Source organism: Ornithorhynchus anatinus, chromosome 6 (genome assembly GCF_004115215.2).
Source record: "Ornithorhynchus anatinus isolate Pmale09 chromosome 6, mOrnAna1.pri.v4, whole genome shotgun sequence".
Classification (NCBI taxonomy): Eukaryota; Metazoa; Chordata; class Mammalia; order Monotremata; family Ornithorhynchidae; genus Ornithorhynchus; species Ornithorhynchus anatinus.
In genome coordinates, this window is record NC_041733.1 from 48,214,559 (window position 1) to 48,457,533 (window position 242,975).

General features: G+C 57.7%; 6 protein-coding genes and 3 long non-coding RNA genes across 14 annotated transcripts; 6 read left to right on the top strand and 3 right to left on the bottom strand.

Annotated features, from left to right (window-relative positions):
- Positions 1 to 14,647: 14,647 nt before the first annotated feature.
- Positions 14,648 to 26,024, bottom strand: FAM13A (family with sequence similarity 13 member A). Its single transcript, XM_039912324.1, has 11 exons — positions 25,991 to 26,024; positions 25,580 to 25,787; positions 24,936 to 25,074; positions 24,303 to 24,384; positions 23,820 to 24,067; positions 21,742 to 21,825; positions 18,263 to 18,358; positions 17,028 to 17,111; positions 15,699 to 15,946; positions 15,228 to 15,329; positions 14,648 to 14,816 (listed from the first exon to the last, which is right to left on the bottom strand). Exons 1-11 carry the CDS (start codon positions 26,022 to 26,024, stop codon positions 14,690 to 14,692), a joined length of 1,452 nt encoding a protein of 483 aa, XP_039768258.1. The 3' UTR covers positions 14,648 to 14,689.
- Positions 26,025 to 44,189: 18,165 nt separating this feature from the next.
- On the top strand, positions 44,190 to 46,669 carry LOC120638449. Its single transcript, XR_005660120.1, has 2 exons — positions 44,190 to 44,234; positions 46,191 to 46,669. It is a non-coding gene; the product is annotated as an uncharacterized LOC120638449 (long non-coding RNA).
- An 11,726-nt stretch (positions 46,670 to 58,395) lies between these two features.
- LOC114812918 lies at positions 58,396 to 65,148 on the top strand. The gene is made up of 4 exons (XR_003760535.1): positions 58,396 to 58,586; positions 64,265 to 64,308; positions 64,436 to 64,520; positions 65,119 to 65,148. It is a non-coding gene; the product is annotated as an uncharacterized LOC114812918 (long non-coding RNA).
- LOC103169423 lies at positions 59,457 to 75,410 on the bottom strand. 5 transcript variants are annotated; one of them, XR_485716.3, is made up of 4 exons: positions 70,718 to 71,086; positions 60,266 to 60,347; positions 60,050 to 60,154; positions 59,457 to 59,583 (listed from the first exon to the last, which is right to left on the bottom strand). It is a non-coding gene; the product is annotated as an uncharacterized LOC103169423 (long non-coding RNA). The 5 variants fall into 5 exon arrangements; XR_003760531.2 differs by lacking the exon at positions 70,718 to 71,086 and adding an exon at positions 75,301 to 75,410 and having other exon boundaries at positions 60,050 to 60,347; XR_001604287.3 differs by having other exon boundaries at positions 60,050 to 60,347.
- A 13,153-nt stretch (positions 75,411 to 88,563) lies between these two features.
- HSPA4L (heat shock protein family A (Hsp70) member 4 like) lies at positions 88,564 to 128,506 on the top strand. Its single transcript, XM_029067636.2, has 19 exons — positions 88,564 to 88,837; positions 93,111 to 93,168; positions 95,533 to 95,673; positions 100,173 to 100,295; positions 103,159 to 103,258; positions 104,374 to 104,507; positions 106,786 to 107,030; positions 108,130 to 108,206; positions 110,446 to 110,597; positions 112,485 to 112,591; positions 114,741 to 114,874; positions 117,218 to 117,417; positions 118,741 to 118,839; positions 119,753 to 119,887; positions 120,899 to 121,024; positions 122,828 to 122,935; positions 125,718 to 125,837; positions 127,077 to 127,238; positions 127,750 to 128,506. Exons 1-19 carry the CDS (start codon positions 88,731 to 88,733, stop codon positions 127,939 to 127,941), a joined length of 2,520 nt encoding a protein of 839 aa, XP_028923469.1. The 5' UTR covers positions 88,564 to 88,730; the 3' UTR covers positions 127,942 to 128,506.
- Positions 128,507 to 130,472: 1,966 nt separating this feature from the next.
- Positions 130,473 to 152,377, top strand: PLK4 (polo like kinase 4). Its single transcript, XM_029067240.2, has 16 exons — positions 130,473 to 130,620; positions 133,250 to 133,345; positions 138,949 to 139,044; positions 139,187 to 139,301; positions 140,199 to 141,165; positions 141,964 to 142,064; positions 144,177 to 144,406; positions 146,503 to 146,607; positions 148,635 to 148,743; positions 149,260 to 149,409; positions 150,130 to 150,263; positions 150,356 to 150,450; positions 150,737 to 150,875; positions 151,139 to 151,276; positions 151,598 to 151,704; positions 151,827 to 152,377. Exons 1-16 carry the CDS (start codon positions 130,591 to 130,593, stop codon positions 151,924 to 151,926), a joined length of 2,712 nt encoding a protein of 903 aa, XP_028923073.1. The 5' UTR covers positions 130,473 to 130,590; the 3' UTR covers positions 151,927 to 152,377.
- Positions 152,378 to 153,333: 956 nt separating this feature from the next.
- MFSD8 (major facilitator superfamily domain containing 8) lies at positions 153,334 to 169,775 on the bottom strand. 2 transcript variants are annotated; one of them, XM_029067307.2, is made up of 12 exons: positions 169,681 to 169,775; positions 163,999 to 164,090; positions 161,428 to 161,471; positions 158,303 to 158,543; positions 157,682 to 157,795; positions 157,185 to 157,329; positions 156,841 to 156,896; positions 155,913 to 156,030; positions 155,031 to 155,165; positions 154,740 to 154,843; positions 154,187 to 154,422; positions 153,334 to 153,946 (listed from the first exon to the last, which is right to left on the bottom strand). In XM_029067307.2, exons 1-12 carry the CDS (start codon positions 169,743 to 169,745, stop codon positions 153,746 to 153,748), a joined length of 1,551 nt encoding a protein of 516 aa, XP_028923140.1. In that variant the 5' UTR covers positions 169,746 to 169,775; the 3' UTR covers positions 153,334 to 153,745. The 2 variants fall into 2 exon arrangements, with proteins under 2 accessions (XP_028923140.1, XP_028923141.1); XM_029067308.2 differs by lacking the exons at positions 161,428 to 161,471; positions 163,999 to 164,090; positions 169,681 to 169,775 and adding an exon at positions 158,746 to 159,226.
- A 203-nt stretch (positions 169,776 to 169,978) lies between these two features.
- ABHD18 (abhydrolase domain containing 18) lies at positions 169,979 to 195,355 on the top strand. The gene is made up of 14 exons (XM_029067241.2): positions 169,979 to 170,066; positions 176,225 to 176,334; positions 177,099 to 177,183; positions 178,201 to 178,301; positions 179,719 to 179,797; positions 180,401 to 180,485; positions 181,993 to 182,020; positions 183,479 to 183,617; positions 186,305 to 186,394; positions 186,598 to 186,699; positions 188,399 to 188,523; positions 188,586 to 188,680; positions 189,474 to 189,636; positions 192,962 to 195,355. Exons 2-14 carry the CDS (start codon positions 176,243 to 176,245, stop codon positions 193,011 to 193,013), a joined length of 1,236 nt encoding a protein of 411 aa, XP_028923074.1. The 5' UTR covers positions 169,979 to 170,066; positions 176,225 to 176,242; the 3' UTR covers positions 193,014 to 195,355.
- Positions 195,356 to 201,304: 5,949 nt separating this feature from the next.
- PGRMC2 (progesterone receptor membrane component 2) lies at positions 201,305 to 212,319 on the top strand. The gene is made up of 4 exons (XM_029067242.1): positions 201,305 to 201,359; positions 201,519 to 201,683; positions 209,688 to 209,843; positions 211,399 to 212,319. The coding sequence occupies exons 1-4, from the start codon at positions 201,305 to 201,307 to the stop codon at positions 211,494 to 211,496; spliced, it is 474 nt and encodes a 157-aa protein (XP_028923075.1). The 3' UTR covers positions 211,497 to 212,319.
- The last annotated feature ends 30,656 nt before the right edge of the window (positions 212,320 to 242,975 follow it).

Genomic DNA, 242,975 nt, shown 5'->3' on the forward strand with positions numbered 1-242,975 from the left:
GAAGCTCAGCGTGGGCAGGGAACGTGTGCGTTTTTACGAGATGTTCTTCCCCTCGACGCTGTTTAGTGCCATCGTTCTCGTCTGTCCGTCTCCCCCGATCAGACCGTAAGCCCGTCAAACGGCAGGGACCGTCTCTATCTGTTGCCGACTTGTTCATCCCGAGCGCTTAGTACAGTGCTCTGCACATAGTAAGCGCTCAATAAATACTATTGAATGAATTATCGTACCGTCCTCTCTCTAGCGTTTCGGACGGTGCCCCGCGCGGGGTAAGCGCTCGGTAAATACCACCGAACGACTGAATTCCTCGGCTACAGTCACAGACCTGGAACTTGATTCCCCGGGGAGACCCTGATGGGGAAGAAGACTCTGACCTCACCCCGGAGAAATACAGTGGATCGGGCCCGGGCCTGGGAGTCAGAGGGTCACGGGTTCTGATCCCGGCTCCGCCGCCTGCCTGCCGCGGCACCTCGGGCAAGCCGCCCGACTCCTCCGGGTCTCGGTCACCTCGTCCGTAAAATGGGGATCGAGACCGTGAGCCCCTCGGTAATAACGATAGTGTTGGTACTCGTTAAGCGCTTACTAGGTGCAGAGCGCCGTCCTAAGCGCTGGGGGAGATACGGGGTCATCGGGTCGTCCCACGTGGGGTTCGCAGTCTTCGTCCCCGTTTTACAGACGAGGTAACTGAGGCACAGAGAAGTGAAGCGACTCGCCCACGGTCCCCCAGCCGACAAGTGGAGGAGCCGGGATTCGAACCCGTGACCTCCGACTCCCTAGCCCGGGCTCTTTCCACCGAGCCACGCCGCAGGGACCGTGTCCGACGCTGTTTGCTTTCGTCTCCCTTAGCGCCTTGCGCGTAGCGAGCGCTTCACGGATACCGTGATTGTCGCCGTTATCCCGGGCCCGATGGGTTTTGCCGACGCAGCGGCGGATGACGTCTCTCGCGTCGCCCTCCCGGTTGGCTTGGAGATACGCCGGGATGCTGGATTTCTCCTTCGGACGCAGCTTCCCGGCGTCCCCCGGCTCCGGCCTCCCGCCGCCCCGAGAACGGAGGAAAGTACGCGCCCGCCCGGAGAGGGCCGGCCTCGCTCTCCCGGGGGTCCGGCCCCTCTCCTCCCGGAGACTGGGGAGCGGCCTCGGGCCGGCGGCTGTTTTCCGGGATGCGACGAGCTTCCGACGACGACGGTAGACGCGCCCCTTCGTCCCCCCGGCGCCACCCGTTCGGGTCGGAGGTCCCCGTCCGCTGGGGCCTCGGCGGCCCGCCCGGCGCCCTCGGCGTGGCTGACGTCCGCGCGGTTGGTCCGGTCCCTCGAGTCTTGAGAAGCAGCGGGGCTCAGTGGAAAGAGCCCGGGCTTGGGAGTCAGAGGTGGCGGGCTCTAATCCCGACTCCGCCGCTTGCCGGCTGGGTGACTTTGACGAGTCGCTTCACTTCTCCGTGCCCCGGTTACCTCGTCTGTAAAACGAGGCTCGAATCCAAGCTCACCCAGTCCTCCCGATTGGACTGTCTAGGCTGGAAACCCGTCGAGGACAGGGGACGTATTTACCGACTCTGTTGCGTCGTACTCCGGCTCAGTGGAAAGCGCACGGGCTTAGGAGTCAGAGGTTACGGGCTCTGACCCCGGCTCGGCCACCTGTCAGCCGTGTGCCTTTGGGCGAGTCGCTTCACTTCTCTGGGCCTCGGTTCCCTCATCTGGAAAATGGGGATGAAGACTGTGAGCCCCACGTGGGACAACCTGATTACCCTGTATCCACCCCAGTGCTTTAGAACAGTGCTTGGCACATAGCAAGCGCCTAACAGATGTCATCATCATCATCATTATCAACAACAAGGTCCTCCGGCCTCTTCCGGATCTCGGCCGCACGCCTCGCCCGGCTCACGGTCTTCGCCCGGGAGACGTGGAAGATTCCAACGTTCCCTCTGGGCTCGCCGAGACCAGCAGGTGAGATAAAACGGTCATAATAATATTAAGAATAACGATCTTAGTGGTACTCGGTAAGCACGTGTCGTGTGCCAAGCCCGGCTCCGAGCGCCAGGGCAGCTACGAGTCCATCGGGTCGGACGCGGCCCCCGTCCCACAAGGGGCTCGCACTCCGATCCCCGTTCTGCAGAGGAGGGAACCGAGGCGCGGAGAAGCGAAGCGACTCGTCCGAGGCCGCCCAGCAGACGAGTGACCTTCTGCCTCCCCCTTGCGCCCCGTCCCCCGAGCCGTGCCGCTTCTCGGGGGGGGGGGGCGAACTCCCCCGGTTTTCTGGAAAATCTTCCTCCGGCGGCGACCGCGGACGGCTCCGATTCCACGGAGGTCAGAGCGGGAGGAGTCTCTGGACTCGTCCTCCCCGACTCCGCACGGGAAGTGACTCTTGGGCGCGCGCCAACGAAGCTCCGGGTGAGACGGGAATCCGGACCCAGGGTCTGTCCCACGTGGAGCTCCCGGCCTTCCTCCCCGTTTTACGGATGAGGTAACCGAGGCACAGAGAAGCGAAGCGGCCCGCCCGGGGTCACAGAGCAGACCCGCGGCGTCTCGGTCCATCCCCCGCGCCCTAAAGCCGGAAGGCTGTCCGACGGTGAGACCCGAGGCGGGTCCCGACCCCAGGGCGTCCTGGGAGGGGAGACCGAAGACCCCCGCGACGGACCCGCCGGGCGGCCTCGGGAGAGTCACGGGCCCCGCGGCCCGGGTGGCCGGGAGACGGGCCATCCGGCCGAACCGACCCCTGACCTAATCCGCTTCTCGGCCGACGCGGCCGCCGCGGCGCCGCTCAGTCCCGAACGCCTTCCCGTCCGCCGTTTCTATTTTCCGCGTCCGCCCCTCTACTCCGACCGCCGAGTTCCGGGGCCCGGACGGGGGAAACGCGCCCGGAGAAACGGCCCCGGAGCGAGGCGGGCTTCCGAGGAGCGGCGTGGCCTTGGGAAGGAGCCCGGGCCTGGCCGTCAGAGGCCCCGGGTTCCGATCCCGGCTCCGCCGGACGCCCGCCGTGGGACGTTGGGCGCGTCCTTCCCCTTCTCTGGGCCTGGCCTCTCCCTCCTGCTTAGACCGTGAGCCCGATACGGGACGGGACTCTGTCCAACCTGATCCACTTGTCTCTACCCCGGCTCTCAGAAGGGTGTCGAGCACGTAATAAGCGTTTGACGGGTAGCATAAAAAAAGTGTTCCGTGAGACGGGTGACACCCCGGCATCAGCGCTTACTACGGCGCTCGGAAGCATCAGCGCTTACTACGGCGCTCGGAACCCAGCAAGCGCAAAACGGATCACGTCGTCACTGTCCGTCGGCCCAAGATCTGCAAGGGCCATCGGCGGTCGCCCTCCGGCCAGCCTTAAAGCTGACCCGCCCTTCCCGTCTTTCCCCCCTTCCCCGCCTTTTCCCTGCCCTCCCCCCAGGTTCCTGCTTTTAGAGCCCCCCCCCCAGATCGGCCTCCTCTACCCATGTCTTACGCTAACAGCCCTTCCCTGGAATAGCGACAGTAACAACTGCGGCGTTTGTAAGTGCCTACCACATGCCAGACGCCGCACTGAGCGCCGGGGTGGGTAGGACCAAAATGGGTCGGACCCAGTCCCGGCCCACGTGGGGCTCACGGTCTTCACCCCCGTTTCACAGATGAGGTAACTGAGGCACAGAGAAGTCAAGTGCCTTGCCCAGAGCCACGCAGCAGACCAGTAGCAGAGCTGGGATTAGAACTCATGACCTTCCGACTCCGTGGCCCGGGCTCTAACCGCCCCCCCCCCCCCCCCCCCGTGGCCGCTAAACGGTCCTTTAGACTGTGAGCCCCTCGTCGGGCAGGGATCGTCTCTATCTGTTGCCGAATTGCCCGTTCCAAGCGCTCGGTACAGGGCCGCCCACACGGTAAGCGCTCAATAGATACGACCGAATGAGTGCCGAACGGGACAGGAGCAGGGAGGAAAGAAGCAGCGCGGCCTAAGGGAAAGGGTCCCGGGCCTGGAAGGTCAGAGGACCCGGGTCCCAACCCGGCCCCGCCACCCGTCCGCTGTGTGACCCCGGTGGGGTCGCCTCGCTTCTCCGGGCCTCCGTCGCCTCATCTGCGAGATGGGGGACGAAGAATGTGAGCGGACGGGGGGACGGGGACCGTGTCCGACCCACCCATCCCGGATCCGCCCCGGTGACCAAGCACAGCGTCTGGCGCGTGGAAAGCGCCGGACGAATGCCGTTTAAAAGGAAACAGACAAAAAGGGGAGACAGAGCGGGGAGGCCTCGCTAAGAACCTTGAGTTCATTCTCTCATCCGTTATTATTTATTGAATATCCTCGGTGTACTGAGCACGGGGAATCCTTAGGGGGTGGGCCAATGGGTGGCAGGTGTCTCTCGTTAAGGCTTTTTTTTTTTCCAGATCCTTTTAACCGTGGGCAACTGCAAATCCTCTTCTCCTTAATTGCCTTCTGCCTCTTCCTTCCTCGGTCCTGCAGGCCCACCCGCAGAAATGCTACCTGCTTTTAGGGGGGAAAAGGGCACTGCCCCCTTTAAAGCTCCAGAACCTTCTGCCCCTTTTTCTACCCCAGTTTGGGGCTGCGGAGGACAGTTGGAAGATGCCCCTCGGGGGGCTTCGGCGAGTAGAGCTTATGGGGTCTTTCGGGTTATTTTCCGTTCCGCCGTCAGATCGCTCTCGGGGTCCCGACGGTACCTCGGTTTGGACGGCTCGGGAGGGATCTGACGTGTTGCTTCTGCGGGGTAATTCAAGAGAGGGCTGACTGACGGGGAGGTGGCGGGCGGGGGGGCCGGTTTCATTCCGGATGATTCAGAAATGACTTTGGGGCTTGAGGGTGGCACAGAGTAGTTTCATTCGATCGTACGATGTGTCGAGCCTTTACGCTACGCAGAGTAGTGTCGGAAACCCTACGGTGGTGATGATCATTGTATTTAAGTGCTCGTCGTGTGCCAGGCGCCGTTTTAAGTGCTGGGATAATGATCGTATGTAAGTGCTTATTACATGCCAAGCACCGTTCCAAGTACCCCCCTAATAAAAATAAGGGTGGTATCTGTTAAGCGCTTATTTGGTGCTAAGCACTGTTACAAGTGCCGGGGGTAACGGCAATAATGACGATGGTATTCGTTAAGCGCTTACTAGGTGCTGTTGCGTGTAAAATGTCGCCGGTTGGCCCGCTCGGCGCGGTCAGTGAGAGGCGTGCGTGATTCGGAGGGTCTCCGGATGTTATTCTGCAGAACGGTCCCACACCGCGGCCCGGGAGGTGATGAGTGGAAGGCCCCGAGCCACTTCTCAGGTTACATTTATATCCCAGCAGTAGTCCCCCATTCTCACCCCTCTTCCACGGGCACATTTCCGTCCCCGACACCGAAGTCTTGATTCTCAGATAGAGTCACCTTAGGCCCCGGGACTCGTCGACACGGTCTCGTGGGTCAGCGGGAAAATTCAGCCGTTACGAAGGCTTCTCTAACCCAGAGGGACAACTTGAAAGTTAACTTTTCCCATTGACGCTGTAAGAGTCCTCTTCCCCGTTCTTCCAAATGGTGTTACCTCGCCCAAGGCCTGCACCTTTACTCTGGACGGTGCCAAGCACTAAGGGCTGAGGTAGTAACGATAGTAATGATGGTATCTGTTAGGCGCTCGGTACCCGCGGGGCACCGTGCTAAGTGGTGGGGTGATGGGAAGGTTTTTAAGCGCTTACTATGTGCCAAGCACTGTTCTAAAGTGCCGGGGTAATATAATGATGATGGTGTTCATGAAGCATTTAGGTGCCAGGCACAGTTCTAGTACCGGGGTGGATGAAAGGTAATGAGGTTGTCTCACGGTCTCACGGTTGAAGCAGCGTGGCGCAGTGGAAAGAGCACGGGCTTTGGAGTCAGGGCTCATGAGTTCGAATCCCAGCTCTGCCACTTGTCAGCTGTGTGACTGTGGGCGAGTCACTTAACTTCTCTGTGCCTCAGTTCCCTCATCTGTAAAATGGGGATTAAGACTGTGAGCCCCACGTGGGACTACCTGATTCCCCTGTGTTTACCCCAGCGCTTAGAACAGTGCTCTGCACGTAGTAAGCGCTTAACAAATACCAACATTTATTTTTTTTTTTTTTAAATCCCCATTTTACGGATGAGGGGACTGAGGCTGTAGTAATGATAACATCGTAATACTTGCTAAGTAATAAGAACATGATATCCGCTAAGCGCTCACTCCGTGCCAAAGCAGTTTCCTAAGCCCCGGGGTAGATGAAGGGACTGAGGCACAGAGAAGTGAAGTGGCTCGCCCCCCAGATCCCGCAGCAGACGAGGGGCCGAGCTGGGTTTAGAACCCAGGTCCTCTGACTCCCTTCCTCTCGGTGCCGAGCCACGCTGCTTGTCACTATCACAACGAACCGACGGGTTCCCTGCTCCCGACGGACCCGACGTGTTTTTACTGAGCGTGGTGATCGAGGGCCTCTCGGAATGGGCCGCTCTTGAGGGTTTCGCATTATTAACGATGGTGTTCCTTAAGCGCTTCCCGGGTGCCCGGCACCGTTCTAAGCGCTGCGGGGTTTGGGAGGGGAGACGCGATTCTGGGGTAAAGGTGGGGGGTGGGGGCTGTAATTGGGAGTTAGATTGGGGTCCCCCCAAATGCTTAGTGCGGTCATCTACCCGCAATAAACACTCCAGAAGTATGATTGAGATCGGGGGTGTATTGCTAGGCAGTGATTTTGGTCGATGTAGGGTGGGGGTAACGGAGAGCTCCTGTACCAACTTATCCAGGGAGGGCTGGAGAAAGCCAGAGGTCGGGGGGGGGGGGGGAGAGACCAGGGCTGGGTGGTCGCTGTCATTCATTCCCTCGTCTCTGTTGGGTGCTTACCGCGCGCGAAGCACCGTACTAAGCGCTTGGGTGAGTCGACTGCATTAATGACAGATGGGCGGGGGGGGGGGGGCCGAGGGACGGGTATGGGGAATGGGTGGGATTGGCTTGATGGGTCCGTACCGCCGCTGCGACGGTGACGTTGGTTAAACGCTTACTGCGTACCGAGCTCTCTCGAAAATGCGGGGTAGGGAGAAGATGATTGTAGACTGGACACGGATGCGTGTGGTTACCATCGTCCGTGGCCCGAAGTCGGATTCGGCTATGATCCTCATGCCCCGGAGGGGCAGGGCGGGCCCCAGGTGCCACAGGGTTTGGTTTCTGCCCAGTCTAGGATCCGGGACCCGAAGCGTCCCGTAGTTCTGTCGCCTCGACCCATCTCCGGAGCGGAGGTTCTCGAGGGGGTTCTGTCGGTGCGAAGCCCGTCTGGAGGGGGGACGACGGGTGCTCCGGCTCTAGAGATGAGGGCCTTGGGGGCGGGAGAGAGGGATGGGGTGCATGCTCCCTGTCTCCGCGTGTCTCTGCGATCTCCCCCCGGTGCTCTTATCGGCTCCCGGTCGGCTCGTATTTCCTACTCCGAGTCCCCAAGGCCACCGACCTACCTCAACCTCCAGGACCCCGTGCCTGGAATGTGCTAGGAGGAGGTGAGGAGCCGCTTCCGGAAGGCTCCTGCCGCCCCTTCCCGCCCGCATCGTCCACGCGGGGGACACCCACCCAGCCCCTCCCACACAACCGGAAACCTCCACCGCCCCTCCTCCGTCGTCGCTGCATCCAGAGCCGTCGGTCGATCCCGGAAACGTCGGAATCAGAGGGTCAGACTGTGAGCCGCCCCCGGGGCAGGACCCGAGACCCGCCGGGACAGGGGTCGGGGGGGGGGGGGGCAGTACCGTCGTGCGCCCCTCCGGGGCTCTTAAATTGGAAGCCACCCGAGGGCAGGGCGCGCCCACCTCGACCGACCGGGACCTCTCTCGTCGGGCTTCCCGGTTCCCCTGCCCCGAGATACGTCACCCGTCCGCCCCCGTGGGACTCCAGCACGGTCCCCCAGAAGCCCCAGAGATGAGTCGGGGCTCAGTAGCCGCACGCCCGTGGGGTAAACTGTAAGCTCGTTGTGGGCGGGGAACGTGAGGGTTGCACTAAGCACTTAGTACAGTGCTCCGCGCTCCGTAAAGGTGACTGATTGAGCGCCCCAACCCTGGCGGCGGCGGCGGCGGAAACTGAGTCCCCAGCAGTATCCACGTAGTACTTGGGCGCGGAGCACTGTGTCGATGGCCCGGGAGACCTGGGATGCCAAGCGCAAATCCTCCCTGAGCCGGAAACCTGCCTGCGGGATACCGGCTCGTCCCGGCTCCTACTCAAATGGGTGTAACTGATGTCCATTCAATGGAAATGGAACGCAAGGTCGGAGCGAGCGGCGAATCTGGCGATTCGTTGAATCGCGCTCTGTACACGCCAAGCGTTGAGTAAATGCAACCGACGGGCCGAAACGGGCGTCTCTCGCAACTGGGGCCCCTCACCCCCGTCCGGCTCTCCCTACGGCGCTCGGTCGGATCGCCTCCCTAACCGCTCTCGCTGTCTTCACGCGACATCGCCCCCCTTCGCTTTACGTCCCGATTCACTCTGGTTTTCCTCTTCCGCCCGTACTGCCGATTCAAGCTTACCTTGGGTTCAGCGTGCACCGTTTCTGGAATTCGCCATTCCCCCCGTGTGCGACTCCACCGTGACGTCTGTCACCTAGGCTGGCGGCTTGTTGAGGGCGGGGGCCGGGGATGAGACGTAGGGTCGAAGTCTCTGAAACGTTCATACGGTGGTGTTCTGGAGGGGGACGCTCCCCTCTCTAGTCTGTGAGCTGGTGGCGGGCGGGCGAGGCGGGTGTCTGTTTACGGTGCTCTGTCGTCCTCTCCCAGGGGCTCGGGCGCTCCGAACGCCGTAAGAGTCCAGATGCCATCGACTGACCGACCGCCTCGGGTGGTAATAATAACGACGACGCTGGTATCCGCTAAGGGCCTACTCTGTGCCGAGCGCCGTTCTAAGCGCGGGGGGAGATCCGGGGTCATCGGGTCGTCCCGCGTGAGGCTCACGGTGAATCCCCGGTTTCCAGATGAGGGAACCGAGGCCCAGAGAAGGGAAGCGACTCGCCCACGGCCACCCGGCTGACGAGCGGCGGAGCCGGAATTCGAACCCGTGACCCCCGACTCCCAAACCCGGGCTCTTGCCACTGAGCCCCGCTGCTTCCCAAGATAAAAGGTAGATAAAAGGTAATAAAAGGTTCCAGGAGCTAAGGTGAATAATAATAATAATAATAAAGGTCGGTATCCGTTAAGCGCTTATGTGCGGAGCACCGTTCTAAGCGCCGGAGGAGATCCGGGGTCATGGGGTCGTCCCACGTGAGGCTCACGGCGAACCCCCAGGTTCCAGGTGAGGGAACCGAGGCCCGGAGAAGTGAAGCGACTCGCCCAAGGTCACCCGGCCGCCGAGCGGCCGAGCCGGGTTTCGACCCCATGACCTCCGACTCCGAGGCCTGTGCCCTTCCCGCCGGATCCTCGTCCCCCCGGCGTACGTGCCTACGGTCCGCCGCATCCTCCCGGTCCCCGGATCGGATCGGAGCGGGGACGGAGTCGGTCGCGACGGGGCGGCACCGTCCCCGGCCGCCCCGGGAGGGGATCCGAGCGCACGCGCGTGCGTCCGCGCGTGTCCCGTGGGTGAGAGCGAGGGCCGCGACGGAGGGGCCGCCCCTCCGACGGGGAGACGGGCGCCGGAAAAGGGGGGTCCGGAGCTCGGGGCGGGTGCTCAGTACGCGCGCCTCGGCGGGGGCCGCGGGTGCACGCACGTGTGCCTGCCACATAGCCTCCGGCCCTCCCGGAGGAGCCGAACGAGGGGTGGGGAGGGCTAGCAGCACATCCTAGAGGGGCAAGATGCCAAGTCGGTCCTCGCGCTCCCGCAGGCCCCCGCGATGGGCCCGGTCCGGCCCCCTCTCCTCCTCCTCCTCCTCCTCCTCCTCCTCCTCCTCCTCTCTGCCCCCTTCCCCGGGCCCTGCGAGGCCAAATGTATCCGGATGGAAGAAAATGTGCCCGTTCTCCACGACTCCCGAATCTCCTCGAGCCACCGGCCCCGCCCCTCGGAAGGCTTGGGATCCGGGGCTACCCCGAGCAGCGGCGCGGCCCGGCGGAAGGAGCCCGGCCTTGGGAGCCGGAGATCGGAGGTTCGAATCCCAGCTCCGCCGCCGCTCGGCTGGGTGACTCGGGGCGGGTCGCTTCACTTCTCCGGGCCTCAGTTCCCTCCTCTGTCAAATGGGGACGAAGACCGAGGAGCAGCGTGGCTCAGGGGGAAGAGCACGGGCTTTGGAGTCAGAGGTCACGGGTTCGAATGCCAGCTCCGCCACCCGTCGGCCGTGTGACCGGGGGCGGGTCGCTTCGCTTCTCCGGTCCTCAGTTCCCTCCTCTGTCAAATGGGGACGAAGACCGTGAGCCCCACGTGGGACCGCCCGATTCCCCCGTGTCTCCCCCAGCGCTTAGAACGGTGCTCGGCGCAGGGTAAGCGCTTCACAGATACCAACGTTATTATCATTATTATTATTAAGACTGGGAGCCTCACGCGGGACCGCCTGCGGGGATTGTCTCCGTTAGCGATTTGTCCATTCCAAGCGCTTAGTCCCGTGCTCTGCACATAGTAAGCGCTCAATAGATACTACGGAAGGAAGGAAGGAAGGAAGGAATGACCCTGAATCTCCCCCATTGCTTAGTCCAGTGCTCTGCACACAGTAAGGGCTTCACAGATAGCAACGTGAGAGAAGCAGAGTAGCTCGGTGAAAAGAGCCCGGGCTGGGGAGTCACAGGTCGCGGGTTCGAATCCCGCCTCCGCCCCCCTTGTCAGCTGTGGGACTGTGGGCGGGTCACGTCCCTTCCCTGGGCCTCAGTTGCCTCGTCTGCAAAATGGGGGTGAAGACCGTGAGCCGACCCGACGACCCCGTCTCTCCCCCCCGCGCCTAGAACAGCGCTCGGCACATCGTAAGCGCTTAACAGATACCAACGTTATTAAGACGAAGGAGAGAAAGCACCGAAATCGATTCCGCAGTCCCGCCCCCCCGGGGGGCCCGTCCCATGGGCCAGAGGAGCTGTCACTCAACGAGCCGGGATCTCGGAGAGCGGCGATCGGGGGGGGGGCGGGGCCGTAAGGGGGCGGGGCCTCGGGGATCGACGCCCGATTGGGCGTTGGCTTCTGGGGGCGGGGCCTCGGGGGCGGGGGCGGAGCCTAAGTGGGCGAGGCCCCGGGGATCGACGCCCGATTGGCGGGGCCCTGGGGGGGAGGGGCGGAGCCTCTGGGATCGGAGCGCGATTGGGCGTTGCCTTCGGTGGGCGGGGCCCAGTGGGCGGAGCCCCTGAGTGGGCGGGGCCTCGGGGATCGACGCCCGATTGGGCGTTGGCTTCTGGGGGCGGGGCCTCGGGGGCGGGGCCTCGGGGGCGGAGCCTAAGTGGGCGGGGCCCCGGGGATCGACGCCCGATTGGCGGGGCCCGGGGGGGGAGGGGCGGAGCCTCTGGGATCGGAGCGCGATTGGGCGTTGCCTTCGGTGGGCGGGGCCCAGTGGGCGGAGCTCCTAAGTGGGCGGGGCCTCGGGGATCGACGCCCGATTGGGCGTTGGCTTCGGGGGCGGGGCCTCGGGGGCGGGGGCGGAGCCTAAGTGGGCGAGGCCCCGGAGATCGACGCCCGATTGGCGGGGCCCGGGGGGGGAGGGGCGGAGCCTCTGGGATCGGAGCGCGATTGGGCGTTGCCTTCGGTGGGCGGGGCCCAGTGGGCGGAGCCCCTGTGTGGGCGGGGCCTCGGGGATCGACGCCCGATTGGGCGTTGGCTTCTGGGGGCGGGGCCTCGGGGGCGGGGCCTCGGGGGCGGAGCCTAAGTGGGCGGGGCCCCGGGGATCGACGCCCGATTGGCGGGGCCCGGGGGGGGAGGGGCGGAGCCTCTGGGATCGGAGCGCGATTGGGCGTTGCCTTCGGGGGGCGGGGCCCGGGGTGGGCGGAGCCTGGGTGGGCGCGGGTGTCCGGGCGGCGGGAGGGCGGGTCCCCTGCCCCTGCTCCTGCTCCCCCTCCCCTTTCCTCCCCCACGCCCGCGGCCTGCAGCCCAGCGTCCCCCCGACCCCCCGACCCCCCGACCCCCCGACCCCCGGCCAGGTAAGAGCCCCGGCCCCGGCCCGCCCCCAGACATGGGTTTAGAGGAGCAGCTCGGCTCAGTGGAAAGAGCCCGCGCTTGGCAGGCAGAGGTCCTGGGTTCGAATCCCGCCTCCGCCGCTCGTCAGCTGGGGGACTTCCCTTCTCTAGGCCTCAGTTCTCCTCATCTGGAAAACGGGGAGGAAGGCCGGGAGCCCCACGGGGGGGCCCACCCGATGACTCCGCATCCTCCCCGACGCCGAGAACGGCGCTCGGCGCACAGTGAGCGCTTACCAGATGCCGTCAGTATCGTACGTAATTCTACGAAGAAGCAGACGACGCGCGAGCTCCCTTGACCCGCCTGCGCCCGAGGAGGCGACCGAGGGTGACCCCGGTGACCGAGGGGTGGGAGGGGTCGGGGGTGCGGGGCGGGGCGGGCAGAGGGCGGCGCGGAGCGTGGCGCCCGGGCCTCGTCGCCGGGGCGGCCCTCGTGCCCGCTGCCCCCCGTGAGGGGTGACCGTCGTGCCGGGTGACCCTCGCGAGGGGCGACCTCGTGCCCGGCGATCCGAACGAGGGGCGGCCCTGGGGCCCGGCGACCCTCGGGCCCGGCGACCCGGGCGGGCGGCGACCCTCCGATACGGTGACCCGCGCGAGGGGTGAGCGTCGTGAGCGAGGACTCTCGTACGTGGCGACCCACCTGAGGGATGACGTCTTCCTCACCCTATTTATTTCATTTTGTTTAACGAGGTGTACGTCACCCCGACTCCATTTATCTGCCACTGTTTTTACGAGAGGTTCTTCCCCCCCGACCCCATCCGTCGCCCTCGTGCCCGTCTGCCCGTCTGCCCCGATCAGACCGTGAGCCCGTCACGGGGCGGGGACGGCGGCCGTCCGTTGCCGACTCGTACGTTCCGGGCGCCTAGTCCGGCGCTCTGCACACAGTGAGCGCTCGATAAACACCGTCGAACGGATGACCGCCGTGCACGGCCTGAGGGTCACGCGGGCAGCCCCGGCAGCTGGCGGGGCGGACGCAGGGGTGCTCGGATGGCACGGGCCTCCCCACGGCTCCGCCGCCGGGGCCGGCCCGCTCCACGGGCCGGGGTCACCCCCGTCGGGCGTTTTTTTTATCATTACGTGCAAGGCGCCGTACTAGACGCTTGACTAGACGGTCCCTTGTCCCGAATGGGGCTCACGGTGCTCCTCCCCACCGTGCGGGAGCCTGGGCTGGTGGCCAGAGCCCGGGCGGGCCCGGGGGGGGCGGGAGGACCTGGGTTCCCGCCCCGGCCCTGCCGGGTGACCGTGGCCGACCCGCCTCGCATCTCCGGGCCTCGGTTCCCTCCTCTGTAAAATGGGGACCGAGGGCCTCACGTGGGACCGGGGCCGTGGCCGACCCGACGACCTCGAATCCGACCCGGCGCTTGAAACGGCGCCCGGCCCGTAGCGAGCGCTTGACAGCGGGGTGACCGAGGCCCAGCGGGGCGACTCGTCCGGGGTCCCGCGGCCCCTCGTCCGCGGGAAACGTCGTCTGGTCTTCCGTCGTCGTCCTCTCCCGGGTCTCGGTCCGGCGCTCTGCGTACGGCGAGCGCTCGGCAAACGCGACCGAGAGCGGACGAGGAGCCGGCAGGATCCGAACTCGGGTCCTTCTGACTTGCAGGCCCGGGCCGCGCCGCCCACTCTGACGTCCTCTCCCTTCTTGAAGGAAAGGAAACGCCCGGAAGAAAATAGCGCCGTTTTTCTTTCCCCCCGCCAGTGTTGGCGTGCAGTTGATTTGGCCCGGAGCGGGAATCGGACAGGGCCGCGGACACGGATGGCATCGTCTCGTTCCTGTGATGCCCCGGGTGGGCTGCCGGGGTTTTATTTCTCCTTCCAGAGGGGCGAGGGGCGAGGGGCGAGGGTCTCGCGGGCGGGCGGCGGCTCGCCCGGAAGACGGCCGCTCTTTACGGAGGGAGCGTGGGCGAGGCGCGCCGGAAAGACACCCGCTTCGGGTCGGGCGGATTTCCGTGGTCCGCGTGGAGATTTAAAAAATACAAAACGCGCTAAAGTGCACCGGTGCCCGTCCTGCCGCAGTGCGGGGGCCGGGGGAGACCGGGAGGGCCCCGGCTCTGGAATGGGAGGGGTCGCGCCCCGGGATGCGCCCTCCCCTCTCCGAGGGGGGGGGGAGGACCTAGAACGAGGACGAGGCCCCCCCCCCCGCCCCCCTCCCCGCCCTCCAAAATCCCCCCGGGGGGTCTGAGGGGAGAAAGCCCCGGGCAGAGGAGTGGGAGGGTTCGCTCCCCTGGATGTCCCTGCCCCCCGGTCGACCCCGGGGGGCGGGAGCCGAGAACGAGGGCCCCCTGCCCCCCTAGCAGTCTGAGGGGAACAACCCCAGCCCTGGAGTGGGAGAGGTCCCTCCCCCGCTCGGATACCCCCCGCAACGAGGGGGCGGGAGCTGAGAAGGAGGTCCTCCCGCCCCCGGTGCCAGAGGTCCGACGGGAAAACCCCCCGGCGGCACCACCGACCCGGCCCGGCGGACCCCGACCCTCTGGCCCACGGACCCCTCCGCCCGGGGCCGGCCGCCGGTCCTTAGGCGGCTCCGGCCTCTTCCCCTTGGCCTCGTTCACCCCCGCGCCGCCCCCCCCCCCCCCGGCGGCCCCCCGGGCCGAGAGCCCCCCCCGGGCCGGTCCCGGGCTCCCGGGGCCCGCCGCCCCGCACCCGCCCGGGGGAGGCCCGGGGGTCGGGTGGACGGCGGCGGGTCCCCCCGGGTCGCGTCCGCGCGCGTCGGCGGGTCCGCGGTCACGGGCCCTGGGCTCCCAGGCCTCTCTTGGTGACGAGGGCCTCCAGCAGCTTGAGCTCGGCCTTGAGGTGCTTGTAGCGGTCATAGTCCCGGCCCGCGGGGCCGCGGTCCTCCCTCTGGACCGTCCTGGCCCGAAACGGGGGGCTCCGTCAGGGCCCGTCCGCCCGGGCCCCGGACCCCCTCTCCGCACGCCTCCCCGCGACGGGCCGAGGGTCCGAGGCGCGAACGGCGGGGCCGGGGCCGGGAGGGGAGGACGCCGGCGGCGCCCCTAGTCGGACCCCTCCCTCGGGGGGCTCCGGGCTCGGAGGGGCGGGGAGGGCGGCGGGCCGACCCCGACCCCTCCTCGCCCGCGGGTCCCCGGCCTCGCTTTGCCCTGGGGAGCGCCGTCGTCTCCCCGCCGCCGTGGCCGTGGCCGCCGCCGGCCTCCCCGTCTCCCGGGCCCGTCTCCCCGGCCCGATCCCCGGTCCTCCTGGCTCTTCCCGGGGGGGCGGGTTCGACGGGGCGAGGGGAGCCCGGGGGAGGAGGGGGGCGTCCTACCTTCCGTTCCGTCTGAAGAAGAGATCCTCGAAGTCTCGCAGTTTCTTCCGGACCCTCCTCTTCTCTTCTCGCGCTTCCTGCAGCTGTTCCAGGAGCTCGGGCCTGGGGACCCCCGAGGAGGAGACCCGGGGAGGGGCCGTCATCACCCGAGAGACCGGCCGCGACCCGGCCGTCTCACACGCCGACCCCCCCGCCCCCTCCCTCGGACGACACCGTCCCGCCCGGCCGCCGACCTCCCACGGTCGCCGGTCACGCGCGGGCCTGCCGTCAGGCGGCCGCGGGCGGAGGGCTCGGGGCGGCGGAGAAACCGACTCGGGGTGACCTCTGGACCCCCCTCTCCGTCGCCCCGTCGCCCCCTCGGCCCAGGGGCCCGGCCTCGGTTGCCCCGGTGACCCTCCGGGCCCAGCCCTCGCCCCCTCGGGGGTCCCGCCCCACCCCGGCAGTAGCGGCGCGCCGTCTCCGCCTCCTAACCCGGCACCGTGCGGGGGGGCCCCGTCGGTGGCGTACACGGGGGCCGCGTGCAGGTTGGACAGGCGCCGGTCCCGGCCGCCGCCTCTCGGGGACGCCCTCTCGTCCGCAGCGGGGACCCCGTCGTCCACCCGGCCCTCCGGCCGGTCCGGGGTCGCGGGGACGGTGACCTCCGGGGTCTCCTTGCTCTCCTCTTCCTCCTCCTCCTCCTCCTCCTCCTCCTCGCCCTCCTCCTCCTCCGCTTCCTCCTCCTGAGGAGAGGCCAGTCATCCCCGGGGTCGGTGTCGTCGTCACCGAGCCCGGGCCCCGGGCCCCCCAGCACCCGTGAGGTCGACGAGGGGTCGGTCAGTCGGTGGTATTTACTGAGCGCCCACTGCGTGCGGAGCGCTGGACTAAGCATCTGGGAGAGGACGGGGGTCCGGCACGCCCCCCCGTGCCGGGGAAGCAGGTGGCGTCCGTGCTGACGGTTCGGATGGCTGCCTGCCCTCTTGATTCTGTTTCTCTCGATTCTGTCTATCGCTGTCCTTCTCGTCTGTCCGTCTCCCCCGGTTAATAACGTCGGGGTTTCTTAAGCGCTCACTGTGTGCCGAGCACCGTCCTGAGCGCTGGGGTAGACACGGGGGAATCGGGTCGTCCCACGTGGGGCTCGCGGTCTCCGTCCCCATTTTACAGATGAGGGAACTGAGGCCCAGAGACGTGAAGTGACTCGCCCGCAGTCACGCAGCCGACGGGTGGCGGAGCTGGGATTCGAACTCATGACCTCTGACCCCAAAGCCCGTGCTCTTTCCACCGAGCCACGCCGCCTCTGAGCCGTGAGCCCCTCGCAGGGCAGGGACCGTCTCTTTCTGTTACCCGTTTGTACCTTCCAAGCGCTCAGTACAGTGCTCCGCACCTAGTGAGCGCTCATGAATGCTGTTGAATGAACGAATGCCCGGCGGGTGACACCCCCCCCCCCCCCCGGACCGCCACAGCCCGACCCCTGACCTTCCACGGGGGAGAAAGGGGAGAACCGGCCCCCAAAACCCGCTTTTTTGGGTCCTCTCGGGGAAGCGGCGTGGCCTGCCGCAAAGAGCCCGGACCCGGGAGGCGGAGGACCGGGCTTCTGGTCCCAGCTGTGGCACGGCAGACGTGTCTGCTTCACTTCTCTGTGCCTCGGGTCCCTGATCTGTCAAATGGGGATGGAGACCGCGAGCCCCACGTGGGACGGGAAGCGCGTCCAGTGCGAGGGGCGGAGGTCGCGGTCCGTCTCTCTGGGAGGCGTCCATCGCCGAGGGGCCGGAGGGGGCGGGAAGGGCAAGGCCCGGGGGGGGGGGCGGGGGGGGGGCGGTTCACCTCCGTCTCCTTGAAGAAGAAAGCCGTTTCCCCTTCGATGATGGGCTGCAGCAGGGGGCTTCTGGGCTTGCCGGCGGGAGACCCCTGGGAGACGGGCGCCGACGAGCATCTTGCGCCGACCGCGATCCCCGGCCCGCCCCGGCCGCGCCGGACCCCGGGCCCGCCCGAGCGGGCGGACGCCGGACGCCCGGCCCGGGGAGGCCGCCCCTCGGCCCCCGCGGCCCACCCCTCACCCCCACCCCGCGCACGCCGCGCCCCGCCCCTCGTCCCCTTCCCCCGGGTCATTTTTCTGCAATAACGTTCGGTCCAGGTCGCCCACCCACCGCCGTACCCAACGGAGACTCGTCACCGCCGGCTTTCAAAGCCCTCCTGACTCGCTGCCTTTATTCGTTCCCCCCCCACCCGGCCCCACGCCGCTTATCCACAGTTTATTTATCTTTATTTTCCCCTTCCCCTCTAGACTGTAAGCTTGTTGTGGGCAGGGAACGCGTCTGTCCTGTCAGCCTGCCCTCTCCAGAGTACCCGTACGGTGCTCCGCGTACAGTGAGCGCCTCAGTAAATACGACGGAGAAGCGCTCAACGGAAACTCTAAAAGAGGGCCGCTTTTTTATTCCGTGTTTCCCCGGCACTTCGCCCCCAGAGGGTGCCCGGTAGACACCTCTGCCACTTGCTACTCGCGACAGACGAGGGGGCGGCCGGGGAACGGGAGAAAGTCAGAAGGGTGCAGTCGATCCAACGGTTACGTTTACTGAGCGTCTACTGCGTGCGGGGCGCCGTGCCAAGCACTTAGGAGAGCACAGTGCGACAGAATTGGCGGAAACGGTTCCCAGCCGCAGCCGGTCGGTCAGCGGTACTTATCGAGCGCTTACTGTTTGCCGAGCACCCGCACTGAATGCGTGAGAGAGCGCGCGGTACAACAGAATCGGCAGGCCCGTTCCCCGCCCCCGATATCAGTCGTCGGTATCTGAGCCCTTACTGCATGTAGAGCACTGTCCTAAGAGCGTGGGAGAGGACAATACGACAGATTTATCGGGCACGTCCCCTGCCCACGTTCAAGCAGTCGGTCAGTGGTGTTTACCGAGTGCTTACTGTGTGCGGGGCACCGTCCCGAGCGCTTGGGAGAGGGCAACACAACAGGAGTAGCCAAAACATCCCAGGGTCAGAGCCGGGGGAGAGAAGGCCCCCGGCAGACCCCGGAGGAGCCCGTGGGGTGGGGGTGGGCCACCGTCACTCACCAGGACCGGGACGGGGTCGGGCCGGGGCGAGATGCGCTTGACTCCGCGGTAACGGTCGCTCGGCGGCCTCGGGGGCGGACGCTCCGTCTCCGTCCCCTGGGGACGACGTCGGCCGTCAGAGGGGTCCCCGTCCTCCGGCCCGCGGGAGCGGGGGCCCCGGGGCGGCGTCCCCCGCCGCCCCCGTCCCCGCCACGGGCGGCCCGGGGCCCCCCAGGACCGGGCCGCCGATCGATCCGGGGCACGCGCCGGACGCTTACCGGGTGCCCGGCAGTCAGCCGGTCAACGGTATTTCCCGAGCGCTCGCTGGGTGCGGAGCACCGGATTAAGCGCTTGGGAGAGGACGAGAGAACAGTTAACAGACACGTTCCCTGGCCGCAGCGAGCTGCCAGACCAGAGGCCGGGCCCGCGGCCTGAAGGCACCGTACCGAGTGTCCGGGAGAGAACGCGAGAAGCGGCACGGCCTGGCGGCTAGAGCCGGGGCCTGGGGGTCGGAGGGCCCTCGTCCCGGCTCTGCTGCCCGTCTGCCGTGGAACCTGGGCCGAGTCGCCGGCGCCTCCGTGGGCCGCGTCTCCTCCGAGAGGCCTTCCCCGACTAAGCCCTCCTCTCCTCTTCTCCGACCCGCTTCCGCGTCGCCCGGCTCGCTCCCTTTCTTGACTTCCCCCGCCGGCCCCACGCCACTTAGGTCCGTATCCGTCCCTCACTTCTATTGATGTCTGTCTCTCCCTCTAATGATGATAACGTCGGTATTTGTTAAGCGCTCACTGTGTGCCGAGCACCGTCCTAAGCGCTGGGGTAGACGCAGGGGGAAACGGTCTTCATCCCCATTTTACACATGAGGGAACTGAGGCGCCGAGAAGTGAAGCGACTCGCCCGCGGTCACACAGCCGACGAGTGGCGGAGCTGGCATTCGAACTCACGAGCCCTGACTCCAAAGCCCGTGCTCTTTCCGCCGAGCCGCGCTGCTTCCCCTAATAACGACGTTGGTATTGGTTAAGCGCTTACTACGTGCCGAGCACCGTTCTAAGCGCCGGGGTAGATACGGGGTCGTCGGGTCGTCCCACGTGAGGCTCACGGTTAATCCCCATCTTACGGATGAGGTTACCGAGGCACAGAGAAGTGAAGCGACCCGCCCGCGGTCACGCAGCCGACGAGCGGCAGAGCCGGGATTCGAACTAGACCGGAAGCTCGCTGAGGGCAGGGAACGCGTCGGTTTGTCGTTCTGTCGGATTCTCCCAGGCGCTTAGTACGGCGCGCTGCGCACAGTAAGCGCTTTAATAGATAGGACTGCCTCGGTTCCCTCATCTGGAAAACGGGGGTTAAGACTGCGAGCCCCGCCTGGGCCAGGGACTGTGTCCAACCTGATTAGCTCGTATCCGCCCCGGGGCTCAGTCCAGTGCCTGGCACATAGCGGGCGCCTGACGAATACCGTAGACGAAGAGGAGAGGCCGGGGGCTGGGTCCCTGCCCTCCCGGAGCCGACGGCGCGGTGGGAGCCAGCGGCGTCGCGGGGGGAGCCGGAGCCGGTGCCAGCCTCCCCCGCCGCGACGGGGCAGCCGGGTGGGACGGCCGGGCCGGCACAGCCGGGACCGGGGGGATCCGTCCCGCGGGCCCGGAGGAGACGAAGCCCGCCGTTTTGGGTCATTTTCGTGCCGATGGGAAAAACCCACGTCTTTGTGAACCGGAAGCTCTCTGAGGGCAGAGAGCACGCCTACTGACTCTGTTGGACTCTCCCGAGTGCTCGGGACAGCGCTCCGCACTCCGCGGACCGGAGTCTCTTTGAGGGCGGGGATCCCGCCTTCTAAGGAAGCGATCACGGAGGCGTTCGCTTCCCCGTACCTACTGGACTCTCCCAGCGTCTACTGACTCCTTCGATCCCGCCCCGTCGGTTAGAGAAGCGGCGTGGCTTTGTGGAAGGAGCACGGGCTTGGGAGTCGGAGGTCGGATCCCGACTCCGCCACGTGTCCGCTGTGTGACCTTGGGCATGTCACTTAACTCTCTGTGCCTCAGTCACCTCATCCGTAAGAATGGGGATTCAAACACGTGAGCCCCTCAGGGGACAATCCGATTAACCCCGTATCCACCCCAGCGCTCAGAACGGTGCCCTGCACGTAGGAAGCGCTTAACGAATACCAACGTTATTACGAGTAGTAGTACGGCGCTCTGCGCCCGCCAGACTGGAAGCTCTCCGAGGGCACAGGTCACGTCTACCGACGGTCACCCTCCCCCCCCCCCCCCCCCAGTGCTCTGTACGGGCCGGACCCTAAGTCTCTGTGAGGGCCCCTATCCTGCGCGTTAACTGTTCCGTCCGCTCCCCAGTGCTTAGTTCAGTGCCGGGCACGTAGTAAACCGGAAGTCTCCCGGAGGGCAGCGATCTCCGTTGTATTCTCCCGGGTGCTTCGTACGGTGATCTGCGCAGAGGAGACTGGAAGCTCCCCGAAGGCAGGGACCGTTATCTACGGGCTCCGTCGTCCCCTTTCCTGCGCCGAGTTCAACGGTCCGCGCACGGACCGTCCGTAGGTCTCTTGTCTTCTAACTTCTACCGTCCTCTTCCAAGGGCTCAGTGCGGTGCTCTCCCCGGAGCGGACTGGAAACTCCTTGAGATCAGGCATCTCGTATGCCGACTGTACCGTATTCTCCCAAGTGCTCAGGACAGTGCCCTGCACAGAGCAAACAGTCGTCACGATGGCATTCGTTAGGCGCTCGCTATGTGCCGGGCGCCGTTCTCACGGCTGGGGTGGATAGAAGGTCCTCAGGTTGTCCCACGTGGGGCCCCCAGTCTTCATCCCCATTTTACAGATGAGGGAACTGAGGCCCAGACAAGTGAAGCGACTTGCCCAAAAGTCACCCAGCTGACGAGCGACGGGTCTGGGATTGGAACCCATGACCGCCGACCCCCGAGCCCGGGCCCTTTCCGTTAAGCCACGCTGCTTCTCAAGGGCAGGGATCGTATCTAACAACTGCAGTGTCCTCTCCCAGGCGCTCGGTACAGAGCTCCGCGCGTAGCAGACTGGAAGCCCCTTGAGGGCAGAGACCGCGTCTACTAAATCTGTCGTCCTCTCCCGAGCGTGGGATACAGTGTTGTGCACACAGTAGCCCGGAAGCTCCTTGAGAGCGGGGATTGTGTCCGTTAACTCTTCTTCTGTCCTCTCCCGGGTGTTCAGTACAGCGCCGTGCAAACCGTAGACTGGAAGCTCCTTGAGGGCGGGGAGAGTGCCTACTAACTGTACTGGTCTTTCCCAAGAATCCAGTGCAGTGCTCCGTACAGAGCGAGGGCTCCGTACCCACTAAGCGACTGCCCGCTGGGAGGCCCAGCGGGAGCGAGGCCGGGGGTTGAGGTCAGACGTGAGTGGAGCGGTCACCCCCGAGGAGGCGCGCGCGGGGTCGGCGGGGACAGCGGGCCCGGGAGCGGGGTTCGTCCGGCGGCCGGCCGCCCCCTTCCCGCCCCCGCCCCCCCGCCCCCCGCCCGCCCCCGGCACGCACCGGCCGGCCCAGGACGCCCTCGGAGCACAGCGGGCCTCTCCGGAGAGTCGCCTTCTCTGCCGCCGTCTGCTTCCGGCTCACGTCCTGCCGGGGGAGAGCACGGAAAGATTTCACCCGGGGGTTCGCCCGCCGGCCGGGCGTGCCCCCGGCCGCTCTCGCCACCCGCCGCCCTCGCCAAAGCTCGCCCGCTCCATGCCGCCGCCCTGGCACGCCGGCCTCTCAGAGCTCGGTCTAAGGGGACGGACCCGGGGGGCCGTGGGCCAGGAGAGACGGGGCTGGGCCGGGGGGAGGGTCTCTGAACCCTACAAGGTGGTCCCGGGGGGTCTGGGGGCCGCAGGAGACGGGCCCGCGGGAGTCGCGGGCCGGGAGAGGTGGCCCCCGAGGGTCCCCGAGCCAGAGGCGGTCATCCTGGGGATGCCGTGGGCCGAAAGGTACGGTCCGGGGGTCTTCGGATCGGAAGAGATGGTACCGAGGGTCTCTGGGCCGGAAGAGGTGGGCCGGGGGCGCCGGGGGCCGGAAGAGACGGCCTCGGGGCTCTCTGGGCCGGAAGGGATCCATTCAGTTCGATAGTATTTATCGAGCGCTTACTGTGTGCAGGGCACCCGACTAAGCACTTGGAAGGGACGATTCGGCAACAGAGAGAGACGGTCCCCGCCCAGCGACGGGCTCACGTTCTGAACGGAGACGGCCTCGGGAGTGTCTGGGCCAGAAGAGACGGTCCCAGTAGGATCGGTGGGCAGGAGGAGATGGTCGCAAGGGTCTGGGGGTCGGACGTAGCGAGGCTGGGGGTGCCGCGGGCCGGAAGAGACGGTCCCGGGGGGGGTCGGTGGGCCGGAAGAGATGGGCTTAGGGGACCGTGGGCCGGAAGCGGTCATCCCAGGGGGACTCTGGGCCGAGAGAGACGGTCCCGGGGGTTTCTGGGCCGGAGGAGGGGGTCCCGGAGGGTCGCTCGGCAGGAAGAGATGGTCCTGGAGTTCTCTGAGCCGGAAAAGAGGGTCCCCGGGGGGTCTCTGGGCCGGAAGAGATGGTCCCGGGGGGTCTTTCGGCCGGAAGATATGGTCCCGGGAGGGTCAGCGTGGGCCGTGAGAGGATGGTCCTGGGGGCGGCCAGTGGGCCGAAAGAGATAGTTCTCAGGGTCCGGTGGGCCAGGAGAGATGGGCCCGAGCGTCTTCGGGCCGCAGACGGTGATCCTAAAGGGTGCTACTGGCTGGAAGAGACGGTCTGGGTGGGTGGGTGGGGTCTCTGGGCCGGAAGAGACAGCCCCGGCAGTCTCCGGTCTGGAAGAGAGGGGGCCAGGGAGACTCTGGGCCGGGAGAGAGGGTCCTGGGGGCGGCCTCTGGGCGGAGAGATACGGTCCCGGGGGGTCATTTTTGAGGGGCGGCGCCCGCAACCTGGAACAACGACCCCCCCGCCCCCGCGTTCCCACGCTTCGCCCCCGTGGAATGAAACGTCCGGAGCTCCCAGCTCTGGAGGCGACCCGGGGACCCGGCGGGCATTCCGCCCCCCGGCCCCGCGCGGAGCCCGGGACCCAGTCGGCGGTCCATCTACAGCGTGGACCCGACGACCCTCGGGTCAAACTGAGCGCTGGGTGTATGGCGCTTATGCAGTCCCAGCCCTCGAGGAGCTGACGGCCTCACGTGTGCCCGGCCCCGTACGGAGCGCTCAGGAGACGACACGGGAGTGAGCAGACCCGATCCCCGCCCTCGAGGAGCCGAGAGCCTCGGGCGTGCAGAGCGCCGGACCGAGCGGTCGGGAGAGCGCGACAGAGTCGCGAGGCCTGATCCCCGCCCTCGGCGGGCCTGACCGTCCGTGGTACGGACGGAGCGCCGGCTCGGGGCGGAGCGGCAGACTGAGCGCTCGGGAGAGGAGGGCGGAGTCGGGCGGCGCGAGAGGAAGCGAGTCGCCCGAGGTCACGCATCGGACCCCGGGCGCGAACCCGGGTCTCCTGACCGGCCGACCCGGGTCCGGCCGCCGGGCCGCGCCGCCTCGCCGGCGGCGGGAGCGGACGCGCGTCGCCCCGACGGGAGGCGGCCGTCGTTTCCGGTCCGCGACCCGACCCCCGGCCCCACGCCCCTCACCTGGGCATCCCGGGAACGGCCGGTCGCGTCCCGCGGCGGCGTCCGGAGCGGGGAGAGGGCGGGCCCCGGAGCCGGCCGGCCGGGCCCGTCCGCCGCCTCGGGCCCCCGGGCCGTGCCCTCCCCCGCCGTCCCGGCCGTCCCGGCCGCCGTCCGCTCCAGCTGCGACCCGAAGCTCCGGGGGAGCGTGTGGCTGCGCCGACGCATCGGGGCCGGGGCCCAGTCCTCCTCCGACAGCCGCAGCCTGGAGTCTGGGCGGGGTCGGGGCCGAGGGGGCACGGTCAGGGCCGGAGGGACGGGCCCGGGCCCGGGCCCGGTCCTCCTTCGACGGCTGTATCCCCGGCGGAGCCGGGGGCGGGGGCGGAGCCCGGAGGGACGGGGCCGGGGGCCGGAGCCGGAGCCGGGGGGTGGGGGGGGGTCGGGGTCACGGTCGGGGGCGGGGCCGGGGGGGGGAGGGCGGCCGGAATCGGGGTCGGGGCTTCCGACCTTTCAGCTGCTTCCGGCACTTGGCGAGCTCGTGGGTCCAGCGGAGGACGTCGGGGTGGGCCGCCTTGTCGCTGTGGGCCGGCTGCGGAGGAGGGCGCGGAGTGAGACCCCGGCGGGCGGGCGGGGGTCAGCCGGGAGGGGTGAGGGGCTCCCATCCCATCTCCGGCCTCGACGGCGCCTCGCCCTCCCGTCCCTCCGGGGTTGGGGGCGCCGCCTGCCGGGGCCCCGCCCGCGGCACCGATGCCCGCGTCGGTTTCCCCTCCCCGGAATTGATCTTCCCGTCGGTCTCCCCCGACGGTAAGACGCTCGACAAGAGGGATTGCGTCTGACTCTCCTGTCCTCTCCCAAGCGCTCGGTCCAGTGGTCCGCAGGGCGGACGGGAAGCTCCTTGAGGTCAGAGGCCGTGTCCCACTGACCCCCCCGTCCTGTCCCAAGGGCTCCGTCCGGTGCTCCGAACCCAGCGGCCTCCACGTTCCCGGAGGGCAGGGGTCGCGCGGACTGACTGTCCCGGGTCCTCCCGCACGCGGGGTCCAGCGCTCCGCACGGGGGAGGCGCTCGCTCCGTCCTACCGAGGGCTCCTCCGGTCGGCCCTCCCGTCCCTCGGCCCCCGGGGAGGGGACGGCGGTCCCTCACCCTGTATTTCCGCTCTTCCTCGAACTGGTCCTCGAACCGTCTGATCTTCTCCTTGAGGCCCTGGATCCTGCGGGTCAGCTGGGCGGGCGACGGGTCCTCCCGCAGGTCTTCGCACGAGCCCACCGACCAACTCCGCCGCCTGCCCAGAGACCCCGGAGGGCTTCACGGGGGGGCGGCGGGCCGACGGTCGGGCCCCCCTCCCCCCCCCCCCCCCCGGGCCTGGGGGTAGGGACCGCCTCTCCCCCCCGCTACCGTCCTCCCTCGGGCGCTCGGCACAGCGCTCTGCACGCGGGAGACCGGCGGCTCCCGGAGGGCCCACCGTCGGACCGTGAGCCCGTGGTAGGGTCGGGTGGGGCACGGTTCCGTTGCCGAACTGTACTTTCCGAGCGCCCGGGACAGTGCTCCGCACGCGGCAGGCGCTCGCTAGATCCGCCTGAAGGGACGGATGAACCAGTGAGGACGGGGATCCCGTCTGCCGTCTCTGTCGGGCTCTCCCAGGTGTCCGGTCCAGTGCTCCGCACGCAGGAGAGCGGCGGCTCCTGGAGGGCGGGGACGGTGCGGGTCGAGGAACGACCCGGGGGTTGCCCTCCCTCCCTCCCTCCCGCCCGCCCTCCGCCGCCCGGCCCCTCCCCGCCGCCGCTCACCTCACGAAGGAGTGCGAGCTGGGGGGCGAGGGAGGGGCGTCGGGGTCGTCGAGGAAGCGCCGGCCGTGCCCGCAGGCCAGGGAGCGGGGGGACGGCAGGGGGTCGCCGTGGTCGTCCCGCAGCTGGCCCAGCAGACCCCCGGCCCGGGGGGGGGACCGAGCCTCGTCCGCCGCCTCCCCCTGCCACGGCGGCGACGCCCGGGCGGCCTCTGCGGACGCAAAGGGGGAGCTGGGGACGGGGGGGGGGGGCCGCCCGCTCCCCGGGGGGAGCCGGAAGCGGGGTCCTCCCGCCTCTGGGAGGGAGCTGGGAACGGGGGGCCGCCCGCCTGCCGTCGGGGAGGGAAGGGGGCGAGCGGCAGGCCCGGGAGAGGGAGCCGGTCCTCTCTTTTACACCCCGAGCCCTCTCCGATACCGACGGGGGTGGTTATTTCTCGAGCACGGCCCATATTCCGAGCGTCGCGCTAAGCCCGGGGGCGGCCGCGGTCGGACGGGTCTCCCCCTCGAGACCGTGAGCTCGCGCTGCGGGGGGGAACGTGCCTGTCTGTCGTCATGCCGGACTCCCCCAGGTCGGTCGGACCGAGAGCCGACCTGTCTGTCCCGAGCGCCCGGGACGGTGCTCTGCGCACGGTAAGCGCCCAGTAAGCGCTGTCGAATGAACGAATGAATGGCCTGGACACAGTGAGCGCTCAGTAAACATGGCCGAATGAATGAATCGGACCCCGTCCCTGTCCCACCTAGGGCTCACGGTCCAAGTAAGAGGTGGCCGCGGTGTTTCGTCCCTATTTCGCCGATGGGGGAACGGCGGCACAGAGAGGTCAAGTGACCGTCCCGAGGTCGCGCGGCAGACCGGAGCGGACGGGAGGCGGAGTGGGGATGAGGACCCAGGTCCTCTGACTCCCGGGCCCCGGGCTCTCTCCACGCGGCCGCCCCGCTCCTCGTTAATAAGAATAATAATAATAATCACCATGCTGGTATTTGTTAAGCGCGCGCTGTGTGCGGAGCGCCGTTCTGAGCGCCGGGGTAGATACGGGGTCGTCGGGTCGTCCCACGGGAGGCTCCCGGTTAATCCCCATTTTACAGTTGAGGTGACTGAGGCACAGAGAAGTGAAGTGACTCGCCCGCGGTCACACAGCTGACAAGTTCACTCATTCATTCAACGGTATTTATTGAGAGCTCACTACGTGCGGAGCACCGTACTGAGCGCTCGGAATGAACAAGTCGGCCCCAGACAGGTGGCAGAGCCGGGAGTCGAACCCATGACCTCCGACTCCGAAGGCCGGGCTCTTTCCGCCGAGCCGCGCCGCTTCGTTAAATGAAGCGACTCGCCCCAGGTCACCCAGCAGACGAGCGGCGGAGCCGGGATGAGGACCCTGGACTCCCGGCACCGGGCTCTAGCCAGTAGGCCCCGCTGCTCCTCGGTAATAATAACGTCGGTATTTAGTGAGGTCCCACAGAAGGCAAGCGGCGGAGCCGGGCTTAGAACCCGGGACCTCCGACTCCCAGGCCCGGGCCCTAGCCACTAGGCCGCTCGGCCCCTCCCTCTCCGAGAAGCCGGCCCGGCTGGGCGGCAGGGACGGTGGCCCTCGATCCCTGGCCTCGGCAGGTCGGAGCGGGGAGCGGGAATCGGAAGTCATCTGTCGGAGGAGGAGGAGGAGGGACTGTTGACGGTCAGGATCAAGGCTTCCGAGGCCTGGGAAAACCAGAGACAAAACACCAGGCCGGAGGCGAGGCCGCGGGGAAGGACGCCGATTCCGGTCCGGGGCGTTATCTGGGCGGAGGGAGGACCGTCTCGCCCCTGCCTCGTTCCTTCACCCTCGGAGGGTTTTTCCTCCTCAAAAAAATGACGACGGCGGAAAAAAACCCCCAAACGAAATGAGTTTTCAGGAGCCGTAGAGGGGTTTCCGACATCCCACCTCCTCTGGGAAGCTTTCCCCGACTGACCGGCACGGCTTAGTAGAGAAGCAGCACGGCTCAGTGGAAAGAGCCCAGGCTTGGGAGTCAGAGGTCATGGATTCGAATCCCGGCTCTGCCGCTCGTCAGCTGTGGGACCGTGGGCGAGTCACTTCACTTCTCTGGGCCCCAGCTGCCTCATCTGTAAAATGGGGATTAAGACTGCGAGCCCCAAGCGGGACAACCTGATTACCCTGTATCTACCCCAGCGCTTAGAACAGTGCCCTGCACACAGTAAGCGCTTAATAAATAGCAACGTTAACGTTAAGAGCCCGGGCTCGGAAGGGAGAGGACCCGGGTTCTAATTCCGGCTCTGCCCCGTGCCCGCTGCGTGACCTGGGGCAGGTCGCTCGACCTCTCCGGGCCCCGGGGACCTCATCTGTGAAACGGGCACGGAGACCGCGAGCCCCACGGGGGACGGGGGCCGCGTCCGACTCGCCCTGCTCGGATCCACCCCGGCGCTCGGTACGGCGCCCGGCACGGAGTAAGCGCTCGACGGATACCGTCCGCACTGGTGTCGTCGTCGTTCCGGCGCCCGGCCCTCGGTAAGGGCTCGGCGGATACGGTAAAAATAAGGACGGCGCAACCGGCCGACACGTTCCCTGCCCGTAACGAGCCCACGGTCCGGAGGGGGAGGCGGACGTTGATGTGAATGGATAAAGTCATTTATCGCGTATAAAGTATGATTCTAAATCTTCAGATGTAATGCCAGGTTGGGGACCGTGCCGGCTCCTCCGCAGCGGCGGAGCACCCGTCCGCCGACTCCGTCGCGCCGGACTCTCCCGAGCGCTCACTACAGTGCCCCGCACGCGGGAGGCGCTGGGTGAATACCGCCGAGTGACCCCAGGCCGAACCCGGAGACGCCACCCTTCCCCGTTCCGAGGTCCTGAGTGAATTATCCGGCCGGAGCCGAGGGCCCTGGGAACAGTAGGGAAGAGAGGCAGCGTGGCTCGGTGGAAAGAGCACGGGCTTTGGAGTCGGGGCTCATGAGTTCGAATCCCAGCTCTGCCACTTGTCGGCCGTGTGACCGTGGGCGAGTCACTTAACTTCTCCGCGCCTCAGTTCCCTCATCTGTAAAATGGGGATTAAGACCGTGAGCCCCACCTGGGACAACCTGATTGCCCTCTGTCTACCCCGGCGCTTAGAACGGTGCTCGGCACATAGTAAGCGCTTAACGAATACCAACATTATTATTATCATTATTATTATTAACAGTAGTGACGGGGTGTCCGGCGAGAACCTCTCCTCGTCGCCAGGCGCCGACATCCACGCCGATAACCGTGCTGTCTGGTAGGTGCTGAGAATGAGACTTAAACGCTGGTGTAGACGTTGATGACCGTCACGGTGATCGTGGTATTTAAGGGCTCGCTGTGCGGCGAATGCTGTACTGAGTCCGGGTGTCGTGATTGTTTTAAGTACGATAATAACAGTGATAATTGGGATGTTGGTTCACTGTCGATTCCGGACCAGACCGGATGTTAAGCGCCGGTGTAGATATTAATACCGATAATGACCGTGGCATCAAGGGCCCACCGAGCACCAGGCGCCGTACTGAGCGTCGGTATGTGCACCGGTAATAGCTGTGGGACCCTTGAGGCATCTACTGTGCGCCCAGCACCGGGCAAAGCGCTGGTGCGGCGTTCAGCGGGAAGAGCCCGGGCTGGGGAGTCGGAGGTCGCGGGTTCTAATCCCGGCTCCGCCGCTTATCGGCTGCGTGATCGGGGCGAGTCCCTTCGCCTCTCCGGGCCTCGGTTCCCTCCTGAGTAAAATGGGAGCCGGTCCCCGTCCCGCTAACATGGGACGGAGAAGGGCTACCGGAGCCCCATTTTCACAGGTCAGGTGACCTGGCCAGGGTCGCCCGGCGGGCCGCTGGCCGTGCTGGGATTATTAATGACAATAATAATGACGGTAACGGTGTCTGTTGGGCGCTTTACTGCGTGCTGTCGGACCACCCGCAGTCCCCGTCCCCCCCGTCCCCGCCCCCCGGGGATCCCCACGCCGAGCCCGGCGAGGGCAGCGCGGCGGGTGCGGGTACCTGGGCGGGGGGGCCGCTCCTCGGCCGGCCGGGGGGCCTCGGGCTCGCCGTGCCGTCCTCGCGGGGGTCGGTGGTCGCTCCGGGGGCGGTCCCCGGGGCGGGATCCGGGCGGGCCGGGGTCGGGCGGGCCGGGGGGCTCCGGGATCCTCGTGGCCGGAGGCTGCAACCGACGAGGGGTCAGAGGCCGGACCCGCCGGGTGGGGGCGGGAGGGGAGGCCTACCGGGGAGGGGGGCTTGGGAGAGGGTCCGGGTGGGATGAGGGCAAGGGGACGGGGAGGAGGGAAGGGGGAGGGTCGCTCGCCCGCCCGCCGCGGCCGCGGGCCCTCTCTGTGCCCCCTCCCCGCCCGGTGCCCCCTGCACAGCCGCGGCCTGGAGGGTCTGGGCCCGGTCTGCCCGCCGGGCACCGGGAGCGAAGAGACGGGAGGACGGGGAAGGGGCGAAGGGAGAGAAGGGAGCAGGAGGGGGTGCCCATATCTCTAATTCTACTTATTTACATCGATGCCACTGATGCCTGCCTACTTGTTTCGTTGTCTGTCTCCCCCCCCCGCGGACTCGGCCCGTTGTCGGGTAGGGAGCGTCTCCGTTAGTCGCCGAACCGTACTTTCCAAGCGCACGGGACGGTGCTCTGCACACGGTAAGCGCTCAGTAAATGTGACTGAATGAAGGGAAGGAAGGAAGGAAGAGGAGGGAAGGGGGGGGGGGAAAGAGAAGGGGAAAGGGAGAAGGAGGAGGGGAAAGAGAGGGAGAGGAGGTGCGGGGAGTAAGGGTAGAGGGGAAGGGGGAGGAAGGGGTGGAGGAAGAGGAGGAGACGGAGCACGAGGCTGTCTGCAAGGGATAATAATAATGATACTGATAATAACGTTGATATCTGTTAAGCGCTTACTATGTGCAGAGCACTGTTCTGAGCCCTGGGGGAGATCCAGGGTCATCGGGTCGTCCCACGTGAGGCTCACGGTCTTCGTCCCCATTTGACAGGTGAGGTCACTGAGGCAGAGAGAGGTTAAGTGACTTGCCCACAGTCACCCGGCTGACAAGGGATCTGTCCGGATGGGGACGGACCCGGCCGGTGGAGGTAGAAGCGGCGGGAGGCTGGCTCGGCGAGCCCCAGGGGACCCCCCCCCCCCCGGCCCCCCGGCTCCGGGGTGAGGGTCCCGGCTCGCTCATCTGTTATCTGTTACCGATTTGCACATACCAAGCGCATAGCACAGTGCTCTGCACGTAGCAAGCGCTCGATAAATACTACTGAATGAACTTGGGCCGTCAGCCCCACGTGGGACCCGAGGGTCTTGTCCCTACCCCGGGGCCGCTTTGCCCGGAGCGGGCGCTTAATAGATACCATCGGTAGGAGTAGCATTCGACAGGAGATTGGGCATCCGATCCCCATTTTGCGGATGAGGACGCTGAAGCCCAGGGAGGCCAAGTGACTTGCCCAGGGGCACGCCGCCGGCAAGCGGCCGAACCTAAATTAGAACCCGGGTCCTCTGACTCCCAAGGCCGGGCTCTTCTCGCTAGGTCACGGTGCTTCTGTCCCACCGCTCCGTGCCAAGCGCCGGGGAGATGACAGTAATAGGGGTATTGGACTTTACGGATCAAGCACCGTGCCGAGCACCGGGATAGACTGTCCGCCCGTCTCCCCCGAGTAGACCGTAAGCCCGTCAGAGGGCAGGACTGTCTCTATCTGTCACCCGTCTGTACATTCCAAGCGCTTAGTACAGTGCTCCGCACATAGTAAACGCTCGGTGAATACTACCGAATGAATGAATGAATGAATGACGGAAGCCAATCAAGTTGGACACAGTCCCTTATCCTTCGTGGGGCTCACAGTCCATTTTACAGATAAGGGAACTGAAAACAAAGCACTGAATGATAATAGTAATAATTCTGGTATTCGTTAAGCGCTTACTACGTGCCCAGCGCTGTTCCGAGCGCCGGGTAGATAGAAGGTGACCAGGTTGTCCTCCCACGTGGGGCTCCCAGTCTTCATCCCCCTTTTCCAGATGAGGTCACTGAGGCCCAGAGAAGTGAAGTCACAGTGACTCGCCCACAGTCACACAGCTGGTAAGCGGCAGAGCGGGGATTAGAACCCACGACCTCTGACTCCCAAGCCCGGACTCTTTCCGCTGAGTCACGCTGAAGTGACTTGTCCGGGGTGACACAGTCCAGGCTCCGCCCGAGGCTCAGGGGAAGTTTTACGGGGGGGGGTGGGGGGGGGGGGGCGCGGGGCGGACGGTGTGAAGATACCCAATGGTGACGTATTCGCGGGGGAAGGGCACGGCCTGGGTTCTAATCCCCCCTCCGCCACTCGCCTGCTGTGCGACCCCGGGCGAGTCCCTTCACTTCTCCGGGCCTCAGTCGCCTCCTCTGCAAAATGGGGATTAAGACCGTGAGTCCCATGTGGGACGGGGACTGTGTCCAACCTAGTGAGCTTGGATCGACCCCCTGCGCTCAGTACAGTGCCTGGCAGATGGGGATGGCCTAAACAAATACCATTTTAAAGAAAACAACACATATTCCCCCCTCTCTGCTTTTCAAATTGGAATCAGCCAAGATGAGACCAGGGGTCAGATCGTCTCCCCGTCCAGACAGCAGAGAATGTGGACTGGCTGGTTGTGAGCAGGGAACGTGGCTACCAACTCGGTCCTACCGTCCTCTCCCAAGCGCCCAGTACACGCGAGGAAGCGCTCAGTAGATACCGCTGATTGACTGATAGACCGTCAGCTCGTGGTGGGCAGGGAACGTGTCTCTCAACTCCTTTTCACCGTCCTTCTCCGAGCGCTGGGCCCGGGGCCGAGCACCGAGGAAGCGCTCGATAGCACTGATGATGCTAGTTTTTTTTTTTAAATTATTGGTCTTTTTGAGGAAAATGAGCGGCGTTACAGAAAGGACAACAAACTCCCGGCAAGGGAACCCAAAGGAAGTTGTGAAATAGGAAGAAGTTAGGCCGGATTACAAAGGCCAACACCAACAACTCCCAGGAAGTCTCTCGTTTTCCGGTTAATAACCGACCGAGGAACGATCGAAGGGAGGCAGGGTGGCCGGGCGGAAGGAACCCGCGTCTCAGCCTCGGCTCGTCCCCCCGGCCCGCCGCGGGACCCCGGGCGAGTCGCTTCACCTCTCCGGACCTCGTTTTCCACATCCGTCGGATGAGGATTGGGTCCGTTTTCTGCCTCCGCGTTAGACCGTCGGCCCCACGTGGGACGGGGACCGCTCGGTCCGACGATCGCGTACGTACCCCAGCGTTCAGTACGGTGCTCGGCGCGTAGAAACGAGAATAGTAATAATAACGGCACTTGTTAAGCGCTCTCACTAGGTGCAGAGCAGCGTTCCGAGCGCTGGGGGGCGGGGGGGGGGTACAGGGCGATCAGGCGGTCCCACCTGGGGCTCACGGTCTTGATCCCCATTTTACAGATGAGGCAACTGAGGCTCGGAGAAGCTGAGTGACTCGCCCAGAGTCACACGGCTGACGAGCGGCGGAGCCGGGATTAGAACCCGTGACCTCCGACTCCCAAGGCTGTGCTCTTTCCGCCGAGCCACGCTGCTTAACAGATGCTCCGACGGTGTGTAGGGAAGCAGGGTGGTCTGTCCTGGGAGTCGGAGGACCCGGGTTCCAATCCCGGCTCCGCCGCCCGTCTCCCGTGTGACTCGGGGCAAGTCGCTTCACTTCTCTGGGCTTGTGACCTCGTCCGTAAGATGGGAATTGGGTACCCGTTCCCCCTCCTACGGAGACCGCGAGCCCCGTGTGGGACCCGATTATACCGTACCTTCCGTAGCGCCTACAGCAGTGCGCGACACAGAGTAAAAGTGCTCGAAAGATGCCGTTTTTATCATTAAAACGTTCGGGAAACGATGAACCCCGAAGGATAACCCTCAGCTTAGGGACCCCACAGATCCCCAGCTCCAGACCAAGCGGGCCACGCCTCCAGACCCCAGATGATAAGAATGATCATCGTGGTACCTAAATGCTTCCTATGTGCCGGGCACCGTACTGAGCGCTGGGGCGGATAAAAGCGAGTCAGGTTAGACGCGGTCCCCGCCCGACGTGGGGCTCCCGATCTTGGTTCCCATCTGACAGATGAGGTCCCCGAGGCCCGGGAAGTGAAGTGACTCGCCCCCGGTCACACGGCGGGACCCGCGGCGGAGCCGGGCCGAGGAGGAGGAGGAGGAGGAGGAGGACAATGATCGCGGTATCGGTGCGGCGCTTCCTAGAGAGGCTGCGTGGCCCAGTGGAAAGAGCGCGGGCTTGGGAGTCGGAGGTCATGGGTTCGGATCCCGGCTCCGCCGCCGTCTGCCGCGTGACCTCGGGTGAGTCGCTTCGCCTCTCTGTGCCTCGGCGACCTCCTCGGTAAAAATGGGGATTAAAAGACGTGAGCCCCACGGGGGACAGCCCGACGACCCCGTGTCTACCCCAGCGCTTAGAACGGTGCCCGGCACGGAGGGAGCGCCTGACCGATACCCTGATTATCATTATACGGGAAGCACCGCCCCAAGCGCTCGGGTGGCCACGGGCGAATCCGGTCGGGCGCGGTCCGCGTCCCACGCGGGGCTCGCCGTTTCCATCCCCCCGTTTCGCGGAGGAGGTCACCGAGGTCCGGAGGAAGGAAGTGACCCGTCCGAGGTCACGCCGCCGAGCGGGCGGAGGAGGCAGGTCCCCGAGACTCCCCTCGGCCGCGCCGCCCCCCAGCCGGACGCGTCCGGGCCCAGCGCTCCCGGGTAGCGTCGGTTCCCTTACCGCGGGGCTGTCCTGGCGGTCGGTGGGCCCGCCTGGTCTGGCCCCGGGTCTGGCGCGTTCGGGATGCCGCTCGTCGGAGGGGCCCGTCCGGGGTTTTTCCGCTCCGGGGCCGGCCGCCACCGGCCCGTCCAGGTTCCCGGCCCCGCGGGGGACGTCCTCCTTGGCGACGAACCCCCTAGACGGACACGCGCTCTTCAGAAAGGGGTGGGGCGAAGGGCCAGGCCGGACCCCCGGGCTTCGGGGTCGGGATCTGTCGGCGGGAGGGTCGATCCCCGGGGGCCGGCGGCCGGCGCGCCCGTCAAGCGCCCGTCTCCTCCGAGAGGCCTTCCCCGACTAACCCCCCCCTTTCCTCTCCTCCCGCTCCCTTCCGCGTCGCCCTGCCCGGCCCCCTCGATCCCTTCCCCGGCCCCGCTCGGGTCCTCGTCTCTCGTCCATTTACTTCCGTCGCCACCCGTCTCCCCCCCCGGATGCCGACGATATCGGTATCCGTTAAGCGCTTACTCCGTGCCAAGCGCCGTTCTAAGCGCCGCGGTGGGGACGGGGTCACCGGGGTGGGGCTCCCGGTCTTCGTCCCCATTTTCCGGGCGAGGTCACCGGGGCCCGGAGAAGCCAGGTCACCCGGCTGACAGGCGGCGGAGGGGGGATCGGAACCCACGACCTCCGACTCCCGGGGCCGGGCCCCTCCCACCGAGCCGCGCCGCCTCCGTGGACGGGGGGCTCCCGGCGGACGGGGAACGCGTCCGCCGACCCCGCCGTACTGGACTCCCCCGGGCGCCCGATCGATATCGTTAAACGAACGCACGGGGTAAACAGGCCAAGACTCAGACCGGCGGCTCTGGGAGGGGAGGGGGTCCGCCCCGCCGACTCCATCGTCTCCTCCCAGGCGCTCGGCACGGGGCTCCGCGCCCGGCGGCTCCCCGAGGGCGGGGATTAAGGCTACCGACCCCGCCGCCTTCTCCCCGGGGGCCCGGCCCGGCGCTTCGCGCCCGGCGGACTCCGGGATCCCCGAAGGCAGCGACGGTCCCGTTCCTTCGTTGGGTGGTGTTTCCCGCGCGCCTGCCGGGGGCAGAGCACCGTCCCGAGCGCTCGGCACTGCCGTCCTCTCCCGGGCGAAGTCCGGCGCTCTGCGCGCAGTAAACCGGACGCCCCCGGAGAGCGAGGGATCGCGTCCTGCCCGTTCCGTCGTCCTCTCCCCGGCGCTCGGCCCGGCGGCCCCCGTCCCCGTCGTCTCCTCCCGCGCGTCGGGCACGGTGCCGCGCGCCCGAAAGACGGTCGGCCCTCGAGGGCGGGGACGGCGACTCCCGACCCCGTCGTCTCCTCCGGAGCGTGCGGCACGGCGCCGCGCGCCCGACCGTCGGAGGGCGGGGACGGCGACCGCCGACCCTACCGTCTCCTCCCGAGCGTGCGGCACGGCGCCGCGCGCCCGACCGACGGCTCCTCGAGGGCGGGGACGGCGACCGGTGACCCTACCGTCTCCTCCCGAGCGTGCGGCGCGGTGCCCTGCACCCGACGGACCGTCGGCTCCTCGAGGGCGGGGACGGCGACCGCCGTCCCTACCGTCTCCTCCCGAGCGTGTGGCGCGGTGCTCTGCACCCGACGGACCGTCGGCTCCTCGAGGGCGGGGACGGCGACCGCCGTCCCTACCGTCTCCTCCCGAGCGTGTGGCGCGGTGCTCTGCACCCGACGGACCGTCGGCTCCTCGAGGGCGGGGACGGCGACCGCCGACCCTACCGTCTGCTCCCCAGCGCCGAGCGCAGTGCTGCGCGCCCCGAAGGGCGGGGATGCGGGGGCCGTGGGCGGGAGCGGCGGGCGGGCGCCGCGACCGGCCCATCGACCGAGCCGATCGATCGATGGAAGGATCGATCGATCGATCGATCGATGGAGGGATCGATCGATGGAGGGATCGATCGATCGATCGATGGAGGGATCGATCGATCGATCGATGGAGGGATCGATCGATGGAGGGATCGATCGATCGATCGATGGAGGGATGATGGACGGGGGGAGGGAACGGGGGTCGGGGCCGGGTACCTGTGCGGCGGGGCGGCGTCCCGGGCCATGGCGGGGTCCGACCGACCGACCGTCCGTCCGTCCGTCCGCCCGTCCGCCTGCGGAGGCTGCGGCGGGGCCGCCGGGGCTCCCCATTGGCCGAGACGGACAGGGGGCGGGGCCGGGAGGGGGCGGGGCTCCGGCCGCGGGGCTCCCCATTGGCCGAGACGGACAGGGGGCGGGGCCGGGAGGGGGACGGGGCTGGCGCCAAGGAGGGCGGTGATTGGTTCCTGGAGGGGCGGGGGCCGCGCGATGGGCGGGGCCGGCGCTGCAGAGGGCGGTGATTGGTTCCTGGAGGGGGCGGGGGGGGTCTGGGCCGGGGGCGGGTCCCGGAGGGGGCGGGGCTTGCGCTGCAGGCTGGCGGTGGTCGGTTCCTGGAGGGGGCGGAGCCTAGGCGATGGGCGTGGCCTGGAGGTGGGCGTGGCGGACGCTGCAGACAGGAGGTGATTGGTTCCTGGAGGGGCGGGGCCTGCGGGAGGGGGCGGGGTCTAAGGGGGGCTGCAGGGGCGGGGCTTGCGATGCCGGCCAGCGGTGATCGGTTAAGAGGTGGGCGCCGTCTGGGGGCGGGGCTTACGCCGCAGGCGGGCGGTGATTGGTTCCCGGAGGGGCGGTGTCTATTTGATGGGCGGGGCCTGGGGGGCGGGGCTTGCGAGGCAGACGAGCGGTGATTGGTTCCCGGAGGGGCGGGGTCCGCACGGGGGGGCGGGGCCTGGAGGGGCGCGGTCTGGGATGTGGGAACAGAGCGGGTGGCCACGTTCCCTGCCCGCGAGCTGACAGTCTAACAATAATAATAATAATAATAATAATAAATAATGTTGGTATCCGTTAAGCGCTTACTACGGGCGGAGCACTGTTCTAAGCGCTGGGGGAGACACGGGGTCATCAGGTCGTCCCACGTGAGGCTCCCGGTCTTCATCCCCATTTGGCAGATGAGGGAACTGAGGCCCAGAGAAGGGAAGTGACTCGCCCAAGGTCACACAGCTGACGAGTGGCAGGGCCGGGATCCGAACCCACGACCTCTGACTCCCAAGCCCGGGCTGTTTCCAAATGGATGAATGCCCTTCACGAGTCTACAGTCTAGAGACGGGCTCGACGGGGACAGGTCAGAGCGAGAGGGTGAAGAGGAGAGAAGGGATGAGTCGGGGAAGGCCTCTTGGAGGAGAGGGACTCTCGATAAGACTTGGAAGGCGGAGACGGATCTTCCCAAGGATAGGTAAGGGATCCCCCTTTGGGGGAGGAGGGAACTGAGGCACGGAGACGCCGGGTGATTTATATTTTCATCACCCTGTTCACTCTGTCAACGAAACGTACGTCGCCTCGATTCTGTTTAGTCGCCGTCGTTCTGACGGGACGTTCTTCGCCTCGACTCTATCGCCGTCGTTCTCGTCCGTCCGCCTCCCCCGATCGGACCGCGGGCCCGTCGGACGGCGGGGACCGTCTCCGTCCGTTGCCGACTTGTCCGTCCCGAGCGCTTGGTACGGTGCTCTGCACGTGGTGAGCGCTCGATAGATACGACCGAATGAAGGCATTTACCCAAGGTCACGCAGCAGACGAGTGGCGGAGCTGGGATTAGAACCCAGGTCCTTACCTCCCGGGCCTAGGCTCTTTCCACTGAGCCGCCGTGACTCAGTGGGAAGAGCACGCACTTGGGAGTCAGAGGTGACGGGTTCGAATCCCCGCCCTGCCCCTTGTCAGCTGTGGGACTGCGGGCGAGTCACTTCCCTTCTCTGGGCCTCAGTGACCTCATCTGGAAAATGGGGATGAAGACTGTGAGCCCCACGTGGGACGACCCGATTACCTTGTGTCCCCCCCCCCCCCGCCCCAGCGCTTAGAACAGTGCCGCGCGCGTAGGAAGCGCTTAACAGATACCAACCTTATTATTAGGCCGCTCTGCTCTGTTCTCTAGAAAGCCCCCAGGGCTGTTGGCCGTAGTGATTTCTTCATAAATAATAAAAACCGGGGGATTTGTTGGGCCCCGATTCCGCGCCGGGCCCCGGGGTGGGGATGAGCCGTTAGGATCTGATCGGACACGCGCCCAGACCCCCGGAGGAACTCACGGTCCCGGGGCGGGGGCGGAGATGATTTCCCCGGGCTTTCCTCTGAATGGAACGTTGTCGGAAAGCGCCGAGAAGCGGCACGGCCTGGTGGAAAGAGCGAGGTCGTGGGTTCTAATTCCGGCCCCGCCGCTCAACCGCCTCGAGTCCTTAGACGAACCGCTTCAGTTCTCCGGGCCTCGGTTCCCTCATCTGCAAAATTAGGTGAGGGAACTCGATTAGACCGTGAGCCCGTCAGAGGGCAGGGACCGTCTCTATCCGCTTTGTACGTTCCAAGCGCTTACTTAGGACAGCGCTCTGCACAGAGTGAGCGCTCAATTAATACCACTGAATGAAAATGGGGGTTCAATCCCTGTGCATCCTCCTACTTGTAGTAGGAGCCCTGTGCGGGACATGCTGATCCGGTATCGATCCTAGGCGCTGGCGCTCAGTACGGCGCTTGACCCCTTGTATGTGCCGAACACGTACCACGATTATTAGTACTATTATTTTTGGAGGGTATACTGTGCGCCAGGCGCTCCGCCAAGCGCCGAGGTAGATTCAGGCTAATCGGGTTGGACAAGGTCTGTGTCCTACCCGGGACTCAGTCTTCACCCCCACGAAGTGACCGAGGCCCAGAGCAGCGCTTATTCCACCGCTCTGCCCACGGTAAACGCTCGGTAAATACAGTTGACTGAAGTCAAGTGACTTGCCCAAGTTCACCCGGCCGTCGAGTGGCAGAGCCGGGATTAATAATGATAATGACGGTATTCGTTAAGCACTTACTATATTCCAAGCGCTGGGGTAGATGGAGGGTGATGAGGTTGTCCCACGTGGCGCCCACAGTCTTGATCCCCATTTTACGGAAGAGGGAACTGAGGCGCAGAGAAGTGAAGTGACTTGCCCAAGGTCACACAGCTGGCGAGGGGCAGAGCGGGGATTAGAACCCACGACCTCTGACTCCCCAACCCGGGCTCTTTCCGCTGAGCCCCGCCGCTTTCTACTAAGCCGTGCTAGTGTCCTCTCTTGTACTGTATTGTGCTCTCCCGGTCACTTAGTACAGTGCTCTGCACACAGTAAGTGCTCGGTAAATACGATCGAATGAATGAATGATTGACTGAGCGCTTGGGAGAGCTCAATAGAGTCGGTCGACACGATCCCCGCCCGCAAGAATTCAGTGGGGACGACTGACATTGAAATAGATTCTGGGTGGGGGGGGAAATGAAGTCTGAGAATTCATTCGGTAGTATCTATCGAGCGCTTACTGTGTGCAGAGCACTGAGAATATTTCTAAGCCCCCCTTTCCTCTTCTCCCACTCCCTTCTGCGTCACCCTGACTTGCTCTCTTTATTCATCCCATCCTCCCAGTCCCACACCACTTAGGTCCAGATTTGTCATTTATTTATTTCTATCGATGTCTGTCTCCCCTCTAGCCTCTAAGCTCCTTGTGGGCGGGGAATGGGTTTGTTGTTATGTCGTCCCCCCCCCCAGACGCTTAGTACGGTGCTCTGCCCTCCGTAAGCGCTCGATAAAGACCACGGATTGACGAACTAGCCGCGGCTCCGGCACCTCGCGCTCTCGTCGGGCACGCAGCTGCTTCCTGGATCACCGGGAGGTCGGAGGGCTGGGTGAAAAGGCATACCGTGAACTCCGGCCCTCCTCCGGACCGAGTAACCGGTCGCACGGGTTAGAGCTACGGAGACCAAGTCAAGCGGAGAGTGATTGAATGAGTTCGATCGGGTACAGGGAACAGGCAGGGGAAATGAAAAGTAGTAATAAAGATTGCTTTTAGGGCCCTCGTTAAGCACTCGCTACGTGCCAGTTTCCATACTTAAGCGCTGGGGTAGATACAAGTCAGTCGGGTTGGACAGTCTATTAACCGACGGTATCCAGCGCTTGTTCGTTCATTCGTTCGTTCGTTCAACAGCATTTACTGAGCGCTTACTATGTGCAGAGCACTGTGCTAAGCGCTTGGGATGAACAGGTCGGCAACAGACAGAGACGGTCCCCGCCGTCCGACGGGCTCACGGTCCGATCGGGGGAGACGGACGGACGAGAACGACGGCGATAGATAGAGTCGAGGGGAAGAACGTCTCGTAAAAACGATGGCGACTAAATAGGATCGAGGCGATGTACAATTGTTACGTGCGGAGCACCGTACTGAGCACTTGGGAGAATACAAGAGAATTAGCGGACGAGTCTCCGGCCCATAGGGAACTTACAGTCTAGAGGGTGAGACAGACATTAATATCAATAAATAACGTATAAAAAATAAAGATGTGCGTTGGGCTGGGGTGAATATCAAACGTCCGAAGGGACGCAGCCCGTGTCGCACCGGGGACTCACGGTCTTGGCCCACGTCCTCCTTCTGGGCCTGGAATTCCCTTCCCCTTCGTATCCGGCGGTCCCCGTCTCTCCCCCCCCCTCCAAACCCTCTGAAAATCTCACCTCCTCCAAGAGGCCTTCCCTGACCGAGCCCTCATCTCCCCTAGTTGGCCTGCGCGTTTGGCTCTGGCCTCCTAGATGACTCGGTAGTCACCCCGGCCTCGCGCCACTTGTGTACTTATCCATTTGCCCCATCTGTAATTCATCCGAATGTCCGTGTCCCCCTCCGGACCAGAAGCTCCTTGTGGGCAGGGAGCGTGTCTCTTGGAGTCCACCGCTCCGTGCTCTACGCACAGCCGGGACTCAATAGGTACCGTCGACGGGGGAGGCGGGAGGCGGAGAGGGGCATAGAGCCCGGGTCTCCTGACTCGCAGGTCTGGGCTCTACCCACCGGGCCACACTCCATCTCAAGAGGAGGAGGGAACCGAGGAAGAACGATCTCCCCGGCTGACTGGCTTTGGGCACCGGAGGGACAGATAGCATAAGAACGGTCGATCCGTCGTATTTATTGAGCACTCGCTCTCCGCGGGGCACCGTAGTAAGCGCTCGGGAGAGTCCGGCACGGCAGAGCCGCTACGCGTTTTCTGCCGACAAGGAGCTTTCACTCGTGAGGGGTAAACGGTCAAGTGAAGAAATGGATAAAGGACCGTGGGGCCGAGGGATGAGTGACTAAAGGGGGCAAATCCAAATGCGAGGGAATGCAGAAGGGAGAGGGAGAAGAGGAAATGAGGGCTTAGTCGGGGAAGGCCTCCTGGAGGAGGTGGGATTTTAATAAGGCTTAGAAGGAGGGGAGAGTTGTGACCTTTGGGATGTCCAGAGGGAGGGTGCTAATTAATAATAATGTTAATAATAATGTTGGAATTTGTTAAGCGCTTACTACGTGCAGAGCACTGTTCTAAGCGCTGGGGGAGACACAGGGGAATCAGGTCGTCCCACGGGAGGCTCACGGTCTTCATCCCCATTTTACAGATGAGAGAACTGAGGCCCGGAGAAGTGAAGCGACTCGGCCACGGTCACACAGCTGACAAGGGGCGGGGGCGGGATCCGAACCCGTGACCTCTGATTCCCAAGCCCGGACTCTTTCGGTAAATACCCTCCCTCCGTGGGGGGATTGCGGGACGCGGGCGAGAGGTCGACGGCGAGATAGAGGAGATGGAGGTACGGTGAGTAGGTTGGGTTTAGAGGAGCGGAGTGCGCGGGCCGGGTTGGAGTAGCAGGGGCGTGAGGTGAGATGGGAGGGGACGAGGCGACCGAGGGCTTCGGAACCGGTGGCGGCGAGTTTGCGTTTGCCGCCGCAGGGGACGGGGAGTGGGGAAACGCGGACCCAACGTTTCCGGAGAACAAGGATCCGGGCAGCGGAGGGAAGCGCGGACCCGAGTGGGGAGCGAAAGGAAGGCCGGAGATCAGCGAGGAGGCCGATGCGGTTATCAAGGCGGGATGAGATAAGTGCTCGGGAGACCCGAAGATGGCTCGGCCAAGGTCACACGGACTGACAACCCCGGTCTGGTGACTCTCAGCTCCCCGGGCTCTTCCCGCTAGCTGCGCTGCCTCTCGGAGCCACCGACTCCCATATCCCACACGCCAGAGGGATTTATTGAGTGATAGTCGTTTCCTGGAAGGGAACGTTCAGCTCTTCCTTTCGGTGAAGCATCCACCCGTGACGAGGAGAAACGGGGGTCACGTGGAAGTCTCTGGAAGTCAGTTATCTGGGGGTTTTTTTAATGGTATCTGTCATCCATCGGCGGTATTTATTGACCCCCTTACTATGTGCAGAGCACTGGACTGAGCACCTGAGAGAGGACCGTTCCTCAGAATTGGCGGAAATGCTCTCTGCGCACCATCAATCAATCGGTGGTATTTATTGAGCGCTTACTGTGTGCGGAGCACTGGACTGAGCGCTCGGGAGAGGACAGTGCAGTAGAGTCGGCGGGTATGTTCCTTGCCTGCTACGAGCTCGCACTCGAGGTGGGGGAGCTCATGGTACGCCCTTACTATGCGCCAGACACTGTTTTAAGCGCGGGGGTTGGATACGGGATCATCAAGTTGGATGCAGTCCCTGTCCTACGTGGGGCTCCCGGTCTTAATGCCCATTTTACAGGTGAGGGAACTGACGCCCAGAGACGTGAAGTGATTTGCCCGAGGTCACCCAGCAGGCGAGTGGCAGGCAGGATTAGAATCCAGGTCCTCTGACTCCCGGCCCCCACCTCTGTGCACGTTGCTTCCCCGCTCCTCTCTCTCGGTACCAAGCGCTGGAGAAAGTTGGATAGAATTAATTGACATCATCACCGCTTGCCCTCAGGGAACCTAAAAACTATGGTGCGCCGAGCACTGTACTGAGCGCTTGGGAGTGGACAGTGGGGTGAGTAGATGTGATCCCTGCCCCCAGGGAGCTTCCGGTCTACTGTGTGCAGAGCACTGGGCCGAGCACTTGGAAGAATGCAGCTAGTGTCTACTAACGCTGACCTCAAGGAGTAAGCACTTCACCACCACAGATGTTAATTGATATTATTATTATTACAGCACCCAATGGGTGTTAGTCGGATTTATTTAGCCCTTACTGTACTCTCCCTAGTGCTTAGTACAGTGCTCTCCACACAGTGAGCACCCAATAAAGACCCTTGAACGAATGAGGGAATGAGAGGACAATATCATAATAACGATCTTGATCTCGCAGTGACCTCGCAGTCTAGAGAGGGTGACAAACATCAATCTAAGTAAATAAATGACAGAGATGGACGTACGTCATGTGGGGTTGGGTGGGGGGATGAATAAAGGGAGCAAGTCGGGGCGACGCAGAAGGCAGAAAGGGAAAGGAGGGCTTAGTCAGGGAAGGCCTCTCGGAGGAGACGGGCCTCGGGTAAGGCTTTGAAGCGGGGGAGAGTTATCGTCTGTCGGATATGAGGAGGGAGGCCGTTCCGGGCCGGAGGCGGGACGTGGGCGAGGGCTGAGTGGCGAGATAAATGAGATCGAGAGACAGTGAGAAGGTTGGTATTAGAGGAGCAGAGTGTGCCGGCTGGAATGTCTACAGTAGGAGAGCAGCGAGGTGAGGAAGGAGCCGGAGAGGGGATTGAGGGCTTTAAAGCCCACGGTGACGAGTGTCTGTTGGATGCGGAGGTGGAGGGGCAACCACTGGAGGGTCTTGAAGAATGGAGAATCGAGGCCTGAACGTTTTTCAACGATCCGGGCAGCAGAGTGAAGTGCCGGAGTGGAGAGACTGGAGTGGGGAGAGAGAGGAAGCTGGGAGGTCGGGAAGGAGGCTGATGAAGGCGGGAAACAGCGTGGCTCAGCGGAAAGAGCCCGGGCTTCGGAGTCAGAGGTCATGGGTTCGACTCCCGGCTCTGCCGCTCGTCAGCCCTGTGACCGTGGGCGAGTCACATAAACTTCTCTGTGCCTCAGTGACCTCATCTGGAAAATGGGGATTGACCGTGAGCCTCGCGTGGGACGACCTGATGACCAGAACAGTGCTCGGCACATAGTAAGCGCTTAAATACCAACATTATCAAACCGTGCGGGCGGAGTAGGATGAGTGACTGGATTTCGCGTGGTGGCCCTCTGGATGGAAAGGAAAGGTGTTGATCGATTAACTCCTTCTAGGGGGGCAGGGAGGGGTCCAGACGGTGAACCTGGGGGCCCTGGGGGCGGGTCTTTTCGGAATGCAATTCAAACACAAGGACAGAGCCCTGCTCAACTCTCTTCCGCCCCTGCAGAAAAACAAGGGAGGAGATCATTCTGCTCTCTGAACCTCCAGGAGCTTCCAGGCTAAGAAGCGAAATAGACCCAAGCTAATAATAGGAAGCAGCGTGGCCCAGTGGATAGAGCCTGGGCCTGGGAGTCAGAAGGAGCTGGGCTCTAATCCCGGCTCCCTCACTTGCCTTAGGCAGGTCACTTTGCTTCTCTGAGCCTCAGTTTCCTCAGCTGTCGAATGAGGTTTAAGACTGTGAGGCCCATGTGGAACAGGGACTCTGGCCAACCTATTTACCTTGTATCTACCGCAGCGCTCAGTACAGGGTCTGGCACATAGTAAGCACTTAACAGATACCACAGTTACTCTTAATAGGCTGTATTGAGTGCCTACTGCTAGCAGAATTCTTTTGGTTTTGTTAAGCACTTGCTTTGTGTCAAGCACTGTTTCTAAGCGCTGGGGTAGATACTGGAGTGTCAACTCACTGTGGGCAGGGAACGCGTCTGCCAACTCTGTTTTATTGTCCTCTCCCAAGTTCTTAGACCGGTGTCCTTCACACGGCAAGCGCTCGGTAAATACCACCGATAGGCAAGTTTATCAGATTGGGTGCAGTCCCTGTCCCACACAGGACTCCCACTCGAAATTGGAGGGAGGAGGATTTAATCGTCATTTTCCCGACGAGGGAACGGAGGCTCAGCGGAGCGAAGCGACCGGTCACCCGGCAGGCAAGAGGCGGAGCCGGGATTCGAATCCGGGTCCTCCGACTCCCGGGCCCGAGCTCCTTCAACTGGGCCTCGTTCCCATTCACCCCCGGTCCCATTCACCTCTGGACCCAGGAATTCTGGCCGAGGTGCGGAACAAACATGGAACAAGGGAATTTATCTGCAGCGGGGCCACTCCACAGGGGATTGCCCTTATGACCGCCAACTCCAGAAAGCGCCGGTTTGTAGATTAGGCGGCTCGTCGCAAGGGATAAAGGTTAAAGTTCCGCACCGCGGTGGAAACGGGTCAGGCTGGTCTGTCGTTCGATCGGTAGCATTTATAGAGCGCTTACTGTGTGCAGGGCAGTGTACTGAGCCCTTGGGGCGAGGACAACATGGCAATAAACAGACACCTTCCCTGCCCACGACGAGATTAGAGTCGGGAGGAGACAGACCCGAATGGAAATAAAAGACAGAGATGGACATAAGTGGTGTGGGGCCGGGAGGGGGGATGAATAAAGGGAACGAGTCAGGGTGCCGCAGAAGGGAGTGGAAGAAAAGGAAAAGAGGGCTTAGTCGGGGAAGACCTCTTGGAGGAAACGGGCCTTCAATAAAGCCGGAAAGGGAGAGAGCCATCGTCCGTCGGCTATGAGGAGGGAGGGCGTTCCAGGCCAGAGGCGGGACGTGGCGAGGGGTCGGCGAGATAGAGGAGATGGAGGGACAGGGAGAAGGTCGGCGTTAGAGGAGCCAAGCGTGCGTCTGAGTCGCAGGAGAGCTAGCGAGGCGAGGTAGGAGGGGATAAGGTGATCGAGTGCTTTAAAGCCGACGGCGAGGAGTTTCCGTTTGATGGGCAACTCCTGGAGGGTCTTAAGGAGTCGGGGGGGCGGATCATGGCCCGAAGGTTTGCGTAGAAAATCCGGGCAGCCGCGTGAAGTATGGACTGGAGTGGGGAGCGACAAGAGTCGGGGAGGTCAGCAAGGAGGCTGGTACGGTGATCACGTAATCGGTACAATAACAAATTTTAAAAAAGGAATTATCTTGTTTCCAGGACATAGTGAACGTGGATTGGACATCTTCAAGCGTCTGAGCGGTGTCTCTGACACAGCCAATCTCAACCCACTCCCCTGCTTTTACCCACAAACGAGAAGACTTGGAGTCAAAAACCAGGGTTGATTTTTATTGCAAACCAGAGATGTAAAATACCCTCATAAGTCGAATCCGAACATCGACTAGAGAATCCGCGCTGCCGGCTGGGAAGAGCGCGGGACCGCAGCGCTCAGATACCCAGATCCTCTTCGGCCTCCGCCATTGCCGGTAGCGAGACCCTGGGCATGTCATCGCGCTTCTCGGTGCCTCAGTTTCCCCATCTGTACGGTGAAGATCATATCCCCGTGCTCCCTCCCGTTCAGACTGTGGGCCCCGTGTGGGACGGGGTGGGTCTGACCTGATTGTCTCGCGCGTACATCAGCGCTCAGCACGGTGCTGGGCAAATAGCCGGGACTTAAGAAATACGGTGGTTACCATTAATGTGATCGACCATTATTAGCTGGGCCCGGGAGTCAGAAGGACCTAGATTCCAATCCCGGCTCTGCCACTTGTCCGCTGGATGACCTCGGGTGAGTCGCTTAACTTCTCTGTGCCTCGGCTCCCTCGTCTGTAAAATGGGGAAGAAGAGTGTGAGTCCCACGTGGGACGGGTCCTGGATCCACCCAGATGAGTGCGGAACTACCCCAGCTCTTAGAACGGTGCCCGGCGTAGAGTCAGAAATTTGAAAAGTTCTCTTGTCTCCAGGGATATAGGGAACATATACTGGACATCTTCACGTGGCTGAGTGGCGTCCGTGGCATAGCCAGTCCAAGTCCACTCCCCAGCTTTTACCCACAGATGAGGAGACTTGGATTCAAAAATCAGTTCCCTCATCTGTCAAATGGGGCTGAAGACTGGGAGCCCCATGTGGGACAGGGACTGCGTCCAAACTGACAAGCTTGTACCTACCCCAGCGCTTAGTTCAGTGCCTGGCGCGTAGTAAGCGCTTAAAAAAATACCTCCCCCCCAAATAACCAAAAAAACCCAAACCCCATTATCATTATTATGCTTCCTCCTACTTAGGTTGTGAGCCCCATGTGGGACGGGGACCGGGTCCATCCTGATGGTCTTGTATCTACCCCACTGCTTAGTACAGTGCCCGGCACAAAGTAAGCGCTTAACCATTACCGCAGTTGTTATTCTTCTCTCTCCTACTTAGGCTATGATCCCCATGTGGGAGAGAGACTGTGTCCAACCTGATGAGCTTATATCTCTCCCAGCGCTTAGTACAGCGCCTGGCACATGGTAAATGCCCAACAAATACCATGTTGAAAAAAGAACACCACGCATCCCATGTTCATAGCGGGCCTGCGGCTGTGACTCCACACCACCCCGTACTGTTGCAGGATGGATTTGCGATGCGCTTTTCACGGTCTCGGGCGGCTCCTCATCCGTTTCCACGTTTCTTTTGAATACGGGACGGCCCGATCTCCCGCTGCAAAGGAGAGCGATACCCCGGGGACACCATCACGACCTAGCAGAAGGGCGGCCTAGCGGAAGGAAGCCCTGGGTTCAATTCCCTGCTCTGACCCCGGCCTGCTGTGCGCCCTAATGTAAGTCCCTGTACGTCTCTGGACCACAGTTTCGTCCGTTCAGTTGATTTATTGAGCGCAGACGTGTGCAAAGCACTGAATTAAGCTGCCTCAGCCGTGAAATGGTATTAAGCACGATTTCACCCTCCCGTCTCGACCGTGAGCCCCATATGGGATGGGGGCTGTGTCCAACCGGACGAGCTGGTATCAGTCCATCAATCAGTGGTGTTGATTAAGCGCTTAGGAAGTGCAGAGCACCGCACTAAGCACTTGGGAGTGTGCAGCACGACGGAATTAGCAGACGTGTTCCCTGCCCAAAGGAAGCGTACGGTCTACGGGGACTCTGCGTACCCCAGTGTTTTACCGATGCCGTTACAGTCCATCGATCGACGGTATCGATTGACCGCTGTAGTGAGCGCTTGGGAGAGGTCGATACAACAGAGTTGGGTGATGCATTCCCTGCCCACAGGGAGCTGCCGGTCACGAGGGGGAATCAGGGGAAGCAGCGTGGCTCAGTGGAAAGAGCCCGGGCTTCGGAGTCAGAGGTCATGGGTTCGACTCCCGGCTCTGCCGCTCGTCAGCCGTGTGACCGTGGGCGAGTCACTTCACTTCTCTGGGCCTCAGTTCCCTCATCTGTAAAATGGGGATTAACCGTGAGCCTCACGTGGGACGACCTGATGGCCCTGTACCTCCCCCAGCGCTTAGAACGGTGCTCTGCGCATAGTAAGCGCTTAACAAATACCAACACTATTATTATTATTATTATTATCGACTCCCTTAGGTTTCCAGGCTTGGGGATGGAATTCTAGAAATATCCCAGTTGATCATCCCTGCATCTGCAGGATTTTGTGGAACCAACATTAGTACAGTAGAGGCAGCGCGGCCTAGAGGGAAGAGCCGGGGCCTGGGAGTCAGAGGACCTGGGTGTCCGTCCCGGTGCCAGGTGGGTGACCTTGGGCAAGTCACTTCACTTCTCTGGGCCTCAGTTTCCTCATCTGGAAAATGGGGATTCCACATCTGGTCACTCACCTGCTCAGACTGAGCCGACATGGGGACAGGCCCACTTGAGTTTGACCTGATTAAGTTTTATCTTCCCCAGCACTTAGAAGAGTACTTGACGTGGTCGGGTCGTCCTCTCCCAAACGCTTGGTACAGTGCTCTGCACATAGTAAGCGCTCAATAAATGCCACGGCTTGATCGAGCGGCACGCAGTACACCGTAACAGATATAATAGTAATGATCGTAATAATGAACGTCTTTCACGGTGGCTCTTTGAGTCGCCGTGGTGTGTGATAAGAGAGAAGCAGCGTGGCTCAGTGGAAAGGGCCCGGGCTTTGGAGTCAGAGGTCATGAGTTCAAATCCCGGCTCTGCCACTTGCCAGCTGTGTGACTGTGGGCAAGTCGCTTCACTTCTCTGTGCCTCGGTTATCTCATCCGTAAAATGGGGATGAAGTCTGTGAGCCCCACGTGGGACGACCTGATTCCCCTGTGTCTACCCCAGCGCTTAGAACAGTGCTCTGCACATAGTAAGCGCTTAACAAATGCCATCATTATTTATAAGATTTGAAGGGAGTGAGGAGCAGCGTGACCTAATGGATAGAGCACAGGTCTGGGAGAGAGGAGGTCCTGGATTCTAATCCCGGCTCTGACAGTTGCCTGCTGTGTGACCTCGGGTAAGTCATTTCACTTCTCTGGGCCTCAGTTCCCCATCTGTTAAATAAAGACTGTAAGCCCCGCATGGGACACGGACTATATTTAACCCGATTACCTAGTATCTACTAGACTGTAAACTCATGATGCGCAGGGCACGTGTCTGCTAATTCCGTTCTGTTCTCCCAAGCGCTTAGTACGATGCTCTGCACAGAGTAAGCGCTAAATAAATACAGTTGCTCGATTGATCTACCCAGTGCTTACCACTGTACCTGGAACATAGTAAGTGCTTAACAAATAACCAAAAAAACAAAAAAGGATTCCAATCCCGGCTCCACCGCTTGCCTTCTGTGTGACCTCGGGCAGGTCTCTTCACTTCTCTGGGTCTCAGTTATCTCATCTGTAGAATGGGGATTAAGACCGTGGAAGGGGCAGATATTTAGACTGTGAGCCCCATGTGGAACGGGGCCTGGGTCCGACCGGATTAACTTGCATCTACTCCAGGGCCTAGAACGGCGCTTGACACGTAGCGAGTGCCTGACGGATATCATCTCTATCCCGAAAAGGTCAGCACTACCCCCGTTCACGAGCACGTCCCCTCTGGGGATGCCCAGGCCTGGGGGCGGGTTATTGTTCTCTTGGACTCTATTGGACTCTCCAAAGCGCTTAGTACAGTGTTTTGCACACGGTGCTCGATAAATACGATCGAATGAATGAACGGATGCAGGTCCGACGCCCATAGAGTGGAAAGGAGGCGGCGGAAGAGAGGCTGGACAGGCTGGGGGAGTGGCTCAGTCAGTCGGTGGTATTTATTAAGTGCTTACCGTGTACACAGCGCTGTACTAAGCGCTTGGGAGAGGACAGTAGGAGACCTCCCGGCCTCCCCAGGCGGGGACCCGGCGTCCCACCCTGTCCCAGACCCGAACCCCCCGGGACCCGATGGGAGACTGCAGTGGCCGCGGTCCTTTCCCCGGAGGGGCGGAGGCCGTCTGGATCTTGCCCAGAGAGACCTTTTCGGGAGCGGGATGCAGGAGAACCGTGGAATCTGGACCTCACTGGCTTTTCCAGTTCTCCAACCCGGAGCCGACGTGGGATAATCCACACTGGGGAGTGGCAGATCATCATCGCCGCCCTCTCCGCTGAATCTGGCCCCCGCCGGGTCCCTTCTCCAATCTCGAACCTTTAACCCGCCACCCTGGAAATGTTCCACAGTCCACTTCCTCCGCGCCGGTGCTCAGCTGCACGGTGCTGTTGGCAGAATTCCAGAAACCTGCCCGTTAGGTTAAACTCATTCTCACCTGCTTCGGTCCCTCCCGCTTCTCTGCCCCGTAATATTTCTCCTTCCTAATTCACTCCCATTCCCATTCCCCCGGCAGCTGTTCCAGATATTTAACTCTCTCCTCACACTTTCCGTCACCCCCCCCCCCCGCCCCCACCTTCTGTTTCCCCTAATGAGCTGGACACAGATGTTATTCACGAAATGGAAACCATCAAGCACTATCCGCTCTTGGTTCTCCTCCTGTCTCTCTGGCGTCTCGGTCTCTGTGGTGAGCTCCTCCTCTGCCTCCCACCTTCGAAATGTGGGAGTCCCTCTGAAGAGCCTTTTTTTTTTTAATGGTATTTCTTAAGCTCTCACTATGTGCCAGGCACTGTCCTGAGCGCTGGGGTAGACCCAAGCTAATCAGATTGGACACAGTCCATAATAATAATGTTGGTATTCGTTAAGCGCTTACTCTGTGCCGAGCACTGTTCTAAGCGCTGGGGGAGATACCGGGTCATCGGGTTGTCCCACGTGAGGCTCCCGGTCTTAATCCCTCTTTTACAGATGAGGTCACGCTGAGCCACCGAGAAGTCAGGTGACTTGCCCAAAGTCACACGGCTGACAGGCGGCAGAGCCGGGATTAGAACCCACGACCTCGGACTCCTAAGCCCTGGCTCTTCCCACTGAGCCACGCTGCTTCTCCATGTCCCCCATGGGGCTCGCGGTCTCAATCCCCGTTTTCCAGACGAGGTAACTGAAGCCTAGAGAAGCGACGTGACTTGCCCAAGGTCACACAAGCGACAAGTGGCGGAGGCGGGACGAGAAACCAGATCCTCCCGACTCCTGGGCTCTAACCACTGGGACACACGCCTTCTGCTCTCCCTCGGAGAGCTCATTCAGTCCCCCGACTTCAACTGCCATGTCCGTGCGGAGGATACCCGGGGAAGCGGCGTGGCCTAAGTGGGTAGAGCCCGGGCCTGGGTGTCAGAAGGACCTGGGTTCTCATCCCGTCTCTGTCACATGCCTGCTTTGTGCCGTTGGGCAAGTCACTTGACTTCTCTGGCTCTCAGTTACCCTTCTCTGTAAAATGGGGGTGAAGACTGTCACCCCCATTTGGCACAGGGACTCTGACTAACTTGGATCTACATCAGCGCTTAGAACACTGCCTGGCACTTAGTGAGTCCTCTGTGGGACAGGGACTGTGTCCAACCTGATTAGCTTGTAACGGCCCTAGCGCTTAGAACGGCGGCTGGCGCACAGTGAGCACTTCACAGATATCATAAAAAATCATTATTTTCCCAGTAAAAACGTCCAACTGAACCAAGGGCCGGAAAGACTTCCAGACCAGCTCTCGCCTCAGTCGGCAGCACAGAATCCTCACCGCTAAAAAACACCGTCACCGCGGCGGCCTTTTTTCTTCTTAAAAGGTAGTTCGATCAGCGCTTGCTTACAATTTGCCCAACACTGTTCTAAGCGATGGGGTAGGTACAAGTCAGTCAGGTTCGTTACGGTCCACGTCCCACCAAGGGGTCAGAGTTTAATGTGTTCCCATTTTACAGTTGAGGAAACAGAGGCCCAGAGGGGTAGACTGTAAGCCCGTCAAACGGCAGGGACCGTCTCTATCTGTTGCCGACTTGTTCGTCCCAAGCGCTTAGTATAGTGCTCTGCACATAGTAAGCGCTCAATAAATACTACTGAATGAATGAAGTGAATTACCCAAGGTCACACAGCAGATTAGAAGCTAGGTCCTTCTGACTTGCAGCTCCATGTTCTATTCACTAGACCACGCTGTTTTTCAGCGAGGCATCGGATCCTTAGGAAATCATGCCGGACGTCACCCAAACCGGGTCGCGGGGGGGGGGGGGGGGCGGCGGGGGCGGACACTTCAGGGAGTGACCGCTTGCGATGGTCGTTTTGGTGCCGGCGACTGAATTTTGGAAAGAGTTGTCGCAAAGACCGCAGCGACCTCGCGGCAGGATGGTCCTCTTAACTTTTATCGGTTCCAGGGGTTGAGCGTTCTGATTTTTGAATCCGAGATTCTGTGATCTGCAGGAGGTTGACATCGCGGAAGGTCACTTTAAAAGGGAGCCTTCCCTGAGGTGACCTTCGATACATAGTTTCCAAAGGCGGTTTGGGCTTCAAGCGCTTAGTACGGTGCTCTGCACATAGTAAGCGCTCAATAATACTATTGAATAAGGGTGGCAATGACAGCATGGCTCAGCGGAAAGAGCACTGGCTTTGGAGTCACGGGTCATGGGTTCAAATCCCGGCTCGGCCATTTGTCAGCTGTGTGACTCTGGGCGAGTCACTTAACTTCTCGGTGCCTCAGTTACCTCATCTGTCAAATGGGGATTTAAGCCTGTGAGCCCCACGTGGGACGACCTGATTCCCTTGTGTCTACCCCAGCGCTTAGAACAGTGCTCGGCACACAGTAAGCGCTTAACGGATACCAACATGATTAGCGTCATATCATTATCGTCAACATCGTCCTCTTCGTCTTCATCATCGTGAACAGCATCTAAATAACCCATCGGCGTCATCATTATTTGCCTCATCGGTGACGTCATCAGTTTCCTCGTTATTTACATCATCAATAACATCATCAATATAGTCATTATTTCCATCATCAATAACATCATCAATATCATCATTATTTACACCATCCCCGTCACCATTTACCTCGGCACCGTCATTAACGTCACGATCACAAACGTGCTCTTCGATCTTTGACATTTTCGATAGCTTCTTTAATATCATTATGCGTATCATCTTCCTTATCATTAACATCTTCAATATCATTATCGTCGACCTCATCGATTCCTGGTCGTCAAGCAGTAATATTGTCATCGATATCATTATCGTTCTTTTTTGTTTTATCTGTCGAGCGCTTACTCTGGGCCGGGCACTGTACCGATCAGATACAAGCTAATGAGGTGGGACACAATCCAGTCCAACCCCCACAGTCACAATCCCCATTTCACAAACTGAGGCCCCGTGAAATGAATTGACTCGCCCAAAGTCAACCAGCAAACCAGTGGCGGAACGGGGATTAGAACCCAGGTCCTCCTGACTCCCGGGCCCGGGCTCAATCCACCAGGCGATCCTGCGTCTCTTGCCACCGACATCGTCAGTAGCATCCATCGATATCGTCGTCATCGGCGAATCTCCGTCGTTATTAAGCCCGTCGACGGCGTCGACGAGACCGTCGTCATCCAAGAGCTTAGTCCAGCGTTCCGCACGCAGTGAGTGCTCAGTAAATGCGACTGACCGATGGACTGGTAATTGAATTAACGTGGAATAGTGCCCGAGGGTTGGGTCTGGTAGAACTCTATCACGGGCTGTGGCCGTGACCTCTGACCGACAAATTTTGATCTCCCCCTTGGGGTGACCAGCGTTTTATTTTATCATTTTATTATTTTTTAAGCTATTTGTAAAGTGCTTACTGTGTGCCAGGCCACGGTCAAGCGCTGGGGTCGAGTCAGGCTACTGCCATCTCCCTCTGGCGGGCAGCGGAACAAAACGTACCTTGCCCCAAAGACCTTATCCCGCCTCCAGGTGGAATGATCGTTTTCCTCTGTCGGGATGGATTTAATCATTTGGTGTAAACGTGGTTCGCTTAGAAGCTAACTGGAGCAAACCCAAGCCACGAGCCCAGATCTGTCTAGCCGCCCATCTGCCCTTCCCAGTCCCTCACCTCTAGGCTGTAAGTTTATTTAGGGCAGGGAACGTATCTGCTATTTCTGTCGTATCGTACTCCCCCAAGTGCTCAGTACAGTGCTCTGCCTATAGTAACTGCTCAGTAAATACAATTGATTGACTGATGGATTCCTAGGAAGCTCTAGACCATAACCTCATTGCGGGCAGGGAACGGGTCTACCCGCTCTGTCGTTTTGAACTCTCCCAAGCGCCTAGGGCAGGGCTGCGCGCACAGTAGACGCTCCCTAGTACGACTGACTGATGGAGTGATAATAATAATAAATAATAATGTCGGTATTCGTTAAGCGCTTACTATGTGCCGAGCACCGTTCTAAGCGCTGGGGTAGACACAGGGGAATCAGGTCGTCCCACGTGGGGCTCACGGTCTTAATCCCCATTTTACGGATGAGGGAACTGAGGCCCAGAGAAGTGAAGCGACTCGCCCACAGTCACACAGCCGACAAGTGGCAGAGCTGGGATTCGAACTCATGAGCCCTGACTCCAAAGCCCGTGCTCTTTCCACCGAGCCACGGTGCTCCTCATGAGTGATACATTCATAGGGTTCTAGGTTCTGAAAGCCTAGAACTCTGATTGAAATTCTTCTTATCAACACCGGCCGTCAGAGAACCGGCTACACTCTAGGTTAGGCCATCGGCAATCTGGTCACCCCGTCCTCCAGACCGTAAGACGTTACGGGCGGGGAACGTGTCGGCTGATTCTTCGGAATTGTCCTCTCCCAAACCCTTAGGACAGTGCTCTGCACATAGTGAGCGCTCAATAATTACCACTGATTGATTGATTTGGCCGTCAGGAAACTGGATGCACCATCAGAAAAGCAGATATGGCATAGATTAGGCCATCGGGAAACCGGATAATCCATGGGCTAGGCCACCGGGAACCTGGATAAGCCAAGGGTAAGGCCAAGGCCATCGGGAACCCGGTTACCCCAACCTCGAGGCTGTAAGCTCGTCACGGTCAGAGAACGTGTTTACTAATTCTTTTGTCTTGCCCTCTCCCAAGAGGCACTGCTCTGCACATAACCAGCGCTCAATAACTACCGTTGATGGATTGATTGATTGATTGATTGATTGATAAGACCATCAGGAAACCGGATACTCCATGAACTGGGTGCTCAGAAAATACCACCGATGGACGGATTGATTGATTAGACTCTCCAGAAACCGGATACACCATCGGTTAGGCCATCGACGAAATGGATATGCCGTGAGCCGGCTCATCGGGAAACTAGAAACACCACGGATTAGGTGGTCGGCAACCCGGATACGCCACGGGTCAGTCCGTCGGCCAACTGGATGGGCCGTCCTTCCGCATACCGTGCCCCCGCATCCAACGTTCGGATTTCGTCACCGCCGGGACTTTTTCAAAACTTATCCACCCACGTCTCGCTCCTGTCAGAGACATGTAAACTCGAGTGCACCGCTCCTTGGGGCGCTCCCGGTCCGGCCTGAGCTTGAAGGAAAAGTAGCCACGCGGGGATGTGGCTGGGGGTCGGGCTCGGTCTCCACGGCCCCCCAAGTCGTCCGTCTCCCGTCCCGCGGCGGCGACCCCCGTCAGCCCCGCGGCGGCCCGGTCTCCCTCGCCGTCCCCCAGGGAGCCCACTGGGGGCCCGGCGGGCGTCAGTCCACCACGGAGGAGGGGGCGGGGTGGACGCAGCACGGGGGACGTCGCAGGCCCTGCACGATGGACTGCAGCACCCCGGGCTGCCTCCCCTTGAGCTTCTTCCCCGAGGACCCGTCAGACGAGACCGAGGGCCGCGGTCCCCCGTCCGGGGCGCCCCCGTCCGGGGCGCCCCCGTCCGGGGCGCCCCCGTCCCGGCCCCCGGCGGGTCTCTCGTCGGGCCCACGGCCCTGGCGCTGGAGGTGGTTGCGGATGGCGACCCCCAGGGACTCGGGGTCCAGCGAGGCCCCGTACACCTCCCAGGTCATGCCCTGGTCGTCCCACTCCACCTCCCGCACGCGCTTGGACTGGGCCAACAGGAGCTTGGCCTCGGAGCTGCAGCTCAGCTGGCGTTTCTTCTCGCCCGGGGTCAGCCCGGGGAAGCTGCTCAGCACGCTCAGGATCTGCTCCCGCCGGAAGTCGCTGGCCCGACGGGCCTGGCGGGGGCTGGCCTGGACCCCGAGCCGGCCGGACCCGGGGCTGGACTGGCTGGCGGACGAACCCGAGGGCAGGCTCAGGCTCATGGACTTCTTGGGGGGCCGGCCCTCCTCGGCCCCCTGGCCCCGGCGACCGCTCATCGGGGTGGCGGCCGGACCCCCGGGACCCTCGGCGGGGGCGTTGTCCCGGGCCGGTCCCCCCAGCTGGGATTCGACGCCGCCCGGACCGGGTCCGGCCCCGGGGTCTCGGGCCGAGGGGAGGCGGGGCCGGGCCGGGGGTTCGGCTCCGGGAGGGCCGGGGGCCTCCCCTCCGTCTGGGGCCCCCTGTCCCCGGGCACCGGGCGAGCCCCGGGGCGAGAGTCCGGATCTGGGGGCACAGGTGGCGGACGAGCCCGGGCGGCCCAGAGCGTTGGGCGGCGGTTGGAGGTCGGGGCCTTCCCCCGGGGCCTTCTCCTTCCAGAAGGCCTCCAGGATGCTGGGACTGGTGGCCACCGCCCGGCTCTCCGTGCTGGCCACCGCCTGGACTCCGGCGTCTTGGCGGGGGCGCGTGGCCGCCCCCTGGCCCGGTCCCCCCGTTTCCGGCCGGCCGGCGGTCATCGTGCCCGCTTCCCGGAACCTGGAGGCCCCGGGCGGCCCCACACCCCCGCGGGCGTCGTCGGAGCAGCCAGTCTCCGGGCAGGACGGGCCCGCCGAAGGGGCGGCCTGGGGCCGGGGAGAAGAGGAGGGGTCCTCGGCCGCTGCCCCGCTGACCACGTCGGAGGACGGGTGGCCGCGGGCCCCGCCGTCCTCGCCGCCGCCCGAGGGGCGGCCGGGTCCGCCGGGGTCCGGTGCCCCCAGGGAGCGGACGTGGCCGTCGCCTTCGCCGCTGGGGGTGGCTCTGGCCGGGGTCCGCTGGTGGGAATCTCCCGTCGGGGCCGCGGGGCCGCCGGAGCCCCCCTGCGGCGCCGAGCCCCCGGACGGGGCGGGGCGGGCCGGGGGGTCACCGGGGCCCCGGGGCGCATCCGCTTCCTCCCTCGACGTGGTCACCGCTGCGGGGTCGGTGGGGCCCGGGGTGTTGGGGAGGGTCCCCATGGTCCCCGAGGCCTGCGGGGAACGCGGTTGGCACGGCCTTCTCCTTCTCCTCTTCTTCCTCCCTCCTTCCTCCTCCTCCGCCTCCTCTTCCCTCCTCCGGCCGGCCTGAGAACGAAAGGGCAGGGGCCACCGGCCGCTGGGAGGGACCCCGGACCGTCCGGCCCGGTCACCGGGACCAGACAACGGCCTTGGAAGCCGGCCCCGGGGACCGGCGTCGTGTCCACCGCCTCCGCTGTCCTCTTCTGAGCGCTCGGTCCAGTGCTCTGCACACGGTAGACTGGAAACTCCCGGAAGACAGGGGTCGTGTCCACCAACTCTAAGGGAATGTGTCTCCCAAGCACTTTGCACACGGTAGGTGCTCAGTAAATACCACTGAACGAGTGAACGGTGTCTTCTCCCGAGCGCTCAGTCCAGTATTCCGCACACAGTAGACTGGAAGCTCCTGGAAGGCAGGGATCGTGTCTTCCAATTCTATTGTTCACTCCCAAGTGCTCAGAACAGTGTAATCTGGTGATGGGCAGAGAACGTATCTGCTAATTCCGTTACATCGCGCTCTCCGCACGTAGGTGCTCAGTAAATACCGTTGATGGATTACAGTGCTCTGCACGCAGTAGACCGTCAGCTCCTCGAGGGGAGGGATCCTTTCTAGCAGATCTGATGTCCTCTCCCGGGTGCTCAGCACAGTGCTCTGTACCCAGTAGACCGGGAGCTCCTCGAGCGGAGGGATCGTGTCTACTAACCCTGTTTTTCCCTCCCAAGTGCTTAGTCCCGTGCTCTGCACCCGGGAAGGGCGCAGTAGATACCCCTGCCGGATCATGTCTGTTTATTGTTGTCTCGTCTTCTCCCAAGCATTTAGTAGAGTGCTGTGCACACAGTAAGCACTCACTGAATACAATTGAATGAATGATTGAATGGATGATTCTCCCCGGCCTTTCTCAGGTCTAGCAGGTGAAGGCCGAGTCTTCCCAGGGCCGAAGATGGCGGCCGGGCCCGTCCTACTCTGCACTCAGACTCCTCAGGCGGCCGAGGAGCAGGTAGGAAACGCGGCCTCTGTGGGCAGAGACCTCTCGTCGCCCAGCTGCCCCTGGGGACCCCCGCCCTCCGTGGACTGACCTCTCCCACCCGCGAAACCCGCCGTGTGCGGACCGGCCTCTCCCAGCTGCCCCCCCGGGACCCCCGCTCCGGGCGGACTGGCTTATCCCCTCCCTCCGTCCCGCCCTGTTCCTCCCCGACCCCGACCCCCGTCACCCACCCCGGGTACCCCTCCCGCTCTCCACAAGCAGCAGAAAAGCCCAGTTAATCAGTTTGGGGCCAGAGTGGAGGCTTCTGGGAAGGAAACATCTCTCGGGCTTCGGGGGGAGCTCTCCCGGGGCTGGAGGGAAGACCCGCCGGATGAAGGGTCTCCTTTCTCCCGGGGTCCCCCTCCCACTTCCGGCCTCCCCGCAGCACGTTTGGGACGGCGTACGAGTTTGTGAGAACCGGTGACCCCCCACACCTCAAGCGCTGGGGTTTCCGGGGCCCAGGGGACGCGGCGCGGCCTGGTGGCGAGAGCGTCGAGGTCAGGAGACGTGGGTTCTAATCCTCCCTCCTCCGAGCCTTTCTGCTGCGTCACGTGGGTCTAGTCCCGTAATGACTCTCGGACTCAGTTTCAGCATCTCTAAAATGGGGATTCGATCCCTGTTCTCCCTCCCCCTTAGACCACTAATGATAACCGTGGTATTTGTTCAGCGCTTACTGTGTGCCAGGCACTGTTCTAAGCGCCTGGTGTAGGTCCAAGATGACGGGCTGGACACAGTCCCTGTCCCACATAGGGTTCGAGGTCTTAATCCCCATTTTACAGAGGAAGGAACTGCGGCACAGAGAAATGAAGTGACTTACCCAAAGTCACCCAGCACACGGGTGGCGGAGCCGGATTTAGAACCCGGGTCCTTTTGACGCCCAGGTCGGGGCTCTTTCCACTAGGCCACACTGCTTCTCCACCGTGTCTGCTCCGATCGCACTGTAACTGCCCCAGGGCTTGACCTCTAGGAACTGCTTAGTAAAAAGAGCATCATTCTAATAATCAGTGTTATTATTATTATTATATTTGCTAAGCACTTACTACATTTCCAGCACTGTTCTGAGCGCTGGGGTGGACACAAGCTAATCAGGTTGGACACTGTCTCTGTCCCTCTTGGGACTACCGGTCTAAGTAGGAGGAAGGAGAATTCAAGTCATTTAATTGAATTGTGGTTATTACAATAGAGTTAGTAGACAGGAGCCCTGCCGTCAAGGAGCTTATCCCGGTGGGGGAGACAGATGCTGAAATTATCTATGACCCTTCTCCGTAATAATAATGACTGGGATATCTGTCAAGTGCGTAGTATGTGCCAAACACTCTGCTGAGCACTGGGGTAGATGCGAGATCATCACAGTCTAAATAGGAAGGGGCACAGGGAATGAAATCCCCATTTTAAGGATGAGGAAAGTGAGGTGCAGAGGAAGCGAAACGACTTACCCGAGGTCACCGGGCAGACAAGTGGAGGAACCGCGATGAGATCCTTTTACTTCCCGGCCGGGGCTCTTTCCGCTAGGCCACCCCGACGGACAGTCCAGACCGGCCCTATTCAAGCAGCGGTGCCGAGGTCAAGACGGTCTTTAATGAGGTGACCTGGCCTTCTTCAGAGCAAGACACCCCACGCCCGCCCCATTTACCCCGGCCCAAATCAATCACCGTGAACGAGGAACTCCTCCGTTCCGGGTGGGATGGTGCTCGTCCTCAGAATGACGGGCAGCGATGTCTCAGAGTCAGCTTCCTGTTTTTCAAGAAAGAGAAAAGAGAAAAGCCGTAGAGATTCACACAAAAGCGAGCCGCTTCCTCTCTTGATTTTTGCCGCGATGCAAAGAGGTAACCGGAAACCACAAAGCTATCTTTCCTGCCCCTGGGCTCTCCGCTTAAAAAAGGCAAGTCGCAGAACAAAACACCTTTGTTCGGTTCCTCCCACAGCTTCAACTCCCATCTCTGTGCGGATGCTTCCTAAATCTCCATCTCCAGCCCTGATCTCTCGCCTGCCTTCTCCGCAGTTGGCATTTTCTCCTGCCTTCAGGACGTCCCTGCTCGGATGTCCCGCCGACTCCTCCGACTAAATAGAACCCCTCCCCTTCTCACCCAAACCCTGTCCTCCCCCTGACTTTCCCACCACTGTAGACGGCACCACCGTCCTCCCTGCCTCACAGACCCGTAACCTCGACGATGTCCTCGGCTTATCTCTCTCTCGCGACCCACGTACTCGGCCCGTCTCCAACTCCTGTCGTTTCGACCTTCACGACGTGGCTAAAACCCACCCTCCTGCCTCCATCCAAACTCCTCCCACGTTAATCCGTGCACTTCTCCTATCCCGTCTTGATTGCGGCATCAGCCTCCTCGCTGACCTCCCTGCCTCCGGCCTCTCCCAACTCCAGTCCATCCTTCATTCTGCCGCCCGGATCCTTCCTCTGCGTAACGGTTCAGTCCGCGTCTCTCCACTGCTCAAGAGCCTCCCGGGTTTGCCGGTCCACCGCGGCATCAAACAGAAACTCCTCGGCATCGGCTTGAGAGCCCTCCATCAGCCGGGCCCCTCTTCCCTCACCTCCCTGGTTCTTTACTCCAGCCCAGCGCGCACGCTTGCTCTTCTAACGCCAACCTGCTCACTGAATGTCAATCTCGTCTGTCTCGCCGCCGACTTCTCGCCCACATCTTCCCTCTGGCCTGAAACTCCCTCCCTCTTCATATCTAGCAGACCGCTACTCTCCCCACCTGCAAAGCCAGATTAAAATCACATCTCCTCCGAGAGGCCTTCCCTGACGAAGCCCCCGTTTCCTCTTCTCCCACTCCTTTCTGCGTCGCCTCTGAGCTCGGATCTGTCCCCTGTACTCACTCCGCCCTCAGCCCCACGGCACTTAATTCCCCATCTGCAGTTAATTTTTATGTCGGTCTTCTCAAAGCTCCTTGTGGGCAGGGACCGTGCCTGCCAACTCCGCTACGTCGTACTCTCCCCTAAGCTCAGTTCAGTGTTCTGCTTGCGGTAAACGCTCAGTCAGTACGACTGCGATGATACGAGAGCGTTTGTAACTCTTCCCCGCTATCTTATAGCCGATACTTTATATTCCGCATCACCGGGAGGCTTCTCCAGAGTTGACTAAGCACACGGGACGTGAATTTTCTAACTCTCTTGGGAAACTGGGTGGGGAAGGGAAAAAAAGGGAGAATTTGCCTTTAAGATGGATGGTATGTGTCATCCAACTGATTTTTCTTATCAAATGGATGTGTGCCCTGCAATTTTCCTTTGTACCTGAAGAGTTTCTTCCCACAAGAACGATTTAGCTATGAAAACACTTTGTTCCAAGATCACAGGTCCTTTGTTTGAGGCTGTCTGATTTATCCTAGACTGTGAACCCAGTGGGGGACAGGGACTGTGTCAGTGCAGTGCTCTGTACTCAGGAGACTGTCAGCTCCCTGAGGGCAAGGATTGCTTCTGCTGACTCTGTTTTACCCTGCCAAGGGCTCAGCACAGTGCTCTGTTCACGGTAGACTCTGAACTCCTTGAGGGTGTCTATTTTACTCTCCCAAGTTCTCCGTACAGTGCTCTGCGGACAGTAGACTGGAAGCTCTTTGAGGGCGGGGATAGTGTCCACTAATTCTATCGTCCTCCCCCGGGCACTCGGTACGGTGTCCCCAGTAGGCCTGGGAGCCGGAGGACCCGGCTTCTCATCCAGGCTCCACCAGCTGTCCGCCGGGTCACTTTGGGCAAGTCATTTCACTTCGCTTAGAGAAGCAGCGTGGCCTAGCGGAAGGAGCCCGGGCCTGGGAGTCAGAAGGACCCGAGTTTCCATCCCGGCTCCACCCCCGTCTGCCGTGTGACCTTGGGTAAGTCCCTTCGCTCTTCTTTCCTACTGGAAAGAGCCCAGGCCTGGGAGTCAAAGAATCTGAATTCTAATCCTGAGTGCCTGCCGTGTGACCTCGGGCTCGTCACTTGACTTTTGTGAGCTACAGTTACCTCGCCTGTAAAACCGAGATTCAATCCCTGTTCTCTCTCCTACTTAGACCGTGAGCCCCATGTGGGACAGGGGCCGCCTCTCATCTGCTTATATTTATATCTACCCAAGCGCTCAGTACAGTAGAGAAGCAGCTTGACCCAGTGGAAGGAGCCCGGCCCTGGGAGTCAGAGGACCCGGATTCTCACCCCAGCTCCGCCACCTGTCTTCCCGGTGACCTTGGAGAACTCACTTCACTTCTCTTTGTCTGTTTCCACATCTGTCGAATGAGGATTAAATTCTACTCCCTCCTGTCTAGACTGTGAGCCCCATGCAGATCAGGGACTGTGTCCAAACTGATAATCTCGTACCTACCCCAGCGCTTAGTACAGTGCTTGGCATATAGTCAGCACTTAACAGATATCATAATGATTACCATAAATACAGTAAGCGCCTCATAAAATCCCATCGTTATTAGGATGATGAGAGTTGCCGATCAAGAGACAAGATAATCAAGATATCAATCAGTCATATTTATTGAGCGCTTACTGCGTGCAGGGCACTGTACTAAGCACTTGGGAGAGGGCAACCCAATATGACAGACACATACCTTGCCCACAGCAAGCTGACGTTCTAGAGGGGAGCCCCACATGGGGCTCACAGTCTAAGAAGGAGGGAGAGCAGAGATTGAATCCTCATTTTACTGATGAGGGAACTGAAGCCCAGAGAAGTGAAGTGTCTTGCCCAGGGTCACACGGCAGACAAGTGGCTGAGCTGGGATTGCAAAGCAGCGTGGCCTCATGGAAAAAGCACGGGCCTGCGAGTCAGCGGACCTGGGTTCTGATCCTGACTCTGCCCCTTGCCTGTTGGGTGACCTTGGGCAAGTCACTTGACTTCTCCGGGCCTCAGTCGCATCATCTGTGAAATGGGGATCGAGACTGGGATCGAGACTGTGAGCCCCAGGTGGGACATGGACCGGGTCCAACCCGATTAACTTGCATCTCCTCCAGGGCTTAGTACAGTGCTCGACACATAGGAAGTGCCTGAAAGATACCATTGGTCAGAAGGAACTGGATTCTCATCCCAGCTCCGCCACTTGTCTGCTGTGTGACCTTGGGCAAGTCACTTCACTTCTCTGTGCCTCAGTTCATCTTGTCAAATGGACACTGAGATTGTGAGTCCCACGTGAGACGGGCTACGTCCAACCCGATTTGCTGCTATCCACCCCAGTGCTTCCTGCGGTGCCTGGCACATAGTTAAGTGTTTAACAAATACAATAATAATGATAATCACGATTATCATTATTATTACTATTAAGAGACAGAGAGGGGAGAGAGACAGAGCAAGAGACAGGGACATGGGGAATGTTTTTCACCAACCAAGACCTTCCTTTTCACCATTCCTCCGATTATGTAACGGATTATGGAATCTTATTACAACACCCCCTTCACAATTGCAGTTTTTGCCCCTTTACTCGCCCTGTTCGGTACAGAAAAAAAAAATCTCGTGTCCCGGTTACCATGACACTACCTGACTCACAAGAAGGCGGAAAACTCTTTCAGGTTCTCATTATGCTGCGAGGTGCTTCTTGGTATTTAAAAAACAAAAACAAAAAAAAAGACGGTGTTTTTTCCAAACAAGCCCACTTTGTTTTCCTTACAACTTGAAGTCAAAACTGCTCCCCTAACTCTTCTCCCTAATGTTTTTTTTGCCATTCTAGGGAGGCAGCGGAGCCTAGTCGATTGAGCCCCGGACCCGAAGGATGTGAGTTCTAATCCCCGTTCCCCCACTCGTCTGCCGTGGGACCTTGGGCCGGTCATTTTGCTTCTCTGGGCCTCAGTTTCCTCATCTGTAAGATGGGGATTTAAAACGCGTTCTCCCTTCTACTTAGCCTGTGAGTCCCGTGCGAGACAGGGACTGGAACCGGCCTGATTAACGTGTTTCTACCCAGAGCCTAGAACTGTGGTTGACGCAAGGTAAGTGGTTCCAAAAATAAATAATACCAAAAGGCACTTTTAATCATCACTAGCAGGCTCAGTTGAGTACTCTGCACCTAGTAAGCACTCAATAAATACCATCGATTGACGGGTAGACTTTTCAAGAAAGAGGGTTTCTCGATTTTGGGGTGAGATGAGTCTGACGTGGAAGTCAAGCAGTGACTTCAAGGGGGAAATGCATACATACGTGCTAGATTGTAAGCTCGCCGTAGACAGGGAATGTGTCTATTGCATTGTTAAATTGTACTCTCCCAAGCATTTAGTACAGTGTTCTGCACACGGTAAGCGCTCAATACCAATACCGATGACCGACTCTTAATAATAGCGACAGTATTATTGTTATGGTATCTAAGGGCTTACCATGTGTCAAGCACTGTGTTAAGTGCGAGGGTAGATGGGAGGAATTTTTTTGTGGTATGATTAAGTTGTGACTTTGACTGTGAGCCCCATATGGGACAGGAGCTGTGTCCAATATGCTTATCCACCTTTTTTTCCTCTTTTTTTAAAATGGGATTTGTTCAGCTCTTACTATGTGGCAGACACTGTAGTAAGCAGAGTCTCTATCCCCATTTTACAGATGAGGGACCTGAGACCCAGAGAAATGAAGTGACTTGCCCGAGGTCACCCAGCAGATAAATGGCAGAGCCGGGATGAGAAGCCAGGTCCTTCTGAGTCCCAGGTCTGTGCTCTATCCACTAGGTCACGCTGCTTCTCTTCACGTCAACCCCGCCTTTTATATCCACTCCAGTTTGTATCCACTCCAGCTCTTCCTACAGTGCCTGACACATAGTAAGCGCTTAAACATACCACAGGTATTATTATTGTTATTATTGTTATTACTATTATTATTAATTCCAAAACATTTATCTCTTCACTATCGAGGACTGGCATACAATTAATGAATTAGTCAGTGGAACCACCAGATTTTATTTTATTTCTTTTATGGTATTTGTTTAGGACTTATTATGTGCCAGGCACTGTACTAGGCTTCAGAGTAGATCCAAGCTAATAATGATGATGATGATGGTATTCATTAAGCGCTTACTATGTGCCAAGCACTGGTCTAAGCGCTGGGGTAGATACAAGGTAATTAGGTTGTCCACCGTGGGGCTCACAGTCTTAATCCCCTTTTACCGATGAGGTAACTGAGGCAGAGAAATTAGGTGACTTGCCCAAAGTCACACAGTTGACAAGTGGCGGAGCCGGGATCGGAACCTACGACCTCTGACTCCCAAGCCCTTGCTTTTTCCACTAAGCCACACTGCTTTGCCAATCAGATTGGACCCAGACCTTGTTCCACATGGGGCTCACGGTCTTCACCCCCAGATTACCGAGGAGATAACTGAGGCCCAGAGAATTGAAGTGACTCGCCTGAGGTCCCGCAGTGGACAGAAGGCAAAGCCGGGATTAGAACCCGGCTCCTTCTGACTCCCAGGCCTGGGCTCTAGCCACTAGTCCACGCTGCTTCTTCCTGCTGACAGTCTTTAAACTTGTCTGGCCCCTCAGCCCCTCCCTATCTTTCCTTCCCAGCATCCCCCCTTCATCCCCTTCCATCCGAGACCTCCCCACCCCATCCCTTTTATCCTGTTATCCCACCAACTCACTTCCATCCAACCCCTTCCTGTCCCTCCCTCCATCCCCACTCCCTTCCCCCAAAGCATCAGCTAAGTGTGGCCTGTGGAACCCCCGCTCCTTCATCCCTTCATCCCTGACCTGTTCCTGTCTCAATCACTCTCCCTCCTCCTCCTCCTCGCCATCACCGAAACCCGGCTCTCCTCAGATGACTCGATCTCCCCTGCCGCTCTCTTCAGAGTGGGCCTCATCGTCTCCCACACCCCAGCCTCCCTGGGAAAGGGGGAGGAGTCGGTTTCCTTCTCGCGCCCCAGTGCCGCTTTTGTGCCGTGCCACCTCTTGGGAGACCTCTGACCGCCGAATAAAGGGAGCAAGTCAGGGCGACGCAGAAGGGAGTGGGAAAAGAGGAACTGAGGGCTGAGTCAGGGAAGGCCTCTTGGAGGAGATGGGCCTTCGATAAGGCTTTGAAGCGGGGGAGAGTGATCATCTGTCGGATATGAAGAGGGAGATTGTTCCAGGCCTCATCTCAACTCAATGGAGTTGTTAGACACCATCCCTACCCTCAAGGAGCTTACAGTCTATCGTGTGCCGAGCACTGTACTATGCAGTAGGGAGAGGAAAAACTCCTAGAGCGAGTTGTCTGCACCCGCTGCCTCAAGTTGCTCTCCTCCCATTCTCTCCTCGACCTCCTCCAATCTGGCTTCCGTCCCCTTCGCTTCACAGAAACCGCCCTCTCAGAAGTCACCAGTGATGTTCTTCTTGCCAGATCCAAAGGCCTCTCTACTCCGGCCTGATGCTCATCGACCCCTCAGCTGCCTTAGACACTGGACCACCCCTCTCTCCTGGAAACGTTATCACACCCATGGCTTCACTGACACTGTCCTCTCCCGGTTCTCCTTTCTCTTTGGCCGCTCATTCTCCGTCTTCTTCATGGGCTCCTCCTCTGCCTCTGCTAACTGTGGAGGTCCCTCAAGGCTCAGTTCTGGTCCCCTTCTATTCTCCACCTACACCCGCTCGCTTGGAGAACTCATTCTCTCCCTCGGCTTCATCGACCACCTTTTTGCGGATGATTCCCAAATCTCTATGTCCAACCCTGATCTTTCTCCTCTGCGGTGTCACATTTCCTCCTGCCTTCAAAGCATCTCTACTTAGATGTTCCACCATCATCTCAAAGTTAACATTTCCGCCACAGAACTCATCTTCCCATCCAAACCCCGTATTCCCCCTGACTTTCCCATCCCTGTAGACAGCACCACCATCCTCCATCTTCCCCGTTTCACAAACCTGTAACCTTGGCATTATCCTTGACTCATCGCTCAGTTCTCTCATTCAACCCACGCATTCAATCTGTCACCAAATCCTGTCATTTCGACCTTCGCGACATCACTAAAATCCACCCTTTGCTCTCCATGCAAACTGTTACCGTATCGATTGAAGCATTTCCCCATCCCGCCTTGATTACTGCGTCAGCCTCCTCGTTGACCTCCCTGCCTCCTGTCTCTCCCCACTCCGGTCCAGACTTCACTCTGCTAGCCGGGTCATTTTTCTTGACTCCCAGGCCCACGTGCTATCCGCTACACCGTGCCGTTTCCGTAGCTGTCATTTATTTCTATTAATGTCCCTCTCCTTCCGTAGAATGTAAGCTCGTCGTGGGCGGGGAACGTGTCTACCGACCCGGTCCCTTTTTACTCTCCCAGTGCTTAGTACGGTGCTCTGCACACAGCAAGGGCTCGGTAAATGTCATCGGCTGACATCGGTGTCTGTGCGGGTGACTCTGAAGGTACAAGAACCTGCCTGTGTGAGGGTCCCTACGGCCATTCGCCGAAACCCATATGCACGAACGTATGTAGTGAGTACGTAAATCTGCAGACCTATGAGTATCTGTTTGCAGATGAGTATCCTTATACATAAAAATAAGTGTACGTACATATGTGTGGAAGTGCCGTGTCTGGATTTAAATGTGTTTGCGGGTCCGTCTGACTCCCGGGCCGGCTTCTCAAATGTAGCCAAAATAGCGATAGCATTTATTAAGCAGTTTCCGTGGGCAAAGCGGAGAAGCAGTCTGGCTTGCGGAGGAACAGTGCGGCCTAGTGGATAGATGCTGATGATGACGATGGCATTTATTAAGCGCTTACTATGTGCCAAGCACTGTTCTAAGCGCTGGGGGAGATACAGGGGAATGAGGTTGCCCCACGTGAGGCTCACAGTCTTAATCCCCATTTTACAGATGAGGAACTGAGGCGCAGAGAAGTGAAATGACTTGCCCAAAGTCACACAGCCGATGTGGCGGAACCACGATGAGAACCCACCACCTCTGACTCCCAAGCCCTCCTAAGTCACGCTGTCCCGGGATAGAGCCCGGGGCCCGGGAGTCCGAAGGACCCGGGTTCTAATTCCGGCTCCGCCACCTGTCTGCTGGGTGACCCGAGGCAAGTCACTTCAATTCTCCGAGCCCAAATTACCTCACCTGTAAAATGGGAATAAAGACCGTGAGTCCCCTGCGGGACATGGATTGGGTCCAATCTGACAAACTTGTATCTACCCCAGGGCTTACTACAGTGCCTGGCACATAGTAAGCACTTAACGAATACCATAAAAAAAGCACTACGCTAAGCAGTGGGAGAAAGTATGCAGGTGAAAATTAAATATGGTCCCGATCTTTAATGCGCATCACAATTCATTCATTCGGTCGTATTTGTTGAGCGTTTACTGTGTGCAGAGCACTGTACTGAGCGCTTGGAATGTGCAGTTCGGCAACAGATAGAACAGTCTAAGAACTCTATGCATGTGTATGTGTTGCTGCGTGTATATGAGTGTACGCATGTGTGTCTATGCTTGTATATGTCCAGAGTTATTTAGGTTCTCTTCACCTGACGCTTATATCGATCAATCAATCCGTGGCATTTACTGAGCACTAACTCTGGGCAGAGCGCTGTACCAATTCAGTACAAAAGAATTAGCAGTCACGTTCCCTGCTCATAATGAGTTCACAATCCAGAGGTCTCCTCGCCGCTCTCCTGCTACATCCCAGCCCGTACACTTTGCTCCTCTAATACTCATCTCGTCTATCTCGCCGCCGACCTCTCACCCACGTCCTACCTCTGGCCTGGAACACCCTCCCTCCTCCTATCTGACGGACAAGGATTCTCCCCTCCTTCAAAGCCTTACGGATGGCCCCCTCCTCCGGGAGGCCTTCCCTGACTAAGCCCACCTTTCCTCTTCTTCCACTCCCTTCTGCATCACCCCGACCTGCTCCCTTTATTCATCCCCCTCCCCGGCCCCACGGCACATACGTCCATGTCTGCCATTTATTTATTTCTATTAATGTCCGTCTCCCCGCTCTAGGCTGCAAGCTCATCGCGGGCAGGGAATGTTGCTTTTTACTGTTGCGTTGTACCCTCCCAAGTACTTGAAACGTTGCTCCACACACAGTAAGGGCTCAGTAAATACGACCGAGTGAACGAATGTGCAGAGCCCTGTACTAAGTGCTTGGGAGAGGATGATAAAACTGAATTAGCAGGCTCCTTCCCTGCCCGGAACCGGTTCACAATCCACAGTTCCCTGCCATAGCAAAGCTTGCTGTGAGCTCGTCATGGGCAGGGAATGTATCTGTTGATGGAGCGTACTCTCCCAAGCGCTTAATGCAGTGCTCTGACCACAGTAAGGGCTCAATAAATACGAATACAGGAATGAATGAATGAAGAAGGACGAGCTTACATACGACAGATCCAAAGTGCTCGTGCCACGCGATTCACTCACCTGGATGAAAGGATCGATCGAGAATCGGTAAAGTTTAGAAAGAGAGAACGTGGCCCTCTTTAACGTGACCCCTGGGGCGAGACGTCCTTCCAACGCCCCCGATCGCTCACCGTCCTCTGCCGCCTCGCTGAACCGAGGGAGCTGTGAGGGACGCGGAGAAGGTGACCATCGAGGAATCCCATTCCCTCAGGCAGCCGAGAGGAGGGGGGAAAGCCCTGGGATCACCGGAAACCCAGAGGGAGAGGAGCAAAATGCATCGGCTTCTTGCTCTCTTTCTCGGGCTCCTCCTCTGCCTCCCACCCCTTAACTCTGTGGGCCGCTCAAAGCTTATTTTTTTTAACGGTATCGGTTAGGTGCTTACTGTGCGCTAAGCGCTGGGGTGGGTACAAGCTGATCAGGTTGGAAACAGTCCAGGTCCCACCTGGGGCTCACGGTCTTCATCCCCATTTTAGCGTGAGGTAAGGGAGACACAGAGAAGTCAAGTGACTCACCCAAGGTCAGGCGGAGATGGGATTAGAACCCAGGTCCTTCTGATTCCCGGGTCCGGGCTCTGTGCGCCAGGGCACGCTGCTCCTCCTGTATTCTCCAGTTACACCCTCTCCCTCGTTCGCTCCCATGGCTTCAACTACCACCTCTATGCGGATGATTCTGAAATCTCCAGCTCCAGCTCTGATCTCTCTCCTCCTCTGCAGTCTCGCATACCTTCCTGCCTTCAGGACGTCTGTACTTGGCTGTCCCGCCGACAGTCGGACCTTAACGTGTCCAAAGCAGAGCTCCTCCTCTTCCCACCCCAACCTCGTCCTTCCCCGACTTTCCCGTCACCGTAGACGGCCCCGCCATCCTACCTGTCTCACGAGCCCGTAACCTTGGCGTTATCCTCGACCCGTCTCCCTCGTTCAGCCCACACGTTCGATCCGACGCCAAATCCTGTCGCTTCTACCTTCGGAGGAGCATCGCTAAAATCCACCCTTTCTTCTCCGTCCAAACCGTCGCCCTGCTGATGCAGGCACTTATCCCATCCCGCCTTGATTACTGCATCAGCTTCTCCGCCGACTTCCCTGCCCCCGTCTCTCCCCAATCCAGTCCGTACTTGGTTCCGCTTTCTGGATCGTTCTTCTTAAAAAACCGTTTAGTCCACGTTTCCCCCTCTCCGCGAGAACGTCCGCTGCTCGCCCAATCCCCTCCGCGTCAAGAGGAAACTCCTCACCATCCACTTTAAAGGCCTCAATCAGCTCACCCCCTCCTACCTCACCTCGCTGCCCTCCTCCTCCAGCCCAGCCCGTACACTTCGCTCCTCTGACGCCGCTCACCGTCCCTCCGTCTCGTCTACCGTCTCGCCGCCGACCCCTCGCCCCCGACCTTCCTCTGGCCCGCCACCAGACCACCTTCTCCGCACCTTCGAAGCCTCATCAGGGTCCCAACTCCTCCGAGAGGCCTTCCCCGATTAAGACCTCTCTCCCCTCTCCCCTCTGCGTCGACTCTGACCTTTGGGGCGCTTGGTATCCGCCCCACCCTCAGCCCCACAGCACTTAACGATATATTAATCGTAATTAATGTCTCTCACCCCCTCTAGGCGGTCAGCTGGCCGTGGGCAGGGAACGTATCTGCCAACCCTTACTGTACCGTAACCTCTCAAGCGCGGCGCTCTGCTCACGGGAAGCGCTCAGGAAATATTCATTCAATAGTATTTATTGAGCGCTTACTATGTGCAGAGCACTGTACTAAGCGCTTGGGATGAACAAGTCGGCAACAGATAGAGACAGTCCCTGCCGTTTGACGGGCTTACGGTCTAATCGGGGGAGACGGACAGACAAGAACGATGGCACTAAACAGCGTCAAGGGGAAGAACATCTCGTAAAAACAATGGCAACTAAATAGAATCAAGGCGATGTACAATTCATTAACAAAATAAATAGGGTAACGAAAATATATACAGTTGAGCGGACGGGTACAGTGCTGTGGGGATGGGAAGGGAGAGGTGGAGGAGCAGAGGGAAAAGGGGCAAATGAGGCTTTAGCTGCGGAGAGGTAAAGGGGGGATGGCAGAGGGAGTAGAGGGGGAAGAGGAGCTCAGTCTGGGAAGGCCTCTTGGAGGAGGTGATTTTTAAGTAAGGTTTTGAAGAGGGAAAGAGAATCAGTTTGGCGGAGGTGAGGAGGGAGGGCGTTCCGGGACCGCGGGAGGACGTGACCCAGGGGTCGACGGCGGGATAGGCGAGACCGAGGGACGGCGAGGAGGTGGGCGGCAGAGGAGCGGAGCGTGCGGGGTGGGCGGTAGAAAGAGAGAAGGGAGGAGAGGTAGGAAGGGGCAAGGTGATGGAGAGCCTCGAAGCCTAGAGTGAGGAGTTTTTGTTTGGAGCGGAGGTCGATAGGCGACCACTGGAGTTGTTTAAGAAGGGGAGTGACATGCCCAGATCGTCTCTGCAGGAAGATGAGCCGGGCAGCGGAGTGAAGAATAGACCGGAGCGGGGCGAGAGAGGAGGAAGGGAGGTCAGAGAGAAGGCTGACACAGTAGTCTAGCCGGGATATAACGAGAGCCCGTAATAGTAAGGTAGCCGTTTGGGTGGAGAGGAAAGGGCGGATCTTGGCGATATTGTAGAGGTGAAACCGGCAGGTCTTGGTAACGGATAGGATGTGTGGGGTGAACGCGCTGGCCCGACATCTGTTATGTGCTTACTACGTTCCAAGCGCTGGAGTAGATGTAAGACGATCAGACGGGCTACAGTACCTATCTCACCGTCTAAGCGGGAAAGAGACTAGCTGGTGCATCTCCACTTTACCGCCCAGGAGACTGAGGCCCAGAGAACTGAGGTGAGTTGCCCAAGGCCTAAGGGCTAGAGCCCAGGCCTGAGAGTCAGCAGGACCTGGGTTCTAATCCCGGCTCTACCACGTACCGGCTGTGACACCTCGGGCAAATCACTTCACTTCACCGTGCCTCAGTTCCCTCATCTGTAAGACGGGAACGAAGACCGTGAGCCCCACGTGGGGCAGCCTGATCGCCTTGTATCTACCCCGACGCTTAGAACAGTGCTTGGCGCGTGGTAAGCGCTTAACAGATACCATCATCGTCATCATCATTATCCGCGAAATGGGGATTACATCTGTGAGTCCTCTGTGGTCCGGGGACTGTGTCCAAACTCATCAGCTGGTACCTACCCCAGCGGTGAGTACAGCGGCTCGGTATAAAGTAAGTGCTTAACGAGAGGAAAATAACTCACCCAAGGTCACGCAGCAGGCGAGGAGCAGAGCAATTATCATCGCGCTTCCAAACTCCTCTAGGGCTCCGGCCGAGATCTCGGGATCCCGAGATCCCAGTTCTCCCCCACCCCCTTGATCGTGGCTCCGATCGCCCGCCTCCCAGACCGTCAACACAGTGCAGGCTGTACAGTGCCTGACGCACAGTAAGTACTTACTGGGGAAGCAGCGTGGCTCAGTGGAAAGAGCCCGGGCTTCGGAGTCAGAGGTCATGGGTTCGACTCCCGGCTCTGCCACTTGTCAGCTCTGTGACTGTGGACGAGTCACTTCACTTCTCTGTGCCTCAGTTACCTCAACTGTAAAATGGGCATTAACTGTGAGCCTCACGTTGGACGACCTGATTAGCCTGTATCTACCCCAGCGCTTAGAACAGTGCTCTGCACATAGTAAGCGCTTAACACATACCAACATTATCATTATTATTACTTAACACTCTAATAGTAATCAGAAGAAGAAGAACAGTAATCTTCCCCAGGGCTTAGTACAGTTCCTGGCACGTAGTAAGCGCTTGACACTGTAATAGTGAGAAGAAGAGGAATAATCGTACTCTTCTCCAGTGCTCGGTATAGTGCCTGGCACGTAGTAAGCGCTTAACATTATAATAATAAGAATATCAGTAACAGTAATCTGCCTCAGTGCTCAGTACAGCGCCTGGCACGTAGTGAGTACTCAGCACTATAATAGTAGTAATAAGAAGAATAACAGAAATCTCCCCCAGCGCTCGGTACGGCGCCTGGCACCTAGTAAGCACTTAACCCTCTAATAGTAAGAGTAAGAATAACAGTAATCTTCCCCGGGGGTTAGTACGGTGCCCGGCACGTAGTAAGCGCTTAACCGATACCCCGAAAAATTGAAACAAGAAAAACCCCCTCCTAGGTAACCCCGAAACCGGCTTCGAGTCGCGGCCCTTCCTTCGACGGGAAGGACCGGCCGACGCGAAAGTCCGGAGGTCCCGGGTTCCGACGCCGCCTCTGCCTTGTGACCTCGGGCAAGTCACTTCGTTGGATCGTATCGAGCGCTCGCTGTGTGCAGAGCGCTGTGCTGAGCCCTCGGGAGAGGACAGTGGGGCACTCGGCTTCTCCGGGCCTCGGTCCCCCGCCCCGGTCGGTAAATTAGGGACGGAGGCCGCGAGCCCCTTCGTTCATTCGACGCTATCGATCCGGCCCTCGTGGGGTGCGGACCATTCGGTCGTTCATCCGGTAGTATTCATCGAGCGCTCACTGTGTGCGGAGCACCGTACTGAGCGCTCGGGAGAGGACGGTTGGGCACTGGGCTCCTCCGGGCCTCAGTTCCCCCATCGGTAAAATGGGGACGAAGGCCGGGAGCCCTTCCGTTCATTCGATGCCACCCATCGAGCCCTTACGGGGTGCGGAGCATTCAGTCGTACTTAACCGAGCGCCCACTTTGTGCCCGACGCTACGCTGAGCGCTCGGGAGAGAACGACAAACAGGCTGGCGATGCCCAGCGGTAAATCCAGTGCCCGGCGGGGAGCCCCGAAGTCTTTAGACGTCCCGGGGTCCTCTCCCCAGCGTTTAGGGCAGCGCTTGGCAGCCAGCGAGCGGCGGAGCAAGGGGATGGGGGATGAAGGAGTAGCCTCCGACCACGCCGGACGACGAGCAGGACCAGCCGGTCCCCGGCCGGGCAGAGTTTACCGGGTTGGGGCTTCGCGGGCAGGGGGGCGAGGGGAGGCCGTTGCCGGAGATGGAAAGGGGAGGGGGCTCCGCCTGCCCTTCCCCCCCCCGGACCCCCAAACCCAGGCCCCGGGCCGCCCACCAACTCACCATCTGCCAAAATGGAATCGGGGAGGGTCCGGACCCCGTTAGGGGGAGGGGATCCGGGACCCCCAGATCTGCCCCCACCCCCTCCGCCCCCTGCCCAGGCCCCTGCCGGCCCGCACCAGCCCCCTTGCCCACCCTCTGCCGCCCTGCACCCACCGGCCCCCTGCCCGGCCCCCTGCCCACCCCCTGCCGGCCTGCACCAGCCCCCTGCCCACCCCCTGCTCAGCCTGCACCCACCGGCCCCCTGCCCGGCCCCCTGCCCACCCCCTGCCGGCCTGCACCAGCCCCCTGCCCACCCCCTGCTCAGCCTGCACCCACCAGCCCCCTGCCCGGCCCCCTGCCCACCCCCTGCCGGGCCGCACCCAGTCCCCGCCCCCCTGCCCGGCCCCCGGCGCCCACCTCCAGGGACCACCGATGCACCGCACCACGGGGACCCCGGGTCCCTCTGCCCGAGGATGGGACCCTGCGCGTGTGCAGGGTTTCACCGGCTCTCTGTGCCTCTCCGTGTGTGCGCGCGTGTGTGTGTGCGTGTGTGTGTGTGTGTGCCAGGCTGGGGCGGGGGACCCGGGAGGGGGGGGGTGACTATCTGCATGGCTGCTTTTGTCTGTGAAACTCTGTGTGTGTGTGTGTGTGTGTGTGAGAGACCGACTGTGTGCGAGTGTGCATGGGATCGGTGTGAGCACAGAGCTGGGTCGTACATGAGGATGTGCACACGTGGGTCTGTGCGTGTTGTGTGTGAATAACCGTGTGCAAGACTGTGCATGGGATTGGAGGTGTGAGCACGGGGCTGCGTCGTGCACGAGGATGCGTGTCTTTGTGAATGTCTGTGTGCATGAGTGTGCCTGGGATCGGTGTGAGCGCAGCGCCGTGTCATGCGTGAGGATGCGTGTGATTGTGTGAGGGTGTGCTTATAGGAATTTAGATGCAAGTCTAGGTACAGTAATAATGACAATAGCGGTATCTGTGAGCACTTACTACGTGCCGGCCACCGTACTGAGCGCTGGGGCGGATTCATTCATTCGGTCGTATTTTTTGAGGGCTTACAGTGTGCAGAGCACTGTACTAAGCGTTAAGCGCGTACTAGTCATTCGATAGTATTTATTGAGTGCTTACTGTGTGCGGAGCACTGTCCTAAGCGCTTGGAATGTACAATTCGGCAACAGATAGAGACGCTTACTATGTGCCCAGCACTGTTCCAAGCGCCGGGATAGATACGACGTAAGCGCTCGATAAATGCTATTGAATGAATGAATGAGTGAAAGGTCAGTCGAGTGTCCCGCGTGGGGCTCACGGTCTTCGTCCTTCTTTTACAGATGAGGTCACTGAGGCACAGAGAATTGAAGTGACTTGCCCGAAGTCACACAGCGGAGCTGGGATTAGAACCCACCACCTCTGACTCCCAAGCCCTTTCCACTAAGCCGCGCACCGGCGGTTGGCACGGTGCCGGGCGCGTAGTAAACGCTCAGTCCATCCACGCTGCTTCTCTGGATCCAAGCAAGTCGGGTTGGACGCAGTCCCCGTACCACGTGGGGCTCACAGTCTTCATCCCTGAGGCCCAGAGAATCATAATGATAACAATAATAATTATGGTATTGCTTAAGCAGCGTGGCTCAGGAGTCGGAGGTCATGGGTTCAAATCCCCACTCCGCCACTTGTCAGCCGTGTGACTGTGGGCGAGTCACTTCACTTCTCTGGGCCTCAGTTCCCTCATCTGGAAAATGGGGATGAAAGACTGTGAGCCTCACGTGGGACGACCTGATTATCCTGAATCTACCCCAGCGCTTAGAACAGTGCTCTGCACGTAGTAAGCGCTTAACGATACCAATATTACTATTATTAAGATCACCTTAAGAGTCGATCCCAGACTGAGCCCTCCCTTTCTCTCTGCCCCTCCTCCCCTCCCCATTCCTCCTCCCTCCTCCCTCTGCTCTTCCCCCTTCCCCTTCCCAGAGCATTTGTGCATATTTGTATACATTAATTACTCTATTTTATTAATGACGTATATATATCTATGATTCTATTTATCTCGATGGTATTGATCCCTGACTAGGTTTGTTTTGTGTCTCCCCCGTTTAGACTGTGAGCCCATTGTTGGGCAGAGATGGTCTCTATCTTTTGCCGAATTGTATATTCCAAGCGCTTAGTACAGTGCTGTGCGCACAGTAAGCACTCAGTTAATACGATTGAATGAATGAGTGAATGATTAAGCGCTTACTATGTGCCAAGCCCTGCGCTAAGCACTGGGATAGATACAAGGTCATCAGGTGGGACCCAGTTCCCGTCCCACATGACGCTCACACTCTTAATCCCCATTTTACAGATGAGGGAACTGAGGCACAGAGAATTGAAGCGACTTGCCCAAGGTGACCCGGCGGACAAGCGGCGGAGGCGGGGCTAGAACCCAGGGCCTTCCGTCTCCCAGCCCCCGGCTCTTTCCGCCGGGCCCCGCTGCTCCTCGACCCGTGCGGTGCAGGTAAACGAGCCCGCGTGTGTGTGTGGTGTCTTTGGGGTCGCCTTCGTGCGTGTGTGGTGCGTGTGTGCGGGGCTGCCCGTGAGAATGGGGTGTGCGTGTGGGCGCGCGTAGGCCTGCAGATGTGAGTGATGCGTCGTCACAAGTCTTCATGTGTGAGTGCTGCCCGCCTGGGCTTTTTTGAGCGTGGATTAACCTGACTAGTCCATCAGCCTCCTCATTGACCTCCCTTCCTCCTGTCCCTCCACATTCCAATTCATACTTCATTCTGCTGCCCCGATTGTTTTTCTGCAAAAACTCTCAGTTTCCCCACTCGGCGAGAACGTCCAGGGGCCGCCCATCCACCTCCGCATCCAACAGAAACCCGTCACCGTCGGCCTTAAAGCCGTCCGTCGGCTGGCCCCCTCCTACCTCACCTCGCCGCTCTCCTACCCCAGCCGGGCCCGCACACTCTGCTCCCCTAACGCCAACCTCCTCCCCGTCCCTCCGTCTCGTCTCTCCCGACGCCGACCTCTCGCCCACGTTCTCCCTCTGGCCCGGAAGGTCCTTCCCCTTCTCGTCTGACAGACGATCACTCGCCCCTCCCTCAAAGCCTTAGTAAAAACCCATCTCCTCCAGGAAGCCTTCCTGGACTCGACCCCCATTTTCCCTGCTCTTTCTCCTTTCTCCGTCGTCTGTGAACTTGGACCTGACCCCTTCAGCGCTGGATATTCGCCTCACGCTCTGCCCCGCAGCACGTATGTCAGACGGTCAATTTTATTTATTGAGTGCTTACTGGGTACAGAGCTTTATATTATTTACTGCTACTACTACTAATAATAATAATTATGGTATCTGTTAAGCATTTACTATGTGCCAGGCACTGTTCTAAGCTCTAGGGTAGATATACAAGGTAATAGGGTTGGACACAGTCCCTGTCCCTCGTGGGCCTCCCGGTCTCAATCCCTATTTTCCAGCCGAGAAAACTGAGGCCCAGAAAAGTGAAGTGACTGGCTCAAGGTCACACAACAGATAACCGCTGGAGCCGGGATTAGAACCCGTGACCTTCTGAGTCTCAGACCCAGGCTCTATCCGCAATGCCACGCTGCCTCTCTGCGACTGGGTGACTACAATATAATAAACGGACATACCCCCTGAAATTTATTTTATTGTCTGTCTCCCCATCTAGACGGTCAGTCCTTTGTGAGCGGGGATCCCGCCTTCAACTCTGCTGCATCGGACTCTCCAGGGCGCTCAGGGCAGTGCTCTGCGCGCCGTAAGTGCTCAATACATACCACTAATGTGGCGATTCTTGGTGGAGCAGGCAGTGCTTTCTTACAAGGCGTTTATAAATCTCTCATTTTATTTTTATTGATGCCGTCATACCGACTCACCTGACGACCGCCTATCAGTGTTCCAGAGAAGCTGGTACTTGGAGTATTTTTATGTACTTTTTTTTCAGTATCTGTTAAACACTTGCTGTGTACCAGGCGCCATTTGAAGCGCTGGGGTAGATCCAAGCTAATGGGGTTGGACGCAGTCCCTGTCCCGCCTGGGGCTCACGGACTTCATCCCCATTTTAAATATGAGGGAACTGAGGCCCAGAGAAGCGAGCAAAGTGACTGACCCAAGGTCACCCAGCAGACAAGTGGCAGAGGCAGGATTAGAACCCAGGTCCTTCTGACTCCCAGGCGCGGGCTCTATCCACTAGGCCTCGATGCTTCTCAACTTGGGTTCCTTGTTCCAAGAAGACAGCCGCAAGGTAGCCATAGAGTTGTGTTTGTGGTATTTGCTAATCAATTGACCGGTCGTATTTACTGAGCACTTTTTTTTTTAATGGCATCTGTTCAGCGCTTACCACGTGCCAAACGCTGTTCTAAGCGCTGAGGGTAGATACAATTAGAGTGGACACAGTCCCTGTCCCACATGGGGCTCACGTTCTGAGTACGAAGGAGAACTGAGTGTCATGAGCCCGTCTCACACCGTCAAGCACTTCTTCTGTGAGTCAAACCCCGGTGAAACCACGTCTCCGCTGTATATAGCGGAAACCTTTCATCAATTCTAAATAGCCTAACTGAAGGGGGAAACTCACACACACGACTAGAGCTGCCCTTCCGACTGTCGTCCCCAAAATCGTGCAGGTGGTCCTACGTCGGAAGAGTCTGGGGGAGGTCGGCTTCCCGCAGCCCGGCGTGGGGGCTCGAGTCTTAGGTGGCTCCCGGAGGCCACGGCGTAGGGGTCTCGGCAGGGCTCTCGGGTGGTTTTCTGCCACCGGGGTCGCGGCGGGTCCCGATCCTCCGCTTCGACCTGCCTGTCGTCTCGAGCCCGTTACCGGGTAAAGGGACGGGGGGGGCGGCTACCGCACCCACCCCGCGGGCTGGTTTTCGCAAGATAGCTTATCTCGTGTACCTCTGGCACTCTTTCTTTCTTCTTCTGAACTGACGGCAAGATGGTTCAGTGCCTCTTCATGGTCCTTCTGTGTTGCCAATTCCTCCTCAAACTGCCCCCTCTACGTTGTTGTTTCCGGGGCCAAAGGACGGGCGTTCGTAAAATGGTTTCCGAGTTACAAAATGGAGTCACTCTCGCTCACCACACCGAGGCACGGAGAAGTGGAGTGACTTGCCCAAGCTCACGCATCAAGCACTTGGCAGAGCTGGGATGAGAAACCAGGTCCTCTGACTCCCAGGCTCAGGTTCTTTCCGTTAGACCATGCTGCTTACTCTCTGCAGAGCGCTATACCATTTGCTTGGGCGAGTACGACGCGACGGAGTTGGGAGTCGCATTCCCTGCCTGTAAGGAGCTCACGGTCTAAAAATGTCTGGAAGACAGACATTTAATATAAATAAGTTACGGTTACGTACATCGGGGCTGTGGGGCTGAGGGAGGGGCGACCAGGTGGAAGGTCGATGTGAAAGGGAGTGGTTGAAGTCAGGGAAGGCCTCTCAGGGGAGGTCGGCCTTCAGTGAGGCTTTGAATGTGAGGAGAGTCATCGTCAGTCAGATTTGAGACGGAGAAACGGCGTGGCTCAGTGGAAGGAGCCCGGGCTTGAGCGTCAGAGATCACGGGTTCGAATCCCGGCTCTGCCACTCATCAGCTGTGTGACTTTGGGCAACTCACTTCACTTCTCTGTGCCTCGATTCCCTCATCTGGAAAATGGGGATTAAGACTGTGAGCCCCATGTGGGACAACTTGATTATTTTCAATGCACCCCAGTGGTTAGAACAGTGCTTTGCACATAGTAAGCACTTAACAAATACCATAATTGTTATTACTATTTGGGGAGGGAGGCCGTTCCAGGCCAGAGGCGCGATGGGGACGAGAGGTCGGAGGTGAGGTAGACAAGATGGAGGGACAGGGAGAAGGTTGGCGTTATAGGAGTGAAATGCGTGGGCTGGGTTGGAGTAGGAGAGAAGCGCGGAGGGGTCGGAGGGGGCGAGGTGATTGAGAGCTTTAAAGCTCCTAGTATGTGCCAAGTACTGTATTCAACGCCAGGGGAGTTACCAGATGACCAGGACCGACACGGTCCCTTTCTCACGTGGAGGTTCGCTGTCTAAAGGGCAGCCCGGGAGAACATAGATCCAATCCCTATTTTTCCCAGATAAAGAAACTGAGGCAGAGAGAAGTGAAATAACTTAGTCCCAGTCACCCAGCCGGGAAGCGTCAGAGCCGGGATTAAAACCCAGGTCCTTCTGACTCCCAGGCCCCGGCTCTATCCACGAGGCCGCACTGCTTCTCTAAGCAGCTGGGATCTGGGCTCTTCATTAGCTCCAGGGATAAGCACGCCTTTCTAGCCCGACTGAAAGACAGTCAGTCAATCAGTCAGTGGTATTTATTGAGCAGTCGCTGTGTGCAGAGCACTGGGATAAGGGTTCGGGAGAGAGTTCGGTACAACCGAGGCGATGGACACCTTCCCTGCTCACAAGCCGCTTACGTGATATTAATTACTGGCCATCTACCGACTCGACTATATTGCTCTATTCTCCTCTCCCAAGAGTTTAGTACAGTGCTCTGCAGACAGTAAGCGCTCAATAAATACCATTGAGCAGTAACGTCATCTTGAAGAACAAAGGACAATTAGGTGTATATCTTTTGTGATTTATCTGAAATACATCTAGAACCAACAGGTAGATTTCTAGCATTTTATCTCCTTTAACCTAATGTTTACCCCCTGGATCTTTTTTTTAAAAAAAATTAGGGTTATCCTTTCACAATTTTCCTAATTTTGGGTGCCTCTGCCCAAATGAACTCATGTATTTTCAGTCTCTCCCATGCACTTGGTACAGTCCTCTGCACACAGTAAGCGCTTAATAAATACCATTGATTCATTGAGCAGTAGTGGCTTCTTGAAAAATGAAGGACAGTTAGGTGTATATCTTTTGTGATTTATATGAAATACATCTAGATCCTACAGATAGATTTCTAGCATTTTATCTCATGTAACCTAATTTTTTACCCCCTGGATCTCTTTTTTTTTTAAAAAAAAATTAGGGTTTATACCCTAAAAAACACATTCCTTTCAAAACCTTACAAATTTTTTTGTGCCTCCGCCCAAATGAACTTATGTATTTTCAGTCTCTCCCAAGCGCTTAGTACAGTCCTCTGCACACAGTAAGCGCTCAATAAATACCATCGATTCACCGAGCAGTAGTGGCTTCTTGAAAAGTAAAGGACACTTAGGTGTATATCTTTTATGATTTATCTGAAATAAATCTAGAACCAACAGGTAGATTTCTAACATTTTATCTCATTTAAACTAATTTTTAACCCCTGGATCTTTTAAAAAAATTTTTTTTAATTGGGTTTAAACCCTAAAAAACTCATTCCTTTCAAAATTTTCCAAATTTTTAGTGTCTCTGCCCAAATGAACTTACATATTTATGGTCAAATCACTGTACGGAGCCGCTTGGAGGAGTACAATATGACAATAAACAGACACCTCCTCTGCCCACAGTGAACTAAAGTTCATCCATTCATTCACTCGATCGTATTTATTGACCGCTTACTGTGTGCAGAGCGCTGGTCTACACGCTTGGGAGAGGACGACAGGGCAGTAAACAGACACCGTCAAGGACCTAACTTCCCGGAGTTCGCATTCCAGAATGGGCCCTGAATACATGGTGGAGATATTGATGGCTCACTTCACAAATGCCACAGCAGAATCAATCAGTAGCAATCAATCAGTGGTATTTATTGAGCACTTACTGTGTGCAGAGCACTGTACTAACCACTTGGAAAAGTACAATACAACACTAAACAGTGACATGCCCTGCCCACAGTGAGCTCACAGTTTGGGGGGTGGGTAGGGAAATGGGCTAATATTTTCTTTTAATCATTATATTGGAAGACTGGATTATGACTCAATTTATTTGTTTATTTCTGAAGTAAGGGCTGGATATATTTATTATTACTATTATTAATTTCCTGCTCTTTGTACCTGTATTGACAAGAATGGAACCCCCCAACCCGTATCGAGCCTCTTTAAGCCAAGTGCCCGTTTGGTAAGTTTGTTAGTGTATTCATCAAGCTCAAACTATGTGTCAAGCACTGTGCTGAGCATTGGGGTCACCTGATCATCAACCGATGGTATTTATTGAGCGCTTTCTATGTGCAGAGCACTGTACCAAGCATAGTATTAAGCGCCCAGGTCAGGCACGGTGCCTGTCCCCCATGGGACTCACAGCAGAAGATACCGTCAGCCCTGAAGGACTTCTGAGAACCTCTTCAGCCCAAATATTCAATATTTCAATTAACTTCCACCCCATTTTAGAGAAGAGGAAGCGCTGTACCTGTCTAATGTTAGTAACAAAGCCCCAAATGCAGCACAGATCTGCTCTCCTGTCTCTTGTTCTAACCTGGAAGAGGCTTTTGACAGCTCCTCTCCAAACCTCTTTTCTGAGGATTTAAAATTAAACCGAAAACTCCACCCTCCTGCCTACCAAACCCTCATTTTGATCACCTCCCACGTTCCCCCTCGGTACATGTTTCTAAAGCTTCTGATTTTCTTCTGTCTTCGGTTTACCTTCTCCCACTTTCTAACCCATCCAAAACTTACTTCTGTTACACGGGCCCCCCCTAGATTCATCGGGGGTGAACCACGGTCTCTTCGTTTTCCATTTCCAAAGCTCCTCTGAAGGTCAGAATCCCTCTGTCCCTTCCCAAAACCTGGCCCTCCGCACTCTGTTCATTCATTCATCCGTATTTATTGAGCGTTTACTGTGTGCAGAGCACTGAACGAAGTGCCTGGAAAGTACAGTTCGGCAACAAATAGAGACAATCTCTACCCGACAACAGGTTCACAGCGTTCACAGGGGGGAGACAGATCACAAAACACGACACAAGTAGACAGGCATCAACAACATCAATATAAATGGAATTATAAATACAGAAACCTCATTAATAAAATCAATAGAATAATTAATATGTATACATATACCCTTATCCGTCCCATGGAAGATGACAGTCAGTCAGTCGTGCTTACTGTGTGCAGAGCATTCATTCATTTATTCAACAGTATTTACTGAGCGCTTACTAGGTGCACAGCACTGTACTAAGCGCTTGGAATGAACAAGTCGGCAACAGATAGAGACGGTCCCTGCCCTTTGACGGGCTTACGGTCTAATCGAGCACTGGATTCGGCGTTTGGGAGAAGACCATAGAACACTATAACATAGGCAATCCCTGCCCAAAATGAGTTGACAGTCTAGTGGAGTTTACAGCCTAGAGGAGTTTACAGCCTAGAGGAATTTACAGACTAAGCAGTTATTTCTGTAATTTCTTTATCGTATCTGTATTTTATTTATTTATATTAACGTCTGTGTCCCTCTCTGAATGGCCCAGAATTCTGGAGTATTTCAGCACTTCCATCTCGCCTCAGCTCCCATGCATTCCCAATCGCCCATAGCACCGCAGGACACATCTTAGAGAAGCGGGCTGGCTTAGTGGAAAGATCCCGGGCCTGGATGTCGGAAGGACCTGGGTTCTAATCCCGGCTCCTCCACTTGCCTGCCGGGTGACCTTGGGGCAAGCCACTTCACTTCTCTGTGCCTCAGTGACCTCATCTGGAAAAGGGGAATGAAGACTGGGTGCCCCACGTGGGACAACCTGATGACCCGGTATCTACCCCAGCGCTTAGAACAGTGTCTGGCACATAGACAGTGCTTAACAAATACCATTATTATTATTATCTTGTACAGGACTCTCCTGAGAGCTTAGTACAGTGCTCTGCACACAGTAAGCGCTCCATAAATTCATTCATTCATTCAGTCATATTTATTAAATGCTTACTGTGTGCAGAACACTCTACTGAGCGCTTGGAAAGTGCAATCCCGGCCCACGACGAGCTCACAGTCTAGAGGAGGGGAGACGGACATCAATACAAGTAAACAGACACCAATATAAATAAATAAAATGACAGAGATATATGTAAGTGCTGTGGGGCGGGAGAGGGGGAAGAGCAAAGGGAGCGAGTCGGGGTGACTCGGAAGAGAGGGACAGATGAGGAAAAGTAGGGCTAAGTCTGGGAAGGTATATTCTCCTGGGTAAATATTCCCTGCCCGTTTCTCCTGCTCTTTCCAATTTTTCCCGGTGGGTTTCTAGCCCAAAGTGGGCTCTTCCTGCAGAGGCAGTGTGGCCAAGTGGAAAGCACACAAGCCTGGGAGCCAGGAGATCTGGGTTCAGATCTCAGATCCATCATTGCCTGCTGGGCGACCTTGGATGAATCACTTAAACCTCACTGTGCATCACCTGCTAGAATTGGGCTAAAATAGACTGGGACCCCCCAGGGACAGGGACTGTGTCCCACCTGAATAGAATAATAATAACGTTAGTATTTGTTAAGTGCTTACTATGTGCAGAGCACTGTTCTAAGCGCTGGGGAGATACAGGGTCATCAGGTGGTCCCATGTGAGGCTCACAGTCTTCATCCCCATTTGACAGATGAGGTCACTGAGGCCCAGAGAGGTTAAGTGACTCGCCCACAGTCACACAGCTGACAAGCGGCAGAGCCGGGATTAGAACCTATGACCTCTGACTCCCAAGCCCGGGCTCTTTCCACTGAGCCACGTTGCTTCAATATCCTGTGATGTTCTTCCCCTTGACGCTGTTTAGTGCCATTGTTCTTGTCTGTCCGTCTCCCCCGATTAGACTGTAAGCCCGTCAAACGGCAGGGACTGTCTCTATCTGTTGCCGACTTGTTCATCCCAAGCGCTTAGTACAGTGCTCTGCACATAGTAAGCGCTCAATAAATACTATTGAATGAATCCTGTGGCTTCCCCAGCACTGAGCACAATGCCAGGCACAAGGGGAAGCAGCGTGGCCCGGTGGAAAGAGCCTGGGCCGGGGAGTTAGAGGACACAGGTTCTAAACCTGGCTGCTGTGTGACCTTGGGGAAGTCATTTCACTTCTCTCTGCCCCAGTTCCCTCATCTGTAAAATGGGGATCGAGACTGTGAGCCCCATGAGAAGCGGCGCGGCTCTGTGGAAAGAGCCCGGGCTTGGGAGTCAGAGGTCATGGGTTCAAATCCAGGCTCCGTCACTTGTCATCTGTGTGGCGGACAAGTCACTTCACTTCTAGGTGCCTCAGTGACCTCATCTGTAAAATGGGGATTAAGACGGTGAGCGCCACGTGGGACAATCTGATTACCTTTTATCTACATCAGTGCTTAGAACAGTGCTTACCACATAATGATGATGATGATGTTGGTATTTGTTAAGCGCTTACTATGTGCCGAGCACTGTTCTAACTGCTGGGGTAGACACGGGAATCAGCTTGTCCCACGTGGGGCTCACAGTCTTAATCCCCATTTTACAGATGAGGTAACTGAGGCACAGAGAAGTGAAGTGACTCGCCCACAGTCACACAGCTGACAAGTGGCAGAGCCGGGAGTCGAACTCATGACCTCTGACTCCGAAGCCCAGGCTCTTTCCACTGAGCCACGCTGCTTCCACATAGTAAGCACATAGTAAGTGCTTAACAAATACCAGCATTATTATTATTATGTGGGATAGGGACTGTGTCCAACCTGATTTGCTTGATTCCACCCCAGCAGTTAGTACAGTGCCTGGTACCTAGTAAGCCCTTAACAAAGACCATAATCATTATTACTACTAATTATTATTTATTGAGTGCTTACTATGAGCAGAGCATCCTAGTAAGCCCTTGGGAGAGTCCAATACAGCAGAGTTGGTAGACATGATCCCTGCCCACAACGACCCAGGGTTACGGGCTCGTGAGATGGGGAGGAGAGTGGTGCTGTCTACGGTGATGGGAAAATCACAGTTTATGTAGGAAGTCGAGGAGTGCAGTTTTGGACATCTCAAGTACGAGTTGTGGGAAGGACATCGAGGTGGGGATATCTTGAGGAAATGTGAGACTGCAGGGAGGGAGAGAGGTCAGGGCTAGAGATGGAGATTTGGAAGTCACCCACGTAGAGATGGAAAATGTACGTATACCAGCCCAATGGGGGGGAGGTTTGTGAAAACCCAAGTGCTTATAGGGGATGCAGAAATGCTGGACTGGCAGATGGAGATGAATCAATCGATGGATCTCTGGCCGTACAACAGAGTCGTTGGAAGACAGGTTCACTGACCACAGCGAGCTTACAGTCCAGAGGAAGAGACAGATATGAATGTAAGCCGAAGATTTGTAATTAATATTCAGTACATCCGATTGATCGGTGATTGCTGGAGGATAAGGGGGCTGTTTTGAGGGCTGGCTCCTCACCTCCCCACCACTCCTCACACCCCTGGCTCCTCTCTAATTGCGGTATTGATTGTGGTGTCTGTGAAGCGCTTTCTATTCTCCAGGCACCGAATCAAGGGCTGGTTTAGATACAGGCAAATCGGACTGGACACGGTCCCCGTCCCACATGGGATTCACAGTCTTAATGAGGCCCAGAGAAGTGAAGTGGTGTTGGTTAAGTGCTTACTACGTGTCAGGCGCTGTACGATGCGCTGGGGTGGATACGAGCAAATCGAACGGGACCCACTCCCCGTCCCACATGGGACTCGGTCTCCATCCCCATGTTCCAGATGAGGGAATTGAGGCCCAGAGAAGTGAAGCGATTTGCCCAAGGTCACACAGCAGACAAGGCAGAGCGGGAATGAGAACCCAGGTCCTTGTGACTCCCGGGCCTGTGCCCTATCCGCTATGCCAGCCTGCTACAAGGATGACTTGCTCCTCTAGACTGTAGGCTCGGTGTTCATTCATTCAATAGTATTTATTGAGCGTTTACCGTGTGCAGAGCACTGAACTAAGCTCTTGGAATGTACAATTCGGCAACAGATGGAGACCATCCCCGCCCAATAACGGGCTCACAGTCTCAACGGGGGAGACCGATGGCAAAGCAAAGCAAAACAGAACAAAACAAAACGAGACCAGGGAATGTCACCGTTCATTCATTTGTATTTAGTGAGCTCTTATTATGTGCTGAGCACTGTACTAAGCGCTTGGAGGAGTGCACAATTCGGCAACAGATAGAGACAATCCCTTAGAGAAGCAGCGTGGCTCAGTGGAAAGAGCACGGGCTTTGGAGTCAGAGATCATGAGTTCGAATCCCAGCTCTGCCACTTGTCAGCTGTGTGACTGTGGGCAAGTCACTTCACTTTTCTGTGCCTCAGTTCCCTCATCTGTAAAATGGGGATGAAGACTGTGAGCCCCACGTGGGACGACCTGATTCCCCCGTGTCTACCCCAGCGCTTAGAGCGGTGCACATAGTAAGCGCTTAACAAATACCAACATTATTAAGACGACCCCGATGATGAGATCTGGGCCGCGGCCCGGGACCCGAGGGGTGGAAAGGTCGCCGGCCGAACCCTGCGGCAATAGCACCCTACGGCCACCGGGGGGCGAGCGAGCCTTCCTTTTCCAGATCTTTCTCGAACGCCTCCGCGGCCCCGAGGATCGGCGGAAAGAGCCGAAGCGGCGGGCTCCGAGGGTCGGCGACCCGAGGGTCGGCGGAAAGAGCCGAAGCGGCGGGCTCGAGTCCCCGGGGCCCGAGGGTCGGCGGAAAGAGCCGAAGCGGCGGCCTCCGAGGGTCCGGGGCCCGAGGGTCGGCGGAAAGAGCCGAAGCGGCGGGCTCCGAGGGTCGGCGACCCGAGGGTCGGCGGAAAGAGCCGAAGCGGCCCGCTCCGCCTCGACGGGGGCCGAAGGCCGGCGGAAAGAGCCGAAGCGGCGGGCGGCGAGTGTTCGGGTCCCGAGGCGGGGGTCTGCCGGCGCGCAGGCGCAGAGCGGCCTAAGTGTCGGTTGGTGTCCGGCGCACCGCAGTGGGCAGCGGGGAGGGCTCGGCCCCCGCTCGCCCTTCCTTCCCCGCCCGGTCTCGGCCTCGGCCTCGGCCTCGGCCTCGGCCTCCCCCCTCGGGGGTCCCCTCCCCCCCGCCGCGGCCATGTCGGTGGTGGGCATCGATCTCGGATTCCTCAACTGCTACATCGCCGTGGCGCGCAGCGGCGGCATCGAGACCGTCGCCAACGAGTACAGCGACAGGTGTACCCCGTGAGTCGGTGGGGGGCGGGGGGCTCCCCCGCACCCCGCATCCCCCGCGGCGCTACCCCTGGAGTCTACCCCTCTCTCCCCTCCCCCCCGCAGGTGGACCCCTCCTTCTCCTCCCCCCTGATAGCTGAACCCCAGGATCGTACCCCTCTTCCCTCTCCCCTCCCCACAGGTGTATTTTGTGAATGTACCACCCCCCCCCCGACAGGTGCACCCCTCCTCCTCCTCCTTTCCCCTGACAGTTGAACCCCAGGAATGTACCCCTCTTCCCCACCCCCCCCCCCCGACAGGTGCACCCCTCCCCTTGCTCCCAGGCAGGTATATTCTGTGAATGTACCCCTCCCCCTGACAGGTGCACCCCTCTTCCCCCTTGACAGTTGCACCTCAAGAGTGTACCCCTCTTCCCTCTCCCAGACAGTTGTAGTCCAAGAGTGGACCCCCATTCCCCACCCTCCCACTCTCACGCCGACAGGTGTACCCCTCCTCCTCCTCTCCCCTGGCAATTGTACACCAGGAGCGCAGCCCTCCTCCCCTCCCCACGACAGGTGTACCCCTCCTCCTCCTCTCCCCTGGCAGTTGTACACCAGGAGTGTACCCCTCCCCCCCTCCCCACCACAGGTGTCCCCCTCTTCCTCCTCCCCCCTGACAGTTGTTCCTCTGGAGTGAACCCCTCTTCCCCCCCGAGAGTGTACCCCCCTTCTGTGTGCCAGAAGTGTACCCCTCTCCACTCCCTCCCCAACAGGTGTATCCCAGGAGCACCTGGAATGTGGTCCTCGCCCTCTCCCAACAGGAACACCCCGAGAGCGTACCCCTCTCCGCCTCCTCTTCCCCTGGCCTGGGTTTTGGGGGCCGAGCAGGGCACCCCCTCATCTCTGAGCCCCCCCAGCGGGAGTCACTCCTCCTCCTCCCCCTCTTCCCCTTCTCCCACACCCCCTGCCCCGAAAGGGCAGCCGCCCTCCACTCGAATTCCCCTCCCGGGCTTTCCACCTCTGTCCCCCGGATGGCTTCTCCCCACCATTTTTATGGCATCCGTTAGACGCTTACCGTATGCCAGGCGCTGTACTAAGCGCTCGGGGAGATAGAAGCAAATTGGGTTGGGTTCGGTCCCCGTCCCACTTGCGGGGGTTCACAGACTTCGTCCCCGTTGTGCGGATGAGGGGACTGAGGCCCGGCGAAGGGACGCGATTGGGCCGAGGTCACACGGCGGACACGTGGCGGAGCCAGGATGAGAAGCCAGACCCTCCTGAGGCCCGGGCCCTACCCATTAGGCCACAGCGTTTCCCTCTCCCTCCCTCACCCTCTTGACTCCACACCTCCCCTGGCCTCTCACGGCCGGGATAACCACCTCGTCCCAGGCCGGGGTCGGGTGGGGACGGGGTGCGGGGACAGGGAGACTTCCCAATCCCTAGTGCCATCCCTTCCCGTTGGCCTTCCCGCCCTCCCAGTCTCCTCCACAGGCCGGGGTGTGGGCGGAGGGGAAGGGGGAGGGGGGTAGGCCCTGGGGATGCTTTTTTTTTCTTAAAAAGTAATTTTTAAGCGCTTGCTATGTGTCAAACACTGTCTTTAGCGCCGGGTTGGGTACAGGTTAATCAGGTGGAATATAGTCCTTGTCCCCCAAGGGGCTGAAAGTCCAAGTAAGCTAGCCGTGGGCCGGAAATATGTCCGCCCCTGTTCCGTTTTCTTCTCCCGAGCGCGTAGTACGGTGCTCGGCGCACAGAAAGCGCTCAATAAATACGATTGAATAAGTAGTGGGGAGAACGGGGATTGAATCTCCATTTTAAGGACGAGGTAACCGAGGTCCAGAGAAGGCAAGTGACTTGCCCAAGGTCACACAGCAGGCAGGCGGCGGACCTGGGATTAGAACCCAGGTCCTCTGATTCCCAGGCCTGTGTTCTTTCCACTGATGAACGTGAGGCCGTTTTGTTTCTTTTTGACCTCTCTAGTTGGAAGTATGTGTGTCTCCCCTTTTAAGAGTGGAATCTCCACGAGGGCAGGGAATTGGTCACTTCTTGGTTTTTGTCCTTCCCACACCCCTAGTTGAAGGAGCAGAGTGACCCACTGGGAGGAGCCCGGGCTTGGGAATCAGAAGACCCGGGTCCGGATTCCGGCCCCGCCACTTCTCTGCTGGGTGACCTTGGGCAGGTCGTTTCACTTAATGAGGAGCACCGTGGCCTGAGGGAAAGAGCCCGGGCTTGTGAGTCAGAAGACCTGGGTTCTCATCCCAGCTCTGGCACTTAAGAATGATGGTATTATTTTAAGCGCTTACTATGTGCCAAGCACTGTCCTAAGCGCTGGGGGAGATACCAGGTCGTCAGGTTGTCCCACGTGGGGCTTCGCAGTCTTCATCCCCATTTTACAGGCGAGGTAACCGAGAGGCCCAGAGAAGTGAAGTGACTTGCCCAAAGTCACAGAGCTGATAAGCGGCGGAGCCGGGATTAAAACCCACGACCTCTGACGTCCAAGCCCGGCCTCTTTCCACTAAGCCACACCGCTTCACTTGCCTGTCGAGGACCTTGGGCAAGTGACTTTTCATCTCAGGGCCTCAGTTTCCTCAACAGTAAAATAGGGATTCGATCCCTGTTCTCCTTTTGCTTGGGGACTCTGTCTGACCTAATAACTGGTGTCTACCCCGGCACTTAGAGTGGAGTTGGACACAGAGTAAGCGCTTAACAAATACCGTTAAAAATGACCTTGACCTTCATTAGGTAGAATGATGCAAATGAATTAAAAAAAAAGAAGTTTAAGGGGCAGGACAGCATGGGGGCGGGGGTAGTGAAGCAGTGTGGTCTAATGGCTAGAGCCTGGGCCTGGGGTCAGAAGGACCTGAGTTCTAAATCCAGCTCTGCTTCTTGTCTACTGTATGATGTCGAGCAAGTCACTTCACTTCTCTGGGCTTCACGCACCTCATCTAGAAAATGGGGATGAAGACTGTGAACCCGATGGGGGATCAGGGATTGTATCCAACCCGACTACTTTGTATCGACTCCAGCGCTTAGGACAGATCCTGGTGCATAGGAGGCGCCTGACAAATACCACAACCGCTAGAAGATAGCATGGCTTCACAGGGCTTTTCTTTTTCTACTCAGTTGCCCCTGGAGCAGGGGCTGGACAGACAAATTCTCCCCAAATCAAGTTTTTGTGTGATCCCGCTCACCCTTTGGTCCTCGCGCTTTACACACTCCACCCTGGGGGATTTTAAGGTCTATAGGAGCAGCGTGGCCTAGGGGAAAGTATCCTCGCCTGGGGGTCCTAGGGCCTGGGTTCTCATCCCAGCTCTTCCCCTTGTCCGCTGGGTGACCTTGGGCAAAGTCACTTCACTTCTCTAGGCCTCAATCTCCTCATCTGGAAAAATGGGGATTCAATCCGCCGTCTCCCTCCTGCTTGGACTAAATAGCCCCATGTGGGACAGGGACTACGTCTGACCAGATGAGCTTGTATCTACCCCGGTGCTTAGAACAGAGCTCGACACATAATCAGCACCCAGCTCTGCCACTTGTCTGCTGTGTGACCTTGGACGAGTCACTTCACTTGCCTGCCTCGGTTACCTCATCTGTAAAATGGGGATTGAGACTGTGAGCCCTACATGGGACAGGGACTGGGGCAACTTGATTTGCCTCTGTCCACTCCAGCGCTTAGTACAGTACCTGACACACAGTAAGCGCTTAGCAAATACAACCATTAACAAATCCTGTTATTATTGTCGTTTCATTTTTTCTCCACCTTCTAGTTTTGCCTGTAGCAGGCTCCAAACATCTGTCCCTGATGAATGGTTGATGTTTTGATTTTTGGGGAGTCCTCTCACTCTCTAGGATATCATCAAAATGATCCGTATCTTATTTACGTCTCCCACCTAATGTGGAGAAAAGTCACGTGTTTTTTTGTTGAGTTTTGTCTTCCCTCATTCATTCATTCAGTCGTATTTATTGTTTACTGTCGGAGTCCGGTACGACAGAGTTGGTAGAAACGTTCCCTGCCCTCAGTGAATCGATGGCTTTTATTGAGCGCTTACTATGTGCAGAGCACCGTACTAAGCGCCCGAGAGAGGACAGTCAAACAGAAGTAGCCGACACTTTCTCCGTTCGCAACGATCTTCCTGCCTAGAGGGGTGAAAATGGTTTTGGAATGGATGGCTTCTGTACAGGGGAGATGAGTTGGCGACCTGTTGTCGGGAAACCGAGCTAGAGGAGAAGCATCCCCGAATCTTCCTCTTCCTCCTCCCCAGGGGTCACGGCTCAGGTCCGTCGGATGTTAACTTTCCACTTGTCTCCCATTTTAGGGCCTGTATATCCTTAGGATCCAAAACCCGGGCCATCGGAAATGCAGCCAAGAGCCAGGTAAATATGCCCCTCCCTCCCGTTCCCCTCCCCCCCCCGAAACCCAACACGGGACTCTCTCCGCTCCCAGTCATTACCGGCTTCCGCGAGGACGTCGAGGCGGGTGGGAGCGACTCGGTGGCTCCATCACCCCCTCTCCCCTTTGGGGCCGGGCGGGGCCCCGAACCATCCTGGTTCGCTCAGGCTACCCTCCAGCCCCCCGTCTCTCTCATTCAACTCAATAGTATTTATTCGGTCGTATTTATGGAGCGCTTACTGTATAGAGAGCACCGTACTAAGCGCTTGGGAGAGGACAGTAGGAGAAGAAGCAGATATATTCCCTGCCCACAGCGAGCCGACAGTCTACAGGGGGAGATAGACCCTCCCGCACTGCGCTCCCTCACTGTCCTCGTGTTGACAGTTGGAACCGACAGCTGCACCCCAGATTCCAAGGCTGGCGGGGAGGGGGAGGAAAGAGCAGAAAGGGCAAAAAAAAAGGGAAATGGAGAGCAGAGCTTCCTTTTCTCCCCTCTTTTTTTAAAAATGGTATTTGTTATGTGCTTATAGGTGTCAGGCGCCATACTAAGCCCTGGGGTAGATAGAGGTTGATCAGATTGGACTCAGTCCCCGTCCCGCATGGGGCTCACAGTCTTCATCCCCGTTTGACAGAGGAGGAATTTCTGAGGCCCAGAGAAGTGAAGCGACTTGCCCCAGGTCACCCAGCAGACAGGTGGTGGAGCTGGGATTAGAACCCACGTCCTCTGACTCCCAGGCCCAGCCTCTCTCCACTGGTCCCTGGTGCTACACGTCTACCAACCGTATTAGATTGTCCTCCCCCAAGTGTGTAGTCTAGTGTTCTGCACGCCGTAAGCATTCAATAAATACCATCGATTGATTGATTCAAAGCTTATTTTATTGTGGAAAAATCCTCTTCCCACCTCAGTTGTTAGTCTGGGGCACTGTTCTCAGGGGGCGAGAGCTCAGTATCCGTTCAGATTTCCGAGAAAATGTAACATCAACCACCCTGTTAATTTGAGCACTTGGTTTCCTTGTGAGTGAATTGTGGCAAGGAGACGCATATCAATATTAATATCCGTCTCTCATTCTAGACCATAAGCTCCTTGTAGGCAGGGTGTGCATCTACCCTCTCTTTCATTAATGTCTCTCTCCCCTTCAAGGCTGTCAGCTCCTTTTGGACAGCAAACCCGTCTACCAGCTCTTTTGGATTGTCCTCTCCTGCGAGTTTCTTACAGGGCTCTAAGCACAATAAATAGCACCGAGGATGACGTTGAGATGGGAGATTTGAAGAGTGACTCCCTCACCCAGAATCCTTCATGTGGGTTCGGGGTCAGGGTTTGATCGTGAAGGGGAGCAGTTATGTTCAATTTTGAGGCTTACGGTGGAGAAGCAGCGTGGGCGAGCGGAAACGGCTCGGGTCTTGGAGTCAGCGGACCTGGGTTCTCATCCCGCCTCTTCCCCTCGTCTGCAGTGTGTGACCTTGGGCAAGTCACTCCACTTTTCTGCGCCTCACTTCTCTCATCTGTAAAATCAAGCAGTCATATTTACTGAGGGCTTACTGGGTGCCGAGCTCTGTTACAAGAGTTTGGAGGATGGGGATGCAAACCGTGAGCCCCACGTGGGACATAGATTGTGTCCATCCTGATTAGCGGGTAGCTTCCCTAGTTCTTGCTGCGGTGCCTGGCACATAGTAAAGCGCTTAACAAACACCATTAAAAAAAAATGGAGAGGCACGTGATTTTATAGTTGACAGTCTTTTAAATTTGTCTGCCTTGGGGTCCTGTACTTTAAAGCACTTGATCACCTTGCCCACTCCTGACTCACCTCACTGCTGTCCTACTCCAACCCAGCCCGCACACTCTGCTCCTCTGATGCCAACCTTCTCGCTGTGCCTCCATCTCGTCTATCTCGCCTCCAACCTGTCGTCCATATCCCACCTCTGGCCTGTAACCCCCTCCCTCCTCATAGCCGACAGACGATGACTCTCCCCCGCTTCAAAGCTTTATTGAAGGCACATTTCCTCCAAGAGGCCTTTCCTGACTAAGCCCTCTTTTCCTTTTCTTTCTCCGTGACCCTGACTTGCTCCCTTTATTCGCCCCTACCCAACCCCAGCCCCGCAACACTTAAATCTCTAGCCATAATTTATTTATATTACTCTCCATCTCCCCTTCTGGACTGTAAGCCCACTGTGGGCAGGGACCGTATCTGTTATATTGTCCCCTCCCAAGGGCATAGTCCAGTGCTCTGCACCCAGTAAGCGCTCAGTAAGCTTTTGAATGATTGACTGGGGAATGTAATCGATGGTCTGGGGGAGCAGCCGCTCTGGGTTCCTAATGGGCGCAATCCATCTTTGCTTCCGCCCACCAGATCGTCACCAACGTGAGAAACACTCTGCATGGCTTCAAGAAGCTTCACGGGCGGGCCTTCGACGACCCCATCGTGCAGACGGAAAGAGTCAAGCTACCTTACGAAATTCAGAAAATGCCCAACGGAAGCGCAGGGGTCAAGGTGAGTCGACGCTCGACGGCCAGTATTGCTCTGTCACAACTTGGTAGAGGCGCTTAGGTGCTCATGCTCCATGGCTGCCAGGAAACCGTCCCCCGACCTAGGCTGTCCTCTCCCAACCGCTTAATACAGTGGTCCGCAAATAGGAAGTGCTCAATAAATACCATTGGTGATGATTTTTTTTTAATGGTATTTGTTAAGCACTTACTGTGTGCCGGGCACTGTACTAAGCGCCGGAATAGACACAAGATCATCTAGACTCTGGACCGTAAGTTTGTCCATCTAGATTGGAAGCCCATTCATTCGGTCATATTTATTGAGCGCTTACTGTGTGCGGACCACTGTACTGAGCGCTTGGAAAGTACAATTCATCAACAGATAGAGACAATCCCTACCCAACAATGGGCTCACCGTCTAGGAGGAGGGAGACAGATGACAGAACAAAACAAGGAGACAGACATCAATAGCGTCAATATAAATCAGTAGAGTTATAGATATATGCACATCATTATTAAAATAAATAGAATACTAAATATGTACATATGTACACAAGTGCTGTGGGTGCGGGGAGGGGGGTAGAGCAGAGGGAGGGAATCGGGGCGATGGGGAGCGGCGGAGGAGTGGAGGAAGAGAGGGGCTCAGTCTGGGAAGGGACCGAAGGTGCTAATTCTGCACACGGTAAGCACCCAGTAAATACCATTAATGGTGATGATTTTTTAAAATGGTATTTGTTAAGCGCTTAGTATGTCCCAGGTATTATACCAACCACTAGGTATCAAAATCAAAATCAGCAAGACTCTAAACTGTAAGTTCAACCTTCCACTAAAAGTTCACTATTCATTCAGTTGTTTTTATTGAGCACTTATTGTGCACAGAGCACTGTACTAAGCACTGGGGAGAATACAGTACAATAAACAGACACATTCCATTATGGGCAGGGAACATTTCTCCCCATTCTTTTATACTGTACTCTCCTAAGCGCTTAATACAGTGTTCTGCAAAGAGTAAATGCTTAATAAATTGGAAGTTGGATAAATACCATTGATTGATTAATTGATCAAGTCCCTTTCCCACATGGGGCTCCCAGTCTTAATCCCCATTTGACAGATGAAGGAACTGAGGCCCAGAGAAGGAAGTGAATTGCCCAAGATCACCCAGCAGGCAAGGGGTGAAGCCAGAATTAGAAAGCAGGTCCTCTGACTCCCAGGCTCAGATTCTTTCCACTAGGCCATACCCGCTTCTCAGTGGTGATGGTGATGATGTCCAGATTTAGGCCCACGCGAGGGGCAAAATTAGAAACGTTTTCTTTTGAGAGAGCTTTTGGCCAAAGAGACCCCCGAAATGTCTCTATCCTTGGTTATCTTGTTGCTTTTTTGCAACAACAGGAGCCTTCTGAGAGAGTGAGATACAATCAGAGAAATCAAGGAGGCTTGCTACTTAGCGGCCGTAGAAGCCTCTTGGGATATTTTCACCGGCAAAAGAAGTGTGACGATTTTACCTCCCAATTGCATTTTCTAAGCCAGTGTCAACCAAAATGGATTTTATTTGTCATCCCCTCTCCTGCCCCTGGCATTGAGATGTCGACAGTTCGACAAAACCGTCTTGCAGTAGTTTGGAACTTAAAAAGAGCTACTTTCTACTCCTCTTAGGGGAGTAGAAAATGCTTTTTCCCATCCTTTGGAACAATGAAAGCTGTGCGGCCTGGGAATCAGAAGGACCTGGGTTCTAATCCCAGCTCCTCCACTGTCTGCTGGGTGACCTTGGCCAAATCACTTCACTTCCCTGGGCCTCCGTGCCCTCATCTGTCAAATGGGGATGAAGACGGTGAGCCCCATGTTGGACAGGGACTGTGTCCAACCTGATTAACTTGTATCTACCCCAGTGCTCAGTACAGTGCCCGGCACCTAGTAAGCGCTGAATAAATGCTATTAAAAAAGGTAGCCAAACAGCCAAATCTCATTTTTGAACCGTGAGGGTACGCAGAATGTGGGGCACGGTGTCCAGCGGCCTCAAGGGAGGTGGGTTGGGGGTGGGTGCAGAGGAGTAGAGGAGGAGGAAGGAAATTTAAAGGTAGGAAAATTGGGACCAGGTGAAAGAAAATGGAAGGGGAAAAACCTCACTCTCTAACTATTTGTGAAGTGCTTACTGTGTGCCGGATCCTGTACTAAGCACTGGGGTAGTTAGAAGCTAATCAAGTTGGACCCGGTCCCTGGTGGGGTTCGCAGTCTGAACCCCCAGTTTATAGTTGAGGGAACGGAGAAGTGAAGCGATTTGCCCAAGGTCACCCAGCAGACAAGCGGCAGATCCGGGATTAGAACCCATGACCTTCTGACTGTCCACTAGGACACACTGTTTCCTTGGTTTCTTGTTCCGTTTTCAAGGAGGAGCCCAAAGCTCTGTTGCTGCCAGTCTGACCTAGAAAACTCCCCCTTTTTGGAGGAGGAGATTTTTTTTTTCTAGTCGTGAAACACTTTAAAAGCTAAATGTTCTTGGGGAGCCACATGAGAGCTTTCTCTGTCCTGAATGCAATTTTTATCTATTTATTTTTTTCCTTTAATAGACAGGAAACAAGGTTGATATTTTTGGCCTAGGGAGAATTTTCTTTATCTGTTTTGTTGTATTATGCGTTCAAAGGTCTTGAAGTAATGGATGAATTTTTTATGTAGTTTTTTTTTTTTTAATGGCAACTTGTTTTAACAAATTCTTCTTTCACTTTACCGTAAGACAGTGGGATTAAACACTTCCATACTCCTCTTGGAGCGATGCATTTCTAGCAGTTTTTTTTAATTGGTTAAGCACTTACTTTGTGCCTGGCACTGTGCTAAACATTGGGGTAGTCATAAGCTAAGCAGGTTCATTTGGATCCTCCTCTCTGGAAATTCACTAAGAACCCTCTTTGAGAAATCACCCTGGAGAGAGAATAAGCAGTGTAGCTTAGTGGAAAGAGCTTGAGCCGGAGGACCCGGGTTCTAATACCCATTTGCCCCACTTGTCTGCTGTGTGACCTTGAGCAAGTCACTTCACTTCTCTGGGCGTCAGATCCCTGTTCTACTTCTTTCGTGGACTGTGAGCCCCTTGAGGGCAGGTGCTGTGTCCGGCCTGATTAACTCGTATCTACCCCAGGGCAGTGCTCTGATGCCTAGTAAGCGCTTACGAAATGCTGTAGTTTTCATTATCATTGCGATGATGATGATGATGATTATAATTATTATGAGGAGGAAAAAAGCCAACGTCAAGTGGTCAGTCACAAAACCAAGACCTGAGCTCGTGTGTGTTCATTTGTGTTGTGTGTGTTTGAAGTGGGAATAGTGTATATCCAAGGGTGATTTGGCTACAGGCCTACCAGCCTGTGCATTTGTGAAAAAATATTTATACTTGCTTTTATATTAATGTCTCTCTCCACCCCCCCAAGACTGTAAGCTTGCTGTGGGCAGGGATGTGTCTGTTATATTGTTGTACTCTCCCAAAAGCTTAGCACAGGGCTCTGCACACAGTAAGTGCTCAACAAATACGATTGATTGATGGATTGAAAAGGTCAGGAAAATTTTGAGCCCTAGTGTTGTATCTCTCCTCTGTGTGTTTCCCTTCCCCCCCGGCCTTATGTTCGAGAGTCCAGATCTTGTCTGTTGGCTCCCGTGAAAAATCAATGTCTGCCCCCTGGCTCGAGCCCCGTGGAGGCAGGGCTCCTGGCCCACGCGCCTTCCTGGCCGGGAAAACGGCTGCCTCCGCTGCCGCAGCGGCTCAGCGGGACCGTCTCTGCCCGCCCGCCCCCTGGCCGGCCATCGCCCACCCCGAAGGGGCCTGAGGAGATGGGTCACCCTGGCCAAACGCCCCCTCATCTGGAGACAAGACACGGATCCAGCCTTGGGCCTGCTTACTCGTGGCGGATTAGCCCTTCTCTTCCATCTCTCTCCCCACTCATTCACTTTCTCTCTCCTCTTCATCGTCTCTCTCTCCTCTTCATCTCCTCTCTGGTTTTGTCTCTTCACCCTCTCATCTTTTCACCGTCTCTCTTTCCATCTGTTCACATGTTCACCTCTTTACCCTCTCTCCCTCCTCTTCACCCCCTCTCTCCCTTGCCTCTTCACCCCATTTCCCCTCTTCACCCCTTCTCTCTCACCTCTTCACCCTCCCCTTTCAACCCCCACACCTCTTTACATCCGCCCCCCACACACCCTCCCCTCCATTTCACCCGCTCCTATTCCTCCTGTCCAGTTCTGGAGGCAGACCATCGACAGACTCCAGATTGCTGAAGAAACAGCCCCTTTTTTGGAAAAGATAACAGGAAAGCCCCTCTCCCCACTTACCCGGCTGGGGCAAGGGATGGACAAAGACACACACTCTCTCTCTCTCTCTCTTGCTCTGTGTTTGTCCATGTGTGAGCATGCACCCGTGGAAGAGTATGTTCTGGAATCCCCCTTGGGATGGTGGGCTCTGGTCCTGCTGCCCGGCTTAGCATGAAGCCATTTTTTTTTCCCCCGTCTGACTCGAATCCGTTCCAGGTGCGCTATCTGGAAGAGGAGAGACCTTTCGCAATCGAACAGGTCACCGGAATGCTGTTGGCCAAGCTCAAGGAGACGTCGGAGAACGCTCTGAAGAAGCCGGTGGCGGACTGCGTCATATCTGTACGTTTCCCACTCTATCCCCCCAAACCACGCGACTTGCTTCATTCATTCAAGTGTATTTATTGAGCGCTTACTGTGTGCAGAGCACGGTACTAAGCGCTTGGGAGAGGACAGTAGAACAATAAACAGACCCATTCTCTGCCCGCAACGAGCTAAAGCCAAGACGGACATCAGGAGGAGTTCGGGCCCGGGAGTCAGAGGACCTGGGTTCTCATTCGGGTCTGCCACCTGTCTGCTAGGTGACCTCGGTTGAGTCATTTTCATTGCCCTGGGCCTCGGTTCCCTCCTTGGTAAAATGGGGATTACCAGTTGTAACCTGATGATCTCATATGTGCCCCGGTGCTCAGTACATAGTAAGCTCTTAACAAATACCATAAAAAAGTCACTTCATTCCTGTGGGCTTCAGTTGTCTCCTCTGTAAAATGGGGATTAAGACTGTGAGCCCCATGGGGGACGTGGACTCTGTCCAGCTGATGAACTTGGATTGGCCCTAGCTCTTAGGCCAGTGCATAGCACACAGTAAAGTGCTTAACAAATACCATTTAAAAAGTATCTGATTTGAATCAGAGCCATTTTCTGCTAACACTCCAGAATGATTAACAGATGAAAAGTCAATCCATGAATCTCCTGCGTGAAAGAAAAATGATATATAGATATCTTTTTTTAACTGCTGGTATTTTCCAGAAGGGAAGTTTTGGGTTTGAGAATATTGTCTCTTCATAGCCTTCAACTTCTATATAAATTACATATTACAAATTGTTTAATAGTAATAATGATGATAATTACTATGGTATTTGTTAAGGGCTTACTGTGTGTCAAGCACTGTTCTAAGCACTGGGGTAGATAGGGTAATCAGTTGGGACACATTTGCAATCCGACATGGGGCTCACAGTCCTCATCCCCATTTGACAGATGAGGGAACCGAGGCCCAGAGAAGTGAAGTGACTTGCCCCAAGGTCACACAGCGGACACGTGGCAGAGCCGGGATTAGAGAAGCAGCGTGGTACAGTGGAAAGAGTGCGGGCTTGGGAGTCAGAGTTCATGGGTTCGAATCCCGGCTCCGCCACTTGCCAGCTGTGTGACTTTGGGCAAGTCACTTAACTTCTCTGTGCCTCAGTTACCTCATCTGTAAAATGGGGATTAAAACTGTGAGCCCCACGTGGGACAACCTGAGTACCTTGTATCCCCCAGCGCTTAGAACAGTGCTTTGCACATAGTAAGCGCTTAACAAATGAGAAGCAGCGTGGCTCAGTGGAAAGAGCACGGGCTTTGGAGTGAGGGCTCATGAGTTCGAATCCCAGCTCTGCCACTTGTCGGCTGTGTGACTGTGGGCGAGTCACTTAACTTCTCTGTGCCTCAGTTCCCTCATCTGTAAAATGGGGATTAAGACTGTGAGCCCCACGCGGGACAACCTGATTCCCCTATGTCTACCCCAGCGCTTAGAACAGTGCTCGGCACATAGTAAGCGCTTAACAAATACCAACATTATTATTATTATTATTAAATACCACCATTAATTAACTCAGGTCCTCTGACTCCAAGGCCCCTACTCTTTCCACCTGACCGTGCTGCTTCCCATTTATTTATATTAATATCTGTCTCCCCTTCTAGACTGTAAGCTCGTTGCGGGCAGGGGGAGTGTCTGCCAAGCCTGTTGTACATAGTACTGTACTCTGCCCAGAATAAGCGCTCAGTAAATACCATAGGTGATACTGGTAGCTCAAGTAATTACTCCATTCTTTCATATCTCAGAGAAGCAGCGTGGCTCAGTGGAAAGAGCCCGGGCTTGGGAGTCAGAGTTCCTGGGTTCGAATCCCGGCTCTGCCGCTTGCCACCTGTGTGACTTTGGGCAAGTCACTTCCCTTCTCTGTGGCTCAGTTACCTCATCTGTAAAATGGGGATTAAAACCGTGAGCCCCACATGGGACAACCTGATCACCTTGTAACCCCCAGCACTTAGAACAGTGCTTTGCACATAGTAAGCGCTTAACAAATACCACCATTTATTATATCCCAGGAAATTTGCCCCAGAGCATTGTTCAACAACTTCTACGTGGGTTTAGCCCATCAATCAGTGGTATCTATCAATCAGTGATGTGTACTGAGTGTTTACTGTGTGCAGATCTCTGTATTAAGCGCTCAGATTAACTGCATCAATTCTCCTAGTTTTCTCAGTGATGTAAACATGCACTGAAGTGTTATTTTGGTCTTAAATATTCATCTTCTGTTTTTATTTGTTGGTCCTGTTTGAACTTCACATTCAAACACTCTTCATATTGCTAGAGTGCATAAAGTAGATAATTAATGAATTTTTAATGAGTCCTTTGAACTTTACGTTCAAACAGACTCTTCGTATTGCTAGAGTACATCGTGCAGAAAATTATGCATTTTTAATGAGTCCTTTCTTATACAGAGTGGTTACCTTTAAAAGTTGCCATAAGGGCTGCTGGGGATAAGGAAATAGATTCCCTTTCCCCATTGGATCGTTTTAAATGACTCTATTTCCCTCACTCTGTCATCATTATTATTATTATAATGGTACTTATTAAGTGCTTACTATGCGCCAAGCACTGTTCAAAGTTAGGTTGGACACAACTCCCCCTCCCACCCGGGGCTCACACTCCTAGCCCCATTTTACACATGAGGGAACTGAGGCCCAGAGAAGCGAAGAGACTCACTCAGGGTCACACAGCAGACATGTGGCGGAGCCGGGATTAGAACCCAGGCCTTGCCGACTCCTAGGCCTGAGCTCTATCCACGAAGCCATGCTGTTGTCATATCATCCTCCCCCAAGCTCTTAGCGTAGTGCTCTGCACATAGTAAGCGCTCAATAAATACTATTGATTTCTTTATTCTCCCCTCAGATTCCTAGCTTTTTCACTGATGTCGAGAGAAGATCGGTGCTGGCAGCGGCCCAGGTAGCCGGCTTAAATTGTTTAAGGCTGATGAATGAGACCACCGCAGGTAAGCTTGCCCCGACGTGACACCGGCCAACGTCGCCGATGTGGGCCTGCTTTTCTCGAGTTGATACACCTCCTGTGGTAATAATAATAATCACAGTGGTATTTGTAAAGCGCTTACTATGTGCCAGGCACTGTACTAAGAGCTGGGTAGATACAAGATAATGAGGTGGGACACAGTCCCTTCCCCCCCTCTGGGGCTCACAGTTTTATTCCCCATTTTACAGTTGAGGGAACTGAGGTCCCGAGAAGTGAAGTGACTTGCCCAAAGTCACACAGCTGGCGCGCGGCATAGCGGACCAGCAGCGGAGCCAGGATTAGAATTCAGGTCCTCCTGACTACCAGACCCGGGCTCTAACCACTAGGCCACGCCGCTTCCCCTACCCGTCGGGAAACCGGTCTCCGGGTCCTGATCCTAATGTTCGGGTTAATCGCTTTGGTTGTCACACCAGCTCTCGGGAATAACTCTGGTTCCAAAAGAAACGATATGGGATGTTATAAAAGGCTGCTATGAAGCCTGTCATGATGTGTAGAGCCCGGGCCTGAGAGTGAGAAGATCATATGTTTTAATCCCAGCTCTGCCTCTCGTCCACTGTGTGACCGTGGGCAAGTCACTTCACTTCTCTGGTCCTCAGGTACCTCATCTGTAAAATGGAGATTGAGACTGTGAGTCCCGCGTGGGACAGGGACCGTCTCCCGACCAATTTGCTCAAATCTACCCCAGTGCATAATATAGTGCTTGGCACATAGTAAGCTCTTAACAAATACCACAATTACTATTATTAGTAGTAGATCAGGAGATTGAGAGCTAATTTATGGGGCCTGAGGGGTTTAAACCGGATTCAAAATTTTTTTCTCAAGTGCCAGAAATACTTGGTGTCAACAGCTAAAAGGCACATAATCGTCAAGCTCCTCGTGGGCAGAGAATGGGTCTACCAGCTCTGTTGTTTAGTACTCTCCCAAGGACTCAGTACATTGTTCAGTAGTGCTCACAAGAAATAACTGATTGATTATCCTGTTGTTGTTTTTTTTAAAAAAGGCAGATTTCTCAATACCCCAAAATCTGTGTTTAACCTGTTCAGGTGTATTCGAGCCTATTTTTTTTCATTTATCCTCCAGTTGCGTTAGCGTATGGGATCTATAAGCAAGATCTTCCTTCTTTGGAGGAGAGGCCAAGGAACGTCGTTTTTGTCGACATGGGTCATTCCGCCTACCAGGTCTCGGTCTGTGCCTTTAACAAGGGAAAACTTAAGGTAAATCGGCCAGATTGGCTTCAGTCTTTTGGGCTTTTTTTCGCCCCAAGTCAAGAGACAGACACATGGACTAGAGTAAGAGAAGTAACAATCAGATCTGGAAGCGGTTGTTTGGGGGATCACTTTGACATCTGGGGATGAACAGACAAAATCAGCCTTCACTACGTAATGCTGCTTGATTTTTTTCAAGGAATATTTGTTAAGCGCTTACTATGTGCCAGGTGCTTTTCTAAGCGCTGGGGTTGATACAAGCTAATGAGGTTGGGCACAGTCCCTGTCCCACATAGGACTCACAGTCTTCATTCTCATTTTATAGGATGAGGGAATTGAGGGCCAGAGAAGTGTAGCAACTTGCCCAAGGTCACACAGCTGGCAAGTGGCAGAGCCAAGATTAAAATCCAGGTCCTCTCTGACTCCCAGGCCCAGGATCTATCCACTAGGCCACGTTGCTTTCTGGGAGGCTTGCATTACTGTTGACTATCGTTTGATTTCCCTGCGTGTATACTCCTTGTCCAGCATTTCCCTTTCCCTGTCCTGAGAAAAATGACCCTAAACCAGGTCATGCTGGACTGGCTTTTTTCTCCCCTCTCCCTCTCTGCCTTCTTCTCTTCTTCTCTCCTCCTCTCTCCCTTCCTTCCTTCTTATCTTTCTCTTTCTCTTTCTCCCTTCCTCTCTCCTTCTCTCTCTTCTCCCTCTCTCTCTCTCTCACCTTCTCACCTTCTCTTCCTACCTCTCTCCTTCCATTCCCCAAGGTCACTCTTCTCAGCTCTCCCAACCCGGCAAAACTGGCCCTTCGAAGCAAGCGAATGTAACCGGGCTTGGCTCCCTCAGGTCAATCAGTAAATCGATTGCATTTATTGAGTGCTTACTATGTGCAGAGCACTGTACTAAGTTGTTGAGAGAAGACAGTACGACAGAATTAGCTTAATGAGCTTACGGTCTAGAGGGCGAGGCAGACATTAATACGAATAAATAAGTAATTTGTGATATATAATTTAAAGATAGGGAGGCGAGTGCTGTGGGGTTGGAGCTAATATCAAATGTCCAAAGGACACAAATTGAAGTGCAAAGATGATGCAGAAGGAAGAGTGAGAGCTGGGGAAAAAAGAGCTTTAGAGGGGAAACCTCTTGGAAGACCCGTGACCTCAGTAATGCTTTCAAGGTGGAGAGGGTTGTGGTGTGGCCTTTATAGAAGGGGAGAGAGTTTCAGGTTAGGGGAGGATGTGGGAAAGGGGTCGGTGGCGAGACAGACGAGATGGAGGTACATTGAGAAGGTTGGCATTAGAGGAGCAAAGTGCGTGGGCTGGGTTGGAGTAGGACAACATTGAGGTGAGGTAGGAGGGGGCGAGGGGATTGAGGGCTTCAAAGCTGATGGGGAGGAGTTTCCGTTTGATGCGGAGGAGAATGGGTAGCCATTGGAGGTTCTCGAGGAGTGGGAAGACACGGCCTGAACGTTTTGGGTGATTACCCCGTTGAGTTCGGACGTTAGGACTTTTCAGAAATGAATTAGTCTCTCCTCGGTAGAGGGAAATCACATTCTCCTCATTGGCACTTCCCCAAACGCCCCGAGGGGCGGGTCCTCGGCTAATTCGCACCCGTGGATTCTCTCTGGCGGTGATCAGTCCGCTGCTCTGCCTTCAGGAAGCGCTTAATAAAGGCCACTTCTTCCACGATTCTAAAGTACCAGAAACAAACCCCTGTGAGCTTCAGGCTTAGCAACGAGGAGAATAGTGGGTCCCTGATTTGCACCCCCTATTCACCTTCCCATGGACCAGCCACACAGCACTTACACCCAGGTCCAAAATTTATCTATTTACTATTAATGTCTGTCTCCCTCTGTAGACTGTAGGCCTGTGGTGGGCAGGGAATATGTCTCTTTAAATTGTTATGTGGAGCTCTCCCAAGGATTCAGTACAGTGCCCTGCACACAGTAAGCGCTCAGTGAATACGATCGATCGATCGGGTCAAATGTTCAGACGTTGGCACCTCTAGATTGGGTCTGTGTCTGTTTATTGCTGTACTGGCCTCTCCCAAGCCCTTACTACAGTGCTTTGCACACAGTAAGCACTCAATAAATGCGATTGCGTGAATGACTAGACTGGAACTTGTGGTGGGCAGGGAATGTGTCCGTTGATTGTCGTGTTGTAATCTCCCAATAAGCGCTCAGTCAATACGATCGAATGAATGAAAGCTCCCCAAAGTGTCACCTCAGCCGGGACCCTCGTCCCGCGCGGCTTCCCCATAAGAGACCGCTTCCCCCCTCCCATTCCCCCCTCAGGTCTTGGCTGCTGCTTTCGACCCTTACCTGGGCGGCAGGAACTTTGACGAGATGTTGGTGGACTATTTCTGCGAGGAATTCAGGGCCAAGTACAAGCTAAACGTGAAGGAGAACCCCCGGGCCCTCCTCCGCCTCTACCAGGAGTGCGAAAAACTCAAGAAGCTGATGAGCGCCAACGCCTCCGACCTCCCGCTCAACATCGAGTGCTTCATGAACGACCTGGACGTGTCCGGAAAGATGAACCGGTGGGACGATTTCTCCAGCGGGATCCGGAGAGGCTCGGGCTGGAGGGGGCGGCGGGGGGAGCCGAGTTGGAGAGGAGTCCCGATTTATCAAGGGCCGAGCACCGTCCCGAGCGCTCGAAATGGAGTGGTTCGAAAGATCGGTTTTAGTGACTTAGCGGATAGAGCGCGGGCCTGCAGTCAGAAGGACCTGGGTTCTAATTCTGGCTCCACCACGTCTGCTGTGTGACCTTGGGCAAGTCACATCATATCACTTCTCTGGGCCGTAGTTAAATGTAAAATGGAGATTAAGAGTGTGAGCCCCATCTGGGATGGGGATCGTGTCCCACTTGATTAACTTGTATCTACCCCAGCGCATAGGGCAGTGCTTGGCACCTAGTAAGTGCTTAACGAGGACTATAATTTTTGCTATTATTATTTTCCCGCTCTCCCATTTATAATGATAGTTGGGGTAATAGAATAATCGTTGTGGTATCTGTTAAAGCGCTTTCCAGGTGCCAAGCACTGTACTGAGCACCGGGGTAGGTCCAAGATCATCAAGTCAGAAACAGTCCGTGCCCCACAAGGGGCTAGAAGTCCAAGTAGAGAGAGAATAGATGTTGAATCCCCAATATGCAGATGAGGAAACTGAGGCCCAAGAAATTATAATGGTAGATGGGGGGGTAATAATAATAATAGCTGTGTTATCTGTTAAGCGATTACCATGTGCCAAGCACTATACTGAGCGCCAGGATGATCAGGTCGGACACAGTTCCTGCACCACACGGGGCTCCCGGTCAAAGCAGGAGAGAGAATGGATACTGAATCCCCATTTTGCACATGAGAAAACCGAGGCCCAGGGAAGGGAAGTGACTTGACCAAAGTGGCACAGCTGACACGTGGCAGAGCCGGGATTAGAACCGCGGCCCCCTGCTCCCAGGCCCGGGCTCTTTCCACTAGGCCACACTCCTCTGGTTATTTGCTAAGCACTTGCTATGGGCCACACACTGTCCTAAGTGTTGGGGTCGAGACAAGGTAATAGTGGTCTCAATGGGTAAAGATTCCTGTTTTCTCTGCCCACCCTTAATCCTTGGGGAATTCTGTGTTTGTTTTGTTTCCACAGAGGGCAGTTTGAACAGCTGTGTGCTTCTCTCTTGGCCAGAGTGGAGCCACCATTAAAAGCCGTGATGGATGAAGCCAGTAAGTAACGAAGCGTTAGCCCGCGAAGTGGATCAAAATTGGGAAAAGGGACACCCGGGCATGTGGAAATTGAAAACGTGATCCCGTTTCCACCACCCTGCCGAGCGATCTCAAGACGTTTCCAGCCTAGGATTATAATGGTCTGCTGTGGGGGTGTGTGCGATTGTGTTTATTTTCTATGTTATTCGTGGAGCTCATACTGTGTGCCGGGCACTGTACTAAATGCTGGGATAGAGACAAGGTGATCAGGCTGGATACAGTCAGTCCCTGTCCGACATAGTCTTCATCTCCATTTTTCATATGAGAGAACTGAGGCCCAGAGAAGCCTGTTTACTTGTTTTGATGTCTCTCTCCCCATTTCTAGACTGTGAGCCTGTTGTGGGCAGGGATTGTCTCTCACTGTTGCTGAATTGTACTTTCCAACCGCTTAATACAGTGCTCTGCACACAATAAGCATTCAATAAATATGATTGAATGAATGAATGACTTTTCCCTAGGTCACACAACAGGTAAGTTTTGTTTGAGACGGAAAGTTTTTCTCAGAGGTATTTATTTAGTGCTTAAATTTGCAAAGCACTGTACTAAATGCTTGGGAGAGAACAATGCAACGAGGGACTACGTATTTTACAGCCACCCACCTGACAGTTACCGTAAACGGCAACTTGTTTGAAGATTGTGAGAAATTGCTCTTTGTGCCTGAAAATTCCTAAAAGCTGTAGATATGCTTCCTGCCCACAGGGAGCTTCCGGTCTAGAGAGGGAGACGGAGGATAGGGATTTTCAGGAGTTTTCCTTTCTAGGACGCTCCCCAAACTCTGTTAAGACTGCCGTGGCTCCAGAAACGGGGGCTGGCGGGGGTTCTTTTCTGTCGGGTTTTTGCTTTTTTTCTAATGGAATTTGTTAAGCACTTATTATGTGCCAGCCTGTGTACTCAGCGCTGGGGTAGATAGAAGCTAATCAGGTTGGACACGGTCCATGTCCGACATGGGGCTCACAGCCTTCATCCCCATTTTACAGATGAGGCAACTGAGGCCCAGAATAAAGAAGTGACTTGCCCAAGGTCACACCGCAGACAAGTGGCGGAGCCGGTATTCGAATTCAGGTCCTTCTGACTCCCAGGTCCGAGCTCTATCCACCGGGCCTGGCTGCTTCTCATCCCAATGAGAAGCTGGGGTTCTGTGTTCCAAGAAGACAGCCACAGCATAGAATTTCTCCCAAGATCATCAGCAACCTCACTGTCATTACAGTTGTATCCCTCCACCAGTCGGTCAACCTGTGGTCTTCATTGAGCGCTAACTGTGTGCAGAGCACTGGATTTAGAACTTGGAAAAGGACAGTACAACGGAGGAAAAGCAGCGTGGCCTCCTGGATAGACCCAGGGCCTGGGAGTCACGAGGATCCGGGATCCCATCCCGGCTTCCCCACTTGTCTGCTGTGTGACCTGGAGCAAATCCCTTTACTTCCCTTGGCCTCAGTTCCCTCATCTGTAAAATGGGGATTAAGAGTGTGAGCCCCACGTGAGATGGGGACTTGGTCCAACCCGATTAACTCATAGTTACCTCAGTGCTTAGAACGGTACTTGTCAGCGCTTGGCACATAGTAAGCGCTTAAAAAATACCGTTATTATTATACTAAGTGCTTAAGAGGTACCATTATTATCATTATCGTTGTTATTATTTGGGTCTGGCTCCAACGTGATTAGCTCGTACCTCTCCCACCGCTTAGAATAGTGCCTGGCACATAGTAAGCGCTCAACCAATACCATAAAGCAAACCAAAAAAACCCAGATTTGGTAAACCTGTTCCCTGCCTGCAAGGACTTTTCAGTCTAGTGGGGGAGACGGATGTTAATTCTAAATGAATGAGCCGTGGATATCGATCGAGTCCTTCCTGTGTGAGGAGCCCTGAACTAAGCGGTCAGGGGAGAGGACGATCCAGCAGAGAGAGTAGACACGTTCCCTGCACCGAAGAAAGACGGTCATTCGCATTTATTGAGGGCTTACTGTGTGCAGAGCAGTGTACTGAGCGCTTGGGAGAATCCGGTACATCAGCAAACAGACACTTTCCTTGCCCACCACGATTTTACATTCTACAGGGGACGACAGACATTAATATCATAAATAAATTAGTTATATTTACTGGGCGCTGACCGTGTGCAGAGCACCATACGAGGAGCTTGGGAGAGGACAATACGACGATCACCAGTCCCATCTGAGGGACACTGGGGTTCGTGTTTTCCAGACCTGCGACGAGAAGACGTCAGCAGCATCGAGATCGTGGGTGGAGCCACGCGCATCCCCGCAGTGAAAGAACAGATCTCCAAGTTCTTCCTCAAAGACATCAGCACCACACTGAACGCGGACGAAGCGGTGGCCAGGGGCTGTGCCCTGCAGGTATCGGGGGCCTGGGACCCCTTCGGCTCTCCCCTCGGACGTGGGCACACACGGCTTCTCGGAGCACAACCGGAACCCTCCCCCCACCCCCTTTCAATCTTTTGGTCCATCGAATTAATTGAGCGCTTACTAATAATAATGGCGGTATTTGTTAAGCACTTACTATGTGCCAGGCGCCATATGAAGCCCTGGGGTGGATGCAAGCAAATCGAGTTGGACACAGTCCCTGTCACGGGGAGATTTTGGTCTCAAGCCCCATTTTACAGGTGAGGGAACTGAGGCCCGGAGAAGTGAAGTGACTTGCCCAGGGTCCCTCAGCCCGGTGTGGGCAGGGATTGTCTCTCTTTATTATTGAATTGTACTTTTCAAGTGCTTAGTACAGTGCCCTGCACACAGTAAGTACTCAATAATTACAGTTGAATGAAAGCGGAGTCGCAGGCCACTATGCTGTGCTGCCTCTGTGCGTTTTGACTGTTCTTGGGAGAGGACCATAGAACAATAAACAGACACGTTCGCTGCCCAGATCGAGAGAGGCTACTTTTCCGGCCAAGAGCCTGGCTTCTGAATCAACTCCCATTCCCCGGGACCCTGGCTCGGTCTCCGCAGGTAGAATTCCTCCCTCCGCGCCCACCACCTCCCAGCCCCTTTTTAAGGGCGCGGTTCGGTTACCAGGACGTCGGCGGCTTTTGGTTTTACAAAGAGCCCAAGCCGCAGTCGGTTCTTGTCCAACGGGCTTCTGAGCCCCTTGTTCTGTCTGACTCGTTCATTCAGCCGTGTGCAGAGCAATCTACTAAGCGCTAGGGAGAGGACAGTATATCAATAGGCAGACACATCCCCTGCCCACAATGAGCTTACGGTCTAGAGGGGGAGGCAGGCTTGCATAGAAATCAATAAATGACAGATAATAATAATAAAAATAACGGTATTTGTTAAGCGCTTACTCTCTGCCATTCACTATTCTAAGCGCTGTGGGGGAATACATGGTAATTAGGTTGTCCCACGTGAGGCTCACAGTTAATCCCCGTTTTACAGATGAGGTAACTGAGGCCCAGAGAAATGAAGTGGCTTGCCCAAAGTCACACGGCTGACAAGTGGCGGAGCCGGGATTAGAACCCACGTCCTCTGACTCCCAAGCCCGCGTTCATTCCACTGAGCCACGCTGCTTCTCTGTGGACGTGGGCATAGTGCTGTGGGGCTGGGACGGGAGGATGAACAAAGGGAGCAGGTCGGGGTGACTTGGGAGTAGGAGAAGAGGGAAGGAGGACTTAGGGAAGGCTTCTTGGAGAAGATGTGGCTTCAGTAAGGCTTTGAAGGGGGGAGAGACCTTGTCTGTCGTATTTGAAGAGGGAAGACGTTCCAGGCCGGAGGCAGGACGTGGGCCAGGGCTTAGCGGCGACGTAGATGAGATGGAGGTGCAGTGAGAAGGTTGGCATCGGTGGAGTGAAGTATGTGGGTTGGGTTGCCCTAGGAGAGTAGTGAGGTGAGGCCGGAGGGGGCAAGGGGATGGAGGGCTTTAAAGCCAACGGTGAGGAGTTTCTGATGGATGGGCAACATGAAGAGTGGGGAAACATGGCCTGAATGTTTTTGTCAAAAAATGATACAGGCAGTGGAGTGAAGTATTGACTGGAGCAGGGAGAGACAGGAGCCTGATGAAGTAAGCAAGGCGGGATAGGATAAGTGATTGAATTATGGTGGCGGCAGGTTAGATGGAGAGGAGAGGGCGGATATTAGTGATGTCGCAAAGATCAGATCGACCGTCTAAGGCAATTGATCCATGCGGGGCGGATGTCCGAGGCAGGGCGGTTTTGTGAGGGGGGGACGGGTTGGGGTCCTGGGGTGAATTGGGCTTCTTCCCCCAGCTGACATGGGCCTCTCGTTCTCTTCCAGTGCGCCATCCTGTCGCCCGCGTTTAAGGTGCGCGAGTTCTCCATCACCGACGTCGTCCCGTATTCCATCACGCTGAGGTGGAAGTCCCCTTTCGAAGAAGGGACCGGGTAAGCGGGGACGAGACCCTCGGGACCACTGTCTCGGCCAAGCTCACGGGGACGGGGAGAGAGCAAGGATCATTCGATCCAGCAATCAGTCGTATTTACTGAGCGCTTACCCTGACGATGATGATGATAATGGTATTTGTTAAGCGCTGACTATGTGTCAAGCACCGTTCTGGTGTAGGTACAAGCTAATCAGGTTGGACACAGTTCCTCTCCCACATGGGGCTCATCATCTCAATCCCCATTTGATAAATGAGGGAACTGAGGCAGAGAGAAGTGAGGTGACTCGGCCAAGGTCACCCAGCAGAGAAGTGGCGGGGCTGGGATTAGAACCCAGGTCCTTCTGACTTTCAGGCCCATACTCCGTCTCCGTCTCCGTCTCCCAGGCCACGGTGCTTCCCATGTGCCGAGCACCGTACTAAGCTCTTGGGAGAGTGCAGTATAACAGAATTAGCCGACACGTTCCCTTCCCATCAGGAACTTTCAGCTACAGGGGAAGACAGACATTCAATTGAAAAATAACTGATTTCTAATAATTGATAACATTAAAAATATGGCTATATGGATATGTAAGATTCACAGGCTAGTGGAAAAGAGCCCCGGCCCGGGTATCAGAGGACCCGGGTTCTCATGTTGGCTCTGCCGCTTGTCTGCTCTGTGACCCTGGGTGAGAGCACTGTGCTAAACATTCAGGAGAATCCAGTATTAACGGAGTTGGGAGGCATGTTCCTTGCCCACGATGAGCTCACCGTCTAGAGGTAGAGATTTCCTCGCTGTTGGGAGGATGAGAGAGGGGTCTGCATGACCAAGCAGGGTCTGTTGGCAGGCCTGGGCGTTCTGCCCAGCTTCTGGAGATCCCCCTTCCTCACCGCCCACCTGCCCTCGCCCCGTACCACCATCTCCCGAGCTCCAGCCGTGAGCCCCAGGCCTTCCCCGACCGAGCCCTCGTTCCCTCTTCTCCCACTCTCTTCTGCGTCGCCCCGATTTGCTCCCTTTCTTCATCCCCCCCCTCCCGGCCCCACAGTCAATCAGTCAGTCAGTGATATTTATTGAACACTTAGCTTGTGCAGATTGCTCTACTAAGCGCTTGGGAGAGGACAGTACGACAGTAGAACAGACACATTCCCGGCCCACAGCGAGCTTACGGTCTAGGGGGAGAGACAGACCTTATCTGCCTATATCCATTATCTATTCATTTCTACGAATGTCTGTCTCCCTCTCTAAACGGTCAGCTTGTTGTGGGCGGGGAACGTGTCTGCCGACTTTTTTCATTCATACATTCAATAGTATTTATTGAGCGCTTACTATGTGCAGAGCATTGTACTAAGCGCTTGGAATGGACAAATCGGCAACAGATAGAGACAGTCCCTGCCCTCTGACGGGCTTACAGTCTAATCGGGGGAGACGGACAGACAAGAACAATAGCAATAAATAGAATCGAGGGGATGAACATCTCATTAAAACAATAGCAAATAAATAGAATCGAGGCGAGGTACATTTCCTCTCTCAGGTGCTTAGTCCGGTGCTCTGCACACGGTTAAGCACTCAGGAAATACCATGGATTGATCACGGGCAGGCAACTGGTAGACCAACCCGGTTCTGTTGGATTCTCCCACGCGCTCAGTCCCTAGCGAGTGCTCAGTCAATACCATGGATTGATTCGTCTATCTTCGTGACGAGTTTGGAGGTCAGATTTATTCATTTGATAGCATTTATTGAGTGCTTACTGTGTGTAAAGCAGTATGGCTCAGTGGAAAGAGCAAGGGCTTGGGAGTCAGGTCATGGGTTCGAATGCCGCCTCTGCCACTTGCCCGCTCTGTGACCTTGGGCAAGTCACGTCACTTTTCTCTGCCTGTTACCTCATCTGTAAAAAGGGGATTAAAAGTATGAGCCCCACGTGGGACAACCTGATTACCCTGTACCTACGCCAGTGCTTAGAACAGTGCTTAACACATAGTGAGCGCTTAACGAATACCATAATAATAATTATTAATATTACTAAGCGCTTGAGAGAGTGCAGTATAACAATGAAGAGATACAGGTAAAGTCTAGAGGTTCCATTGTCCGAACGCTTGACCAGTCAATCGATGGATCGTATTAACTGAGCACTTACCTTGCGCGGGATCTGACTCGCGTCATCTCTCTCCTCCAGGGAATGCGAGGTGTTCCCCAAAAACCACGCGGCCCCGTTCTCAAAAGTCATCACTTTCCAGAAGAAGGAACCGTTCGACTTGGAAGCGTTTTACACCCATTCGCACGACGTGCCTTATCCCGACCCCAGAATCGGTAAGAGGGTTGTCTAGACTGAGCCAGAGAGAACGGGTTGGCTTTTTGTCCCACCGTAGACCTTCCCTGGGGTCAAGACAAAAATGTTGAGGCTCTAAATTCTAGTTGCTTCACCGGGACAATGGCAGGGAAGTTTTTGCTGACCTCTGGTACGTCTTAACCGGTGGCGTTGCGGTGTTTTGGCGTCGTGACGGATTGCTTTGTTTAAATGTGGCTGCCCTGAGCCTTAACTGAAGGATTTATTTGGATTAGCTCTTTCCACTAGGTCATGCTGCTCCTAAGTGAGCAATCTGTGGTGGTGCATCCAGATGAGAACCCAGGGCCTCCGACTCCCAGACCTGGGCTCTTCCAGTTAGGCCACTTCCCACTGCTGGGGTTGTGCTAAAACTGGAGGAACAGTTACTTGAGGATGAACAATAGCATCTTGTCAGACCACAAAAGCACCTAGCTGGTCTAGCGTCTGAGAAGTCTAGCGGTGTTTGAGGAGCACTGTCTTTTCTCCTCGTTCGTCCAGAATTCCGGAGCCCTTTTCCACTGGCCAAGCTCTTGGAGAGGCAGCCCTACTCTTGGAGGTCTCTTCCGTGCCTTCTGGCATTTCCTTTATTGCCCGAGAAGCAGCGCGGCCTAATGGCTAGAGCTCGGGCCTGGGAGTCAGAAGGACCCGGGTTCTCACCCGAGCTCTGCCACGTGACCTTGGGCAAATCACTTCCCTTCTCTGAGCCTCAGTTCCCTCATCTGTAAAATGGGGATTAAGGCCGGGAATCCCATGTGAGACAGGGACTGCGCCCAATCTGATGATCTTGTTTCTGCTTCTGCACTTAGAACAGTGCCTGGCACATAATAAGTGCTTAATAAATATCATTATTATTATTGGTAGTTGGTATATTGGTATATTATTATTGGTATCTTGGTATTTATTATTACTGATGCTAATGATATTGTTAATGGCAGGGTGATAATGATGATAATGCTATTTGTTAAGCACTTATTGTGTGCCAAGCACTGTACTAAGCCCTGGGAGAGGCCTAAGAAAATCAAGCTGGACACACAGCCCTTATCCCACCAGATAAGGAGGGAAGAGAACAGGTATTTACATCCCCATTTTCAGGTGAGGAAACTGAGGCCCAGAGCAGCAAAGGGATGTACTCCAGGCCACAGAGCAGAGGAGTGACAGAGCCACTTAAAGCCCTTCACAGCTCTACTGAAAGCTCACCTCCTCCAGAAGGCCTTCCCATCCGAAGCCCCCCTTTTCCTCTGCTTCCCCTCCCCTCCCCGTCGCTCCAACTCTCTCCCTTTGCTCTACCCGCCCCCCTACCCCAAAGCACTTAGGTATATATATGTACACATCTAAAATTATAACTGTATTTATTTTTATTAATAATGTGTATATTTCTCTCTTTCTACCGCCCACCCCGCACGCTCCGCTCCTCCGCCGCCCACCTCCTCGCCGTCCCTCGGTCTCGCCCGTCCCGCCGTCGACCCCCGGGCCGCGTCCTCCCGCGGTCCCGGAACGCCCTCCCTCTTCACCTCCGCCGAACCGATTCTCTTCCCCTCTTCGAAACCCTACTTAAAACTCACCTCCTCCGAGAGGCCTTCCCAGACTGAGCTCCTCTTCTCCCTCTACTCCCTCTACTCCCTCTACCACCCCCCCTTCACCTCTCCGCAGCTAAACCCTCTTTTCCCCTTTCCCTCCGCTCCTCCCCCTCTCCCTTCCCATCCCCTCGGCACCGTACTCGTCCGCTCGACTGTATATATTTTCATTACCCTATTTATTTTCTTAATGAAACGTACATCGCCTCGATTCTATTTAGTCGCCATCGGTTTTTACGAGACGTTCTTCCCCTCGACTCTATTTATCGCCATCGTTCTCGTCTCCCCGTCTCCCCCGATCGGACCGTGAGCCCGTCAAACGGCGGGGACCGTCTCTATCTGTTGCCGACTTGTTCATTCCAAGCGCTTAGTACGGTGCTCTGCACATAGTAATCGCTCAATAAATACTATTGAATGAATGAATGAATGAATGAATGAATGAATGAATAATGCTACTGATGGATGCCTGTCTATTTGTTTTGATGTCTGTCTCCCCCCTTCGAGACTGTGAGCCTATTGTGGGCAGGGATTGTACCTCCCAAGTGCTTACTACAGTGCTCTGCACACAGTCAGCGCTCAATCAATACGACTGAATGAACGGATGAACCCAAGTACCCCCGACTCCCAGGCCGGAGCGCTAACCCCCAGGCTGCACCGCCAGCCGTGATTCCCATGAGAATTCCCTTTTCCCCCTCCTATTCATGAGTCTCCTCAGGACCCTCTCTCCTCTCCCCTTCTTTTTCCCCCTTCCAGGTCGCTTCACGATCCAGAACGTCCTCCCGCAGTCGGACGGCGACAGCTCCAAGGTCAAGGTCAAAGTGCGGGTCAACGTCCACGGCGTGTTCAGCGTGGCCAGCGCGGCCATCGTGGAGAAGCAGACGTCGGAAGGGGACCCCGGCGACCTGCCCATGGAGACCGAGGCGCCCGGCAAGAGGGAGGGCAAAGACGACCCGGTTCGTGAGACACCCCCGGTCGCCAGCCTGTCTCCCCCAGCCCTCCCCCGGGCCGCTGTCGAAGATCCGGCCCCCCGACTTTTTTCTTTAATGATCTCTGTTAAGCGCTCATTACGTGCCTGCCACTATACTAACGCTGGAGTAGATAGAAGCCCATCAGGTTGGACACAGTCCCTACCCACGTGGGACTCACAGTCCTCACCCCCGTTTTACAGATGAGGGAACTGAGGCTTGGAGAAGTCAGGTGACTTGCTCAGCCTCACCCAGCAGACAGGTGGCGGAGCCGGGATTACAGATTCATTCATTCAATAGTATTTATTGAGCGCTTACTCTGTGCAGAGCACTGTACTAAGCGCTTGGAACGAACAAGTCGGCAACAGATAGAGACGGTCCCTGCCGTTTGACGGGCTTACGGTCTAATAGGGGGAGACGGACAGACGAGAACGATGGCGATAAATAGAGTCGAGGGGAAGAACATCTCGTAAAAATATTACATACAGGGATTACAGAAACAGATAAAATTGCATTTGAGGACAGTAGCAGCGTGGCCTTGTGGGAAGATTGATCAGCGCCTCTCGGCGACTCCGAGGGGTCCGGGTGGGTCATTCCAGCCCCCCAATCAGTCAATCATCAGTGATATTTACTGAGAGCTTACAATGCACGGAGCACTGGACTGAGCACTCGGGAGAGGATAGTAAAACAGAATTGGCAGACACGTACTCTATTCACAGTCAATCAACCAATGATATTTATTGAGCGCTTTCTATGTGCTGAGCACCGGACTGAGTGCTTCGGAGGGGCTAGTATATAGGTAAGCGGCATGGCGTAGTGGATAGAGCCAGATCCTGGGTTCCAATCCCGGCTCTGCCACTTATCTGTTCTGTGGCCTAGGATACGTCTCTTCACTTCCCGGTGCCTCGGTTCCCTCACCTGTAAAATGGGGATGAAGACTGTGAGCCCCACGTGGGGCGGGGACTGTGTCCAACCCAATTGGCTTGTATCCACACCAGTGCTACGGTGCCTGGCACATAGTAAGGGCTTAACAAATACCACAGTTATCATTACTACAGTTAACCGAACGAGCAGACACGTTCCTGCCATCGATCCATCCGTGGTATTTACCGAGCGCTTAGAACGTGCAGAGCACCGTACTCAGCGCTTGGGAGAGGACAGAACACCAGAATGAACGGACGCGTTCCCTGTCCATAACAGGTCCCTTCCTCCCAAAGCCCCTCTTGCCAGAAACCCCCCGAGAGAGCAGTCGGGTCATTTGTATGGTTGGATGGGCGGGTGGGTTAAGCTCCCTCGATCTCTCCTCCCTAGGATCCGATGCAGGTGGACCAGGAGGACGGACAGCCCAGGAGCCGGGTCGAGCACACCCCGGAAGAGGAAATCGATCACACGGGGGCCGCGGAGGCCAAGGTGAGCGTTTTTAATAATAATAATAATAATAATGTTGGTATTTGTTAAGCGCTTACTATGTGCAGAGCACTGTTCTAAGTGCTGGGGTAAACACAGGGGAATCAGGTTGTCCCACGTGGGGCTCACAGTCTTAATCTCCATTTTACAGATGAGGGAACTGAGGCACAGAGAAGTTAAGTGACTTGCCCACAGTCACATCAAACCCCATCCCTACTAGAGCGCTGGATGCAGTTCCCTTGGCCCCTGGATAGAGACGGGGCCTGGGAGTCGGGAGGACCTGGGTTCTAATCCCAGCCCTGCCATTTGCCTGCTGGGTGACCTCGAGCGAGTCACTTCACTTCTCTGGGCCTCACTTACCGCATCTGTACAGTGGGGATGAAGACTGTGAGTTCTGAGTGGGGCAGGGACTGTGTCCAACCTGATGAACTTGTATCTACCCCAGCATGTAGAACGGCACATAGTAAGCGCTTAACAGATACCATTAAAAAAAAAAAACTGCCCAGTGACTCTCGAGGTGTTTGAATCCTTTGTCTTGCACTTCAGAAAATGTCACCCAGGCCCCGTTCTTCGAGCCGGAAATGCTTGGTCCTCACGTGGCATTTATTTGGTACTTGTATCCCCGAAGCTTAGTACAGTGCCTGGCATATAGAAAGCACTTACATTCCACACTTATTTTTTTTTAATTTTCAACAGCCCGGGAGTTGCCCCAAACCTATTGGTGGGGCAGGTGTCTCCCCTTCTAGACCGTAAGCTCCTGGTGGGTGGGGAATGCATCTATTTTCCACTGGATTCTCCTAAACCCTTAGTCCGGTGCTCTGAGCCCAGTAAGCGCTCAATAAATACGGTTGAATGAGCGAGCGAATGAGCGTGGGACGGAAGCATCGGTCCTCACCTCCCCGGATCGTGTCCGCAGGCCCCGGAGAAGCAGGAGCGGCCCGCCCAGGCGGCCAAAGCCAAAGTGAAGGTGAAGAGCGTGGATTTGCCCGTCCAGTGCAGCTTGAACAGGCAGCTGGGCCAGGATCTCATCAATAGCTACATCGAAAACGAGGTAAAGGACGGTAGGGATGCCCCAGGGGGGTAGGTGGACCCTCTCCTCCGTTGAGGGTATTTCTTCCCCTGCCACGCATCGCTTTCCACGGGGCCCCCGGGGAACGCCCCCTGGGGAAAAGCCCACGACCGTACGGCCCCCGGGGGCTCGTCGGGGGCAGGGGACGGTCTACCCACCCCGTTGGAGCGGACTCCCCCAAGTGCTTTCTGCAGTGCTCGGCACAGGGTAAGCGCTCAGTAGATACCATTGATGGGTTGCGGGCAGGGAATGTTTCTGCCAACTCTTTTGTCGTCTCCCAAGCGCATGGCACAGAGCTCGGCAAACAGTAAGCGCTCCATAAATACCACTGGCTGACGTATTGTGGGCAGGGAATGTGTCCTCCGACTCTCTGGTAATGTACTCTCCCAAGTGCTTAGTAGAATGCTTGGCACACATTAAGCACTCAATAAATACCATTAATGGATTGATCTGGGGCAGGGAACATGTCTATCAACTCTACTGTATTGTGCTCTCCCAAGCTCGGTCCACGACGGGCGTTCAGTCAGTACCATCGATCGATTGATGGAATCATTCAGTCGTATTTATTGCGTGCTTACTGTGTGCAAAGCACTGTACTAAACGCTTGAGAGAGTCCCATATAACAACAGACCGACAGGTTCCCGCCCACGGTGAGCTCACAGTGGAGGGGGGAGACAGACGTTAATATACATAAATAAATAGATAAACTACAGGTATATACACATACACGGGGAGGGATTGTGGATCGTGGGCTGGGAACGTGTCTCCCAACTCGCCCAAGCGCTTACTACAGTGCTCTGCACATAGTAAGCGCTCAGGAAATACCCTTGATTGATTGATTGTGAGAAGGGACCGTGGCTCCCAACTCTGTCACGCCGTCCTCTCCCAAGCGCTTGGTACGGTGCTCGGCCCACGGTGGGCGCTCCATAAATAGCACCGACGGATGCTATCAGGCGGACGGACGCAGTTGGTGGACGGGCCTCTCTTCCGCAGGGCAAGATGATCATGCAGGACAAGCTGGAGAAGGAAAGGAACGACGCGAAGAACGCCGTCGAAGAGTACGTGTACGACCTGAGAGACAAGCTGGCCAGCGTCCTCGAGAAGTTCGTCGCCCAAGAGGTGAGGGCGGAGCCCGAGTCGGCGGGCCACCGGACTGGACGCTGGGGAGACGGCGCTAGGCTAAGTAGCCACCAGCCCTTGCCGGCAAGGAGTCGACTGGCTAAGGGGGGAAAGAGGGGTCTCTTTCAGCACCTCAGTCGGTCGTATTTATCGAGCGCTCACTGTGGGCAGGGCACTGGACTGAGCACTGGGGGAGAGCGAAGTAGACTGAGTAGTCACCATCCCTGCCCGCAAGGAGCTGACGGTCTCATGGGCGAGAGACCCATTCAACTAATCAATCAGTCGTATTTATTGAGTGCATACTCTGTGCAGAGCACCGTACGAAGTGCTTGGGAGAGCACGACGACAGAGTTGATTGACATGTTCTCTGCCCACGGGGAGCTTACAACCTAGGGGAACATAATCACCAAAAGTAATAGTAAGAGTCTTAAAAACATGATCGCCAGCTGCTCCCTGGGAGCCTGACCTGATTGGGCCCTTTAGCCTAGCGCTTTCCTCGACTGTTATTTGCAAATCTATAGGGTCGTTTTCTTTTTTATTCTTTTTTTCTAGTGGTATTTGTTTTTTGGAGGTTTTTTTCTTTTTATGGTATTTTTTGAGCACTTACTAAGTGCCAGCCACTGGAGTAGATATAAGCTAGTCAGGTTGGACACAGCCCCTCTCCCCTCATGGGGCTCACAGTCTTTATCCCCATTTGACAGAGGAGGGAACTGAGGCCCAGAGAAGTGACGTGACTTACCTGAGGTCCCACAGCAGACAGGTGGAGGAGCCGGGATGAGAACTCAGGTTCCGCCGACTCCCAGGCCCGGGCTCGAGCCGCCAGGCCGCCCTGCTTCTGTGCATCAAGCACCGTTCTAAAAGGGGAGATAGTCATTTAATATACATAAATAAGTTACAGACGTAGACGTACGCACCGTGGGGCTTAGGATGGTGTCATTATCAAGCGTTTAAAGGAGATAGATCAAGTGCACGGGGGACACGGAAGGAAGGGAAGAGCGAATGGGGCAAGTGAAGACTTGGTCAGGGAAGGCCTCTTGGAGGATGTGTGATTTTAGGAGGACTTTGAAGGTGGACTGTTGTATATGAAAGGGGAGGGAGTTCGAGGCCAGAGGGAGGATGTGGGCGAGGGGTCGGCGGCGAGAAAATCGAGATCGGGGTGCGACGAGTAGATTGGCGTTAGTTCATCGTATTTACTGAGCGCTTACTGTGTACAGAGTACTGTACTAAGCTTGGGGGAGAGGACTATATAACAGTATAACAGACACATTCCCTGCCCACAAGGGGCTCACAGTCTGGAGGAGACAGACATTAATAGAAATGAATAAAATGACAGATATGGACATAAGTGCTTTAGAGCTGGGACGAAAATGAATCGAGGCAGCAAGGCAGGGGAACGCAGAAGGGAGTGGGAGAAGAAAGGAGGGTTTAGACAGGGAAGGCCTCTTGGAAGAGATGGGCCTTCAGTAAGGCTTTGAGGCGGGGGAGAGTCATTGTCTATCGGATATGAGGAGGGAGAAGGTTCCGGGCCAGAGGCGGGAGGGGTAGGCGGCGAGAGAGACGAGATGGAGGCGCAGCGAGGAGGTCGGCGTTAGAAGAGCAAAGTGTGCGGGCTGGGCTGGAGTTGGAGAGCAGCGAGGGTGAGGTAGGAGGGGGCCACCTTCCGAAGTGCCCCAGTTTGATTTTTCCCGAAGGGCATTAATGCGGTAGCAATTGGAAGAGCCGGCTCGCGTCGGTCTCCCTTCCCCGTGATCTCCCTCCGACGTCGGAGGAGAGTGCCGTTCACCCGGGGCTTCCTTTAACTAGGACTCAAGTCGGCTGACGCTAATGCTGGAGGACACCGAAAACTGGCTCTACGAGGACGGCGAGGACCAGCCGAAGCAGGTTTATATCGACAAGCTTCAGGAATTGAAGGTGAGACACCTCTGGCCCAGAACAAGTTTAAAAAAAATCACCTGGCAACGTGTGTGTGTGTCTGTAAGTACCCACGGACGTGAACTCGCACAGCCGGGTGTTTGTTGTTCTGTTGTGCTCTCCCAAGAGCTTAGTACAGTGCTTTGTGCATAATAAGCTCTCAATAAATACGATCGAATGAATGAATCGCAGGCGTTGGATTGGCTCATCTTCACTGCAGGAGCCCCGGAAGAAGCCAAGAGAGGTCCGTGTGTGGCTTTTCCCGTCTTCGGGCATCAAGGCGATATGGGCAGGTAGAGGGTCCGGCGGACGGGCACAGATTCTTCATGTTTCTAACAGACCCTTCCAGAGGAGCTTCAGTGGGCTGCCAAGGCGGTGCACGGCTACGTTGGAGAAATACACTCTCCAGGCTGCTTTCTCTTTCTCTCTCTCTCTCTCTCTGTCTCAATCTCTCTCTCTGTCTCTGCTTATTTCTTTCTCTCTTTCTCTCTCTCTGTTTCTCCGTCTTTGTCTGTTGCTGTCTTTTTCTCTGTTTGTCTTTCAGATTCCCTCTGTGCTTCTTTCTCTGTCTCTGCCTTTGGTCTGTTTCTTTGTCTCTCTGTTTCTGTGTGTTTTTGTCTCTCTTTGTCTCACTCTCTCTGCCTCTTTCTCTGTCTCTGTCTTTGTTTTATATCTATCTCTATTTCTTTTTCTTTGTCTCTGCCTATTTCTGTCTTTCTCGGTTTCTCTGTCTGTGTTTCTCTGTCTTTGCCTCTTTCTATCTCTCCCTCTGTTTCTCTGTCTCTCTGGCTCTTTCTCTGTTTGTCTCTGTTCTTGTCTGTTTCTCTCTCTGTCTCTGTTTCTTTCTCTTTCTCATCCTCTTTCTCTTTGTCTCCATTTCTCTTCCTTTGTCTCTCTCTTTGTCTTCTCTCTGCCTCTGTTTCTCTCTGTCTCTTTTTCTTTCTCTGTCTTCTCCCTTTTCACCAGAAATCAACCAATCGGAGGTATTTATGGAGTACTTACTGTATGCAGAGAGTTCACTGTAACGCTGACCCTTTCCCCGCCCACAAGGAGCTTCTAGGCTAGGCGAGCTCCAAGAGATCTCCTTTGGTCTGTGGGGGATTACCGTCCTGGCCTGGTGCAGCCAGAACACAAACCCTTGAGCAAGGGGAATTTTTGAAGAAATAGTGCCAGAGTTGTGCGTCATCAGGGGCCTGTGCCAGAGTCTGGCGTGAATTTGAGATCAGTGTGATACCCTGTGCTGTGGTGTGAGGTCTGAAGGCAGGGAAGCGAGGGCTTTTTCTGTGTTTTACACCGAGTTGAGCCAGGTGCCCCCTGCCTATTTAAGTAGGCCCATTCCAGATGCCCCTTTCAGATCTCTGGGGCAATTGGGCTGTCAGGCCGAGGTTTCGGCCCCGAGGTTTCGGCCCTTGGCATCTCTCCCCTCTAATAATGATGATAATGACAATTCTGGTATTTGCTAAGCGCTTACTATGTGCCGGGCACTGTACTGAGGGCTGGGGTGGGTACAAGCTTATCGGATTGGACCCAATCCCTGTCACATGGGGCTCACGGTCTCAATCCTCATTGGACACAGGAGGGAACCGAGGCCCAGAAAAGTGTAGTGACCCGCTCAAGGCCACCCAGTAGACAAGTGGCAGAGCCGGGTTGAGAACCCATGACCTTCTGACTCCCAGTCCCGGGCTCTATCCACTCGGCCATGCTCTAAGACTGCTTGTGCCCACTGTCGGCTAGGAAGGACTCTCTTCCTGCTTCCCTCACCCTCCTGCCCCTTCCACACATCCCACCCAGAGGAAGAGGAGGAAACGACCTGTCAGTCAGTCAGGCATATTTATTGAACGCCTCCCGTGGGCAAAGCACTGTCCCGAGCGCCTGGGAAAGTACAATATGACAATAAATAGACCCATTCCCTGTCCACGATGAGTTTAAAGTCTACACGGGGAGGTAGACAGTATAAATGAATAAATTCTAATCCCGGCTCCCGCCCCCTTGCCCAGTGTATGACTTTGGGCAGGTCGCCTGGCTTAATAATAATCATCCTAATAATCATGATAATAATAATCGTGGCATTTGTTAAGTGCTCACTGTGTGCCAGACACTGTATGTCCTAAGCACCGGGGTGGATGCAAATGCAAGACAGTCAAGGCCGACATGGGACTCACGGTCCAAGGAGGAGGGAGAACGACGGGTTTGGAATCCCTGTTTTGTACAGTTGAGGGAAATGAGGCCCAGAGAAGTGAAGCAATTTGATCAGGGTAACCCAGCGGGTAAGTGGCGGAGCCGGAATTAGAACCCAGGTCCTTCTGACTCCCAGGCCCGGAGCTCCTTCCACTAGGCCAACCCGCTACATTGCACCTCAGTGTTCTTATCTGTAAAGTGGGGAGTCAATGGTTCTTCCCTCCTCCTCCTCTTCAGATTGTGAGTCTCAGGTGGAACAGGGGCTGCATCCAAACAGAGATCGGGGGAGTCTGCTCCAGTGCTTAGTACAGCGCTGGGCAGGTAGTAAGCTCTGAACGAGCCCCACTGTTATTTTTATCATCATTATGTCGATGATGATGAAGAGACTGTGCTCATTTGGGAGATGGTAAGCTCGTTGTGAGTCTGCTCATTCTCTTGGATCGTCCTCTCCCAAGCGCTTAGTCCAAGCGCTCTGCATATAGTAAGCAGTCGATAAATACCACTGATTGATTGATTGATTGATTTTTCTTCCCCCCGGATGTCCCTCGGCGATTCCGTCGGGACGCCCCCGGCCCAACTCCTCTTCCTCCTTCCTCGCTTGCAGAAACTGGGCCAGCCCATTCACACGAGATACGTGGAGCACGAAGAGAGACCGAAAGCGCTGAACCATCTGGGGAAGAAGATCCAGCTGCTGATGAAAGCAGTCGAAGCCTTCAAGAACAAGGTAGCCTTCGGCCGGCGGGCCGGCAAGTCGGGCCACGTTTCACGTTGTCACTCCGGGGCGGGGATTGGAATAGTCGCGATTCCCGGTGAAATTCCCACCGCTCAACACCACACGAGATGCCCAGCGGCAGAGGTTTCATTTAATTCGAGAAGCATCGTGGCCCAGTGGAAAGAGCCCGGGCCTGGACGTCAAAAGGACCTGGGTTCTCATCCCGGCTGCCCCACTTGTCCGCTGGGGGACCTAGGGCGTGTCATTTCACTTTTCTGGGTCTCAGTTCCCTCATCTGTAAAATGGGGATGAAGACTGAGCCCAGCGTGGGACAGGCCACTGGCTCTAATCTGATTATCTTGGATCTCTCCCCTTCCCCTAGTTCAGCGCTTGGCACCTAGTAAGCCCTTAACAATGCCGTAATTATATTATTATCGTCATTATTATTAATTTCTGAAGTACTTCAGCCTGCGCACTCCCCAGACTGCTGTAAAATAAAAATCTCCCATTTCTGAAAGGGGCAGGAAGGGGAGCCGGGGAACCAAAAGAAGAGGTTACAAGAGTCAATCAGTCAGTCGTATTTTTTGACCGCTTACCGTGTGCAGGGCGCTGTACTGAGCGCTTGGTAAGGGACCTCAGCCCCACGGCACTAATGGTCCATATCCGTGATTTATCTCTATAAGTATCTACCTCCCGCTCTAGACTGTAAGTTCGTCGTGAGCAGGGAATCTTTCGTTGTGTTGCCCTCTCCCAAGCGCTCCGTACAGTGCTGGGCACACAGTAAGCGCTCAGTAAATACGATTGACTGATTGATTGACCGTGCTTTCCTTCACCGTCCCTTAATCCCACTTGAGAACAAACTGCCTTCTTTATTCTGCTCACAAGACTAGGATTTTAAGTAACCAGTAGGGATTATTCCCTTCAAAAGATTTAGCCAAGTAGTAATTACGGTATTTATTAAGCGCTTGTTGTGTACCAGCCACTCTACTAAGCACTGGGGTGGGTACAAGCAAATCAAGTTGGACGCAGTCCCTATCCCATGTGGGGCTCACAGTCTCCGTCCCCATTTTCAGATGGGGGAACTGAGGCCCAGAGAAGTTAAGTGTTAAGAAGTTCAGTTTACCCAGGGTGACCCAGCAGACAAGTGGCTGAGCGGGGATTTGAACCCAGGGCCTCTGACTCCTGGGCCCGGGCTCCACGCCACTAGGCTGTGCCGCTTCCCATTCCCGCCCACGTTTCTATCTTTCTCAGGATGAAAAATACGATCATTTAGATGCCGCTGAAATGGACAAAGTGGAGAAATCCATTAATGAAGCCATGAGTTGGCTGAATAGCAAGATGAACGCCCAGAACAAGCTCGGCCTGACCCAGGACCCCGTTGTCAAAGTAGCAGAAATAATCGCCAAGGCCAAGGTAAAAAAAAAAAAAAAAAAAAAATCTCGGCCGCTTCAGGCCCCAGCCAACGTGAAAATGCGCCCGGAGCCTTGCCGCTGAGGAGGGCTGGGAAGAGCGGGGTTCCCGGACTGTAGCTGGACGGTTTGGGATGGCCCCCGATGGATGACCGGGGAGAGACGCTCGAGGTCTTCCCCTGGAGCCCATCGGGTGGTTCTCCTTTCGGGTCACCTCGCGCCCGATGGGGGAGGAATGGCGGGAAGATGGAGGTTTGGAACCGAGGACGGGGAACGAGGGGACGGAGAGGTGGGTGGGTCTGAGGAAAGGCCTCGGGGGCGGGAAGGAAGTGAGGCGGGACCGGCGAGCGAGCGGAGCCATCCACGGAACCGGAAACGTCCGCTGAGGCGACCCCGACCGCGGGCCCCTCACTCCCACCTTGGGGTTTCCAGGGACGCCCCCGAAAGCTCCCGCCGAGACTCCGAACCCGTTCTCTCTCTGTGTCTCTCTCTGTCTCTGCACCCGCCGCCGGCAGGAACTGGAGGCCTTCTGTAACCCCATCGTGTCCAGGCCCAAACCCAAAGTGGAGGTGTCGGAAGACCAGGCCCGGGGCAGCGGCGAGACCAACGGGCCGGCGGACGGGCAGGGGGCGGCCGGGCCCAAGGCGGACGCGGCCGGCGAGGACCCGCCGTCCGCCAGGCCGCCCGGGGACATGGAGGTGGACTAGGGGCCCGTACCCCCCCCCCCCCGCCCCCCCGACGGTGCGAGTGACCAACCGCCCGTGCCCTCCACGCCCTTCCCCCTTCCCTCCCCGTCCCCTCCCTCCACCCAGCAGATGTTCCGTTTCTTCATAGCCACCTGGGTCATTTGTAGTAGTTGGGAAAACGTGTTTTCTATCGAGTGCACTTCCAACGCCCCGTCCGTGGATGCCCGCTTTCTGTGGAGCTTAAGCTGAATAGATGGTTTAGACAAGTTCGAGCCGCCTCCCCACCGCCCCTTCCCCGCCCGTTCTCCCCCTCCGCCCCGCCCTCTCCCCGCCCCGCGCCGAAACGCGGAAAGGACCCTCAGCAACGATCTACCTTAACGTCAAGCTTCTCTCGGCCCCCTTTATCCGGGAAAGGACACGACCGTAGCGCGCTAGCGACGCGCAAGCGGAGACGGAAATGGTTTCGAGAAACAAAAACGGGGAAATCGATGGGGCTTTAAAGCCACCCAAGCACTGACCTTTTTTTCTAGTGATTGTACTGTTCTAATTTAACGATTAAAAACGAACGAGAGGTTAGCTGACACAACCGCCCGGCTCTTGACGTGCCCCCGGGGGAACCCGAAGATCTTTCCGGGGCGGGAGACCCGGGTCCGAGGTGCCGACGGGGGGCGGCGAGGACGGTGCGGACAATGTCGTTCTTTTACGGATGATGTAGCTTTGGTGTGGGCTCGGAGGGACTCAGCTCTCCACCGTCGGGCCATCGAGGGGGTCTAGGGAGCGATCCCCGCGGGCAGGGCGCTGTACCGAGCGCTCGGGAGAGGACAGGAGAGTTAGTAGACACGATCCCTGCCCACACGGAGCTGAAACGTCAGCTGCGTGCAGAGCACTGGGCCGAGCGATGGGGAGAGGACGTGGAGGTGGTAGTCGAAGCCGTGGGAGCGAATGAGTTCTCCAAAGAGCGGGTGTCCACGGAGACCAGAAGGGGACCCAGAACGGAAGCCTTGAGGGACCCCCACGGTTCCGAGGGGGGGAGGCAGAGGAGGAGCCCACGAAGGAGGCTGAGGATGAGCGGCCAGAGAGACGGGAGGAGAACCGGGAGAGGACGGCGTCAGTGAAGCCGACGTTGGATGATATTTCCGGGAGAAGGTGGGGTGAGGGGGGTGATGGAGGTCTGCGGGGTCCGCCCGTAGGGCTTGCCCCGAGGTAAGCGGTAAATGCCCTCAGTAATCATAGTTATGTGATTGGCTACGTGTTTACCGTGTGCCAGACGCTGCACTAAGCGCTGGGGTGGATCTAAGCAGGTCGGGTCGGACACAGGCCCTATCCCACGTGGGTCTCATCATCTCCATCCCCACTTTCCAGATGAGGGAACTGAGGCCCAGAGAGGTGAAGCGACTTCCCCAAGGTCACCCAGCAGACACATGGCGAGCCGGGATTAGGCCCCAAGAGGTGGCGTGGCTCAGAGGAAAGAGCCCGGGCTTGGGGGTCAGAAGTCAGGGGTTCGAATTCCGGCTCTGCCACCTGTCAGCTGTGTGACCGTGGGTGAGTCACCTAACTTCTCTGTGCCTCAGTGACCTCATCTGTAAGATGGGGATTAACTGTGAGCCTCACGTGGGACAACCTGATGACCCTGTATCTCCCCCCAGTGCTTAGAACAGTGCTCTGCACACAGTAACCGCTTAAGAAACACCAACATTATTATTATTAATTCCGGCTCCGCCGCCCGTCAGCTGTGTGAATTTGGGCAAGTCACTTGACTTGTCTGTGCCTCAGTTCCCTCAGCTGTAGAATGGGGAGGAAGACTGAGCCCCACGTGGATACCCTGATGACCCTTATCCCCCCCAGCGCTTAGTCCAGGGCTGTGCGCGTGGTAAGCGCTCAATCAGTACGATCGAATGAATGAATGAGTGGAGACCCCCCCCACCCGCAGAGCGAGTCATGATCATGTTTTATCGTGACGAAGTTGTCTCGTTTTTGTCCCTCCGTCTCCCCGATTAGACCGTGAGCCCGTCGTCGGGCAGGGACGGTCTCTATCTGTTGCCCAATTGTCCATTCCAAGCGCCTAGTCCGGTGCTGTGCACATCCTAAGGGCTCAATAAATAGGGAGTCCGAGGTCATGGGTTCGAATCCCCACTCTGCCACTTGTCAGCTGGGTGACTGTGGGCCAGTCACTTCTCTGTGCCTCAGTTCCCTGATCTGGAAAATGGGGATGAAGACTGGGAGCCTCACGCGGGACCACCTCATCCCCCTGCATCTCCCCCAGCGCTTAGAACAGCGCTCTGCACAGGCTAAGGGCTTAACCAACACCAACGTTATTATCTTTACTATTGAATGAGTGATGAATGGATGGATGGATGAATGACTGGGGGCCGGCGCGCATGCGCAGCCGCCGGGGACGGGCGGCCCCGGAGCGCGCTCTGTCTCTCTCTCTCTCGCGCGCGCGCGCGCGTCCGGCCGCGTGACGTCACGGGCAGGCCCGTTGGGCGGGATTTTTCAAAATGGAGTCGGGGAGCGGCCGGCCCCGGCCCCGGCCCCGACCCCGACGCCGACTGCGGCCCCGGTCCCGACCCCGCTCCCGCCGGAGGGAGCCGCTCCTCGCCGTCCTCGCCCCCCGGCGGAGCGTCAGCCCGGCCTGATGGGCGCCCGGCCCGCCCCCGCCCCCGCCCCGACATGGCCACCTACATGGGCGACAACATCGAGGTGAGGCCGCCCTCCCTCGCGCCCTCCCTCCCTCCCTCGCGACCCCCCCCCGCCCCCCACTGCCGGGCCTCGGCCCCACGCGCCCGCAACGCAACCCCTCCCCCTCAGCCCCCTCAGCCCCCTCAGTCCCGGCCCTCACCCCCTCTCCTCTCAGATCCCCCATTCCTAGTCAGTCAGTCATTTATTTATTCATTTATTCATTCGTTTATTTATTCATTCATTCGCCCATTTATTTTTCATTCGTTCATCCATTCATTCGCTCATTTATTTTTCATTCGTTCATTCATTTATTCATTCATTTATTTTTTCATTCATTCATTCGCTCATTTATTTTTCACTCGTTCATTCATTTATTCATTCTTTTTTATTCATTCATTTTTCATTCGTTCATTCATTTATTCATTCTTTTTAATTCATTCATTCATTCGCTCATTTATTTTTCATTCGTTTATTCATTCACTTAGTCATTCATTTATTTTTTCATTCATTCATTCACTTATTTTTTCATTCATTCGTTTATTCGTTCATTTATTTATTCATTCACTCATTCATTGATTGATTCATTCAGTCTCTCATTCATTTATTTCTTCATTTCTTCATTCATTCATTCATTCAGTTATTCATTCCTTCATTGATTCATCCATTCAACCGCATTTACTATTTACTGCTATTGTTTAGGTCGGCCGTCTCCCCCAACCTGATTCCCCTGTGTTTACCCCAGCGCTTAGAACAGTGCTCTGCACCTAGTAAGCGCTTAACAAATACCAACATTATATTATGAGCCCGTGAGCCCGTCACCGGGCAGGGACGGTCTCTGGCTGTCGCCCAATTGTCCATTGCGAGCGCTCAGTCCGGTGCTCTGCACATAGTAGGCGCTCAGTAAATACGATTGAATGAAGGAATCTGCTGAGCGCTTCCTGGGTGCAGAGCCTGGACTCAGCGCTTGTCCCTCTGTCCCCCTCCCTCCCCCCCCCTCCCGTCGCCCCATCTCTGCCTCCCTCCCTCCTGTCACCTCCTCCTCCTCCCCCCCTCCTGTCACCCCGTCTCCGTCTCCCCGTCCCCCTCCCCCCTTCCCTCCTGTCCCCCCCCCATTTCCCCCCGCCCCCCGACCTCTGTCACCCCCTCCTGGCTTTCTCTTTCCCTCCCTCCCGTCACCGGCCTCGTCCTTCTTCCCGTCACCCCCATCTCTCCCTTCCCCCGCCCCTGTCACGCCGCCTCTCCTCAGTGGAAAGAGCCCGGGCTTGGGAGCCAGAGGTCATGGGTTCGAATCCCCGCTCTGCCTCTCATCAGCTGTGCGACCGTGGGCGAGTCACTTCACTTCTCGGTGCCTCAGTGACCTCATCTGGAAAATGGGGGATTAACTGTGAGCCTCAAGTGGGACGACCTGGAGACCCTGTATCTACCCCAGCGCTTAGAACAGTGCTCTGCACCTAGTAAGCGCTTAACAAATACCAACGTTATTATCTTACCCTTCCCCTGCCTCGCTCCCTCCCTCCCGTCACCCCACCCTGTCGCCTCCTTTCTTCCTGTGGCCCCGTCTCTCCGCCTCCCCCCCCGCCCCGCCTCCCCGCCTGTGTGTCTGTGTGTCCGTGTGTCCGTGTGTCCGTGCCTCCCGCCCTGGCTCCCGCCTCTCCATCCCGCTGTGTGTGTGTGTGTGTGTGTGTGTGTGTATGGTGTGTGATGGCGTGTGTGTTTCCCTGGTTTCCGCGGTTTCCCCGGGGAGGGAGCGGCGTCCCCAAGCTCAGCCCCGCACTCAACCCCTGCTCCTGCTCCTGCCCCTGCTCCTGCCCCTGCCCCTGTCCCTGCCTCTGCTCCTGCCCCTGCTCCTGCTCCAGCTCCTGCTCCGGGTCCGGCCCGGCATCGGCGGAGCACCGTGGGCTGAGGATGCGGGGCCCCCGCGCCCCCAACCCCCTGCCCGGGGCCCGCCCCGCGCCCCGCCCCCGCTCACCACAACGCATCCAAGTGCGCCCCCCCGAACCCCGAACCACCCCGAACCCTGGTGCAGCCCGGCCCTTCCCCGGCACCCCTTTCCCACTCCTGCCTTGCTCTCCCCGAGCCCCCATCCTCCGCCCATCTCCCCCACTCCCCGCTCCCCTTCTCTCCCCGAGTCCCCCATCCTTCACCCATCTCCCCCACTCCCTTCCCCCCTTCTCTCCCCCACGACTCCCTCTCCTCCCCAAGCCCCCCATCCTCCACCCATCTCCCCCACTCCCATCTCCCCCACTCCCATCTCCCCCACTCCCTGCACCCCTTCTCTCCCCGAGCACCCCACCCTCCGCCCATCTCCCCCACTCCCTGCACCCCTTCTCTCGCCCACCCCCCACCCTCCGCCCATCTCCCCCACTCCCTGCACCCCTTCTCTCCCCAAGCCCTCCATCCTCTGCCCATCTCCCTCACTCCCTGCACCCCTTCCCTCCCTCCACGACCCCCTCTTCTCCCCGAGCCTGTGCTCCCCCAACCCCCGGCCCTGCCACCCTCAGGTGCCCTGTGCCTCCCCTTGCACCACCACTGGCCCCCGTCTGATTGCCCCTCCATCCCCCTGTCCACCCATCCCGTCCCCCCGCCCCCCCCCCCCCGCAACTCCCCCCACCAGCCCTCACGGTCTCCCCTCTCCTCTCTCCTCCCCAAGGACTTTAAGGTGGGGAACCTGCTCGGGAAGGGCTCCTTCGCCGGCGTCTACCGAGCCAAGTCCATTCATACCGGCCTGGAGGTGGCCATCAAAATGGTAAGCCGGACCACCCCCTCCGCCCCCACCGTGGGCTCCCTGCGCCCCCGCACAAAGGGGGTCGCGGGCGGAGACCCCCCCCCCCACAGAAGCGGGAGGTCCGTCCGGAGCCGGAGTCAAAGGCTGTCCCGGCTCTCCCCGGGGTGAGGACCCTCTCACTCATCTTGTGTCCGGCCAGGCCCACACTGCCCACCTCAAATGGCATTTATCGATTGAATTATTTATTTTAATGCCCATCTGCCCCTCGAGACTGTCAGCTCGTGGTGGGCAGGGAATGCGTCTGTTTATGGTCCTACTGCCCCTCTCCCAAGCGCTTAGTCCAGTGCTCTGCACTCAGTAAGTGCTCAGTAAATAGCACCGACTGACTGATAGTGGCGACGGGGGCGATACCGCTCTAGCCTGGCTTCACGGCTGCGGGGTGGGGAGGAGGGGTGGAGGTCAGCCTACCTCCAGGCCGGTCCCGCGGGCATTCTCGTGCCATTCATCTGGGTGTCCTAGAGTGTCGGTGTATGAGGCCCTAAATTCCTTTGCATGTGCAGAACGGTCAGTCCGTGATACCGGGAGCTCACCGTGGCGGGGAATGTGTCCGTTTATTGCTGCATTGTCGTCTCCCAAGCGCTTAATACAGTGCTCCGCACACCATCGGTGCTCAGTGAATACGATCGACTGAATGAACGAAATCATCGAGCGCTTGCCGTGGACAGAGCACTGTGCTCAGTTTTTTTTTAAGGTGTTTGTTAAGCACTTAATATATACCAAACACCATTGTCAGCACTGGGGCGGGTGCAAATTAATCAGGTCGGACACAGTCCCTGTCCCTCCTGAGGCTCGCGGGCTAGGAGGGAGTGTGGGTTTCCACCTTTGAGGTCCAGAGAGGTTAAGTGATTTGCCCGAGGTCGCGGAGCTGGGATTAGAACCCATGTCCTTTTGACTCCCGGGCCCAGACTCTCTCCACTGGGCCACAGTAGTTTAATGTGCCAGTCACGGGTATTTATTGAGCTCCCACTGGGGCAGAGCACTGTACTAAGCGCTTGAGAGAGTACAGCACAACAGAATTGGTAGGCACATTCCCTGCCCCCCAGTGATCTCATTCATTCATTCAATAGTATTTATTGAGCGCTTACTATGTGCAGAGCACCGTACTAAGCGCTCGGGACGAACAAGTCGGCAACAGATAGAGACGGTCCCCGCCGTTTGACGGGCTCACGGTCCGATCGGGGGAGACGGACGGACGAGAACGACGGCGATAGATAGAGTCGAGGGGAAGAACATCTCGTAAAAACCGATGGTGACTAAATAGAATCGAGGCGATGTACGTTTCATTAACAGAATAAATAGGGTGATGGAAATAGATACAGTCGAGCGGACGAGTACGGTGCCGAGGGGATGGGAAGGGAGAGGTGGAGGAGCGGAGGGAAAGGGGGAAAAGAGGGTTTAGCTGCGGAGAGGTGAGGGGGCGTGGTAGAGGAAGTAGAGGGAGAAGGGGAGCTCAGTCTGGGAAGGCCTCTCGGAGGAGGTGAGTTTTAAGTAGGGTTTTGAAGAGGGGAAGAGAATGAATGAATGAATACGATCGATTGAATGAACGAAATCATCGAGCGCTTGCCGTGGACAGAGCACTGTGCTCAGTTTTTTTTTAAGGTGTTTGTTAGGCACTTAATATATACCAAACACCATTGTCAGCACTGGGGCGGGTGCAAATTAATCAGGTCGGACACAGTTTGGCGGAGGCGAGGAGGGAGGGCGTTCCGGGACCGCGGGAGGACGCGGCCCGGGAGGTCGACGGCGGGACGGGCGAGACCGAGGGACGGCGAGGAGGTGGGCGGCGGAGGAGCGGAGCGTGCGGGGTGGGCGGTAGCAAGAGAGAAGGGAGGAGAGGTAGGAAGGGGCGAGGTGACGGAGAGCCTCGAAGCCTAGAGTGAGGAGTTTCTGTTTGGAGCGGAGGTCGACAGGCGACCACCGGAGTCGTTTAAGAAGGGGAGTGACAGGCCCAGATCGTCTCTGCGGGAAGATGAGCCGGGCGGCGGAGTGAAGAATAGACCGGAGCGGGGCGAGAGAGGAGGAAGGGAGGTCGGAGAGAAGGCCGACCCGGTAGTCTAGCCGGGATATAACGAGAGCCCGTAGCGGTAAGGTAGCCGTCTGGGTGGAGAGGAGAGGGCGGTTCTTGGCGATATCGTAGAGGTGAAACCGGCAGGTCTCGGTGTAGGATAGGATGTGTGGGTGAACGAGAGAGACGCGTCAAGGATGACACCGAGATTGCGGGCCTGAGAGACGGGAAGGATCTCACAGTCTAGAGAGAGAGGTGGACATTAATATAGACCTTAATAAAAATTAAAAACTTATGACCTTGTGCGCTGTGGGACAGGGGGTGGTGGTGAATACAGGGGGCCAATCAGGAGGACACAGAAGAGAAGCAGCCTGGCTCAGTGGAAAGAGTACCGACTTGGGAGTCAGAGGTCATGAGTTCGAATCCCAGCTCTGCCACTCGTAGCTGTGTGACCGGGGGCAAGTCACTTCACTTACGTGGCTCAGGGAGAAGCAGCGTGGCTCAGTGGAAAGAGCATGGGCTTTGGAGTCAGGGGTCATGAGTTCGAATCCCAGCTCTGCCACTTGTCAGCTGTGTGACTGTGGGCAAGTCACTTAACTTCTCTGTGCCTCAGTTACCTCATGTGTAAAATGGGGATTAAGACTGTGAGCCCCACGTGGGACAACCTGACTCCCCTGTGTCTACCCCAGCGCTTAGAACAGTGCTCTGCACATAGTAAGCGCTTAACAAATACCAACATTATTATTATTATTCTCTGGGCCTCAGTTACCTCATCTGTCAAATGGGGATTAACTGTGAGCCTCACGTGGGACAACCCGATGACCCTGTATCTACTCCAGCGCTTAGAACAGTGCTCGGCACATAGTAAGCGCTTAACAAATACCAAAATTATTATTATTATTATTAAGAGAGCGGGAGAAGAGGAAAGGAGAGCGCAGTCAGGGGGAAGGCCTCTTGGAGGAGATGGGGAGATACCTTTGAAAGGGGTGGGGAGATTCATCATCTGTGGGATTTGAGGAGGGAGGACGTTCCGGGACGCGGCGGGACGAGGGCGAGGGGTCGGCGTCGAGAAAGACGAGATGGAAGGACAGCGAGGAGGTTGGCGTTAGAGGAGCAAAGTGTGCGGGATGGGCTGGAGTAGGGGAGAGGCGAGGTGAGGTCGGAGGGGACCAGCCTGCACGCTTTGCCCCTCTAACGCCGACCTACGCTCGGTAGCTCCTTCTGTCATTCTGGGGGTCGTCTCTACTCATTCTAGGGACGTTTGCTTTCCCTTTCTTGAAAAGAACTGGGCTGTTGACTTCTTACGTGCCAAGACCAGTGCTTGGCACGTAGTAAGCGCTTAACACATACCATCATTATGATTAACAAATACCGTCATTATTCTTAGGGGGCATACTCAACTAATTTTTTGGCCTCCTAGGTCCTCAATTTTGAGTCCTCGATTTTTTTTTTTAACTGATATTTATTAAACGCTTACTGTGCGCCAGTCGCCGTAGTAAGCGCCAGGGTAGAAACGAGGTCACCGGGCTGGACACAGTCTCTGTCCCACCGAGGGCTCCGCCTTAATCCCCACTGTACAAGTGAAGTAGAGAGAAGTGAAGAGACTTGCTCAAGGTCATTCAAAAGACAAATTGGCAGAGCCTGATTGTCCCGATCAGTCTATCAGTGGCATTTATTAGGCACTCACCGTGTGCAGAGTACTGTACTAAGCGCTTGGAAGTGTAGAAAACACCAGAGTTAACCACATTCCCCCCCCGATGTGTGCCTCTAGATATATCCCCCTCTAGACTGTGAACTCGCTGTGGACAGGGAACAGGTCCACCCAGTCCCTTCTGTTGTCCTATACCGAGCACTTAGTCCAGCGCTCTGCACGCAGGAAGCGCTTAATATTCATTCATTCATTCATTCAATAGTATTTATTGAGTGCTTACTATGTGCAGAGCACTGTACTAAGCACTTGGAATGTACAAGTCAGCAACAGATAGAGACAGTCCCTGCCCACTGACGGCCTCACAGTCTAATCGGGGGAGACAGACGGACAAAAACAATAGCAATAAATAGAATCGAGGAGATGTACATCTCATTAACAAAATAAATAGGGTAATGAAAATATATACAAATGAGCAGGCGAGCACAGTGCCGAGGGGAAGGGAGAGGGGAAGGAGCAGAGGGAAAGGGGGGGAAAGGGGGCTTAGCTGAGGGGAGGTGAAGAGGCGGAAGAGGGGCAGCAGAGGGAAAAGGGGAAGTTCAGTCTGGGCAGGCCTCTTGGAGGAGGTGAGCTCTCAGGGCTTGGAAGAGGGGAAGAGAGTTAGTTTGGCAGAGGTGAGGAGGGAGGGCATTCCGGGACAGCGGGAGGACGTGGCCCGGGGGTCGACGGCGGGACGGGCGAGAACGGGGGACGGTGAGGAGGTGGGCGGCAGAGGAGCGGAGCGTGCGCGGTGGGCGGTAGAAAGAGAGAAGGGAGAAGAGGTAGGAGGGGGCGAGGTGAAGGACAGCCTCGAAGCCTAGAGTGAGACGTTTTTGTTTCGTGTGGAGGTCGATAGGCGACCACTGGAGGTTTTTAAGAAGGGGAGTGACAGGCCCAGAGCGTTTCTGCAGGAAGATGAGCCGGGCGGCGGAGTGAAGAATAGACCGGAGTGGGGAGAGACGGGAGGAAGGGAGATCAGAGAGAAGGCCGACACAGTAGTCTAGCCGGGATATTAAGAGAGCCCGTAGCGGTAAGGTAGCCGTTTGGGTGGAGAGGAAAGGGCGGATCTTGGCGATATTATAAAGGTGAGACCGGCAGGTGTTGGTGACGGATCGGATGTGTGTGATGAACGAGAGAGGCGAGTCAAGGATGACACCGAGGTTGCGGGCCCGAGAGACGGAAAGGATGGTCAGCCATCCACGGTGATAGGGAAGTCTGGGAGAGGACAGGGCTTGGGAGGGAAGATAATAATAACGTTGGTATTTGTTAAGCGCTTACTATGTGCAGAGCACTGTTCTAAGCACTGGGGTAGATACAGGGTCATCAGGTTGTCCCACATGAGGCTCACAGTCTTCATCCCCATTTTCCAGATGAGGTAACTGAGGCACAGAGAAGTGAAGTGACTTGCCCACAGTCACACAGCTGCCAGGTGGCAGAGCCGGGCTCCGAACCCATGACTTCTGACCCCCAAGCCCGGGCTCTCTCCACCGAGCCACGGATAAGGAGCTCAGTAATCCATAAATACGATTGAGATGCCAGGTGGACAGCCCAGTGGATTTTCTAAGACTATCAGCATTCAAAGTCTTCAGCATTTTAGGATGTGTCCTTCCTCTAGACCGCCAGCCTCTGGCGGGCAGGGAACGTGTCTTCCGGTTCCCTCCCAAGCGCTTGCTCACAGTCAGCGCCCAGTAGATAGCATCGACCGATCGCAAAGCGCTGCGCTAAGCGCCGGGAGAGCGTAGGAGGGCGAGAGTCAGCCGGGACCCCCCGCTCCTGGGGCACTTCTGGTCTAAGCCGGGGCTCTGGCGAGGCGTTGGGGCCGACGTTCGAAATCCGGTGGCCTGAACCCGTCCCCCTGTCCGGGCCGTTTAGATCGACAAAAAGGCCATGCACAAAGCGAAAATGGTCCAGCGCGTGCAGAACGAGGTGAGGATCCACTGTCAGCTGAAGCACCCCTCCATCTTGGAGGTGAGTCGGAATTCCGGGGTCCATCCGTCCCTCGGCGCTATTTGTCGAGCGCCGGCGGTGTGCCGAGCACCGTACCGGGCGCTCGGGAGAGCGGGCGGGCGCCCAGCTCACTGGCCGGGTCCCTCTTGTGCGCCCGTTGCAGCTCTACAACTACTTTGAAGACAGCAACTACGTGTACCTGATCCTGGAACTGTGTCACAACGGAGAGATGAACAGGTACCTGAAGAACAGAATGAAACCTTTTACGGAGAAAGAAGGTACGCCCACACTTCCGTCGATTTGTGTAGGGTTTCCGTGAGGCGCTCGCTCCGCGTCAGACACCATTCTAAGCGCCGGAATAGGTACGAGTGAATCGCATGGGACGCGGCCCCTGCCCCGCGCGGCGCCCACGGTCAAAGTAGGAGGGGGAACGGGAGAAATGAGGCCCAGGGGAGACAAGCGGCTTGCCCGAGGTCACAGGGCAAGCCCGGCAGCTCGTCGGAACGGAAGAAGCGACGCGGCTATCGGGATTCTGAGTCTTATACCAGCCATGCCGCTTTTTTTAAAAAATGGTATTTAAGCGCTTACTTTGTGCCGGGCACCGTGTTAAGCGCTGGGGTGGATCCAAGCCAGTCCCATTAGGTACAGCCCCTGTCCCGCATGGTGGTCAGAGTTTCATTCCCCACTTGACAGAGGAGGAAACTGAGGCCCGGACAAGTGAGGTGACTTAACGTAGGGTCCCCCGGCCGACAAGCGGCGGTGCCGGGATTAGAACCTGGGTCCTTCTGACTCCCACGCCCGGGCGCTAGCCAATAGTTCTCGCTGCCGTTCGGCGCTCGCTCCGTGCCGGGCGGCGGCGCCCAAGCTCACGCCGTCGGGCCCGGGACCCGTCCCCGACGGGGCTCGGGGTCCAGTCGGGAGGGACACCGGCCATCCGATCCCCCTCGGTCGACCTAGGCCCCGAGAGGTGAAGCGACTCGAGGCCGCCCAGCGGGCAGGCGGGATCAGAACGCAGCACCCGGGACTCCCAGGCGCGGGTCCTCACCACCCGGGCCTTTTTCAGGCGGCCCGTTTTGCCGCGTTCGGGTTGTGTGTCGGGGGGCGGAGGGGGGCGGTCGCGGCCCCCGGTCCTCGGCCGCTCAGCCCGCGGGCAACCCCCGTTGTCCCGCCCGCAGTCCGGCACTTCATGCACCAGATCGTCCGGGGGCTGCTGTACCTGCACTCCCACGGCATCCTGCACCGCGACCTCACCCTGTCCAACCTGCTCCTCACCGGCACCATGAACGTCAAGATCGCCGACTTCGGACTGGCCACCCAGCTGGCCCTGCCCCACGAGAAGCACTACACGCTGTGCGGCACGCCCAACTACATCTCGCCCGAGGTGGCCACGCGCAGCGCCCACGGGCCGGCGGCGGACGTGTGGGCCCTGGGCTGCCTGCTGTACACCCTGCTGGTGGGCCGCCCGCCCTTCGACACGGACTCGGTGCGCGCCACGCTGGGCCGGGTGGTCCTGGCCGACTACCGGCTGCCCGCCTCCCTGTCGGCCGAGGCGCGGGACCTGATCGGCCGGCTGCTGCGCCGCGACCCCGCCGCCCGGCCCGGGCTGGCCGCCCTGCTGGACCACCCCTTCCTGGCGGGCGGCCCCCCGGCCGGCGACGCGGGCGACTCGCTGGACAGCGGCCACGCCACCCTCTCCACCACGGCGGCGGCCGGCTCGTCCGGGGTCAGCCTCAGCGGCTGCTCGCTGAGCCGGAGGAGGCTCCTCCTGGCGGGCCCGCCCCTCCCGGACAGGATGACCGTCCGCCCCGCGGGCATCTTCTCCTCCTCCTCCTCCGCGGACGGCGGCGGCCGCGACGACCGGCGGGGCGGGGGCGGGGGCGGGACGGGGGAGCGACCGCACTCGCGCTACCTGCGGAGGGCCCGCTCTTCCGACCGGTCGGCCCCCGCCCGGCCCGGGTCCGGCCCGCGGGCGGCCGAGCGCTGGCGCTCTCTGGAGGAGCTGTCCGGGGCGGGCGGGCGGGGCTCCCCGGCCGGCAGCGCCCACCGCGAGGACGGCGACGCCGAGGCCGTCCTGAGCCTGTTCGGGGAGCTGGACGTCGGGAGCCGCGGCTCCCGAGAGGCGCCCGGGGGAGACCGAGGACGGTGAGAGGGTCATCCCCCCGCACCCCCGGGCGGCGGCACCGGCCCGGACGGAGCCCGGACGGCGGTCTGGGGCGCGGTTCCCGGCGTGGGCGGATGGCGGGGCCCCCGGGGTCGTGGGGGGGCGGAGGTTAAGCGGGGCCCGGGGACGTGGCCGACGACCGAGCCTCGGGCTCCGGGCCGCCCCGGCGGCTCCCGCCCTTCCCCGGCCCGCGCGGAGCGGAGCGACTGAGCCCCCCTTCCCTCCTCTCCCGCTCCCTTCTGCGTCGCCGCTCCCTCGATTCCTCCCCCACGCCGGTCCCGTAACACTTCGGTCCAGATCCCTCATTTCATTTATTTCTATTAGCGTCTGTCTCCCCCGCTGGACCGTAAGCCCCCGGGGGGCCGGGAATGTGCCTGTTTATTGCCGTACTGTGCTCTCCCAAGCGCTTACGACAGTGCTCTGCACACAGTAAGCGCTCAGTAGATACGATCGAATTGGATTGAGACGTCAGGATCCGCCGAGAGCCTTGAGCTTCCCCGCCTCGGGCCGGCCCCTTTCTCCCCGCTCCCGGCTGGGGTTCCATGTTGTCCGCCCCTTCCCGGCTTCCACCCCCGTCCCCGGGCCCGAGAGATTCGGTTTCCTCATCACGTTTAACCCGCCCGGGTGACTCCGTGCTTCCCGACTCGGTCACCTGAGAAACGGACCGCTCCAGCGGGTTTTCTTCAGCTGCGTCGCCCCAGGGTGCGCAAAGGGGAGTAGGGGTTTGGGGGGGCTGCTTTATGGCGATCGTATAGGGTTTCGTCTTTGGTTCTTTTTAGCTCCAGACAACCCCACCCCGGGCCGGCGGCCTTGCCCGGCCCGGACGGGCCGGACCGCTCGGAGACGGTGCAGCAGTGGTTTGGGAACCTGAAAGCTGAAGGTGAGCGGCGGGGGTGGGAGGAGACCCTCCCCAAAGAATTGGCCGATTTAAGCCTTCACCCAAGCGCTGTGCCTCTACACTGTAGACTGTCGGCTCCTCGTGGGCGGGGGATGCGTCTGTTTTGTTGTTACATTGTCCTCTCCTCGCACTTAGTACGGTGCTCCGCACCCAGGAGGTGCTCAATAAATACGATCGACTGGCTGTCTGACCGAGCCAAGCGCCAGCTAACTAGGGTATCGTCGGGTCGAACGCGTGGGGCTCACAGTCTAAGGTAGGAGGGGGGAATACCGCTATCGAATCCCTGTTGTGTACGTGAGGAAAGCGAGGGCCAAGGAAGCGAAGCCGTGTGCCCGGGGTTACACGGCGGGCGGGTGGCGGAGCCGGGACGGAAGACCGGGTTTTCCGACCGCTGCCGGCCCCGGCCCGAGTCCCATCCCGCTCCCGTCTGCCCTCCGGGGCGCGGCCCGGGGGTTCCCCGACCCCGAGGGGATGGACCGGGAGCCCCGAAACCCCGCCCCGCCCACGGCATACGGCGGGCCATCTGCCCCCGCTTCCCGGCGGGCCGTTAGCCGGCGCCTCCTCCGGGCGGGGCCTCGGCGGAAGGGGACGGGAACGCCGCCGCCGGCCCCGGGACTCCAAGGAAGCGGGCTGACGGGAACTAAGGAGCACAGAAGGGGAGGCGGGACCGGGGAGGGACCGGCACGTATCCCGTTACGCCTCCCGCCCGGTGTTTAATGAGCCTGGAAGCCAGCCGGCGGCTTAAGGGGCGGCCAGTCCCCCCCGGGAGCCTTGGCCGTCTGCCCTTCCCGGAATCCCTCAGGGCGACCGGTCCTGGGCAGCCACTCCCCCGACTCGCAACCGGGCCTTGGCTCCTGCCCTTCCCGGCATCCCTCGGGGCGACTGGTGCTTCGCCCTGCGGTGCGGTGGGGGCGGCGCGGTCACCCGTGGCTCCGGCCGGAGCCGCCGAGGACGTCCGCTCGTTCCTCCCGCCGCCCGGGGAGTGGGTGCGGCCGGGGTGGGGGTCGCGAGTGGGAGAGAGCCATGAGAGAAGGTCGCCGGAAAGGGGGCCGCCGCCCCCCTACCGTGCGGGACGGGCCCTGGGACACGAATGGGTTTCGTCCGGCGAACGACCGGAGCGCGAGGTGATGTGCCAAATGAGGGGGACGTTCAGTACGGTGAAAACAGAACGGCAGGAGAGCAACTCATCCACCCAGCGCGTCCCTCTCCTGCGCTCGTCGGGTGGGGCTCCGTCGGTCAGTCGATCGAATCTGTGGAGCGCTTACTCTGCGCGGAGCCCCGTGTTAACCACCTGGGAGAGGATAAGACAGCAATATAACGGACACGTTCCCCGCAAACAGCGAGCTGACGGTCCAGAGGACGGTTCAGCAGAGCACTGGACTGAGCAGTCGGGAGAGGACGACACGACGGAGTTGGCAGTCGTGTTCCCGGCCCACACCAAGCTGGCGGGGCAGAGGGATTCCACTCTCCCAAGCGCTCAGGACGGTGCTCTGCCAAGTGGGTGCTCAATAAATGCCACTGAGGAAGATGATCCGGGGGCTTCAAAGATTTTTAGGGGCCAGACGTGATCTCATTCATTTATTTAAATGGCCGCCGCTGGTATCGAAAGAAGTAGTCGCTCAAAGGAGTACTCGTTCATTCGATCGTATTTGTCGAGTGCTTAGTGTGTGTAAAACACCGTACTAAGCACTGGGGAGAGGACAGTACAACAGTAAAGTAAATGCCAAGTGCGACTTTTTTGGAACTGGGAAACGTGAAGTCTCTGGATACGGGTCTTGGGAAAAATGAAATGATTCTACCTTTCCTGCAGATGCTCATTCATTCGTTTGTATTGATTGAACGCTTACGGCGTGCGGAGCACTGGACTAACCCACCTCTTCCCGCTCCCCCCCCCCCGATGCACCGGTGAAATTACCGGGTGGTGAAACTCGGGGCCTCGTTAAATACTTAGAAGGAGCTCCCCGGGGCCGAAAAGGAGGCTTAGGGCTCCGGGCCCGACGGGAGCGTCGGGTGGGGGTCCGGGGTCCGTCCATGCCCGCCCCCCACCCCCCGCGCCGCGGGGCGATCCCCAAGCGTCTCCCCGTGCCGTTGCAGCCGGACGCCTGCGAGAGGAGCCCCCCGCCGCCAGCGGAGAGGGTCAGCGCCCCCCGGCCCCGGGGGCCGACGGGTGGCCCGACGCCCCGGCCGGCCAGGGGGACCCGCGGGCCGCGGGGCGGGACCGCCGGGCGGGACCGGCCGCGGAGGGCCGCACCCTGCGGAGCGTCGCGGCCCCGCTGGACGCCCACCGCCTCAAACCCATCAGGCAGAAAACGCGCAGGGCCGTGGTGAGTCCCGGGGCGGGCGGTGGGCGGGGGGAAGGGGCGTTTCGGGCTTGAAATTCTCAGCGCCCCACAGGGCGGCCCTCGGCCTGGAGAATAGTCAGTCGATCGACGGTGTTTATTGAGCGCTTACCGTGTACAGAGCTCTGGACTAATCGCCGGGGAGAGGACGGGAGAAGGACGTAGCCCGAGCGGTGCGGCTGTTGTTGTCGGAGAAGCAGCGTGGCGTAGCGGCTAGAGCCCGCACCCGGGAGACGGGAGGCCACGGGTTCTAATCCCGGCCCCGCCACTGGTCTGCTGCGTGACCTCGGACAAATCCCTTCACTTCTCTGGGTCTCACTTCCCTCGTCTGTGAAATGAGGATCAAGACTCCGCGCCCCACGTGGGACGGGGACGGCGTCCAACCCGATTTGATTTTATGGAGATTATGACTGTGAGGCCCAGGCGGGACCACCTGATAACTTTGTGCCTACCCAGTGCTTAAAACAGTGCCTGGCACATAGTAAGCGCTTAAGAGATACCATCGTGATCGTCATTATTCATAGAAAGAGAAAATAGCATTGGATTCAGGCTTCCGGCTGAGTCCGTTTGCCTTGGGCCCATCTCGCCTCCGCACACAAACGCCGCCCGGTCCCCCCGGCCGGCCTTAGCAACACCCCGCCCCAAACCATTCATTCAATAGTATTTATTTATTCATTCATTCAGTAGTATTCATTGAGCGCTTACTATGTGCAGAACACTGTACTAAGCGCTTGGAATGAACAAGTCGGCAACGGATAGAGACGGTCCCCGCCCTTTGACGGGCTTACGGTCGAATCGGGGACTGTAATCGAATCGGGGGAACCACAACAGGCGAAGCCCCACCTTGACCGCAGGTGAGAAGCAGCACGGCCCAGTGGGTAGAGCCCGGGCCTGGGCAGTCAGAGCGACCTGCCTTCTCCTCCCCGCCCCGCCACTTGTCTGCTGGCCGACTTCGGGCACGTCGCTTCACCTCTCTGGGCCTCAGTTCCCTCATCTGTCAAATGGGGGCTGAGACGGTGAGCCCCGTCGGGGTCAGGGACTCTGTCCAATCTACCCCAGCACTTAATAGGGTGCCTGGCACGTAGTAAGCGCTTAACAAACGCCGTTTAAGAAAATACAAACGCCATTTCAAAAATACATCTATTATCGGTCTGAAGACCGGCTGCGCAGCCCACGCCCCTTACGAAGAAGTGCGGCTCTCGGGGTGACCCAGACCGCCGCCGTTGAAGACAAGCGGGCGAATCGGCTCTCCTTCCCACCTTGGGGATCTCTGCGGGTTTCGCGGGGCGGGGCGGGAGGGGATTTGGTCTCTCCTTTCTAATCCTCCCGTCGGTCTCCAAGCCCTCTTCCCCGCCCCACCTCCCCATCTGCCAGCGGCCGAGCGGATCGGCTGGATTCCCGCCCCCGTCCCCCCCACCGGTTTAAATCCTCACTTCTCAGCTGCAGGGGGGCAGGGGCGGGGCTGTCCGACTCCCGCGGGGGTCTCGGGCTGCCGGGTGTCACCACCCCCCCCCCCCCGTCGGGTCCCTCACGTTCGGCGTTGCCCCGGACGCCCGCCCCGGTGAGGAGTGGGAGACCCCGAGCCGGGCTATTTGAGCTCCTCCTGCGTGCGGAGCACTGTACTGAGCGCTGGGGAGAGAACGTTTCAACGGAGTCGGTAGACGCGTCTTCCCCGCCGGCCAGGAGCTTCCGATCTGGTGTCTGATAATAATGTTGGTATTTGTTAAGCGCTTACTACGTGCAGAGCACTGTTCTAAGCGCGGGGGTAGACACAGGGGAATCCGTGGGGCTCACGGTCTTAATCCCCATTTTACAGATGAGGTAGCTGAGGCACAGAGAAGTGAAGTGACTTGCCCACAGTCACACGGCTGACAAGCGGCAGAGCCGGGATTCGAACCCATGACCTCTGACTCCAGAGCCCGGGCTCTTGCCACAGAGCCATGCTGCAAATGGGGATTAAGACTGTGAGCCCCAAGGGGGACAGGGACTGTGTCCAACCTGATTTGACCGTATCCAGCCCAGCGCTTACCACAGCGCCGGGTACCGAGTGAGCGCCTAACGGATACCACGATTCTTATCAGGTGAGCATCCTGGACACGGAAGAGGTGTGCGTGGAACTCCTCAAGGAGCAGGTCTCCCGAGAACACGTCAAGGAAGTGCTCCGCGTGTCCAGCGACGGCAGGAAGGTAATGTGGGAAGGGAGGTCACTCTTCCGTCGCGGCCTACGAACGCTCAGGGAGCGCTGAGGGGGGCTGGTGGACCGAGCCGGGCCGGGGTGTCGGAGGACCCGGGTTCTCCTCCCGCCTCCGCCTCCGGTCCGCTGGGTGACCTTGGGGGAGTCGCTTCACCCCCTCTGGGCTTCACTTTCCCTCCATCTGCTAATTAGTGATCTAATACCCGTTTTCCCTCCCACAGTCTCTATCTAGACTGTGAGCCGACTGTGGGCGGCGAATGTGCCTGTTGTATCGTTACGATGTCCTCTCCCGAGCACTCGGTACAGCGTTCCGCACACGGTACGCGCTCAGGAAATTCGGTTGATTCGTCACCTAGGCTGTGAGCCCCAGTTGGGACCTGAAGATCTTGGATCTTCCCCAGCGCTTAGTACAATGCCTGGCACGTACTAAGTGCTTGACAAATACCGTAATGATGATGATGATAAATCCAACCGATTGTGAAATGGATACATGAGAATTCAACGTAGAGGCAATAACGCAGGCCTTTCCGATCACGGGAAACGACGGTGTTGAGGGGCGTGCTGAATGTACTTGAACAGTAGGGATATTAAATAATAGTGTGGGATTTATTAAGCGCTTGGTACGTGCCAAGCAGTGCCCCGAACACTGGGGTAGATAAAAGATAATCAGGTCCCACGTGGGGCTCACAGTCTAAGTAGGACAGGGACTGTGTCTGATGCAGAGTTATCCTGCGTCTACCCCACTGTCAGTTGGTCGGTCGTATTTATTGAGCACTTACGTAGTCTAGAGCACTGTACCAAGCGCTTGGGGGAGTCCAGTAGAACAGTATAACGGGCACATTCCCTCCCCTCTCGCTGAGCTTCTGGTCTAGAAGGGGAGACAGGCATGAATAGAAACAGATCAGTTACAGATATGGACACAAGTGATGTGGGATTAGAGGCGAGGGGTGAACGAAGGGAGCAGGTCAGGGCCGACGCGGAAGGGAGTGAGGGGAGAGGAAAGGAGGGCTGAGTCGGGGAGGGCCTCTTGGAGGAGACGGGCCTTCGATAAGGCTTCGAACCGGGGGGGGGGGGGGGGGGGCGGAGAGTCACGGTGGGATTTGAGGAGGGAGGGCGTTCCGGGCCGGAGGCGGGACGTGGGCTTGGGAGAAGCCCTCGACAAAGATCGCCGTTGTCAGAAGTATAATAATCGCCATTCTTAAACGTCTCTCTGGATGCGGAGCGACACGGTGAAGGGAACAACTCCCCTTGGAATAATAACGAGGGCACGTGTGACGCGCTCACGCCGTGCCAAGCGCCGAGGGGAATGGGGCGTGATCAGATCACGGTCTCTGTCCCGCGTGGGGTTCGGAAGTGGCTCTTCTCTGGATTAGAATAATGGAGACGAACAGTCCTCGCGACGGCCGTCGAGCACCCGTGGGTACCGCGGGCGCTAACGCTAAGCACTGGGGTTAGATGGAAGGACCATCAGGTCGGACACGGTCCCCGTCCCAGCCGGGGACGGGGCTTGAAAAAACCAACCTTTGAAACGTTTATCGTTCTGTCGTCCTCTCCCAAGTGCTCAGTCCGGTGCTCTGCACACAGTAAGCGCTCGATAAATGGTAGACGACCGACGGAAATGTCCCCGAAGATATCTCTCGGAGAAGGCGTGGTGGTCCTCTGGACTGCGAGCTCGTTGTGGGCAGGGAACTTGTCCGTTTATTGTTGTATCGTCCTCTCCCAAGTGGTTAGGACAGTACTCAGTACACAGGAAGCGCTCAGTAAACACGATTTACCGACTGACCGGGGATCAGGGGTGAGCCCTCCCGACCCGGCCCAAGAGTCGGGTCCCGGTTGAGGTCGGCGGGAGCCAGTCGTGGTCGCCCCGGCACGGTAGCCTCCGAAGCCCAGGATCGACCCATCCGCCCACCCAGCCGTCTGTTCCCGGTATATTTCGGGCGCTCGCTGTGCGCGGGGCAACGTCCCGAGCGACCGCCCTGACGGGGCTCCCGCTCTCGCATCCCCGACGTGTGCCCCCAGATCACGGTGTACCAACCCAACGCCGGGAGAGGCTCCGTCCTGGGCCCGCGGCCCCCGCCCCCGCCCGCGCCGGGCGATCTCGCGCAGTACAGCTTCGACGGGCTGCCAGGTGAGCCGGGGGGGGGGGGGGGGGCGCGGCGGGCGCCGCTCGGATCCGCCGGGGAGGGGGACGCCCGGAAACGCCACCCGGCGCGGCCCCGGCGGGGAGGGAAGCCGTCCCTGGGGAAGACTGCCGGGAGGATCTGCAAATCGCGTGGAGGGCGGGTTTTTTCCGTCACGAGTCCGGGCAGAGCGTGAGACGGGAACCGTGAACCGGGTCCTCCTCGGGAGGAGGAGAGGGCGTCCACGCGCGGACGCCCGCCGTTGGCCAGGAAGGCCCCGGGGGTCCGCCCGCCCGCTTCCCTCTTTCGGACGGCCGTCGTCGGCCGCGGGGGTCTCCGGGAGACCTGGAGTCGGGGGGGGACCCGGGCAAGGGGCGGGAAGGGAGAGCTCGGAAAGTCGCCGCGGGCGGCGACGCCAGGCCGGGACAGAGGGCGTCGGGCGCGGGAGACCGTCCGGGGGGATCTCCCCGTCCCCCCGGCAACGGGCTGACGGCCGTTCCCGGCGCGACGGCTGACGGTTGCAGAGAGGTACTGGCGGAAGTACGAGTACGCCGCGAGGTTCATCCAGCTCGTGCGCTCCAAGACGCCCAAGGTCACCCTGTTCACCCGGCACGCCAAGTGCGTCCTCATGGAGAACGCGCCCCGCCCGGATTTCGAGGTCTGGTTCTACGATGGTGAGTCCCGCCCCCCGCGGTCCGTGCTGAGCCCGTTCTGGGGGGAGGGTGGCCCCGTCTGCACCCCGAGCACCCACCGTCTTGCGGGGACGGGTGTGGAGCCCCACCTCACCCGCCCACCTGGGCCCCCCCACCCCTCTCAAGCTCAGCGGAAAGGGCCGGTAGGACGACGCGGGCCGAGAAGCAGCGCGGTTTAGCGGAAAGAGCACGGGCCTGGGAGTCAGAGGTCATGGGTTCTAATTCCGCCTCTGCGGAAGTCACTTAACTTCCCTGTGCCCCCGTCACCTCATCTGTAAAATGGGGATCGAGACCGTGAGCCCCACGTGGGGCGACGTGATTACCGGCACTTAGGACAGTGCTTGGCACCTAGTGAGCATTTAACCAATACCTTCATCATTATTATTATCAGTTCTCGAGGTCGAAGGGTGGTTTGCTTTCTCGTCGGTCAAGTGCCCGTTTTACGGGGGGGAGGTCCCCGTCCCCATTCTCCTAGAATAGGAGAGGGGCAGACCTGCCGGTGCAGAATTAGAATCGAGGGGCGGCGTTTCCTGGGACACCCCCCCCCCCCCCCCCCCGGCCGGCCTCGCCCAGGGGCCGGGAGGCGGGGCCGGGCCCGGGGGGACCCCTCTCCCACCTGTCCTGATTCGGGGGAAGAGGGGCCGGGCGGAGGGCGGCGGGGAGCCCGGCGAGAAGCCAGGAGGTGAAATTCTCCCCCTTCAGGGACCAAGATCCGCGAGGCGGAAGGCTCCGTTCAGGTGACGGAGCCGTCGGGGCGATCCCGGGTTTTCCGGGGGGAGGGCGAGGCCGCCCGTCCCGACCCGGAAGCCCGCGTCTACATGGACCACGCCGACGAGGTACCCGGGCCCGCGGGGGGCGGTGACGCCGGTGGCGGGGGCCGGGGGGACGGCCGGGGGGTGAGGACGGGACGCCGGCCTGTCTCGCGCAGGGGCGGCGGGTCTGCCTGGCCCTCGAGTCGCTGCTCTCCGAGCAAGAGAAGAGGAGCGGCTGCGGCGTCCCCTTCTTCCCCATCGTCGTGGGAAGGTAAAAGGGGGCGGCGGGCGGAGCCGGGGGGGAGGCCCCGCCGGGGCCACGGGTTCTTCTGCCGACTCCGCCGCCGGTCCGCCGCGCGACCTGGGGCAGGTGACCTCTCTGCTCGGGGCCTCGGGCCCCTCGTCTGTCCAACGGGGGCCGAGACGGCGAGCCCCACGTGAGCCGGGGATTGGGTCCGACCCCACCCGCTTGAATCCCCCCCCAACGCTTAGTACAGTGCCTGACGTACGATAAGCGCTTAGCAAATGACACGATCATCCTTCCGACGACCACCCAGGAAACCCAGCCAGTCGGAATCCCCGAAGACGCCGCCGGCGCCCGGCGGGACGTCCCAGTGCTCGGCCGGCGGGGGCGGGGGCGGCGGCGGGGTCGCCTCCCTCAGCCAGGGGCCCGGCGGCGGCGGCGGCGGCCCCGCGGTGAGTCGGACCCTCCTTCTCCCGGCCCCGGCTGGACCGACCCCCGCGAAGCGCGTGAGGGATGGCCCTCGGGATTCCCCGGCTGGTGGCCCGAGGCCCCTCTGGGGTTTGTGGGCGTTCGTGGGGGCTGGGGGAGGCGACGAAGGGCGACGACGTCTAATCCGTCCCCGGAAGGGGCCGGATCGGGGGGCGCGGGGCGGGGCGCGGCGGGGGGGGGGTGTCTCTCCCGCCGGGGGCTGAGCGTCCGGGGCCCCTCCTCCCAGGCGGCGGCCTACGGAGGGTCGGGCCCGTCGGCCGGAGCCCCCGCCTCCTCCTCCCGGGAGGCCGCCGGGGACGGCCCCCCGCCCTCGGCCCAGCTGCTCAAGTCCGTGTTCGTCCGGGACGTCGGCTGGGCGTCGCAGGTCGGTGGCCGGGGGGAGGGCGGGGGGAGGGATGGCGGCGGCCCGGGGGCCCCGCCCCGAGACCACGGGCTGCGGGCGCGGGGCCCCCTTGGCTTCCTTCTCTCTCCCTCCCCCACCTCCCCACCCACACAGACTCAGCCGCCCTTTCTCTCCCTCCGTCTCTCCAAAGCCCCCTTCCTCCCCGGTCCCCTAGTCCTGCCCCGTTGTGGGTGCGTGGGGGGGGCCGGGGGAGGGCGCCGGGCCAGCCCGGCCTGACCGGAAGCTTCACCTCCCCTCCCTATCCCCGTCTCTCCGTCCGTCCGTCCGTCCCCCGCCCCCCAGCTGGCCAGCGGAGCCGTGTGGGTGCAGTTCAACGACGGGTCGCAGATGGTGGTCCAGGCGGGCGTCCCGTCCGTCGTCTACACGGCGCCGGGGGGCCGGGTCACCAGGTGGGTCCGGGGGGACCGGGCGGGTCCGGGGCGCCCGGCCTCTCGGGGTCCCCTCGGCCAGGGGCTCACTCTCCGGTGGGCCGGGCCTCCCTCCCCCGGCCCGCGCCCCCCGCGCCCCCCAGGTACGGCGAGAACGACAAGCTGCCCGGCCCCATCAAGGAGAAGCTGCAGTGCCTGTCGTCCATCCTGCTCGCGTTCGCCGACCGGGCCGCGCCGCGCTGACCTCCGGGACGGTCCCCGATCGCCGTCTCCCCCGCGGCCGCGGCCGGCGGTCCGGGCGCCGGCGGCCCGGAGGGGGGCTGACCTCCCGCGGTATGTATACGACCGCGGCGGGCGCGCTTGTGTGCGTGAAGCAAGCGCGGATTGGAAAAAGAGAACCGAACGTCCTGCGGGGGGACGCGGGCGGGCGGGGGATGCGTTTTTCGGTTTCTCGCCACTGCTCGGAAAAGGACGGGAATCACGGATCGAGCCACTCTCTGTGCGTCGGACTCTACGGGCCTGTAAATAACGTGTATGTGCGCGTCTACGCGTCCGTGAGGACGCCCGAGTAATATATGTAAAAATGTACAGGTTTTATATCCGATCATATCTTTATTTTTGTAGTATGGACTATTCTGGATGGAATCGCCCGACAAGCCCGTTTTATTAAAACAAAAAAATGGCAATAAACGTAGCGGTCGGCGCAGCCGCCCGCGCGCATCTCGGTTACCTCGGGGGTCTCGGGAGACCCCGCCGGCCGTCTCCGGGGGGAGGGGCTACCGGGGGAGAGCGGCACGGCGGGAAGCGGGGGGTCCCGCCGAGGACGGGCGGCGAGACACCCCCCCCCCCCCCCCGGGTTGGGGGGGGGGGGGCGGCTCGGAGCCGACCGTGTCCCGTCCACCCCGGCGCTTAGCGCGGTGCCAGAGGGTTCGATCCGTCGGTGGTATTTATCGAGCGCTCACCGTGTGCGGGGCTCTGTACCGAGTGCTCGGGAGAGGGCGGAACGACAGAGTGGGTAGACAAGTTCCCCGCCCTCGGTCGTTCAGTGGTATTTATGGAGTGCCTCCCGCGTGCGGAGCGCCAGACTGAGCGCTTGGGAGAGTCTGACAGAGCGGGTCGGCAGGCGGGCGGGGAGTTGACGGTCTAGAAGGGGAGAGCGGCTCCCCCGGTTTCCGTCGGTCGGGCTTTGAGGGCGGGTTCTTCCTCTTGGAGGTACGGCCCCGGGGAGGCCGTGAACGGCGAGCACGGTGAGTACAGTTTGATCTGCGCCACCCCCTGACCCACCCCGCCTCGAGACTGGAAGCCTGTGATTAGACCGTGAGCCCGTCAGAGGGCAGGGACCGTCCCTATCTGTTGCCGACTTGTACGTTTCAAGCGCGAAGTACAGTGCTCTGCACACAGTAAGCGCTCAGTAAATACTACTGAACGAAGGAGAAGCCCGGAGGTAGGTAGCCAGCCGGCGGCGATCCCCGGCACCCGACGCGGGGAGACCCCTCAAGTGGGCCGCGTCAGACGGGAGCCCGGGCCCGGGGCGGCTCTCCCGAAGGCCGGGGGCGCGGGGCGGCTCCCAAGGGAAACTGGCGGCCGCCCCCCCCAACCTATCGCGTCCCTCCCCGGGCCCCGGGCGGATGAGGAGTCGGGAGGCGGAGGCTCCGTGAGGAGGTGTTTATTTTAAGGCAGACGCTCGTAATCGAAGAGGGAATCCGGGAGGGAGTCCCCTCTCGGAGCCGGGGGCTCCCCCGGGGCGGTCCGGGCTCGGCTTCCGCCGGCGGCCCCTTAAAGTGCTGAGCCTCTAGTGTTTCCTGGCGGCCTCCCCTCGGGGAGGAGACGCCCGCCCGTCCATCGGTCCGTCCCTGCCTCCCGCCGGGGAGCGGGCGCCCCGGTCTGCTGCCCGGCGTCCGGGGCGGCGTGCGTGCCCCGCCCCGTCTGCCCTCCCCGCAGCTCGGGGACAGCTGGCTCTCCCGCCGTCGGGGCGGGGCGGGGCGGGGCAGGGGGACGGGAGGCGGGGACCCGCCCCGCTCGCCTCTCTGGGGGCTCCCGCGGGGGGCCGAGGAGCCGGGGCCTAGGCCGTCCGCCGTCGGAGGGAGAAGGCGACGAGCCTGGGGTGGACGGCGGCCAGCAGGGCCAGCGTCAGGAGCAGCAGGCCGCACACGGACCCGAAGGCCCAGCGCGGGCCCAGCCCCGTGTAGACCTGGCTGACGAACACGGGGCCCAGCACGCGGGCCCCGCTCCCGGAGGCCGTCAGCCAGCCCATGTACACGCCCTGCGGGGGGTCGGGGGGACACGGGGAGGGAGAAAGGGCGGGAGGGACGCGGGGGAGGCCCCGCTTCAGACACCGCGCCGCCGGCCCCGATCCCGCCCCGCCCCCCCCCCCCCCCCCCCACCCGTGGAAACGGCCGGGCCTTCTCGGGGGCAACCCCTCCGCCCTCCCCCCGCGGAGGCGGGAGCGTGACTCGGCGACGCCCGGGTCCGGGAGCCCGGCGGGGCCGGCCGAGGGACTGACCTGCGGGCTGGGTCCCAGGATCTTGGAGTAGAGCGTGTAGGCCATGACGTTGCAGGCGGGGTAGCCCAGCCCGACGAGCGCGTCCGCCGTCAGGTACTGGGCCAGGTGGACGACCGGCGTGTAAAGGCACCAGGCCTGGGCGGCCGGGCAGCCGGTGGCCTCCCGGCCGTCCCGGGGGCTCCCCGCGCCCGCCCGCTCTCCGGGCGGCCCGGTGGGAGCGGAGCCGTTGCGCAGGTCTGGAGGAGGAGGCCGCGGGCCGCGGGGCGTTGGTTTTTTCCCTAGAGGGGCCGGGTCGGCGGCCCGGACGCGGTCTCCCCCTCCCGGTGGGGCTCGCGGTCGGGGGACGGCGGGCACCTCGTCCCCATTTTCCGGACGGGGAAGACGGAGGCCCGGCCAGGCGACCCGCCCGAGGCCAGCCGGCAGGTGAGCGGCCGAGCCGGGGGGGAGAATCCCCGTCGCCCGCGTCCTCCGGGCTCCCGCCCGCCGCGAGGGTCGCGTCCCCCGCCCCCCGCCTCCGCCGCGGTGCTCGCCTTCGGGGGGCCGGGACGCCTACCTTCCCACTGCACGGCCGGAAGACGGTGCCCCCAAGGCAGCAGGATGAAGAATCCGGCCAGGACGAGGAGGAGGCCGCCCAGCAGCACCGCCCGCTCGCCCGTCCTGGGGGACCACGGCGCCGCCGCGCTCAACGCCCGGCGGGGCCCGGGCCCACGGCGGGGCTTCCCCCGGGCGGCTCGCCGCCCCCCGCTCCCTTCCGGAACGGCAGACCACGGGGAGGAGGAGGAGGAGGAGGAGGAGGAGGAGGAGGAGGATGGGGGCCGCCCGCCCCCCGGCTCGGTCTCCTCACCTCCTGGAGAGGACCTTGACGCCGAGGAAGACGGCGACGGATTCGACTCCGAGGGCGGCCAGGATGAGGCCGTTGTAGAAGACGGCCCGCTCGCGGGTCCACGCGTACATGTCCATGGTCAGGGGCGTCACGATCCTGGGGACGGGGCGGTGGGGGCGGGACGCTGACCGCGGCGCAGACGCGCCGCGCGGGCAGTTTCTGCGGCCCTGGGGACCGGCTCGTCCGCAAGCGTTCGCTTCCCCCTCCTCGCCCTTTTTTTTTTTTCAATCGACCGACAGGATCGACGGAGCGCCGGCTGCGTGCACAGCCCCGTGCTGTGCGCTCAGAAGAGTTCAGTACCCTAGACGCGATCCCCGTCCTTGAGGACCGGCGACTGGAATGATAATCGTGGCATCTGTGAAGCGCTCACTACGTGCCACAGAGTAGAGGAGCCGTGATCCCGGCCCTCCGGGAGCCGCCGGTCTACCGTGCGCGCGGGACCGTGATAAGCGCTCGGAAGAGGACGGTGGACGCCGTCCCCGCCCTTGAGGGGCTTACAGTCCGCTCGGTGCCCGGGAATGTACCAAGCGCTTGGAAGAGGACAGGAGACACGCTCGCTGCGTTGGAGGAGCTGCCGGTCTACCGTGCGCGCGGGGCTGATAAGCGCTCGGAAGAGGACGGTAGACGCCGTCCCTGCCCTAGAAGGGCCGAGGGTCCACTCGGCGCACGGGGGTGTACTAAGTGCTCGGAAGAGTCCGGTAGACACGATCCCCGCCCTCGAGGAGCTGCCGGTCTGCTGCGTGCAACAGGACCGTACCGAGCGCTCGGAAGAGGACGGCAGACAAAAGTGCCGCGGGGGGCGGGGGCGGGGCAGAGATCCAGCGTCCCGAGGTCGACACTTACGTCTCAAAGAGCGCGAAGACGAAGAGGATGACGAAGAAAAGGACGTTGGTGGCCACCACGGCCACGTGGTCCACCGGCCCCGGGGCGTCCCGATCCTCGGCGGCGGGAAGGGTCCCCTCTGTCGGGAGAAGCCACCGTCGGCCCCCTCGGTCTGCCCCGCCCGGGCACCCCGCTCTCGCCCACCCAAACCCCACCGCGGCGTCTCACTCGTCGGTACCGACTGAGCGCTTACTGTGCGCAGAGAGGTTGGGAGAGGACGTCGTAACGAGACAGGAGGCACACTCCCTGCCCAGAGCGAGTTTCCAGTCTAGAAGGACCGTCTCTCGAGGTGACCGTAATAATGGGGGTACCCGTTGAGCACTTACTGGGCCCCAGGCACCGTAGTCAACGCTGGGATCGACAAAGGCAAGTCGGGTCGGACACGGTTCCTGTCCCCCGTGGGGCTCCCGGCCTTCCCATTTTACAGATGAGGGCCAGAGAAGTGAAGTGCTAAGTGGACTTTCCAAGCGCTTAGTCCAGTGCCCGGCCCACGGTGAGCGCTCGACGAATGCCACTGACTGACCGACTGCCCGTCCGCCCTCTGGAGCGGATGATCCCCCCCCCCCCCTTCCCCCGCGCTTAGAACAGTGCTTGACGCACGGTGAGCGCTCCGCAGACACCACGATGGCTCAAGGCGACAAGGGGGCGGACGTCCCCTGGGCCGCAGTCCGACGCCCCTGGGCCCTCTAAGGCCGCCGGGGGGTGGGCACCGCCGGTCGCCTCTCCCCTGAGAAGAATCCGACCGAAGGCCGGACCCCACCGGGAATCGGACGGCCGCCCTCCGGACCCCGCCGGGCCGGGGACGACCCGACGGGCCGGCGAGGAGGTACCCGTGCCCGGCCCGGGGTGCCCCCCGACCCCGGCCCGGCGGCAGCGTGGGGGGCGTTACCGGCTCCGACGTTAACGCTCTTGCACAGCCGGCCCAGGTCGTCCACTCGGTGTTCTCTGGAAGGCACAGAGAGGCGCGGCGCCGTGGGTGGGTCTGGGTCGGGGCCCGCGCCGCCGGGGCGAGAAGGGAACGCGGAGCCCGGTCGAGGGGGGCGGTGGATGGCGCCGGGCGCCGGCTGGGGGCAGGATGTATCCGTCCGTGCTACTTAGCGAGCGCTCACCCGGTGCAGGGCACCGGGCGCTCAGTCCAGTGCCCTGCACGTGGTAAGCGCTCGATACGGTGCCCCGGATGGACGGCCGAATGGGCAGATGGACGGACGGAGGGAGGTCGGGACGCCGGGTTACCGTAGCAGGGCGACGACGACGAGGATGTTGAGGAGGCCCAGGAGGGCGGCCAGGAGGACGGGGGCCGTGTACATGTTCAGCTGCAGCCCGACGGCCGCCCACGTCACGCCCTCTTCTCCGACGAAGGAGAAGCACGTCTGAATGGCTGGCGGCGGGAGGCCGGACGCGCGACAGACACACAGAGAGAGGAAGAACCACCGCTCCCTGAGCCGGGGGGAAGGGCCGTCGGGGAGGAGGCCCCGGCCCGCCCCGCCCCGCCCCGTCCTGCCCGCCGGGCTCCCGGCCGAGGCCGCCGGCGCCGGTCACCTGGCTTCTGGCCAAGTGTGGGGGCCGCCCCCCCAGCATTCACCACAGTGCTCGGCACCCAGGAAGCGCTTCGACCCCCAAAACGGTCGTCATCCCTCCAGCGGCTGTGAAGAGCCCGCCCGCCCGCCCGCCACGCAGCCTCCCTGCGGGGACGCCGAGAGGACGGAGAGCCCCGCCGGCGCCCCCCGTACCCGGGCCCAGGATGAAGCCGAGGGCTTGGCAGGCGCTGGTGCTGGCCATGGAGCCGGTGCGCTCCTGGAGTGAGGTTGCCCCCGAGATGTAGGAGCGGACCACCGCCACGTTGCCTGGAACGGAAAGGCCGGGGACAGGTGAGGGGCTCAGGAGCCTCCGCTGGGACTCATTAACAGCGTCTGACGCCCCGCGTACCCTAGCGGATCGAACCCGGGGCCCGCCAGTCAGAAGGACCTGGCTTCTAATTCCGGCTTCGCCGCGTTATCTATCTGCTGGGTGACCTCAGGCAAGTCGCTTCCCTTCTCTGGGCCTCGGTTCCCTCAACTGTAAAATGGGGATTAAAACTATGAGCCCCGAGTGGGACGTGATTAACTTATAGCTACCCCAGCGCTCAGTACGCTGCCTGGCACAGAGCAAGCTCTTCACAAGGGCCATTTCAAAAACCCAAGAAGCCCCGGGTTCTCATCCCGGCTCCGCCCCTTGCCTGTGCCGTGACCTGGGGAAACGGGAGTACGACCCATCTTCTCGCCCCTCCTGAGACCGTGAGCCCCAGAGGGGACAGGGCCTGTGTCCGACCCGAACCTCCCCTACCCACTGCGGGGCTTGGCAGAGTGCCTTACCGGCTCCAAAGCCCACCAGGCCGCGGGCGGCCAGCATGTAGAACTTGTTGTGGGACGGAGGGGCGTGGACGTAGGCGTACAGACAGTTGGCCGCCACCGAGATGGAGATGGACACGACGAGAGGCTCTTTTCTCGGCCTGTGATTCGACCACAGCCCGAAGAGGGGAGAGGCCACCATCTGGCCCAGGCTAAACGCGGCGATCACCCAGCCCAGAAAGCCGGCGTCCGCCGAAGCGTCGATCTGCGGAAGGAGGGGAGGCGTCCCGAGGACCGTCCGTTCTCCCGGCCCCGGGCCGCCCGGCTCACGACAAGGGCCGGCCGGCACGCGGCTCCGACGGCTGCCGCCTTAGAGACCGGAGTGGGGCCGCGCCCGGAGGTTTACGCTCCCGTGTTTTCGTGGAACGGGATCGATAAACCGGTGGGTGTTTTTATCGAGGGCTTACTGGGAGCGGAACGCTGCACTACACGCTCGGGAGAGGAGGACACCACCAGAGAGTTGGTAGACGCCATCCTTGCCCACGTGGAGCACCGCGGACTAGTGGCTAGAGCCCGGGCCTGGGTGTCAGAGGACCCGAGTTCTAATCCCGGCTCCGCCACCCCTCAGCTGGGTGACCTCGGGTGACACACTTCACTTCTCTGGGCCTCAGTTCTCTCATCTGTAGAAAGGAGGTTAAGACCGAGAACACCAGCGGGGACATGGATCGTGTCCAACCCGATTATCTTGTCACATCTGGTTCCAGCCAGTGTTATTGGAGATACTGCCAGGGATCCTCCAATCACAACCAGTGTCACCGGAGACCTTGCCGGGGATCCTCCGATCACAGCCAGCGTTCCTGGGGATCTGGCCAGGGATCCTCCAATCACAGCCAGTGTTAGAGAAGCAGCGCGGCTCGGTGGAAAGAGCCCGGGCTCGGGAGTCAGAGGTCGTGGGTTTGAATCCCAGCTCCGCCACTTGTCAGGTGTGGGACTTGGGGCAAGTCACTTCACTTCTCTGGACCTCAGTTACCTCATCTGTAAAATGGGGATGAAGACTATGAGCCCCACGTGGGACAACCTGATTCTACCCCAGTGCTTAGAACAGCGCTCTGCACATAGTGACTGCTTAACAAATACCGACATTACCAATATTATTATTATTATTACTGGAGAGCCTGCCGGGGATCCTCCAATCACAGCCAGCGTTACTGGAGGGTCCACCTGGGACCACTATATATAGCCCCTCTCAAGAGGGTGAGGTTCAAGATGCCAGAGGACTGACCGGTGAAGGTAGGCTGGTGGTTGGAGGAGACCCACGGAGGAAGGACTGGGGATTATTTTCTAATTGCTAAATGCCAACTGATTAGGGGGAGAATATGGGAAATAAGGCCCTGTGTGGGCAGGGGAGGACAGTGTCTATCAACTTTATGGTACTGTCCTCTGCAAATGATAAGGGTTCGACAGATACCATCGATGAAGGGTGTTTGGTGAGTGCCTCCGGGACTCTGACTGGATGAATGTGGAAATGTTCAGGTTACTGTTTTGAGCAGAGGGGAACAAGGATATGGTGGAGAAAAAAAAACAAGCAAAATGGGTTTGAACTGTGTTGTGGGGGATTTAAGACAGACTTTGGAAGGGTTTTTTTTAATATAGTAAGGGTTAAATGCTTAGGTTTTACCAAGCCATGTACTGAGCACTAGAGTAGATAGAAATTAATCAGTCCTTGTTTCACATGGGGCTCGCAGTCTAGGCCAGGAGGGAACGATTAGGCAATCAATCATTCTTAAGGAGGGCTTCCCGTGGGCAGAGCCCTGTACTAAGCGCTTGGGAGGGTACAATAAGGGGGTTACAGTCTAAAGGGACAGACATTAATTGAAATAAATCAATGACAGATAGGGACAAAAGTGTTGCAAGGGAAGAGGACCAAACAAGGGAGGAAGTCGGGGAGAAAGAGAAGGGAGTGGGAGAAGAGGAAAGGGGGGCTTAGGAAAAGCTTTCTGGAGGAGGATGCGTCTTGAATAAGGCTCTGAATCGGGGGGGGGGGGGAGTCATTGTGGGTAGGACAGGAGGAAGCAGGGGGGTTCAGGCCGGAGGGGGGTGAGAGGTGGGTGGGGGGAGAGAGGAGCGGGAGGTGGGGTGAGAAGGTTGGGGTTAGAGCAATGAAGTGTGCAGGCTGAGTTCTAATGAGAGAGCAGCCAGGTGAGGGAGGAGGAGGCAAGGTGACGGAGGGTTGGCAAGCCGAAGGTAAGGAAGTCTGGCTGGATGCAGAGGCGGATGGGCCACCGCCGGAGGTTGCCGAGGTCTGGGAAAGCAGGGACTGAAAGTCTGGGTGGAAAAATGGTCCGGCACCAGAGTGAATTGTGGGCGGGAGTGGGGAGAGACAGGTGGCAGGGGGTGGAGGTGGAGGAGGAGGCCGTTGGAGTAACGGAGGGAGGGGAGGGTAGGATGAGTGATTGGATTAAGGTGGTAGGGTTATGGATGAGGAGGGGGTTTTTTCCTGCCCACTCTACAGGTGAGTTAACTGAGGTTCAGAGAAATCAAGTGACTTGGCCGGGGTCCCCCAGCAGACAAGTGGCGGAGGGGGAATTAGAACCCAGGTCCTCAGCTTCCCAGGCCTGGGCTCTTTCCGGGAAAACTACAAGGGGAGGAATGCTTATGCCTTCAAAAGGGAAAAACTAACCTAAAAGGATTTTTTATGAAAATGAGCCCTTCACTTGCTTGATAGATATTTTTGAAAATTAATCCCGATCACGCCCTTTGAGTGTCTACCAGCCTCAGGCCGGGCTTCTCTGGGCAAAAGTGGAGCAGAAGCAGTGTGGGCTAGTGGATAGAGCCTGGGTCTAGGAGTCAGAGGACCTGGGTTCTCATCTCAGGTCTGCCTCCTGCCTGCTCCGGGACCTTAGGCAAGTGGCTCCTCTTCCTCTGTGCCTCCGTTACCTCCTCCGGAGAATGGGGATTAAGACTGAGGGCCCTGTGGGTCGGGGAATGTGTCCCACCTGATGATCTTGTAACTACTCTAGGGTTTAGAACAGGGTCTGGAGCAAGGTAAGCAGTTAACAGATATCACAATTAATATTAACGAATACCATCTGATTATTATTAGTACTGGGGTTATCATTATTATGTTTTATCATTCGCATTTTACCCACCTTTTGGAGGTATGGCCATATGGACATGATGACAATGGAAAACCCTATAAGAGTTGAAAGGAGTACAGAAAAATTGGAGTTACCTTGCATTCTCATTCTATCAGAGACTTCGTTTCCCATTTACCTGCCCCAAATTTAAGACTGTGAACCCCAAGTGGGACAGGGGCCGGGTCCCACCTGATTAGCTTTTATCTGCCCCAGTGCTTAGTCCAGTGCCTGGCACAAAGTAAGCACTTTACTACCATAAAAAAAAAAAGGGCCCCTCACCTAACTAGCAATTCTTTTTGTGTGTGTGTGTGGTAGGCACAGAAAAGTGAATTGACTTGCTTGGTGGGCAAGGAAGGTGACTCTACCGACTCTAAGAAATTGGTCCTCTGCCAAGGGCTAAGTCCAGTGCTCTGCACACAGTAAGTACCTGATAAATACAACTGATTAATGGAGGGGGCTAATGTGCTTTTCCATCTGTTCAAAGCTTTGGGGCCCAAGCCAGTGGACAAGATTTTCAAAATGGCCAGCTAGACCAACCACCACTGTAGCCCGGGGCTGGGAAACTGTGAGGTGAGTGGATTTGTATTCTGCTTTCTTGTGAGTTTAAGGGGAATTGCGGACAGAACACGCACACACCCCGAATTTCGCGCCTATCATTTTGAGGATAGTGACAGCTGATGAGGATGGCTGTTCAAGAAAACCTTCCCTACGAATCTACCTCAGCAGGGCCCCTGGACCAATAACATTCATACAGCACCGCTGAGTTCAGAGCGCTGTACTGAGCGTTTGGGAGAGGCCAGTACAGTTAGTAGGCACGATCTCCGCCCTCGAGGAGCGCCAGTCTACTGTGTGCGGAGCACTGGATCCAGCGCTTGGGAGAAGACACTAGTTAGTAGACGTGACCCCTGCCCTTCAGGAGTTTACCGTATGCAGGGCGCTGTACTGAGTGTTAGGGAGAGGAACTAAAGTCAGTAGACAGTCGCTGTAGACAAGCAGGAGTTTACAACCTACTGTGTGCAGAACCTTGTGCTAAGCTTACACTGCACGAATGCCTGAGGGAAGGAAGAGAGTCTATGCAGATGGGTTACTTGTAATCTGTTGGGTGTCTGGGCAATGGACACGAGCACAGTAATAATAACGTTGGTATTTGTTAAGCACTTACTATGGGCAGAGCACTGTTCTAAGCACTGGGGTAGATACAGGGTAATCAGGTTACAGATGAGGGAACTGAGGCCCAAATAAGTTGAGTGGCTTGCCCACAGTCACACAGCTGACAAGCGGCGATGTTGGGATTAGAACCCATGACCTCTGGCTCCTAAGCCCGGGCTCTTTCCACTGAGCCACGCTGCTTGAGCACTTGGGCGAGTGCAATACAGAAGTAATAATAATTGTGGTATTAAGTGCTATGTGCCAAGCACTGAATTAAGAAAAGGGGTAGCCACAAGGTTATCCTTTTGGATATAGTCCCTGCCCCACGAGGGGCTCACAGAATAACAGGGACTGAATGGCCATTTTACAGATGAGGGAAATGAGGCCCGGCGAGGTGAAGTGACTAGGCCGAGGTGGCACAGCGGCAGAGCAGAGTTAGAACCCGGGTCTTCTGACTGCCAGATCTGGGGTCTTTCCAGTAGACGGCCCTGCCTCCCAACCACCGAAAGAGCGGAACCCTCGATCTCCTGACGCGGAAACAGAGATGGCATCCCTTATCCGTTAGTCCCCGGGGGTCGACAAAACGGTCGGACCGTTCAGAGTTGGTCTACGGTGGTGTAGACGTGATCCCTGCCCAGGAGAAGCTTACGGTCTGCGGGGGAGAAAGATGTTATCATAAATTTCTAGAAGGGAAAACGGTATCGGTTGCCGAGTTGTACATTCCGAGCGCTTAGTCCAGTGCCCTGCACATAGTAAGCGCTCAATAGAAACTATTGAATGAATGAACGAAGCAGTGGTATTTCATTAGCGCTTGGAAGAGGACAGGACCACAGAGCTGGTAGACATCCTTGCCCAAGAGGAACTTACAAGGGGAGAAAGATGGGAAACTAGATTATGGAAGGGGAAACAGAGTACAAAGCGGTGGTGTTCACTGAGCACGTACTGTGTGCAGAGCAGGATACTGAGCGGTTGGGAAAAGACATTTCCTGGCCACAGTGAGCTTAGTGTCTAAGGGATGGACGCGAGTGCTGGGAGGCTGGGTTAGATGAAAGGGCTTAAGGGAGGAAGTCCAGGGTGATGAAACAAAGCAGAGTGGCCCAGGGGAAAGAGCCCGGGCCTGGGAGTGAGAGGACCTGGGTTCTACTCCCGCCTCCCGCCGTATGACTTTGGGCAAGACACTTCACTTCTCTGGGCCTCAGTTTCCTCCGCTACCAGCTGGGGATCCGATCCTTCTCCCTCCTCCTTAGGCCGTGAGCCCCGGTGGGACGGGGACCGTGTCCCATCTGATAAACCCGAACTGCCCCCGGCTCTTAAAACAGTGCTAGGCAGATAGTAAGCGCCGAACGGGTCCCCTGATTATTAGTTTGGCGTGGCCTCCCTTGTCGCCGCCCCTCTCCTCCCCTCTTCCGGGGGAGGGGGCCTGGGGGTACTGACCGACGCTGCTGAGGAACATGGTGAGATACAGGACCCTGATGGATCGCCATCGGCTCCGGCGAAGCTCTTCGGTTTCAATCACCTCCCAGCGGCTGAGGGAAGAGGACGGGGCGGAAGGTCTGCCTGGGCACTGGTCCAGGGCACATGCGCACACAGACACACATACGGTCTCACAGAGAGAGACACAAACACACACAGAGACATACAGAGACAAACACCCACTCTCTGCCCCGATTACCCTACGGAAATCCAGGACACAGCCCAGAGGTTGCGGGGGAATCTGGGTCGCCATCGACGACCGAGGACCAACTGAGGTAAGGTCACAGCCCTGACGTGCTCCCTTTCTTCATCCCCCTCCTCCCCCGACCCAGTCCCTCAGCACTTTTATGTCCACGCACGTCACTTATTATTATTTCTATTAACGTCTGTCTCCCCCCTCTAGACAGGAAGCTCGGTGTGGGCAAGGGAATGCGTCTGATGATTCTACTGTCCTCTGCCAAGAGGTTAAATCAGTGCTCTGCACACAGTAAGTGCTCACTCAATACGATCGACTGAATGAATGAACGAATGGGCCGTGGGTTGTGGCGGAAAGTGGCTGGGAGTGGGGAGACCCGAGGTCCCATTCCAGCTCTTCCCCAGCCGGCTGTGCGGCCCCAGGCATGTCACTTGACCTCTCTGGGCCTCGGTTTACTCGTGGGAGAGGCGGTTCGATCCCCGTTAGCTCCGGCCCTGAAAGTGGGAGCCCTCTTGGGGACAGGGACTGGGCCTGATCCCATTATTTTCCAACTCCCCCCAGGGCTCAGGACGGACCCTGGCGCAGAGAAACACTCTCCCATCTTTCCCGGTGCTATAATAACCATTGTGGGATCTGAGCACCTCCTATTTTTCAAGCGCTATACTAAGCACCATGAGTAGACAGGAGACGGGTGCGCTGCCTAAGTAGAAGGGAGAGCTTCACTTCTCTGCGCCTCGGTTACCTGGCCTGTCAAGTGGGGATGAAGACTGAGCCCCAAGTGGGCCGGGGACTGCGCCGATCCCCAATTTGCTTGTTTCCACCTAGCGCTTAGTACAATGCCCGGCACATAGTGAGCAGTTAACTAATACCAGAGTTTTTGTTATTATGGTTATTACTATGGTCGGTCCCTAACCTTAATATGGGGGGTCCAAGAAGATGGGCATTACCCAGAACTCCTAAAGGGGACGTGTTCCCACGCCTGAGGCAGAATCCTGAGCCAGGATGGGCCATGGAGTACGTAATCAACATCGATGATATTTACTGAGCTCTTCCTGTGTGCAGAGCACTGTATGAAGCTCTGGGGGGGGGGGGGGTGAGGACAATACAACAGAGTCGGTAGCCACGTTCCCTGCTCCCAGGGCACAGTTGCTGTCCCACAGAGGGCTTCCGGCCTCAGGGCGAAGGGTGACAGGGACCGAACCCCCTCTCACACTGTCCCTGTCCCTTGGACTACGTAGGAGGGCAATCACAGGGTCTTTGACTACTGTGGGCCTGAGGTTTAAGAAGGAAAATGTTTAACAAAAGTCACCATTATGACAATCATCAGGATCGTCTGCTTTAACTCCGCCCTCTCCTCTGCCAGGCAAACCTATTTTTCTTCCCTTATTGACCTCCAGGCCCCTCACCCCCGTCAGCCGTTCCGGACATTTAACTCCCTCTTCCATCCCTCACCCTCCAAGATCTGGCCACCTGCTTCATGACGAAAATTAACACCATCAGGTCTGAGCTCCCCCAAGTCACCCCTCTCCCTTCTCCATCACCCCCGCTCTCAACCCTCGCCTCTATTTTCCCATCCTCCGCTGCAGTATCCCCAGAGGAGATCTCCTCCCTCCTCGCAAATACCACCCCCTCCGCCTGTGCTTCGGACCCCATTCCGGCACATCTTATAAAAACGCTCACCCCTTCCCTCCTCCCCTCCTTAACTTCCATCTTCCACCGCTCACTCTCCAAAGGCTTCTTCCCCTCTGCCTTCAGACATGCCCACGTCTCCCCCATCCTAAAAAAACCCTCTCTCGACCCCACTGCCCCTTGCAGTTATCGCCCCATCTCCCTCTTACCCTTCCTTTCCAAACTCCTAGAGGGAGATGCCTACACTGGCTGCCCCGTATTCCTCAACTCCAGGAACTCTCTCCTGGACCCCCTCTCATCTGGCTTCGGTCCCCTCCGCTCCACTGAAACTGCCCTCTCAAAGGTCACCAGTGACCTTTTTGCCAAAACCAATGGCTCCTACTCTATCCTCATCCTCCTCGACCTCTCGGCTGCCTTCGCCGTCGACCATCCCCTTCTCCTCAACACGTTATCCGACCTTGGCTTCCCGGACTTCTCTCCTTCTCCATCCAGCCGACACACTCCGCTCCTCTGCCGCTCGCCTCCTCACTGGGCCTCCATCTCGCCCGTCCCGCCGACGACCCCTGGCCCACGTCCTCTCGCTGTCCTGGAATGCCCTCCCTCCTCACATCCGCCAACCCAGCTCTCTTCCCCCCTTCAAATCCCTCCTGAGAGCCCACCTCCTCCAGGAAGTCTTCCCAGATTGAGCCCCCCTTTCCTCTGCTCCTCCTCCCCATCGCCCCGACTCCCTCCCTTTTTTCTACCCCCTTTCCCCTCCCCAGAGCACTTGTGTGTATCTGTACATATTTATTACTCTATTTTATTAATGTGTATATATCTATAAGTCTATCTTGATGTTACTGATGCCTGTTTGTTTTGTCGTCTGTCTCCCCCTTCCAGACGGTGGGCCTGTTGTCGGGTAGAGATTGTCTCTATCTGTTACCGAACTGGCCTTTGCAAGTGCTTAGTGTAATGCTCTGCACACAGTAAGCGCTCAGATACTTTGGGATGAATGCATGATTTTACATGTGATATCAGAGGAGACCGATTCTGAAATGGAGACTTTTGTTCAGCCCGTTGGGCACTGAATCAATCAGTGGTATTTACTGAGGGCTTACCGTGTGCAGCGAGGACTTTACTAAGCGCTTGGGAGAGGACAATAGAACAGATACGTTCCCTGCCCCCGAGGAGTGCGGCGGGGGGAGACGGACGTTAACAGAAATAAATAAGCGACGGATAGGGACGCAAGTCCTGTGGGGCTGAGGGGGTGGGGAATCGTGGCAAAGAAATCAAGACACCATCTGAGGTGGGCGGCGGGGATGCTATCTCCATTTCGCAGGTGAGTCAACAGAGGCAAAGGTAAGTCACTTGCTCAACATCACATGGCATTCAAGGGACCGGAGTGGAGATTAGAACCCGGGGCCTTAGACTCCGAGGCCTGGGCTCTTTCCACTAGGCCTCTCTGTTGACCCAACTCTGTGCACAGCACTGTACTAAGCGCTTGGGTGAATCACTAGGCACAACTTCTGCCCTCAATAAACCTACAGTCTAGCGTGGGGTCGGGGGGGGGAAATCACTGAGTGGTATTTCCTGAGCGCTTACTGTGTACAGAGCACGGTACTGAGTGCTGGCATTTCCCCATGGCAGGTAGGAGGTGTCTAATAAATCCCACAATGATTATTATAGTGCTGGGAAAGATGGGAGTGTTTCTGTTCTACACCTGAACAATTAGACAAGACCCCTGCCTTCAAGGTGCTTTAAAGCCTAGTGGATTGTAACCTATTTATCTAATCTTTTTTTTCTGAGGTGGGGAGGATCCACTCTAAATCAGGTTGGTCCCACAGGACGGGACCAACTTGATAACAACTGTGCTTAAGTGCTTATGAAATGCCAGGCACTGTACTAGGCGCTAGGGTAGATGCAAACAAATCACCGTCCCTGTCCCACATGGGGCTCCACAGTCTCATTCCCCTTTTTACGGACGAGGGAACCGAGGCACAGAAGTAAAGCGACTGGACAAAGGTCGCCCCCGGACAGGTGGTGGAGGCAGGATTAGAACCCAGGTCCTTCTGACTCGGAGGCCCGGGTTCTAGCCACTAGGACGGTGCCGAGCAGGAGGATTCAAGCCCTGAAGTTCCAAGGAAAAGTGAGTAAGATGTCAGCTGCTTCACCGCCCTGACCGGAAAATCTGGTTCCAAAGGGGCAAAGAGTGGAGGTCCGGAGGATCAGCTCGGGTAAAAGGAAGTTTGGCCTACAAGGAGGCTTCCGCGAGACTCCGGTGGAACAGATCGAACAATCTGGACAAAGGAAGCGGTGTAGCCTAGTGGAAAGAGCCTGACCCTGGAAGTCAGAGGACCTGGGTGCTAATCCCCTCCCTGCCACCTGTCTATTCTGTGACCTTGGGCAAGTGACTTGACTTCTTCGGGTCTGTTATCTCCTCTGTAAGATACCGCACTCACCCAAGCACTTAGTACAGTGCTCTTCTCTCCCCAAAGCACTCAGTCAATACGGCTGGTTGATTAAAATTGGGATTCGATCCCTGCTGTCCCCTCCCCCGGCTCCACTTGGGCCGTGAGCCCCATGGGGAACCCGATGGCGTCACCTCTACCCCAGCGCTTAGGACATAGACAGCCCTTCATCAACGGCCCCACCATTTGGGAAGCAGGGTGGCCTCATGCGAAGAGTCTGGCCCTGGGAATCAAAAGGATCTGGATTCTAATCCCGCCTCCTCCACTGGATGACCTCGGGCGACTCGCTGCACTTCTCTGGGCCTCAGTTTGCTCATCTGCAAAAGGGGGGGTAATTCCACCTCTATTCTCCCTCCCACTTCGACTGGATGATTGGCACGGCGCCCCGCCCCATCGATTAGGCTGTGAGCCCGTCATCGGGCAGGGATGGTCTCTATCTGTTGCCGAACTGTAATAATAATAATGATGTTGGTATTTGTTAAACGCTTACTCTGTGCAGAGCACTGTTCTAAGCGCTGGGGGAGAAAGAGGGTCATCAGACTGTCCCACGTGAGGCTCACAGTTAATCCCCATTTTACAGATGAGGTAACTGAGGGGTCTGTTGCTGACTTGTTCACTCCAAGCGCTTAGTACAGTGCTCTGCACATAGTAAGTGCTCAATAAATACTATTGAATGAAAGATAAGTTCAGTGACTTGACAGAGGGGGGATTCGAACCCATGATTTCTGACTCCCCAGCCCGGGCTCTTGCCACTGAGCCACGTATTATGCCCAGCGCTCGGTCCAGTGCTCTGCACACTGTGAGCGCTCAATGAAGCAGCGTGGCTCAGTGGAAAGAGCACGGGCTTTGGAGTCAGAGGTCATGGGTTCGAATCCCCGCTCGGCCACTTGTCAGCCGTGTGACTTTGGGCAAGTCACTTAACTTCTCGGTGCCTCAGTTACCTCATTTGTAAAATGGGGATTAAGATTGTGAGCCCCACGTGGGACAACCTGATTCCCCTGTGTCTCCCCCAGCGCTTAGCACAGTGCTCGGCACATAGTAAGCGCTTAACAAATACCAACATTATTAAATACTAGTGAATGAGTTTGGGTGCCCCCACCCCGGCGCTCAGGCCCGTAGCTGGCACGTAGTGAACACCTAAAAGATGCCATTATTAGGTCGTATCGTTCCCCAACGTCTAGGGGAGGGCGTAGCACCTAGTGGGGGGGGAAGAGGGGGAGCCCCAGGGGGGGAGAGGGACCGGCCAAGCTGATGATCTGGTATGGACCGCAGCGTTTAGGACAGTGCTTGGCACGGGGTAGGCGCGTCAAGGGGCAGAGAAGAAGCTGGTTATGGTGGGGGGAGGGAGAGCCGGGCGGGGTCCCCGCTCACCTGCTCCCCGAGGCTTCCTCTCCCAGCAGCGGCTCCCGCTCGGCGGCGGAGCCCGGGCCGGCCATGGCCGCCGCCTCCAGGGAGCCCGCCAGGCCGCCCCCGCCCCCCGCTCTCGCGAGAGTTGGGGCGGGAGGGCCGGTGCGCATGCGCGCCGCGGAGCCCGCCGCCCGCGGGGCGGTTCCCCCTCCCCGCTCGGCCCCGCCCACCGTCACGTGGGGCGGAGAGGCCAATCATCGCTCGCAAAGCAGGGGGCCGCGCGGAGGGGCGGGGGCGGAGCGGGGGCGGGGCTTCGTCTGCTCGGCCGTCGTCTTCCTCCCGCCTCCCGTCAGTCGCGTCGGGGCTGCGGCCGGGGCCGGTGGGGGCCGAGGGACGACGGACGGATTTCAGTGAGTTCCCCAGCCGGCCACGGGGAGAGGGGTGACAGAGCGTCGCGCGGCCGGAGGAGGCCGGGAGCACCGTGGGTTGGGGGCGGGGGGGGGGGGGGGGTCCGAGGGGTCCCCGGGGGCTGTCTGGAGGGGGCGCCGTTCATTCATTCAGGCGTCTTGAGCGAGCTTTTACTGTAGGCGGAGGACTATACTAAGCGCCTGGAAGGTCTCATTCAGCGACAGAGACAATGCCTGCCCAACACGGGGCTCACAGTCTACAGAGGGGTGTCTGGGGGGCGCGCGCGGGGGCTGCCGGGAGGGACGTCTGAGGGGTGTCCGGGGGGCGCGCGGGGGCTGCCGGGAGGGGGTGCCAGGGGGGCGCGCGCGGGGGCTGCCGGGAGGGACGTCTGAGGGGTGTCCGGGGGGCGCGCGGGGGCTGCCGGGAGGAGCGGGGGCGGGGAATCGGAGGGCCGTTGGGCAACGTGGAGCCCCCCAGCTCGCCTCCTTGTCCGAAGATTCCTCAGCCCCATCGCCCCCCCCTTTGCCTCCCAGCGACCTCCTCTTCCTTTCTTCTCCAATCCTCCCTCTCCCCCCCCCCCCATAAGTTATTGGTATCAATCGACCGTATTGATGGAGCCCCTGCGCTGTGCAGAGCACTGTGTCAAGCGCTTGACAGAGTATGCGGCGTGACAGAATTAGCAGACGCGTTGCCTGCCCGCAAGGAGCTGCCGGTCTAGCAGGTACATATCACTTACACATATTATGGGCTCCCAGGGTATGCGCAGAGCACTGTACTGAACGCTTAAGCCAGGAGAATACAACAGTTACTCAATACATTCTGTGCCCTCGAGGTTGATATTGGTTAAGCGCTGATTACGTGCCAGGCACTGTACTACGCACTAGCCACTGGGGTCGATAGGGACCGATCAGGTTGGACACAGGCCCTGTCCCACATGGGGCTCAGAGTCTCGATCCCCATTTTGGGGGTAAGCGAACGGAAGCCCGGAGAAGTGACGTGCCCGAGGCCTCCCAGCAGACCAGTGGCGGGGCCGGGATTAGAACCCGGGTCCTTCCCCCTCTCAGGCCCGCCTCCCTCCACGAAAAGAAGTTGCTGCTCAGGAGTGAAGTGATTTGAATTCCCATTAAATCAATTCCCCGCCCTCCCACCGCCTTAGATGGTCGGACAGGGGCCGCTTCCCACCTGATGATAATGTTGGTATTTGTTAATAATTATAATGTTGGTATTTGTTAAGCGCTTACTATGTACCGAGCACTGTTCTAAGCGCTGGGGTAGATACAGGATAATCGGGTTGTGCCACGTGAGGCTCACGGTCTCCCTCCCCATTTTCCAGATGAGGGAACTGAGGCCCAGAGAAGCAAAGTGACTTGCCCAAAGTCACACAGCTGACAGGCGGCGGAGCAGGGATTCGAACCCATGACCTCTGACTCCCAAGCCCGGGCTCTTTCCACTGAGCCACGCTGCTTCTCTATTTGTTAAGCGCTTACTATGTGCAGAGCATTGTTCTAAGAGCTGGGGGAGATGCAGAGTAATCAGGTTGTCCCACGTGAGGCTCACAGTTAATCCCCATTTTACAGATGAGGTCACTGAGGCCCAGAGAAGTAAAGTGACTTGCCCAAAGTCACACAGCTGACAGGCGGCGGAGCAGGGATTCGAATCCATGACCTCTTTCCACCGAGCCACACTGTTTCTCCTGATGACCTTGGTTCCGCCCCAGTGCTTAGTATGGTGTTTATTATTACAATCAAGGTACTCGTTAAGTGCTTACTCCGTGCCAGGCGCTGCGCCGAGCCTTGGGTTCGATCCAAGGTCGTGGGGTCGGACCCGGCCCCCGTCCCGCACAGCCCGAGTCCACTCGGAAGTAAGAGTCGCGGTCGGAGCGAATCCTCAAAAGCCGAAGCCGAGAGGAGCCGGCGCTGCTGCTCCTGCTCCTCGGTTTCTAGGAAAGAGGCGTCTCTTTTGGCCCCGAGGCCACCCGGCTATTTCCAAAGAGCTTTTATTTCAGGACAGCTGTGGAAGCGGGGCGGGCTTCTGGCAGGAGATGGAGACCGCACCAAGAGGCTCGCTGACTTTCTAGGCCGGGGCACGGCTCCTGAGCCAGAGCGGTGACTTTGGCGAGGAGACCTAAATGAGCAAGGATTTTTCGTGGTTAAGGACTCAATATAATATCTGTGGTGTTGGTTAAGCACTGTCGGTGTGCCAGCCGTCGTTCCAAGGGTTGGGGTGGGTACAAGACGATCAGGTCGGACCCGGTCCTTGCCCCACTGCGGGCTCACAGCCCGAATCCCCGTTTTACAGATGAGGTGACCGAGGCACAGAGAAGTGAAGTGGCCCGCCCCAAATCCCACAGCAGACAAGTCGCGGAGCCGGGATTCGCATAATAATAATAACAGTCCTAGCGATGGTTAAGCCCTTACTATGCATCAGGCACTGTACTAATCTCCGGGGTGGATGCGAGCAGATTGGGTTGGACACAGTCCCTGCCCCAGGTGGGGCTCACAGTCTCAATTCCCATTTTACAGATGAGGAAACTGAGGCCCAGAGAAGTTTGAAGTGACTTCCCCAACAGCAGATAAGTGGCGGAGTCCGGATTAGAACCCAGGTCCTTAGGACTCCCAGGCCCGGGACTTTATCCACTAGGCCACGCTGCTTCTCTATATGCCAGGTACCTTTCTAAGAGCTGGAGGAGATACAAACTGATCAGGTTGGGCACGGTCCTTTTCAGACATGGGGCTCACGGTCTTAATCCCTACTTTCCAGATGAGGGATCAGAGGCCCAGAGAAGTGAAGCGACTTGCCCGAGGTCCCACAGCGGACTCGCAGGCCCGGGCTCTCTGTGTTGCCGCCTCTCAGATGGCATTAATGGAGGGCCGTGCCCGCTGGACGCTCTGCTGTCCTTCTGCCGCCGGCTGGCCGTTGTTAATTCTCAATTTTAGGAGTTTTCCGAACTCTAGAGATCAACCTCTCTGGATCAGCCACCAATTCAGGTCTGGCGTCCTGCGTATCAGGTGAGGTCAGACCTCAGGTATTTCCTCTCTGGGAATCCCCCTTCTCCTCAGAGGGCCAGAATCCTGAGATCAACGATCCACGACGTGGATCGTTAATGGGATTCCCTGGAGACTGGGAAGCAGCGTGGCTCAGTGGAAAGAGCCTGGGCTTCGGAGTCAGAGGTCATGGGTTCGACTCCCGGCTCTGCCACTCGTCAGCTGTGTGACCGTGGGCGAGTCCCTTCACTTCTCCGGGCCTCAGTGACCTCATCTGGAAAATGGGGATTAACTGTGAGCCTCACGTGGGACGACCTGATTCCCCTGTATCTATCCCAGCGCTTAGAACAGTGCTCTGCACACAGTAAGCGCTTAACAAATGCCAACATTATTATGAGACTGAAAATTGGTTGCGGGCAGGGAACGTGCCTGTAGTTGATGGTTGTCGGGTTCTCTCCCGAGCTGTTACTCCAGTGCTCTGCACACAGTAAGCGCGCAATAAAAGCGACTGAATGAATGAATCCTTTTGGCATCCGTCCCCCGACTCTCCCTAGTTTCTTATCGACCTCCATTTCCTCCCTTCTCCATCCCCGGCTGGAGGACATCTAATCACAGTAGATAATGGTGGTATTCACGCTTGCTACTGCCGAGCCTTGTGCAAAGTGCACTTAGTACAGTGCGCTGCAGAAAAGCAGGGCTCAATAAATACCACCGACTGCTGAGGTGGCCGAAAATCGGATTAGACTCTTCCCACGCCGGGCTCAAGGTCCGAGGGGGCGGAGAACAGGGATTTTTATGCCAGTCCTGCGGACGATTGTCACTAACGGCGATAATTAGGGTATTTAAGCGCTTACTATGTGGCAGGCACTGTAGGGAGCGCTGGAGGAGATACCAGAACAATTAGGTCGGACCCAGGCCCTGTCTCTCCTGGGGCTCACGGTCTAAGAAGGAGGGAAAACAGATATGGAATCCCCACTTTACCGTTGAGTTAGACGTGAGCCCTGCTCACATCTGGAATTGGTTCATTTCTGTCTCCTCCCCTAATAATATTCATTCATTCAATAGTATTTATTGAGCGTTTACTATGTGCAGAGCACTGTACGAAGCGCTCGGAATGAACAAGTCGGCAACAGATAGAGACGGTCCCTGCGGTTTGACGGGCTTACGGTCCGATCGGGGGAGGCGGACGGACGAGAACGATGGCGATAGATAGAGTCGAGGGGAAGAACGTCTCGTAAAAACCGATGGCGACTAAATAGAATCGAGGCGATGTACGTTTCATTAACAGAATAAATAGGGTGATGGAAATATGTACAGTCGAGCGGACGAGTACGGTGCCGAGGGGATGGGAAGGGAGAGGGGGAGGAGCGGAGGGAAAGGGGGAAAAGAGGGATTAGCTGCGGAGAGGTGAAGGGGGGGTGGTAGAGGGAGTAGAGGGAGAAGAGGAGCTCAGTCTGGGAAGGCCTCTCGGAGGAGGTGAGTTTTAATAATAAGGTGAGTTTATAAGGTAATAATAAGGTGAGTTTAATAGTAACGATGGTATTTGTTAAGCGCTTATTACGTGCCAGGCACTGTTCTAAGCGCGGGGGTGGATACAAGCAAATCGGGTTGGACCCAGGCCCAATCCCGTGTGGGGCTCCCACTGTCAGTTCCCCATTTTCCAGATGAGGTAACGGGCCCGGAAAAGCCGAGCGACTTGCCCAGAGTCACACAGCAGACAGGTGGCAGAGGCGGGATTAGAACCCACGACATGCTGACTCCCGCGCTCCAGCCACTACGCCCCGCGGCTTCTCCCGGAGGCCGGGGATCAATCTACCACCTCGGTCGTCTGGACTCTCCCGAGAACCAAGCTGTCCTGACAGTTCAGTGAATCCCATCGATTGACTGAGGTGTTGAACCCTCGCGGACAGTTGTTCGGTCCTAGTTCTGTTGAGGTCGGTGAAAGTCGTTTCGTAGCGGCAGAGGCCGTGAGAAACATCAACGTTTCTGGGTCTGTGGGTGAACAGGGGTGTGGTGACCCTGAAGTCAAATCTCGCCCCCGTAGAATGGAAGCTCTTCGTGGGCAGGGATTGTATCTCCTCACTCGGCTGTGTTGGACTCTCCCAGGGGCTTGAGTACAGTGCCCTGCGCACAGTGAGCGCTCAGTAAATACCATCGTTTGATTGGTCCTAATCCCGGCCCTGCCGCTTGTCTGCTGTGTGGCCTTGGGCGGGTCACTTCACTGGGCCTCAGTTTCCACATCTGTAAAATGGGGAGGGAGACCGTGAGTCCCACGCGGGGCCGGGACCGTGTCCAACTTGATGTGCTTGTATCCTCCCCGTGCTGAGTACAGCGTCCGGCGCGTCAGAAGCGCTTACCAGATACCATCCTTCGTTGCACAGTGTACGATCCTTGAGGTCAGGCAATGTGTCTCTTCATTCGTTCATTCAGTTGTATTTATTGAGCGCTTACTACGTGCAGAGCACTGTACGAAGCGCTTGGAGTGTACAATTCGGCAACAGATAGAGACGATCCCTGCCCACACCGGGCTACTGACTCTGTCGTACCATCCAGCGTGGCTCAGGGGAAAGAGCCCGGGCTTTGGAGTCAGAGGTCATGGGTTCGAATCCTGGCTCTGCCACTTGTCAGCTGTGTGACTGTGGGCGAGTCACTTCACTTCTCGGTGCCCCAGTTACCTCGTCTGTAAAATGGGGATTAAGACCGTGAGCCCCACGTGGGACAACCTGATTCCCCTGTGTCTACCCCAGCTCTTAGAACAGTGCTCGGCACATAGTAAGCGCTTTACAAATACCAACATTATCATTATCCCCTTCCCAGCGCTTAGTACAGTGCTGAGCGCAGAGTAAGCGTTGAGTGAATACGATTGTAGGCTGTAAGGACACGGTAAGTGCTCCGTAAATTTGATCGATTGTAGACTGTCAGCTCCTCGAGGGCAAGGAACACGTCGATGAACTCGGTCGTGTCGGACTCTCCCCGGTGCTTAGGGCTGTGCTCGGCACCCGATAAGTGCTCAGTAAGTACTCCCGATCGACTGTGGACCGTAAGGTCCTCGTGGGCGGGAGACGGGTCTCCCGACTCTGCGGTAGCGTCCCCTCGCAAGGCGCTTAGCGCGGCGGCCAGCGGGGGAGGGGGCGCTCCGTCGATGCCCTCGCCGCTGACGGCGCTTTGGTTTTCAGGTGCGCGCGTGCCCGCCGATGGGGGTGAGCAGGCTGGACGTCCTCTACCGCCGACTCCTCCTCACCAAGCTCTTCATCCGAGGGTGGGGACGACCGGAGGATCTCAAGAGGTGAGCGGCCTTCCGACCCACCAGTGGCCCCGGACGCTACCCGCCTTCCCTCTCCCCCAGGTGACCTCCAGCCGGACGGGGAATTCCTCTGGCCCGTTCCGATCCACTGGATCCACTCGTCCGTCCGGAGCGGGGAGCGGGCCTTCCGTGCTTCCTCTAGCACTCGGTCCAGTGCTCTGCACACGGTTGGCGGTCAGCTCTTCAGGGGCGGGGAGCCTGTCTACCGACTATCCCGTAGACTCCCCCAACTGCCCGGTCCGGTGCTCTTCCCTTCCCAGACTGAGCCCCCCTTTCCTCTTTTCCCACTCCTTTCTGCGTCGCCCTGACCCGCTCCCTTTGCTCTTCCCCCCTCCCAGCGACACAGCGCTTAGGTCCCTATCCGTCATTTTGTGTATACGTATGGATGTCTGCCTCCCCGTTTGTAGACCGTAAGCTTGCTGTGGCCAGGGAGCGTGTCTGTTTATTGTGGTATTCTCCCAATAGTGTAATGCGGGGCTCCGCGTACAGTACCTGCTCAGTAAATACGAATGAGTGAATGAATGAGCTGTGTACACGGGTGCCGTGGGGTCGAGGGTGCGGTGATTGTCAAATGCCCAAAGGTGGCAGATCCAGGTGAACAGAAGACGCAGAAGGGAGAGGGAGCCAGGGAAGAGAGGGCTTAACTGGGGAAAGGCCGCCTGGAGGAGATGCGGCCCGAATGATGTAAGAGAAAATGCAAAATGTACGGTCTTCTTTACTCCTCCGTTTTTGTTTTTCTCTATTAGGTTATTTGAATTCAGAAAGATTATTGGTAATCGAGAGAAGTGCCAGAACTTGATTTCAAGAGATTACCCGGTCTTCATTGACAAGGTATTGTCCAGAGGGAAATGTTCTTCTCCAAGTTCTGTGGAAATCAACGGAGAGGGAGAATTTTCCTGTTTCAAAGAGAGCATCAGAGCAGATGGACAGAACCACTTTTCCAGCTGGACAGAGGGAAAGGTCACTGAGCCCTAAGGAAATCCCAAGTCACCCCGGGTTTTTTCTTTCTTTTGTTTTTTTTAAAGATCTTTGTTAAAAGCTTACTACATGCCAGGCACTGAACTAAGTGCTGGGAGAGATAAAAGGTAATCACGTTTGACACGGGCCTTGTCCCACAAGGGACTCAGGGTGTTTTTTGGGTCTTTTTCCCTAATGGTATTTAAGTGTTTACTATCTGCCAGGCATCCTAAGTGCTGGGGAAGATGCAGGGTCATCAGGTTGGACAAAGTCCCTGTCCCACGTGGGGCTCCCAGTCTTCATCCCCATTTTACTGATGAGGACACTGAGGCCCAGAGAAGTAAAATGACTTGCCCCAGGTCATCCAGCCGACAAGTGGCAGAGCCGGAATTGGAACCCAGGTCCTCTGACTCCGAGGCCCGGGCTCATTCCGTTAGGCTCCGCTGCACCCCAATTCTATGCTGGTGTGATCAGTCGATCAGTGGTATTTACTGAACGCTTGCTCTGCGCAGAGCACCGTAGTAAGCGCTTGGGAGAGGACAGTCCAACCGAGTTGGTAGACAAGTTCCCTGCCCACAGTCGATCAGTGGTATTTATTGGGCGCTCACTGTGTGCAGGGCGCTGGACTGAGCGCTTTGGAGAGAACTCTATAGCAGACACATTCCCCGCCCGCAAGGAGCTTCCAGAGTGAAGAATAATAATAATGATGGTGTTCGTTACGCGCTTACTATGTGGCAAGCACTGTTCTAAGCGCCGGATAGACGACGGACGGGGACAGAGGCACCGTGGGGCCGAGGGAGGGGGTGCGCGCGGTGCCGGAACTGCCGGTTCTCCCCCTCCCCCCGCCCCTTCCTCTCTCCTCCCTTCCCCTCCCCTCCTCTCCCCCGTCAGGTTGGCGAGCACACGGACTGTAAGATCCTGGATGGGCACTTCGTATCGCCCATGGCCCACTACGTGCCCGGCATCATGCCCACGGAGTCCGTCATAGCCAGGTGAGGGGGTGTCCGGGGCCCGCCGCTCCTCGCCGGGGCTTCCCGCCCAGACCGGCTTCTCGGGCCTCCAAACGCCGAGCCGTCCTCTTGCTTTCCTTTGGTTGGTTGGTCGGTGGTTGGTCTCCTAGGGCGGAAAATGAGCCTTTCCATTCATCCGGTCAGTCGCGCGAATTGTGCTCTTAGCGGGTGCAGAGCACCGGACTAAGCGCTTGGGGGAGGAGAGTAGAAAAATAAACAGACTAAGGCCTCGCCCACAGCGAGCTGACAGTCCGGTCCCCTCGGCTTCCCGGGAGTTTCTTCTACTGAAATGTAGCCGGGCGAAATGTGTCAGACTGTCAGCTCCTTAAGTAATAATAGTTAAGGTAACTGAGAAGCACTTATTGTGTGCCAAGCATTGGGGTTGATATAAATAGCCCGGTCGGATACTGTCCCTGGTCCCCATGGCGTCGCGGTCTAAATGTCTGCCGTTATTATTATTACTATTATTATTATCATCGTCGTCTTCATTAGTGTTGTTATTATTATCAGATAGAACAAGTATTGAATACCCGCTGTACAGATGAGGAAACGGAGGCCCGGAGAAGCCAAGTGACTTGCCCGGGGACAAACAACGGTCAAGTGGAGGAGGCGGGAGTAGAACCCGGGTCCTCTGACTCCCAGGCCCGTGCTCTTCCCTCTGGGCCACGCGGGAAGCAGCGTGGCTCAGTGGAAAGAGCCCCGGCTTGGGCCTCAGAGGTCATGGGTTCGAATCCCAGCTCTGCCACTTGTCAGCAAGTCACTTCACTTCTCTGGGCCTCAGTTCCCTCATCTGGAAAATGGGGGGGAAGACTGTGAGCTCACGTGGGACAACCTGATGACCCTATCTCCTCCCCAGCGTTTAGAACAGTGCTCGGCACATAGTAAGCTCTTAACAAATACCAAGATTATTATTAAAACGACTTTGTGGATATAAGTCGATCAATCAGTCAGTCATATTTATTGAGCGCTTACTGTGTACAGAGCACCGTTCTAAGTGCCTGGGAGACGACAATATAACAACATAATAGACACATTTCCTCCTCACAAGGACTGATGGTATGGAGGGGGAGATAGACAGTAATATAAGAGTTGGTAGACACTTTCCCTGCCCACAAGGAGCTGACAGTCTAGAGGAGGAGACCGACATTAATGTAACAATTGGTAGACGTGTTCCCTGCCCACAGCGAGTTTCCAGTCTAGAGGAAGAGACTCTACACCGATGGGATTTATAGAGCTCTTATGTGCAGAGCCCTGCACCGAGCGCTTGGGCGAGGACAGTAGAACCGAGTGGGCGGGCACGTCCCCTGCCCTCAGCGAGCTTCCAGTCCCGAGGGAGAAAGAGATGAGGACCCCCAGACGCACCCCGAAGAGCCCTCCACGGACTCTGTCCTTCTGCCAGGTTCCAACTGATCGTGCCCAAGGAATGGAAAAGCAAACACCGACCGGTCTGCATCCACCTGGCCGGCACCGGAGACCACGTGAGCGATGGCCCAGACCCCCAGGCCCTCCAGAACCCCGGCCGGGGGGTGGAGGCGGGGAGGGAGGGAGGGAGCGCTTCCCGTGGCCCACCAAGCACTCCAGAGACAACGATACGACGATCTGCCGACACGTTCTCTACCCGCAAAGAGTCGACGGCCTACAATCAGTCCGTTGCATTACCGAGCGTTTCTTAGGCGCACGGCAGACTGCGAGCTCGTTGTGGGCAGGGAATGTGTCCGTTCACTGCGATATCTTACTCTCCCTAGCGCTTACTACAGTGCTCCGCACACAGAAAGCGCTCAGTAAATAGAATCGAATGAATGAATGAATGAGAGGGGCAAAAGGGGCTGAACCGGGGAGGCCCTCCTGGAGCCCCTTAGGAACGTCACCTTTCCGAAATCCATTCGGTCGTATTTACTGAGCGTTTACTGTGTGAAGAGCACTGTACTAAGTGCTTGGAAAGCACAGTTCGGCAACAGATAGAATCCCTACCCAACCACGGGCTCACAGATTCTCATTCGACCCATTTCCTCGGCAGGGAGGTCTTCGGATCGCGTCTTCTCTGTTTTTTGTTCTTATTTTTTTTTTTCTCCCTCCCGCAGTATTACTGGAGGCGACGTACGCTAATGGCTCGACCTATGATCAAAGAAGCGGGCATGGCTTCCCTATTGTTAGAGAACCCTTATTATATCCTTTGGCGGCAGCGGAGGGGGTCGGGGACCGGAGGAGGGGCTCCGCGAGGCCGTGATCCGAGTAGGTAGGTTCAGGAGCGGGCTCTCGGAAGCAGGAGGGAAACGGACGTTGTCCTTGGCTGGAAAACAAGTCAGCGGTCTCTCCAGCTGCGGTATCCCTTTAAGCACGTAGTAAGCACTCAGTAAATACCGTTGATGAAGCCCTTTCCAGCTTTGGTATCCCCTGAGCACATAGTAAACCATCAGTGAATACTATTAAGTGTTTTCCAGCTCCTTTAAGCACATAGCGCTCAGTAAATAGTGGTGTCCCTCGAGCACGTCAAAAGTGCTCAGCGAATGTTACTGGATTGAAGCGCTTTCCGGCTGCGGTATCCCTTAAGCCTATAGCAGATGGTCGGTAGATCCGTTCGATAAAGCCCTTTCCGAGCTCTGGTATCCCCGAAGCACCCGAGTGCCCGGCGGATACTGTTTGATTGAAGTACTTTCCGGCTGTGGGATCCCTTAAGCGCGTAGTAAAGAGCGCAGTAAATACCATTAAGTGCTTTCCAGCCGTGGCGTCCCTTTAAGTACATAGTAAGTGTTCAGTAAATAGCCAGTGATAGCTGTGGTATCCCTTAAGCACCCAGTAAGTGCTCAGGAGAAACAGTGGGTGAAGGGCTCTCCGGCTGGGCCACCATAAGCACGTAGTAAGCGCCCAGCAAATACTGTAGGTCGATTTGTGTGCTTTCCGGCTGTGGTATCCCTTAAGCACATAGTAAGGGCTCAGTAGATACTATTGATTAAGCGGTTTAATTTTCACCCCATGCCCAGCCCCACGGCCCTTAAATTCATTCATTCATTCAGTAGTATTTCTTGAGCGCTTACCGTGTGCAGAGCACTGTACTGAGCGCTTGGAATGTACAAATCGGTAACAGAGACAGTCCCTGCCCTTTGACGGGCCAACTGGGACTTGCTTGAATTTCTGTCAGCTCCTTGTGGGCGGGGATCACGTCTACCTACCCTGTTGCACTGTCTTCTCCCAAGCGCCCAATACGGTGCCCCGCACGCCGTCAGCGCTCAATAAATGCCACCGATGGATTGGAACCCTTCAAATCCCACGTTGTAAATCTCTGGATGAAGCCTTTCAATACCAGTATTCAACCTGGAGGAAATAGTCGACGGCTAAGTCCAATCTCATCTATTTAAGACCCTTCTAGACTGAACGCTCGTCGTGGGCGGGGGACCCGTCCGCCAGCTCTGTGGCGTACTCTCCCGAGCGCTCAGTCCGGTGCTCCGCACGCGGTAAGCGCTCAGGAAGTACGGTAGACCGACGTAAGAGTCGATCGGCCCAGTCACATTCCAGGGACCGACCCTTAATAGGCGCGAAAGATCCCAGCGGAGAGACCAGACTCGAGCCGGTGGCTCTCATCTTTCCCCGATATTGAGTTTGCGGGCTCCCTTGCTCCCGCGATCTGTCGTTGAAATGGAAGCTCTTGGATTTTCTCTTTGACCCACTTCCTTAAATGGTTGCAGAAAGCCAAAGGACCAAATGTAAGTATAGCGCGATTTACCGCCTGCCGTGTGTCTGCCTGCTTGCCACCGAGCTAATTCAGAGTTGTAGTTCGGGTCCGTCGTAATCACGGTGGCATTTGCTAAGCGATCGGTATGCGCCACACTCCGTACTAAGCGAGATAACCGGGCCCCACGTGGGGCTCACAGGCCGAGGAGGAGGGAGAACAGGTACAGTCGAATCCTCGTTTCGCACGTGAGGGAACTGAGACTCGGTTCAAGGGACTCGCTCTAGGTCTCACAGCCGCACGGCCTAGCGGATGGACCTGGGTTCTCGTCCCGCCTCCGCCACTTGTCCGCCGTGTGACCCGGGAGAGCCGCTTCACTTCTCCGGGCCTCAGCTTACCTCATCTGTAAAATGGGGATGAAGACGGAGCCCCACGTGGGGCAGGAACGGTATCCGACCTATTTAGCTTGGATCTACCTCGGCGATTAGTAGAGTGCCTGGTACGTAGTAAGCGCTTAACAAATACCGTTAGTAGAAACGAGAAAATTACACAAAAACGCTGAATCCTAAACCCTGGGCTCTCAACTAGGTCAGGTCCCTTCTCATTGTGGTCCCGGTAAAATAGGTCGTACAACACTGAGAAGTGTTTTGAGTGTGTGGCTTGATCTGTAGGGTGAAATTGGATTGGGGTGGGGGAGTGTTATATATGGTTCAACCTAACTGGCTGCTTTTCGGGAGGGGCCGTGTCCCATGCTCTACCACGTCCCGGTATCAGACTGGCCAACACCTCTCTCACCCTCGAGTTCCTCATGGTCCGTGCCGATGGGCCGAGCTTAGAAGATGGGGTTTTGCCGGGGATGGGTTTTCCGAAATGAGGCGGGAGTAAGCGGAGGCTGTCGGGGGCGTCTCCTCGGCTTTACGAAGCAGAAGGCCGGATGGAAGGGGGCCGCTGTTAGGAGGAGGGGAAGAACAGCTGGAGCTTTGCAGCTGAGGATTTGGGCCGTAGGGTCACGGAGAGGAAAATGTGTCCAGAATTCCGGGGAAGGTCGTGGAAAACCAGAGGGCGTTTTCCCGGCAGGCTCATCGGATCCCAGCTGTGGCCTGGCGCTGCCTCTCTGGCCCTGCGTCCCTATCCGGCCCTCCCTCCTCCTTCTCCCCCTTTCAGACCCATCCCCACCCCTCCGTGGGCGCGAGAAGCCTGCGAAGCAGGAGGGGAGGGAGAGAAGCCCCAGTCCGAAAAAACCGGGCCGCTCGGCGGCGGCGGCCCGAAGCGACAACCTCGCGCCTTTTCCCGGCCCGGGCTCGAATTGAGCGCGTTAGAATCCCGGTGGGCGGTCGTCCCCTCCCGGCTCGTGGAAGACCGAAGGAGTTCTTCCCCGCCGCGGTGTCCCCGGTGGGTGGAGAGGGTCGCCCGGGCCGGCGGCGGGTAGAAGCGCGGGCTGGGGGCTGTCGCCGACCCACCCCGACGACCCCTCTCCCCTCCGGGCGCGTAGACGGTCGAGCTTGAAGAACGTCTCAGACCTGTTCGTCATGGGCGGGGCCCTGGTCCTGGAATCGGCCGCGCTGTTGCACTGGCTGGAGAGGGAAGGCTTCGGACCCCTGGGCCTCACGGGCATCTCCATGGGAGGACACGTAAGTCTCCCCCACCCTCTCGGCCGCGCGCCGACCCCGCTCGGGGCAGCGAGTCGTCCCGGGCGCCGTCGGAGAAGGGACGGTGTCTCCGGGGAACTCACAGGATCGTCGTGCCGGAGATTTTCTTTTCCCTAATGGTATCTGTGAGGTGATTACCGTGTGCCAGGCACCGTACTGAACGCCGGGGTGGACGCAGGCTACTCGGGTGGGTCACGGCCCATGTCCCACGTGGCGCTCGCAGCCTTGGAGGAGGGAGAGCTGGGATTGAAGCTCCATTTTCCAGACGAGGAAATGGAGGGCCCGGAGAAGTCGAGACTTGAGCCCGGAAGCTCGTCGTGGGCAGGCAACGTGTCTACCGACTGTCGCGGTGTGCGCTCGAGAAGTACCATTGACTGGTTGATATCCAGAACTCCTTTCTATTAATGTCTTTCTCCTCCTCTAGACGGAGAGCTCCTCGTGGGCAGGGATCGCGTCTCCTAAGTTTATTGTACTCTCCCAAGTGCTCATTACAGTGCTCGAAACATACTAAGCAGAAAGTTCTTTGTGGACGGGGATCTGGACTACGAACCCCGTGGTCCTCTCTCCGACGCTTCATGCAGTGATTTACGCTCAGTAAATGCTCAGTAAATACCACGGATGGACTTTTTTGTGGACAAGGATGATTTCTATGGATAGTTCTCCCCCAGGCAATTTGTCTGCTTACTTGTTTTCATATGTCTTCCCTCTTCTAGATTGCGAGCCTCTTGTGGGCAGGGATCGTCTCTTTTTTACTTTCCAAGCGCTTAGTACAGTGCTGTGCGCACGGGAAGCGCTCAGTAAATATGACTGAATGAATGAATACAGCGCTCCGAGCACAGGAGGCTTTCAGTACACGGTCAGTGAATCGACTGTGTCTTTTTTTCCCCCATGAAACTCCCTGGGGGGGGGGGGGATAGTGTGTTCTAAGTCACTGGCGACCTTGGGCAAGTCACTTCCCACTTCTCTGGGCCTCAGTCCCCTCCTCTGCAAAATGGGGATTCAATCCCGGGTCTCCCCCGTGGTTAGACCGTGAGCTCAGAGTGGGACCTGATGATCCGGTATCTACCCCAGGGCTCGGTCCAGTTGCTTGGCGGAGAGTAAGCATCTGACGGATGCCCTGCTCCTCAACTGAGCTGGCCTTAGTGCTTAGTTCAGTGCCCTGCACCCAGGCACTCAGTATATGCCCTCGATGGTTCGATTGGATTTTGCATTTTTCGGGAAGACGGTCTCTCAGCTGTCGAGACTGACTGTGATACGTCGCACGCCCACCGTGGGTGGCCATCACTCATTGAGTCTTATCTGTTGAACGCTTACTGTGTGCAGAGCACTGTCTAAGCGCTGGGGAGAGTACGCTAGAACAGTAAACGGCCACGTTTCCTGCCCCCAAAGAGCTTCCAGTCTAGAGGGGGAGACAGACGTTAGTGGAGACGATGGCGTTAGGTTGCGGTCCCACTGTAGACGGCCTCTGCAGTACAGTGCTCTGCACCCAGGCCCTCATTACACGCTCGTGATGTGATTTGATCTTGCGCTTTTTGGGAAGATGATAATGCTGATGGTATTTGTTAAGCGCTTACGCTGTGCCAAGCACTGTTCTAAGCGCTCTCGGCTGTCGCGACTAATGGGGTTCCGTCGCGGTGCCACTCAGGGCCGCCTTTAGGTCCTTAGGGGACGCAGCGTGACCTAGTGGCGAGCGCCCGGGCTCGGGAGTCAGAGGACGGGGGTTCTAATCCCGGCTCCGCCACCCGTCCGCTGGGTGACCCTGGGCAAGTCACTTGACTTCTCTGTCGCTCAGTTCCCTCATCGGCCCATTGTGGATGAAGACTGTGAGCCCCGCGAGGGACAGGGCCCGTGTCCATTTGATTACCCGGTATCAGTGCTCGGCACAGAGTAAGTGCTTAACAAGTACCGTTATTATTGCTGAGAATAATAATAATAACAATCCCGGCTCCGCCGCTTGCCTACTGTGTGACCTTGGACGAGTCATATCACTCCTCTGGGCCTCAGTTCCCTCATCTGCAAAATGGGGATGAAGATTGGGATCCCCGTGAGGGGCAGGGACTGTGTCGAACCTGATTACCTGGTATCTACCCCAGCGCTTAGAACAGTGCTTGGCACCTCATAAGCACTCGGGTTGTCGTCGTCACAGGCTGAGTCGTGTCCCACCCACAGCGACGCCATAGACACATCTCTCCCAGAACGCCCCCGCCCCCACCCGCAGTCGTTCCGGCCGCGGATCCGTAGACTTTTCTTGGGAAAAATCCGGAAGTGGTTTACCATCGCATCCTTCCGCAGAGCAAATTTGAGTCTTCTCCCTCAATTCTCGCCCATGCCGCTGCTGCCCAGCCCAGGAGTTTTGACTTGCAGCGGCCGGCCGGCCACTCGCTAGCCACTAGCCAAGCTGGGGATGGACGGGCCTCTGCTTGACCCTTCCCCCCGCCCCCCGGAGTCGTGACTGGTAGAGGACTGGAAACTCTCCAGGCGTTGGCCCTGAGAGGAAACTTAACAAGAACCGTCATTATAATTAATTGTTATTATCAGATGGCCTCTGTTACTACAGGGCTCCACAACGGGGCACTCGTGATACGCTCACGGTCTGATTTTGTATTTTTCGGCAAGACGGTCCCTCAACCGTGGGGGTCTCATCGCGTTTCGTTGCAATCTCCCTATAGATGGCCTCTTTAGCCGTAACTAACTGGCCCAAGCCACTCCCCCTGGTCCCCTGTCTGTCCTGGTCGACCGCCTCAGGAGTCTTCACTACGGTAAATTCATCTATTTTTATTTGTTTTAATAATGAGTCGGCGTGCGTGGCTTTTTTTTTTTTTTTTTAATTTTTTAAACAAGAAGTCGGTGTTCCTCGGTTGTACTTAGAGGTTTTAGCTGAAACCGTCCCGTGACCGGGATATTTGAAGGCTAAAGCGACGCTCCCCGTCGTGCTGTGAGTATCGATTCGGTTTCCTTTCAGGGGGTGCTGAGCAAATCGATTAACTGGCGGGAACTGGACAAGCAGTATTACACCCAGACCGTCTACGAGGAAGAAATCGTTCAGATGCTCGAGTATTGCGGAGTAAGTCGAACTGAGCGGCCGTATTCTCGTTGGCCTCACGGCCCGTGGCCCGGGCGGTTGAGCCCGGGCCTGGGAGAAGGGGAGGACCTGGGTTCTTCGTCCCAGCTCCGCCTCTGTGTCTGCTGGGTGACCTTGGGTGAGTCACTTCACTTAAGGAGGAGCAGCACTTCTGAGTGGAAAAAGCCCAGGCCTGGGAGTCAGAGGACCTGGGCTCTAATCCCGGCCCTGCCGCTTGTCTGCTGGGTGGCCTGGGGCAAGTCACTTCACTTCTCTGGGCCTCAGTTTCCCTCTCCTCTCGAAAACGGGGATTAAGACTGTGAGCCCTAAGGTGGAACGACCCGATCACCTTGCTCTTGGAACGGTGCTCGGCACGTTGTAAGCGCTTAGCAAGCACCGTAATCATTATCATCATCATTATTCTCTGGGTGTAAAGTGGGGACGAAATCCTCCTTCCTCCAATTTAGAGTGTCAGTCCCATGTGGGGCGGGGACTGTGTCCAGCCTGGCGAACCTGAATGCACCCTGGTGCTTAGTACAGTGTGGGATACGCAGTGAGCGCTTAACAAATAGTATTTTTTAAAAAGTGCGCCCAGTTCCTCCTGGACTGGAAAACTGGGAAAATATCAAGAAAATGGCATTTAGGACCCGGATCCTAATTCCGGCCCTGCCACGTACCTGCTGGGTGACCTCGGGCGAGTCCCTTTGCTGCCCCGGGCCTCAGTTCCTTCATCTGCAAAATGGGGATTCAATCCCAGTTCTCCCTCCTGCTTAAACTGGGAGCCCCACGTGGGACCTGAGGACCCGATTTCTCTCCCACCGCTTAGTACAGTGCCTGGCACGTATTCGGCGCTTAACAGAGACCAGAGTTATTTTCCAAGAACTGACTTTGGCTAATCGCCGGGTTAGATGCAAGGTTGCCACCTCAAGCACAGCCCCTCACAGCCATCTGTTTTTATCCCCATTTTACAGATGAGGAAACTAAGGCCCAGAGGGTTGGAGCGAGGAGGTCACCAGGCTGCCGAACGTTACGGTCGAAACCCTGGGGGTCGAGATCCCCGTCGGCCTCCCGGTTGGGGGTGTGGAGATGGACTCGCCACATCGATGGTATTTACTGAGCCCTTTCTGTGTGCAGAGCGCTGTGCTAAGCACTTGGGAAAGGACGGTACAAGGGAGTTGGTGGACACGTTTCGTGACCACGATGAATCTGGAGCCGGAGATCAGAGTTCTTGTTGTGCGAGGCTCCTCTGGACTGGAAGCTTGTCACGGGCAGGGAACGGGTCGGTGATATTGTTCTGTCTCCCTCTCCCCAGCGCTTAGTAGAGGGCTCTGCACCCAGTAAGCGTTCGGTAAATAGCCATGGAAGGATCGATCGGTACCGTCAGTCTCCCCCTCTAGACTGGAAGCTCACTGTGGTCAGGGAACTGTGTCTACTGAGGCTGAGCGTCCTCCCCCGAGCGCTCAGTCCAGTGCTCTGCACCCAGGAAGGGCCCACGAGATACCACGATTGATCGCCAGAAAGCGCTCAATCAATACCGTCGGTCGAGTGGCGGTAAGCGCTCACTAGATACCGTTAACGGATTGCTTGACAGCGAGGGCTCAGCAGGTACCGCGGATCGTCGGTAAGCGCTCGGTAGGTAGGGCGGACGGACGGACGGACGGATGGACGGACTGATTGGTTTCGATCTCTCCCGCCGCTGCAGACGGACTCGTTCAAAATGGGCCTGGAGGCGGTGACGGAGTTCCCCCCGGAGGCGGCGCCCCGGCCCGCCGCCTCGCCGCCGGCCCGCCGCGTCGGCCGGCCGGCCTCCAGCGCCGCCGCGGAGGGGCACCCGCCCCCGCCCGGCCCCCGCGGCCGCCGCTCGGCCGGCCGCCCGGCCCGCGGCCCGGCCCGCCCGGGGCCGGGACCGGCGCCCTCCAGACCGAGTCCCTCCTCTTCATGAAAGGGGTCATGGACGAGTGCACCCACGTAGCCAACTTCTCAGGTAAGCGGGCGCCGGGGGCGGGGGGCGGCTGGGCGGGCTGGACCCACTGCCCCTCTCGGGGCCCCCGGGCACTGACTCCCCTCTCTCTCTCTCTCTCTCTCTCTCGGTGTCTCTCTGTCTCTGTGTCTCCCTTCCCCCTCTTTGTGTCTTTCTCACCCCCCCCTTCTGTCTCCCCCTTTCTCTGTCTCCTGTCTTTCTCTCTCCCTTGCTCCTTGCTCTCTCGCGCTTTCTCCTCCCCCCCACTCAAACTCTCTCTCACCCCCTCGCTCCTTCTCCCACTTCCCCTCACTCCCGCTCCCGCACACATACACCCCTCCTTTCCCCCTCTTCTCTCTCCCTTCCTGCTCTCTCCATTCGCCCCTCTCCCGTTCCTCTTCTCTCTCCCATTCCCCCTCTCTGCCCCGGTCCCTCCGTCTCTCCCGATCCCCCCAATCTTTCCCGGTCGCCCCTCTCTCCCATTCCCCCTCTCTCGTCCATTTCCCCCTCTCTCTCCTGTTTCCCCCCGTCTCCCGGTTCCTCTCCCCCTTTCCCGTTTCCCCCTCTCTTTCCCATTCCCACTCTCTCTCCCGTCTCCACCCTCTCTCCCATTCCCACTCTCTCTCCCCATTTCCCCCCTCTCTCCCATTTCCCTCTCTCTCTCTCGCTCCCCTTCCCTTTCTCTCGCTCCCTCTCTTTCTCTCCCGCTCCCTCTCCCTCTTGCTTCCTCCCTCCCTCCCTCCGTCTCTCTCTCCTGCCTCTCCCCCCCGTCACTTCCATCCCTCCCTCTGCTCCTCGTCCCCCCGGGCCCGGGCAGTTCCGGTGGACCCGAGCCTGATCATCGTGGTGCAGGCCAAAGAAGACGCGTACATCCCCCGGGCGGGCGTGCGCAGCCTGCAGGAGATCTGGCCCGGGTGCGAGATCCGCTACCTGGAGGGCGGCCACATCAGCGCCTACCTCTTCAAGCAGGGACTGTTCCGGTAGGTCGGGGCCCGCGCGGGGACGTCCTCCCTTCAGGCCGCGGCCCCGGGGGATGGCCGGGGCTCCTCTCCCCTGCCCTCAACCCTTGGTAATGGCGGAGGAGCGGAATTAGAATCCCTGACTTTGTGACCCCCAGGCCTGTGCTGTAGCCACTACGCCGTGCTGCTGCCCCGGCGCTTAGCACGGTAATAATAATAATAATAATAATGTGGTATTTGTTAAGCGCTGGGAGGATACAAGGTGATCAGGTTGTCCCGCTTGGGGCTCACAGTTTTTAATCCCCTTTTACAGATGAGGTAACTGAGGCACAGAGAAGTTAAGTGACTTGCCCAGAGTCACACAGCTGGCAAATGGCAGAGCTGGGATTCGAACCCATGACCTCTGACTCCCAAGCCCGGGCTCTTGCCACTGAGCCACGCTGCTTCTCTACTTGGCGCATGGCAGGCGCTTAACTACCAGAATTTCTAATTATTCTTAGGACTCCTGCAAACCGGGAAAGGGCCAGGCCCAGTCAGGGGACCTGGGTTCTAATCCCAGCTCCGTCACGTTGCCTGCTGTGCGACACTTGGGGCGAGTCCCTTCCCTTTCCTTGGCCTCAGTTTCTTCACCTGGAAAACGGGGATTCGTTACCTGTTCTCCTTCCCTCTTAAACTGTGAGCCCCGTGGGGGACAGGGACTGTGTCCCACCTCATTCTGTTTTATCCACCCCGGTGCTTAGTACAGTGCTTGACACCTAGTAGACTCTAAGCTCACTGTGGGCAGGGAATGTGTCTCTTTATGGCTGTACTCTCCCAAGCGCTTAGTCCAGTGCTCTGCACACAGTAAATGCTAAATAAATGAGAAGCAGCGGGGCTCAGTGGAAAGAGCCGGGGCTTGGGAGTCAGAGGTCATGGATTCTAATCTCGACACTGCCGCTTGTCAGCTGTGTGACCGTGGGCAAGTCCCTTCACTTCTCTGGGCCTCAGTGATCTCATCTGGAAAATGGGGATGAAGACTGTGAGCCCTATGTGGGACAACCCGATGACCTTGTATCTCCCCCAGCGCTTAGAACGGTGCTTGGCACAAAGTAAGCACTTAACAAATAGCGACATTATTATAAATAAATATGATTGAATGAAGAGGCGGTACTTAACAAATACCACCATTATTGTTATCGTTATAATAGTGATTACAGTCACTATTAAGCCATGGAGTCTAGTTCATTTCCTGTCACCTCAGTCCACCAGTAACCATTCAGTCAGCGGTATTTATTGAGCGCTTACTGTGTGTCAAGTACTGTACCAAGCGCTCGGAGAAGCACATTAGCCCTGGCCTTCCTCTCTCTAGGTTGTAAGATGGTTGTACCGGGGGATCAGATCAACCGGCTCTTTTGCACCGTAGTCTTCCGAGCGCCCCGTACAGTGCTCCGCACACAGCGAGTTCTCAGTCAGTACCATCCGTCGATTGGTAGCCCACAGATGATCCCACTCCCCTCTGCCTTGTCCTGGTTTGCTCCTTTTATCCTTGAAGGTCATAGGTTCTCTTCCTGACTCTGCCGCTTTTCTGTAGGGTGACCTTAGGCGAGTCGTTTCATTCAAATCGGTCGTATTTATTGAGTGCTTACTGCGTGCAGAGCACTGCACTAAGCGGTTGGCAGAGTGCAATAAAATACTTCTGTACCTCAGTCACCTCATTTGTCAAGTGGGGATCAGGATTGTGAGCCCCATGTGGGACGGGGACTGTGTCCAACCCGATTTGCTTGTACCCACCCCAGCACTTAGTAGGGTGCCTGGCACATAATTCAGCACTAAACAAATACTATTATTATTATTATTGTTATTATTACTCACACTCGACCCTCCAACCCACAGGGCTTTTGTCCATATCCGTAATTTATTTATTTCTCCTAACGTCTGTCTCCCCCTCTGGACTCTAAGCAGAGAATGGGTCCGTTGTATTGTTGTCTTGTCCTCTCCCAAGTGCTTGGTACAGTGTTCTGCACACAGTTAGAGCTCAGTAATTAGCGTTGATGGATTTGATTGACGATCACTCCGCCCACCTTCAAGGACTCGTAAAAATCTCATCTCCTCGACCAAGCCCTCCTTTCCCCTCCTCCCTCTCCCTTTGTGCGTCGCCCTTTCCTTTGGATTCGGAGCCTGCGCTCACCTCAGCCCCTCAGCAGTTGAGGGCCAGATCCGTCATTGATTTTTCCGGCTGTCTCCCCCTCCGGACTGTAAATTTCGCTGCGGGCGGGGAGCTTGTCGACCAGCCTCTGTTTTTTTGTCCTCTGCCAAGTGCTTAGTACAGTGCTTTGCACACAGTAAGCACTCCATAAACACAGAGAAGCAGCGTGGCTCACTGGAAAGAGCACGGGCTTTGGAGTCAGAGGTCATGGGTTCGAACCCCGGATCTACCACTTGTCAGCTGTGTGACTTTGGGCAAGTCACTTAACTTCTCGGTGCCTCAGTTACCTCATCTGTAAAATGGGGATGAAGACTGTGAGCCCCACGTGGGACGACCTGATTCCCCTGTGTCTACCCCAACGCTTAGAACAGTGCTCGGCACATAGTAAGCGCTTAACAAATACCAACCTATTATTATTATTACGATTGTTTTCTCATGCTCTCCCAAGCGGTCGACACGATCTCTCTCTATAGGAAGCTTAAAGAGTAGCGGGGTTAGCATCTGCCCCAGCGCTTAGCACCAAGTAAGTGCTTTAGGAAGGCCATTATCATCGATCCATCAGCAGGATCTAATAATAATATTAACGGTATTTGTTTACTTTCTAAGCACTGGGGTAGGTACAGGATAATCAGGTTGTCCCACGTGGGGCTCCCAGTCCTCATCCCCATTTTACAGATGAGCTCACTGAGGCACGGAGAAGTGAAGTCACTTGCCCGAGGTCACGCAGCAGACAGGTGGCGGAGCTGGGATTGGAACCCACGTCCTCCGACTCGTGCTCTTCCCACTAGGCCATGCCGCCTTTGTGTTTAGTAGAGTGCTCGGTACACAGTAAGCGCTCAATAAATACGATCGGATGAATCGAATGAATATCGAGCCCTCACCGGGTGCTGAGCGCCGTTACGGGCAGGCAGCGTGACTGCCGACGCTGCTGGATCGTCCTCTCCCAAGCGCTCGGCACGGCGCTCCGCACATAGAAAGCGCTCGATCAACACCACCGATCGTACTAAGCGTTTGGGAGAGGTCGATAGGACGGAGCGGGGTAGACACGTTTGTCCCAACTTATCCAGTCGCTCACCGTCCGGGCATAAATCCGACCGCCTCCGGGCGGTTTTGAACGCCGCCGATCCGCCTGCCTTATCTCCCCGTCCTGCTGTGTTTCAGACAAGCCATCTACGACGCCTTTGAGCGTTTCCTCCACAAATACTCCGCGTAGCCGAAGGTTAGTCCGGGATGTGCCGTCCTCCCCCTCCCCCCGGGCGTCGGCCGGGAAGAAGAGGTCCGCGTCCGGAAGACCGGAACGCAAGCGGCCTCCCCCATCGCCGTGCTCCCCGGCTTCCGGTCCCGGGCTGACCGGAGCCTCTTCGGCCGCGGAGGTTTGGCGGGGACCTTGGGGGTTGGGGGGCAGTGCCCGGGCGGCGCCCCGTAGAGCACGTCCCGGCGAGCCCGAGCTCGTCGTCCAAGTCCTTTGGGATGCCGCTCCGCCGCCAAGTTCCTCGACGAAATGAGCCGCCGTCCAGTCGTTCTCCGTGGCTCCTCTGTCTCGGTCTGGAACGACGCTCTTTTCCCATTTCTGACTTCCGGGCCGTCTCTCGGAAGGCTTCCCGACCCGTCGGGTGGGCCGCGGTCACCGTTTTGGGAAGAGAAGAATCATCCCTCTAATCCCCGTTCGGAAACGTCGTTTTTAAGCGGACATTTCACACCAGCGAAATGAAAACCTGCCAAATCCGTCGACCGGAGTCGGGCCGGAGATCCGGGTCAACGGACGGAAACCCGTGAGGAGGAGGGCAGAGGCGACACGACCGGTTCGAGTCGATCGGATTCCCGGATTGCGGTCTGTCGAGTGGCCGGGAAGGAGGAGACGACGCGCTCTCCGGTTTGGCCAGAAAGGGTTCTACTTGATCGGGCTTCTCGGTAGCAAAAATTCAGGAAACACACCAATACTTTGCATTCGCCGAAGGGCGGTGATGTATTTCTTAAGCTTGGGGATCGTCTTTTGGGGGCGTATTCAATTGGAGCGAACAGAGGCGTAGACGGAAGGTGGATCGTTTCGTCGAAGGAGGGCTTTCAGGTGATCTCCTAGCCTTGGTTTTCCGACCGGAAGCCTCTTACTCATTGGAGAAAAATAGATTTCAAAATAGAAAAGATTCAGTAGCATCCTGTATCTCCTAAACGTGACACACACTTGAAATTGTAGTTGTAGAATCCTCTCGGGAGATTTCTGTTTGTCTGTTCAACTTGCCTGTGTCTGCAGGGATGTGCGAAGGAATCTGAGGTGAGTTTTTAACTGTGGCTTTTAAATGGTATTTTGCCCGGGGCCGTCCTGACAGATCTGGGGGGCGGAGGGTTGAAAAGTGACTTGCGTTCTCCAAATTTCGAGGGCGCCTTTTTAGTACGGTACACTTGAATGAGAAATGCTCGATGGACACGGTCCCTGTCACTTGAACGTCAGGGCATTTTCACGGCATTGGAAGCATCTAAACGTCGTTCCCAAAGTGCTGGCGAAGAAGCGGATTGCCTTCGGCAGTCCAAAAATCTTCCCGTTCTGTGGGGAGGCTGTTTTTTTTTTTCAAAAATGGAATCTCTTGGCATTTTTCAAACCGGATCCTGGTCTTGGCTAGCAAAGTAAGGGACGGCCGAGTTCTGGCAGCCTGCATTAAATGAGATAATTGTCGATTCTGAACACCCTGCCTTATCGGTGCAGCCCAATTGTGGGGAGCTGGATGTATCTCTATTTTCAGGTCCAAGTTGCACTTTGAAGCAGTGCCCTCCTGAGACTTGAAAGGTGCTGTGGGTAGAACGATGCCGTTTCTCGAACCCGACTCCCCCGTCTTTGGTACGCTCTGGGAAGGACGTCTCGGGTCTTCCCCTCGACTCCTCAACTTCCTCCCCGCGGGCATTTCCGAGCCGCCCCCCGGAGCAACCTCCCCCGCCCCGGGTTTGCACAAAGTCACTACAAACGCGTCTTTTGAACGGGGGGCAAGAAATAGCCCCCTCCGAGACGAGGTGTCGCTGAAAAGGTCCGGTTTGAAAACGGAGAGGGATTTTAAACCGGGTTGAGCCGTCGCCGCGAAACCCGAATTTCGGTCGGTGCTCCGATCGTCCGTCCGAGACCCCGGAATCGGTTGCTCTTCCGTCCGAAAGGGTGGACCGGGGTGGCGGGGCTCCGACTCCTTGAACGGGAAAGAAGGCAGCCCCTCCGACGTTCCCCTCCTTCCCTCCCTCCCGGGGACTCGCCGGCCCCAGTGAGCGGGGTGTCCCGCCCGCTCCGGTTTGGACGGAGCGACGGACGGGCCCGCACCCGTCTCGCGGCTGGAAATGAATTCAGAACTCGGGGCGGGAAGACGGTTCTGACTCTCGAGTCGGTGAGGAACCGCTGGTCCGTGTCCACCGGTCTGTTTTTAACAGATAGCTTCCTCCCGTTGCTGTGGGTTTTTTTTTTTTAAAAAAAAAAAAAGCAACAACAAAAAAGAACAAAACGTGGTGCTCTTCTGCAGCGTCGGTTGAGTCGGCGATCGACCTTGTTTTGTATTTTGCAATAAAAGCCGTCCAAAAGAGCTCGGGGGGCTGTGTTTGTGGGCGGTCCAACTGGGGGGGTACGGGGAGTCACCAAAATAAATAGGCAGGTGTTCCCCTGAACGCACACCTGACCCCAAAGCAACTCCACTCGCAGTTATCGGTCAGTCGGATTCAGCGGATGCCCCTTAATTAATAGAGAAGCGGCGTGGCCTAGTGGATAGAGCAATTCCTGGGAGTCGGAAGGACCTGGGATCCGTTCCCGCCTCTGCCACTTCTCTGCTGGGTGACCTCGGGCAAGTCACTGCACTTCTCTGGGCCTCGGTTCCCTCCTCTGGAAAATGGGGGTGGAGACTGTGAGCCCTGCGTAGGGCAACCCGATGATCTTGTATCTATCCCAGCGCTTAGAACCGTGCTTGGCACATAGCTCTTAACAGATATTATCATTATTATTCTTTTGTTCTATTGTCCTCCCAAGCTCTCTGTACAGTGCTCTGCACACAATAAGCGCTCAATAAATACTATTGACCGACTAGCCAGCCAAGAGTGGGATGGGGAGAAGGGTGTCCCCCTCCCCAACCCCCGCGCCAGCTCTCATTCATTCGGTCGTATTTACTGAGCGCTTAAACGGTGTGCGGAGCACTGTACTAAGCGCTTAGTACAATTTGGCAACCAATAGGGACAATCCCTACCCAACAACGGGCTCACAGTCTAGAAAGGGATCCCCTCTGGGGATCTCGTGCTCAAGGGAGAGACAAGGTGGGCTTGCGTGGTGTCCGGCCCCTCAGAGCACCCCCGGCAGCCCCGCGTGACCCTAGATGGAAGCCTGAGAAGAGGGAGGGATCAGCGGTGTTGCTGGGGAGTGGGTGAGTAGGGGATCCCGAGAGATTTCCCCCCCACCTATCGGTTCCCTCCGCTTTCGGTTATCCGTGCTCCGGAGGAGGAGAGCTATCCTTGATGGAAAAAACTCGCCCTCCCCGCTCCCTGCCAACGTACGGCCGCAGGCAGGAGGAAGAGCCTCCTCTCCTCCTCCTCCTCCTCCTCCCTTCCCCGAGGAGGGTCGGGGTATGGGCGTCCTCAGCGACTTTTCCTCACCCGTCACAGACCGCTCTCTCTACTCACCGGACGTCAAAGGAACACGGCGTGTGTGTGTGTGTGTTGGAAGACAGAGGTGTAAGGCGGCGCCGTCTCCGTGCAGTGGACGGGGGTCCCCTCTTTACGTCCCCTACCTTGATTCCCCTCCGGGCCCGCTCTCCGGACCCCCGTGAGCCCGCTCAGCCTCCGCTCTCGGGGCCTGATGTCTGTGAGCCCGTGAGCTCTTCCTTCATCCGCCGGACCCCTCTCTCAATTCCCCGCCCCCCCCCCCCCCCCGAGTCTGCTCTCTGCCCATTTTCCCCACTCGGCTCCATACTTTGCCCTTCCGGCCTGATCATCTTTCTACCGAAACGTCGAGGCCACGTCTCTCTACTCCTGGAGGACCTCCGGTGGTCGGCCGTCCGCCTCAGGCGGAAACTCCTCAATCCCCTCGCCCCGTCCTGCCTACCTCGCTGCTCTCCTGTGTCAACCCAGCCGGCAGGCCTCACTCCTCTAACGCCGTGCCTCAGTCTCTTCTATCTCACCGCCGACCTCTCGCCCACATCCTGCCCCTGGCCCGGAACGCCCTCCCTCCGCCTATCTGCCGGACCGCTCTCCCTGCACTTCAGAGCTTTAACGAAGGCCCGTCTCCTCCAAGAGGCCTTCCCCGACTCAATCCTCCTTTCCTCTTCTCCCACTCCCTTCTGCGTTGCTCCCTTTATTCCTCCCCGCTCCCAGCCCCACACCACGACTGTCCGTCTCCGTCATTTCTTTCTATTGATGTCTTTCCCCCTTCTAGACTCTGTTGTGGGCAGGGAATGTGCCTGTTGTTGTACTCTCCCAAGTGCTTAGTACGGCGCCCTGCACCAGTAAACGCTCAATAAATACGATTGACTGCTCTGCACGTAGTAAGTCCTCGGTAAATGTTCGACCGACTGACCGCCCACCCAGGAAAGGACATCTTGCTGGGCACCACCTCGGGATGGGGAGTGATGTCGGAGGCGGCGAAGCCTGGTGGAAAGGCCCGGGCCTCGGTTTCTAGCTCCGGCCCTGCCCGGGGCCCGTTGCGGAGCTCGGGGCGGTCGTAGCAGGGGAATACGTTTGGAGCGGTGCATTGTAGAATCAATCCGCTATATTGTGTGCTTATCGCATGCAGACCACTGTACTAAGCACTTGGGAGAGGGCAACGCGACAGTATAAAAGACATCGAGCCCGCAGTGAGCTTACAGTCTAGAGGGGAAGACGCGCATCAAAAGAAATAAATGAATGACGGATACGGACATAAGGGCGGTGGGGAGCAGGCGGGCAATAGAGGGAGCGAGTTGGAGCGAGGCGGAAGAGAGAGGGAGAAGAGAGGAGGGCTGTAGTCCGGGAAGGCCTGTGGGAGGAGATGGGCCTTGGTTAAAGAAGCAGCGTGGCTCAATGGCAAGAGCCCGGGCTTGGTAGTCAGAGGTCATGGGTTCGAATCCCGGCTCCACCACTTGTCAGCCGGGTGACTGTGGGCAAGTCACTTCATTTCTCTGTGCCTCAGTGACCTCATCTGTCAAATGGGGATGAAGACTGTGAGCCTCACGTGGGACAACCTGATTATCCTGTATCTCCCCCAGCGCTTAGAACAGTGCTCTGCACATAGTAAGCGCTTAACAAATACCAACACGATGATTATTAAAGCTCTGAAGCGGGGGAAGAGCCATCGTCGGTCAGATAGGAGGAGGGAGGGCGTTCCGGGCCAGAGGTAGGACGGGGGCGAGAGGTCGGAGACGAGATGGAGGAGATTCATTCAATAGTATTTATTGAGCGCTTACTATGTGCAGAGCACTGTACTAAGCGCTCGGGATGAACAAGTCGGCAACAGAGACAGTCTCTGCCGTTTGACGGGCTTACAGTCTAATCGGGGGAGACGGACAGACGAGAACAATGGGAATAAATAGCGTCAAGGGGAAGAACATCTCGTAAAAACCGATGGCGACTAAATAGAATCGAGGCGATGTACAATTCATTAACAAAATAAATAGGGTAACGAAAATATATACAGTCGAGCGGACGAGTACGGTGCTGTGGGGATGGGAAGGGAGAGGTGGAGGAGCAGAGGGAAAAGGGGAAAAGGAGGCTTTAGCTGCGGAGAGGTAAAGGGGGGATGGCAGAGGGAGTAGAGGGGGACGAGGAGCTCAGTCTGGGAACGCCTCTTGGAGGAGGTGAGTTTTAAGTAGGGTTTCGAAGAGGGAAAGAGAATCAGTTTGGCGGAGGTGAGGAGGGAGGGCGTTCCGGGACCGCGGGAGGACGCGGCCCGGGGGTCGACGGCGGGACGGGCGAGACCGAGGGACGGCGAGGGGGTGGGCGGCGGAGGAGCGGAGCGTGCGGGGTGGGCGGTAGTAAGAGAGAAGGGAGGAGAGGTAGGAAGGGGCAAGGTGACGGAGAGCCTCGAAGCCTAGGGTGAGGAGTTTCTGTTTGGAGCGGAGGTCGACAGGCGACCACCGGAGTCGTTTAAGAAGGGGAGTGACAGGCCCAGATCGTCTCTGCGGGAAGATGAGCCGGGCGGCGGAGTGAAGAATAGACCGGAGCGGGGCGAGAGAAGAGGAAGGGAGGTCGGAGAGAAGGCCGACACGGTAGTCTAGCCGGGATATAACGAGAGCCCGTAACGGTAAGGTAGCCGTCTGGGTGGAGAGGAGAGGGCGGATCTCGGCGATATCGTAGAGGTGAAACCGGCAGGTCTCGGTAACGGATAGGATGCGTGGGGTGAACGAGAGGGACGAGTCAAGGATGACACCGAGATTGCGGGCCTGAGAGACGGGAAGGAGGAGATGGAGCTACAGTGAGGGATTGGGGTTAGAGCAGTGGAGTGTGCACGTTGTAGTAGGAAAGGAACCTACCGCCTACCCCGTACGCTCTCCTCCTCTGCCACCCACCTCCTCAGCGTCCCCCGTTCACGCCTATCCCGTTGTCGACCCCCAGCCCGCGTCCTCCCGCTGTCCCGGAACGCCCTCCCTCCTCACCTCCGCCAAACTGACTCTCTTCCCCTCTTCAAAACCCTCCTGAGAGCTCACCTCCTCCAGGAGGCCTTCCCACACTGAGCTCCCCCTTTTCGCTCTGCTGCCCCTCCCCATTCCCTCTTCTCCCTTCCCTCTGCTCTTCCCCTTCCCCTCAGGACTGTACATGTTTGTATATATTATTTGTCTATTTTATTAATGATGTGTGTCTAGGATTCTATTTATCTTGAGAAGCAGTGTGGGTCAGTGGAAAGAGCCCCGGCTTGGGAGTCAGAGGTCATGGGTTCGAATTCCAGCCCTGCCACTTGCCAGCTGTGGGACTGTGGGCAAGTCACTTCACTTCTCTGGGCCTCAGTGACCTCATCTGTCAAATGGGGATTAACTGTGAGCCTCACGTGGGACAATCTGATGACCCTGTATCTCCCCCAGCGCTTAGAACAGTGCTCTGCACATAGTAAGCCGTTGACAAATACCAACATTATTATTTATTTTTATTATCTTGATGATGCCTACCCCAGACTACTCATTTTGTTTTGTCCTCTTTTGCTTTGCTCTCCGCCCCCTTTAGACTGTGAGCCCGTCGTTGGGCGCGGGGGGGATGGTCGCTATCTGTTGCCAAATTGGCCATTCCAAGCGCTTAGTACAGTGCTCTGCACCTAGTAAGAGCTCATTAATTACGATCGAATGAATGAATGAATGAATGAACACAGTAGACATGTGGCAGGGCCGGGATTATAAGTCACCACCTCTGACTCCCAAGCCCGAGCTCTGTAGATGATAAATACGACTGATTGACTGGTTGAGCGCTTAGTACAGTGCTCTGCACATAGTAAGCGCTCAATAAATACGAATGAATGAATGAATGAATGGGGCGCGGGTGGGGGGAGAAGAAGGTGAGGGGACGCTGGAGGCCAAAGTGCGCATGCGCGCGAGAGGGCGCCGGCAGGGGGCGCCGGCGAGACGACGTGTGCGCAGGCGCCGTCCAGGCCCCGCCTCCCGGGGTCGCCATTGGTGGCGGGGTGGGGGTGGGGCGTGAGGAACAGAGATGACGGGGCGAGGGTGACCGAGGGGCGCATGCGCGCCAGAGGGCGGCCTCGAGGGGGGCGTAGGAAGAGATGACGGGACGATAATGGCAGACAGGCGCATGCGCGAAATGGGGAGGCGAGGGGCAGAAAGGCGCATGCGCCCGAGAGGGCGGCGGGACAAAGGTCGTTCCGATGAAGAGCGGCTCGGGCGGAGCCTCCTGCGGGGGTGGGGCAGGGAAGGGAGAGATGACGGGCCGATGGCCCGCGAGGGGCGCATGCGCCACAGAGGGCGGGGCGGGAGGCGCCGTCTAGATAGGGGGAATAGGACGAGGTGACGATGGGCCGATGGGGGTCGAGCGGCGCATGCGTACGACGGGAGGCGGGACCGAGCACGTCAATCCCGGCGCCTCCCAATGAGGAGCGGCTAGGGCCCGCCGCCCGGGGCGCCCATTGGTCTCGTGGAGGGGGTGGGCGGGGCTACTGGGCGGGAGTGGAAGAAAAGATGACGGGTCGAGGGCCCTCGAGGGGCGCATGCGCCTGAGCGGCCCGGGGCGAGATAGGGGGCTAGGAGGAGATAATGGCACCGGAGGGGCCGAGCGGCGCATGCGCGCGACAGGAGGCGGGGCCGAGCCGCGTCAATCCCGGCGCCTCCCAATGAGGAGCGGCCAGGGCCCGCCGCCCGGGGCGCCCATTGGTGGCGTGGAGGGGGTGGGCGGGGTCCGAGGGGGGCGGGGATGACGCGGGGCGCGGTGACGTAGGGCGGGCGGCGGCCAATGGGGCGCGGCGGCGGGGGAGGAAGGCGGGCGGGCGCGCGCGCGGGGCGTCAGTCCCTCACTCACTCACTCACTCACTCGGTCAGTCAGTCAGTCAGTCAGTCAGTCAGTGAGGGAGGAGGAGGCGGCGGGATGGCGGAGGAGGACGGCGGCGGCGGGGGCGGCGGGGGCGGCTCGGAGTGGTGGGGCGCGGTGAGCCCCTGGGCGGCGGTGCTGGCGGCGGCGCTGGCGCTGGGGGCCTACGGGCTGTGGGGGCGGCGGGCGGGGTCCGGGGCGCGGCGCGGCGGCCCGGGGGGGCCGGGGGGGCCCGGGGCGTCCGGAGCCTCCGCCTCCGCCTCCGCCTCCGCCTCCTCCTCCGCCGCCGCCGCCGCCGCGCTGCCCCGCATGAAGCGCCGCGACTTCAGCCTGGCCCAGCTGCGCCAGTTCGACGGGCGGCGCAGCCCGCGCATCCTGCTGGCCGTCCACGGGAAGGTCTTCGACGTCTCCAAGGGCGACAAGTTCTACGGGCCCGGTGAGCGCCGCGCCGCCCCCCGGGCGCGGGTTCGAATCCCCGCGCCGATGGGGGGCCGCGCGGGGGACAGTCCCGTCGCCCCGCATCTCCCCCGGCTCAGCCCTTACATGCCAGCATTCGTGGTGGTGTTATTAGAATGATTTGGCCCTCGAGGTACGGGCGTCCACGCGTCCGTCCCTCCTTGCCCTCGTGTTTGATCACCATCCTAATGATAACGTCGGTATGGGTTAAGCGCTTGCTACGTGCAGAGCACTGGGCTAAGCGCTGCGGGAGATGGAGGGGAATGAGGTGGGCCCACGTGAGGCGCCCAGTCCTCATCCCCATTTTGCAGAGGAGGGAACTGAGGCCCAGCCAATGAATCGTAGTATTGGTTAAGCGCTTACTGTGTGCAGAGCGCTGTGCGAAGCGCTGGGGGATACAAGGTGAGCAGGTGGGCCCACGTGAGGCTTACAGTTTCCTTCCCCGTTTTACAGAGGAGGGAACTGAGGCCCAGAGAAGGGAAGTGACTGGGCCACAGTCACACAGCTGGCAAGGGGCAGAGCAGGGATTCGAACTCGTGACCAGCGACTCCCAAGCCCGGGCTCTTTCCAGTGAAGTGACTTAGCCACAGTCCCACAGCTGACAGAGCGGCGGAGCCGGGATTCGAACCCGTGACCTGGGGCTGCCAAGCCCGGGCTGTTGCCGCTGAGCCATCGCGATGGCATCTGCCGAGCGCCGACTCTGTGCCGAGCACTGCGCCAGGCGCCCGGAGGGAGGGAGGGGGGAGGGAGGGGAGGGAGGGAGGGTCATCGCGTGGTCCCCCTTGGGGCTCCCAGGCTTCAGCCCCATTCTACAGAGGAGGGAACTGAGGCCCAGGGACCGGCCCCGAGTCAGGCCGCGGGATTCGAGTAATAATAATAACAATAATGTTGGTATTTGTTAAGCGCTCACTATGTGCCGAGCACTGTTCTAAGCGCTGGGGGAGACACGGGGGAATCAGGTCATCCCGCGTGGGGCTCACAGTCCTCATCCCCATTTTCCAGAGGAGGTAACTGAGGCCCAGAGAAGTGAAGTGACTTGCCCACAGTCACACAGCCGACAAGTGGCAGAGCTGGGATTCGAACTCATGACCTCTGACTCCCAAGCCCGTGCTCTTTCCACTGAGCCACGCTGCTTCGAACCCACCACCTCCGCCTCCCAAGCCCAGGCGATGGTGGACACGTTCCCCGCCTACAATCCTCTGGTGGTATTTATTGAGCGCTCGCGGTGTGCAGAGCGCTTGGGAGAGGACAGTACGGCGCTCTGCCATCCGTTGTACTTATAAAGCGCTGTCTCGAACGCGTGGGAGAGTCCAGTATGCCCAGTTGGTAGACACGTTCCCTGCTCCCTCGGTCGGTGGTATTTACTGAGCACTTATTCTGGGCAGAGCACTGGACTGCACGCTTAGGAAAGGACAGTACGGCAGACTTGATAGGCACGTTCCCTGCCCGCCATCCGTCAGTTGAGAACCGCCTGCGTGCGCAGCACTGTAGTGAGCGTTTGGGAGAGGACCGCGGCGTCGGTGGACACATTCCCCGCCCGCCACCAGCTCACGGTCCGGAGGGGCAGACGGACGGTAAATCGAAAGAAATGAATCACGGAAATGGACAGAGGTGCCGTGGGGCGGAGGGAGGGAGGGGCGAATGAAGGGGGCTAATCCAACTGCGAGGTTTTTACCTGGAAATTCTCTTCCCCCACCTCATTTGGGCACCGTTAGACCGTTCTGTCTCAAGCGCTCAGTACGGCGCTCTGCACGAAATGCTCGATTGGTTGATGGCCACCGCCCAGCTGCTGCTTTGCTTCAGCTTCAGCCCCACAACCGGGGCCCGGGTTGGGCGCGTGCTAGGCGCCAGGCGCTACGGCAGGTGGAAGAGGAGCTACTGTCCGGCCCTCGGGCGAGGTTGGGGCGGCGGGTGGTCCGCGGGCCGGGCTAGGGGCCCGCCTCGGGCCCGGGACGGTGGCCCGGCTCTCCCAGAGCGAACGGTCGATGCCGGATACCTGTGCGAGGCGCCCGGTTCTGCAGGATAAACGGATCGTTGTGCCCAGTTTTGCGGGATAACCAGGTTGTCGTGCCCGGTTTAGCAGGGTAAATCTCATGCCCAGATTTAGACGGTAACCGTCGTCGTGCCCGGTTTTGTAGGATAACTCTGTCGTCGGGCCCGGTTTTGCAGGATCACTTTGTCGTCGGGCCCGGTTTTGCAGGATCACTTTGTCGTCGGGCCCGGTTTTGCAGGATCACTTTGTCGTCGGGCCCGGTTTTAAACGATAACTGCGTCCTTGTCCCCAGTTTTGCGGGGTAACTGTGTCGCTCTGCCCAGTTTCGCAGGATGATCGGGGGCCCTGGGATGTAAGCGCTTACTTTGTTCCGGGCACCGAACTCAGCGCCGGGGTGGATACCAGCTAATCAGGCTGGACACAGTCCCTATCCCACATGGGCTCATGGTAATAATAATATTTGTGGTATTTAAGCGCTTACTGAGCGTTAGGATAGCTGCAAGCGCATCGAGTTGGACGCAGTCCGTATCCCACTCGGGGCTCCCATTCGACATCCCCGTTTGATAGATGAGGCCGAGAGAAGTGAAGGGACTCGCCCGAGGTCCCACGGCAAGCCGTCGGCAGTGCCGGGATTAAAACCCAGGCCCCTCTGCCCTCAGGCCTGGGCTCTACCCGTCGGACCACCCCGCTCCCCTTTAGTGCCTGGAAGGGGTCGAGCGCTGTGCTGAGCACTGGGGTAAGTGGAGAACGATCCCGTGGGGTTCAGGGACTGAGGAGGTCCCTCGGTCAGTCAGCGGTACCTGTGGAGCGCTTGCCGTGTGCAGAGCACTGTGCTGAGCGCTTGGGCGAGGACGGTACACGGACCCCGGCCGCGAGGAGCTTACAGTTCACAGGGGGAGACTTGCTGAAATAAAGGAGAGAAGCAGGGTGGCCTAATGGATAGAGCTCGGGCCTGGGTTTTAAAACCGGCTCTGCCGATGGCTTGCTGTGGGACCTTGGGCAAGTCGCTTCGCTTCTCTGGGCCTCACTTTCCCCTGGTAAAGTGGGGATTCGATCCCTGTTCTCCCTCCTCCTCAAGGCTTTGAACCCCGCACGGGACAGGGGCTGCATCCACCCTGATGGATTGTACCTTCCCCAGTGCTTAGCACAGTGACCGACCCGTGGTAAGCGCTTAACAAGTACCGTAAAACCAACAAAATGGGGGGGGGGGGGGGCGGGAGAGTCGAGTATGAGGATGTACTGAGCGCTGTCCTGAGGGGACGAGCGTCAGAGTGCTTCGGGGGAGCGTGGTCAGAGGAGCAGTCGACGGAGGGGTGTGTGGGGAGGGGGCGGGGGTCCGATCCCCGTCTTAGAGGTGCGAAAAATGAGTCCCGGGGAGACAGTCATTCGTACTTATTGAGCGCTTTCTGTGTGCAGAGCGCTGTACCGAGCGCTTGGGAGAGGACAATAGAAGGGATAGGCTCCTTGCCCCCGACGAGCTGACGTTTTAGCCCGGCGAAATGGCTTCCCTCGGGTCTCACAGTCGACCAGGGGCCGAGACAGGATTAGAACCCAGATCCTTCTAATTACCAGCTCCGGGCCATAGCTGCCAGGCCACGCCGATGTCCGTCTCCCCGTGTGTGGAGCAATCCGTGAAGTGCTGGTCTCCCGACTTGGGGTCCCGTCGTGTCTTCCCCCCCCCCCGCCGTGGCGGGGGAGACGGGAATCCCGAGTTTCCGGGGCGAAACACACATTTTCCTCCTCCAGGTCTCTCACCGTCGACCTGTAGCTACACCGCAACCGTGAGGTCGTGCCAGTTCGTCGACACGGTCCCCCGAGCACTGGATTTTTTTTCTTTAACGGGATCCGTTAAGCGCTTACTACGTAGCGGTCTCTGCACTAAGCACTGGGGTAGATCCGAGCTAACCAGGTCGGACACGGTCCCCGTCCCACGTGGGGCTCGTGATCTGAGTTTCCATTTTGCAGATGAGGGAGATGAGGCCCAGAGAAGAGAAGTGGCTCTCCCGAGGTTCCCCGGCAGACACGTGGCGCAGCCGGGATGAGAACCCGGCTCCTTCTGACTCCCAGCCCCGGGCTCTAGCCACTAGGCCAGCCTGCTCGGTCAGTGCTCAACTAATACCTTTTATTTTTTGAAAAAAAGACACCGTTCAGGCCGTCAGTGGTATTTTGGGAGTGCTTGCTGGGGGCAGAACAGCATAGGCAGCACAGTGCTGTTCTCTAAAGCCCTCGGTCGGCTCAGCCCCTCCTCGCTCACCTCGCGACTCTCCCGCTCCGGCTCGGCTTGCAGACTCTGCTCCTCTCACACCAACCTTCTCCCCGTCCCTCCGGCTCGTCTGTCTCGTCGCCGCCCTCTCGCCCACGTCCCGCCTCTGGCCTGGAACGCCCTTCTTCTGTCTGACAGGCCGTCACCCTCCCACCCTGCCCCCTCTTCCGAGGCCCGTCTCCTCCAAGAGGCCTTCCCTGACTGCGCCCTTCTTTCCTCTCCCCCCCACTCCCTTCTGCGTCCCCCGATTTATTCATCCTCCCTCCCGGCCCCGCAGCGCCCGTGCAGACGTCCGTCATATACGCATTTATATTGATGTCCGTTTCTCCCTCTCTAAGTTGGTCGTGGGCAGGCCGTGTGTCTGTTCTTTTCGTCTTTCGTTCCCTCCCGGCCACTCGGCCCGGTGCTCTGCACACAGTAAGTGCCCAATAAACGCGAATGATCACTCGACGGTGGGGGAGGACAAACCTCAGCACGGACGGGGGGGATGGAGCCCGGGCCCGGGAGTCCGCAAGACCTGGGTTTTAGCCCTGGCTCCGCCACTTGTCTGCTGAATGTCCTCGGGCCTCAGTTCCCTCGTCTGTCAAATGGGGTTGAAGACGGTGAGCCCCGCCGGACGGGGACGTAGTCCGACCCCCCGTTAGCTTCGATCTCCTCCGGCGGTGCTTGGCACATAGTAAGTGCTTCGTAAACGCCGTTATTATTATAAATAAGAAGAGATAGGTAGTTGATAATAAGGGAATTTAAAGATCCGAACCCAAGTGCCGTGGGGTTGGGGTGAATATCAAAGGTTCCTCCCTGGCCCGGCTGGGAGCGCCTTCCCCCCCTCCAACAGTGAGGCTGCCTCCAGGGATGCAATCAGGAGCCTTAATGAGCACAAAGGGCAGGTGCGCAGGTGTCAGCAGGGCCTTTTCGAGATCCGCTGGGGCCGGAGGGCGTCCCCCCGGACCCCTGGCCTGGGATGTGGGAGGGGGAAAGGGGCGGGGGTTGGACGCGGTGGAGCAGAGGGGATGGATGCTGCCCCCCGGCCAGACGGCGGAGCCGGGGTCCAGCGCCCGCTCTGAGGGCGGGGAAACCGAGGCCCAGGCCGGTCAGGGAGCCGGGCGGCAAGCCCGGGACCTCCCCGACTTCCGGGGCCATCAGTGTTCCCGTCGGTTAGGGGCCGAAGCGAGCGGCAGGGAGAGGGGTGTGGCGGGCCGGGGCTCGCCCGGCCCGGGAGGGGAGACACCCCCCCGCCCCCGACACCCGCCAGACCCGGCGGCTTGCGCCCCCCGGGCCCATTCCGGCCATCGGGACCGCCCCGGGGGGCGGGGGGGCGTCCAGGGCGCCCCTCCGGCCCGAGAACGGAGCAAAATGGCACCCAGACTGAGAGCTCAGGGTGCCCACCTGGCCGCCCCCAGCTCGGGGCGGCCTGGAGAATCAGCACCGTGCTATGCGTTAAGCGCTCACACGTGTCCAACGCCGTTGGAAGCGCTGGGGTCAAGTTAAGTCCCCATCCCACCTGGGGCTCATAGGCAAAGGAGGAGGGAGGGCAGGGATTGAATGCCCATCGTACAGGTGAGGAAGCTGAGGTCCGGAGGAGAGAAGTGGCTTGCCCAAGGTCCCCCGCCGGGAGGGAGGGGTATTTGGATCCTTCGACTGTTGGCGCCGGGCCTCCTGCCGGCCCGGTGGAAATTCCGGTGGAGCTCGCGGCGGCGGCACATCTCGTGGCCGCCCCGGCCCGGGTCCCCGCCCCCTCCGGGCCGTCTGTCCTCCCTGAGGTTCCGTGCCCCCCACCAAGACCTGCACGGGCGTCGGGGTCCCCCCCCCCCGTGGGGAACGCCCCGCTTTTCTCCCGCGGGTCTTGGGTCACGGCGCCAGGGAGCTGGCCGCGTCCTCGTTCACTTAGGACTGGGTGTCCGGATGACCGTCGGACGCCGTGGGGACGGGAGGGTGGGGGGTGTCCGGGACCCCAGGAGGGGGTTCCCTGCCCGGTTTGGGGTCGATGGTCCTTGCGTACAGATGGGGAAAGGGGCAGCTGACCTCTCGCTCCCGGGACGGCCCCTTCAGGCCCCTCCCCAGCGGCCCCGGCAGCCTGCTTAACAATAATCGATAATGGTCGTATGGGTTAAGCGTTTACTATGTGGCAGGCACGGTCCCGAGCGTTAGGGTGGACACGGGCCAATGGGGTCGGATACGGTCCGGCACAGGTTGCCTGGTGAGCTGGAGTTTGGGGTGGGGGGCGGGGGAGGCCGGGGGGCGGAGGGGCAGGTTTGGTTCCTTTATTCTCCTGTGGCCTTTAAGGGGGGGCGGGGGTCCGTCGGGAGAGTTCCACTGCTCCACTGACTGAGAGACAGAAATGATGGACGAGACTGTGAGCCGTTGTTGGGCAGGGATGGTCTCCGTCTATCGCCTAATTGTACGTTCCAAGCGCTCGGCACAGTGCTCTGCGCCCGGTAAGCTCTCGGTAGATACAGTTGAATGAACGAATGAGGGGGCGGGCTCTGCAAAAAATGGGGGGAGGTGTGTCTCTGTCCATCTGGCCGCAAAGCAAGAGGCCACCGATGGCACCGTCCCCATCTCTGCCCCCGCCTCTCCTCGGAGGAGACGGGCCTTCCGTAAGGCGTCGAAGTGGGGGGAGAGGGATGGTCTGGGGGATAGGAGGAGGGAGGGCGTTCCCGGCCAGGGGCGGGACGTGGGCCAGAGGTTGGCGGCGGGATAGACGAGATGGAGGGACAGCCCAGAGGAGCAGAGGGCTCCCGCTGACCGAGCGGGTCGGACCCAGTCCCCATCCCACCCGGGGCTCACGGCCTGTCGGAGGGGGAGCGGAAGGGCGTCCCGGAGACGTCGGGCGGCTTGGCCGAGGTCTCGCCGCAGGCACCGGGCAGACCCGGATCCTCGCCTTGGGTCCGCGGTCCCCTCGGGCCGATATCCGGGGCGTCTGTCTCCGCCACCCACGGCGGGCCATCTTCGGTCTCCTCTGATCGTGTTTGACTGTGCTCCCCCGAGCGCTCACGCAGAGGGAGCGCTCAGTAAACGGCACTGATGGATCGATCGATTGCCTCCAGATCAATCCATCGGTGACATTTATTGAGCTCTTACTGCTTACTAGACTTACCCTAGATGGTCCTCTCCTCATGGGCGGGAAACGTGTCTGCTAACCCTTTTGTATTGGACTCTCCCAATGCAGTGCTCTGCGCACGGTAACTGCTCAGTAAATACCACCGATTGATTAATCGTAGACTCTTGGCTCGTGGTAGGCAGGAATGTGTCCACTCACTGTGCGGGACTGCTGCTCCCAAGCGCAGAGCACTGTGCTCCGCACGGAATAACTGCTCAGTAAAGACCTTTTTGTAAAGATTGTAGACTTTCCGCCCTTTATGGGCGGGGAACACGTCTGCCGACTCTGGATGGTGCTCTCCCGAGCGCTCAGTACTCATCGTGCCCGTAGTGAGCGCTCGATAAATAACGCCGACGGATCGGTCGGCGGAGGGGGTGACTGAGGCCAGGGACGGGAGGGGAGAGCACAGCCCAGGTCCACCCTCCCTCACGGTCCAGGGTGACCGTCGTACGGTGGGCGACCACCGACCCGTTTCCCGGGGGCATCTTGGGGTCCGCGACGGTTGGGACAGGGACGGGAGGGTCCGTCAGAGCCCGGCGGCCGCGGGGCGGTGTTGAACGAGCGGGTCTGGGGCGGCGCGAGGGTCTCGCCGGCCACCCTCTGACCGTGTCCGTGTGCCCCCCGGCAGACGGCCCCTACGGCATCTTCGCCGGGCGCGACGCCTCGCGGGGCCTGGCCACGTTCTGCCTGGACAAGGAGGCCCTCAGGGACGAGTACGACGACCTGTCGGACCTCAACCCCGTGCAGATGGAGAGCGTCCGCGAGTGGGAGATGCAGTTCAAAGGTACCGCACGCGCCTCCCCCCGACCCTCTGCTCCCCCGGGGACCCCCCAGGCCCCTGCCCCTCTGACTGCGGAAGAACGCCCCTCCCCCGGACGCAGGGGAGAAGTGTAAGAGTCTTACACTTAGGAGAAGCAGCGTGGCGCAGTGGAAAGAGCACGGGCTTTGGAGTCAGGGCTCATGAGTTCGAATCCCAGCTCTGCCACTTGTCAGCTGTGTGACTGTGGGCGAGTCACTTCACTTCTCTGTGCCTCAGTTCCCTCATCTGTAAAATGGGGATTAAGACTGTGAGCCCCACGTGGGACAACCTGATTCCCCTGTGTTTACCCCAGCGCTTAGAACAGTGCTCTGCACGTAGTAAGCGCTTAACAAATACCAACATTATTATTAAGAGTCACCTCCCGCCCCCCGGCCCCGGGCACCTTGCGGGCAGCCCCTCCCCCCTTTCTACCTTGACACCCTTTGGAGACTGGAAGCTCAGGAGGTGCGTCTGTCATCCGGTTATATTGCCCTCTCCCAAGCGCTCAGTACAGTGCTCTGCACTCAGGAGGCGTTGAGTAAATCTGAGCGACTGACCGCCCTGCCCTCCCCGCTCCTACCTTTCCTCCCACGCCTCGTCCCCTCCTTGGGATCGACCAAGTCCCTGCTGTGTGCAAAGCACTGTTCTAAGCACTTGGGAGAGGAGAAGAATTAGGAGCATGAGAAGCAGCGTGGCCTAATGGATAGAGCCCGGACCTGGGAATCGGAAGGACCTGGGTTTTACTGCCACTTGTCTGCTGGGTGACCCCGGGCGGGTCACTTTACTTCTCTGGGCCTCGGTTCCCTCTTGCATCAAATGGGGATGGAGACCGTGAGCCCCGTGATCGTGGGGCAGGGACCGTGTCCAATCTGATTAGCTTGGATCTACCCCAGCGCTCAGTACAGTGCCTGGTAACACAGTAAGCCCTTAAATACAGTAAAAAAACCCCCAAAATAATAGACATAGTCCCTGCCCTCGAGGAGTTTACGGTCTGTTGCCTGCGGAGCACTGGACTGAGCGCTTGGGAAAGGACAGCAGCATTAGGCACAGTCCCCACCCTCACTGAAGGGACAGCCTGCCACGTGCAGAGCACCGGACTGAGCCCGAATTGTACTTTCCGAGCGCTTACTACAGTGCTCTGCACGCAGTAAGCGCGCAGTGAGTACGAATGAACGGACCCTCGGGAGGGGACAGTTGGGTTAAGCCGACCGAGTCCCTGGCCGCAAGGAGCTTCATCCATTCATTCACTCGTACTTACTGAGCGCTTACTGTGTGCAGAACGCTGCACTGAGCGCTCGGAAAGTACAGTTGGGCAACGGATAGAGCCAGTCCCTACCCAGCAACGGGCTCACAGTCCGGAAGGGGGGAGGCGGACAACAAAGCAGAAGAAGTAGACAGGCTTCCAGTCTGCCGTGTGCCGAGCACTGGACTGAGCGTTGGGGAGAGGCCCCGCGTTAGGCGGCGCCGTCTCCGGCCCCGTGGAGGAGGAGGAGGAGGAGGGCGGCCTCTCTGACGTCCGGTGGGCGCGTCTGTCCGGCAGAGAAGTACGACTACGTGGGCCGGCTCCTGAAGCCCGGGGAGGAGCCCTCCGAGTACACGGACGAGGAGGACACCAAGGATCACAGCAAACAGGAGTGAACTCTGTCGGCAACCAAAGTCCGGGCCCCTCGGGGCCGCCCCCTCCCCCCGAACCTCACGGAAGCCCCCCGCTCCCTCCCCGCCCCCCGCGGCGGGGGGCCTCGGATCCAGAAATCGGCGGGTGAACCCCCGTCCCCCCTCCCCTTCCCCCCTCCCCCCCCAGCGAGAGGCCGGGCTGAGGGGCGACTCCTCGGAGGACGTGGGGGGGCCCCGGCGTTCTGACCTTCTTTTTTCTTTTTCTTTTTTAGTGGAAAAAACAATCCCCCCCCCCGCCCCTCCCCCTAATCGAAATCAAACAGAAAGACCCCCGACACATGAAATGAGCCACCGAAGCCCGCGGCGTTACCGTTAGTCCGTGCCGCGCCCCCCGACGGTGGGGGGGGCGTCTTCGCCCCCGCCCCCCCATGTCCCAACGCGGGCCGGGGGAGACGCCCCCGTCCCCCCCCGGGGGGCCGGGGCGAAGCCGCCCGAACTGAGATGCTCCGTCCCCGGAACCCCGTGCGCCCGGTGCCCCCTCCCCAACGTCCAGTCGGTATTAATTGTGCCTTATTTCACCTACGTAGACTTGAATTGTTTTAAGGCCAAGCCCCCCGCCGCTTCCCTGTACCCCCCACCACCTTTCCCTCCGCCCCCCCAAGTCACTACGAGCAGCCCGGAGTGACACGAGCGCGGCGTCGCCTCGGCAGGCCCGGCCGCCTGCCCGGGTGTGGCGGCCGAGGGAGGGGACCGCCTCAGTGTTACTGCCGTATCTGTCGATACCCACGGACCTCACCCGCCTCGGAACGGCCCAAAGCGATTCTCCCCCCGCTTCTCTCTTTATGTGGGTTTTTTGTGTTGTTTTCTTTTTTCCTTGGTTGTGTGTTGTTGTTTTTTTTTTCTAAATAATCAAAAACGAAAAAAGAACCTGTCGTCCAAAGCCGCCGCCTCGCTTTGGGGTCTGTGACCCCTCCTCCCCTCCCCCCCCTCACCCCCCCCCCCCCCCCCCACATCTCCTGGGATGGAATCGAGTTGGTCGGGGAGGGGGTGGGCGGGGGCTCGGAGGGTTGGGGGGGGCACAGCCGGGTGTCTGCGTGTGTGCGTGCGTGTGCGTGTGTGGGTGTGCGCGCGAGACTTGGGAGGGATTTGTCTCTGCAGATATTGTAAATAGGAGAACCATTTTAATAAAGCATGGACAGCGAACCGAAACCGGGTGCCCGTTCGGACTCTCTCCCCGGGCCGGGGCCGGGGGGCGCCGTGGACGGAGGTCGGCCCCCGTTGGGTTGGGGCCGGATGAGCCGGTGGCCCCCCGGAAAAGGACCGCCACGGAGAGGGCCGGCCGGCGGAAGCGGGGCCCGCCTTTCCCGGCCGGCCCCGCCGCCGTCAGAACTCCCCTCGGGTGGCACCGGTGGGGACCCCCTCTCCTCCCCTCCCCTCGGTTTGCCCCCCGGTGCCCCCTCCCTCCCTCCCCTCCCCCGGAGAGGCCGGTGGTGGCGGGGGCCACGCCTGGCGCGGAGGGAGAACGGCACGCGGCCGGATCGGGGGGCGTCGGTGTCGGGCGGGGCCTCCTCTCCGGCCTCCGTCTCGAGGAGCGCGGTGGCCTCGGGCCCCGGGACGGCCGCCGCTCGGCTCTCGGACAACCATTTGGGGTCCGTCTGCCCCCACGGGCCAACCCCTGGGGCGGGGGGACCCAGCCGCTCTGATTTTTTGGGTGGGGGCGCGTTGGAAGAGAGCCCCAGGGAGAGGTCTTCCAGCCCCCAGATACCTGCACCTGCTAATCGGGGAGCCCCCCGCCCCCCGTTTTCCCCTCACCAAACTTTTTGAGAAGTTTGAGAAGCAGCATGGCTCAGTGGAAACAGCCCGGGCTTTGGAGTCAGAGGTCATGGGTTCGAGTCCCGGCTCTGCCACTTGTCAGCTGTGTGACTGTGGGCAAGTCACTTAACTTCCCTGTGCCTCAGTTACCTCATCTGTAAAATGGGGATTAAGACTGTGAGCCCCACGTGGGACAACCTGATTCCCCCTGTGTCTACCCCAGCGCTTAGAACAGTGCTCTGCACATAGTAAGCGCTTAACAAATACCAACATTATTATTATTCTTTGGCCCAGAGCCATGGGCTCTACCCTCCCTCTGTCTTTTTTTTCCCCTCTCACGGCATTCGTTCAGCGCTCTGTCTGTGCCGGGCACCGTACTGAGCGCTGGGGTAGGTAGAAGCCGATCAGATTGGACCCAGTCCGTGTCCCACGTGGGACTCACGGTCTCAATCCTCTTTTGACGAATGAAGGAAATGAGGCCCGGGGAAGTGATTTGTCCAGGTCCCACAACGGGAAAGCGGCAGAGCCGGTTTGAGAACCCAGGCCCTCCCGACGCCCAGGCCCGGGCTCCGTCCGCTCGGCCGCGCTGCTTCCCTGGAGCCCCCTCTGTGCTTCTGGGCGGCTCCCGGGAGCCTACGTGGCTCACGAGCATCTCGGGTGGCCTGGCAGGGTCGAAAGGACCTGGGTTCTGATCCCGACTCCGTCACTCGTCGGTTGGTTGACCTTGGGCGAGTCGCTTCACCGCGCCTCAGTTCCCTCGGTTGCAAAACGGGGATTAAGACTGAGACAGGGACGGCGTCCAATCTTGGATCTACCCCAGCGCCAGAACAGTGCCTGGCACGTAGGAAGCATTTCACAAATACCGTAAAGAAGAAAAACCACCAAGGAAGAAGGTGTGAAAACGGGTAGCGCTGAAGCAGTGAGGGGTGGGGGGGGGCCCCTCGGTGCCCCCCAGAAACACCCCGTGGTGGCGGCCAAACGAATCCTGTCCGGGAGCGACGTGGACGTCTTGGAAGTTGGACCTCATTCTGGTGACATCTGCTGAGCGTTCTGGTAAGTTTTGTGCCGAGAATAATTAAAACGGGGTTTGTTGGGAGCTTCCATCTGTCTACCACTGTTCTAAGCGCTGGCGTGGATACAAGCCAGGCAGGTTGGACGGAGTCCCCGTCCCCCGTGGGGCTCACGGTCTTCATCTCCAATTTACAGATGAGGGGACTGAGGCCCAGTGTAGTGACTTGCCCGAGGTCACGCAGCCGTGACGAATGGGTGATGTGAAAAAGTGGGGTTTCTTTAGTTTTTTTATGGTATTGGTTAAGCGCTTGCTGTGTGCCAAGCACTGTACTGAGCACTAAGGTCGATACCAGTTCATCACATTGGACCCGCTCTCATAGCGCACTCTCCCCAGGGCTTAGTACAGTGCACTGCACCCAGTAAGTGCTCGTTAAATAGGATTAACTGACGGACATCGGGCTCCCAGTCAGAGGAGGAGGGAGAATCCCCATTTTACAGCTGAGAAAACAGGCACGGAAACTCAATCAATCAATGGTCTTTACAGAGTGCTTATTATGTGGAGAGCACTTTACTGAGCACTTGGGAGTAAACAGTTCAACAGAATTAGCACACATGATCCCTGCCCATAAATTAAAAGTCTGGAGGAGGAGAGGAGTGGAGTGATTTGTCCAAGGTCACACAACAGGCAATCGACAGAACCGGGATGAGAATCTAGGTCCTCAGACTCGCGCGCCTGAGGTCGTTCCACTAGGCCGTGCTGTTGGGGGTGTGACCTTGGGGAGGTCACTTTACTTCTCCGTGCCTCAGTTCCCTCGTCTGTACAGTGGCGATCAATCCTACTCGCTCCTACTTAGACTGTGAGACGGGGATTGTGTCCGACCTGACTAGCTCATATCTGCCTCCTTCATTCGATCGTATTTATTGAGCGCTTACCGTGTGCAAAGCAGTGTGCTGAGAGCTTAGAAGAGCGCCTGGCACATAGGAAGCGCTAAAATACCGTAAAAAACAACAACAACTGGGTGCAGTCAGCAGGCAGGTAGCCAAGTGGGGCAACTGTCATCCTGTTGCATCACGTTCTTCGCCCCCTGGATGCACAGCTGTACAAAAAGTGTGTGTGTCTGTCCTTGTGAATGGCCGCCCTCGAGGACTCAACGGAGCTCGGGCTCTGGGAACTCCTGGGTTGTGTGCAGACAGCAAGCGCTCTGTAAATACGATTGTTCGATGCAGGACTCCTAATCCCTGGATGGTTCATTGGACGCTCCACCTTGGCTCTCTCCCAGCCAGGGCGGAGGCCGAAGCGCGCGTTTTGTGCGGCTAAATCCGTCCCGGAGGACGACTGCCTCAGTTGCCTCTAGACCTTTTCTTTGGCGTGGTTTCTCTTAATGGTAATTTTGACATTTAAGGGCTTTATTATATGCCAAGCACCGTTCTGAGCCCTGGGGAAGGTAGAAACAGATGGGGTTGGACGTAGTCCCCGTCCCAAGTGGGGCTCGCGGTCTTCGTCCCCGTTTTACAGATGAACCGAGTGAGGCACAGAGAAGTGAAGTGACATGCCCAAGGTCACGCAGCAGACACGTGGCAGAGCTGGGATTAGAACCCAGGTCCTTCTGGCTCCCAGGCCTGGGCTCTCACCGCCGGGCCACGCTTTGTGGACAGGGAACATGTCCGCTAATCCTGTTGTAGCGTCCTCTCCCGAGCGCTTCGTCCAGTGCTCCGCACATAGTAAGCGCTCGGTAGGTACCACTGATGATAATAAGGATGGTATTGGTTAAGCGTTTACTTGGTGCTCGGCACTGTTGTAAGCGCTGAGTGGTTTGGAAGTAGTGGCGTGTGACTTCTTATAAACCGTAGGTGAGACCCGAGGGAGGGTGTAAAGGGTAGACCGTAAGCTTGCTGTGGGTTTATTGTATTTTCCCCAGTGCTCAGTCCAGTGCTCTGCACACAGTACGTGCCCAGTGAATGAATGAATAAATATGGAAGTGTTCCAGTCAGTGGCTTCGGGACATTGGAAAGGCCTCAAGTGTGAAAGTGTGTCCTAATAATAATAAGAATGATGGTATTTGTTAAGCGCTTACTCTGTGCCGAGCCCTGTTCTAAGCGCTGGGGTAGATAGAAGGTTATCAGGTTGTCCCACGTGGGGCTCACGGTCTTCATCCCCCTTTTCCAGATGAGGTAACGGAGGCACAGAGAAGCCAGGTGACTTGCCCAGAGTCACACAGCTGACAAGTGGCGGAGCCGGGAATAGAATCGACCATCACCGGGTGCAAGACTGAAGCTGCCACATAAGAATAATAATTGTGGTAACTGTTAAACCCTTCCTGTGTGCTAAGCACTGTACCAAGCGCCAGAGTAGATACGAGATCATCGGGCCCCCCACGGGGCCAGGGTAAGAGGGAGATCAGGGAATGAGTCGCCATTTTTCAGATGAGGGGACTGAGGCCCAGCGAAGTGAAGCGACTCCTTCGGGGCCACACAGCAGACGAGTGGCATTAGAACCCAGGGCCTCCGGTAGTGGCAGGGAGAGCATTCGGTGTCTGTCGTGTGCTCGGCACCGTGCTGAAACCTGTGGAAGAATGAGCCTGTGTCGTAAGTGGTCGAGGTGTTCGCTCTTCAACTCCGTACTGAACTTGCCTTTCTCGAAGCTGGGTCTTTTCCAACTCTGACTGCGAGAGAGTTTCCCAACACTGGCCCCGGGAGCGGCGGGTGGAAGGGTGGTCACCGGGGCACCGCTGGGCCCCAGACGAGAACCAGAGAAGCGGGGCGGTCTAGCGGATTGCGCTCGGGCCTGGGAGTCGGAGGGACCTGGGTTCTAATCCCGGCTCTGCCGCTTATCTGCTGGGGGACTTGGAGCAGGTCATTTCGCTTCTCTGGGCCTCAGTTCCCTCATCTGTCAAATGGGGATGAAGACCGTGAGCCCCACGTGGGGCAGGGACCGTGTCCAAGCCGATTAGCTTCGATGTACCCCCGCGCTCAGTACGCTACCTGACACGTAGCGAGCCCTCAACGGATACCATAAAAAGGTTTTGGGGGTTTTTTTAATGGTATTTAAACCTTTGTCCCGTGGTGCTCCTCCCCGTCCCAGGAAGTGGCCATCTTGGTGTGGCGGTGGCTGCGGTCCCTGGGCACTTCCAGCTTGCGGCCACATCCTGCCGCTCCTTCCTGACCCGCAACCCGCCCCTGCCTCCCACCCCCATCCCCGCCCCTGCTCTTTCCGCAGCTCGACCGATGCCGTGGACTCCCTCCCCCGGCCTCCTCCCTCCCGGCCTCCTCACTGTGTCCTCGGGGCCCCCTCGGGGCCTCCTTGGCCTCTCCCCGGCCTCCTCTCGGCCTCCCGGCCTCTCGCCCTCCCATCTCTACTCTCGGCCTCGCTACGGCTCCCCCGGGCGTCGCCTTCCGCCCCACGTCTCTCCTCTGAGCGCCCCCGGGGCCCTTGACCTCGGCTGGTGCCCCCCCAACCCCAGGCCTTCTCCCACCACGACGCCCCTCTGCGGTGGTTTGGATTGTTTTTCTCCCCTTGGGTGAAGGAAGGAAACGATTTCTAAAACCCCGGAGGCTCGGGAGGGCCAACAACTTGGATACCTCCGTGGAGAAGCTTGTCTATATATAGACCGGCTGAAATAGGAGAGGGGAGAGGAGGGGGTTGGGAGCCAGCTGAAGGTCCGCTGTCTCTTTCCTCTCCTCCCGCTTTTCCCTTTCCTCCTCTCCTCTTCCCTCACGCTCTCCTCACCCCTTCTCCCTCTGTACCACCCTCTTATTCCTCTTTCTCTCCCCTTCTCACTCCCCATCTCTTCCCTCCTTCACTCTTTTTCTCTCTCTCTCCCTCCGCCTCCCACCCCTCTGTGCTCCTCATCACCTCCCCTCCTCTCCCACTCCCCTTTTCTCCCTCCCCTTCTCCCGTCTTCTCTTTCCCCTTTCCCGTCTTCTCCCCTTCCCTTGTCTCTTTTCTCTTTTCCCCCTTCCCATCTTCTCCTCTCTCCCCTCCCTCTCCCCCCTCCGCCGTTATCCCCTGCCCTTCCCGATCTTCCTCCCCTTCTCCCCCTCCCCCCAGTCCCTTCCCCCCAATCTTCTCCTTCTCTCCCCCTCAAACTAGGTCCCCCTTCCTACGTTTCTTCCCACGCCGATGGCTCCTCTTCCTTGCTCAGGTAGATGACCTCGGAATCAGCGATGAACGAGGTGAGATTCAGGCCGGGATTCCCAGGCCCCCAAGTCGGGGTGGCGGTGGAAGGAGGCGAGACGCAGGCCGGGGCCCTCGGACCCCCGAGTGCGGGTGGCAGCGGAATAATGACAACAGTCATAATTGTATTATTCGTTAAGCACTTACTATGGCCCGGTCAGTGTACTAAGCACTGGGGTTCCTCCAAGGTGATTGGGTTGGACACAGTCTTTGTCCCACACAGGGCTCACGGCCCCAATCCCCATTTTCCAGATGAGGAAACTGAGGCCCAGAGAAGCGAAGTTCACCCCACACATCCTATCCGTTACCGAGACCTGCCGGTTTCACCTCTACAATATCTCCAAGATCCGCCCTCTCCTCTCCACCCGAACGGCTACCTTACCGTTACGGGCTCTCGTTATATCCCGGCTAGACTACCGTGTCGGCCTTCTCTCCGACCTCCCTTCCTCCTCTCTCGCCCCGCTCCGGTCTATTCTTCACTCCGCCGCCCGGCTCATCTTCCCGCAGAGACGATCTGGGCCTGTCACTCCCCTTCTTAAACAACTCCGGTGGTCGCCTGTCGACCTCCGCTCCAAACGAAAACTCCTCACTCTAGGCTTCGAGGCTCTCCGTCACCTCGCCCCTTCCTACCTCTCCTCCCTCATTTATCTCTTTCTACCGCCCACCCCGCACGCTCCGCTCCTCCGCCGCCCACCCCCTCGCCGTCCCTCGGTCTCGCCCGTCCCGCCGTCGACCCCCAGGCCGCGTCCTCCCGCGGTCCCGGAACGCCCTCCCTCCTCACCTCCGCCAAACTGATTCTCTTTCCCTCTTCAAAACCCTACTCAAAACTCACCTCCTCCAAGAGGCGTTCCCAGACCGAGCTCCTCTTCTCCCTCTACTCCCTCTGCCATCCCCCCTTTACCTCTCCGCAGCTTAACCCTCTTTTTCCCCTTTTCCCTCTGCTCCTCCACCTCCCCCTTCCCATCCCCACAGCACTGTACTCATCCGCTCGACTGTATATATTTTCGTTACCCTACTTATTTTGTTAATGAATTGTACATCGCCTCGATTCTATTTAGTCGCCATCGGTTTTTACGAGATGTTCTTCCCCTCGACTCTATCTATCGCCATCGTTCTCGTCCGTCCGTCTCCCCCGATCAGACCGTAAGCCCGTCAAACGGCAGGGACCGTCTCTATCTGTTGCCGACTTGTTCATCCCAAGCGCTTAGTACAGTGCTCTGCACATAGTAAGCGCTCAATAAATACTATTGAATAAATAGTATTGAATGAACCTGCCCAAAGTCGCACAGCAGATAAGCGGCAGAGCCGGGATGAGAAGCCGGGTCCTTCTGACTCCCGGGCCCGCGCTCTGTCCGTTAGGCCACGCTGCTTCTCAGTGAATGAGGGTGAGCCGGGAGGGTGGGGTCCGGTGGGCGTGGGCCGGCGCCGGCAGTGGGCGAAAGGCCACGTCCCCAGTACCCAAGTAGCCCCGAGCACCCTGCCGTGACCTCAAAAAGCAGCCTGCCACTACGGGTCGGGGACCCGGGTTCTAATTCCGCTCCGCCTCTCGCCCCCCGTGGATCCTGGGCCACTTCCCTTTTCTGCTCCTCAGTTTCCTCATCTGGAAAACGGGGATTGGATCCCCCTTCTCCCTCCCCCTTAGACGGTGAGCCCCACGTGGGACCCGACGATCTCGTATCCACCCTGGCGCTTAGTACGGTCATAAGCTCTTCGTAAATACCCCCGAAGGATCGTTACTGGAGTTTGGTTCTGTGATGGGCCGGGACCAGGGCTAACGGAGGAGGGTGACATAATGCCCGTGCCCAAGGCAGAGGGAAGGGTGGCCACAGAGCCCACTCCCGGACACTTCCTGCCTTTAATCGGTCTCATTCAGAGCAGACACAATAGTCCAGTGAGAACTCTTGCTTTAGTTTCCTGTGGAGGTAAATACCATTTTCCAAGGCTCTCCTCCCCCGATCTGCTTAATCGTGGGCCCGGAAAAATCGCCGGGATATGCGGAGCAGGTTCTGGAAACTGATCTGGCGGTGGTATTTACTGAGCGCCGGAGGTTCTTGAGGAGTGGGGAAACACGGACTGAACGGTTTTGTAGAGAAATGATCCGGGCAGCAGAGTGAAGTCTGGAGCGGAGCGGGGAGAGACAGGGGGCAGGGAGGTCAGCGAGGACGCTGATATAGTCATCCAGGCGGCATAGGAGAGGAGCTGGGATTAGCAGTTTGGATGGAGAGGAAAAGGTGGATTGTAACGATGCTGTGAAACCTTATACTCTGGGTTTACGCAACTCTGTCCTGCCTTGGTGGTGGTCAGTTGTTTCCATCTGATGTGTGTGGAGGGGCTCCATTTCAGCAGAAAGTGGGTTCGTGGGCCGATTTAGCTGACATACCAGATGTTTCACTCGGCCTCTACTCCGTCCTTATCTTCCTTGCCCTTTCGGCTGCCTTCGACATGGTTGACCATCCCCTTCTCTCCGAAACCTTATCCAACCGTGCTTTCACTGACACCGTCCTCTCCCGGTTCTCCTCCCGTCTCTCTGGCCGCTCATTCTCAGACTCTTTGACGGGCTCCTCCTCTGCCTCCCGCCCCCTAACCGTGGGGGCTCCCTCAAGCAGCGTGGCTCAATGGAAAGAGCCCGGGCCTGCCAGTCGGAGGTCATGCGTTCGAGTCCCGGCTCTGCCACTTGTCAGCTGTGTGACCGGGCAAGTCACTTCACTGCTCTGGGCCTCAGTTCCCTCATCTGTAAAACGGGGATTAACTGTGAGCCTCACGTGGGTCAACCTGATAACCCTGTATCTACCCCAGCGCTTAGAACAGTGCTCTGCACATAGTAAGCACTTAACAAATGCCAACGTTATTATTATTTTATTTTTCTCCCTCTACACCCACTCCCTCGGAGAACTCATTCGTTCCCCCGGCTTCAACTCCCACCTCTCTGTGGGCGATTCCCAAATCTCCATCTCCAGCCCCGATCTCTCTCCCTTTCTGCAGTCTCCCACTTCCTCCTGCCTTCAGGGCATCTCTACTTGAGAAGCAGCGTGGCTTAGGGGAAGGAGCCCGGGCTTGGGAATCAGAGGTCGTGGGTTCTAATCCCGGCCCTGCCGCTTGTCAGCTGTGTGACCTTGGGCAAGTCACTTAACTTCTCTGGGCCTCAGTTCCCTCATCTGTCAAATGGGGATGAAGACCGTGAGCCCTACGTGGGACAACCTGATTACCTTGTATCAACCCCAGTGCTCAGAATAGTGCTTGGCACACAGTAAGCACTTAACAGATACCAACATACTTGGATGTCCTTCCGTCACCTCAAACTAATGGTGCCCGAAACAGAACCCCTCACCTTCTCGACCAAACCCTGCCCTCCAGACTTTCCCATCGAGCACCTCCATCCTCCCTGACTCTCAAGCCCCTAACCTTGGCATTATCCTCAAGTCATCTCTCTCTTCCAACCCCCACTTTCAGTCAGTCACCGCATCTTGTCTGTTCGACCTTCACAATGTCACTAAAATCCACCCTCTCCTCCCCATCCAAACGGCCACCACGTTAATCCAAGGATTTAGCCTATCCCGCCTGGACTGCTGCATCCGTCTCTAGACTGTAAGCTCCTTGTGGGCAGGGAATGTGTCTACCAGCTGTTAGATCGTACCCTCCCAAGCGCTCTGCACCCATTAAGTGCCCCATAAAAAACATTGGTCGATGGATTCATTGATCAGCTTCCTCACTGACCTCCCTGCCTCCCGTCTCTCCCCCTCCAGTCCGTACTAAACTCTGCTGCCTGGATGATTTTTCTACAAAACGTTCAGCCCACGTCCCCCGACTCCTCAAGACCTTCCGGTGGTTGCCCATCCACCTCCGCATCAGACAGAAGCTCCTCGCCGTCGGCTTTAAAGCCCTCAATCCCTTTCCTCTCTCCTACCTCACCTCGCTGCTCTCCCACTACGACCCAGCCCACATACTTTGCTCCTCTAACGCCAACGTGCACACTGTACCTCGATCTCCTCTATCTCCCTGCCGTCTCCTGCCCTACGTCCTCTTTCTGATCTGGAATTTGTACCCTTTGTTCAGCCCGCCCTCAGCCCAGCAGCACTTATATCCATATCCATAATTTGTTTGTATTAATGCATGTCTCCCCTTTTAGACCTTAAGCTCGCTGTGGGCAGCGAATGTGCCTACCGGCTCGTTTACGTCGTCATCTCCCCATCGTACAGTGTTTTGCACATGGAAAGCACTCAATGAATACGATTGATTCTTTGTTTTATGGTATTTGTAAAAGGCTTATTGTGTGTCGGCACTATATTAAACCCTGGGGTGGACCCAAGATACTCGGGTTGGACACGGTCCCTGTCCCCCGTGGGGCTCACAGTAGTCATCCCCCTTTTACAGATGAGTGAACTGAAGCCCAGAGAAGTGAAGCGACTTGCCCAGAGTCACACGGCAGAGTCAGGATTAGGACCCAGGCTCTTGTGACTCCTGCCCTGGGCTCTTCCACTAGGCCATGCTGCTTCTTGGGGCCTAGCGAGCTCATGATTTCTCGAGACGCCATCGATTAAAATCCCCTCGGGGCTCGAAGGGGGCCTCGGACCGAAATGCGTTTGAAAAATGAGGCTGGTGGAAAAACTTCTTTTAAAGACGGTCACATGTGGCCCAATCAATAAAGTGCCAGTTTTAGAAGCTGCATCTTTCCATCTGTCAGACGCCGCCCTGCCCCCCTCCAACGCCTCCGCCATGCCCGCGGAGAGAATGCCTTGGCATCGAATTCCGGTCCCGCGGCCTAGCGGAAAGATCCCAGGCCTGGGAGCCGGGAAACCTGGGTTCTCGTCCCCGCTCGGCCACTTCAATCCAGCAATGGTATTTACTGGGTACTTACTGTGTTCAGCGCGCCGTACTAAGCGCTTGGGGGAGGACGTTTTAACAGAGGATTCATTTACGGTATTGAAGCGCTTACTACACGCCAGGCACCGTTCTGAGCACTGGGTGGAGTCAAGATAAATGGGTCAGACGCCGTCCCCGTCCCACGTAGGGCTCACGGTCTTAAACCCCATTTTGTAGAAGAGGGAATTGAGATAGAAGTAAACCGAACTGCCCGAGGTCACCCGGCAGACAAGTGGAAGAGCCGGGATGAGAACCCAGGTCCTTGTGACTTCCAGGCCCCGGGATCTTTCCGTTAGGCCGTGCTGCCTCTCAAGAGTTGGCAGACACATCCCCTGCCTACAGCGAGCTCACAGTCTAAATGGGGGAGACAGGCGTGAGTAGAAATAAGTAGATTACAGATGAGGACGAAAGGGATGTGGGGTTGAGGGAGGGGTGGATGCAAAGTGCAAAGAAACCTCGTTAGGGCCAGGGAATATATCTGTTGTTAGATTGTATTCTCCCACCCATCTCAGGATGGCACCTCGAGAGTTTCCAGTCCTCTACCAGTCTCGGCTACGGGAGGGAGAGTCAAGCAGAGGCCTGTCCGGTCCATTCCTAGCTTGAGCAGTGGCTAGCGAGTGGAAGGCAAACTGCTACAAGTCAAAATTCACCCGTGCTGGGCAGCAGCGGCATGAGAGTCGAGGGCGGACACTCAAGTTGACTGCCCCGAAGAAGGCCACGGTAAGCCACTTGCGTATTCTCACCAAGAAAACTCTTATGGATACACTACCAGAATGATGGCAGATGGAGGTGGGGCGTTCTGGGAGAGTCATGTCCACGGACTCGACAGCATAAGACAAGATGACTCTCCCAAGCACCTAGGACAGTGTTCTGCACACAGCACTCGATAAACAGGATTGACCGACTGACAGTTTGCTTTTCTGACACATCGCTGTTCTATTAGCGGAGGACTGGGAACCAATATGCAACAGTTTATAATCTAGTTTTCAGTAAACAATGATATCAACTTGCTTTTGGTTCCCTGGGCAGTGCTAATGACTCACTGATAATACCCTTGCCAGAGCAATCCTTTGATCATGTTTGAAGCAGGCTTTTAAAACAAGCTGAGATTGTGAGCAGGTCAGAGATGGGGACTGATCTGTTTTTTTTTTTTAAATTGACCCTAGCCGTTTCTGGCTATTTAGCAAGCAGTAAAAACTTAATAAATAGTCTGGCTAACTAAACGGTCCTGCTAACTGCATGGCAGTATAGAATAATATCATAATAATTATGGTATCTGCTAAAACCTTATTATGTGCCAGACACGGTCCTCAGCGCTGGGTTGGATGCGAGCAAATCAGTTTGGACACAGTCCTTGTCCCATGTAGGTCTCACAGCCTCAATCCCCATTTGACAGTTGAGGTAACAGGCCCAGTGAAGTAATAATGTTGATATTTGTTAAGCGCTTACTATGTGCAGAGCACAGTTCTAAGCGCTGGGGTAGGCACAGGGGAATCAGGTTGTCCCACGTAGGGCTCACAGTCTTCATCCCCATTTTACAGATGAGGTAACTGAGGCACAGAGAAGTGAAGTGACTCGCCCAAGGTCACACAGCAGACAAGTGGCAGAGCTGGGATTCGAACTCATGACCTCTGACTCCAAAGCCCGTGCTCTTTCCACTGAGCCACACTGCTGGCCCAAGGTCACACAGCGGACATGTGGTGGAGCCCGGATTAGAACCCATGACCTTCTGACTCTCTTTCCACAATGCCATGCTGCTTTTCTATAGCCACTTCACGGCTGTGTTAGGACACTGTGTTTTTCTAGTCTGCTTTTTTGTAGCAATGAATCCACATTGCACTGAATCCATATTACCAGTTAATCCAAACCCCGAACCTATCCCGCCGTGATTCCTTTAACAGCCTCCATGCTGACCTCCCTACCTCCTGCCTCTTTCCGCTCCAGTGCAGACTTCACTCTGCTGCCCCGATCATCTTTCTACAAAAACGTTCAGGCCGTGTTTCCCCGCACCTCAAGAACTTCCATTCTTTGTCCGCCCACCTCTGCCTCAAACAAAAACTCCTTACCATTGACTTCAAAGAGCCCGATTAACTTTCCCCCTCCTATCTCAGGTTGCTATTCTCCTGTTGCAATCCAGCCCACACACTTTGCTCCTCGATTGCTAACCTTCTCACTGTACTGCAATCTCACAGCCGCCCTCTTGCCCTCCTCTCGCCTCAGGTCTAGATCGCCCTCCCTCCTCACATGCGACAATGACTCTCCCCCGCTTCAAAGCCCTCCGAAGACACATGTCCTCCAAAAGGCCTTCCTTGACTGAGCCCTCCTTTCTTCTTCTCCCACTTCCTTCAGTGTCATCCTAACTCATTCTCTTTATTCAGCCCCCGTCCCAGCCCCGCAACACCTGTGTATGTATCTGTCATTTTATTTATTAGTATTCACGTCTGCCTCCCCCCTTCTGAACTGTAAGCTTGTCGAGGGCAGGGAACGTCACTGTTTATGGTTGTATTTTACTTTCCCCAGCGCTTAGTATAGTGCTCGGCACACAGTAAGCTCTCAATAAATATGACTGAGTAAATGAGTGAATGCTCTGTGCACAGTAAGCGCGCTATAAATACGATTGACTGACATTACCTTGGCTTCACGTTGCATTGAATCCACATTGCGCAGAATCCACGGTCCCTGGCCCATGTGGGGCTCACAGGTTAAGGGGGAGGGAGAACAGGTATTTCATCTCTGTGTACGGGGGAGGAAACCGAGGACGGACCAGAGAAAGGAAGCGACTCGCCCGAGGTCACACAGCAGGCAAGTGGCGGAGCCACGATTAGAACGCTTGTAAACCAGGCTAAAAAATGTGACCAGGGCTGCTGTGGGTAGACTGGGGGCTTGGATTCATAGGAAGATCGACTATTAGGATTTTAAACACTTCATGTGAGCCAAAGCCCTGGGGTAGATCCTCCTGATCAAATCGGATATAGCCCCCGCCCGCAAGGCTGTCGGTCCAAGGGGGATGGGGGAACAGGGGTCTCGTCCCCATTTTGTGATGATGAAATTGAGGCTCAGAGAGATGAAGTGACCTACCCAAGGTCACTCAGCAGAACTGGGACTAGAACCCAGGTTACTTAGGCCTCCCGCTCGTTCCTTCGGGGTGACGCTGCGTTGTATGAGGTTAAATTGAAGATCCAAAGTAGTGAAATCAGTTTGTTTCAGCTCATGGATCACTGGGGACAGAGCTGGGGGTCACCCCGAGGGTTCACGTGGGCCAATCCCTTGCATCGTTTTAGTCCGGCCAATGACTAAACCAGCTAAATAGACTGGAAGGTCTCTGAAGGAAAGGACCCTGCCTTTTTTTTTTTTTTTTGGTATTTGTTAAATCCTTACTGTGTGCCTGACACTGTACTGAGCTCTTGGGTAGATACGAGCTAATCGGGTTGGATGCAATCCTTGTCCCAAGTGGGGCTCACAGTCTTAATCCCCATGTTACAGGTGAGGAAACTGAGGCCCAGAGAAGTGAAGCGACTTGTCCAAGGTCATCCAGCTAGGATTAGAACCCAGGTCCTTCCGACTCCCAGGCCCCCGCCCCGTTCTCTCCACTAGACCATACCTGTTCTTTGTTGTATTGTTTGCTTAGCGTTTGCAGCGCCGGGTGCTTCTTTCTCTTTTGCCTCCTTGTCTCTCTCTTCTCACAATCCATCAGTGGTATTTATTGAGCACTTCCTTTACGCAGAGCATTCATTCAGTCGTATTTATTGAGCGCTTACTGGGTGCAGAGCACTGTACTAAGCCCTTGGGAGAGTCCAATAGAACGGAGTTGGTGGACACGTTCCCTACCCACGCCGAGCTGGGGCCGAGCTGACAGTAGTGAGGCACTTGTGGTCAAAGAGAACCGTCCCCTTCTTGTCGGCAGCGGTCCGTGCTGGTCCATCTTCAGCCGCTGCCTCCCGGTTTCCAGCGAGGCTGGAGCTCCGTCTCAAGCGCTTGCTGCTACCATAGCCTTAGAACAACTTCCTCTGGTCTCCCGGCTTTGTTTCCCCATTTCCCCCCTCCGTCCGGCAACCGTCTGGGCCTTGTCGCTCCTTCCCCTCCCTTGTGTTCCGCCCCGTCAGTCAGGCGCTCGTATTTATTGAGCACTCACTGTGTGCAGAGCACTGTACTCAGCGCTCGGGAGGGTAGTAGAACACTAAACGGACCCATTCCTTGCCCACGAGCTCCGTTGAGAAAGCGGAATTTCCTGGTTTGGAGACTGAGGTGCTCCCAGAACTCTGCTGTCGGAATCTTCGGCCACTTGTCTTCTGTGTCTCCTTGGGCAAGTCACTTGACTTCTTTGGGCCTCAGTGACCTCATCTGTAAAATGGGGGTTGAGACCGTGAGCCCCACATGGGACAGGGACTGTGTCCAACCCAATTTGCTTATATTCACCCCAGCGCTTAGTACAAAATCTGGCACACGGTAAATGCTTAACGAATACCATAATTTTTATTGTTATTATTGTCTTGGGCTTTGATGTGAGGTCTGGGCTGTGGGTGAGATGTCGTTGACAGAGCACCGCTCTCCCCACCCTTTAAACCCTCCTAAAATCACATTTCCTCCAGGAGGCCTTCCATTCGGTCAGTCGTATTTATTGAGCACTTGCTATGTGCAGAGCAACTGTCCCAAGCACTTGAGAGAGTACAATAACAGACACATTCCCTGCCCACAACAAGCTTCCGGTCTAGAGGGGAATTACATTACGGGTACATACGTAAATGCTGTGAGGTGAAGATAGGGGGAATATCGAATGCCCAGAAGTCCCAGATCTAAGCACAGAGACGACTCGGAAAGGAGAGGGAGCTGGCGAAAAGAGGGCTTAATCAGGGAAGGCCTCCTGGAGGAGATGTGCTTTTAATAAGGCTGTGAAGGTAGGGAGAGCGGTGGGCTGGCGTATCTGGAGCGGGAGGGAGTTCCAGGTCGGGGGAGGAAGTGGGCGAGAGGTCGGCTGTGAGATAGATGAGATTACTGTACCAACCTCCTTGCTGATCTCTCTGCCTCCTGTCTCCCGACTCCAGTTCAGACTTCACTCTGCTCTCTGGATCATTTTCCTACAGAAATGTTCAGGCCTTTTTTCCCCTCTCCTCAAGAGCCTCCAGGGGTTGCCCATCCACCTCCGCATCAAACAGAAACTCCTCACCGGTGGCGTTAAAGCGCCTCGTCCCCTCTTCGCTCACCTCACCGCTCTCCTACCCAGCCCAGCCCGCACACTACGCTCCTCTAAACGCCAGCCTTCTCACTTACCTCCATCTCATCTCTCGCCATCAACATCCTGCCTGTGGTCTGGAACGCCCTCCCTCCTCGTAGCCGACAGACAGTCACTCTTCCCACCTTCAAAGCCTTATCCAAGAGACCTTCCCTGACTAAGCCCTCCTTTCCTCTTCTCCCACACCCTTCTGCGTCGCCCTGACTTGCTCCTTTGATTCAACCCCCCTCCCAGCCCCACAACCCTTATGTCCATATCTGTCATTTCTTGATTTAAATTGATGTCCATCTGCCCCCTAGACTGTAAGCTCGTTGCAGGCAGGGAATTATTTATTGTTGTCCTCTCCCAAGTGCTTAGTACAGTGCTTTGTACACGATAAGCGTTCGGTTATTACGATCGAACGAAAACGGGGCCCCGTGAGTAAGCTGGCGCTAGAGGAACGGAGTGTGCGAGCTGCAGAGCAGCAGGAGGAGAACAACGAGGTCAGGGAGGATTTATCTGAAACTCCAAAGTTCTGTTGACTCCGTGGATAGTCTGCTCTCCAGATAAGCCGAGATGTGGGCCAACGGTCCCGTCTTTCCACGAGGCTGCATTCTTTTCTCTATCTGTCATTGAAATTTTGGAATCTACTGTTTTGTTTTTTCCTCTACTGAATGTGAACCTTTTGCCCATTTGGAAACTTACTCTGTTGTATTGATAGATGCAAAACAATCCAATCACACGCAGTCCCTGTCTGTCCCCCCCCACCGAGGCTCACCATCTAAGAGCCGGGGGAGTGGGGGCGGAAAGTGAGGGCTCTTAGCCCCGTTTTGTCTGGTCTTATGCCGTCGAGTCGTCTCCGACCCGTTAGCGACTGGGCAGACGCATCTCTCCCAGAACGACACGCCTCCGTCTGCAATTGTTCTGGTAGTGTATCCGGGGAGTTTTCTTGGTCAAAATACAGTAGTGGTTTAGTATCGCCTCCTTCCGCGCAGTAAACCTAAGTATCCACCCTCGACTCTCTCCCGTGCCACCCTCGACTCTGGGTGAGTTTTGGCTTGTAGCGGATTACCGGCCACTCGTTAGCCACTGGCCAAGCTGGGATGCCAATCGCCAACGGCATTTACCGAACCTTTACTTTGTGCAGAGACCTGTACTGAATGCTTGGGAAATAGCAGTGGTATTTAAGTGCTCGCTCCATCCCAAGGTAGGTACGAGATAATTGGGTCGGACACAGTCCCTATCCAATACGGGGTTCACAGACTAAGGGGGAGGGAGGACATGGATTGAATCCTCATTTGAGGAATGAAGAAATTGAGGCCCAGAGAAGTCAAGTGACTTTTTCAAAGTCACGTAGCAGGAAAGAGGTGGAAGTTGGGAGAGGATAATACACGATCCCTGCCCTCTCGGAGCTGCCAGCCTACTGTGTGCAGAGCACTGGACTGAGCACTTGGGAGAGGACAATAGAGTTAGCGGACACAATCCCTGGATCGTTTTTCTACAGAAATGTTCAGGACACGTCACCCCTGTCTTCAGAAACCTCCAGTGGTTGCCCATCCACCTCCGTAGCAAACAGAAGCTCCTCACCATGGCTTTAAAGCCCTCCCTCACCTTGCCCGTTCCCACCTCACCTCGCTTCTCTCCTACAACCCAGCTCTCACCTTTCTGTCTTGTAGCGCTAACCTTCTCTCTGGGGCTCCTTCTCTCCCGTCCTGTTGCCGACCCCTAGCCCACGTCCCACCTCTGGCCTGGAACCCCCTCCCTCCTCAAAGCCGTCAGACAACGACTCTCCCCTGCTTCAAGGCCTGATCGAAGGCCCGTCTCCAGCAAGAGGCCTTCCCGGACTAAATCCCGCTTTCCCTCATCTCCCGCTCCCTACGGCGTCACCCCGACTTGCTCCCTTTATTCAACTCCCGTCCCAGCCCCGCAGCACTTAGGTCCATATCTCTCATTTTATTTATCTGTATTGATGTCTCCCCCCTCTAGACTTTAAGCTCATCGTGGGCAGGGAATGTCACTGTTCATTGTTAGGTTGTACTCTCCCGGGAGAGTACGGTGCTCTGCACACAGTAAGTGTTGAGTAAATACCACTGAATGAACGAGCGAATGAAAAGGAGCTTCCAGTCGACTGCGTGCAGAGCCCTGTGCTGAGCGTTCGGGAGAGGACAGTAGTCAGTAGACACGATCCCTGCTGTCAAGGAGCTGCTGCTTTTCGGGATCTGAAGCATCTTTAGTCAAGAGGGTGCCTTTAGGGAGCCACAAGCTGTCTTTTGTGCTCTCTGGGCAGTTGTCGGTCTGGCTGCCGTCTGTCACAACACCGGCTTCCCCGTTGCGCAAAGCCCAAAAACGATGTCCGTATTGCCACGGCCCGATGCCGCCTCCACAAAACCTTGGGAAGACTGTGACTGAGAAGCGATGGTTAGAGCCCGGGCCTGGGAGTCGGAAGGACCTGGGTTCTAATCCCGCCTCTGCCCCCTGGCTGATGGGTGACATTGGGAAAGTCACTTCACTTCTCTGGGCCTCAGTGACCTCATCTTTAAAATGGGGATGAAGACGGTGAGTCTCGTGTGGGACAGGGACAACGTCCGACCCGATAAGCTTGGATCTGCCCCAGCGCTTAGTACAGTGCCCGGCACATAGTAAGGGCCTAACAAATACTTTATTAGTAAAATAAAGTCTGGTGCTATGGTATCATTGTGGACTCTGACCCGCTAGGCCCAACAGCCTACTGAACTTTGTTTTTGCCTTTATCTTGTCTTTGTTTTCAGTTTCATGCCTCCTGACGGTGTCTGTCACCAGCCCCCTCTCCCTCCTTCCGTGCTAATAATAACAATCGTGGCATTTGTTAAGTGCTTATGTGCCAAGCACTCTTCTAAACACTGGGATCGATAGAAGGTAAAATCAGGTCGGACACAGTCCCGGTCCCACATGGGGCTCACCGCCTTAATCCCCGTTTGCCGGATGAGGTCACCGAGCTCCAGAGAGGCGAAGTGATTTGCCCAAGGTCACACAGCAGAAAAGTGGCGGAGCCAGGATTAGCATCAGCTTTCTCAGATTTCCAGGCCGGGGCTCTTTCCGCCAGACCACGCTGTTTCTCTCTCACTGGGAGTCCCCGAGGGATGTGGAACCTGCCTAATTCCCACCTGTGTATTCTCTCCCAGTGCTTAGCGCAGGGCTCTGCACAAAGTCAGAAATTCTATTCCTGGACGGGAGTGGCAAGGGTGCGGGGTGGGGAGAGGGCGTCTCCCCCATCCCACGGGCTTCCGAGTACCCAAATTTGCCTACGGCTCCTGGCCGATTTGCCTAGCACCGCTCTCTGGAGCTTCCGCTGAAGGAAGCTCCAATTTGTGCCCACCTCACCGTCAATTCGGGGGACAACAGAAGCCGCCGGCTCTGGAAAATTGACCAGGAAAGGGTCACTGGCAGGGCACTGAAGCAGGGGAAAGGAGAAGCAGTGGAGTGGAGTGGTTAGAGCCCGGGGCCTGGGAGTCAGAGGACCTGGGGTCTATTCCCGGCCCTGCCACTTGCCAGCCGGGTGACCTTGGGCAAGTCCCTTCCCTTCTCTGCGCCTCAGTTCCCTCATCTGTAAAATGGGGATTCAATCCCTGTTCTCCTTCCTACTTAAGACTTTGAGTCCTGGGTGGGGTACGGACGGTATCCAACCAGACGATCTTGGCTCCACCCCAGCTCCTGGCCCATAATAAGCGCTTCCCCAGTCCCAGGATTAATTACTCTGATTATTGGAGGACCGCAGGACCTTTCTCCAGTCATTCAGTCCGTCTGCAGGGAGGGAGGTGGGGGTCATTCTGGGAGAAGAGACGAGTTGTCGGAACAAGTGCGGGGAAGACTGAGGGGGGCTTCGGCCTGGGGATTGTGAAGATTCGTGGGCGAGACTGTTTGTGTCGCAGGGCCTGGCAGGAGGGCCGTGGGGGGCTTGGGATTGCACCATCTTGTGGGATTGGATCTGCAGGTGATGTTGCCTGTTTTGGTTGCAGCCCCCTCTCCATGTTTGCCCCAGCAGGGCTGCTGGGGGCCTTGGGAGGGTGGGGGGCGGGTAGCTGGGGCGCGCCCGTGCCAGGAGGGGCCGGCTGGGAGGAGTGGGTAGCTTCACCGCCGGCTCATCTCACTTCTGGCTGCATTCCCGGAGAAGAATCTCACTGGCAACTCCTCCTTTTTCTCCTCTCTCCTCTTCCCCCCCTCCTCCCTCCTTTCTCCTTTCTTTTCCTTCCTCCCCCCTCTCTTCTCCTCCCTCCTTCATCCCGCCTCTCTCCTCTCTTCTACTTCCTCCCTTTTCTTCCTCCTCTTACCTCCTCTATCGTCCCCATCCTCCTCTCTTCTCTCTCCTTTCCCCATCCTCTCTCCTCCTTCCTCTTCTCCCTCCTCCATCCTTCTCCTCCCTCCTTCCTCTTTTCTCCTCCCTCCTCCCGCTACTCTCCTAATCCCATCTCTGCCACTCATCTGCTGTATGGCCTTGGGCAAGTCACTTCACTATGCCTCACTTAGCTCATCTGTAAAATGGGGGTGAAAGCTGTGGGACAGAGACTGTGTCCAAAACAATTGGCTTGTATCCACCCCAGCACTTAGTACAGTGCCTGGCATATTGTCAGCGCTTAACAAATACCACAGTTGTCGTTATTACTCCTCTCTTCTGCTCCTCCTCCCTTCTCCCTCCTTTCCCCTCTCCCTTTCCCCCCTTCCCCTCTCCTCCAGTTAAGAGCAGACAGGGAGACTGGAAGCACCAGGAGAGGAAGGGAGAACGGGGAGAGAGAAGACAAGAATTCTTGCATTTCATGTTGATCATTTAAATTTAGGAAATGGAGATGCAATTTCTAAAATTTCACCGAGCACATGAAATGAATGAATCTGATACCCGAGAACATAAAATCAGTCGCAAGTCACAACAACTCCCATTAGATATTGAGATAAACACGACAGAAACAGATGAGCGATCCACCTGAAAGAAGAATGAACGGGGTGGCCTGAGAATAGACCAATAGCAAATCAAATTCAATGAATGAATCTGACAAAGTGGATAAATCAGACCGGTAAACCTGAAATAAATCCAATTCAGCTCTCCCAGCTGCTGAAATTATATTTCCCTTTCCTCTCCCCATTTGTCCCTAGACAAAAGCATACCGTCTCTGTTGTATGGTCACTTCGAAAGCGGTTAGTGCGGAGCTCTGCATCTCGTGAGCGCTCGATGAATATCCCTGATTGATATAATAAGACGTAGCACGGCCTGGTGGAAAGAGCCCAGGCCCGGGAGTCAGAGGACCCGGGTTTTAATCCCTCACTTGGATTTGCACCATTTATCCACCCCTCTCTCAGCCCCACGTCTCTGATGCCAATCTGTGTAATTTATTTTTATTAATGTCGGTCTCCCCCTCTCTAGACTGTAAACTTAGAGTGGGCGGGGAAGATGTCTACCAACTCTGTTATACCCTCCGAAGTGCTTAGTACAGTGTTCTGCACACAGTAAGTGCTCAAGAAATTTGATTAACTGATTTGCCAAGCCCTGCCGTAAGAGCTGGGATATTTACAAGATAATCAGGTCTCTCGGGGGATTCACAGTTTAAGGAAGAGGGGGACATAGCTTTAAATTAGACATTATCTTTTTATCTTTCCAGTTGCTTAGACAGTGCTCTGCACGCAACAAATACCACTCTTCTTATTCTCCCTCCTACTTAGACTGTGAGCCCCATCGGGGGGCTGATGGTCTTGAATATTTCCCAACGCTTAGTACAGTGCTTGGCACCTAGTAACTGCTGAACATATACCAGTTTTTATTACTGAACGAGGACGCTGGTGCCGTCAGCAGTGGTGGGACAGTGAGCGGGAGGACAGGGTTTGGGTGGGAAGATAGGAAGTTCAGTTTTAGCCGTATTAAGTTGGAGATGACGGGAGGACATCCCGGTGGAGACGTCTTGAAGGCAGGAGGAAATGGGAGACGGGAGAGAGGGAGAGAGATCGGGGCTGGAGATGGAGATCTGGGAATCGTCTGCGTAGAGGTGGTCGTTGAAGCCGCGGGAGCGAATGAGTTCTCCAGGGGAGTGGGTTTAGATGAAGAACTGAGCCTCGAGGGACCCCCACAAATTAGCGGGCGGGAGGCCGAGGAGGAGCCCGCCAAAGAGACTGAGAATGAGCGGCCGGAGAAATAGGAGGAGAACCGGGAAAGGACGGTGTCAGGGAAGCTCAGGTTGGATCGTGTTTCCAGGGAGTGGTCCACGGCGTCCAAGGCAGCTGAGAGGTCGAGGAGGATTATTCATTCAATAGTATTTATTGAGCGCTTACTATGTGCAGAGCACTGTACTAAGCGCTTGGAATGTACAAATCGGTGACAGAGACAGTCCCTGCCCTTTGACGGGCACACAGTCTGATCGGGGGAGACGGACGGACAAGAACAATAGCAATAAATAGAATCAAGGGGATGAACGTCGAGGATTAGCGTGGAGGCCGTTGGATTTGGCGAGGATCATTGGTGACCTTTAAGAGGGCGATTTCTGTGGACTGATGAAGAAGGAAGCCACATTGGAGGGGGGGTCAAGGAGAGAATTGGTGGAGAGGAACTCGAGGCAGCCAGAGTGTGGACGACTCGCCCAAGGAGTTTGGAGAGGAATGGTTAGGAGGGAGATGGATCCGTTCCTGGAGGGAGCCGAGGAGTCAAGGGAGGGTTTTCTGGGTTAGGGGAGATAGGGGCGTGTTTCAAAGCGGTGGGGAGCCTGGTGGTTTTATATCTACCCCATTGCTTGGCATTGTGTAAAGGCTTAACAAATGCAATAATAAGATGATGACGATGATGATTATAGTCCATCCTCCGGGTTGTCAGACTTCAAAAAATGGAAATTCCTGTGACCAAGGTGAGCCGATGGCGCCCCCCGCTGGTGTCCGGGTCAACTACCGCCCTATCGAGGCCTCCTGATAATAACGTTCGTATTTTTTTCAGCGCTTACTACGTGCCCAGCACGGTCCTGAGCGGGTCAGTCGTATTATTTGAGCGCCTACTATGTGCACAGCACTGTACTAAGCGCGTGGGAGGCAGTGTGGCTTCGTGGATAGATCACGGGCTTCGGAGTCAGAGGTCATGGGTTCGAATCTCCGCCCCGCCACTTGTCAGCTGTGGGACTGTGGGCGAGTCACTCCACTTCTCTGTGCCTCATCGACCTCATCTGGAAAATGGGGATTAAGACTGTGAGCCCCTTGTGGGACAAACTGATTACCCTGTGTCTACCGCAGCGTTTAGAACAGTGCTCTGCACATGGTAAGCACTTAACAAATACCAACATTATTACGTTATTGCTATTTACGATATAACAGACACATTGGAGAAGCAGCGTGGCTCAGTGGAAAGCGCCTGGGCTTCGGAGTCAGAGGTCATGAGTTCGACTCCCGGCTCTGCCACTTGTCAGCTGTGTGACTATGGGCGAGTCACTTCACTTCTCTGGGCCTCAGTTCCCTCATCTGTAAAATGGGGATTAAAAGTGTGTGAGCCCCAAGTGGGACAACCCGATTACCCTGTATCTCCCCCAGCGCTTAGAACAGTACTCATCACCTAGTAAGCGCTTAACAAATACCAACATTATTATTATTATTCCCTGCCCACAACGGGAGACGAATCGGGAGCAGGTCAGGGCGACGCAGAAGGGAGGGGGAGAAGAGGAAAAGGAGGGCTTAGTCAGGGAAGGCTTCTTGGAGGAGATGGGCCTTCCATGAGGCGTTAAAGGGGAGGAGAGCAATTTTCTGTCAGGGAGGAGGAGGGAAGGTCCAGAGGCGGGGTGCGGGCGAGGGGATGGAGGACTTGTGACTCTAATAAGGTCTTGCTGGTCGGCAGAGAGCGGTGGTCGGCGTGTACGGAGGGGAAAGGTTTTCCAGGCCAGAGGCGGGACGTGGGAAAGAGGTCGGCGGCAGCCGCACGGACGAGACGCAGCGACGGTGACAAGGTTGGTATCAGAGAAGTGAAGGGGGCGGGATGGGCTGGAGGAGGAGAGCAGCGAGGTGACGTAGGAGTACGGTGTAGCGGATAAAACCCAGGCCTCGGAATCAGACGGCCCTGGGTTCTAATCTCCATTCATTCATTCATTCAGTAGTATTTATTGAGCGCTTACTATGTGCAGAGCACTGTACTAAGCGCTTGGAATGTACAAATCGGTACCAGAGACAGTCCCTGCCCCTCGACGGGTGAACAGTCTAATCGGGGAAGACAGACAGACAAGAACAATAGCAACCACCTGCCTGCTGTGTGACCTTGGGGAAGTCACTTCACTTCTCTGGGCCTCATTTCCTCAGAATGGAGATTGAGACCGTGAGTCCGACGAGGGACGGGGATTGTGTCCATCCCGATTTGTCTGTATGTGCCCCAGGGCTTAGTCCAGTGCCTGGCCGATAGTAGGTGTTTAACAAATGCCATTATTTGAGAAGCAGCGAGGCTTAGTGGAAAGAGCACAGGCTGGGGAGTCAGAGGTCGTGGGTTCTAATCCCAGCTCTGCCACTTACTAGCTGTGTGACTGGGCAAGTCACTTAATAATAATAGTGATGGCATTTGTTAAGCGCTTACTATGTGCAAAGCACTGTTCTAAGCACTGGGAAGGATAGAAAGTAATCAAGTTGCCCCATGTGGGGCTCACAGTCTTAATGCCCATTTTACAGGTGAGGCAACTGAGGCCCAGAGAAGTGAAGTGTCTTGCCCACAGTCACACAGCTGACAAGTGGCAGAGCAGGGATTTGAACCCATGATCACGGACGCCGCAGCCCATACTCTTTCCACTGATCCACGCTGCTTCTTAACTTCTCGGCGCCTCAGTTACCTCATCTGTAAAATGGGGATTAAGGCTGTGAGCTCCACGTGGGACAACCTGATCACCTTGTATCAAACCCAGCGCTTAGAACAGTGCTTTGCACATAGTAAGCGCTTAATAAATATCATTACTATTATTATTATTAGGAGGGGCCAACCTGTTGGAGGGCTTTAAAGCTGACGGTGAGCAGTCTCTGTTTGATGTGGAGGTGGATGGGCAACCCCTGGAGCTTCTTGAGGACTGGTCATTTCCTGGGGGAAAATGATGCGGGCGGCAGAGTGAAGTCTGGACTGGAGGGGAGAGAGACGGGAGGCAGGGAGGTCAGCGAGGAGGCTGACACAGTCATCCGGGCGGGAGAGGAGAAGGGCTTCGCTTAAAGTGGGAGCAGTTGAGATGGAGAGGAAAGGGAGGATTTGGGTGAGATTGTGAAGGTGGCGGTGGTGGGTGATGGATGGAACGGGTGTATGTGTATGTATACATGCATACACACACACATATATATATATAATTTGGTATTTGTTAAGCGCTTACTATGTGCCAGGCACTGTTCTAAGCGCTGGGGAGGATAGAAAGTAATCAGGTTGTCCCATGTGGAGCTCACAGTTTTAATCCCCATTTTACAGCTGAGGGAACTGAGGCACAGAGAAGTGAAGTGACTTGCTCAAAGTCACACAGCTGACAGGCGGCGGAGCAGAGATTAGAACCCAAGACCTCTGACTCCTAAAACGTGCTCTTTCCACTGAGCCCCGCTACTTCTCTATATGTGTACATCCCATTGGCCCCACCTTGACATCACTAAAGTCCTCCCTTTCCTATGTATATTTACGTAGATTTACTGATGGATTGAAATTGTATACATATATGTAATTTGGTGTTTGCATTTGGTATTTGAGAAGCAGCGTGGCTCAGCGTGGAAAAGGCCCGGGCTTGGGAGTCAGAGGTCTTGGGTTCTAATCCCTGTTCTGCCACTTCTCAGCAGTGTGAGTTGGGGCAAGTCACTTAACTTCTCTGTGCCTCGATTCCCTCATCTGGAAAATGGGGATGAAGACTGTGAGCCCCACGTGGGACAACCTAATTACCTTGTATCTACCCAGCGCTTAGAACAGTGCTTGGCACATAGTAAGCTCTTAACAAATACCAAATACAAGTAACAAATAAAAATAACTACCAAATTATACATGTATGTATAATTATCATACATATATATGTTATATATACATATGTATTTATGTATATACAAATTATACATAAATGTATGTATATGTGTGTGTGTATGCATGTATACGTGGGCAAGTCACCAGAAGCAGCGTGGCTCAGTGGAAAGAGCACGGGCTTTGGAGTCAGAGATCATGGGTTCGAATCCCTGCTCTGCCACCTGTCAGCTGTGTGACTGTGGGCAAGTCACTTAACTAATCTGTGCCTCAGTGACCTCATCTGTAAAATGGGGATTAAGACTGTGAGCCCCACGAGGGACAACCTGATGCCCCTGTGTCTACCCCAGCGCTTTGAACAGTGCTTGGCACATAGTAAGCGCTTAACAAATACCAACATTATTATTATTAAGTCACTTCACTTCTCTGTGCCTCAGTTACTTCATCTGTAAAAATGGGGACGAAGACTGAGCCTCATGTGGGACAGTCTGATGACCCTGTATCCACCCCAGCGCTTCGAACTTTCTCTAAGCTCTTTCCACGGTGCCACGCTGCTTCTCTGCCAGTGAGGTGACTGCAGAGTCTCTGCAGAGAAATGAAGTGACTGGCCCAGAGTCACGCGGCTGACGGGGGCGGAGGCGGGATTCGAACCCACGCCCCGTGACTCCCCCAGCGCGGCCTCTTCCCCCGCAGCCACGAGGAGGACTGAAGCCGTCACGTGGGAGGCCTTGGCCCCACCGGAGGGGGGGCGGTGTGCGCAGGCGCGCACGGCCGGCGAGGGGGGAGGGCGGAGGGGGGAGCACGTGTGGGCGCACGTGCGTGCGGGGCCGAGCCAATCCCGTGGCGGCGATGGCGCGTGACGGCGGGATCCGGAGCGAGGCCGCACGGGGAGGGGGGAGGGGCTGCACGTGCGCGCGGGGCCGAGCCAATCCCGTGGCGGCGATGGCGCGTGGCGGCCCGCCCCTGCCCGCGGGGGGAGGGGGAGGGGCGCGCGCGCCCGGACCCACAAACACCACAAACCACCACAAATGACCACAACCACATCGCCCCCCCCCCCGCACTTCGTTCAGCGTGGCTCAGTGGCAAGAGCCCGGGCTGGGGAGTCTGAGGTCATGGGTTCGAATCCCCGCCCTGCCCCTTGTCAGCTGTGTGCCTGTGGCCAGGTCACTTCACTTCTCTGGGCCTCAGTGACCTTATCTGTAAAATAGGGATTAACTGGGAGCCTCACGTGGGACAACCTGATGACCCTGTATCTCCCCCAGCGGGGCCCAGAGAGGGGCGTGGGGAGATGGTGGGGGTTTTTAATAATGTTGGTATTTGTTAAGCGCTTACTATGTGCAGAGCACTGATCTAAGCGCTGGGGGAGATACAGGGTCATCAGGTTGTCCTACGTGAGGCTCACAGTTAATCCCCATTTTACAGATGAGGTAAGTGAGGCCCAGAGAAGTTACTTAATGTTGGTATTTGTTAAGCGCTTACTATGTGCCGAGCACTGTTCTAAGCGCTGGGGTAGACACAGGGGAATCAGGTTGTCCCACGTGGGTCTCACAGTCTTCATCCCCATTTTACAGATGAGGTAACTGAGGCACCGAGAAGTGAAGTGACTTGCCCACAGTCACACAGCTGGCAAGTGGCAGAGCCGGAAGTCGAACCCATGACCTGTGACTCCCAAGCCCGGGCTTTTTCCACTGAGCCACGCTGCTTCTTGTCCTCAGGAAGGAAAGTGACTTGCTGGTGGTCCAAAGCTGGCAACAGAGAGGGAGAATTGTTGAAGGGTCAGAGAGAGATTGAGGTTGTTTAGGGGCCAGAGAGAGACAAAAATAGGGAGATTGTTTAAGGTGAAAAAGATTGAGACTGTTTGAGAGAGTGAGATTGAAATGAAGGGCCAGAGAGAAAGAGAGGGATTGATATTAAGGACCAGAGGGAGAGAGATTGAAGCTGTCTAAGGGTCAGCAAGAGAGAGATTGAGATTGTTTAAGGACCAGAGAGAGAGTTGAGATTGAGATGGTAAAATGGTTATGGGGAGGGAATGTGTCTGCTAATTTTGTTTTACTCTAATGATAATAATAATGGTGGTATTTGTTAAGCGCTTACTATGTGCCAAGCACCTTTCTAAGCGCTGGCGTAGTTACCGGGAAATCAGGTTGTAGCACGTGAGGCTCACAGTCTCACAGATGAGGTAACTGAGGCCTAGAGAAGTTAAGTGACTTGCCCAAGGCCACACTGCAGACTGGACTGTCCCAAGCGCTTAATACAGTTCTCTGCACGTAGTAAGTGTTCGGTAAATACCCTTGTTTGATTGATTTTAAGGGCCAGACAGAGATTGAGATGGCTTAAGTTCAGAGAGAGAGACAGATTCTTAAATCTGAGAAGCAGCGTGGCTCAGTAGAAAGAGCCCGGGCTTGGGAGTCAGAGGTCATGGATTCGAATTCCGACTCTGCTACTTGTCAGCTGTGTGACTGTGGGCAAGTCACTTAACTTCTTTGTGCCTCAGTTACCCCATCGGTAAAATGGGGATTAACTGTGAGCCTCACGTGGGACAACCTGATGACCCTGTATCTACCCCAGCGCTTAGAAAAGTGCTCTGCACATAGTAAGCGCTTAACAAATACCAACATTATTATTATTATTATTATTAAAGGGCCAGAAAGAGAGAAAGCGATTGAGGTTGTCTAAGGGCGAGTCAGAGTTTGAGAATCTTTAAAGCCGAGAGAGACGGAGATTGTTTAAAAACCACAGAGTGGCAGAGATTGAGCTGCTTTAGGAGTCAGAGAGACAGAGATTGAGATTCTTCAAGGGCCAGAGAGAGAGAGTGATTGAGATGGTTTCAGGGCCAGAGAGACTTGGAGACTGTTTAAAGGGGGTGGGGGAGAAGGGCGGAGGGTGGAGAGATGGTGTTTATTTAAGAGCCAGAGAGAGAGAAATTGAGATTGTTTAAGGTCCAGAGGAAGAGATTAGGATTGTTTAAGGAAGAGAGAAGGATTGAGTTGATTTAAGAGCCAGAGAGAGAAGGGGGTTGAGATTGGACTTCTCTCAAGGTTCAGTTGTGGGTCTCCTTGGGGAACTCCTTTGCTCCCATGGCTTCAACTCCCGCCTCTGTGCAGATGATTCCCAAATCTCCATCTCCAACCCTGCTCTCTCTCCTTCCCTTCAATCTCTCACTTCCTCCCGCCTCCAGGACATCTCTACTTGGACGTCCTGCTGACACCGCAAATTAAACCTGTCCCAACCCGAACTCCTCATCTTCTCACCCAAACCCTTTCCTCCCCCTGTAGACGGCACCACCCTCCTCTCCCCCTCCCGGGTCTGTGACTTTGGCGTTGTCTTGGACTCATCTCTCTCATTCCACCCACATATTCAATCTGTCACCAGATCCCGTCTGCCTTCACGGCAGTGCTAAAATCCACCCTTTTATCTCCATCCGAACGGCTGCCGCGGTAATCCAAGCACTTATCCTATCCTGTTTTGAGACGACCTACCTGCCTCCAATCTCTCCCCATTCCAGTCCATATTTCGCTCTGCTCAGTCCATGTTTCCCCACTCCTCAGGAACTTGCAGGGGTTGCCCATCCGCCTCCACATCAAAAAGGGACTCCTTATCGTCGCCTTTCAAGCCTCGGTCGCCTTGCTACTCTCCTACCTCAACCCAGCGCGCGCGCGCTCTGTACCTCTAACACCAACCTACTCGCTGTACCTCGATCTCGTCTCTCTCACCACCGACTGCTCGCCCGGGTCCGTCCCCCCAACCCCGGCCTGGAATGCCCTCCCCTTCCTTTTACTCCAGACCACCGTTCTTCCCATCTTCAAAGCCTCATTTAAGTCACACCTCCTCCGAGAGGCCTTCCCCGATTAAGCCCTTCTTTCCCCCGGCTCCCTCTCCCCTTCTGCTTCGTCTCTGCACTTGGACCTGTGACCTTGGGGCATTTGGCCCGCCTTCACCCCGTGGCACTTGCAGACCTATCCTGAATTATATATTGTAAATTTATTTCTATAAATGTCTGTCTCCCCCTCTAGACCGTTAGCTTGTTGTCGACGGGGAACGTGTCTACCGGTCGTGCTGAATTGTCCTCCTCCAAATGCTCAGTATAGTGCTCTGCAAGTGCACAAGAAATACCGTTGAACGAATGAACGACGGGGTTCTCATGAGCCCCGGGGACCCCCCAACTGGGCTGGAGGAGACTCAAGGGTATGGCCGAGACTCTGGGGATAGGGGAGGTGGGCCCTGAAGGAAACTTGGGGGGCAGAGGTGGGGGGGGGGGCGGCCTTGAGGGCGCGATGGTCCCTGGAGGTCCCTCTTGGTGGGTTTTGCCCTCTTCCATCCCCAACCTCCCGTTAATCTCCTTGCCGGGGCAACCCCTCCTCCACCAGCTGTGGATTACTCATTGGCTCGCTGTCTCTGGGGCTGTCTCTGGGCTGACCGACTGTCTCCGTGGCCATCTCTGCGGTTGACTGACCAGTCGTCTGTCTCCCTGACCGACTGTCCGTTTCTCCGGCC

Coding starts and splice junctions, on each gene's coding strand:
- FAM13A (XM_039912324.1), bottom strand. CDS start 26,024: ATGGGCCGTGCTCGAGAAATAACCACCCCCGTCG. Junction 24,385..24,935: donor AGGAAGAGCGGAAATACAGG/GTGAGGGACCGC, acceptor CCTCCTCCGCAG/CCGGCCCACAGCGACAAGGC. Junction 14,817..15,227: donor TTCTTCAGACGGAACGGAAG/GTAGGACGCCCC, acceptor GTTTCGGGCCAG/GACGGTCCAGAGGGAGGACC.
- HSPA4L (XM_029067636.2), top strand. CDS start 88,731: ATGTCGGTGGTGGGCATCGATCTCGGATTCCTCAACTGCTACATCGCC. Junction 88,838..93,110: donor TACAGCGACAGGTGTACCCC/GTGAGTCGGTGG, acceptor CTCCCATTTTAG/GGCCTGTATATCCTTAGGAT. Junction 121,025..122,827: donor AGAAGTTCGTCGCCCAAGAG/GTGAGGGCGGAG, acceptor TCCTTTAACTAG/GACTCAAGTCGGCTGACGCT.
- PLK4 (XM_029067240.2), top strand. CDS start 130,591: ATGGCCACCTACATGGGCGACAACATCGAG. Junction 139,045..139,186: donor AGCACCCCTCCATCTTGGAG/GTGAGTCGGAAT, acceptor CGCCCGTTGCAG/CTCTACAACTACTTTGAAGA. Junction 151,277..151,597: donor ACGTCGGCTGGGCGTCGCAG/GTCGGTGGCCGG, acceptor CCCGCCCCCCAG/CTGGCCAGCGGAGCCGTGTG.
- MFSD8 (XM_029067307.2), bottom strand. CDS start 169,745: ATGGCCGGCCCGGGCTCCGCCGCCGAGCGGGAGCCGCTGCTGGGAGAG. Junction 157,796..158,302: donor CCTGGTGGGCTTTGGAGCCG/GTAAGGCACTCT, acceptor TTTCCGTTCCAG/GCAACGTGGCGGTGGTCCGC. Junction 156,897..157,184: donor GTCGTCGTCGCCCTGCTACG/GTAACCCGGCGT, acceptor TGTGCCTTCCAG/AGAACACCGAGTGGACGACC.
- ABHD18 (XM_029067241.2), top strand. CDS start 176,243: ATGGGGGTGAGCAGGCTGGACGTCCTCTACCGCCGACTCCTCCTCACC. Junction 186,395..186,597: donor CCTCAGGAGTCTTCACTACG/GTAAATTCATCT, acceptor GTTTCCTTTCAG/GGGGTGCTGAGCAAATCGAT. Junction 189,637..192,961: donor TTCAAGCAGGGACTGTTCCG/GTAGGTCGGGGC, acceptor GCTGTGTTTCAG/ACAAGCCATCTACGACGCCT.
- PGRMC2 (XM_029067242.1), top strand. CDS start 201,305: ATGGCGGAGGAGGACGGCGGCGGCGGGGGCGGCGGGGGCGGCTCGGAG. Junction 201,360..201,518: donor GGGCGGCTCGGAGTGGTGGG/GCGCGGTGAGCC, acceptor CCTCCGCCTCCG/CCTCCTCCTCCGCCGCCGCC. Junction 209,844..211,398: donor GTGGGAGATGCAGTTCAAAG/GTACCGCACGCG, acceptor TCTGTCCGGCAG/AGAAGTACGACTACGTGGGC.